General features: G+C 36.1%; 44 protein-coding genes, 1 long non-coding RNA gene, 2 other non-coding genes and 2 pseudogenes across 79 annotated transcripts; 27 read left to right on the top strand and 22 right to left on the bottom strand.

Moving 5' to 3' along the window:
- Positions 1-701: 701 nt before the first annotated feature.
- On the top strand, positions 702-2296 carry LOC106425291 (phenylalanine ammonia-lyase 3). The gene is given in 5 exon segments (XM_022697914.2): positions 702-1029; positions 1032-1135; positions 1138-1319; positions 1491-1677; positions 1679-2296. Coding segments are annotated over 5 exon segments (1032 nt in total). The 5' UTR covers positions 702-938; the 3' UTR covers positions 2147-2296.
- Positions 2297-14788: 12492 nt separating this feature from the next.
- Positions 14789-17840, top strand: LOC125582056 (annotated as a pseudogene). The gene has a single exon (XR_007319900.1). The product of XR_007319900.1 is annotated as a glycine-rich RNA-binding protein RZ1C-like (transcript).
- A 1601-nt stretch (positions 17841-19441) lies between these two features.
- LOC106425295 (zinc finger protein ZAT5-like) lies at positions 19442-23256 on the top strand. Its single transcript, XM_013866027.3, has one exon. The coding sequence runs from the start codon at positions 19837-19839 to the stop codon at positions 21262-21264; it is 1428 nt and encodes a 475-aa protein (XP_013721481.3). The 5' UTR covers positions 19442-19836; the 3' UTR covers positions 21265-23256.
- Positions 23257-23410: 154 nt separating this feature from the next.
- On the top strand, positions 23411-25699 carry LOC106425315 (NAC domain-containing protein 78-like). Of its 4 annotated transcripts, none has more exons than XM_013866044.3 (6): positions 23411-23693; positions 23734-24035; positions 24112-24273; positions 24440-24970; positions 25034-25130; positions 25217-25699. In XM_013866044.3, exons 1-6 carry the CDS (start codon positions 23528-23530, stop codon positions 25573-25575), a joined length of 1617 nt encoding a protein of 538 aa, XP_013721498.2. In that variant the 5' UTR covers positions 23411-23527; the 3' UTR covers positions 25576-25699. The 4 variants fall into 4 exon arrangements, with proteins under 4 accessions (XP_013721498.2, XP_013721497.2, XP_013721499.2 ...); XM_013866043.3 differs by having other exon boundaries at positions 23413-23693; positions 25031-25130; XM_013866045.3 differs by having other exon boundaries at positions 23417-23693; positions 23758-24035; positions 25031-25130.
- Positions 25700-25727: 28 nt separating this feature from the next.
- On the bottom strand, positions 25728-28476 carry LOC106425316 (protein BTR1). 5 transcript variants are annotated; one of them, XM_013866048.3, is made up of 8 exons: positions 28299-28476; positions 28145-28204; positions 27797-28035; positions 27579-27685; positions 27048-27241; positions 26510-26634; positions 26176-26333; positions 25728-26092 (listed from the first exon to the last, which is right to left on the bottom strand). In XM_013866048.3, exons 2-8 carry the CDS (start codon positions 28200-28202, stop codon positions 25996-25998), a joined length of 978 nt encoding a protein of 325 aa, XP_013721502.1. In that variant the 5' UTR covers positions 28203-28204; positions 28299-28476; the 3' UTR covers positions 25728-25995. The 5 variants fall into 5 exon arrangements, with proteins under 5 accessions (XP_013721502.1, XP_013721503.1, XP_022553655.1 ...); XM_013866049.3 differs by having other exon boundaries at positions 26510-26577; positions 28299-28475; XM_022697934.2 differs by having other exon boundaries at positions 26510-26571; positions 28299-28475.
- A 1271-nt stretch (positions 28477-29747) lies between these two features.
- On the top strand, positions 29748-29820 carry TRNAM-CAU. The gene has a single exon. It is a non-coding gene; the product is annotated as a tRNA-Met (tRNA).
- A 7924-nt stretch (positions 29821-37744) lies between these two features.
- On the bottom strand, positions 37745-38580 carry LOC106425281 (cyclin-dependent protein kinase inhibitor SIM-like). The gene has a single exon (XM_013866012.3). The coding sequence runs from the start codon at positions 38359-38361 to the stop codon at positions 37972-37974; it is 390 nt and encodes a 129-aa protein (XP_013721466.2). The 5' UTR covers positions 38362-38580; the 3' UTR covers positions 37745-37971.
- Positions 38581-44793: 6213 nt separating this feature from the next.
- On the top strand, positions 44794-49365 carry LOC106425269 (glucosamine inositolphosphorylceramide transferase 1-like). Its single transcript, XM_013865988.3, has 4 exons — positions 44794-45469; positions 45594-45716; positions 46021-46188; positions 46273-49365. Exons 1-4 carry the CDS (start codon positions 45263-45265, stop codon positions 47926-47928), a joined length of 2154 nt encoding a protein of 717 aa, XP_013721442.2. The 5' UTR covers positions 44794-45262; the 3' UTR covers positions 47929-49365.
- Positions 49366-49497: 132 nt separating this feature from the next.
- On the bottom strand, positions 49498-51109 carry LOC106422802 (3-ketoacyl-CoA synthase 19). The gene has a single exon (XM_013863599.3). The coding sequence runs from the start codon at positions 51026-51028 to the stop codon at positions 49640-49642; it is 1389 nt and encodes a 462-aa protein (XP_013719053.1). The 5' UTR covers positions 51029-51109; the 3' UTR covers positions 49498-49639.
- Positions 51110-52830: 1721 nt separating this feature from the next.
- On the bottom strand, positions 52831-58286 carry LOC106425276 (phosphatidylinositol-3-phosphatase myotubularin-2-like). 2 transcript variants are annotated; one of them, XM_013865996.3, is made up of 19 exons: positions 58000-58286; positions 57821-57889; positions 57644-57718; positions 57483-57554; positions 57321-57384; positions 57041-57090; positions 56670-56959; positions 56454-56527; positions 56299-56362; positions 56120-56185; positions 55700-55799; positions 55512-55625; positions 55080-55249; positions 54859-54943; positions 54389-54607; positions 54252-54311; positions 54108-54172; positions 53661-53940; positions 52831-53585 (listed from the first exon to the last, which is right to left on the bottom strand). In XM_013865996.3, exons 1-19 carry the CDS (start codon positions 58105-58107, stop codon positions 53130-53132), a joined length of 2481 nt encoding a protein of 826 aa, XP_013721450.1. In that variant the 5' UTR covers positions 58108-58286; the 3' UTR covers positions 52831-53129. The 2 variants fall into 2 exon arrangements, with proteins under 2 accessions (XP_013721450.1, XP_013721449.1); XM_013865995.3 differs by having other exon boundaries at positions 57321-57390; positions 58000-58285.
- Positions 58287-58772: 486 nt separating this feature from the next.
- On the bottom strand, positions 58773-62192 carry LOC106425277 (protein PSK SIMULATOR 1). 13 transcript variants are annotated; one of them, XM_013866004.3, is made up of 4 exons: positions 61994-62192; positions 61320-61441; positions 61067-61195; positions 58773-60967 (listed from the first exon to the last, which is right to left on the bottom strand). In XM_013866004.3, exon 4 carries the CDS (start codon positions 60919-60921, stop codon positions 59140-59142), a length of 1782 nt encoding a protein of 593 aa, XP_013721458.1. In that variant the 5' UTR covers positions 60922-60967; positions 61067-61195; positions 61320-61441; positions 61994-62192; the 3' UTR covers positions 58773-59139. The 13 variants fall into 13 exon arrangements, with proteins under 13 accessions (XP_013721458.1, XP_022553691.1, XP_013721453.1 ...); XM_022697970.2 differs by having other exon boundaries at positions 58773-60987; positions 61071-61195; XM_013865999.3 differs by having other exon boundaries at positions 61071-61195.
- Positions 62193-63291: 1099 nt separating this feature from the next.
- On the top strand, positions 63292-65171 carry LOC106425275 (uncharacterized RNA-binding protein C1827.05c-like). The gene is made up of 8 exons (XM_013865994.3): positions 63292-63571; positions 63639-63753; positions 63845-63900; positions 63982-64029; positions 64108-64205; positions 64619-64688; positions 64770-64880; positions 64987-65171. The coding sequence occupies exons 1-8, from the start codon at positions 63461-63463 to the stop codon at positions 65035-65037; spliced, it is 660 nt and encodes a 219-aa protein (XP_013721448.1). The 5' UTR covers positions 63292-63460; the 3' UTR covers positions 65038-65171.
- Positions 65172-68135: 2964 nt separating this feature from the next.
- Positions 68136-71278, bottom strand: LOC106425232. Its single transcript, XM_013865951.3, has 5 exons — positions 70641-71278; positions 69999-70556; positions 69104-69922; positions 68929-69028; positions 68136-68727 (listed from the first exon to the last, which is right to left on the bottom strand). Exons 2-5 carry the CDS (start codon positions 70488-70490, stop codon positions 68486-68488), a joined length of 1653 nt encoding a protein of 550 aa, XP_013721405.1. The 5' UTR covers positions 70491-70556; positions 70641-71278; the 3' UTR covers positions 68136-68485.
- Positions 71279-71515: 237 nt separating this feature from the next.
- LOC106422608 (copper transport protein ATX1-like) lies at positions 71516-72751 on the bottom strand. Of its 2 annotated transcripts, none has more exons than XM_013863391.3 (3): positions 72526-72751; positions 71929-72004; positions 71516-71799 (listed from the first exon to the last, which is right to left on the bottom strand). In XM_013863391.3, the coding sequence occupies exons 1-3, from the start codon at positions 72532-72534 to the stop codon at positions 71651-71653; spliced, it is 234 nt and encodes a 77-aa protein (XP_013718845.1). In that variant the 5' UTR covers positions 72535-72751; the 3' UTR covers positions 71516-71650. The 2 variants fall into 2 exon arrangements, with proteins under 2 accessions (XP_013718845.1, XP_048604443.1); XM_048748486.1 differs by lacking the exon at positions 72526-72751 and adding an exon at positions 72294-72493.
- A 138-nt stretch (positions 72752-72889) lies between these two features.
- LOC111203876 (ACT domain-containing protein ACR12-like) lies at positions 72890-75195 on the bottom strand. Its single transcript, XM_022697987.2, has 10 exons — positions 74888-75195; positions 74688-74748; positions 74480-74611; positions 74212-74306; positions 73940-74024; positions 73776-73835; positions 73630-73685; positions 73367-73472; positions 73195-73263; positions 72890-73105 (listed from the first exon to the last, which is right to left on the bottom strand). Exons 1-10 carry the CDS (start codon positions 75052-75054, stop codon positions 73043-73045), a joined length of 894 nt encoding a protein of 297 aa, XP_022553708.1. The 5' UTR covers positions 75055-75195; the 3' UTR covers positions 72890-73042.
- Positions 75196-75976: 781 nt separating this feature from the next.
- On the bottom strand, positions 75977-77083 carry LOC111203881 (transcription factor DIVARICATA-like). Its single transcript, XM_022697993.2, has 2 exons — positions 76575-77083; positions 75977-76440 (listed from the first exon to the last, which is right to left on the bottom strand). Exons 1-2 carry the CDS (start codon positions 76889-76891, stop codon positions 76116-76118), a joined length of 642 nt encoding a protein of 213 aa, XP_022553714.1. The 5' UTR covers positions 76892-77083; the 3' UTR covers positions 75977-76115.
- Positions 77084-82109: 5026 nt separating this feature from the next.
- Positions 82110-83021, top strand: LOC111203884 (40S ribosomal protein S17-4). The gene is made up of 2 exons (XM_022697998.2): positions 82110-82258; positions 82409-83021. The coding sequence occupies exon 2, from the start codon at positions 82448-82450 to the stop codon at positions 82856-82858; it is 411 nt and encodes a 136-aa protein (XP_022553719.2). The 5' UTR covers positions 82110-82258; positions 82409-82447; the 3' UTR covers positions 82859-83021.
- A 3699-nt stretch (positions 83022-86720) lies between these two features.
- Positions 86721-87613, top strand: LOC111208461 (transcription repressor OFP13-like). Of its 2 annotated transcripts, XM_048748485.1 has the most exons (2): positions 86722-86867; positions 86909-87613. In XM_048748485.1, exons 1-2 carry the CDS (start codon positions 86857-86859, stop codon positions 87453-87455), a joined length of 558 nt encoding a protein of 185 aa, XP_048604442.1. In that variant the 5' UTR covers positions 86722-86856; the 3' UTR covers positions 87456-87613. The 2 variants fall into 2 exon arrangements, with proteins under 2 accessions (XP_022563163.1, XP_048604442.1); XM_022707442.2 differs by having other exon boundaries at positions 86721-87613.
- Positions 87614-87808: 195 nt separating this feature from the next.
- LOC106453361 lies at positions 87809-89436 on the bottom strand. The gene is made up of 2 exons (XM_013895617.3): positions 88484-89436; positions 87809-88077 (listed from the first exon to the last, which is right to left on the bottom strand). The coding sequence occupies exons 1-2, from the start codon at positions 88596-88598 to the stop codon at positions 87809-87811; spliced, it is 384 nt and encodes a 127-aa protein (XP_013751071.2). The 5' UTR covers positions 88599-89436.
- Positions 89437-89625: 189 nt separating this feature from the next.
- On the top strand, positions 89626-91199 carry LOC111203886 (protein RESTRICTED TEV MOVEMENT 2-like). 2 transcript variants are annotated; one of them, XM_048748484.1, is made up of 3 exons: positions 89626-89858; positions 90101-90455; positions 90501-91199. In XM_048748484.1, the coding sequence occupies exons 1-3, from the start codon at positions 89765-89767 to the stop codon at positions 91105-91107; spliced, it is 1056 nt and encodes a 351-aa protein (XP_048604441.1). In that variant the 5' UTR covers positions 89626-89764; the 3' UTR covers positions 91108-91199. The 2 variants fall into 2 exon arrangements, with proteins under 2 accessions (XP_048604441.1, XP_022553724.2); XM_022698003.2 differs by having other exon boundaries at positions 90101-91199.
- A 648-nt stretch (positions 91200-91847) lies between these two features.
- LOC106422742 (histone-lysine N-methyltransferase, H3 lysine-9 specific SUVH1-like) lies at positions 91848-95007 on the bottom strand. The gene is made up of 3 exons (XM_013863524.3): positions 94280-95007; positions 92237-94154; positions 91848-92153 (listed from the first exon to the last, which is right to left on the bottom strand). The coding sequence occupies exon 2, from the start codon at positions 94142-94144 to the stop codon at positions 92243-92245; it is 1902 nt and encodes a 633-aa protein (XP_013718978.2). The 5' UTR covers positions 94145-94154; positions 94280-95007; the 3' UTR covers positions 91848-92153; positions 92237-92242.
- A 205-nt stretch (positions 95008-95212) lies between these two features.
- LOC106422746 (type I inositol polyphosphate 5-phosphatase 10) lies at positions 95213-97790 on the bottom strand. Of its 2 annotated transcripts, XM_013863528.3 has the most exons (8): positions 97587-97790; positions 97405-97492; positions 97220-97324; positions 96551-97142; positions 96095-96288; positions 95902-96010; positions 95651-95802; positions 95213-95572 (listed from the first exon to the last, which is right to left on the bottom strand). In XM_013863528.3, exons 1-8 carry the CDS (start codon positions 97615-97617, stop codon positions 95422-95424), a joined length of 1422 nt encoding a protein of 473 aa, XP_013718982.2. In that variant the 5' UTR covers positions 97618-97790; the 3' UTR covers positions 95213-95421. The 2 variants fall into 2 exon arrangements, with proteins under 2 accessions (XP_013718982.2, XP_013718981.3); XM_013863527.3 differs by lacking the exon at positions 97587-97790 and having other exon boundaries at positions 97405-97580.
- A 1273-nt stretch (positions 97791-99063) lies between these two features.
- LOC106422743 (coatomer subunit delta-like) lies at positions 99064-102478 on the top strand. The gene is made up of 12 exons (XM_013863525.3): positions 99064-99175; positions 99485-99543; positions 99649-99688; positions 100061-100284; positions 100360-100602; positions 100682-100844; positions 101013-101311; positions 101382-101574; positions 101652-101805; positions 101896-101958; positions 102043-102139; positions 102228-102478. Exons 2-12 carry the CDS (start codon positions 99541-99543, stop codon positions 102321-102323), a joined length of 1575 nt encoding a protein of 524 aa, XP_013718979.1. The 5' UTR covers positions 99064-99175; positions 99485-99540; the 3' UTR covers positions 102324-102478.
- Positions 102479-103035: 557 nt separating this feature from the next.
- Positions 103036-103946, top strand: BNAANNG01180D. The gene is made up of 3 exons (XM_013863500.3): positions 103036-103265; positions 103342-103494; positions 103577-103946. Exons 1-3 carry the CDS (start codon positions 103107-103109, stop codon positions 103760-103762), a joined length of 498 nt encoding a protein of 165 aa, XP_013718954.1. The 5' UTR covers positions 103036-103106; the 3' UTR covers positions 103763-103946.
- Positions 103947-104643: 697 nt separating this feature from the next.
- BNAANNG01190D lies at positions 104644-106832 on the bottom strand. The gene is made up of 3 exons (XM_013863445.3): positions 106567-106832; positions 106319-106471; positions 104644-106237 (listed from the first exon to the last, which is right to left on the bottom strand). The coding sequence occupies exons 1-3, from the start codon at positions 106732-106734 to the stop codon at positions 106049-106051; spliced, it is 510 nt and encodes a 169-aa protein (XP_013718899.1). The 5' UTR covers positions 106735-106832; the 3' UTR covers positions 104644-106048.
- Positions 106833-107268: 436 nt separating this feature from the next.
- Positions 107269-108579, top strand: BNAANNG01200D. Its single transcript, XM_013863444.3, has 3 exons — positions 107269-107869; positions 107950-108102; positions 108179-108579. The coding sequence occupies exons 1-3, from the start codon at positions 107702-107704 to the stop codon at positions 108359-108361; spliced, it is 504 nt and encodes a 167-aa protein (XP_013718898.1). The 5' UTR covers positions 107269-107701; the 3' UTR covers positions 108362-108579.
- Positions 108580-109469: 890 nt separating this feature from the next.
- On the top strand, positions 109470-113399 carry LOC106422606 (probable mediator of RNA polymerase II transcription subunit 26b). Of its 2 annotated transcripts, none has more exons than XM_013863388.3 (8): positions 109470-111514; positions 111697-111765; positions 111845-111927; positions 112017-112069; positions 112143-112310; positions 112397-112596; positions 112676-112757; positions 112892-113399. In XM_013863388.3, the coding sequence occupies exons 1-8, from the start codon at positions 111125-111127 to the stop codon at positions 113011-113013; spliced, it is 1167 nt and encodes a 388-aa protein (XP_013718842.2). In that variant the 5' UTR covers positions 109470-111124; the 3' UTR covers positions 113014-113399. The 2 variants fall into 2 exon arrangements, with proteins under 2 accessions (XP_013718842.2, XP_013718841.2); XM_013863387.3 differs by having other exon boundaries at positions 110856-111514; positions 112140-112310.
- Positions 113400-114472: 1073 nt separating this feature from the next.
- Positions 114473-119133, top strand: LOC106422730 (annotated as a pseudogene).
- A 458-nt stretch (positions 119134-119591) lies between these two features.
- Positions 119592-124685, bottom strand: LOC106422729 (cellulose synthase A catalytic subunit 3 [UDP-forming]). 2 transcript variants are annotated; one of them, XM_013863506.3, is made up of 15 exons: positions 124470-124685; positions 124308-124377; positions 123967-124162; positions 123673-123878; positions 123502-123604; positions 123228-123408; positions 122850-123116; positions 122404-122749; positions 122185-122322; positions 121977-122102; positions 121678-121890; positions 121289-121550; positions 120925-121127; positions 120478-120828; positions 119592-120406 (listed from the first exon to the last, which is right to left on the bottom strand). In XM_013863506.3, the coding sequence occupies exons 2-15, from the start codon at positions 124329-124331 to the stop codon at positions 119822-119824; spliced, it is 3201 nt and encodes a 1066-aa protein (XP_013718960.1). In that variant the 5' UTR covers positions 124332-124377; positions 124470-124685; the 3' UTR covers positions 119592-119821.
- A 245-nt stretch (positions 124686-124930) lies between these two features.
- Positions 124931-126659, top strand: LOC106380847 (ribosomal RNA-processing protein 14-like). The gene is made up of 2 exons (XM_013820694.3): positions 124931-125055; positions 125438-126659. The coding sequence occupies exon 2, from the start codon at positions 125438-125440 to the stop codon at positions 126455-126457; it is 1020 nt and encodes a 339-aa protein (XP_013676148.2). The 5' UTR covers positions 124931-125055; the 3' UTR covers positions 126458-126659.
- Positions 126660-127321: 662 nt separating this feature from the next.
- LOC106422633 lies at positions 127322-130090 on the bottom strand. The gene is made up of 6 exons (XM_013863419.3): positions 129809-130090; positions 128930-129695; positions 128773-128835; positions 127923-128134; positions 127733-127848; positions 127322-127655 (listed from the first exon to the last, which is right to left on the bottom strand). Exons 1-6 carry the CDS (start codon positions 129854-129856, stop codon positions 127544-127546), a joined length of 1317 nt encoding a protein of 438 aa, XP_013718873.1. The 5' UTR covers positions 129857-130090; the 3' UTR covers positions 127322-127543.
- Positions 130091-131378: 1288 nt separating this feature from the next.
- Positions 131379-141262, bottom strand: LOC106422714 (phenylalanine N-monooxygenase-like). 2 transcript variants are annotated; one of them, XM_022698021.2, is made up of 3 exons: positions 140204-141262; positions 132834-133119; positions 131379-132270 (listed from the first exon to the last, which is right to left on the bottom strand). In XM_022698021.2, exons 1-3 carry the CDS (start codon positions 140986-140988, stop codon positions 131644-131646), a joined length of 1698 nt encoding a protein of 565 aa, XP_022553742.2. In that variant the 5' UTR covers positions 140989-141262; the 3' UTR covers positions 131379-131643. The 2 variants fall into 2 exon arrangements, with proteins under 2 accessions (XP_022553742.2, XP_022553747.2); XM_022698026.2 differs by having other exon boundaries at positions 132834-133124; positions 140209-141260.
- Positions 135274-135380, bottom strand: LOC125582569. The gene has a single exon (XR_007320026.1). It is a non-coding gene; the product is annotated as a small nucleolar RNA R71 (small nucleolar RNA).
- A 3133-nt stretch (positions 141263-144395) lies between the features above and the next one.
- On the top strand, positions 144396-146392 carry LOC106385881 (expansin-A2-like). Its single transcript, XM_013825782.3, has 3 exons — positions 144396-144929; positions 145130-145442; positions 145793-146392. The coding sequence occupies exons 1-3, from the start codon at positions 144782-144784 to the stop codon at positions 146097-146099; spliced, it is 768 nt and encodes a 255-aa protein (XP_013681236.1). The 5' UTR covers positions 144396-144781; the 3' UTR covers positions 146100-146392.
- Positions 146363-147797, bottom strand: LOC106386341. The gene is made up of 7 exons (XM_013826193.3): positions 147637-147797; positions 147400-147555; positions 147239-147323; positions 147070-147156; positions 146912-146956; positions 146752-146819; positions 146363-146656 (listed from the first exon to the last, which is right to left on the bottom strand). The coding sequence occupies exons 1-7, from the start codon at positions 147702-147704 to the stop codon at positions 146629-146631; spliced, it is 537 nt and encodes a 178-aa protein (XP_013681647.1). The 5' UTR covers positions 147705-147797; the 3' UTR covers positions 146363-146628.
- Positions 147798-147980: 183 nt separating this feature from the next.
- LOC106422697 (peroxidase P7) lies at positions 147981-150082 on the bottom strand. Its single transcript, XM_013863475.3, has 4 exons — positions 149798-150082; positions 149496-149687; positions 148986-149151; positions 147981-148573 (listed from the first exon to the last, which is right to left on the bottom strand). Exons 1-4 carry the CDS (start codon positions 150020-150022, stop codon positions 148182-148184), a joined length of 975 nt encoding a protein of 324 aa, XP_013718929.1. The 5' UTR covers positions 150023-150082; the 3' UTR covers positions 147981-148181.
- A 10464-nt stretch (positions 150083-160546) lies between these two features.
- Positions 160547-163122, top strand: LOC106422776 (laccase-12). The gene is made up of 6 exons (XM_013863572.3): positions 160547-160756; positions 160868-161019; positions 161148-161392; positions 161518-161646; positions 161729-162673; positions 162769-163122. Exons 1-6 carry the CDS (start codon positions 160661-160663, stop codon positions 162897-162899), a joined length of 1698 nt encoding a protein of 565 aa, XP_013719026.1. The 5' UTR covers positions 160547-160660; the 3' UTR covers positions 162900-163122.
- Positions 163123-163986: 864 nt separating this feature from the next.
- On the top strand, positions 163987-165857 carry LOC106422775 (dehydration-responsive element-binding protein 2A). 2 transcript variants are annotated; one of them, XM_013863571.3, is made up of 2 exons: positions 163987-164217; positions 164669-165857. In XM_013863571.3, exon 2 carries the CDS (start codon positions 164692-164694, stop codon positions 165664-165666), a length of 975 nt encoding a protein of 324 aa, XP_013719025.2. In that variant the 5' UTR covers positions 163987-164217; positions 164669-164691; the 3' UTR covers positions 165667-165857. The 2 variants fall into 2 exon arrangements, with proteins under 2 accessions (XP_013719025.2, XP_048604518.1); XM_048748561.1 differs by lacking the exon at positions 163987-164217 and adding an exon at positions 164224-164372.
- Positions 165858-166272: 415 nt separating this feature from the next.
- On the top strand, positions 166273-168604 carry LOC106422774 (abscisic acid receptor PYL5-like). The gene has a single exon (XM_048748563.1). It carries the CDS (start codon positions 166985-166987, stop codon positions 167576-167578), a length of 594 nt encoding a protein of 197 aa, XP_048604520.1. The 5' UTR covers positions 166273-166984; the 3' UTR covers positions 167579-168604.
- Positions 168605-168736: 132 nt separating this feature from the next.
- LOC106422773 (DEAD-box ATP-dependent RNA helicase 18) lies at positions 168737-172199 on the top strand. The gene is made up of 11 exons (XM_013863568.3): positions 168737-169067; positions 169791-170027; positions 170100-170351; positions 170434-170513; positions 170588-170693; positions 170767-170880; positions 170956-171054; positions 171132-171221; positions 171292-171398; positions 171491-171634; positions 171776-172199. Exons 1-11 carry the CDS (start codon positions 168795-168797, stop codon positions 172056-172058), a joined length of 1785 nt encoding a protein of 594 aa, XP_013719022.1. The 5' UTR covers positions 168737-168794; the 3' UTR covers positions 172059-172199.
- A 620-nt stretch (positions 172200-172819) lies between these two features.
- Positions 172820-173639, top strand: LOC106422728 (non-classical arabinogalactan protein 30). Its single transcript, XM_013863505.3, has one exon. The coding sequence runs from the start codon at positions 172881-172883 to the stop codon at positions 173442-173444; it is 564 nt and encodes a 187-aa protein (XP_013718959.1). The 5' UTR covers positions 172820-172880; the 3' UTR covers positions 173445-173639.
- A 125-nt stretch (positions 173640-173764) lies between these two features.
- On the bottom strand, positions 173765-175120 carry LOC106422666 (KRR1 small subunit processome component). The gene is made up of 5 exons (XM_013863443.3): positions 174731-175120; positions 174582-174650; positions 174446-174502; positions 174141-174179; positions 173765-174035 (listed from the first exon to the last, which is right to left on the bottom strand). The coding sequence occupies exons 1-5, from the start codon at positions 175025-175027 to the stop codon at positions 173910-173912; spliced, it is 588 nt and encodes a 195-aa protein (XP_013718897.1). The 5' UTR covers positions 175028-175120; the 3' UTR covers positions 173765-173909.
- A 263-nt stretch (positions 175121-175383) lies between these two features.
- LOC106380844 (anaphase-promoting complex subunit 1-like) lies at positions 175384-188277 on the top strand. Its single transcript, XM_048748558.1, has 37 exons — positions 175384-175848; positions 176105-176168; positions 176392-176476; positions 176680-176888; positions 177071-177176; positions 177264-177382; positions 177983-178167; positions 178275-178344; positions 178434-178598; positions 178766-179235; positions 179303-179762; positions 179864-180202; positions 180670-180753; positions 181173-181265; positions 181356-181415; positions 181705-181803; positions 181984-182124; positions 182558-182638; positions 182874-182945; positions 183323-183394; positions 183683-183776; positions 183844-183917; positions 184737-184787; positions 184904-184981; positions 185077-185198; positions 185271-185431; positions 185507-185583; positions 185712-185825; positions 185909-186010; positions 186200-186340; positions 186502-186675; positions 186756-186819; positions 186905-187044; positions 187150-187307; positions 187401-187479; positions 187565-187663; positions 187732-188277. The coding sequence occupies exons 1-37, from the start codon at positions 175637-175639 to the stop codon at positions 188110-188112; spliced, it is 5295 nt and encodes a 1764-aa protein (XP_048604515.1). The 5' UTR covers positions 175384-175636; the 3' UTR covers positions 188113-188277.
- Positions 188278-188971: 694 nt separating this feature from the next.
- Positions 188972-190632, top strand: LOC106379248. Its single transcript, XR_007319925.1, has 2 exons — positions 188972-189749; positions 190318-190632. It is a non-coding gene; the product is annotated as an uncharacterized LOC106379248 (long non-coding RNA).
- Positions 190633-190796: 164 nt separating this feature from the next.
- On the top strand, positions 190797-197471 carry BNAANNG01390D. Of its 3 annotated transcripts, none has more exons than XM_013863543.3 (24): positions 190801-191025; positions 191128-191243; positions 191422-191506; positions 191725-191778; positions 191917-192008; positions 192102-192205; positions 192478-192553; positions 193000-193429; positions 193580-193912; positions 193989-194189; positions 194311-194409; positions 194495-194567; positions 194643-194770; positions 194868-195138; positions 195226-195458; positions 195546-195670; positions 195773-195890; positions 196107-196162; positions 196262-196355; positions 196433-196610; positions 196680-196748; positions 196821-196924; positions 197008-197070; positions 197177-197471. In XM_013863543.3, exons 1-24 carry the CDS (start codon positions 190945-190947, stop codon positions 197282-197284), a joined length of 3291 nt encoding a protein of 1096 aa, XP_013718997.1. In that variant the 5' UTR covers positions 190801-190944; the 3' UTR covers positions 197285-197471. The 3 variants fall into 3 exon arrangements, with proteins under 3 accessions (XP_013718996.1, XP_013718997.1, XP_048604516.1); XM_048748559.1 differs by having other exon boundaries at positions 193989-194193; positions 194315-194409; XM_013863542.3 differs by having other exon boundaries at positions 190797-191025; positions 194495-194770.
- Positions 197472-198338: 867 nt separating this feature from the next.
- LOC106380841 (temperature-sensitive omega-3 fatty acid desaturase, chloroplastic-like) lies at positions 198339-200644 on the top strand. The gene is made up of 8 exons (XM_048748560.1): positions 198339-198987; positions 199123-199212; positions 199299-199365; positions 199440-199532; positions 199630-199815; positions 199906-199986; positions 200060-200197; positions 200285-200644. The coding sequence occupies exons 1-8, from the start codon at positions 198524-198526 to the stop codon at positions 200462-200464; spliced, it is 1299 nt and encodes a 432-aa protein (XP_048604517.1). The 5' UTR covers positions 198339-198523; the 3' UTR covers positions 200465-200644.
- On the bottom strand, positions 200602-202430 carry LOC106380843 (N-(5'-phosphoribosyl)anthranilate isomerase 1, chloroplastic). Of its 2 annotated transcripts, XM_013820689.3 has the most exons (5): positions 202254-202430; positions 201938-202000; positions 201464-201831; positions 201214-201374; positions 200602-201062 (listed from the first exon to the last, which is right to left on the bottom strand). In XM_013820689.3, exons 1-5 carry the CDS (start codon positions 202264-202266, stop codon positions 200837-200839), a joined length of 831 nt encoding a protein of 276 aa, XP_013676143.2. In that variant the 5' UTR covers positions 202267-202430; the 3' UTR covers positions 200602-200836. The 2 variants fall into 2 exon arrangements, with proteins under 2 accessions (XP_013676143.2, XP_048604519.1); XM_048748562.1 differs by lacking the exon at positions 202254-202430 and having other exon boundaries at positions 201938-202046.
- An 8227-nt stretch (positions 202431-210657) lies between these two features.
- On the top strand, positions 210658-213689 carry LOC106380839 (jasmonate-induced oxygenase 2). Its single transcript, XM_013820686.3, has 3 exons — positions 210658-211380; positions 211839-212169; positions 213275-213689. The coding sequence occupies exons 1-3, from the start codon at positions 210806-210808 to the stop codon at positions 213521-213523; spliced, it is 1155 nt and encodes a 384-aa protein (XP_013676140.2). The 5' UTR covers positions 210658-210805; the 3' UTR covers positions 213524-213689.
- A 1755-nt stretch (positions 213690-215444) lies between these two features.
- On the bottom strand, positions 215445-216363 carry LOC125581805 (cytochrome P450 90A1-like). The gene is made up of 4 exons (XM_048747833.1): positions 216324-216363; positions 216128-216234; positions 215898-216028; positions 215445-215799 (listed from the first exon to the last, which is right to left on the bottom strand). Exons 1-4 carry the CDS (start codon positions 216343-216345, stop codon positions 215685-215687), a joined length of 375 nt encoding a protein of 124 aa, XP_048603790.1. The 5' UTR covers positions 216346-216363; the 3' UTR covers positions 215445-215684.
- Between the last annotated feature and the right edge of the window lie 6 nt (positions 216364-216369).

The following is a 216369-nucleotide window of genomic DNA, read 5'->3' as shown; positions in this document are numbered from 1 at the left end:
TGTTATGGGAAGATAAATTCTATTCATTTTTACTCATAAGACTCAACTTTCAAAATATCATATGCAATCTTGTGATTTTCAAAATTCATGTGATAAAAAACTAGAAAACAAAATAATTATTCTTACCAAATATCTATTGCACCTTAAATCCAAATTAATCTGTCCAACATTACATTTATATGCTTTTACATTTTAGAATATATATAATTATTTTCATAAATAATTATCATTTTGAATATAGATATTAATAATTACATTTATAAATATTAATAATTTTAAAATAATTTTTTTGAAATAGTTTCCAAAAAAATTTTGAATTTCAAAAAAAACAAAGGGTAAAATCGTCTTTTGCTTTTTCATGAATTTTTTTTGGTCATTTTTCTCTTTGAATGCTCTTTTTGTGACAAAACTTTAAAATGGCTATTTAAGAAAAAATATCCAATTTTGTATGTATCACTGTTATTTTATTTTTTATTTGAAAAAAAATAAATAATAATGCTATATGATTTAGAAAATAAATAAATTATATATTTACTTTACAAAAAAATGATAGAAAATAAGTAATACAAATTCATGAAAATCTATACTAATCCAAAAAAGTTATGATCAAATTTCATAAGTCAATGTATATAAAATTTTACAATCCACATAACTTTTAAAATTTATCAACTCTTACAATTTACAAACTCTACCAAAATTCATTTCCAATAACCCCTCTATAATATTTATCCCACCAACCCACTTCACGCACTCGCATTTTAAAACACAATTTTATATTATATTATACAAAGATCTCGTGTTAGCTAGCCTGCTCGATCTATAAGACTGCAACTACAAGTAAATGCATACACACACTTGTCTAGTAGCTTTCCTGGCATCGTGAAATCAACATTTACAAGGCCAAGGTCGAGTATAATTTCTTGGCTACCCAAAACATCATGGAGTTTTGTCAACCAAACAAACACACCGCAACCACAACAACAATCACAACAGCTTCAAGCGACCCGCTTAACTGGAACGCAGCAGCGGAGTTTTGAAAGGGAGTCACCTGGAGGAGGTGAAGAAGATGGTGAATGACTTTAGAAAAGGAAGGGTACTGCTCGGTGGAGAGACGCTGACTATCGGTCAGGTTATGGGCCGGGGGTGGCGACTGGAGGAACAACGGTGGAGCTTTCAGAGGAGGCTAGGGCCGGTGTGAATTGGGTGATGGAGAGCATGAACCGTGGTACGGACTCTTATGGGATCACCACTGGATTTGGTTTCTCTTCTGCTAGGAGGACTACTAATCAAGGTGCTGCTCGTCAAAAAGAGCTTATTCGGTACGTATAATCATAGTATATAAATTTTACGAATATAATAATTTTCCAGTTATCTATTATTTTAGTTGACATTTTTTAATTAATCGGTTGTGGCCGTAAAAACTATATTATCGGTGGTAAATGTGTAAAAAAAAGTACACATGGAACAACCTAAACTACACATGAAAATAGGTACTTGAACGCCGGAATATTCGCTACCGACGCCGGAGATGCCGACACGTCAAACACACTTCCCCTCCCGGCTACAAGAGCGGCGATGCTCATCCGTGTCAACACTCTCCTCCAAGGCTACTCCGGGATACGCTTCGAAATCCTCGAAGCCATCACAAAATTCCTCAACCACGACATCACACCTCGATCGCCTTCCTCTCCGCGGCACCATCACCGCCTCAGGTGACCTCGAATATGTCTTCTCTTATGTTGATGACCCAAGTAGCCTCGCTAAACCTTTAATGCAAAAGCTTAGAAACTTCCTTGTTGAATACGGTTTAGCTGAACCGGGACATGAGGTTAACTCTGTTTTTGAGAAAATAGGAAAGTTCGAGGCTGAGATGAAATCTCTCCTCCCTGAAGTAGTGGAACGAGTCCGGATAGAGTACGAGAAGGGTACGTCAGATGTGGCTAATAGAATCAAGGAGTGTCGGTTCTATCCGTTGTACAGGTTTGTGCGAGACGAGCTCAAGACAGGATTGCCAACCGGAGAGAATGTCCGGTCACCAGGAGAAGATTTCTACAAAGTTTTCACGGCGATCTCTCAAGGCAAACTTATAGGTCCTTTGTTTGAATGTCTCAAAGAATGGAACGGAGCTCCGCTTCCAATCAGCTAAACCGTTCCGTCAAGTCTTTAATACATCAAGAATAATGTAATGCTTCTTGGCATCTTCTACTTCTTTCTGTATTATTATTACTGTCATCTTGAATATTTTTATTTTTGTATTTATATTGTTTTATAAAAAAAAAAATTTATCCTCCCGTAACTGTCCGCAACCGATAGTTGAAACCACCTTTTGAATTTATGAGGTTTAGAACGGTTTAAAGCGGTTTACAATGGTTTGAATGATTGTTGCAAAACGCCAACAACCGCTACCAACCACAAAAACTGTGTGTTTGTGGATAGTTGTGGGAAAACAAGTCATACCCTAAAACTATGGCAACCATACCATTTTTTGGATCAAATCCATACCAATTATATTTGAAAGGGAAACATTATTTCTCCCACTTAACAACAAATCTGTCTTCTTTACAGATTTATGTATTTTTTAATTTGGAATCATAACTTGTAAAGTTTCTATTTGGGGTAACGCTGTCGTCAGAAATTTGTAAATAGTCACAATCAATTAATACGTCACAAATTTTCAAAATAGTTATAGCCATTGTATATATGACATATAGTACAATAACTTGATGAAGATTGTACTATGATTGGATAGCTACCATAAGTTTATTGTCCACCATGTGATCGTGTCCTTACATTTATTGGTACAATATGCTTCTACGTGTTTTATTCTGTTTCACTTTCATCATTTTGGCATAGTTAAACTTTACAATTAACCAACTATATATATATATTTTTTTTGAACATAACCAACTATATATTTATAATAAAACAATCATCCAAAACAAGTTTATACTATATAAGTGAATGTGTATGTGTTGTGAAATCGCAAAGTGAAACTAGATGAAATCTTTAAGGCCTAAGAAAAAGAAGGCGATTGTAGCAAAATACTATTTTGTTGTGAGTTTCTGATCATTGTGTGAATAATAAATCTTAATAAATCGTAAGATTGATTTATATAGGTAATAAAGATTAGAGACTATATAATTCATTGACCAAAAAAAAAAAGACTATAATTCCTGGTGTGCAGAGATGTTATGCTCTTACTAACTCTCGTGTTGATGACTACCAATTTGATGTACTTAACACTCGAATCCTTTTGGTCCTGACCTTCTTTCACAGAAAACTAAATGAAAATGTATTCACATCACATGTTTTTTTTTTTTTGAGAAAGAGCTTATTCACATCACATGTTCTCTTCTTAGGAAAAATAAATAAAAAAATCAAAAGCAAAGAGACAAATCTTTCCCAAGTTGAACCACTTGAAAACGAAGTTCTGGTACAATGTATAACACACCATAATGTTTGATTTGATTTGGCATAAAAACCATATTTATAACATTACAAAAATAGAACAATAATAGAAAATTAATAACAAGTGATAGACCAGAAAAAGAAGTTGCTACAAGATAATCGTGGAACTGAGATTATGACTACATATTTATAAGAAGGTACTGTGAAACAATCCGATTAACGCGCTTGATGTACGCGCCCTCTTTGGCGATTTCTAGGCGATAGGGTTTTCTCCTCCTGTTGCCGCCGGCGACGGTGCCACTTGCCGTCTCTGAGAACTCTCATCCCCTCTTCTGTCCTCATGGCTGGCTCCTCTGCTACTCTAGCGACGTCTTCTGACCCGCCTTGGCCGCCTGACCTCTGCGTTGTAAACAGATTCTCAGATCTGCAATCTGGGACTCATGTTTTTGGTTCCATTCTTCATCCTGAGGTTCCCTCAGATTCTGTTGCAGCTCCGGTAACGGTGGCGGCCGCATCTTCTCTCTCCTTGCGAATCGACTCTCGCATCTCTGCAGACCTTACTATTTCGCCTTCTCCGGCTCTTTGGGTCTCAAAACTAAAGTCGACTTCTCACAATCTCAAGAAGATGGCCTCTCCCACCTTCACTGCTGATGGCACTCCAACTGTTCAGGCTCCTGAGTCAGTTATTTTTAAATCCTCGGTTAACTGGAAGGGCTATCTAGTAGCTCAATTTCACGGTAATGCTCCTTCTCCGACGAAGATCTTCTCAGACCTAAATCCAATTTGGGGTAAGCAAGGTCGAATCAGAGTACGACACCACTCAAAAAATGTTTGTCTTATCTTCATTCCCTGCGAGCTAACCCGGAGATGGGTATTGGACGTTGCGTTTTGGCACTCTGGAAAGTGCGCTTTCTCAGTTTCTGAATGGTCGCCTACTCTGAACTTGGCTCCGATGAAGCTCGAGTATGCTCCTGTATGGGTGTTATTCCGCAATGTGCCAGTCGAACTATGGTCTATTGAGGGGTTCAGTACGATCGCTACGGGAGTAGGGTTTCCGGTTCAATCCGAGTACCCTAAACTGAAGCCTTACTCAAATGGAATAGTTAAATTGAAGGTCATTGTGAAATTGGAAGGGAAAAAAGCATGCTCTGTTAAAGTGGTCGACAAGCTCAAAACCACAGTGACTGTGTCAGCAGAGTACCTTAATCTTCCTCATAAATGTCAAATCTGCTCAAATTTTGGTCACTCCGAGCAAAGGTGTCCGGATAAGAATAGCACAGAAAATCTTACAACACCAGGCCTGGGAGGTCCCATTTTTTCAGCGCCATCCTCTCCATATGAATCAGCAGCTCCAAAGAAGGATTTTCCCTCCTCCTCTACAGCTTTGCCTGCCTCTCTTCGCAAAAATCATCAAAACGAGGTCCTTTCTCCTGGTGTGGCTGCAGAATCCTCTTCTAGAATATCAAATAAGGGTCGGCCTTCCTCTAAAGACAAGTGTGGCTCTCCTTGCAATAATCAGCATAAAGAAACCCTCTCCCCCGGTGTTGCTGCAGAATCCTCTTCTAATACTTCAAATCAGGGTCGGCCCCCTCTTCGGAAATCTAACAGCTTACCGACATTAAACCTTCCAAGCTTGCCGTCTAAATCTGCTGGACATCTCGCATGGATTCCTGTAGGCAGAAAAACATCTCCTAGGAGATCACCACCACGCTCCTCTTCATCAGATTCTGTAAAGATTCTTTCCTCTTCTCAGTTTGACTCTGAAGAAGAGCTTATAAGCGCAGCTCAACAAATCATAAGGAAACGCATGGAGGCAGAAGATGCTGATTTTCCTCCTTTTTCTACTGCAAAGGAGCGGAAAAAATTATCAAGGATGAAACAGAGGCAGGCTATGGTGCAGCTTTGCGAGTCTCCTGTAGCGATTGCTGGCTCGACTGCTTCTATCTTACAAGAAAACTCAAATACTCAAATGGTGATCTCGGTGGAGCCCTCGGTGAAGGGGCTAGCACCAATTTTTCCGGAAGCTTAGTGCTTCGTCACCCCCTTTTTTTGTCCTTCTTATGAAGTGTTTTTGTTGGAATATAAGAGGCCTAAATGGCCAAGTAAGGAAATCTGATGTTAAAAGGTGGATTCACCATAATAGCCCGATGTTGGGCAGCTTTTTGGAAACTCATGTGCAACATGAAAATTTAGATGCTTTGATTACTTCAACCTTCCCTGGATGGAGATATGATTCGAATCATAGCCCAGATGCTGAAAATGGTCGTATAGTCGTTATGTGGAATCCTCTCCTCTATGTTGTTGTTTATCACAAATCCCCTCAGATGATTGTTTGTGGTGTCTTCGAGCCGTCATCCCAAGAATCATTCACGGTCTGCTTTATCTACGCTTACAATGAGCGCTCTCAGCGTCTCCCTCTATGGAATTCTATCAGACACATTGCCCAAGCTTCGGTGATGCATAACCAACCTTGGCTGTTATTGGGAGACTACAACCAAGTACTGGCAGCTTCTGAAGCTTACTCACTCTATCCTTCAGACATCTCACCAGGAGGAATGGCGGACTTCCAAGAATGCTTATCTGATTGTGAAATATTTGACTTGGCTTATAGGGGAGGCTTTTTCACCTGGTCCAACAAATCTCCAACTTCTCCAAGATCCAGAAAGTTGGATAGAGCTCTCATCAATGAGAGTTGGATGGGAAAATTCCCAAACTCTTTTGCTTTCTTTGATGCTCCGGGAACGTCAGATCACTCACCTTGTCTGGTCTCTATAAGTGCAGAGGAACCTAGAAGGAAATCAAGATTCATGTACTTCTCCTTTTTTGCTTCTCATCCAGATTTCGAGCATCTATTGGCTTCTGCTTGGTCGATTCCGGTCTTCTCCTACTCCCCTATGGCTTCTCTATATCAGAAATTGCGATCAGCCAAGCTTTGCTGCAAGTCCATAAACAACTCTCGCTTTAGTGGCATTGAGCGGAGGACAAGAGAAGCTTTTGAGAGTCTGGAGAGAATCCAAATGAGAAATTCGAGAACCCCTTCTCAAGCACTATTTCAAGAGGAATCCTTAGCTCGTGAGGAGTGGCTTCTCCTTGCAGCTGCTGAAAAGAACTTTTTTCAGTTAAAATCGAGAGTGAGATGGGCTTCAAAAGGAGATCTGAATACTACTTTCTTCCACAAATCTGTCAAGGCAAATCTATCGCGCAACGTTATCCACTTTCTCACTGATTCGGATAACAGAAGGGTATTTGATGTTCAGAGAATGAAAGACATGGTCGTGAGATTCTACTCATACCTACAAGGAAGATCAAACCCTGCTGTCTCGCCATACGGAATTGATTTTCTTCAGTCAATTCATCCTTATCGGTTTGAAAGCTCTGGGATGGAGGCGTTGGTTGCGATTCCCACTGCTGAGGAAATCAAAAATATTTTGTTTCATCTGCCAAAGTGCAAATCTCCGGGGCCGGACGGTTTCTCTGCGGAATTCTTCATAACTTCTTGGGACCTGGTCGGCCAGGATTTAATAAATGCAGTTCGGAATTTCTTTCTTACTTCGGAAATGCCAAGGCAAGTTAATGCAACAGTAATATCTCTTATTCCTAAGACCAATGGAGCTTCTTCTCTTTCAGACTTCAGACCAGTATCCCTCTGCAACACCGTTTACAAAATTATTTCAAAGATATTGGCCTCCCGACTGAAGTCAATCACTCGGGATTCAGTGCAAAGCAATCAAGCAGGATTTGTGAAAGGGAGAGCTCTAGGCGATAATGTGCTGCTTGCTTCAGAGTTAGTTGCAGATTTTCATAAAACAGGGAGGACTAGACGGGGTTGTCTCCAAGTAGATATTTCAAAAGCTTTTGACAGTGTGGAATGGAACTTTCTCCTTAATATTCTTTCTGCGCTGCAAGTACCACCTCCCTTCATTGAATGGATAGAGGTCTGTATTTCTTCCCCCTACTACTCCGTAGCATTTAATGGTGAGCTTGTAGGGTTCTTCCCTGGGAAGAAAGGTCTCAGACAAGGAGACCCAATCTCCTCTTCATTATTCGTGATGGCCATGGACATTTTATCAAAGAAGTTGGATTTTGCTGTTAGAGATGGAATCTTTGGCTTACATCCAGACTGTGTTGACCCTCTTGTAACACATTTAAGTTTTGCTGATGACCTGCTGATATTCTTTGATGGATCAGCAGAATCATTACACGGTATTCTCTCAGTTCTAAGAGACTTCCAGCGAAGCTCTGGCTTGGCATTAAATCTCCGGAAAACTTGCCTGTTCCTTGATGGAAACAACAGGATCAACTCCGCAGAGATAGCTTCCTCAGTTGGTATATCCCAAGGTTCTCTCCCTGTTAGGTACTTGGGGCTTCCATTGCTTCCAAGAAAGCTTCGCAGAGGAGAATATCAGCCTTTGGTGGACAAAGTTCGAGCAAGAGTGACTTCTTGGACATCACGACAGCTTTCTTTCGCTGGCAGGCTACAGTTGATTCAGTCGGTTATATATAGCATTATCACCTTCTGGGCCTCCATCTATCCTCTTCCAAAAGGCTGCTTTGACATCTTGGAAAAGATTATAAATGCTTTTCTCTGGACAGGTTCGGATGCCTCTGCTCGTGGTGCAAAGGTAGCTTGGGAATCAGTCTGCTCTCCTAAGGACTGTGGTGGGTTGGGACTTCGTCGGTTGCAGGGAATTAATACTATCTATGGTATTAAAATGCTATGGAAGATCTTCTCAGGTTCAGACTCCTTATGGGTTGCTTGGGTAAAGAAACATTATCTAAGCGACAACTTGTTCTGGATTGCTGATTTCTCAAATGTTGGGAGTTGGATTTGGCGTAGTTTGATGAATCTTCGACAGATAGCAAGGCCTTTCATCACTTGTCATGTCATATCAGGGCGAACAACTTCATTTTGGCACGACGACTGGACAAATTCTGGTCCTCTTCTGATACTCACAGGACCTTTGGGACCTCAGGTTTCTGGAATTCCTCTTGATGCGACAGTCTCGTCAGTGGTAAGGGAAGATGGTTGGTCTGTTTCTCGCAGGAGTAGACACCCTATTCTTGTTACCCTTCGTGATGTGCTTCCTGTACAACCTCCTGATGTTCAGAACATAGAAGAAGATTACTACTTGTGGAGAAACGAAGTAAATGAGCCTCCTTCACCATTCTTATTATCAAGACTATGGACATCTCTTTATCAAGAACCTCCTCGAGTTTCATGGTACAAGGCTGTTTGGTTCGGTAAGCAAATTCCTAAACATGGATTCATCCTTTGGCTAGTCATGAAAGAGCGTATGGTAACAAGGGATCGGATGAGAAGTTGGGGCCTCGATGTACCGGCTGAGTGTTTGCTTTGTGGGCAAATTGAGGAATCGACTGAGCACTTATTTTTTCAGTGTGACTATTCGTTGACGGTGTTGAGAACTATGTTCGCAAGGAGTGGTATTGATATCCCAACACAGATTGCAATGGTGGTTCCTTGGATCATATCTATTAGGCTGGATAGAAAGCTGAAATCTATCTGCAAACTGCTCATTCAAGCTGCTGTCTACTTCATTTGGAAAGAACGGAATTCACGTCTCCACAACCAGACTTCAAAGCCCGCTCACTCTGTTGTGAAGGATATATACCTTCTCCTTAGAGCAAAACTATTCTCTCTTGATATGGAGCTGAGAGCTCACCCCTCTGCTACTCAAAGAAACCGGCCATATTCAACGACGACTACTTATCTCTCTCTTTGGTTTGAAAAGATTCAGGGTTAGATCAAAGCATCTTTTTTCATCTTGTTGAATTTCTTTTTGCAAAAGTAATGTTGTCTTTTCTTTTTTAAAATTCTCCTTGTAAACATTATTTCAGAAATGGTATCTCCCATTGGGAGTTTGAAGGAAAAAAAAAAAAAAAAAAAAAATGGTAAAAACATTTAAAATCACGAAAGGTTCAGTTTGTGTTCAATATCTTGTAGTTCTTGATCGATCACTTATAAGGACCCGATTTAAATGGGAACTAAAGAATACCAGATGATCATGGAAAGTACAGTTCAACTATTGCATAAGTTTATAAATCCATTCATCAATACACAAGTTTAGATCAAAGACAAAATAGTTACAAATTCACTATAATTAAGGCCCTAATCCGTCAAAGAAAATATGTATAACACACAAAAAGAATGTGATATGTATAGGTAACACACACATACACACACAGATAACATTAATAAAGCTGTAAACATGTTCATACACAGAAAAAAGATTCTTAAAAACCAAGAGAGAATTTAGTTTCTTGAGTTTCTTACCGAAGATCGAGACTTCATTCTAAAGCTTTAGGTATTGTGTATAGCCGTCGGTTGTTGATGCAGCATCATCAAGATTCTCATATACATATCAAAACCCTAATTAAAAATTAGGAGATTTTTCAATTTCCATGTGAATCTTGATGGTGCTGCGCCTACAAAAAACGACTGATGAGCTTTCTTCAACGGATCCGCCGATAACTTATATCAGGTTTATACACACACACACAAAAACACACTCAAAGAGATCGGTCGAGTATATATTATTGTTTAAATTAATGAATCAAAAAGGAATTTGATTGAATAGTCAAAACTAATAATCGCAAACTAATAAGTTGGAGAAGATCTAACTTATCTTTTCGAAATCTATCCGATTTGAGAAGAAAAATGAAGAAAAAACATGATGCCATTTTCAAAAAAAAAAGGAGAAAAGCAGTCGAGCTGAGGAAAGTAGATATAGTGATATTTAGATATATAGAGAGAATACATCCAAGGGCTGACGTGTCTACCTGTAATTGGTTATTTTCTTCATCAGAAAAATATGTACTATTCTGTTTTTAAGACCGTAATTTTTTAGAAAATCATTTTTTGATGCCAAAGGAGAAAAAAAATTAGGTGAACAAAAGAGCTAAGAGTAATTGCGTGAAAAAATAAGCGATGATCCTTAAAGAACGTAATAGCATATACTGGTCGAAGATATACTAACTAATAAGCAATACTGAATGGCTAGTTAAATTTCTGATCTGCCTATCGAAACTCTCAGGAACAACAAACCAATCTTGTAACTCAATACCGTAAATGCTTATCTAATTTGAAAACTATTTACTTAGGAGAGAAGAGTACTTATATACAATGTTCACAGGTGTGTACATAAGCATAAGAAGACGAGAAAGAGAGGGAGTGAGGTGAAGTAAAAGCTTGGAGTTATATATTTATAGAGACGGAATAGCACAGATGAATTAACCCGAACGAAATCGAACCATATTTTATGGTTACTTGTAGGTGTGATTTATTGTCTCTAAACCAAGTCCTACAGATCATTAATACTACCAATATCAAATTATAAAATATACATATATACATTAGTATTTTGGTTAAGATAAAAGTATTGGTCTTGTTGAATGATGAAATGATCAGATCAAATACGTTCATTGAAAGGAATAATCACGGTGATATATCTATTTGTACTAATATGGATGTACAAATAAATTTCGGACAACTACTTATGATGATTTTTGCATCTCCAATAAAAAGACCTTACATTTTTTGGGATAAAAGTACAAGTTCCATATGATGGTAAGTTTAACTTATCGTCGACTCTCAGTTAATCTAGAGCATTAGTGTATAAAAAATAACTACATCGACCAATTCGATAACATAAACATTAGAAAAAGAAAAAAATGTTTAGATATATTAGTTAATATATCCATTGACTTCGAACTGAGTGTGTAAACACGTAAAGTGCTCAGGGCAAGTTGATCATAAACATAGTACACTACAGATCAACAAAGAGAGATTTCTTGTCTCCCACAATTTCACCTGAAGATCATCGAAAAGCCACAAGCCTAGAAACCAAAACCACTATGCATATGTATACCATTTTCCTTCTTTATATTAATAAACATTACTAAATGTTACTTAGAAAAAAAAACTAAATGTAAATGAATCCTGCTTTTTCGCTGCCCTCTTTTTGCCACGAAAGTGATGTCTTTTCTCCAAAAGCTTATATATAATAATAACATTTTATGGCTTTGGTGATGTGTTTCAATATTGATCATAAATGCTAAATCAGCATCCATGAATTATGATCCGTTTTCAAACTCTAACATTTACGTAGATATTCAAAATTGTTTGAAATACTCATTTTTCTTTCTATAAAATCATTAAATAGTTTTCAATACAAAATAACTTCCAAGACAGCTATTTGGTTTGAGAAGATGAGTTAGCTACCCATGTCATGGCAGACAACCTGGTACATTTGCATCGGTCCGCGCTTTCATAGTTTATAGGTCAGAATAGCAATAAAAACATATGAATATATATATATATATATATATAGTTTTTTGTATTATTAACGGAGGTACAGTTCGTCACCATTGGAAGCTTATATTTGGTTTTATATTGCATGACTCCGAATTTTACTATTATATTTTTATTCTTTAGTTATAACGTTTTGACATATGAATTTATGATATTAGGTCAAGTATTTTGACTCACTGATCAAGTGAAATCACAGTGTGAACGTCGTATTACATATACTATCTTATTCAGTTTGTTGGAATCTCTCGGAATGTACAAAATATTTTTGGGTAAGGTTAAACAAATGTTTAAGCACCACCAATGGAATAATATTCAATACAATAATCCAAGTGGTGCCGAGATATTAATTTACAATTGTGTTTACTCTTTCATATTTATGTTCTGTAAAGCTTTTCTCGAATCTTGACAGCCCATTGTAGTAGTTCTAAACTGTAGATGTGCGAATGATCATCTCTATATAAACCACACCATATTCGTTGGATAATCATTACTTTTATAAATAAAGATGATTTCAGTTATAATTTTTTTTGAAGTTTTAAGTTATGAAATGATCTCTTATACATAATCTCAAATTCCTTTTCGTCTTAATGTAGATGATTATATCCCAATATTTATGTTTTTATTGGAACATGCTATTTTTGTGTACCATGCCTTGTTTCTATTCACATTTTACTTAACTAATGATCGTAAGTCAACTACATGTGTCTTTTTTTTTTTCAAACAACTACATGTGTCTATATGGTAACGTGTATGTTTATAGCTAATCCACATGATTACTATTTTACTTCGTAATTTTTCTGAAAGGGCATCATTTTATATATTTACTACTACGCATGCAAGACCTTAAAAATTGAAATACGTTTTTCCTTTTAAAGTCATGTTTATTTTATCATAGTGTTTACCCGTACGTCATGGACTCATGGTATTTCTAAGTTTCTCCATAAAATCTGGAGTTCCGATTTACTGAATATATCAAATCTATGTAAAAGATGAATAGTACTACAAAAACACTTTGCCTTCCCATCATACCATTGAACGCTTTACACAGACCTACACTGCTCTACACATCTGAGAAGTTTTTTTTTTTTGACAAATCTAAGCTTTTAATTCAATAATTTTTTTTATACCTGATATATTTTTACAAGCACCAACGAAAGCTTTGTATTTTGGGTATTTTAAAGAAAATCCTAGAATACAAAACTTTCTTTCATGCTTATAGGGATATAGTGAAGCCTTCGAAAATATTTCTGACATAATTTCTTTAAAAATCTACCAAAAGCCTTTTTACGACTGATTTAGGAAAACTGTAACTTTTTTGTTAATTTAAGAATTTTAGCAGAATTTTTTTTTTGAGAAAAAAATTTAGCAGAATTTTCTTCTTCTAAACTGTTAACTAGATAAACATTTCTGTTAAAATAACATGGATATGTACTAGCATATTAGGATAGTAGGAAGAAACGAATACTATTTTTAATAAATGTGGGAAGAAATGAATACAGTTCCTCTAACTTGTTTTGCTCCAAAACTATGGGCTGGTAAGAGCTATTTTATTAATCAATGCGTAATTAGGTCATCTAAACGTTCTGACTTGGATCGCACTTGGAATCAAGCTTCCAGTCTTTTATTTTAATTTTTTCTCAACTAAAAATATTCGCACGTAGTTTTATGCATGGTCTAATCATAATAAAGTAAAGACCCGCGACTAAACGGTAAATTGATTATCGATATATGTAATTGTTATTTTAAAACTCTGGAATTTTATCTGTTTTGTGAAAATAACATTTCTAGTTAATCATCCCTATTATCCACTACAACGTCAAAACCCTAAACGGCAATTAAATGCAAAGATGTACATATGTAAAAATTACAAACGAAAGGTTCGTGTAATTGAAAAAAACATGAAAATGACAAAGTCAGAATGTAAAACCCCTAAATGACCACAAAAAATTATAAGTAGGTAATAGTAAATCCACCTTGGCTAGGATATTTTCTAAAGAAACATGACTTCTTTGTACATCGGCTAAGTTTTTCTTCCAACAAATTAAGGCTATATATATACCAAACTACAAAGGTCCGGATCTTTAGAGCCAATTCGAAAGAAACGAATCAACATAAATCATAATAGAAGATTGAGTCCGATCACCTCGTGATAGTTTGTCAACCATTATGTTTTTTCCCTTCAAATATGTTGAATGCTTACGACAATGAAATTCTTTCAGATGCATAATGAAAACCGGTGAGTATTTTGTTTTAGTGAAGATGAGAACATTCACTTGCAAAAACCATTGGCTGAGATATTTCTATAATGATTAAGATTCAAAATTTTAATTAATTACGCACATATGTTGTTGATATGAGAAGTTTTTCTAAAAACTGTTTTTTTCAGTGGCGTAATTAATTTGTCCTCTAGATCTTCCCTCGTCATCATAGTCTGCATGAAATATTTTATTTCTGGTCCATGAGCTTAACCGAATAAGCTAATGTTTCAGGCCCATTAAAAGAAATTAGACATGAGCCTAGACGGCTAGACCTCATCTGATGATGATGACTCACCTCAACTACTACCTTCGAGGGTTTCATCTTGTCATCAATAAACGATTCAGATACAAGCCTAGACCTTGCATAGTTAAATCCTTCGCTCAGATATGACCCAAGTCAAAGAGTTTTGGAATTTTTTTTTCTCCGTTTCTCTAGAAAATAGAGATTTTGTAGTTGTTAGTCCACCAATTTAGAGAATATTATGAAGTTTTACTAAATTATTTGAAAAAATTTAAAACTATACCCATGTATCATGAAATAGAGTATAATATACATTAATACCAGAAAGTGTTTAAAATTTTTAAAACAACACTAAAGATCATAGACTTCAGTATATATAGAGACTTTACAGAAAATTCAATATTTTTGTAGGGATTAACAAATAGATTTTGAAAAAAGTTCAAATATTCAAAAATATGAAAATATTGTTTTAATGCATAGTTGCATCATTCACTAACATATGATGAATGTCAAAGAGGTTTGAAACCTTTGTTGTCTTCGTTTTTCTAAAAAAATAACCATTTTATAGTGGTTAGTCCACCAATTTAAGGAGTATTATGAAGTTTTACTAAATTAATTGACAAAAAAATTAAAACGATGTCCATGTACCAAAAAATATAGTTTAATATACATTTGTAGAATGTGATCTCTCCAAGATAGAAGAAGATGATATCACTAAGATCGAAGATTTTCTCGGTAAGGCCATCCCAAATTGTTTTGTTTGTTTGTTTGAAATTTTATCTGTCACAGTAAAATAATAATAATAGATGCATCACTGAAACTCTTTTGCATTGCTTAGAGCCTATCACACCCGACAATGGGACTAGGACAGTCATCTTCTGGGACGCCGTGGATTGCCCATTCCCTCTTTCTTTCTCTCCTGATCAGATCTATCAATCTATCCAATCAGCTCTTGTTAAAATGGGTTCTAGTGATAAGATTACAATTCGGGCTTATGTCAATGATACCAAGAAAACGTCTAAAAAGACGTGGGATTCAAGAATCTACTTTCTTCCCGGAGGTGATTTCCAAACTTTTTCTTTATATCTACTGTGTAGTCTTTTATACTCTCACTTCCATTTGATAATATATTTCTTTCTTTTTTCCAGGGGATAAAGCATCAAGACGTGTTAGAATGTTGAATAACATTTTTCTATTGCTAAAGGACTCTCCTTATTTGAACAGGCCTTATGAAGCAAGTTTGGTCCTAGTCTCAGATCAATTCAAACATGACGCTTACTACATCGAGATGCTTCGAAATTTGAAGCTCATACATTACTATGTTATCTTAGTAACTCCGACTGAGGACATCAACAAGCCAGAAAGCCCTGAATGGCCAGGATTGCTAATAGATATAGGAGGATGGTGCCCTTTTAATGATGAAACAAGCGAACCTTGTTCCAAAAAGTATAAAGGCGGCTGAAGAAACGCCTTAGGGTCGTCGGATTATTACTATCTTTTATCTTTTTTTGTCTTATGTGCTTCCTTTAGTTTGGCTTAGTGTTTTGAATTTCGTTATGCTTGTGCTTCAATGTGTGTGGTGTTATAACCCCCTGTGATGCACCACTTACGTATGTTCGCTATATGTGCGAGGAACAAAAAAAAATATTTGGTTTGTTACCTTTTTAATTTTATAGATATACATAATGCAACATCTTCTATAGAGATAGGGGCTGATCATGCTATGCCTTTATTGTATCATCCACATATGATTCACGTATATATTGCTTTTGTTAAAATCATACATCTACATTTCTTTTTGGTAAATATGAACGTGAATCACATGATACATGAAGAAATACATGATTTTATTAAAGAGATACCATTATACCAATCGTTCACGTGGGTTTGGGTTTATCACTTTCGCTGATCGCCTGGCTATGGATGAGTCCATCAGAGAGATGCATGGAAAAGACTTTGGTGATCGGGTCATCTCAGTGAACAGAGCTGAACTAAAAATGGGGCGAGATGATGGGAAAGTCACGGCTCTAGAGTTGGTGGCAGAGACAGTGTGGCTATTCATTTGCTGGCAAGGGAAGCTTTGGTGGCCATGTTGACTTGACTGTTATACCGACCGTGACCGATATGTGGACCGTGAACGTTACATAGATGACGTTATGATGGTGGTAGAGACAGGTTTGACAGCAGAGAAGCCTACTTCCCCCGCTGATCGGTTTGCAGGCGGTGATAGATACAGCCGTGGACCAGATTGTTACACTCCAGCGAGTTATGACAAGCCCCGGTCCTTTGAGAGAGACATAGTCTCAAGTGCAGGCAGTGACAGGTACGGCGGTGGTAGAGCTGGTGTACACATACGTGGAGGAGACGAGGGAAGAGGGTTTAGAAGCAGAGCCGGTGGTCCTTATGAGAGGCCGAGCAGAAGCGTTGGTGGTGGTGGTCATATGTCGTCAGCTACTTTTGACCGTTACTAAGGCATACATGAAAAGTTATTTACTCTCACTTGTGTGTATGTGTTATTTAATATTTTCTGCTGCAGTAACAAAATTATTTCTAAATAAAACCATTCGCTACTGACCATATAGACAACGACCGTCTCAGAAGGTTATCGAGCTTTTCTAATTTTAATCTTCTTTAAATTTGGCTTTCTACATTTAGCATAAATCGATATAAAGAAGAGAAAACAGATTTTAACGCATAACCTCCAAGAAATTATATACGAAAACTTGTATAAATACATCAAATGTGAGTTTAACATTTTCAAAAAACTGAACACAAAAATAAAATAAAAATGAAACTTTTCATAATTGCTCTTATTGTTTTAGGGGTTTGTGTTGAAGATACGTTTGGGAAAAATTCATTTGGGATCGTAAACAAGTTTCGAAGGCATACAAAGCTCAGTGTCCGTTGCTGGTCCGGAAACGACAAGTTTGGGACTATATTCTTAATGAATGGGCAAGAAAAACATTGGAGATTCGACGATGCGTTTTTTCATGAGACAGTCTTTCATTGTGAGTTAAAGCATGGATATCACTTCATGCATTTCCAAACCTTCGTAGCTTATACGTCAAAATGGAATGACTCACTCAAGAATAGATCTAACGCGACATGGTTAGCCGCAGAGAAAGGTCTCTACAAAATATGGGAACATAGGTCTCCTGAATTTATGTATCATTGGTTATAAACCAGTTGTCTAATATTTAGCCTGTTGCAATTTAATATTCGAGAATATTTTATGTATATATAATATTTGAGACACGAAAGATGTCCTCGCATATATGATCGTACAAATGTTTCATAATCTAATTAAGTTGTATATTTGAAAGCCATATATGTTGTTTTTTAATATATACAAATGTATAGTTGATATTAGTTGGTCAGTTATACTCTGTAATATTATTTAAATCTATTAACTCAAAATAATATTCTGGATTTATTTATTGTTATGATTATTTATGGGCTTAATAATGATTTTGTTTAATCTGAAACCATATATGCAATATATTTATTTTTGATGACATTGCAATTAATGCCATATCAATTTAATGTAATTTAATGATTCTTTACGTATACGTATACATATAACATTTTCAAAGAAGTTATTCAGTTTTATTTATTTACTAGGTTAAGACCCGCGCCTTGCGCGGGATAAACATTATATATATATAAATTATTTTATATATTATATGTTTATAACATATTATGAAATAATAAATATTTATTGAATAATTAAGAAGTCATTATCTACTACTTATATAATTAAATTGGTACGAACATATAAATAAATTTTATAAATCAAAAAAATATTTTTCTATTTGAAATGATATATAATTAAATTTAAATGATAGTAACATATATGGGGTATATTTTAATATTAATATTTATTAGATGATGCTTTTTGCTCATATTTTTTTATCATTTGTATATGTTATAGCAAAAAGTCTAAATTAGTGATAACAAAATTTTCACTGTGGAATTAATGGTGTAAGTAATTTATAGTATTTTAAAAAATTAAGTTGTCAATATTTTCAATTTTTTTATCAAAAAATGTTCAAAGTAAATTTCAAAATTAAGATATTTATGTATTTTTATATGGCATATAGTTTAATTTAAAATGATACATATATTTATATATCTTTTATTTTTGATACTTATTAAATGAGACTTTCAACTTATATTATTTTTTAATTATTTGTATCATGTCATAATAAAAGTTTTAAATCATAGATCACAAAATTTGAATGTGAAACTTTTAACAGTTTTAGTAATTTATACTCGTTTTTAAAAATTAAAAATATAATATATAAATAAGTTTTTTTAATTTTTATTATATGGTTACTATGATTGTTTAATTTATTTTAATAGCTTTAAATTAAACAAATATAATTATAATACACACTTATGTTATCAAATCTTTATTATTCAAAATCATTAATTGTCATATATACTTTAGCAACATTAGGCAATTTCGTTATTTTATTTAAGGAAATAATGAAGCACATTAATAATATATTTATTGTGGTTTAATAAAAAGTTTATTATATATTTAGATGAACCAACATATTTCTCTACGGATTCTAAGAATCATTCTAGTGATGACACGTGGCTACAAAAAAATGTTGCAATGCTTCTCAAATAATATATAGGGGATTACAATATTACGTAAATAAGAAAACAATTCATGGACAAATTATGATATTGCACAAAATGTTAAGTACGGAGAGGATAATTATAGATTTTGATTAAGGGGTATATTATAAACAAATATAATAACTTTTTATAACTTTACAAATATAATAACTTTTTGAGAAAGTTTATAATATAAATATAACTACTGAAGATATGAACTGCACTTGTTGATTGCTTGTTACTTGGTAATATTCTTGACGTGGAGTGGGTGCTCTTCACATCATGCATCCATGCATTAACGGAATCCGTATATACCTTTTCTGCACATACACACGCCAACATGTGTTTATTTGTGATATGCATTTCTATTTATCTCTTTTATTTTGGTATTTTAATATTCTATATTTGTATGAGAAACTAATATTATATATATGTAAGTGAAATTTCTATAGTTTTATGGTGGAAATATTCGATCATTTTAACAGATTCTGGAGATTTTTTACCGGTTCGATTGATATCACTAGAGAAATAAATATTTATTTACTATTTTCCAGTACTTATTGTCTCAAATCTCTCTTGAAGACAACCAATTAAAACTTAACACGACTTTAATAACAGTATATCGACATTTACAAGGAGAGATACAAACTACAAATGATCTCAGATTATATTTTTTTTTAAATAGAAAAAGTCATTTAAAGTTATAAATATTTTATATAATTAAAACTACAAGCGTAATGTATGTTTTGTGATAACCTATCTTGCAATGTCTATTTTGAAGTGATGCCTAGGAGTTGTTAAAATGCTCTCATCAAAGTGAAAACTAATTTAAACAAAAAAAACTAACCAAGCTATTTGATATGTGATCACACCAAAAATAAACCGTTATACGGAGTAAGAAAACGGAAAATGAAGTGGAACAAACATATATTATACTATACAGACTGTCTAAAAATACACATTTATTGTTTCAGATGGTTACACACACTCTTTCTCTCTCTTTCTATCTATCTAATTGTATTGTGATCAGTTTGCCAAGTTGGGCAAATGGTAAAAGAGAGACAATAACAGAAGTACTAAAATTTAAGAGGCTACAAAAAGACAAGTCGAAACATATTCACACACTTAAAAAAGTTTTTTTTCACATATATTTTTGTTATATACGTGTGGTGACTCTCTTTGACTCCTCTCTTCCTATATCACTCACTATTTATGTATCCATCTCTCCACACATCTCTCTCCATCTCACACACATCTTCCTCTTAACACATTACTATTTATTCATCTCTTCATTATCAACACTAACAAAAATCCTCGTCTCCTGTGTTAATCTTTATATCTTGATCTTGATGGAAGCGTTTGAAGAGGCGATAGCAGCCTCAAAGGAGCAATCACTGATCCTTAAAGGAAAGAGGACAAAGCGACAACGTCCACAATCCCCTGTTCCTTTCTCTAGCTCTCCTCCTATAGTTTCGTGCCACGCACACGACATTGAAGAGGAATACACTGATCTTGATTCCAAGGAAAATGCCTTAGGCAATAATGTGGAGAACCACAAGAAGGATGGTGTTATCACGTCTTCATCTTCGTCAGCCTCTTGGTCCTCTAACAACAACCCAACATTAAAGGCCGAAGAAGACGAGGAAGATCTAGACATAGCCAGTTGTTTGATCCTCCTTTCCCGAGGCCACGCTCTTCCACAGCTCAAGATACCTAACCACGAAACAACATACAACAATAAGACGTATAAATTTAGCAGCAGGAGGTTCCTAGAGACTTCTTCATCTAACGGTGGCGGTAAAGCTGGTTACTATGTTTATCAGTGCAAATCATGTGACCGGACCTTCTCTTCTTTTCAGGCTTTAGGTGGCCATAGAGCTAGCCACAAAAAAACTAAGGCCACCTCCTTTTATTCCAACCTTGACCACCTCAAGAAGAACATATACGAAAATGATTCACTCGCCACAACCACAACTATTTACAATAACAACAAGAATAGATCGCTTGTCGTGTACGGTAAGGCAGGTAACAACAAGGTTCATGAATGTGGAATCTGTGGAGCCGAGTTTACGTCAGGACAAGCCTTAGGTGGCCACATGAGACGGCATAGAGGCGCGGTTGTTGTTGCTCCCACTGTGACGGTGGCCTTAGCTGCAGCCAACACGGAGTTATCATTGTCTTCGATGTCGTTCGATCAAATATCGACAAAGAGAGCTAAGAAGATGGTGGTGTCATTGGATTTGGATCTGAATCTACCCGCACCGGAAGACGAGAATAGGGTCAACGGATTCAGCTTAGGTTTTAAGCAAAAACATGAACAAGAACATCAACAGACAAAGCAAAGAGATGAACCAAAGTGTCTTGTCTTGTCTCCTCCTACTTTGGTGGATTGCCATTACTGATTTATTATTAATATATTATAAACCATAATCTTAAGAAAAAAAATATTTTTGTATATCAAACGTTTATTGTTTGTATAACCGATTCTTTGCTTGTTAAAGACTTGTGAGATTCTTTTTTTCTGTTTTGTCTTTTTTTTTAAAGAGGAATACTAAAATTTAATCACTTTGCTAGTTTCGATTGTATAAAATTGATATCATGTTCATTTATACTTTGGATCAAAAAAATCTTTAAAAAAAAAAACTAAATTAAGTTCATGAAAAGGGCATGACATGGCTCGAGTCTTGTTGTTTTATTTCTTCCTCTCTTTTTTGGCAGTTGTACCAAAAGTTCTCTTTTCTATTTTTTTTTTTTTGAAAATTTCTCTTTTCTATTTATAATAGTTAATTTGATATTCGTGAATTTTCAACACTTTCTGAGTTTTCACTGAACCATAGAAAGCTTTTTTTTTTCTTTTTGCTAAATAAAACTTACAAATGTTGATTTGAAACAATGAGAATTTATATGGCAGACTTCTTAGCTCGTGGTTTTTATATTCGTGAATTACGACACCAAACCCACATTTAATCATTCGCCTCCTTCAGATATAGTACTTGTTATGTTCTAGTTTTGAAAATAAAGTAACGGATCCTTTTGTTTTCTACAGAAACAGAAACAGATAAGTTATAGTGCATGCATTAAAGAAAACATCTACGATATTTTTGGAGAGTATTAAAATTAGCTGTAAAAGCTTTTGTTGACCCAAAAAATGATTTTTTTTAAATGACCCAAAAAAAAGATATACAAATAGTGCATGCATTCATATATTTGTGTTTAAGTTATTGTTTGTATATTCAATTTTAGTATATATTTGGTATACTATACATTGAACTTAGACCAGTTTATAGTAAAAAGTAACCGCCATAAGATAATCAAGACTATAATAGATCAAAAGATAATCAGTGTCCAACATTACAGGTAGATTAACAATATATTTAACATTTCCAACGTTTATAACAGAAGAGAAAGACAGATCTTGTAACGCATAACCTCCAAAGAGATATATACTAAAACTTGTATAAATACATCAAAATCTCAAATTTTGAAAAGACCGAAAAAAAAAACACATTCAAAAATCTTAAACACAAAATTAAGTAGAAAATGAAACGTTTCATAATTGCTCTAATTGTTTTAGGGGTTTGTGTTGAATACACGTTTGGGAAAAACTTGTTTGAGATCATAAACAAGTTCCAAAAGAGGACCAAGCTCAGAGTCCATTGCTATTCAGGAAACGACGATCTAGGGGTTCAATACTTAATGAATGGGCAAGAACAACATTGGAGATTCAACGATGCTGTTTTTCATGCGACAGTCTTTAGATGTGAGTTAATGCATGGATATGAATTCCAGAATTACCAGAAATTCGAAGCTTATAATTCAAAACGGGATAACGATGGGATTAAGAAAAACGTGACATGGTTAGCCGTGGAAAGAGGTCTCTACAAGATTTGGAATCATAGGACTCCTGAGTTTATGTATCCTTGGTTATAAATCAGTTGTCTAATGTTTAAGCTGTTGCAAGTGATGATAAAATCGATGCTTGAAGTTCTTGTAACGCTTATTAATGTTTTTTCTTTCACACAAAAATATTCAAGTAATTTCCTTATTTTGAAATATAAACAAATATGTCTCGTCTCTTGAATAGCATTTTATTTGTACCAAAATGTACAATGTTTTAAGTCAATGTATAATAATTACTAGAAAAATATTTTTGTTGAAAACATATCATTAAGATATAAATTAACAGTTATTCAACTAATTACGAAATAAATTAAAAAATAACATTAGTTACACATATTTTAATACAATTAAATCTCATAAAAATATTAAATCATTTACATATCGAAACATTAAAAATTCTCTTAAACATCATTTGTATAGAAATGAAAAAAAGAAATTTAATTCACTAAACATTTGCTAGTTGTCCAAAAACAAAAAAAAAATCACTAAACATTTGCTATGTGCTATCATTTGATATAAATTTTCAGTGGTAATTTATAATGTTTTTTCTAATATTAATCTTTAACTGTATAAAAAAACAGCTAATAATAGAAACCAATAACTAAAAGTGAATATATAAAATAATGTCGTAATATATACTAATATATACCAGTGATCGTCTCTCTCTCTCTCTCTCTCTCATTTCTCATTTCTTTCTTCTGAAAACCCTAATTTTCTCAAATCTGAATTATCCATAAAGCTTCGAGCTTTCTTGCTCACCGATCAATGGGTCGCGGCTCAGCAACCTCACTCGCTCCCGGGTTCCGTTTCCACCCAACAGACGAAGAACTCGTCCGCTACTACCTCAAGCGCAAGGTCTGCAACAAGCCCTTCAACTTCGACGCCATCTCCGTCGCCGATGTCTACAAATCCGAGCCTTGGGACCTACCAGGTTAGGACTCGAATTGGGTTTAGCTCAATCTTCAAATTAGCTTTTGATTCGATTGTGTTTGTAGATAAGTCGAAGCTTAAAGGCAGAGACTTGGAGTGGTACTTCTTCAGCATGCTCGATAAGAAGTACAGCAACGGCTCCAAGACGAATCGTGCCACTGAGAGAGGCTATTGGAAGACTACAGGGAAGGATAGGGAGATTCGTAACGGGACGAGAGCTGTAGGGATGAAGAAGACGCTTGTTTATCATAAAGGTCGAGCTCCACGTGGCGAGAGGAGTAATTGGGTTATGCATGAGTATAGGCTTACTGATGATGAGTTGAAGATTGCTGGTGCCCCACAAGTAAATAAGATTCATTTGAGTGTTGTTTCTACTTTTATGAGAATGGGTTAAAAGTTGTTGAGTATGTTTTGTGTAGGATGCGTTTGTGCTGTGTAGGGTGTTCCAGAAGAGTGGTACAGGGGATAAGTACGGTGCTCCTTGTCTTGAGGAGGAGTGGGAAGAGGATACAATGACGTTTGCACCTGAACAAGAGGCTCTCAGTGAAGGATTGGGCGTTGATGATGATGTTTATCTCGAGGTTTGTGTATGAAGTTTTTGATGTGGTTACAGATATGGAATATGATAGTTGATTAGGGATGTGTGTTAATTAGCTTAGGTTTTGGCTTGTTGATGATGATGATAACATACATTTCTACATTATCTTGTGGGTAAGATTCATTCATGGCATTTCTTTTGTGTTGCAGAAGCCTGAGAGTCTGGTGGTTTATGATGCCATTCCTGTTCAGAGTAATTACTGTCCTGGAGAATCAAGCAATAATGTTGAGTCGGGAAACTGTGAAGACTCTGGAAATAACATTCCACCAGGGAACTATGTTGTTGACTCTGATGGTTACTTTGAACAAACTTTTGAGGAGGATCAGAAGCCTATTATCCGGGACGGTAGCATTCAGCCTTGTTCTCTGTTTCCGGATGGTGTGCAAGATGAGAATGCGGTGAATCTGGAAGCTTCCAACGATAATGTGTTTCTGGCTGATACTTGCTACAGCGGCATTCCTGTTGATGATGTTAACTATATGCCTGAGGAGCCATTCATCGATCATAGCAACAATCTTCCACTCAGTGATGGTCTCAGCGGTGGTTTACAAGATGATTTTAACTTTGAGGACTATCTTAACTTCTTTGACGATGAGGATGCTCAGAATTTGTCTCTTGATGTTTCTCAATTGTTGGGATCTGAAGACCCTCTTCCTAACCAAGAAGGGCTCGACCATAAGGTAAGCAACCTACTTAGGTTTTGTATATGTCAACTCCATTCTAACTTACTTGTACATCAGCAGTCTTCCCCTGAAGAACTGGAGGAGGTGGTGGATAAAAAGGAAAGTGGCGAAGGATCTTCCTCAAAACAAGATGCAGATGTGACGGACTTCGATTCAGGTAAACACTCAGATGTTCATATACATTCCTCTTCAAACAAGCGCTTTGCTGATTGATTCTAACTCTTCTGAAACTAAACCATGCAGCTTCAAAGCACCCTTTCCTCAAAAAGGCCAGCCACATGTTTGCTCCACCTTCATTTACTTCTTCCCAGTTCCAAACAAAGGACGCTGCAATCAGGCTACACGCAGCGCAATCTTCAGGTTCGGTTCACGTTACTGCAGGTATGATCAGAATATCAAACATGACAACTCTAGCAGCGGATAGCAGTATGGGCTGGTCATATGACAAGAACGGTAACCTCAACATAGTCCTGTCTCTCGGCTTGGTCCAAAGCAAGACCGGAGGAATTACAACAACAAGAGCTATGTTGATCTTCATGTGTTTTTGGATTCTCTTACTTTATGTTAGCTTCAAAATAGGAACCATAGTCTCTGCTCGGTAATAACATCAAAAGTTGAATCGTATGGGGAAAAACTGTTCTAAGTGTTTGTACCTCTCTAATTATGTAGACTTCCGTCTGGCAGTGCTTTGCTGCCCAATAGCTTGAGTTCTCTTTACAGTTTCTAGCTTTGAGCGTCAAAACTTAAATACAAATAAGAACACAAAAAATATATGAAAACAGCAAATGCAATGTTATGGCTTGTTACAACAAAACTTCAACAAAATGAAATAAAGTTATTATGAAAATAACACGTCTAACTCCAAACATTGTATAATGTCAAGACCCAAAAAAAAAAAAACGAAAGAAGAAACAAAGATCCTAGAGAACATTCTCTGCCTCACTCAAAAGACTTCATCTTAAAGCTTAAGCCTCAAACCAATAAATAAAACAGACAAGAGATAGGAACCAATGATGGATACTCTATTCGGTTGCTCTCTCTGAGGCTGAATCAACTTTTTGTTTTATCATCGTCTCAGCTTGTTGGATTGCTCTCTGTGACCCTGTGATACTCACTTTCCTGTCAATTTTTTTTTGCCATTTAACAAGGTTTAGATATGAGAGATTCGATTACAACTCCCCTCCAATGAACTTAGCTTTTACCTGTCAGTGGTTCCAGACATGAAATCGCCTCGGTCAGATATTTTTATTCGGGCACCTGTCATCTGAGTGATTTCCATGATGTTTCTTCCTCCACGGCCAAGGACCAATCCTATATGCTCATCCGACACACCCATTGTCACCGTTGTACTAGCTTCTTCCTGGAATATATACCAAAACACACAGCGTAAGCTTAATAAATGGTAAAAATAGAAAGACCACAACATTCATTCATATATCTGCAAATTGATACACCACACTATCCATAGCAGTAACAATGAGACTCGTTCATATATATGTGCATGAATACGGTGGAAGATGGTGCAAAGAGACTAACCTTGTGGTTTTGATACTTGCCTCCAGAACCGTTGGGTGCGTAGTTAACTGAATTGTATCCCGCTGTTGCTACAGAAGGAAGTACATACGCATATGGAAGACCATGAAAACCAGAGTTGAAAAGACCTAAAATGCCGAGTTAAAAGGAACTTACAAGACAAAAAGGCTCAACAACAGACACGCATCATACAATGTCCACAACATAGAATGATTTTCCATGTAGATGAAATATATTAAATCCATTAGTAGTTTAATACCTTAGTTGACATATCAGAATCTAAAATTCAGTAGAATATCCTACTCTACTCAAACGCACTTAGATTGTCCACATGACCCTGTGTGGTAACTAAACAGTCTTTTTTTTTCATATAAAAAATAATTTAGAAAAACTTAATGAATAGTCCGAAAATGATCTAACCATTTATTTTATAGCTTTCCCACATGCATAAATGAAATGCTATCAAAGACATACAAACACGATAACAACAGAAACTTCAAGGAGGAAAAAAACTAAATAATCTATTAGTGAATTGATATACCTGCATATGAATATGGAGAATGCACATTCTGGGAGTAATGATCATCCTCGGTAAGCTTAGCCAAAATCAAATCAATAGCACGCATCTGCTCCTCGAAGGTTCCAGACAATGTGACTAGCCTATCACTCAACCCATAGTAGGTATTATCCAGAGGAGATATCTTAATACCAGCTTTAGATTCCTCAATGAATGACCTGTGTCAACAGAAAAAAAACGTCTTAACGGTTAATGAAACCAGTACTACTACTAAATTCAATATTCCTAACGCCAAAAACAAAACAAAAAATGTATTGCCATATTCTAAAACTTAAAACTCTAATACTTCAAACTAAGGACATATGCATCGGTGAGTTTCTCACCAGAATCTCTCACCAATTATATTAATATTTAATCGAAAAATCTCTCAGCTTTTTTGAGAAATTCCCCAATTAAATATTAATATAATTGGTGATAAACTCTTTGCACCTGTCATAAAGTATGTACTCTCAAAGCATGGAAACAATTCAATAACATGAGCAGTTACAAACTTACTTGATGGTGGCCCCTCCTTTACCAATAATGCCTCCACAAGAACTATTAGGAACCACAAGTCTCAGTCTTCTCCTAGGCTCAACATCACTACCATCTTCAGCATGAAGCTAAACAATCAAATAGAAAAAAAAAAAGTCAAAAACAACTCTCACAATATATAAAACATGAAATACAAATGCATGGCCTGTCCTGAGTCAAAAACGAGTCTATCTACCTACCTCACTGTGTAATTTATCAAGGATAAGTTCGAGTCCAGTAACAACTTCTTTAACCGATCCGGATATCATGATAATCCTATCAGTAGTCCCAGGGAAAAACTCTTGGTTACGCGAGAGCTGGATCCTGGCCCCGGACTTGGCCTGAAACTCAGTGATGGTGGAGCCTCCTTTCCCAATGACGGAGCCAGCTGCGGCATTGGACACAAGGAAACGAACGTGCGTTGGCTTCTCCACAGAGTCTAAAAAAAGTCAATAGCAATCAATCATCATCATCAGCTAAAAATACGGATCCGATTCACGATGTTAGGCAAACAATTTTAAGCTGAGAGTGGATCGGATCGGAGATACCAGATTCCGAAGGCTCTGGGGATCTGTTGTTGGTGAGCTCTTCAGGGGTGGACTCCATTGCTAGAGATTGGAGATAAGGATCGAATCAACATTAAGGAATACAATGAACGAAACGGAGAAGATAGAGATTGAAAGCTGATGATTCGGAAGTTACCAGAATTTGAAATCACCTCTCCTAGTCCTTCCTTCCTTCCGTCGCCGCCGTTCGGTTTGAGATTCTCGTTTGGATTATTTGTGAAGTGGGCTCTCTGCTCTATCTATCCACTAGGCTTGCTCTCCTTATTCTATTACTTTATTTTATCTATTTTATGAACGTTTAATAAGTTTTTTCTTACATTAATTAAGTTATATGTGAGTATCTAAACATATTCAAATAAATTCCTCTTTAAAATTATGAATTTATATGTGAATTTATTAAAATCTGAACGTTTAATAAGTTTTTTCTTACATTAATTAAGTTATATGTGAGTATCTAAGCATATTCAAATAAATTCCTCTTTAAAATTGTGAATTTATATGTGAATTTCAAATAAATTCCTCTTTAAGTTATGTGTGAATTTATTTTACACAGTTAAATTTTATTAATTTATTAAAAATCTGAATGTTAATAAGTTTTTTTCTTACATTAATTAAGTTATATGTGAGTATCTAAGCATATTCAAATAAATTCCTCTTTAAAATTGGTTCTCATAATTTATTTTCATATCTACTCTTTTTAGTATGTTAATTTGTTTTGCTCAATTTGGTACTTAAGTTAGATAGCCTAACGTTATCTCATTTATATTGTTAAGTAGTTGTAATTCCTTCTTCAAAATATGCATCATGTAGATGTAGTTACTCCTTCAAATCCAAAAGTTGATAGTGTATAGTTTCTGAATTAATCAAAATTTAAATTAAATAAGAAAGAAAGAAAGTTGGGCCTGCATTGATTCATCCCTCCTACAGTTTGATGTCTAAATCATACTTGCATGGGCTGAATTTTACTTTAGCCCAAACTATACGGGTCTGCCGTGGGCTGAATCAAGAATTGAAAAACTCAGCTAAACTATCTGGTTTTCCGGCTTAACCGGTTTGACGTTTGAGTTTTTTTTCTTCCAACAAATTTAGTAAAAACAAATAGCGTGATGATGTTGGAAACAAATTTTGTTTGTATACTAAACAACAAAATAATATTGTTTCATTCAGATGTATAGACATGGCTCCTCTTTGGTCACAGTGACCAAAGGTAACCATTATATACTACCTTTCTATTTCAATGCCATTAAAATGTTTGATCTAATTCCATTTATTTCACCTCTACCCCTGTAACCTAATTTTGTAAGCTATTAATTACATATTTATTGTATATACTAGGGTCGGCCCGCCCTACGGGCGGGATGTAAACTTTAAAATAATTTTAACAATTAAAGTAAATATTTAATATAAATTTTTGTCATATAAGAATATACATATTAGTTAAATTTTGTAGATGTTATTGAATTTGAATATCTTTTAGATCCCATTCTGAAATTTGTGATATAAGTTTAAAACATTTTCATTGTTTGAACGTCATGTCTGAAATGTATTTGTTACTTTTTAAGCTTGTACCTGTTAACATCACCAAGCCCGTCTAGCTCAGTTGGTAGAGCGCAAGGCTCATAACCCTGTGGTTGTGGGTTCGAGGCACACGGTGGGCATATTGTTTTTTCAAGTCTGTCATTTTTTTTCCCTTTTCTGTTGATTCTCTATTTGGAAAATAACAAAGCGTTTGTTCAAGCAAACAAAAAAACCTTTTCCGTATTGTTGTATCTCAATCTAGCTAGCAATCAAGTCGAAACGAAACTCGAACATTATTAAAAGAATTTAAAACCTTTTCCCTATTTTTGTAAGCGTTTGATTCATTTAAATGCATGTATATCTTTCAAATATTTGATTAGTTAAACTTATATTTAACAGAATAAGTTTCTCTCAAGCGAAACAATAACACAACCGGCTCGAGGTGTTAACACCTGCTCTAATGTTTTGAACTGCTCTCACAGAAAGATATCTGAAAAATATAGAAGCAGATAATATCAGAAGACATACACGCATTTAAAACACAGAACCAAGAATTAAGCAAACAAAATGTCATCTTTTCAACTATGAGATTTATTTTACCTAGAAGATCCATTTTCATGATGATAAGTGTAACGTTGAATCCCCACCATTGATGAACCGCTAACAGTTTTTAAATCATCTCCATTGATGACATAAATACTGCGTTCAGCCTCTTTCTTAACTATCTAGCTCCATCGTAAAATTCTTTTGAGCTATTAGATTAAATAAACAAAAGCTCAGAAGAGAACTAAAAGCTTTTAAGAAAATGAATCAGCTAGAGAGGGAGGAGGAATCAATAGGAATCTTTGTGAAAAGTTAAATATAAATTCTTTGTCACAACATATCATAATCAGACTTGCATAAAACTTCAAAGAAAACAATTCCGAAAAAAAAGTTTCCAGTTCAGCTACGACTATGAAGGGATGGTGGCATAAGAGATAATAAGGTGGAAATAAGAAATTAAGTCGAAAAGACTAACCTTGCCATCAAGGCATCAACCAAAAAGAATATCAAAGCCCATGAGCTCACCATCTTTCTTAACATTTCGGGATTCCCAGAAACGCAAAAGCCTTGCCTCAACACGCTACAGAGAAAAAATTTCTGAAAAAAAAAGAGTTTGGACCTCGAGTACGATTCGGCTGGATTGATACCAAGGTTCTCGAGGACGATTCGGCTGGCTTGATTTGATCTCCATTGTTGCTCGAGCTAGTTCATATGACAGCTGAAAACTTAAATACCAAAACAGACAAACACTAATGGTTAGAAAGTATTTTGCAAACTGAACAATCAAAAAGGGGTTATTTCTAAAATCAAAACTGTAACTAAATATATAACAAAACATCAAGAGGTTCGCAATTGCAAAAACTTTCTGGAGGAAATTCAACTAAACACGAACAATATGTGTTCAAGTGAAGGAATCAAACCTCTATTTATACAGATCATGGCACCGCCTCTAAGATAGTAAGAAAGCTTTGAATACAATTCGAGATGGAGCTAATAAATGAAAATTATGAGGAAGCCTTAACGTCATCAGTTCACCGCTGCAGGAAGGGGAAAGAGGATCTTTGTTTCGTATTAGGATTGGTGAGAACACCTTTCATCTTTTTTCGAGGAACTACACAATCCCATCGGGCCCGACAGAACAACTAACCTCACGGCCCAACAATAAAATCAGGAGAGAAAGCCCACATTTGTCAACGCTTAATGAAATGCAGCGTTTGAGACACATGTCAAGCCGCGGACGATCGACTTTCCAGCCTGGATCCGACGTGGCATCACAGGAGAGAGGCAGACAATTTTATATATATATAGATATCCACAAAACTTTTTAAATACAACCTAGTCCACTCCTCGTCTATATATATATTTCAAAAAGTATTTTTGGGTAAACCGATATAATTCAGTATATTACTTATTTTACGCCTGTAATTCAGTATATTCTGGAAGTTTGCAGAATTAACGACGTTATACTATGCCAAACAAACCGGCTAACTTTTTTTTAACGTCAAACCGGCTAATTATTGTACACCAACATGTTGTATGTATACTAATATTGAATAATACTGATTTCATGTGCTGGATTAATCATTGTGTTGATTTTTACGGCGTGTATAAAAATATTACTATATACTGAAGGTGTTTTACGCACGATCTAATAAAATAAACCGGATCAAGACCAATCAACCAGGATCATATAAATTAGTATGTCATCATCGTGCCTATCCACCTTTATCTACATCGCATTTACAAGATATCCGTGAAAAGTAAATCTACATTGTAAACTGTATTATATTATTTAATTATCTTTTGTTTAATTTGATACTTCGTAATATTTGTACTAATATGTTAATAATATGTCACTAAAAAGTACAGTAAATATTGACAACATAATTCTATAACTAAGTCGGTACGAAACTCAATGTTCATAACTTCTAAGAACTCGACACTCAAATATTATATCTGAATGTATACATAATGTAAGTTTGTGATATTTAAGTATAAAGTATCGAATTATATCTATACGTATATTTCAAAGCATATATGTGTCCTTTTCTTTTGTAACACAAATATATATATATATATATATATAATGTTATTTTTATTTTTTTTTGTGAAAAGATATATAATGTTATTTAGTACTAGTATTTTTGATCGTTTTGTTCAGACTGACGCTGAATTATCAAATAAAATGTTCACTAAATCCAGATTTGCACTGTAATTACTCTAACTAGATCCGGTGTCCGCGCTACGCGCGGATAACATGTTCAAATTAAGTAAATTTATACTTTTGATTGGTAGTTTTTTTAGTTTAAGAAGTTGTTTGTTAATTTTGTGTGTTGTAGATTTAACCATAGAATTTTGGTTTGAATGTGATGCGGTGATTTCTCTTTTTTAAATAACAGTAAGTTTGAATAATATATTGTGTTGAGCAATCAATTTTCGTAAGAGAAAATAGTAATTTTGAGTATTTAATGGTATCGTTAGTTATCAGGCTTAAGATAACAGTTTATTCCTCTTTTGGAAGCGTTGTATGATATCAATGTCGGTGTCGAAGTAAAAGCCCGATCCAGGTGTGGTTGTAAATGATAATTTCCCTGAAAAAGTAAATTATTTGTAAGCATTTATTTTGACATAAACTTTATGTTTAGTTTATTACCTTCATGTAACCGTGGAATGATACTTGTGATGATTACAATTTAGTTTTTTCTGGTAGATATGCGATTTAGCTCCCTGAAATTTTCTGCCTTGTTGTTCCAGATAGTTAGACGTACCATTTTGGATTTACAAATAATGATTGTATTATATATTTATTGCTTAAAATAAATATTATTTAATAAAGTGTTAGTACCTATGTAAACATAATGCAATGGTTTTTTTTACCTGGGAGAAAATTGGTTGCACTTGCTAAGCTAATCAACTAGGGTAGCTTTGGGGCCGGAATATGCATGAAGGTATTGGTGGAATGTTTTCTTTCTGTGTAATAATTGTTGTCTCATTGATATTGATTATGTATGGTTGAACTGTAAGCATGTACCGTTGGTTATTGGAAAGGAGATTAAAATATCTAATGTGATAAATTTTCCCTTCTTCGAACCGTTGGTACATTTTTTGTTCCTGTTGAGTGGTTTAAAGTTATCATTTCAAATGTAGTTGGAATAATAAAAACATAGTATTTTTTAGACAAACCTGGATGTCAAGATAAATGAAAGGTGTTCCTAAGAAAGCATTTTTGTTTTTGTGATTTGTGATGGGCCACATCCTAATGATCCTAATGATTATTGGTTGCGGTCCGAGGTTGTCGCTCCGGTTATTGTGATATTCGGCTGCATGATCTGCACACATAACAATGGGATTAATTTTTTTATATTTTTTATATTTTTTTGAAGTGAGCGTAGTTATAAACTTATAGTTTGTTTGTTTTAAAAAAAAAATTGGATTTCTTTCCTTTAATTTAATTTAATTAAAGAATATGTATTTGAAGTGAACAGAATTTAATTTAATTATAAAAAATTGGATTTTTGAAGTGAAGATAGTTTGTTTGTTTATTTTTTATTTTTTATTGCCCAACTTCCTTTTTTTTTAAAAAAAAAAGGACGAAGCATGAGTATTTGGAAGTGTTTATTTTTTATTATTTTGGTGGGTTTGCTAGTAGGTTTCAATTTTCATCGAATTTTATAGTGTATGTGTGTGGAATTAGTATTTTATGATAGACAGTATAAAATGGTCCATAATTTGTATTTTTAAATAAAAAACATCACTACTATATAAAAGGAAAACCTACATTTGCAAACAATTATAATGATGTGCTTTTATATTCGTTTTATGGGAAATTACCACAAATAACACATTCATAGTACAACTTTTCATGTTTACACACTTTTACTCTCACTTTTAATGAAGGATAAAAGACAATTATACCTTTAAAGTTAACTAATCTAGACTTAGGGTTTAGAGTTGAGGGGTGGGATATGGTTTTTGGAATTTGAAATTTAGGATTATAGTAAATATATAAATAAATACTTAAAAAATATATTTTTAAAAATAGTTTCAAACATAATTTTCTTTTTTCAAAAACAAATTTCAAAAACAAATTTCAAAAAAATTTCGAAATTTTTTTTTTAAAAAAAAAAATTATATAAAAGTTCGAATTTGAAAAAGTATAATTCGAAAACATAAATTTTTTTTTACTTTTTTCTATTGTTTTTAAATTTTTAATTTTTTTTAAATTTTTTTAATTTTTTAATTTTAAATTTTTAATTTTAAATTTTTTAATTTTTTTTTTATTTAAATAATGATTTATTATATATATAAATAACAATGGCATAAGAGTATTTTGCCACTTAATGAAGAATGTATTTTTGAAAATGTCTATTTAGTGGTGATAAAAATGAAAAGTGGTACCATGAAAATGATAAACATGTAATTTCTTTTTTTTATTAGAGTTTTGGATTAGAGCATTAAATTAATATATCAATACTAATAATTTTTTGCAATTAGTTATTAAAAACGTCAATAGAAACGTCTCCATTATAATCTCCAGAGTGGTTGGCCCGTCCTATGGTGAAAAAATTGTATCAAAATTTTTTTAATGGTTTTATATAAATTTATGAAGCAATTTAAAATTATTATAGAAAATGGTATTACATACAAAAAAATAATGAATATAATTTCGAGATTATATTGTTATTTTAAATAAATATGTTTGGTTTGAATTAAAATTCAAAGATTTTAATAGGTAAAAGTGAAGATACGTCATTTGTGAGAGAGTTATTGATTGGAGAATTTGTCTTTGATTCTGGACTTTTGTGATTCACATGTGTGTTTTCCAACTGATTTGTATACAGAGCACTTATGATGTTTGTCAACATTATGTAAAATGAGTTATTTATTCATCTATATTTTTCTAAGTAATAATTTAGATTTTTTAATATTATTTAAGCATAAGAACTTATTTCTAAATCAGTCTAGACTGTTTTCAAAAAAAAAAATCAGTCTAGTCTAATAATGTATTGTATTCAATATACACAGTAGTAGTATTCTTTAAGGTGGAGGCTGAGTGTATTCTTGAGACATAGCAAAGGGTTACGGGATGTGGGCTGAGTGAGTTTCTAGATCTTTAGTGACACTTAGGAGTTGGACCAGCCCGTGACAAAACTGTGGGCTGAGTGAATTTATAGGTTTTTAGTGATACTCAGAAGTTGGACCAGCCCGTGACAAAACTCTGTTCCCATTTATTTGGTGAGGCCCAGTCCGATAGTGACATGGCTGAATGATTGGTGGGGATTTTTTTTGCCTACGTGGCAGTGTTTAGGGAGCTTTAATTTAGCCCCTTTTATATAGTAGGATCATGGGATACTGACGTATAACATCCCTTATATATTAATTGAGAAACATTACAATCTTTAAGTGTAGCCACGTGTCATCACCAAAATGAAATTCAGAATCCTTAGAAAATATGTTGGTCCAATTAAGTATATATTATACTTTTCATTAAACTAATCATACAATTAATTAAAGTGTACAATGACTATTTTATTTTCTTTCCTTAAATAAAACCTACGGAATTACCAAATATGACTAATATATATATGACAATTAATGATTCTAATAATAAAGATTTGATAGCAATTTATATCCCATCCATTGCTTTTGTTTAATTTTATATTATTAAAATAAATTAAACAATCAAATTAGCTATGAAATTAAAATATAGATTTTTCGTATATGTTATATTTTGAATTTTTAAAAATGACAAAATTACTAAAACTGTTAAAATTATTATGTTAAAAATTAATGATCAATGGTTTAACATCCCCTATATATTAATAGAGAAACATTTAAAAAGTTTAGAACCTGTAGTTTGTACTAATTAAAAAAGTGTCATGATGAGTTATCACGTAACTTGAATGCAAATAACTAAAATGACATAAAAATGAGAAAAATATTGAAGATATATAGTATTGACAAGTGAACGTAAATTTCTCATAACCATAATTAACTTTTAAATTGCTAAATCATGATATAAAATGGAGCTGACATAGTTTCATTGTAACCAAATAGTAGGCATGAGATTCTTCGGCTTAAACGTTAGGTTTTTATGTGATAAATAATTTTTTGTCTTAAAATATTTTTAAAAATAGGACCAGTTCATTAGTAAACAAATTATGTAGTTAACAAAAAAAGTTTTAAAAAATTGTTTAAGGGCCAAATATTAATTCGATCAATAATATAAATTTATTTTCCATACGATATTTCTTAAATAATTTTCATATAAATTTATCCTGCGCAAGGCGCAGGTCTTATCCTAGTTTAGTATGAAATTTTGACATCCGAAAATTCCGAGTAATTGGGGGAACCACCCGTAATGATTCTTAGATATCCATGAGCGTCATCCACAACCACATTAAAGTACATTTAATTACATTAATTTACAGATCCCAAAGCCGTATTTATCGGTCTATCTGTCAGCTCAAACTGTCAGAGATCAACATGAATTTCCGATCAACTTTTCTCGATTACAATATTACTTAATTACCTTGAGAAATAATTATCAGTCTATTCTTTATTTATATAAAAATATTGATTCAAATATAGTTGGATCAAGGCATCATTATCGACGTCTTTCACAGGCATATAAGACACGCAGCCGTTATACTCTCTCCATTTCCAAAAGTAAAATTTTATAATTTTTTTTTGTTTTATAAAGATAAAATTTTTAAATTTTATGATATTTTTGTATACTTTTAAAAAAACATTAATTATAAATATTTGAATTGATTAGATTTAATTGGTGAAATGTAATTAAAAATAATAAAAAAATAATAAAAACTATATATATTTATTATATTCTTAATAAACGTGAAATCTCTAGAAAACCTTACTTTCCGAAATGAATTTTCCGGATGGAGTATAATTCTAAACGCCATTACTTTTCTATCATTCGCATTAACCTGAACTTCTTCCTTTTTTTTCATTTAAACCTCATATGTTTTCGCAATTCTCAATATTACCTTCCGAACTTCACTTAATCTTGACGATGATGTCATGTAAATTATATTTTTTTATCTTACTACACCATAAATATGTTGTGTTTATTAGATCTGATCGAGGCATATAATCATGCACACCATTGTAACACGTTATATAAATCCTATCGTGGCCGACAAAAACAATTGCTTGCTAATAAGGCAACTCATTTTCATATATTAGTTACCATCATAATAGATGTTACATTTATTCAATAATTTTTATTGATTGATTTATAAATTTCATATATCCATTTCATGAAAGTGCATCGAACAGCTGTTGTGAGAAAGTAATGTTTGGCCACTAAACAAATAGTACTTGTCATGGGATTTCACTGTTCATTTTCTCAGTCGAGATTATTCGTTTTTTTGTAATCAGTCGAAATATTCGTTTTTTTTTTCTTCTGAATTGTTTTTTTTTTTTTTGAATTTTTTTTTTTAATCGATATAGGTTTTTACTTAAGAATCACCTACTCAGTTCTAGCATATGCGAGTGATCTTTCGTTTACAAACAGCTAGGAAAAATATATTATTGAAAACGTTCATAATTCAAATGAAATTAGTAAGAAAGTTAAAAAGATTCCATCGATGGATGGCACATGTATATTTATAGAGTGGGTCGACGCGTAAATTAAAGCTGAGAATCATTAGATAAAATACATAAAATAGAAAAAGCTACCAAGATAAGGAACCTTTAACATGATTGTGGTTAATTCCAATTATTGATCATCTCCGGGAACAAGAACGGAAACTTCTACGTCGCCTAGCCACCGGGAGGGTCGACGTGGTGGCAGTGGTGGGGGATGACGTCATCGTCTGGTTGTAAACAGAGGAGAAGAAGCGATCTATCTCATCTTTGTTAGCAATAATCTCAAACTTTGATGACGTCAAAAGCTTCCTCTTGCAAGATCTGTAGACGAGGGACGGCGGAAGTGCACGTCGTTTCTGCGGCGGAGGAGGAGGAGTAGTGGCGGAGGAGGGAGGAATCTTGTGGTCAGAGGAAGTGGGCGTGGTGCAACCGCCGCCGCCGCCGTCAGCATCTCTGTTGTTGGATCGGATCTTGATGGGTGATGGGAAATTCAACATGGGAAGATCTTGTAATAAATCGAGATCCATTTTCTAAATATAAATAACAAAATGATATGTTCTTGGAGGTTTTGTTTTTGTGTTTTAGCGTGTGCCTGAACAAATCTTCTTAGAGAAGTGGACTTGTGGGTTTAGTTGTATATATGTGGTTTTGTCTTTACATACATGTTTTTCTTCTGTATTATACATGCTCTTATATCTTAATATTAGAAAGATAAGAGATAAAAAAAAAAAGAGAGACCACATTACTTCTATTTACAGCTTTTGACAGGTAACCACATTAATTCCAAGTTAAGTATTACCAATCAATTACGAAATTCTGATACTTAATTAAGCAATAAATTTTGTACTTTATACCTAAGGCTGATCGTTAAGATAAGTATTCTTTTTGATTAAAATAGTCTAAATAACAATGTGGTAAAATTTCTTCTATAAATTTCGTAAAAAAAACAGATCTACAAGAATTTGAGATTTTTGTTTTTAATATATATAACTTGGTCAATTTTACTTGAACTTAGGCAGTTAAAATTATACACAATCTTTCAACTTTAAACTTCTGATAACTATTTTTCATATCAGTACATAACTAAATATCAATTGTTTGTACGGAAGAGAAAGCAGCTACTTACATAGTATATACATGCATCTCTCTACTGAACGAGATAACAAAACTCCTAATTGCAAAATTAAGGAAGATAGTAATTATAACGTAAAAAGCGGGCATAGATTCGTACTGTTAATTGGAGTGAGAGTTACATCCACTAAAAGAAGAATCAAATCAATAAAATGGAGGGTAGCTATTTGTATATAAGGAATCTTACTTTAATTAACAAAGAAAGAATAGTTTTTCGAATAAATCAAATTTCTATAAATGCAATGTAGAAATATGGAGAACTTGCTTAAAATACACTAAGTTAGATATCACTTTTCAAAAATATTATAGCATTCAGGTTTAAAGTTTAGATATTATTATTTATGGTTTAGTATTAAAGGAGTACAGTTAGGTTTATAACCTTTATAAATAAGTTTTAAACATTTATAAATGATTTAGGAGGATTAATTTTATCTTTTTCATAATAAACTTAAAATATTTATAAGATGGTTATCATCTAAAGTAATTTGAAAAGTAATATCAAGTTTGTGGTAAAAATGGAATTTTCTTTTAAATATGCATATACTTTTATTTTTGGAAATTTAAAAATGTAAAAAGAAATCAAATTCTACTAATGCGGATATAGAGTATATAACATGCACATTTGTTAAAATACTAACATCCATGTGTTTGGAAAATAATAAGGCAGTTTTTTTTGTTTTTTTATTATTATTTTTTATAGTGAAGCAGTAACATTACTGCATGCATACTGGTACAAGTTTTGATTAGTTTACAATAATTAATTTTATTGATAAGAAAATCAATATTACATAGAGATTAGGTTTTATATAACAATGATTAAAATTTCAGATCGAAGTTTTTAATCTAGATCTAAACGTAGAGTTTGGTTAGAATTTTATGTCGTGTACCGCTAAAGAAACTAGAGACATGTCATGTATATAGGACTTTACTTTTTGTACATGCATCATGTATCACATTACATGCATATTTTATATAAAATATATTTTCGTCAGATTTAACAAATTGTTTACTAAGTGAAATCTATTAATATTACGATCTGGGATATAATTACGATCTGTTAAATTTTATTTGTTCAGATCAATTAAGATCCATTTAGAAAGGACGTAGCCAAATCCTTTTATTGAATTAAGGTTCCATGGATATCTTTTTACGATTCTTAAAGATACTTACTAAGTTTGATCCTTAGCTCTTTTTAACCACGGTTTTAATATATATACATGAAAAAAAAATACTTACAAGAAAGTAGTGTATAAAGCTGTAACAAATTAAATTACTATATAGTTATATGAAACTAATAGTCAGCATATACATAATACATGATGTATACAGGCTTGGTTACAAAAAGTAGTTACGTATTATTGTGCAGAGAATCTATCAAAGAGATGCCGTGTGTTTACTATTAGAGGATGCATGTGGTGTGATGTAGGGTAGATCTGTGTAAGTGACTGGCAATATCACGGTGAAGGCCCAGACAAAGGTACATAAGAAGAAACGATCTCTCTGATCTTTCCTAAGTATCTGAATCTCGTTATTGTTTTTTATTTTATTTTCTTTAACTTTTAACAGAAAAGTAGATTTTTTTTTTAATCTTTTACGTCGTGGACATGCATGGACATTGGACGCTTTTCTTTTTCCTTTTTTTTTCTGAGTTAAATTTGATTTTTTTTCCTGAACCACTGTGTTTCTTTTCGATCAATCTTTCTGAACTACTTTAGTTGTTGACAACAAAAACAACTTGTATTGATAATTTGATACTCGAACGTTCGTGCTTTTTAAGCTCCTTTTTTGTTGTTGAGGATTTTGGTATCACTAACCTAGCTCGTATCTAAGATAGTAAGATTAATGATCTTAAATATAATGATGTGAAAGGAATTTAACTAACAGAAACAGATTAATGTAACTGGTAAATCGAAAATTGAGTGTCGGTTTGAGGTGAATTTGAATATCACACGCTGTATTTAACAAAGAAAAAAGGAATAATTCAAGAATTTCAGTTTTATGTGAGTAGCTATGTGAACAGAAACCTAGCTAGGTAGAACTGCTAGATGTAAAAAAAATCGCCAACATGATATTATATTATTTTTACTTGGTTGACAATTTGCATATATGAATACAATTCATACGTGGCTATGTTAATAGGTATTCATTGTATAAAACATTTTATTCGTTGTAAAGTACGATGGAGACAAGCGAAGCAAGTAAAACGTAACGTGCATGCATCCATATTAATTTATTTATCCTTATATAATACTTATCAAACTAGTTTCCATATTAATTTATTTATCCTTATATAATACTTATCAAACTAGTTTCCAGAATTTTATTTCAACATTTAGTGGGTAATGATCATGATGGTCCTCTCTTGGATGTTTATGTTTCATTTCAGATTCTTTTTAACAAATATCATCTACAAGATCCTATATATATTATATCTATTGACTATACATGACAAAAATAAAATAATACAGTACTAGTACTGAAAAAGAGAAATTATTATTTGTATAAAAATGAAAAATCAATGTAACTAAAAGGCTAACATATATAATTATGATGGAAATTTGCACCAGAAACTGATATAAAAATATTTCATTACACAAAAAATATAAATATACATAATGGGCCTCGATCAAAAAAAAATACATAATGGGCGAACAGATAAATCTCCAGTCATAACTGGAGAAAAATGAAAATTTCCTAAAAAACTGAGTCTACAACCAAACTTAAAATTACAACTGTTTTAAGTCCCAAACAGATAACGATATAAAATCGAATTATTTGGAATTTGCAACAAAACCGACAAAAGACTTTACAGTCAATTATTTAAGAACTGGTTTTGTTTACAAAGATATTAGAGAAATTCCGTATGATAGACTTAAATTTTTTTTTGTCATAAATATACATCTTAAAAATAAAAAATAACCAAAATAGATTTAAATATTTTATCAAAAAAATTAATATATACTTATATCCATAGGATTAATTAATCTAAACATTAGGGTTTATAGTTAAGGAATGAGATTTATGGTTTAAGGATTAGGGTTTAAGATTTAGGGTTTATAGTTTAGAGTTGAACAGTGAGGTTTTAGGATAGGATTTCTAATTTTTTTATAAAAAAAAATTAAAATTAAAAAATTAAAAAATATTATTTTGATCATTTCAGTTTTTGAAGTATGTTTTTGTGACAAAAACTTAAAAAAGATTTATTTCAGAGAATTGCCGATAATATCTTCAACGAGATATAACCACATGCCATATGCTAAAATGGTAAAACAATAGGCTGGGGGAAAGTTAGAAAGTATTGGGACCATTTATATAATATAGAATACATACCAAACCCCATCAACTTTTCTTGATTCTTTCCGATTGTCCTCATACCATTTAATTTTGTGAAGTCGTTACTTCACTGTTGTGATTGATATCTAGTTCACAATTAAATAAATGCCACAACTCATTTGGTCAGTTTTTGATGTAGACATGAAGAAAAGGAAGCTTTGCACGGTTTAGCTTTCCAAAAGTTTGTGTAGGATTTAATTATTTATGGTCCCTCTTTGTTTAGTAGATGGCTGAAAAGGGGTTTGTTAAAGGGTTGATGGATTCCAAACTCGCATGTGAATCGGGCTGTCTTCAAATGCTTTTGACTAAAGGGATTGATATATCATATATAGATCAATTGGGTACTAGAGATAGCTAAGCTTTAGTAATGATTTATCTTCTTCTTCTTCTTTCCTTTTTCTTATGTCGAGGTTCCACTATGAAAATCAAACACGAGGTCGTTGGCATTGTTGGTATTGAGTCATGTCATTTTCAACATCTGTACCGGGGGACTTCACTTTTCAAAAAGTCCTTATTATCACTAAAATCAATTTTTTTTTGATCGAAAATTATCACTAAAATCAATTATGATGAAAACTTCACTTGTTTTTGAAACGTGGAGTGTGATCTCTAGGTTCTTTGGTCCAATAGAGTGACCAAGGCTGGTATCAAGGAAGTCCTGTTAGCGGCATCACACAAGTCTACACCTAACGTCTGGATTCGCTCCGACTCTCTCGAGCTCATTAGAGCTATCAACTCGAACACATTTTCTATGGAGCTCTATGGAGTTCTCAAGGACATCGAGTCTCTATCCTCTATTTTTACCTTTGTTTACTTTTCGCATGTGCCAAGGTTAAGTAACGCTTATGCTGATTCGCTTGTGAAGAATGCATTGCTACTTAACCATGCTATCTTCTAGTAAAACTCCTTTATTAATATAATTGATGTTGTTCAAAAAAAAAAAGTGACCAAGGCTGGTCCAATTGTAATCACAATAGCGATGAATGAAATTGTAATGTCTCCCCCCTGCATTGCTACTTAACCATGCTATCTTGTAGTAAAACTCCTTTATTAATATAATGCATGTTGTTCAAAAAAAAGAGAGTGACCAAGGCTGGTCCAAATGTAATCACAATAGCGATGAATGAAATTGTAATATCTCCCCTCCTCCCCCCCCCCCCCCCCCGACCACTTTGGTCTGTGGGTTTCATTCCGCATTACATTAATTTTTCAAAGATTCGAAAGATTTGTTTACCAACCATGCAATCAAAGAATGATTTTTTTCATGTGTTTGACCTCATACAATCGCGAATCATTTTTGATAAATCACATATCTCTTAATTTTAAAGTTATTTCTAGATTTATGACCGACAAGTTAAATATACTTTAAAATTAATACCCATGATCGACCCAATAAATCTTATACGGATAAAAATCCAACCCATTATTAGTGGATTTGGGTAAACCCATGGGTAACTACCCATGTTAACATCCCTATAGATAGTGATCTCGTATCTTTTCATCGAACAATAAATCGAATTTATGAACACACATGCTCATCGTTCTCGTTATTAATTGTACCTTTTGTCAATCGTTCTTTTATGGATTAGCGTCCATGATAGAGCTCTCCATGATTAATACTGTTTATACTGTCACTTAGCATGTTTCGATATTTTGGGGGGCATTAAACTCAAAGTTTATGTACTATTCAGTTAGTCCGCACCCACTCTCCAATATAATGGTCTAATCTTTTTCAAATTTACAGCCAGGCATAGTACGTAGCCAGTCAGTTTTATATATGATGTTTTAAGACAATGATCCTTATACTTAGTGTACTCGTCTCAAGTATTAAAATGCAATAACTTCCACGTCTAGTCAAAGAGATTATATGACAAAAACTATGAAAGTTTATATATATATTATAAGGACAAAACAAATTCTCAGTTAAAATATTAATTAGTGTTTTTGAACTACGTATCCATTCAGAAGCAGAGTCTAGATTACGTTGACCTTCTAAATATATTATAACTTTCTTAAGTAATCAATCAAAGCCAAATCAAGCTTAACTATATAAAATGTCTCGAATATCTAGAATTTCAGACAGATTAGCTCGTGGCTCGGGTCAAATAATTTTATTCAAACATAGGTTTGCAAGAAACTTCTTTGTCGAAAAACATCTTTATCAGATTACTTTACCTATTACTCGAGTCTTGGGTACCTTCACAATCACATGAACTGAAAAAAAAAAACACAAATGGACCACTAGTAAATTGAACATTGGACATTAGTATGTAAGCAATGGAGTTTTAGAAACTATTCGGGTAAAATGATTTCTATGAACTATAGAAGAAGATTCAGGCTATACATATATATATATATATATATGAATATAAATGTAATGTATACTGAATTAAGAAAATGGTACCTCTCTATATAGCTAGCAACAACCATGACTCTATGACTATGAGTTGTTGGCAATTGATATATTGTTGACAATTTACGATATTTTGGGGGTGCATTCCCAATTAATGGACAATATATTTCAAAACAAATTCTGCGTAAATAGTAACAATGCATATATTAAGAACTCCTCGGATATATTTTCAAAAGTGCATGAAATACAAAATGCACAGCTGGTGGATCGTTGTCTTAGATCAATGAATCTATAAGAAATCAAGAAAAAAAAATCTTGTGACTAGTTTATTATTATCGTATAATAATTGATTATAACTAATTTGTAATGAAATCCATAATTAAAAAAAAAAAAGTTTCTTCCAGGCCTGATGATTGTCCAATAGGCAGGGGTATTTTATCTGGATTACAATGCCCAGGCTTGGGCCTAGTCCCAACTCTTTAAAATTCGTGGCATGACGTCATCCGAAAGCCGGTTCTGTTAAAAATAAGGAACAGACATGCCAAGTAACGTATCCGCTTATCCATTACACTCGTAACCTTTATAATCCCCTCGCCTACGCAAGCGCCTCCATGCGGCGTTTTTTGTTCTTCGTTTCCTGCTTTGGGTTGTTCGCTTTGATTGCCATAACGTACGCGTGGCTCGCGTTTCCGCCGCATATCGGACGCACGGATCATGTGTCCTCTTCTTCCCTAGGTTGCAGAGAGGATAACGAGGGTTCCTGGTCCATTGGCGTTTTCTATGGCGATTCTCCCTTCACTCTCAAACCCATCGAAACCGTGAGTCTCCTAATCTACTCAGTTTCGTGCAATTTTATTAGAATGCAAATCGTTTGATAGCTAGGGTTCATGAGTTTTGAATCAACAATATTAACCACGTTTTATCTGGTGAGTTTGGAAACAGATTAATGTATGGAGGAACGAGAGTGCAGCATGGCCTGTAGCTAATCCAGTTTTAACATGTGTCTCCTTGACCAATTATGGCTTTCCAAGCAACTTTGTAGCTGGTCCATTTCTCTATGTACAGGTATACACATTATAGTCATCTTCATCGACACAAAACAGGTCCTCAAAATTTTGGAGGCTATAGACAATTTAATAAGAATTTCTATTAACACCTTTTGCGTACAATTTTATGGGTTATATATATGTAATTTTTTCTTAAAATTTTGGAGGTTGTAGGCCAATACTCCACTAGTCTATGCTTAGGACCGACCATGCATCATCGACATTGCAGTATCTTTGACTTATCATGAACACATTCTCTAGCGAAAGTGTTATAAGTCTCTTTTGCTCATGTCTCATTTCTCATTCTTATCTTACCAAAACAGGGTGATACTCTTTACATGTTCTTTGAAAATAAAAACCCCATTACAATGCAAGGGGACATAGGAGTTGCACAAAGTACCGACAAAGGAGCAACTTGGAAACCTCTCGGTATAGCTCTGGATGAGCCTTGGCACTTATCTTTTCCTTTCGTCTTCAATTACAACGAACAAGTGAGAGATCGGTTTCTTACTAGCAAAGTTCCATGATACACACTCATGATATTAACATACTTTTTTTTTGTTTCTTTCTAAAAGATATACATGATGCCGGAGAGCAACCAGATAGGAGAGCTTCGTCTCTACCGTGCTGTTAACTTCCCTTTAACTTGGAAGCTAGAGAAAGTCATCTTACAAAAGCCGCTTGTTGATTCCACCATACTCCACCACCAAGGAAACTATTGGCTATTTGGATCAGATCATAGTAGTTTCGGACATCTAGAAATTTGGTACAGCGCCACTCCTCTTGGCCCATGGAAGCCACACAAGAAGAATCCTATCCACAACGGGGCACGAAACGGAGGGAGAGCGTTTTTACATAAAGGTAATCTCTACCGTGTTGGTCAAGCTTCCAGTGAGAGTTATGAGAAAAAAATACGCATTTATAAAATAGAGGTTCTTTCTAAGGAAGAGTATAGAGAAGTCCAAGTCCCCTTTGATTTAGAAACGTCACATAAAGGTCAAAACTCTTGGAACGGAGTTAGGCAGCATCGCTTCGATGTGTTACAGCTAAGCTCTGGCGAATACATTGGTCTTGTTGATGGTGACCGTGTAACATCAGGTGATCTGGTTTTTAGGGTTTTTCTAGGGTCTGCTTCTCTCGCAGGTGCTATTACACTTGTTGTGTTGCTAGGGTTTTTTCTTGGGATCTTGAACTGCATTGTTCCATCAACCTGGTGTGTGAAATACTACAAAGGAAAAAGAACCGATGCGGTCTTGAACTTGGAGACAACAAGTTTTGTGTCTGAACAGTTAAGAAGGATGTGTTCTAGGTTAAACCGAGTACCGCCTTTTCTCAGAGGACTTGTGAAACCTAACTCCACGTTTGGAAGATTGACACTAGGTTTGTTATTAGTTCTAGGAGCTTTGCTCACATGTGTAGGGATTAGTTATATAAACGGTGGAAGCGGAGCGGTGTTGCCTTACACATTAAAAGGTCATGTATCTCAGTTCACGTTAGCAACTATGACGTACGACGCACGTCTCTGGAACCTAAAAATGTACCTGAAGCATTACTCTCGATGTCCATCAGTAAAAGAGATCCTCGTCATATGGAACAAAGGACCACCTCCTGAACTCACCGAGCTAGACTCGGCCGTGCCAGTTAGAATCCGAGTCGAGAAGCTGAACTCTCTAAACAACAGGTTCAATATCGACCCGTTGATTAAAACAAGAGCTGTTCTTGAGCTTGACGATGATATAATGATGCCTTGTGATACCATCGAGAAAGGGTTTAGAGTGTGGAGAGAGTATCCGGAGAGACTTGTTGGATACTACCCGCGTTTTGTTGATGAGACAATGAGTTATAGTGCTGAGAAGTTTGCGAGAAGTCATAATGGATACAATATGATTCTCACTGGAGCAGCGTTTATGGACGTTGGTTTCGCGTTTGGTTTGTATCAGTCGGAGAAGGCGAGGCTTGGTCGAGAGTTTGTGGACGAGCAGTTTAATTGTGAAGACGTTTTGTTGAATTTTTTGTATGCTAATGTGAGTGGTTTGGTTAAGGCTGTGGAGTATGTGAGACCGTCTTTGGCTATTGACACTTCGAAATTTTCTGGTGTAGCGATCAGTGGAAACACGAATGACCATTACAGGAAGAGAAGCAAGTGTCTTAGGAGATTCTCTGATTTGTATGGGAGTTTGTCTGATAGGAGATGGGAGTTTGGTGGGAGAAAAGATGGGTGGGATTTGTAGAAAAATGAGTTGTTACTTGTATGGCAAGTAAATCCTTACCTCAACTAGAACACGAAGCAGTCTTCTTACAAGAATGAAGTTAACTTCGCCGTTGCTAGAAGCATCGGCTTTAACGTCTCCTTTTGCAGCACTAAACGTCCATGTTTTGGCAAAAAACACTACCTTTTCAACTTAGCTCTCTTGGTTCAAGTCTTGTCTACTTTTTTTTTCGGTTTTTCTAAAAACAAAATGTAAATATATTCTTATGAATGTGTTTTGTTTTATATTTTTAAAATATTCATTTTGCATTTATTAAATTTAGATTTAAACAAAATGCAAATATATTCTTAGGAGATTTAACGATTGAATTATTAACGTATCTTTTGCAAATTCCTCTAAATTTTTGATTAAATTTAAGTTACATATATCTACATGAATAAAAAAAAATATTAGATTTGATTTGGGTCAAATAAAAATTTAATTGAAATGGAAAGAGAATAGAGATTGCGTTCCTCAGTTCGGATCGACACGAATATTTGCAATTTACTCATCTCCTAGCCTGTATTTTGTGTACTTTTTGCCATTAAAAGCCTAGTTTTTTCATCTATTCGTGACAAAATTTGCTTATCAAATACTAAGTAAATAAGAAATTGTGGTACATACCAAGCAATTTATATCGTTGCTCAAAGAGGGAGGGACTGAATCGAGAATGGCACTAAAAGATGTACCCGTAACTTCACAGCTACATAAGCTGCAACGTTAACTGGGTCTTTCTTCTAAATGATACTTCAAAACTATTAAACTAGTAATTAGAGAACATTTCATACCAAAGTCGTGATTTAACCAAAATTTTAAGCTACTATAGTAACATTTTACAAATGGACCCATAACCTTACAGCTCTCTATGATCAAAATTTTAATCAACTTATATTCAACATAGATGATAAACAGAATCGTGTGGGAGTTTTAGTAAAACATTTTAAGAAACCACGAATCTATTGTTTGTAAAGCGATTTATAAATAGCAGGAGCTATTATATTTGTTAAAATACTGTAACATTCTCTTCTAAAATTCTTTTTTAGTATAAGAGCAACCATACTATTGTCTCCCATGTTTCCACTAATATTGTAGACTCATTGGACCACAATTTTCTATTTTCATGTAAGGCTCCAGTCTTTGAAGTTTGAACAACAACAAAAATGTAAATAAGACTCCCCTATCTAAAACAATGATACTGTATATGCATTCAAAGGTAATGTCAGAGAGTTTGACATTTCACCCATCTATATACAAGACATGCCTATAAACTGAACACATGAAATTTATTGCTCGCTCTTACTCATAAATGGGTAAACCACACCAATGCAAATCTGTCAAAAAGTAAATGCAAACAACTATAAATATACAAATCTGTTCGACACTGTTCAAAAAATCTACCTATACACCAATTATTGGTCACTAGCTAGTCAAATCTTCAATAAATTTATTTATAAATTTAATAAAAAATTAAAATTCATGGAAAGAAATAGTAATAACTGCGAGTATACTTGTCGATTATTACTTTTATATTAAATTCAAAACGGGAAAAATAGTAGAAAAGTAGTCGAATATAGCACCTTGTCGGTCTAAACATTACAAATAATACAAACTTCAAACACACAATATTTCATAAAAATATATTGGAAAAAGATATTTTTCGATCTTATTTTCCTCATTGCTTACTTGTTATGGATCAAACACGAATAAAGCTCATGGTATCATCATTGATCCAGTCATACTTCTCAACGAACGGGTTAGGGATCTTGGACAGTTCAGGATATCGATCCATGGAATCTTCCCAAACATTTTTACCATCAAGATTCTTAAGAACCTCCCAAACACAGTTGTTAGACTCGAACCCAGCTCCCATACTCATCATTAGTATCTTGTCACCTTTCTTTAACCTCTTCTTAGCTTCCATATAACCAAGAACATACCACAAACCACCAGAGGATGTATTACCGAACCTATGAAGCGCCATTCTCGACGGCTCAATATCAAACTCCGTGAGCCCTAAGCTTGTTCCGACCCCTTCGATAATAGCTCTTCCTCCAGGGTGAATACAAAAATGCTGCAGCCCTGTCTTCAAGTCTAGACCTATCCCCGAGCTCGTAGACTCTCTTTTTGTGGTGGTTCTTCGTTTAATCGCACGTACTATCGCGTAGCGGATCAGTTCCTTGACTGGCAAGACTCTTGGCAGGAGGACTTGGAGGTTCTTGGTTAGGGCACGAGAAGCTGCTTTTTTAAGGTACTTCGTTAGGAGGAACCCTGGGTGGCCATCTTTGTCCTCCATCTGCATGCAGCACGAGTAAGCCTCGTCTTCAGCCCCTACGTGGGCACGTGCCACAGTCACTAGCTTCATCAGAGCCCTGTTCTTGAACCTAGCCGCGTTGGTTAACAGCACAGAGCTTCCTCCAGCACGGAATAAACAGTTTGACAACATCATCGACCTATCTTTACCGCAATACCAGTGAGGACCCATCGTCTCGGTGCTCACCACGAGCGCAAACGCGTTTTCCCGCGTTTCGAAAATGCGTTGCACTATATCTATCGATATAACGCTCGCGCTACACCCTAGCCCCGAGAGGTTAAAGGATTTGATGTCTTCTCTCATCTTGTATCTGTTGATGACGCGCGAGGTCAGAGAAGGAGACGGAGCGAAGAGAGAGACGTTGACGACGAGAATGTCTATGTCGGAAGGAGAGACAAAGCCTTTTGTCTTGTGGAAAAGCTTGTCTAGGGTTTCGAACATGATCTCGTCCATCTCGGAGTAAGCGTCGAGGAGAGTAGGAGAGGCTTCCCTGCCTTGGAGGACGTTTATCGGGCCATAGGTTTCTTCTCCGATCCCTGAGCTAGCCATCGTGCGTAGAAGGAACCTGTACTCTTCGAGACCTAAGTGCTTGTTTCGTTCAACGACCTTGGCGCACGTCTCGGTGTCGAGTTTTCTCTCGTCTTTGCCCTTGAAGCACTCGTAGTGAAGCATGTAACAGTTTCTTTGGCTTCTTTTGTTGAGAAACTTGGAGATGTAGAAGACGAAGAGTGTGGAGAGAAGGAACAGAGAAGGGAGTGAAAAGAGCTCCATGGGAGAGAGTGAGAGAGAGAGAGAGTGTATTGTGTTTTTTACGTTTCCAAGTTGTGTCAAAGTTGTAGGAAGTGTACGGATTTTATAGAGTTAAGTGACATAGTGAGCTTTTGTCTTAAATTACCTTTGTCATGGAATTATAACTCCTCCACCAACTACTTTTTTTTAAAATTTAAATATAGTTAAAAGAAAATTTAGTATGATTTAAATTAATTTTAAAAAATTAGGTATATATATTTCTATTTCTTGTGACCAACTTGTTTTGGTAAGATTGATAGATAAGTTTCAGTGGTTTATTTTTATAATGGTTGGTTTTTGTTTACAAAATTAGAAATATAATATTTTAAATATTAAAAAAAAAATATTTTTTAATGAAACGTTAATATTTTTTTTGGTCAAAAAATATAGGTTACTAATTTCTAAGAAAATTTTACATCACTCTAAAAACAAAAAAAAACTGCAATTTGCCAATTTATATACCAAAATGGGTTGTTATAATAAGTTCAAGCCATTGTGTGTGTGCAATGGTTCAATGTATCTATTTCACACATGGTTCAAAACGAGGGCTAGTTTTTAAATTTATAGATTGTCGAATACTTTTACCATCCAAGACATTAAAATAATCACCATTGATGAACCACAATAAAAGAATTCGAACCAGTCTCCGCATGCAATCCCAGTCCCAATCTCATGTTGGTTGATGTTGTGTGTCAACTAAAGCATAAACAATCATTGTGAAAATGATAACATGCGTATCAATGTATCATCAAATACATTTGAATGTGATGTTTAAGTCGTCTTATAACTACTACCATAAGTTAGTTACGCGACGATGATATATACATAAATACCTATCGCCTGGTCACTTATTTAAACTCAAAAGATAAGAGAACCCATATATAATCCTTACAACAACCCAACCAACATAATAACTATGTTTGGTGACATAAAATTAAAACTCACATATGTACTTCGTTGGGTTCGAGATTGAAATTCGACAAAGAATTAAATAATTACTGGAGGTTTTTAGAGGTTGTAAGTTTGTAACATCAAATCACCATGCTTGAATGTCTAGTGGTTAATGGGTAAAAGAAAGTAGCATTCATCTGTCAGTGAACCCCATGCGACATGTATGTCCACGATCTCTGATGCTTTAATTTTTGAATGGTCATTAATTATATGTTCCATATATCAACCTTTACGTAGTTAAGTTGTTCTCTCAAACTTGGATACTATACAATATACATACCCAATCTTGCTTATCCTATCAATCAGATGAGGTATATCCACATATTTATTTCAATTAGTTGTGATGATATACACTTTAAAACTAAAAAGTAATGTCTCATTACCCTTATATAGATTAGTCTTCAACTCTAGGCTGTGACGAGTTTTGTCATCCTTATATCATAATACTGTGATGTAAATGTTTGACAAAAAAATTGCAAAATAGGGTCCAAGCCAACTACGTATGTAACTAAAGAGTATACAAACGTGCCGAAATAAAATAAATTAAAAGAGTATACAACATGTTCTATGCGATGTTGCCGCAAATTAACGCGTCTCATATAAATGCGATATTTAATGCATCGATCACTCCTTACGTCTAACCTTCTAACCATCTTTTAAATTTTTACTTTCTTGAAATCGATTGATAACCACAAGCGTTTGGATAAGATGTGATTTTTGGGTTAATGTTCACACCATGTTGGATGACCCCATTTTCTGGCACACGACAACACGATCACGTGACCCATGGCCTTGTCGCGTGGTCCGTAGCCACAGCCCCCACACATTCAAAGTAAATAATCTGTTCATCAATAGAAAACATACAAATTCGAAAAAAAATCCACAAAATAAAATAAAAAGGTCACTAATCAAACCATATACTTAATGGTCATTATCAACCAACCAAAACAAGAATCAGATAATCTAACTTTCTCAATGAAGCTACACATGATCGCATTGCTATACACGAAGTTAGTTCCCGAGATTACTATGCTCCTCTTTGCTGTTGCTATGCTTTTACTCTGTCAAAAAAAAACTACACACAAGTCGTTGAACTAGGGTCAATCTAGTGAGACGTGTAGTAGACTGACTCTCATTCAGCTGTGAAGTAGCTATCGTAGATGGAGAGTTTCTCAAACGCCTCGAAGTTTGCTTTCAACCCAACAAACTGGCTCCCGTTCTGAGCACAACAACCCGCATCAGGCCATCGACAAGTTCCTTCTCTGGCACGCAACGGACACAACAACGCTTCGCAAACTTTGTCTTCACTCACTGATGATGAGATAGATTCCGAGACATCATGGGGAATCGAGTGAGAACATTTCTGCGGCCCGTCTTCTACTTCAACTGTGCAATCTCCGCTCCTTGTGAAGTTCACCTTGCATCCTAGTGACTGCACGGCTCTCGATATGACACCGCGCTCTTTGATAGCTCTCTTTGCTGATTCTTTAGCTGCACGACTTATATTCCTTTCTTTCCGCAGCTCTTCGTTAAGTGACTCCACTGTAGAGGATAAAGCATCTACCTTCCTCTCTGCTTCTTCTTTCCCCTGTTCCAATTTTTTCCAACACAAGAAGCAATCAGCCCCTGATCATAGTAGCATGTTAAAGACCAGATACATTACCTTTTTCATCTCTAAATGCTTAACGGACATGGCTCTACACTGAAACTCAGTTTCCGAAGCATCCGGTTCCACAGGGCAGGCCCAGCGAAGGTGGAACTGGGGCCAGAGAGTCGGGGCTAGAGCTGCAGCAGGAGGTAACAATGCGCCGTTATATCTTGAGGGATCGTAAAGCGGGTTGCAATGTGCATGAGAAGTTCCACCAAAGGAACGCAAATCAGTTAAGTAAGCCCATAGGCATCCGCTGGATTCAGTAATCCTACATTCTTGCCTCTCCTTTTCACTGTAATCATCATGAAAGAGTAAATATATATACTAAGGTGGTCTCACGGTCACTTACTGTTTAACTACAGAACTTTCAAATATACAGCATTTCTCCAACAATAATCTTACATATGATGAACTTCTAACTTTACAACTAAACTACTGTAATAAGTTTTAAGAGGTTACCTGTTGCACAAGAAGTTTCCAAAACGGCATGAAAGCAAGCAGTCCGTGAAATCTACCAGGAAAGTCTGAAAGGGCAGAGAATAGCTTTAGCAGAAAATTTCATCTTGACACTATCATACATCTGCAAACAGTCTTTATACTTACCGGAGAAAACTCGAAAGCACAAGGATACATCCGCATTAGCTGTGAAACGCAATCAACCCACTGCAAACATATTCAACTGTTGTTAGTAGATCTGCCATACCAAAAAGAATATATAAATGCAAGTAAGAGCTGCATACCTGCAAAAATATAGGAGAATAGTTGTTCAGGCCATGCGAAGAGCCAGGCGATTGAGTAGCTGCTGATCCTGAAGTTTGCCGCACTGGAGATGAAGGGAAACTACTAGCGGAAGAAGATTGAATTGGTAGCTCAAAACTACCAGATCCAGCAACGTTGGGCATTCCTATACGATCTGAAAATGGGTGACCGAATGCTAACCAATCCTTTTCGACGAGAGCCTGATGCGAAGTCAGAACAGGAGAAAAGATTAAGTAAGACAATGGTGGATCAAACAAAAATCTAAGAAAGGCAGTTTATGCAGGTGAATTAGCTGGTAAGAACGTCTGAAATGTTAGCATTCGCTATATAGTATTCAATGAGAAACACCGACAATATCAAGTTAAAATCCTAAACTAGAAATCTATAAAAAAAAATTCAACCACAACGAGAAAACTAATCCAGAAACCCCAAATTAGAGCATGATGTATACCTGAAACCCAGCAAATGTTCTGTAGTATGGATCAAGCAATAAGCATGCAAGAGAAACCAGCTGAGTTGTTCTGTCCCATCCATCACTGCACAAAAATATTGCAACAACTCGGGATATAAGGATAATTCTGCTTGAGACAGATGCATATTTGTCTTACTCTTAACACATATAAGCATTGGTACAGCCTAGTAAAACAGATCAGTGGCCTTAAGTTAGCTAACCTGCAGTGCACAAGAACTGATGCTGACTCCATAGCAACACGTGCAGCAATCCAAGCCACACCAGCTAAGATGCTCTGGATGTGGCTCAACCAACCACTTTCTCCAAGCAAGGATACTGAAGCAGACATACTACTAAGATTACCTCCACCCCAAGTCCAGCCACCATGTCTCTATAAATTTTAAACAAATAGATATCTCCACCTTTAGCAACGGAAGACGAATTATGGTTCCAAACATTCATTTGAAAGGTAATGTATGCTTTAACCTTAATACAATGGAAGCATATTCAATTAGTTAAACCACATAAATGTTGAGTGCCAGACAGATGGGAGAGTGCGTTGATTTGTTACGGAAAAACAACAACTCTATCTGTTTTTTTTTTTTTTTTGCCAACTACAGATACAGAATAATACCCTGGAATTTACTACTTACCAAGAATGATGACGTCCCATCGGATGATGTTGTACCGTGCATATCTAAATAATCCCTAAGGCGGGAAAAGCTCTCTCTCATTGCATGTATGTTGTCTATCCCAAAAAACACAATCTGAAGAGAAACAGTGTCAGTAAGAACAAGCAGTTCAAGACGACAAAAATATTGAGCTTCAAACCAGGTCATACTTCAGACTGCAAATAATTTGAAGATGATTCTGAGCCTCCTCCCATTGCTCCATTTGCTAACGCATTTTTCCTAGGTCTTGCATCTGCGATGTAAAGCTTCCTATGACATAAAAAAACGAGAGTAAGTGCATCTTTTATAACAAAATAGCAACATTCAACCATATTGAAGATATGAACCAACAGAATGTTATTTTATTCTACCCAAATAGACCTTTCTATATATTTCAGAAATAATCCCACGCCCAACTGGGCCAACAATGAGTGGTTTATCTCCAAGTTATATTCATATGCAAACGCAAAACCGTACACAAGAAATGCACGCACAAGGAAGTGTCATGGGCTTAAAGATGATATAAAGGAGATCAATAGTAAATCCACATGTTAACTTTAACCAAATGAGAACGAACATAGGAAGCTCACCGTGGTGCTCCCTTGTGACCAGCTAACTGAGTGCAGAATGAAGCAACAAGTTTTTCATCAAAGTTACTGTTGAAAAAGAGCAAAATATTAGAAAACTTCAGAATCTATTACTTTGAGATTCAAAATAAGAAACTCAATTATCATCACAATTCTGGCATGAAACTGAAACTTCTATGTACCTCCTCATGTTCATCATCAGACCAACTAAAGGTTGTGAAGAGCGAGCAATCACAGCTCCAGTTCCTGCAATTAAAGATCAAAAAGAAACATGTGTAAATGCGGAAGCTATACGAACAAAATTCAAATGGAAGCAACAAAACAGCTGCATTTCTACCTGGATGGCACCACGAGATCACGGGCAGGCGACTTTTTGCCCGGAAAGTAGACGCTTGGGTCAGCTCTTCATCACTGACATAAAACATACGGTAATTTTAGTTCAAGACTATACTTTCGAGGAAGATAGTTTAAACAAAAATAAACAGAAGCTCTAAAGGCTGGTAGAGACCAAATTAAACTGTTTTCATTCATGTTCAAAGAATCAATGTCCTACCTAATGGATTTTGGAACCATCAAAGCAAACGGATAAGTCGGACACAAGTTATAATTCGAGTTCAAGTCAGTTATCCGCCAAAAGTCATTGGAAACTGAGAATGAACCGTCTTTAATCATATTCATTGACGCTCGCAATGAACCTTTTCCGAGAAGTCGAAAATACTCGTTAAGCAATCTTTCCTTTGGGTTTTTGTTACCGAATTTGGAAGGCCCACATGTAAAAGCATAAAGATCCCATACTCTCTCTAGATTGCTACACCTCAATAGTGCATCAACTAGAGAACGTCTCTGCAAAATTATACCAATAGAATCAAATAGGACCATATAGGCTTCAAAAGGAAATGCAGAAAACGAGAGTCAAAGCTTCACCTGCTTGGTTCCAGGGGGAAAACCATAGACAATTATCCTCATATCTTTGCCTGCAAAATGCACATGATTCACAAGAATAGTTTCAAAACTAACATAAAGAAGGTATCAGATAACAAAATCTCTCAACCAGTATTAGTATAGTGGTATATTGGTTAAGAAACAACAGAGGAGAAAGAAAGAGAGCAAAATATCAGAGTGAATTTTAATATAAGGCGTATAAACCTGATAAAACAAGACTACTGGAATCAGTTTTAGCAAATGATAACACACGGAAACATACCAGTGACCTGTAAAAGACGTTTTGGTGGATTCTTGGTGGACTGATGTCTGTTTGATTGAACTTTCTGCACCTACATACAACACCCAACGACACAAAACAAACAAATTAAAGCCCAATTTCACTAAGATTAAACTCAAAACATACTAATAACTAAAAACAGACCGTTTTGTTAAACTTCTCGATAGCCACCAGTGGAATTGTACCAAGTGGAACAGGATCTCTGGTTCCTTCCCTCTTCACAAAGAGAAAAAAAGGATTGATGTGATGCACCATTTTAAAACATTACAAGACACAAAGAAGAAAGACAGAAAGACAAGCCATACCAAAAACAGAATACGGAAATTTGTGAGTAAGAGGGTCCCTGCTTCATTGGTGTTGATGAGTATAACTCCACAACACTGTAATCAACAGCCATAACAAGAATATAAATAATTTTTTCAACAAACACACACACAAAGACTCTCTGCAATACAATAATCTTATATAAACCGCCTAACTACCTCGAAGGTGATCCTCTCAGAATCCAGCAAGCAATCCAAGTTTGAGTACGAGCTTGACCAAGAAGCTTGCTGAAAAGAGAAAATAATAATTAAACATTAGGCGTCAATCGATTAGCCCTAATCAATATCCAAATAAACAAGATGAGCAACATGATTGAAAAAGTTAAAGAGAGGAATACATCGAGTTTGGTCCATTCAAGCACGTCCCAGCTTCCGGTACCTTCCATCTTCTCCGACGAATATCGCAGCGATCGTAATCGCCTAGAGGAGTTTCTCGGCGCCGTCATCTAAACGGTGACGAGGCTCGCCTTTCTCTTTCTCTGCCTCTTAACGGTGGGAAACGACGGATTTCGCACGCTGCCTTTTCGCTACGGAGACAATGAGACTCTCGAATACGGCGTAGTTTCTTCCGTACGGCCAACGCTTTGCGTTTTAGACTTGTTTTTGTTTGTTTGATTAATAATGGGCTTTCTTACCTATTTTAAACATATTTTGTTGATAAAAAGTAATGGAAAATTTGAGTGTAGTTTTGGATAATTAAAATTTCAGCAAGAAAAAAATTGGATAATGAACTGAAGAATTCTTATTTGAACTCAATTTATGTACTCTCTGTACAAAAAAATAATAATAACAATGTTTTAATTATAAATTAGATATATATATATATATATATATATATAATTTTAAAAATCGTATTATAATATCTCAAAATGAATTTCAAAACTGAATTTGTATTTGTATGTGTGTGATGAACCATTTGTATATTTATGATCGTATAAAGCAAACACCATACGCATTCGTATTGTATGCAATATACAAGAATATTAATGGTGTAACCGTATACGTAACTGAATTTTGAGATTTGCGACTTATGAATTGGTTTCCATGAAGAACCCACACCAGTGACATCACCATACGAATAAACTCTGACCGAGAGAACAACAAGCACGAGTTATAATAATACAGACATAACTTGAACAACTCGGAACTTAAAATCCCCAAATCAAGGATTCTTCTGTATCATCACCACTGGATTTTACAATAATCAAAAACAACCTTGGCACATACGTATATGCAGCAGTAGTATGTATCATCTCAACCACAATAAAATCTCGTAGAAACAATATACAATGCATCATCACATCCTACTACAAGTCAGAATAGTAAAGGAGATAAAGAGAAAAGAGACGCTCACATCATAATACCTCTCGTGGTAATCTAGCAACGTAACAGCTTTTCGTCCTCGGGTTTGGTCCAAGCTGCACGGTTTGGTTGAGTTCCAATGCCAGTTTAGGTAAAAAATATAGTCTAGGAGAGCTTCAGTAGTTATCCGTGTCTAAACATTTCTCAAGTGTTTGACTACTAGTACACTCTTGAAGAGCCTTGGCGTTAAGCTCTCTGCCATATCTCCAGACATAGTTGAGCCCGACAAGAAGCTCCGTGATGATGGTTTCTGTTTTCTGCTGGTTCGCAAAGAAGAGAGTCTGCGCGAGAACTATGTGCGTCCTCGAAACCAAGCTCTGGTTCTCGTAACTCCTCTCGGACTGCCATTTTATCATGTTGTGAGCTAACGGACCCAACCATTCCAAGATACCCGCCATTGCGTCTGTCCACTCCTTCGCTAGCCCCGGATCATAAACCGCGGAAGAGCTCAAGTTTTTCGAGTACGGCTTTAGCCTCTCTCTCAACGATTTTCTCACGCTCGCTGGTAACATGTTGTAAAGGTCGTCTCTCGCATCGTCGCCTATCAAGTGGGGAGATGCAACGAATCTCTCTATCACGATGATGACATTAGCGTAGTGTAACGCTAAGCAAGCGGCGCCGAGGGTGTTAGGAGCAGCATCTGACAACTTGGGTCTTTCAACGTGGACAGTGTTGGAACTTCCTTCGAGAATCTGATGATGCTCTGCGCTACTATGCCTAGCTCCGTTCTGGGTCCTAGTGCTGAGAGGAGTGATACCGTCTTGAGACACCATGCAGCCTTTAAAGGGACCAACCTGTGTTAAACGGTTGGGTTTCGACTGCTTTTTCGCTGAGGAGACCGAAGGCCTTTCCGGTGTCTGCACCACCGTCTTCTTGTTGTGTTTGCCCATTCCCATAAGCGGTCCTGACTTGGATGTGAACTTCCCGAGAGGACCCGAGTAAAACTTGAAACGTTTGTTCTTTTCTGGGGCAAGAGGACCTGACTTAGGGGACTGGGTAGTGAGTGAGCCCGAGAGGAAATCACCCATCTTCGTGGACTTTGTAGCAGCTGAGCCTGACGCTGGACCTGTGAATCTCCCAAGAGGACCAGAAGCAAATCTAGGAGGACGGGTGGTCTCGGACTGATGCGTCAAAACAGTGGAAACAGAGTGGCCGCGAGCGATGAAATCAGAATCCGCAGAGCTAACATCGCTAGCCTCTGCTCTGTAACTAATGCCGAAAACATGTTTAGTCCTAGTCAAGATTGTGAAGATCGATCTCACCAAGAGAAGGACGGTGTAGTCATAAGTACGGTTCCAAAGAGACACCTCCCTTAGATTCTTCACTTCATGTTTCTTCCACGTGACTTTTTTCCTGTACTCCACTATATTATCGGTTGCAGATTCATTGCTCTGCCTTCTCTTGAGACTCTGCTCAAGCTCCGTCAGAATCTCAGTCTCCTGGTAAAGACTAGCATTAGACGAGATAAAACGCTCCATCCTCTTAACCTTTCTATCCATTTTCTTCCACCCAAACTGCCACCCATAAGGATCAGCTCCCGTCTTCATCATCTCACCGAAACAACTCTCGAAGCTCTTCAACTTGGGATCGTTGCATTTTACAGCGAGCCTAGCCACAGCTTTCGCTACGTTCTCAACGTTCTCCATCATCTCGTCGCGTATCAGCCTCACGATGAAGTCATCGTCATCTGAAACTAGCTTCTTTATACCCGCGGAACGCGTGATCTCTTCTCTGAGCCTCGTGACGTTCTTATCGCTCAGGGATTGCCATAGATGAACGAGTTTCGAGAGTAGACTAGCGACCTCGAAGGCTAACACTCCAAGCACATCCTTCTCTTTATGACCTTCGTTTTTCTTTGGGAATTTCCAGAGGTTACGAAACCAAGTCTCTGAAACCATCCTCTCTCTCTCTCAAGCTGATGCGTGACAATCAACAGTGTCTCTCCTACACAATGAATGAACAATCTGTTAACCAATACAAGTGAGGAAACGCAGAATCAATCATTCACATCAAAAGTGGAATCATCAAGAAAACAGCTCTTACGCACGTAATATGAATCGATTCTGCTGAAAGTGGGAGAAATCTAGCTACAGAGCTAACGTTACGTAGAATCGCCAATCCTACCAACTCTCTCTCTCTCTCAAACTGCTGCGTTATAATCAACAGTGTCTCCTACACAATGAATGAACAAGATCAGGAACAATCTGTTAGCCATTGAAACGCATAATCAATCATTCACACAAGTAATTCACATCAAAAACTCGAAATCTCTAAGCTGAAATCATCAAGAAAACACCTCTTACGCAAGCAATAGGAATCGGATTTGGCTGAAATTGGATTGAAATCTATGCTACAGAGCTCAAGTTACGCAGAATCACCAATCCTACCATCCTCTCTCAATACAATCAACAGTGTCTCCTACACAACGAATGAACAATCTGTTAACCAATGAAACGCATAATCAATCATTCACACAAGCGATTCACATCCAAAAACTGAAATCTCGAGCTGAAATCAGCTCTTACGCACGTAAATATGAATCGATTTAGCTGAAATTAGGCGAAAACCTAAGCTACAGAGCTCGAGTTACGCAGAATCGCCAAATCAAAATCACGAACAACCCGTTAACCAATACGACTGAGGAAACGCAGAATCAATCATTCACACAAACGATTCACATCAAAAAACTCGAAATCTCGAGGTGGAATCATCAAGAAAACAGCTCTTACGCAAGCAATATGAATCGATTTAGCTGAGATTGGATGAAATCAAGCTACTACGCAGAATCGCCAAATCCTACCAAATCGAGTTTCTAAATAAATTCTCCAGCTGGAGTATGTAAACACGGCCTCGCGAAATCACTATTCGAATTGGAATTGTCGGCGAATCGAGAAACAGATATGGAAACAGAAGAGGCGTCTGCAAACGAGGAAGCGCGTAAGAGCGCGAGAGGAGAAGAAGAAAGCTTACCGATTGATTATTCGAGGAAATGATGGGAGTCAGAGAGGAAAAAATTGGCGGAAGAGAGGAGAGAAAGTGGCGAGGAAGGTGCAGTGAAAGACTATAGCCACATCCCACATGGAAGAGAGAGAGAGAGAGAGAGAAGTTAAAGCAGGAAATTATGGAGAGAAAGAGAGACTGTGAGGAGCGAGTCAAGTTCGTGTGAAAGAATCCTATATTTGCCTTTTTTAATCCTTTTTAGTTTCAGTGCTTTTGGTTAAGATTATTACGTTTTTTGCGTTGAACTTTTATGATTGTCACTTTCTAGACCCCAAATGTTTTTTTACAAAGTATTTTTCAACTATCCATTCTACTAAATCAAATCTTGGTTGATAAATTGGTTGCGACTTGTATAGATAATAAATTTTTTGTATTCAAGGGGCATCATCGAATATTTAGCACAAGAAAAACATGAATTAAGCTACTTTAAAAAAAAAATATTTTCGAAGTAACATATGCATTTAGTTTATTTTTCGTTTAAATATTAAAAAAAAACAGAATAATTAAGAAAAACTGTGGGATCATGACATGAAAGAAAAAGAATATTAGATTAGTCACATGTTGTTATTTGAAATAAATTTTGATCTCCATTTTATTCTTACTTATAAACATTAAATTGTTTAAACTTAACAGACACGTTAGGGAACAAAATTGACCCAACTAGTTCGGTTGACGTTGAACTTGTCAAACATGAAAGCAATATTTCCAATCGGTTATTTATTTCTATATATTGCAAGTTATTTGAAAGGTGTTGAGTGGATGTTACTTGTTGGACCATGCACCTTACGTGTTGTATGCTAGAGTGAAAACAAAAACACAAAACAATTGAATGCCACGTTTGCATCTAATTGTGCAAATGAAGATTAAACCAAAGTTGACCATTTCATCCCCATGGGGCATAGAAATTCTGAAACATTAGCAAAAGAATCTCATAATAATGAATCTTGACTCGTTCAGACAAAAACAATGATTCATAACTTGTCACATGTCTTGCTTTTGGGGACTGCGGATAGAAACTAAATATGTGGGAGTCAAAATGAAATCTCTAATAACATAAAGGAGCAACAGACAAGAAACTACTGGATCAGGTATCCTTTCCTTGTTTAAAATAAGATTATCATAAATATGAGGGACCATAAAGTGAAACTCTTTGGGGTTAGGATTAGGAAGAAGAGATCCGTCACAATCATTAATGGCTAACACGCGTAAACTTGTCGTTTCTTTTATGTAATCCCTTATCGGGGCGGGTTTTGAGTTTGAAACGGGTCAAATTGTACTTTATTTACTAGGCTTCAGGCCCATATCTGTGGTCTTTAGGCCCATATCTATTTGCACTTTCTTCCTCGCATCTCGGTTTCTTCACGAGTTACACAGCTTTTATAAATTCTCTGATAAACCCTAATCTTATCCTCTCTCTTACGGCGACGACGATAAACAATGGGGGCCAAGGCAAAGAAAGCTCTGAAGAAGAACATGAAGAAGATCTCAGCTTCCTCTTCTTCTCAGCTGGCTGTTCCTCAGAACCCGAAACCATCGGCTGATTTTTTGGTAATTTTCTTTTCTAATTCGTTTCAGATTCTATTTGGGTTTTAATTTGAATCTCGTCTGTTGATAGCCACTAGGAGGCGGTCCAGCTCGAAAAGCACCAGTGACCAAACCTCTTGAGAGCAAAGCCACGGTGCTATACATTGGTCGTCTCCCTCATGGGTTCTATGAGACTGAGATTGAAGGTTTCTTCCTTTTTAACTTAATTATCCAGCTAAATTGATTATTGTGTTTACTCAATTTGTTGTGAACATTTTGATCTTTTTTGGTTGATAGGTTTCTTCACGCAGTTTGGAACAGTCAAGAGAGTTAGAGTCGCCAGAAACAAAAAGGTTCTTTATTTGTTTGCTCTTGTCTGGTCTCTTATATGTTCTGTCTTTTTTCTCATTATTATTTATTTTATTTTTTAATAGACTGGGAAGTCTAAGCATTTTGGGTTCATACAGTTTGAGGACCCTGAGGTATATACTTGTCAACCTTAATAAAATGCTGAAACGCTTAAATGTTTCAGATTTTTTTAACATTTTGGTTACGTGTAGGTGGCGGAAATTGCAGCGGGTGCAATGAATGACTATCTGTTGCTCGAGCACATGCTTCAAGTCCGTGTTATTCCACCTGAGCATGTTAAACCCAATCTGTGAGTCACTTCTTTACATCCACTTCATTTTTTCTAGCGTTTTTTTTACTTGGCTTATTAAGTTTTGTACGGTTAGCTATATTGCTTAGTTGCCTATGTTGTTTAATGAAATAGCTATGTTTCTAATGCGATCTCTTGTGGGTTGATGCAAAGCTTAGAAGGACTGTGTCTATGGTTTGTAGAGTTAAGACGTTATGACATGTAGGTCTAAGGATAGGATGTGAAAATTAAATGTGAAATTAGGGTAAATAAAATGGGAGTTATAGTTGTTATGTGGTTTCAACAACTCGATACTCTTTTTTTTTTTTTCACTTTGCTAAAATCCATCCTCGGTTCTAACGTTTGTATTGATTTCTGAAGAATTGTTAAACGTTAGATTTCTCTAACGTTTGTATTGATTATAATACCATTAGGTGGAAAGGGTTCAAGTGTCAGTACAAACCAGTGGATTGGGTTCAGATCGAGCGCAAACAACATAACAAGGTAATAATCTTATTCTCAGTTTGCCATTTTCTCTTGAGGAATTGACTTTAGGTTTTGATTTTTGTTCTCTAATGTACACAGGAAAGGACATTGGAAGAGCATAGGAAAATGTTGAACAAGGTTGTGAAACGGGATCAGAAAAGGAGAAAGAGAATCGAAGCTGCTGGAATAGAATATCAATGCCCTGAGCTTGTAAGTATCCCGACTATTCACAGTTCTTCTGCTTTCTCTCTACATCTTATATAAACCGAACATAGACCAAGTAAGTAACCGTGTGTTCTTTGGTTTGCTACTTCAGGTTGGAAACACACAGCCATTACCTAAGAAGATCAAGTTTAGTGAAGACTAAAGCTGTGGAGAAAGACATTTTCGATAAGCAATTTTGGAATAGGATCTTGTTTGTTGTACTTCTGACATGGGATCCAAATCTAAATTTTTTTTAAAAATATCTGTTATTGCAATGAAAATTTATGTTTGAACGAATCTCAAATCGTCTATACCATCGGTGATGGCAACAGTTGCAATGAAAACAAAGTTCTGAACTATACACAACCAGATGAGTCATCATCAGTGTGGTTCTGCAAAGTAAAACGATTTAAAATCCAGTTTAAGGTTTAAAACCCCACTTGAAAACAAACACTTCATCCACTAAACAATTCTAACTAATGAACTAACAAAAAACAAAGACACAAAGGTGTAAAGTTTTTTTTTTTTTTTTTTTTTTGCTAAACTGTGAATATTCAAAAAATTGAAAAGTCAGGATTACAAAAGCCTAAACGTGAAACCTTGGCAAAAAAGAATAAAAAACAAGGCAGTCACATGGAAGTAGATTAAGATAGAGAGCTATCTAATCCAAAGTTGCATAAGAAGAGAGAACTTCCTCCTATGTCTTCTCGCACTGATGGTGTTGCGGATATCCCTATCAAAGGTGTAAAGTTGATTATTGTTTGTTTAAAAAAAACTTACAAAAGCTTGTTTCATTTAATGTCAATACCAAAACCATGATTCTCTTCCCTAAAATCTTATACATCATATGAAAATTGCACAACATTTGTTCACTAATTTTTTTTTCTCAAATTATTCATGTATATTCATCATCGAGGTAATTAGTTTTGTTATTCTTTAGTTGCCACATCTGATTAATGTATGCCGTTATAAAGTTTTGCGTCAAAGTTGAATTGTTTTTTTATATTTTAAATTGCTCTGAGTTTATGAAGCCAATAACAATGTCTCGAGTGTATCCCTGGTATAATAATCATGAATTTTTTTTGTGTTGAAGGTGTGGATGCCTGGGATAAACCTACTGACACCGGTGGTCATGAAAACTTGATGAATCAAGCTCCAACAATGAGTATGATTTGTGCATGTAGGCCGTTTAAACGCTCTCACAAAAGCAACATAGAACTTAGTCAATGTCTAAGTTGATATGCAAACAACCAAATTTAGAAATATTGCTAATGCAAAGAACTCATGTGGTGTTAATGCTGTTTATTTAGTCAATTATTTTTATCATTTTATTTTTATTGTCATTTCCTTATACCAAGTTATCAACACAGACTTTTTATTTAGATACAAAACGACAAGAGAGAGTAACATGCATTCCCAGTTCATTTGAAAGCAACTTTTAAATACTTGAAAAATTTAAAAATTCTATTGTTATTGGTTTAGTGATTCTTAAAATTTTAATCAAATCTTTTGTTATTGGTGTGATGATTTTATAATTCTCATTAAATCCTTAGTTATTGGTATAATGATTTTGTAATTCATTGTAGAATCTTTTGTTATTCAAAAAGTTGAGTATTTTTAGATTTTGCAATTCTATTAAACTCTTGTGTTATTGAAACAATGATTCTTTACATTTTAACTCATCAATCACTACTTTCAAAATACTAGAGTTATAGATGGTATTTTCAAAGTTTGGATAATAAAAAATTAAAAAAAACTGTCAAATAAAAAATATAGATCTATTATACCAATATAAAAATATAAATATATAATAAGAGAAGAGATTGAACGGTGCCATTATAGCACCTCTAACATGTCTTTCAAAAAGTTAATACCAGAGAAATTGATATAAAATAACAAAATCCATATTTTTCATATATATGTAATATTTCTTTCTAAAAGTTAATACCATAAAAAAATTTAAATAACAAAACCCAGATTTTTCATATACATATAAAATGTCTTTCAAAGATTTAATACCATAGAAATTGGTATATTATATATATTTATATACTTCATTGTTAACGTTCAATATATTTTCAACACATCGTTCACATACTATATGAAATTTTTTCTAGAAGAATATTCTTATATAATTATTTTACATAAACAATAACAAAAAATAATATAATTATGAATCCATGACAATCTATGAAAATTGTATGGATTCTATAAATATGGATGCACTTGTTTGTTAAAATCCATGAAAACTTTCCAATTCTTCAAAAATTTATAAGCTTTTCAAATCTATAAACTCTTCATTAATCAGCCTCCCAATAACACCCCTAATCTTACACGTTCTAACTAAACTAAATAAATATAGCTTGAGTGAACCGGCCTTGGTCTGATGTTCTTAGTTTATCAATGTCAAAAAAAAAGGAAAGAAACAAGAGATCATTGAAGCCTTATTATACAAGTAACTACTCTTTCACAACATGCGTAACAAAAGTTTCCTCTTCTGTCATTCGCTCTGTCTGGAAAATCAACAACAGAACAATGGGAGGCTTGAAGAGAAAGATATCCACGGACAAGAGGATAGAGAAGAAAGAATCGAAATCAGTTGCTTTCTCCAAGCGCCGTAATGGTCTTTACAGCAAAACCGCCCAGCTTTGTCGTCTCTCCTCCGGTGCACAAGTTGCTATCTTAGCAACTCCAACTTGTTCCAAGTCCAGCGTATCTTTTTACTCTTTTGGTCACTCCTCTGTCGATAGCGTCGTCTCTGCTTTCCTCAAGAATCAGCGTCCTCAAGAGGATCATATATGGTCAGAGTTTTGGATGCTTTTAATCAAGAGCTTGATATTGATTCGTTCATTGATTTTGAGATGAATCCTGAAGGTTTTATAACGAGGAGTATGGAGATGGATGATGTCTCAGTGAATAGATATTCATGCTCTGAACTGAATAAGGATCATATTGTAGTGACTTCTGACAACAAGTCAACAACAAGGATGCTTTACCAGGAGTCTTGTTTGTGTGCAATGAAGAAGTGGATATGGATCAAATCTTCGATCATGTGACGAAGTCTGAAGGTATATCCACAAGTCTTGAAATGGTTGGTCTCAATTATGAATGATGAATAAGAATCAAACTCCAAACTAGTGCTCTAACTCTGGTGCTGTTGAGGGATTCATGTCTTGTCTTAATTAGAAGGTGACTGGTAGTATTATATTACTAACCACAAAATTGATATAAATATATTAACGACAGAAAACACCACATGGCTACAGAAAAAAACATAGGATGATCATTGCCAAACATCTATACATTTTCTTTTTCTCATTTCTTCAAAACTATAATAGTCTGAAGAAAAAAGAAAAAACAAAGTAAGGATGGATCATGTTAGGGTAGTGAGGTACCAACACACAAAAACAAAAAAAAGAAAAATCTAATCCCTATTTGGCTATTTACAATATAACCGTAGGAAAACTATACACGTTAACAGAGACTATACTCTCATATCATCATCCCTCTTTGCAAAAAATGCCCCACAAAAAAACCCAAATTTCTATTCAGTTCCAGTAGTTTGCGTCCCAAGCTTTGTTCTTTTCTTTCTATCTTTTTGCTAATATCTATCAGTTCAAGAATAGGTTTCTGGCCAACTCGATCGGTTCAGCTGCTTTCTTGGCTTCTGCAATCTTAAGAGCCATCGTGGCTTTGTAAACAGCCAGATCTGCATTCTCTCCAAGTACTTGCGCTCTTCTTCTACTAGCAATGGCTATCTCCATGGTTGCATCAGCGTAGGCCTTGGCTTCTTCCACTCTACGAAAAGCCTCTTGTTCCTCCCAAGCTTCTTGTTCAGCCATCTTTAGAGCCACTGTCCACGTTATTGAGCTTAAATCATCAATATCTAAAACCCTTTCTCGACAAAAATGCAACAACTTTCTCTACCATCAAACCTAACAACAACAAAGAGGAACTCTATGGTAATCTATACTCTACTTAAGTGTTCTTCCCCAAGACTATTCCATCTAACTCTTAACAAATACATCACAACACTAATGTACAAAGAACATACCGAGATGCAGCTGCTTGCCTTTCCCCTGCCTTTTGAAGGACCTTCTCTCACGAAACACAGGTTTGGAAGGTCGTGGAGTTTTCTTCGCTTGACGACGACCCTGTTTATATTAACAAAACATCAGTTTTTGTAACAAACAACATTGGTCCAACTAGTACACATGACTGTTAATTACCTGGAAAACTCTAAGGAGTGGTGCTTTTCGCTTCTTCCTTTTCCTCAACCAGTAATCATGCACTGCTTCAACCACCTCTTGCCTAGCAACAACGGTTGCCTTCTCATCCACTAGATCATCCCCAAGGCTATGGAAACACCGCTTTTCAAACCCATCAATCATCAACTCAAAAGCATCTCGCTCAAGAACTTCTTCATCTTTTTCTTTACCAAACACCTCCACGTTCTGCTTCCTCAGCCACGCTTCATCATCAGAATCCATCTCGTAAATCGCACTGCTTCGAGCCATGGCCCTTGAAACCTCATCTTCTATCACAGAGATATACTGAACCGGCATAGTAAACGAGGGAGAATCATCATCCATATACCCACTGACTTCTCTTACACCAGGTATAGGAATGACTTTTACAATCTGTTGCGTCACAACATTGTACTTGTGTACATTATGCGTAATGTTTCTTCCACCTCGTCTCTTTCTTAAAGAGCTTCTTCTCCCCCTCTGGATATTATCAAAACCTAAACTGCTTCTACACTGAGCATTCCCTACAGTTAACGGATGTAGTAACCCATTGTTCCTCGGACTACAAGGAGGAGATAGAACTAACTCAGACTCTGATTCACACTCTTCAACCGGATTGTTCATCAAATACAGATATCTCCCCACGAAAGCAAAGGACCGTGGCGCCACTCTGAAAGCTAGAGTCAAATGCAAATCCATGAAACATCCAGGAACAGCAGAAAAATCAACTGACAAGAGAGGAAGACGATTCACGCCCCCAAAGAACCTGCAGACACCTCTTGATGAGCTAAGAGGAGGCTCCTGAAAAAAATCACACTTCATATCATCCCTAACTTACACAAAGACAATGTTAGTAAGAGATGCAGCAGCCCCTTACCGCAAGAAACCGCACGCCATGATCAGCAAACACGTCGTTAACAGGTTGAGATAGGAAGAAAGAAGCTAAAGCACTAAGCTGTTGTTCTCTCCTCAAGTACCTCATTACCAAACCGAAAACAGTAGACAGCCAGCAATCCTTACAAGACCAATCAACTCTAAGAGTAATCACAGGAACACAGAGTATTCTTCTCCTTCGCCTGGTATAAAACTTGAGGCTTTGAAGTGGCTTCACTGGTCTACTACTACTACTACCACTAGATTGGTTAGAGAGAGTCTTCCTTTTCCTACTATATACAATCCCAAACCTCTTATCAACAGCTTCATTACTCACTTTCCTCCGTTTGTTAGCAGTAAAGTCTTCACCTTTGTTGTTCCCTTTGCCTTTGGCTCGCTTCGCCTTAGGTTCGTCGACGTTGTGAGAGATTCTGCGACCCGAGCGGAGGACGCGGGCTGCTCCGTCTAAGACTCTGGTGGTTCGTCTCATTCCCATCTCGTACGACACCGTTTCACTCACTTAGTCAAAAGCTCCTTCCTTTGATCTATGCCCACCACTGATCTGTGAAGTTTAATCCGAAAAGATGTCTCCTTTTTCAGTAAAAGTTTGAGGAAATCGAAACGGGTGTTTGAAGGGATTCTTTACCAATTCGATTCTTTGGATCAAACTTGAAAATGGGAGAGAAATTGAGAAATTTTGATTGAGAGGATTCGAGAGATCTGTTCACATGGTGAAGGAAGCGGATGAAGATCGTAGTTTCGCGAGTTTCTCGATTTGACGAGAAGAGAGGGAACTGAACTTTAGGGTTTATGATCGGAAACAACAATCAAGAAAAAGGGGAAAAAATGAGATCTCTTTAGTGTTGATTAGTTGTGGCCGTTGGATGATATAATCGACGGTTGAGATTTATTCTGGTTCGATGGGTCCAATGCTTCTTTCCTCTGGGTTACGCGAATATTAAAGAGAAAGAAGGAATTTAAAATGGGTCGAGAATTTCAAAAGGCATTAACGAAAAAATGACGAAACTACCCTTAAGCTTAAAAAGAAGACGAAGAAGAAGAACTATAGCTAAGCTTCGTTTAGAGTTCAGACAAATGTAAGACGAAGAAGAGACACCTAAGCTTTTATGTGGTGCTAAACGTGTTGGATTTTTTCATTACTGCGAGCAAAAACACTCACGAAGATTAAGACAACAAGATAGCTTAGACATGACATGATGATTACTTAAGCCCTGTTCGTTTGGTTGCCGCAGGTTTCGGCGGCAGCGGCAGCGGCAGCGTCAGCGGCGGCGGCAGCGTCAATGAGGACAGTTGTTGTTCGTTTCGCAGACGCTGACGCTGCCGCTGCCGCTGCCGCATATCATATCGCGACCGCAGGTTTTATCGGCGTCAGCCGCAGGACGCAGCGTTCGGACGCTGCCGCTGCCGTCGGTTCCTGCGTCAACGAAACGAACAAGAGTTGACGCAGAATGTTGACGCTGCCGCTGCCGCCGGTACCTGCGGCAACCAAACGAACAGCCCTTTAGACCAAACATTTCTTCTTTGAAAAACATAAGGGTCCTTCAGAGCTTATAAATTTTATTGAGTTTCCATTACATATGATATTATATTATTTCGGGGTATGATAACAGAGATTCTTTATTGGCTTCTTCCAGTTTAGGCCTTGGCGGTTTCAGCCTCGTCGGCACCCCAGAAACTGGTTTTCTTTCCAGTCTTTGAGACTGTCTGGAGAACAGCTTCTGGCTCCACGTTGCCTTTCACTGTCACCTTCTGCTCCTTCAGATCCACATCAAATGACTCCACACCTAACAACAATGTTCGTTTTTTTGTGTTTTGTTAAAACATCAAAACATGGAACCTCACACACACACACAAATCTTATTGACAAGTAATAAATCAGAGAAGAAAAAAAACTAGTAGAGCAGAGAACAAACCTTGCATTTTGCCTAGGACTCTTTTCACAGCTCCCACACATCCCTCACATGGCATAGCCACCTTTAGAACCACAGTCTATTCAGGAAAACAAACAAAAATGATCAAGTTAAACTTTGTGAAAAGCTTAATCAAAATTGACTTGACAAGGAGTTAACTAATCTTGAAACACTGTCCCATTAATTGCTTAAAACACCCCATATGTCCTAATCAAGTTGAAACACTGTCCCATTAAACAAAAGAGAACAAACCCCATTTTTCAGTTTTATATTAAATGGACAGGACAAGAAGTATAACAGAACTATGAAAACACACTGCCTAATCAAACTGTTCAAGACTAAAAACAGATCTAGCATTTTTCAACTACCATGTACATCGATTGACAACGATCTGCATCTTATATGATCCGCTTTCCTTGCCATCACCAACTAAGCAAGTGAAACTAATGTTGACAATAGATCTAACTACTAGAGATCTATGTTACAAGGAAGGATGCCGTAATGATTCAGACATGATCAAAAACCAGATACAGAGAGCATCAGAATATCCAAAACAAGAACTCAAAAATCAAAAGGGAGCCAAAAGTCTGATTCAAGTACCTGAGACATTATCTCTTCTCCTTCCTGACGTAAAAAGTTTCAATCACAGCAGAGAATGAATGAGTTTTGAAAAGGAAAGAGAGATGCTTTTTCTTTTAGAAAAAAAGGACGCAACTTTTGACCAATTCAACGAATATATTCTTAGTTAGATCAACTCATATAAGAATATAATACTATCAATTTTTTATTTAATTATAGAGTTTACTACGAACAGTACTATGTTTCAGTGTCATAGACATTACATATTTCTGTCGAAGATTGGCTCCAACGAGTAGCTTATTGATACAATCAAAAAGCTTATTAATAGATTTCACATAACAGGATATTGAACCTGTGATCTATGCAACGAACAGCTATAGCTCAGTGACTTAAAAACCAAACCATATTTTATTCTTTAGCCCCCAATGGTTTAGTTAGTTATCCAGACAGAAATATTTTCACATAATATTGAAAACAGAAGACTTGATAGATCGTAACAGATACGATTTGGGAAAGGAGAGAGTAACAGTTTTTTTGTTTAATAGCTGTCGATGTCAGTTTCAGGCCTTCTCAGGAAGTAACGCAGACAGTTCACCAATACCTGCATGATAAGTTTTAGTTCTTTAGCTCTCTTTCTCTATGTTTTTAAGGTTCTAAGGTAGAAAGTAACAGAAACCATAATAAACTCACCTGTGACAAGGAACTGTTAAGCGCTTGCCCTTGGTAGCTCACGTGAAACTTGTCTTTCGCAACCAGTCCCTAAAGAAAATTAACAAGACAATGATCACATGCTATTAGTATAAGGCATGTAATAGAATCACACTGTATGTGCATGTGGAAGTATTAAAGAGTTTTCAAGTACTTCAGTGTCTATCTCTGCGGATTCAACGTCTATGTTGACATCTGCCATCACTTTAATCATCTCCACAACAAGACCTGGCCTATCTGCTGTCTCTATGCAAAGCAAGCTAGAGACAAAACAGGAAACAAGTTCAGAGTTATGTAAACTATTCGATCAGGCTACTTTTGATTACATCCAATCCCAAACAGCGACCTTGTGGTGTTGTTTTTTTTTTGCTAAATTATATAACCTTGTGGTGTTGTTATTCTACTGAATATTTATACCTCTTCTTTGGTCCATCTTCTTTCACATGTATGTGAGTCCCGATGTCGACATCAATCTGTTGTCACCACATGAATCCCAAATACAGAGTTAAAAACATAGGACACACAAGTATCAATCCAACAAGCTTTAGTAAACATATTATTACCTTCTTCTCTGGAGCCTTTATTCCAAAAGTCTCACCCATTGCAAGTTGCTCGCTGCATTCCTTCAAAAAAAAATAAGGCAACGTTCAAAAAAACTGGATACAAAACATCTTTGAATGTGACTGTGATTAAGGTAAAAAGATCCAAAAAAAAACTGAAGACACACCGGATGATATTTCAAGAGATTGTTGATGATTGTCAACCGAATCTGCTCCAACAAGTCAGGATCTTCCACTTTCCGACCAGTGTCTCTGTTGTCATATAAAATATTAATTATAATTCAGGCATATGTGACAACTGACAGGTAGCTCAAAATGATACACTTTGCACACACGACCAATATGTTTTAATAAGGAACAGAAAGTATTTGAGTAGACTCGCCTGTGTCCTATGCTAAAACTATCTATATCTGGAAAGAATTATACAGAAGCGTCTTACAGTTTTGTAATAGAAAATCTAGTCTGCTTAATGGATCCTTCCGTTGTGACAGTTCCTTTTATAACATCCAATCCCAAATCTTTCAGCGCCTTCATCTGTCAAACACACATCATAATGATTATATAAGCCCAAAAACAAGGCAAGTTTCCATGATATTAAAATACAGATAGTCAAAAATGCTATAAAATAGCTTTGTACTCATTTAACATTGTTGATGTAACATGTAGAAAGTATAACGAAAAGAGACTTGAGGGTGAGAATCACTTACTGTGTCGATGAGAGCTCCGAGACGATCTCCAAAACTGAGTTGAACAATTGTAGCTTCAGGGTCAGCATCCTGGTCTATCAAAACCATTGGCTTTGGAACCAAGTCCTCCTCCTCCTCATCATCTTCCAATTTCTGCTATCAAATTATCCATTAAATGAAGTTAAATCAGCAGATTCAAGAAACTACAAATAGAGACAATTTTACTGACCGGATAAGATGGAGTAGTGGCATCAGTGCTGTTAATTGAAGCATATACGCGGTTTCTTGTACTGCATATCAAATCAAACAAATGATAGATTAGCAGATGCCAGATAAATCATACAAGGTAATGATATCACAGAATACACAAGAATCTGAAGCTTGTTCATCTCAAAGAAACAAACAAAATACGCAGAAAGCTAGTCTAACCTCCTAGTGGATAGAGGCATTACAGCTTGGACGAACTTGTGGCGATCACTGAAGCAAGCAGGGGATAGATCTGGAGTTGAAATCTGAGCGGGAAAACGAGAATGACATCTGATGACGGAGGAAGAAGCAAAATGAGTAACAGAGAAGATAGCATTCAAGAGTGCCATTGAAGTTGAAACAGAGATTCTTGCTTTCTTTTTCTTTTATCTTTCTCCTCCCAAGTGTCACATTATAAATCCTATGGGCTATGGAGTGCTGAATCTGCTCATGTATGACGTGATGGTCCACCACCTGTACTTCTTGTATGTTTCTACGAGTAATTAATTTAAAAACTTTCCAAATTGCTATAAAACAAATAGTATTAGAATGAGACGATTATATTTGGTTGCTGACGTTTCTTATGTATACGTTTGCTCTACCCAATTATCTTCTCTCTTTTCTCAATCATTCCAGGTTTCCGGATCTTCATAAAGCATCTGTCATAGCATTTTCATTTCATTTGCAATATTATTCTCTAGCAATTATTGACGTGACGTGAGATTGCTATTAATAGACTGGATACAAAACTAAGCCTTAGCCCAGTGGGTCTTACCAATTGTTAAAATCATTTGCTAACAATGTTCTAGGCTTTCTACCTGTTTCCTCTATGTATGTCCAAGTCATTTGGGAAATGGCCCTAGATCAGTTTTTAAAGCTTTATTAGATAGACTTGGATCCTATGTTTTGGACATATGATTTTACAGTCTTCATCTCATAATCAAAATTGATTAGTAGGTCCGTGAGTCTTACAAGCTTGTGTAAGTTCATAGGCCGAGAAAAAAAAATATAAATGAATTAATGTTGTATGTATGATTCGTCATATCCTTTGTTGAAGAGAAGGAACATACTATGTCATGTATTCTTGTTATGTAATCTCTATAGCCTGTTGCGTTCGTTTTTTCGTTTGGTTAAAGAAATGGAACATACTTAATTATGTATGGGTTCTTGTTTATCTAATACCAATAAGTGACTGACTCAACTGAATGAAAACCCCACCATATGCATTTGACTCAAAATACCAAAACATACTTGTTTTTACAAAAAAAAACATTACTATAAAATATTTTATTATTTCGTCATCATCATCATCAGTATCAGAAAATACCTAATCCTATTGCTTACTATATTCACATTAAAATGAGTAAAAACCCTAACTAAAGCCATTACCAATCTCTTTCCCCCTATTTGATCACATCCCAAAACCGAAATCCTCAAAATGACCACCAGGAGTCAATTGCTGACCGAACTCCGACACGATCTGTTGCTGAGTTTGAACAGGGCTCTCATGCTGGCCAGACCACTCCATGTTGGAATCAGGCATGGCTAAACTAGTATCGACCGTAGTTATGTCGTGTATGCTCGACCTTTTCCTCTCCTTCTTCACCGAGTTCTGTCTAAGGAAATATTTCTGAGCATGACTCGCGACTTGCGTAGGTGTCCTCGTGACCACCACGTTCCTCGATATGCTCCTCCAATCTCCTTTACCATATCTATCTAATCCGATCAGAAACAATCTGCATGAATTCATATTCAATTATATGTTAATTAATCACCTAAATATAGCAAATAAACGAAAATATTTTTTATATTTTTGATAATTAGTAATTACCATAATCAACCAAAACCCTAAATTACGATTGATACATACTTGTGTTCGTTTTCCGACCAAGGAGTTCCTCTTTTCCGCTCACCCTCGCTGTGTTTAGTCCCAAACGAGATCTGACCGGCCGAGTCCCAACCCGCCGCCGCCGCTGAGTCATCTATGTAATCAGGGACATCAACTTGGCCGGAATCGATCTGGAAGACATCATGCACCAAAGCCTCGTAATGCTCTCTAACTTCACCAACCGGTTTGTGGAGCTGATCGGCGATTCTCTCCCACCGATTGGGAGATCCTTCAGGGAAAAACACCAAAGCTTCCTCGAACATCTTATCCTCCGACCTCGTCCACTGACTTGACGCCATTTCTAAAGATTTATTTGTTTAGTGGGTTTAGAAAGAAAGACTCAAAAGTGGATAAATCCCAAAGAAATTCTGAAATTGGTTGGAGGTTGGAGAAACTGTTGGACTCCTTCCGATTATTTATAAGGATTCTCTTGTTTTTTCTTAGGAAAGTTTTTTTTTTATTATTAATGAAAATGAGGTATATAAAAGGGAACAATATGCTGGAAAATTAAAAAAAGGAGGAAGCAGCTCAGAGACCAACTTCAACACGGTTTCTATTTCTCTTTTCACTTCTCTAATTTTCAATTTCTTTTATTTAATTTTAAGGTTACATTGCTCCGGTTTGTTAACAGTTTTCTCTCCTTTTCTGATTTTTATTCTTTTTATTATTGAGTTATTCTTGGATTCACCCCCTAGGATGAACCTCTATGTTCACCAACCAATAGGATTTTATTATTTCAAATTTAATATTTTTTGAAAAAGGAAACAAAATATTATCAAGATATATTATGTTTTTAAATTAAAAAGTTAAAAAAAAAAAGAAAAAATCTTAGTTAGAGAAAAACGAATTCAAAAAAAAAATATTTTTATCATCGTCAGCAAAACACTAAACCCTAAATCCTAATCCCTAAACCCTAAATCATAAACCCTAAACCCTTGAGCAAACTCTAAACCCTTGGATAAATCATAAACTCTAAATCAAAAACACTAAACACTAAATCCTAAAACCATAAACCCTAAATCCTAAACCCTAAACCCTTGAGTGTTTAGTGTTTTTGATTTGGAGTTTAGGATTTATCTAAGGGTTTAGGGTTTACCCAAGGGTTTAAGATTTAGGATTTAGGGTTTAGGGATTAGAATTTTGGGTTTAGTATTTTGCTGAGGACATTAAAAATATATTTTTTAAACTACTACTTTTTTTTAATTTATTTCTTTTACCTTTATATTTTAAAAATATAATATAACTTATAGCTTGAGAAAATATCTTGTTTCCTTTTTTAAAAGATTTCGAATATGAAATAACAGAATCCTATTGGTTGGTGAACCTAGGGGAACCCAATAATAAGTTTTATTATAAGCATATGCCATTTTACGTGCCACTAATGGCACAACACGTAGCTATTAAAAAACAAAGTAATAAAAACAATCTGGAAAGACTTATTTTCATGTTCACATTCCAGAAGGAATCATATCTAGTGTGTACTTCTCTTTGATGTACCCTTGTTTGTCAGTCTGTCGCTATTTCTTTTCGCTTTTATTTGGGGTCCAAACTCCAACGTGTACTGCTTTCACTTCACTTTCTTAACTGTATGGTTTTTGTGATATTTCGATTTTAATTATATATTTAAACTTTACTTTATTTCCTATTTAGGCCATTCATAATTAGTTTTTTGTGTGTTCTATATTTCCAAAATAATTTTTTTCTTATCTTGGTTTATTTATTTTTGAATAATTATTAATTTAAAAAAAATCATTTACATTTAATTAAATTTATATTAAATAAGAATATATTAAAATATTTTTTAAAAAAAATTAGTCAGCGCGTGAAGAATATTAAAATGACATTTAAAAACAGAGGAAATACAATTTTGTTGTTTATTTTCAGTGCATATGTAGTAGTAATCCTATCGTTTTAAAAGTTCAAAGCGCATGAATCGCTTTTGTCTTAAATAACTAACTATACTATTCATACATAGCTCCATGCCTCAGTTAGAACGAGTTTTAGTTTGGTTTTCGTTGGACGTTTCCATATGGAAAAAAAAAATGAGTGCTTAACTTATTAAATAATCCATGTAACAAAAAGCAAAGACAACACTTATTTTTGTCTTTTCTTATTTGGATATGTGTTTATTTTAGTTATATTATCGAGTCTCGACGAACTTCAACAGATTAAACAAAAGGAAACAAAGGAACTTCAACTAATATTCAAGTATTTTAGCTGTACTTGCTTTTTTAATATGTAGCAGTTCACTTGTTTTAATAAGGTTTACACTACACACTTTTACTAGTTTAATTGGATCTACGGGTTAAGTGGATACGTTACGTACTCCACGAAGGTGCATGGACCGACTCTTCACCACTATTAAGCGATGTGTCTTCTGCCAATTGTTTTTCAATGATACTTTTTGGCATCTGATTGATGCACCAAGGTGACGTGGCCTCTCAATGAGTTGTCACGTGCCCTTTTCAGAAAAATCTAATGCTTTCTTGTTCTTTTACAAGCTTTTTGTCTATTACCTACCATATGTTTGAGTTTTGATATTATCTTCAAAAATACACACAAAATTCACAAATAATTACGAATGGTGGTAGCCAAAATATGGGGTGATGGATAGAATAATTATAAATCGCAAAATAGAAGAGAGTATACATTGTTAAGATAAAAAAGAAGTGTATAAATAAACTGTAATATTCCTTCCAAAAGTTAGCAAAAATCCATGAGATGTTAAGAAAAAGGTGGCAAAATAGAGTTTAGAGATGTTCCAAATCAATTATTACATATGAAGTTTAGCTCGCAGTTAAATGAATAATTAATTATGTCCATAGCCCCACGATCATATAGCTAGACCATTTGGGGCCAAAAAAAACTAGAGACTAATGATTTTCTTTTTTTTTGGTCAAATATTTTCTTGCTTTCACTATATGGTTCAGGTTTTAGCTTTCAGAGCTATGGATGGCTCGTTCTAAAATTCATTCATCACATTTTCGTTTTACAGGATGTTACTCTCGAACCAACAACAAGCTTTTATACGGGAGAAACTTTTAAAGGTTACAGCAACGACAAGACTTGTGTTGCAGAACCTCAGGTTTCATGTTAGCCTGCTGGTGAGCTTCCAGGCAAAGGATATGATAAGAGAGTTTTGGGTTAAGGAGCCAGAGAACATGCTCGGGTCAGATAAATTCTACAGAGATTAAACGATATCCAATCTTTGAAGGATTGAATTGGGCTCTAATCCGGTGCGTAATACCGCCTGAGATGCAAGTTCACGCGGAGGAAACGATAATAGGTATCTTGAATGTAAAGCCATAGGCGATCATCTTGAGTTCGAATCGTTCCAAGATAAAGGTCTTGCAAGACGAGAAAAATTTCTTGATAAAAGTATTAAAGAGTAAACATTGTTGTAAGTTATCATATCTTAAGTCTAATATGTAAATTTTAGCCACTTTCTGTGACATCATAATCCCATATATTCATCAACTTTTTCCCTAAAAGTAGCTCATATATAAGACACTTAAAAGTACATAAATATTGGGAGAGGCATAAGAGAGTTTTTGTAATAACAAGAAAGAAATGTAGAAATGAATAGAAAGAACACATGAGCTTCTCCTGCTATAGCTTCTGCTTATGTCACACTTGGAACCCGATTATTTTTGGTAAATTTCAGGACACTCTAAACAGTGCCGTGCGAAGAGTTTTAGGGGTCTAAGGCAAATTTTAAAAATAAATTTATTTACAACCATAATAAAAATAATTTTCTAATATGATATATTATTTTCACCAAATACACAAGTCTAATATTGTAAAAGAATAAGTTTATAACGTAAATATGTTATATTATGTCATATAGAAAAAAATACATGAATTCAAAAAATAAATTAATTAATTTTCGTAGAAATGTTTTTTTAAAAATAAGTCTAAACCACTATACTAGAAACTATTTTAAATTTTGGGGCCCTAAAAACAGTCATATTAATCGGAGGTCTGAGGCGAAAGCCTTTTTTAATACACTGTAGGCACGCCTCTGACTCTAAATGGTAAAGTACATGAAATTTCCAGTTTAACTTGTAGATGACATGTGTAACATCCTACAAGAAAACTTTTAGTTGATCTCCAAAGTATAAATATATATAGCTGTTCATTTTACAAAGTATAAATATATATTTTTCTTTTATCACTTTTTTTCTTCCTCAGCTTTATAATCTTCGATAACCCAAATATATGTAAGACAAATCTTCACCAAATCTTTACTAAATTTTTTTCAATCTATAATACTCCATAATCCAAGCTACATTCGTACAAGTCTAAGAGCATCCACAACCGTGGACTCCCATTAAAATCCTTAAAAAAAAAATTTTCTTTTTTTTTGTAATTATTTTCTTTTTTTCGGAACTTTTTTAAAAAAAATATATAATCAATCGCAGGCCGCCATATGTCAGTGAAGCCTGCGAATAGCTAAGAGACTCCACAAAATTGATCATTAGCTAAGGAATTTAGGAGCACCAACTTGCACAGAAACTTAAAAATCATGGATCCCATATAATTTTATAATAATTTGTTTTTTTAAGGATTCTAATTAAGGATCATGGTTGTGGATGCTCTAAGGGGGCAAATAAAACTGAGGGTTAGAAACTTCATTTGAACTCTTATTTGTATACTGTACACTTTAATTTTCTTCTGTTTTGGTAGTTTGTTAATTTCCCGATTGTTTTTGGTTTTCTACCTAATTCACTCTTTTTTATCAATGTTTTTTTAATTAAATTTTTAAAAATGTATATTAATTGTCTTTTTTTCATTTTTTTTAGTGAGACCCGATAGAAACACCGATAGTGATTATCATGAAAGCTTTTGCGAATTTTATCCAGCATAGGTTAAAGAACGTCTTGATAATCGCCGGAGGCAAAGATTTTGGTAATCTGACATCTATGAAAAAGAAGAATGTAAACCTCATGTTAGCATACTCAGAAAAGAGGAGTGCGCTTCTCAAAGATGAGGCACGCACAACTTTCAAATGGACTGTTGAAAGATCTTTTGATGCTCCTGAGCTGATGATAAATGGAAGACGTGGGTAATAATGTGGGTTGGTAGAGTTTCTTTGTGTGTGTTTTTAAGAGTATTTTTTTGTGTGTGTGATCTGTATTTTATTTAAGAGTGTTTTTATTTCATGTTTTCTCAATGTTATTGTTTGTGGCAATGTTATTGAAAAAAATGTTTAAGACCTTATGACCATGAACCATCTCGACTTGGTAAACGTTTTTTTAGCACACATTTTGGTCAGTTTTGTTAGAATAGATCCCTGTTATAGTTAGCACATTCACTCTAAGTGATATCCTATTTATTAAATATTAAAAACTATACACCTAAACGAACAAGCTTTTTTAACCTTGTAACTTTCTTGAACTATCGCATAAAACGTAAACTGTAACATCTTAAAAAAAATGCGTTACATGATCAAACTATCGAAAAAGCCGCTCTCAAAATAAGCATTATTGATTCTAGACGCAGGCCTAATAAAAACTGGGCCTCATGCTCGAGCCCGTATCTAGGGAGAAAAAAAATAAACCCTAACGAGAACGTATCTATATTTATAACAAAACGCAAATCCTCTCCTCCAGTCTTTGCTTCTTCATCATTTTTGCCGCCGCCTCCTCCTTCATCTTCACTCGCAGGTACGTATCTCTTCAAGGAACACAAAGGAAGCTACTAGAGAATCATGTGCTCTAATTATTAGATCTTTATTCATTCCTCCTTGCGTTTTCTTAGCTTAGTTGATGTTATCAATGGCTTAGATTTCGATGATAAGTTATTGCTCTTATCAGGTATAAGTCAAAACAGTTTTTAAAACATAAAACTGAAAGATGGGGCGTGTCCGAACCAAGACCGTGAAGAAATCATCACGTCAAGTGATCGAGAAGTACTACTCTCGCATGACGCTCGACTTCCACACTAACAAGAAGATCCTCGAGGAAGTCGCCATCATCCCTTCGAAGCGTCTCCGCAACAAGATCGCTGGATTCTCCACTCATCTCATGAAGAGGATCCAGAAGGGACCGGTGCGTGGTATCTCGCTCAAGCTTCAGGAGGAAGAGCGTGAGCGCCGCATGGACTTTGTGCCCGATGAGTCTGCTATCAAGACCGATGAGATTAAGGTTGATAAAGAGACTCTTGAGATGCTTGCTTCCCTTGGGATGTCTGACGTTCCTGGTGTATCTGTGGTTGAGCCTCAGGCTGTGGCTCCTGCTTTTGGCAGGCCACCGAGAAGGTACTGAGGAGTTCAATCAAGAGAAGAAACTTGCTGTTCTTTAGAGTGTTTATTGTTTCTTTTGTTTGGATATTTATGTCTGAATCTGAAAGTGATACACTCTTTTTTTTTATTACATTGAGTTTGGAGTTTTTGATGATCATTAATATTTGAGTTAAAAGTTGCAACTATTGTAGTTCATGCGTTCTTTGTTCTAAATATTTCACAACTCGAGATGAGAGCACATTGATAATTCAACGTTTAAATTGATTAACGGTTTGATAATTGAACATTGTCTTATGACTTCGATGGGCCTAAAACCAGATAAACCTGTGTATCATTGTCTTGTGGCTTCGCTTCTGTGGCGTGCTTCAGTGGCAGAAGCTTACATTTACTAGGGAGTAATGTTAATCACAAGTAAATGGTAGAAGCAGGTTGGTCTAAGTGTGTGTGAGATCGAAGGTTCTAGTGGTGTGCTCACAGAGACGTTCGCACCTGATTGGAGCTCACATAATCATCACCGTAGTAGCTACTTGGATCAGGTTTTTGATGTGGATCCCGAGGAGGATGTCGATGAATGATGATGCTGATAATGTTAACCCTGTTTCTGGTTTCTTATCTTACAAGTAATGAATAATAGTCATATAAATTGTAACAATTTTAGTCTTTAGTATAGAGCAATATCGCATTTCTTGCCAATAAAAAAATTCTGAACTAAGATATCACTCTGATCTAATATATCGATCATGTGCAGATCCAAAAACTAACTGAAAATGTATCCGTAAATTCATATATATAATATAGTCCTTTAAATATTAAGAAAATGTAATTTATATTCATATACAAAACTGTATATCTCACTGAGTCTTAACACCTAACTGAACAAACTGCCTTCTCTTAGCAATACATGTTTCGACAGTTGTTTGCGTCTACTATAATTTATAGTTTGTTTTATATACATATTTAAATGTAAAACTTTTAACGAAAAATATTCTATAAGTTTGTTTTATATACTTCTATAGTTTTAAAGATATGCAAATCTGACAATGAAAAAAGCAAAATAATAAGTGTGGATTCTTAATAAAACAGCAGTTAGAACTCTCAAAGCTCATGCATGCCTTAAAACATATTTAATTTTCTAAATACTGAATATAAATATTTGGCCAATACGTTGCATGATACGTTAAATCAATTTACGTTTCACAAGTCACATGTAAAAAAAAAAATGTATAGCAAATAAACATTGATGCACCAAATAAATCATATTGTCGGAAGACGTATAATTGTCATCCATCATTGTTAGGTTAGGATAAGAACAAAATAAAAAATGCATTAATGATTAACCAATTATGTCATTTATATTATCTTAAATATGTTTATGAGTAGGAAGGCGTAGACAGAAGGAAGAAAGAAACGATGGATCTTCCCACTTTCGTACCTTCTTCTCTTCTTCAACTTTGCACTCATGCATTTAACTTGTGGAATGAGTATGAGTACGTATAACTAACAGTGTATATATATATATAATATTTAATAAATATAGGACCAAACAAACCAATGAGGTATTAGTTATGTGACATTATAATTGTATATTAGTTCTAAGTAGTTTAGAAACACATATAGTAGGGTGGTATTATGGTAGAACTAGCTGCTAATGTCTACACAATTAAATAAATAACCATGAGGGTCAATGGGGTACATTTTGTTTCATGCATTGCTGGCTTTGCCTGTTGCTCGATAATGCTCTTTTCATGCAATCTTTACAATCATATTTTAAGTCAAGTCGCACTTAATTGTACTCTCTTATTCTTTTTTAAGTAATCCTATATTTTTAAATTCTAAGCTAGATGAATTATTCACCAAAAGTTAGTTTTTAATTAGTGAATCTCGTAGAAACATATGAGTTGTTGATAAAAAAAAAAAGCAAGAAGTCTCTAGTTCGACTTTAGTATATGAATGGTAAGATACAAATTCTTGACAACATTTAACCAACCAAACTGGTCGAAATCTGTTATGTACCACAAACCACACCTAATGATTATTAACTGGTTTAGTTCAGTATCCTTCCTCTGTGCCGATGAACTAATAGGTTACTTGAGCTATACAAAGTAAACCAATTTTCATAATAACATAATTATTAATCGTTTGTTTGTTGTTTAGTATCCACCTCTTTGTAACTTTTATCAGTCTCTGTAATCTTGAAACAACCACTATATATTTTTCATAAAGTATTGTTAGTATAATTATTTCGACTGTGGTTGTACTACAACAAAGAATTTATCAATTTATGCGCCTTAGACCTAAAGATGATGATGTGGGTCAATAATGATTTTTTTAAAAATGTTATAAAAGACTTAAGAAAAATATTGACATTTATCAAATTAACCTACCTATATGTAATAATTAGTGAATAGTCAATGTTAACACCAACAATACTGAAGGTAAACTTCTTAAAATACTTTATGGTGTTGGATGAAAAAGAAAAAAGTACATATAGTTTCAATCACCGTTGTAGTTGTTGAGAAGTTACTACAACTAAGATTTCTTACAACTGCACATAGCATTTATTATTACTTTTACACTGTTTAAGAAATCTCGAGAATAACTATACATAAAAATATCGAAAATGTAAATTTGTATACTCAAATGTATTTGAAGTAAGTGGGAGAAAATATTTTGTAAAATGTATACCCATTAATATTTGCGTGATTCAACGGTACTCTCTTCAATGCCTCACATGAGTTTTGCACCCTCTCTTTCTAACACACATTTTGTTTTCTTCTATTTTCCTATATTTATCCCAAAAATTATCCAATGTATCACGCAAATTAAGGAGAACAGAAAATAACTTCCAAAAGACAAAATGATGAAGGTGTTGGTAAATAAAGTTAAAATGCACGTAAATGAAATGATGTCTTTATTTCACAACAATGGGTTGAACATCAGATTTGGCTATCTTCTAATCTTTCTACTTTCAGTTTACATCTCTGGAACTCTAGAATATTAAACCTTCAAGGACACTTCCAGAAACACGCTCTTACATTCTTCTATACTATTGATCGACCATAAGTTTTCTAGTAACAGTGAAATTATGTCTAGGAACTCCATGAAAACTCATTGTATATTAACATAATTATTTATGCGAAATGAGTTTAAGAGTGATCATGTGCTGAGACTATATATTTATTTGATTCAGTCGACATAGACAGCATTTTCTTAAAATTTATTGTTTGTTGCTAGATACACATGAACTGATGCTCCTCTAGTATATATAGTTGTGCAAGTTGTTATTAATAAGAAGTTAAACATCTATTGTTTTTATTTTATTTTTGAAAAAACATCGTCATCTTCTATTTTACGCACACAGATAGATTGATTATCGTAATTTACAAATAACATGTTGACCGACAGAATATTAATTACTAGAACGATTATAAACTGACTGCAATTTTTTTACAAAATGTCGGACGAATTGGTTTTATAAACGTGAAATATTTAAATTTGCATACATGCTATAATTTTATGTATAAAATGATTGAAAATACAGTTTTTAAATAAACAATAATAATTTGAACACAACTAATCAAATATATCGTTAAAATAATTCAGATTGAATTAAGTCACATATTTAATTTTCACAAACTAGTAACTCGTTTTGTATAAATGTATAAAAGTACGTATGCTTTAGTTATTTCATTTTACGTTTATCAGAAAATGATGTATATGTAATAATTTTACTAACTTTTGATAAATTATTTGGACTAAAGAAGTAAAACATACTTTAGCTGTTGCAAATGTAAAACATAACTACGAAAAGGAAAATAAATAAAAATACACACATGACCTGACCCCACCAACCAGCCCTCTATATATAATTCCCTCCAACTCTTCGCCCTTTCCAGTAATAGCTAACTCAAAAAAAGCTTTACAAAAAAAAAAAAAATCTGAGCTCAATGGGGAAGACGAAGCTCTCATCTCTGTTCAGAGGAGGAGCGGGAAGATTACTAACCGCTCCTCTCTGCTCCAATGCCAAAACACTCTCGTTCCGAGTCGAAGACGACATGATCAAGACCGTTAACTCGGTCCTCTTCGATGATATATTAGAGGCCGCAACGCCCGAGTCATGGTTCACGAACTCGTCCGAGACGGCGAGTCACTCAACCGAGTCGGACCAAGACCTCGACGCGGAATCGCTTGAGACGGTCGTTAGAGGAGTGGTTAGATCGGAGCGGCTGTTCTTCGACCCGGGAGCCACTAGCTCGATCGTGGAAGAGACCAACGAGAAATCGATCGAGGAGATCAGCGTCTCGGTGGCGATGGAGTCGGAGGATCCGTACGGTGATTTCCGGCGATCGATGGAGGAGATGGTGAGGAGCCACGGCGAGCTGGCTAAGGACTGGCGGAGCTTGGAGTCGATGCTGGAGTGGTACTTGAGGATGAACGAGAGGAGGAGCCGCGACGTGATCATCAGCGCTTTCGTTGATCTCGTCTCCGGACTCTCTGATTCGGTGTCGGACTCGGGTCGTTACTCCACCGCCGTATCGTCTTTGCCGTCGTCGCCGTTATGTTCGTTATCGTCTAAAGGTGAGACGGAAATTGAAGAAGAAGAGAGACGGAGCCGTTAACTTTTTGTTTGTTTGTTTGTGATTTTAATATCATTTTTATCGGATTGACTTTTTTGGATTTTATGTAAAAAGTAATTTTAGTGGTTAGTGGAAAATCATATAACTATTCGTAGCAAAATGTGGAGATATTAGAAATGAATAATATATTTTTTTTAAGATTTTAGTATTATATGAAACAAAAAGATCAAATGTTTTATTTATTCTATTTTCCATTGAGTAAATTTGTAACTTAAATAAATGTTTATTTCAAGTTACCATTTTGACAGTTTGTGAGTTTTGTTTAGAAAAAGTGTACCTTACATAAAAGCATTTAATTATCAAATTTGACGTGTTAACAACATTTGATCTGACACTTAAAAAGGTATAGGAATGGCAATTGGGACAACCCGCCCCGCCGTGGCCCGCCCCGCTGCGGTCTCTATCTCTGGCGGATCTTTGCGGGTCAGCCCGCCATAACCCGCGGTTCCCAAACCTCTACCCAAACCCGCCCCGCTTGCTATATAGGACTTTGCGGTCCGGCCCGCGGGTAGTGAAAATGCTGTCCTCATTTCTTTGTTGTTGCTTGACTCGTGTGGTGGTGGTTCATGTGTGTCTAATTTTGTAGTAAAGCTTCTCAGCACATCTAGTGACATTAAAAAAAAAAAGATAAGAAGGTTGGTTGTCAAGCTTTTTAATGAGACCAAACAAGTGGTATACAATGGGTGCATACCTCTCACAAGTTACGAGTTTTTTATAACCATCATCATCAAGCAACTTATAAGACAAATGACAATTAACAGTAAAACTTTTAAACAATTAACCGTAAAACTTTAAAACTGATAACTTCTTGTCACTAAAGTCTACAACCATCATGTTTCAAGTCAAGTAGTCAAGTCAAACAAACCAAACGAACTCTTGAACTCAATACTGTAACTTAGTAGCAGATTGTAAATTTGTAATCTAATTACAGTATAGAATGGCGAGTGATATAAATAACATGCAAAGATTTAACTTTAACTCGTGTCTACTGAGAGGAAGAAATCATATACCTGTATAGATGGTAGATGGTGGTAGATCGAGGAAGAGGTGATGAAGATAAGGCTCAGTGGTGACCTTAGTCGACGAGTGGAAGAGAAGGTTCAGAATTGCCTCCACAGTCGCCATTTCTCACCTTTTTCGTCGGTTAGCAGAACACCAAACGTCTCTGGTGAAGAAGACACGCGGGTCTCGAATGCCCCGCAAACCCGCGTCGACCCGCCCCGCATTGGCCCATACCCGAAATTGACCAACCCGCAAGACCCGCAATATCTCGGGCCTAAGATATCTAAGCCCAAACCCGCCCCGCAGTGGGACTTTACGGGCTTAGCCCACGGGCTAAGGTCCCAATTGCCATCCCTAAAAAGGTATCATCACTTATGCATCTAATAATCACGTGCAAGTCAATATCTTGAAAGTAAGTTGCTCTTGATCTAGTAAAAAACAGTGAGAAGTCATGTTCTCTTGTGTTCCAATGCGATTTAGGAGGAGGTTAGTTTAAAATGATTTGATTCATGGCTCAAACAGACGTATGTAATAAAACTATTCAAAATTTGTGTATATTTTGAATAAATATACTTCTTACCAAAGAATTCAATTTTATGATAATTTGAATTCTATTAAATACAGAATCATTCTGTATTTTTTAGGATGCATTAAAAGAGAATGGTGGTCTATACTGAGTTTGAAATGAAACAAAGGAGAGTTGTGATTTTGTATTTTGTATTGTGAAATGAAGGAAGAGTAGCATGAGATGAGCAATGGTGGTATGGGCACACTGCACAAACATACACACCTTGTGAATCCCAAATATCATAGACCTACTTTTCTCTTATTATCTCTTTCCATTTATTGCTCTACATTTAATTCTAGGACCAACCTAGACGACGACGTAACGTTCCTCCATTTTTCTGCTATTATTCAAATCTTTACAGGGTTCAAGATTCTCCTGCCTGACTTATCGTGTAAATACCATTGAGAGTTGATACATCTCCTCAGCTGATAAAACCGACGTGTTTGGGGGAACACAAGGCATTAAACTTGTGCATGAAGCAACTCTTTATTCTTTCTTTGTAAGAGAAGAAACATATGATGACCTGAGACCAAAGAAGAGATTTTGCATGAACAGAAGAAGACATAGCCGCAAAACTAAGTATATCCATTGCATAACACAAGAGAAAATGGCTAAGCATTGCAGAAACTCAATTCTTATTTATATGCAGACCAATAAACCCTAATGGATATTATTCAACCAATTCAGAAAGAGATCATCAGAGAGAAAAGAAATTCAATTGATGGCACCAAGTGGGGAAGCCCAAATAAATTTTGTCCCCAAATCTGAATGGAAAGATCAACCTGACGCCACTATTCTCACTATTGATCTTCCAGGTTGGTCCTAAACTTTTTTTCATTTACTACTTTTGCGTTTCTTTTAATTGACATAAGACCTAAGTCGTCTAGTAAAATGAGAATGATACTTCAGCACCTTGCCTAAAGGTATACAAAATGAATGATAGTTCCAGATCCTAACTAGACTAGTACTTGGCCGGGGGATTGGGATACAAAGTGAATATATTAGTTTGAGTCCTTGTGGTGGTTCTAGTTCTGATGTGAATTGGGTTTTTTAACAGGTTTTACAAGGGAGCAAGTAAAAGTAACCTTTGTGCATGCCTCAAAGATGTTAAGAGTCACCGGAGAACGTCCCTTAGGTTATCGGAAATGGAGCTGTTTCAACGAAATGTTCACTGTTCCACGGAATTGTCTAGTGGATAAAATCCATGGGAGCTTCAGCTTCAACACCCTAACAATCACCATGCCGAAGGAGACAATTACAAAGATGCCCAACCTTCCAGAAACTCCTAAAACTGTGGCTGAGAGGGTGGAGAAGCTAGAGGAGAAGAGACTGTTGGAAGTAGCTAGAAAGAAGGAAGAAGAGGCTGAGAAGATCAAGAAGCTTCTTGAAGAGAAAGAGGGGATAATTAGGAAGCTGCAAGAAGAAGCTAAAGCAAAAGAGATGGCTGAGGCGAAGAGGCTGCAAGAAGAAGCTAAAGCAAAAGAGATGGCTGAGGCGAAGAGGCTGCAAGAAGAAGCTAAAGCAAAAGAGATGGCTGAGGCGAAAAAGTTGCAAGAAGAAGCTAGAGCAAAAGAGATGGCTGAGGCGAAAAAGTTGCAAGAAGAAGCTAAAGCAAAAGAGATGGCAGAAGCAAAGAAGCTTCAAGAAGAGGCTAAAGCAAAAGAGATGGCTGAGGCAAAGAAACTTGAAGAAGAAGCTAAAGCAAAAGGGAAGCTTGTGGAAGAAGCTACACCAGAGAAGAGCACCCAGGAGAAGAAGCCTGTGGACTCTACCAAATCTGTGTCTGAAAGAGTAAGCAAGGTTGTGAAATCAGCAGAAGAGAAACTAGGTTATTTGGGGGAGAAGGAAAAGAAAATAAGGAAAGGGATAATGGAGAAAGTAAAGGGAAAAGATTTAACAAGCGAAGAGAAGAAGTCAATGGTGAATGTAGGAGTGGCTACCTTGGTTCTGTTTGCTCTTGGAGCTTACGTTTCCTACACCATTTGCTCATCTTCCTCCTCTTCATCTTCTACATCTTCATCTTCTTCGTCTCCTTCTTCATCAACTTCTACAAAACCAGAATGATATGTTCTAAAGAAGTTGTGAGAAGGAGAACATTTATACTTTGTAAATGTGGTATATTCTGAAATATAATAAAAGTTCTATTGATTGTGAGAGTTTGCTTTTTTATTTTGGTATTGTTCAACAAACATACAATTGTTATGGTTTAATTTAACTATATACTTTAACACTCCACAGAGATATATTGTTCTTTTGTATGTTTTATAACAAATACCATAGGCATGTTTCTACGAGGTGGTTTGTGTTACCTTTGGTTTCAGCAGTTAGTAGATGTTCCTTGGCCAAGGCTGGAGCGATTTTCAGTGTCAAAGCTGCATCACTAGCAGTGATGCCTGTTCTTAGAGTTTCGGTTTTAGTCACAAGCATTCTGATTCTACTCATACCTATATGGCCACGAAAGGATCTCATCAGGTGAATGAGAATAGGATCCAACGCAGTATACAATACGATAAGTACCTCCTCGTCACTATGGGACTTGTTTTGGATGACCATCGCACCGCTATCAAACTTCCGTAGCATTACTGACTACCCCAATCATAACACATGAGCCAGAGTCAATATTTCTACATGTAAATTGCTCAAATGTAAGCATTAGAATATTCAAAAAAAAAAATACATACACATCAAATTTCTGCGAGAGGGTGCAAGCTTGCCACAAATCGTCTGGAGACAATATTACTATTTCACCTCAGTTTTAGATTTTAGTCCCATTCTTTTCACACTTCAGTGCCTAATAAAGATGATTTTAGCAAAATATTACTGCAAGAAAATAAGAACTGACTTGTAGCTTTCATGATCTTTTAGATAATCTTACATCAAAGATACAAGTTTCCAGAAGTTTATACCAAAAACGATCTGACACTTACTAATTATAAGATTACATATCCAACAGGAGAAAACATCTTCCACATTCCGAGAAATAGCCAAAGGTTTTGTTGTGAGAAGCAGAAAAAAAATCCTTCACAGCTTACATCTTATGCTGTTGCCGAGTTATATCACATAGAGACTATCACTTTAGTTCCTACCAAAAGCAGTCATTCAAAAGATTCCTGCCAGATGAACAAGTCCAGAGGTTCCATATTCTGATCATATTCACATATCTGTATAGATTCAGTAGATAAATAACACTAACCATTTATCAACCAAATGAACCACGGCAATACTCTGATCCACAAAAGCAATTCTTCATGCCATGCAAAGTATTGTCATTGTGAGCTTCGCTTGGTCGAGTAACTCCATAGTCATAAGTCAACTCAGTCATGGGAGGAATATGAGAAACGGCAAAGAAAGCAACATGCAAGAAGAGCTGACCATTATCTTCATAACTAACCGGCTGCCAGAAAACATTAGGTGAGCAACTATGGTTCATGAACCGTGCAACGTTCCCAACATCCTTACCACTGATTACCAAAGGCAACGGCATTTCAGGTTCTTCAGACACCTCTTCAGAATCAACCTCATCCGCTAAACCACGCTCATAGTTCCATTTAAAAGCGGTATACACACGAGTCGTATCAAAAGCGTAATCATCATTCTCCATAGTTTGCTCCTTCTCTTTGGCCTCACCTGCGTATATACATATAAAGGAACCAGCACGGATAGGATCCCACGACCTCAACCCCCATCCTCTATCCACCGTCTTGAACACTTCAAGTTTCACTTTGACTCCCATTTGAGTCACCTTGAGTTTGCAAACCAAGCACGGACAAGACGAGCTGCATTCATACACCATACCCTTGCGGCTAACCAAAACTCCATTCCCACAGTAAGGATAATCACCTCCGTTTCTCCTCACGCAGCGACAGTTCAAGCTCCCCGGCTTGCACGAGCTGCTACAGTCACAACATCCAGTAGAAGGCTGCGTCAGCTTAAAAGACTCCGAGTAAGTCACCTTTGCGGAGTAAGTGAAATAAGCAGGACCGTTCTCGTCATCAACTTCGTTCACAAGCGACACACCAATGCTTTCAACACCTGCAGAGAGATCAGCGAGTATAAGCCCTTCCCTCGAAGTCAACCCACCTTTCCACTTTTGTATCCCTATCCACGTGGCGAAAGCGGGAGGCTGACCAGGAGCTCTCACTAGCTTATACTTAAAAGTGCTGTGTCCCCACTTCCCTTTCTCAGACCAAGACTCTTTCACCTCGTAGAGCCCATCGTAAAGATAGATTTTAACACTAGGAGACGCCTCTTTCAACCCTCTTATGACCCGAACCGGACTGTTCCTAACCAGGCTCTTCTCCAACGCTAAATTACCTCTTTCAAGCTTTTGATCAGAGGTCTGCTTCTCTTTATCAGCGTTACCACCGCCCTGACCGGTGTAAACCAAAACATCCGGATCACCTTCTTCGTTATCGTAGTAACCAGACGAGACGATGCTAGTTGCGATAGTGATGGTATCTTCTTCTTCTGTATCTCCCTTGAGGAGAAGATAGTCGATGCCAGCCATCGATGGAGAATGTAGCCCGACCAAACACATCTCGAACCTGAAGAAGAATATGTCACCGATCTCAACGCCGGGGACTATACCAGGTCGTTTCTTGGTGTTTGTGCGTACGCCACGGCTCATGCAAGTGGACCCCGCTTTTAAATCGGCGCGTTTGTTGGTTCCGGTTACAGCTTCTCTCGCGTCCTCCAGCTGTGAGAACCTTCTTCTCAAGGCCTCGTAGCGCGTGAGAACGCTCGTGACTAGGTTCCTGTTCCCGTTCTCTCTTTCGGGAGAGGTGATCCCGCTCTCGAAGTTTACATTATCAGGACGAACAAGCTTTTTCGGAGTCTTTCTCTTCGGAGTTGGCTCCGCGTCAGACCTGAATGATCTTAGAGGAGTGACAGAGGAAGGGTTTGAGTTGTTATGAGTGTGTGGTTGAGAGGAGGTGAAGGGATAGAAAGGGGAGAAGCCAGGAGGGAACGGACCGAAAGGAGGTGAGCAGACAAAAGGTGGTGGAGCTTGGTTCCCGCTGGGGAAAACGGGTTTAAGTGTGCGTAATGGTTTGATATCGTACACACTCGTCTTATCAGTGTAGCTTCTGAAACTCTCTTCCATTGCTATAAATCTACGGAACACAAGATTGAGAAAGGGAAAGACTTTAATTATTAGGTTCTGGTTTTGAAGATCAAAGATGAATTACATGCATGCATAGATTCAGAGATGTGCAATTAACAATAAGTAAGCACAAACCTGGAAAGGAACGGACTTGGAGATCGCTTTGTGAGATTAGGGTTTCTGAAATGAGAGAGACAGAGGAGAAGAATGAGAGGGAAACAAATCGAGATAAAGTTTCCAGCTTTGGGTAGTGTCTGGGATTTTCACTGACACATGTAATAGTTAGAGGATATGGTGGGATATAAACCGTTGGATTATTAATCATTTGATCTTTGACCGTAGAAAGATCTAATACGACTTGAGAGACCTACGTGGGAGGTTGTCCGTTTCGTTTCAGTTTCGTCATGTGTACTTGCATTTATGGTGATGTAATAACTTTTTGGAACTTTTGTCAGTTCCCGGTTGCCGGTTGTCGCACGTGTGTAAGAGGTTGTCGTTTCACTTAACTAAATCTTTTTTTTTTTTGTAAAAACTTGGATTTTATGATATATATAGGTCCAGATGATCTTCTAAATTTTAGAATTTAGATCATTAGGGAACTATTCATCATTGTTAACCTGATTTGTACCTTTTATGATCATATACATCTAATCTGTTAATCAATCACAGATATGAATTATGATCAGTTTTGGACAGATACTAATAAAACATTTGCCTTAATTCGTAAATTTTAATGAGCTTATATATATAAGTTGTATAATTATCAAATTTTAGAACTTATTTTTTTTAAATAACTTTAAAATGCTTATGATTACATAAATATCAGGACCGGTTTGTTACGAGTTACGACTTCTCATTTTTTTCCTAAATAAGTATAATTTAAAACTAGTTGAATTTTTGTTAGACATATGCTCAAACATCCATGAAACCAATCTAATGAGCTATATAATGGAAAAACTTTGGCGTTACAAAATTCACATAAACTAGGTTATATATGTGATTTTCTTTATCAAAGTTACACATTATGCTAGTTGATTCATATGCCTTTTGTGACAATATTAGCCTATATATATCATCTGTTCAAGACCGATCTTCAACCTGTTTTTGTAGGATTCTTAATCGACAATGCAGACCAACATTAGCTGGAATGACGTTTCTCACAACACATTGTAATACTCTACCAACTCCGAAGGTTCTCGCTAGTTACAACATCGTAATAACATTAAAACAGTGTGGCTTACATTTATATCTACCAAGATGTCAACGGTTGACGTAAACTATTGTCTCCTAGCTCCGGTTCTACCCTCGCAAACCTCAACGTTGACGACAAACACGGAGCATACCGGCCGGTGATCGGAGAATCGCGACTCGCCGCGGACGTACGAGAGCTGCCTGATTCCATCACCGTGCCAAAGAATCCTGTCACACCTAAAGAAATATAGAAAACTCGGTTCAGCATTAACCGAACCAAAATAAAAATAGAATAAAGCCGGTTAAATATTATACCAGGCGGGAGTTCTTCTCTTGTTCTTTTTCTCTTTAGTAGTGTCTCCTGCGTAAGCATCTGAGTTATAAGAGTACTTATAAGTTGGTGCAAAGAAGATTTTGCCTTCGTGCCATCCTTTAAACACTCTTCCTGCGTCTCTTTCAATCTTGAGCTGTAATTTCATTTCAGAAAACCAATAATCCGGTTTAGCTTTAAGTAGTAATCACCCTAAAGTTTAGTTACTTGGGTGGAAAGGAACCATTAGTGAAACCTGATCTTTGTTAAGAAGAGTGTCCCAAGCGTTTTTATCCAAGAGTGTCTTTGTTTCTGTGTAACTTAAAGCTATTCTATAGTTCAAATCTCCTAGCCAGATGACCCGACTGCGAGATGATGTGTAAACCATATAAGAATCAATTGATTTTAAGTTGGAAACCGATAGGAGAACATGTAATCATAAATCTTACTCATGCTTAGTGATTCTATTGGGGACACGGGTGAAAGACGTTCTGCAGATTCTAGGGAAAGTTGTGTTCTTGAGAATCTCAATCACATCTGAGTTTCTGCGGCGTTCATCTCCTTCTCTCTCACCGGAAGCTAGATGACTACAAATGAAGCAGAAGCTCGTCTTGTAGAGCTGCAAACTCACAGCTATGCATCCCTATGATGATGAAAAAGAGAATATCAGAAACAGAGTTTTTTATTTTGTTTAGGTTTTATGTGTGAGAGTTTATTGACGTTGGTTAGACATTAATAGTCTTATGGGCCATAATCTTTAATGAGTGTGTAAGAGTATAAGCTTCCACATCAGGGGTTTTGATGATACATAACTAATATATAAAAACTTGAGCCGATTCACTTACCGTCAATTGATTTTAATTTGAAAGCCCGTGAAATTTAACAAAGTTGTTAAAGTACTGTACCTTGTTTCCTAAGCAACCCATGATTCCACGGGTGACACAAGAGATTCTGAGATGAGTAACATGTTGAATAAGCTCCTTTCTCATCCACACAGTGAGGAATATTCCCACCATTTGCTTTGATGCCACTAGACCATACTTCATCATCATCTGGTTGCTTACAACAGAAGCAACCTTCCCTCCTCCTTCCTCATCTTCATCATCATCCTCATCATCCTCATCATCATCCTCTTCCTCGTCGTCATCACAAAGTAAATCAGTTTGGTTAACAAGAGATTCTGGACACCTGAAACAAGATTCTCTCCCGTACTTTTTCACAATCTCTTCAGAGAAGGAGCTGCAGTTACATATCTTCAGCTTCCTCCTGCAGTCTGTTCTGAAACTCTCACTGATCTTCTTCAAAGAAGGTTTTGCAAAGAACATCGATCCAGCGCCAAAAGATGGGGTTTTTGGACCAAGTCTTCCACCAGAGGCTGATGATGATGCTGATGATTTGTTCAAGGACTGGTTGATCATAGCTAACCATTTAGCAGCAGGCTCGTTGTCTCCAAGGACAAGAACATTTCCAGCATTCAATGGAACAATCTCCTGAAAACTATATATAAAAAAAAAGAAACAACTCAATACATAGATCTATGCAATACTCAGAGAAATCAAGAAAAAGAAAGTTACCCTAAAACGTATATATCGAACTCGCTGTGGACGTGAAGCAAATCATCAAGATCAAGACCAGAGTGTGGAGACTTCCCTCCCACGTTCCATGTTGCCACAAAGACTCTTCAAATGATCACAAAACATTTAGAAATGAAAACAGAACAGCTCTGTTTCTAGAGATATGATAAAACATCAACACATACCTTAAGGATTGGAGTTGTTGAGTGGGCATTGAAGATCTGAGATTACTTGAAGATAACAGAGATTCAACTACTATTTCGGATTGAGACTCTGCAAAAATTAAAACAAAGTCTAAAAATATTCTGAAGCTACACATAGACAAAGTACAAACACACATATATATAGAGGATACATGGTGACATACTCTTATTAAATATGTAAAGTGGCTCCGACATGTTTATTCTGAAAGGATTTAAAGGGTATTTTTCTTTGGAGCTTTTTTCTTCAGGTTTGGTCTCTGATCAAACACAAAAGAATTTAAAAGAAACTATAGCTGAAGAAGAGTTCAACTGTAAAGGAGGCTTTACTTATCATTATTTTAATTTATTTTTCCTAATATTTTTTTTATTAAAAGAAGAGGTCTTTATCAGTTTAAGAAGCAAAGATAAGAAAGAATTTAAAAATAGTATTTGAAAGAATATATTCTAAAAAGTCCGAAATCAAGAACAATGTTCCCTTTCTTTGATACTTATATGCCCCTCCCTGTTTCTTTGCCTTTTTCTTCTCTTGGATGGTGTATAGACTTAGATTGCATTTTATATGAGTCCTTGTGATGCGTCCTTTGACCGAACTTTTTGTGTATAACCAAACCTCTTTGACCGAACTTTGATTATTTCAATTAGAAAGTAACGTTTTTAGTGCAGTATGAATGTATAAATTGTATATATCGAGAGCTTTGAGCTCTCCAATCAATTGGCTTCGTTTTTTTTATCGAGACAAGTAAAGAAACTAGTTGGCAGATTAGATATGATTAAATTGGAGTAATGACGTTTAGGCATTAGCTGTTTATTCTGCACGATCAAACCTCAAGTTGGTGTGATATTCTTTGAAGATGACGTTAATTATCATATCTATTATTTACACCATAAGACAGGTAAGATGCGTTTAATGGATTAAACAAAATCAATTGGGATCTTTTAAAATAAAAATTAAAAAAAAATTGGGATCTTTTAAATGATTTCATTGACATTCAATCAGTGTTTTAAAACCGCACCGACCCGATAGCTAGACCAAATTCGACCATGAACCGATCATCCAACCGGGTTAAATCTAATAGCTGGTTCGACAATTAGTAGGATTGTATTTTAAAGTTATTGAACTTTATAAAAACTATTAAAAATATATAAACTAACCATTTGAATGGAAAAATAGTTTATATGTATAATGTTTTACATTTGATATCTATTTATATTATAATTATGTATCATATTTACAAATTTTACTTTTAAATTTTAATATTTTTAAAAAATATTAAACCAAGTTATTGAACAAAATTTGATCCGGTCGAACCATATTGAACCGTGACCCATAATTATCTGGTTCAGCTTATGCTCCGGTTTTAAAGACATAGCATTCTAACTTTTTTTGGTTGCAGAAATCACACTTTACGGACCAAACCAAACCAAACCAAAAAAATTCAGACAAAACCAATCTTGAACTGGTACATAATATAGACGAGTAATCCAAACAATTCTCCTCTGTTAATGGATCATCAAAATCATCATTTTAAAATGTCAAACGGGGATTAACCGAATATCCGTCTTAACCAGAATTTAAGGATAGGATGGGCCTCAAAGGCCCAATAAGGAACTGAAACGGCCCAAAATACTCGTTGTCCACGTCTTGTGGATCGATCTTCTTCACACACTTAACCGTAACTCCTTTGATATACGTTTTAATCAGCGAGCGCCTGAAGGAGTGGTGGATTCATCCCGTTTGATCGATCAGTCCCTGGTAACGTCTTCTTCTCTAGCTCTTCGCTTTCATCTCTGCTCAAGTTTTTTTAGATCTACTCTGTATGAATGTTCTCCTCTAGCTGCATTTCTACGATAATCTCTTCTAGATTTCGCCCGGAAGCCTCTGCGATCTTACTTATTTATGTGCCTATGATGCATTTTGATCCGATCCGTTTGATCCACTGGATCTGCTTCGATTTCGTTCGCTACCAAATGCTAGATCTCTTCATTTTTGATTTATGAATCCGAGACCTCAAGGTTAATCACTATCTGGATTTACTTAACCGTTTGTTCTTTTGTATTTCAGATTCACGTCGCCGTTCTTATAGCTGCTGATTATTGGAACCTGAAAAGCAAATCAAAATGGTATTGAGTTTTATTAAATGATTAGTGAATATATTCAATTAGGTTGTTACGTTTAGTGTTGTATGAGTTATCTAACGATGTCACTTGGGGGGGATTATTATACAGGTCGTGCTAGCTGCTTCCATTGTAGGCAAGTCTGGAAAAGGTGAGCGCTTCGTGTATTACCTATGTCCTTTCATATAATATACTCCATCTGTTTCATAATAATTGTCATTTTAACCTTTTTTTTCTTGTTACAAAAAAAAAATGTCAATTTACAATTTCAATACAAATTATACTTAATTTCAGATGAAAATTGTATTGATTTCATAAATTAAATTCATAAATAATTTTATTTATCTCTGGTCAAAAACATATAATTAATAACAATTTATATATTATTGCGCCACTTTCTTAATCTATGTGAAAAATATTAAAGTGACACTTATTTAGAAACAGAAAACTATTTATATGTGTGTGCTCTTGATAATCAAATATCAATTTTCATTATTTATTTTCGTTTTCTTTTTTTTTATAGTGCTTGTATCCAGACAATATGTGGACATGTCTCGAATCAGAATCGAAGGTCTCCTCGCAGCTTTCCCTAAGCTTGTTGGCATGGGGAAGCAGCATACCTATATCGAGACAGAGAATGTGCGATATGTATACCAACCTATTGAAGTTCTCTTCCTGCTTCTTGTCACTACTAAGCAGAGCAACATTCTAGAAGATCTCGACACTCTCAGGATGCTCTCCAAACTTGTATGCTTTTTTTTTTTATGTTTCCAAATGAGGAAAGGACGTTTGAATTTACAATTTGAGTGTTTTGTTTTCTAGGTGCCTGAGTATTCCATGTCTTTAGATGAAGAAGGGATCAACAGGGCTGCCTTTGAGCTGATATTTGCTTTTGATGAAGTCATATCTCTTGGGCACAAGGAGAGTGTGACGGTTGCACAGGTGAAGCAGTACTGTGAGATGGAGAGTCACGAGGAGAAGTTGCATAAGCTGGTGATGCAGAGCAAGATCAATGACACTAAAGACGTGATGAAGCGTAAGGCTAATGAGATTGACAAAAGCAAGGTACATGGCGAGGATCGCACTTTTGCTTCTTGGGTTCTCTTTTGTAACTCTTTTTGATATTTCATATGCAATTATCCAGATTGAAAAGACTAGAGGTGATAAGGGAGGATTATCGTCTATGAGTTCATTGAGTTCTGGATTCAATGACATGAGCATGTCTCATGGTCCTGGTAGTAGTTTTGGAAGTGGTTCCATGCTTGGCATGTTGTCAGATGTTGAACCTATCAGCACTAAAGCCAAAGGTTAGTGTGCTGTATCTACTGCTTACAGTTGTCTTTTTAATATTGAGTTAAATATAAAAATGCCTAGCTTCATCTGTGGTTTAGTCAACGCCTCTTTCCTGATAAACTTTAATAAAAAAAGTCTCTCTGCTTTGTAATCATCTTTTTCACCATGCTTAATCCCCACAGATCGATCAAGGTCTTCAGTTACTGCTCCTCCTAAGAGCTCTGGGATGAAACTTGGCAAGTCTGGAAAGAACCAGTTAATGGAGTCCCTTAAAGCCGAAGGCGAAGACATCATTGAAGATGTCAAGCCCACTAGCCAGACCAGAGCAGCTGTCGCACCTCCAACTGATCCTTTCACATTAACTGTTGAAGAGAAACTCAATGTGGCATTGAGACGTGATGGTGGAATCAGTAGCTTTGATATGCAGGGCACCCTGTCGCTTCAGATCCTTAACCAAGATGATGGGTTTGTCCAAGTTCAGGTACTCCTACTTTCTTATTTAACAATTTTATATATATTTGAGGTTGATTTTTCTTTTCCTTTCACTTCAGATTGAAACTGGTGGAAACCCTGAGATTCTTTTCAAGACCCATCCCAACATCAACAGAGAACTCTTTAACAGCGAGAATATACTAGGTCTGAAGAGACCGGATCAGCCATTTCCCACTGGCCAAGGTGGAGACGGTGTTGGTCTTCTGAGGTGGAGAATGCAAAGAGCAGACGAGTCCATGGTGCCACTAACAAGTAAGGCTTTAAGGCTAAGCTTTGTCTGTATTTGATATGTTGAATGTTTCATGCAAAACGTTTGTTCTGGTGTGCAGTCAACTGCTGGCCTTCGGTCTCTGGAAACGAGACGTATGTCAGCATCGAGTATGAAGCCTCGTCCATGTTTGATCTAACTAATGTTATCATCTCCGTACCTCTTCCTGCTCTGAGAGATGCGCCAGTGGTTAAACAATGTGATGGGGACTGGAGGTTTGAGAATTATTTGACTTGAATACTTTTCTTCTCTCTGGTCATTCTTGTTTTGAGATGAAACTCATAATCGTTTTTGGATACAATCAGGTACGACTCAAGGAGTTCTGTTCTGGAATGGTCAATACTTCTTATCGACAACTCGAACCGCAGGTAAATAAAAATGATGACAACATCTGTTATATCATTACAGCTTAAGAGTTTTATTTTGTCTGATACATGAAAAATCATGTGCAGTGGGTCAATGGAGTTTGTGGTGCCACCAGTTGATTCATCGGTGTTCTTCCCCATCTCTGTTCAGTTTGCAGCCACCACCACATACAGTGGCTTGAAGGTATGATAAATTTGTTTGTTCTTGAAATTTCTAAATATTCCATCTGAGAATTAAGACATACAAATGAGAGGCGTGTTCGGTGGTGCAGGTGACGGGAATGATTCCTCTGAGAGGCAGTGGTGGTGCGACTCCAAAGTTTGTGCAGAGGACGCAGCTGATTGCTCAGGATTACCAAGTCGTGTGAGAAAGCTCTTTTTGAATTGGAGCCTTTTGTCTTTTCTTTTTGTTTATTGCTTTCTATACTATTTTGTTTGGGCATTAAATCTTCATTTTCTGGGATTTTACTGAGTTTGTGGGATCGAGTTACTTCTAAAACATAGTATACATATATTCTTATCATTGTTTCTTTCTCTTCAACACAATTTGCTGAAACCTATGTAACTAATGAGTTTCAAACTGAGGTTCAAAAACTAAGTTTAGCTAACAATAATAATTCATCACCGTATGCTCAAGTCAAGATAGTAATGCTGGAAATAACTAAGTTTCAAACTTAGACACGGTTCAAGATCACGCCTTGTAAACAGGGTCCAAGATAGAACTCCATCGACACTTTCCTTTTGCTTCATCTCACCTGCTCAAAAATTTTATCCAACTTTCATTATCATCAGTATACAAAGTCCCAACTCAAAAATTGCATCTCGAGTTGTGAGGAATCCTACGGCCACGGTGCTCTTTTCCAATATTTTTGTTTGGTTGGCTCATGTTTTATCTTTTTACTAATGTTGGGCCTAATGTATGTAATGGGCTCTTTCGATCATTTTTGTAAGGCTTTGAAAACCAAATTCATGTGTCAAAAAGTTAATTTAGACACGTGTGTATGGAACCGAACCTAAGGACTTGTACCCGCCTTTTTTCCTTTTTAACTCGTGGTTTGGTTTGTATCAAAAAGATATAAGAAGAAAATTAGGGTTTTTTTCTCTCGCATAGTTTTTTTTTTTGTCTCGATTGTTCCCGATCCGACCGAGCGATGGAAAGATCCGATCCTCCTTCACCGAAGCGTCAGAAGACGGAGGAGGAAGCCACCCGCTATAATGGCTGTCCCGATGATGATTTCGATTTCGATTCCGACGATTGCTCCGACGGGGAGATTGAGTTGTTCGACCAAGAGTTGGACAGGAGCGGCGGGGTTGGTGATTTCGTTGTTTTTCTTTTGGATTTTAAGTTTCTTCTTAATTTTTTTGTTTTTTTTTTTTAATTGTCAGGGTTATGAAATCGACTTCAAGAAATTTCGCTACTGTTTTGGTTGGAGACCATTTCATCTGGATGATGTCTCATTCTTTAGCGATCCTGAAACCAACAGACATTTCATCGCTAAGTTGGTTAACCTTGCTCTCGACCAGCACAACAAAGAAAACGTAAAGTCTTTTTGTTTGCCTCTATTTAAAACGACATGGGTTTTTTTTTGATTGCTTTGGTTTTGTCTTTTTTTTTTGGTAGAAAACAAGCTTGGAACTGGGAAAGATTTTGATTGCCAACTTTCATCCATCTTGTGGATTGACTTTCTACCTCTCATTCGAAGTCAATGATCCTTCAGATGGTAATCAGACGAAACCCTACCGAGCTGTGGTTCGCTACTTCCCTGGAGATATTGAAGTTGTCTCTTGCAATCCCAAAGAAAGTTGATGTTTTGAATCAATCCACCAGTCTCTCCTTTTCCATTGGATTTGAATAGTGAAGAGTGGTTTGTTCCTAGTATCGTAACTCATCTAATCCTACCTTATCTGTCTATGTTTGATGTTTTAAGTGTATTTGAAGACTAATATAATATTTGCTACTTTAGAAGTTATATCTAATCTAATTTGAACGATATTTTGAGTCACAACTTAAATAGTCAAAACGTTCTTTCTGGGTGTCTCTGTCGTTAGTCTGGCCAACATTTAGAATCGTCGTTGACTCTGAGATAGCTCCTGTCTTGAATATAGGATTTATAGACTGCACACAAAGTCCGGTAGATTTAAACCAAAGAGACACATCACCAGCAAAACATCGGAGGTATAGTGATTTGATGGGTTAGACCACCCGCAACGCGGGGTTTAAGTAGATCCTTAGCATTAATTCTTATGCGGGATTGATTAAAATATTAATATAAAAAAATCATAAGTTAAGAAAGAGTCCTTAACTAAGGAGATTAAGGATTTGGTCCTTGATGAGTTGGCAAAGTCCGATTGGTGAGGGTCAGGGTCGTGTTTTGTAAGGAGAAAAAAAAAAGAAGTCGCGACAATTACATAAAAAAAATTCCTCCGACGAAACAAAAGGTGATTCGGCGATCTTCGGTGTTGAAGATAAATCAGAGCGTTTTAGTTCATTATCTTTGCATTTGGAGTTGATGCATGTTGATTTCATCAATTTTTACGGTTCGATTGTGGGATTTTACTAGAATGAGGGTTTCAAATCGAATTGGGGATTTTAATCGAATTAGGATTTTCGTCTGGGTTTGCTATTTTCTTATTTCCGATTCGATTCTTTGTTGTTTCGTCGTCTGGGAATTGAACACATAATGAAAGGAATCAGAAGCAAAGATGATCTTACGGCTGCGTAAAGTTTCATTCTTTTTTCACTCAACTTTTTGATCCCTGTTTATATTTCCTTGTCTGAGAATCTTCAAGATTTGTTCTTTGGGTGATATTGATTTGATGAAAACCTGTTACAGACGTTGTTTCTGATTGGGTTTTGACAAACTTTGCAGCATGGTCTCAGCCTCAGGTGGTGGGTTGGCGTACGCTTTTGTGAGCAAAGGCTTGAAAGTAAGGCCTGCACACGCACTCTCCTGGGCTGTTTGCTACGCTGTTGCGTCAGGAACAATGTATAAGGTGATTGATTGATTGTTCATGAACCAATACAAAAAGAGTATACATATCTTTTTACTTACCACGGGTTTTTGTTCTTCTTTCAGGTGAAGGAAACAATCAGAGCAAGAAGTAAACATTCCACCAGCACCAGGGGCAAGGCTTTTGATACTTGATCATATCAAGAGGTTTGTTTACAAGCTTCTCTACTAGTACTCTCTCACATGGATCAAATATATGATAAACCGCAAGTAAGGAAAGCAGTAATTTGACACCAACCCTCCCTTTTATCTTATATGGTGGTTGTAATAACTTGGAGATATAGTTTCGAGAGACGTAACCTTGCTAGTTCATTCGCTGAAACTTTATGTTTGCTTTTAAGTAAAACCAACAATGTAACAGAAACTATTTTTTACAATTTTTTTACTTTTAAAATTTTTTAAATGTTTTACAAATTTACTTATTTTTAATGTTTTACAAATTTATTAAATGTTTTACAAATTTAATTATATTTTATTCCTAAGAATTCTATAATGGATAACACCATTGGACTAACAAATATGATTAGAGTCCTTAACTATTCAAACAAAAAAAATTAAAAAAAAAATATATTATTTTATTGTTAAGGATTCCAATGATGAGTAACACCATTGGAGTTGCTCTTATATGCTGATTGTATGATCTGTTATTGTAATGCAATCATCAAACATTTTTTATATAGTGTACAAATTGTTATGCATCTTGAAACCAGCGTTATTATGTATTTTACGGTTTGAAGAGCTTTTACATTTACGGTTTATGTATTTTTGTGGATCCTAAACTGTTATTACGTACTACTTTATAAAAATGTGATTCTGATCAACTTAGTTTGGTTATCATTCACGAACATTTCTACCACTAATATACAGGGCCGGTCCAAACAATAAAAAATTTCTTTTGGGCCCTAAGCCAATATAGCAAATATACAAATAATAACAATTTGTAATGTAAAATTGTGAAATATGGCCCAAGGGCCCTAAGCAGTTGCTTATGTTGCCTACCCTCTGGACCGGGCCTGCTAATATATGTAGGACATAAACACGACAACCTCAACAATGTGAAGGGTGAAACAATGTAGCAGAGTTTATGTCCCTTTGGGATTACAAGAGACAACTTCAATATCTCCTGGGAAGTAGCGAACCACTGCTCGATAGGGCTTATTAGTCTGATTACCATCAGAAGGATCATTGACTTGGAATGAGATGTAGAAAGAGAATCCACAAGATAGATGAAAATTGGCAATCAAAATCTTGCCCAGTTCCAAGCTTGTTCCCTACCACACCAAAAGACAAAGCAATCAAATTAATACCATATGTTGTTAATCAGGGAGCAAACAAAGCACACAACACCTAACTTTGTCTGCGTTGTACTTGGTGAGAGCGAGGTTCGCCAACGTAGCGATAAAATCTCTGTTGGTTTCAGGCTCATCAACCATGGTACTATCATCCAGATCCAGTGATTTCCAACCAAAACAATAGCGAAATTTCTTGAAGTCGATTTCATAACCCTACAAATCACACCAACGAATCAATTTCGACAAATCAATCAAGAACAAACCAAAGTAGTTCCCTCAAAAGAAATAAAGAAATCGAAATCACAAACCCCGCCTATCTTATCCAACTCTTGGTCGAACAGTTGCATCTCCTCGTCGGTGCACTCGTCAGAATCAAAATCCTCAGGACGGCCATCATAGCAAGTTGTTTCCTCGTCCGTCTTCTGACGCTTCGGTGAAGGAGGATCGGATCTTTCCATTGCTGGATCGGGAACCATCGAGACAGAGACTAAGCGAGAAAACCCTATTTTTTCTTAATAAAGCATGCAGATCGTGAGCTAGCACTATCCGGTCCAAAACTACGTAAGTCCGGTCCGGCTCAACCAAAATATATTTTACACACTTATATTTTAAAGTTTAATCTGATCTTAGGCTATTGTGTTTTTCGGATTTTTGAGCTTTCATTATAATTTGTGTGTTTGACACATCTAAAGCAACTACGTTTTATAGAAAAAATCAGTCCTAGTCTCGTATTTCAGATATAATGTTAATCTAAATTTTTATCCTTTGAGAAAAGTATCTTCATACATTTTGAAATTGTATTATATACAACCAAATGTAATAATATTTAAATTAAAAATTATTATGTGAAAAAAACTTAGGCTAAATACATTCAAACTTTATATACTTTTTGTTTGGTAAAAGAATTATTTTAAGTTAAAAATACATATTTTCAAATTTGGAATATGTCTCTTACAATAACAGAAATAAATCTATTTTTTTTTTAGTTTTTTGGTGATTAAATCAAGAATATTGAAATAATATGTAATATCAAGAATGATTTCAATAAAAAAATAATGTGAAGTCTGACTTTTTTGGATCGGTATTGAACCAAACGATTTTATGCCCAAAATATATGTAGTCCAAAAGGTTTTGATCTAGAAATTCTATTTTTTGGGTTTATATATAACTAAGTCAAATCTTATAGAACCAGACTTCAAAACTTCGATCATAATTTACATATCTAAGTAAATTTTCATATTAGTACACCAAGTTAATTTTCATATTAGTACACCATGTTAATTTTCATATAAACGTTTTTACATTAAAAAAAATACATCAATTACTTCTTTTTTTCATAATAATTTTTTTTTCCAATCTAAGTTTGTTTTCATAATAATTGTTAGGGTATATCTTCACGTGGCCCAACTCGCATAGGGTTTTCTCGCATAACTCCCTGTCTCGATGGTTCCCGATCTTGCGACGGAAAGATCCGATCCTCCTTCACCGAAGCGTCAGAAGACGGACGAGGAAACAACCTGCTATGATGGCCGTCCCGAGGATTTCGATTCCGACGAGTGCACCGACGAGGACATGCAACTGTTCGACCAAGAGTTGGATATGATCGGCGGGGTTGGTGATGTCGATTTTCTTTTTGTGTGAATTCCATTTTAGTTTCTTTGTCGAAATTGATTTGTTGGTGTGATTTGTAGGGTTTTGAAATCGACTTCAAAAAATTTCGCTACTGTTTTGGTTGGAGACCACTGGATCTGGATGATAGTACAATGGTTGATGAGCCTGAAACCAACAGAGATTTTATCGCTACGTTGGTGAACCTCGCTCTCACCAAGTACAACGCAGACAAAGTTAGGATTTGTTCTTTTTGTGTGTTTTGTCTGCTCTCACCAACATGGTATTTGATTCGTCTTTTTGGTGTGGTAGGGAACAAGCTTGGAACTGGGAAAGATTTTGATTGCCAACTTTCATCCATCTTGTGCCGTCACTTTCTACATCTCATTCCAAGTCAATGATCCTTCAGATGGTAATCAGACAAAACCCTATCGAGCAGTGGTTCGCTACTTCCCAGGAGACATTGAAGTTGTCTCTTGCAATCCCAAATATTGAATTATGTGATAGAGGTTTTATAGCAATCAACCAGTCTCCTCCTTCTGTCTCATGGGTTTAAAGATTGAAGAATTGTTTGTTTATGCTTAGCTCAAAGGGAAAGAAAAGTGTTTGCATGATGTTTCTCCAACTTTTTTCTTTTCTTTTTTTATGTTATGTTCAACTTTTATCATCACACTGTTCCAGACAAAGATATATAATACTGCGAGATTCTTCACCGCAATTACTTGGGTGAGAAGGAAGCATCAAGCTTACAAGCTCAGAAGCATCTTCTCTAGTCGTCTTAGTCATGTTTTAGTCATTAGTAATATCATCTTTTAATAGCTTGTACAAGCTTGTGCATCCACATTCGAATTTGAGTTTGATCCTCCATTTTTCTCATCTCAATTAATTGTAATGGAGAATCTCTAATTAAATGTTAGTGCATCCACATTTGAATTTGAGTTTGATCCTCCATCTTTCTTATCTCAATTAATTGTAATGGAGAATCTCTAATTAAATGTTGTCTAACATTCTCACTGAAAAAAAAGACGAGCAAACTGGTCAGCGCAAGATACTAAGCGTTGTCTGAGAAGGGTTCATTGTCTATGCATAAGTAATTGCCGCACTAGGCCACTCCGTATAAGCAGGTGCGTAACTAGAAAGTAGTGATTGGGTACAGAAAGCAGTCATAGCTGGGGTTAGGGCAGACGGACTTGAGTTCTTGGCATCTCCTGAGATTACTTTGATGGTTGATAATATAATACAAGTAACTCAGATCTTTAGCACAAGTCCGTTATAGAGCGAGCATGGCAATGATTCAATAAGTAGTAGTAATATGTGTGACATCTCTTTCTTTATTTCATTTCTTTTAATCGTCTAAAAGTGCCATTTATGATTGTATTTTATTAGGTCTTTGTACTTTATATTTGGTAATTGAGATAAAGAGACCGTTCGTTTCCTGGTATCCTTTCTCTTCCACACAAAGAAAAACACGCACCAGTTCCAGTTGGGGCCACCGAAATCCCGTAAAGCGACCACTTATATCTTCTGACGTGTCTGCTAATCAACGTCTCTCATTTAAAGGTGGCTGTGACAGGCCCTTGTGGTCGACACTCGAATGTAACAACGCAGGGTGTTCACACGTTTGAAGATGAAGGACACGATGGTCTCTCTCTCTACCTCCAAATTCTTATTGGCTATGATATCACCGCCCCAGATCCGGTACAACTTTGTTTTGTCACGTATAAAAATTTGGGTTGATTTTTTTTTGGTTGATTTGGTTGACCGCCATAAATAAATGCTTGAAACCACTTTATTTTTAGGCTTTTATTTTGTTTTATTAGCGCCAACAATATGAGATGTTTAATCATGGTTTTTAGTTCTGATGATTGATTGATAATTATAAATGACTACTTAAAATGTAGTCCAAATATCTTCTATACAAAACTTTTTTAAAGATAGGGTACTCTGAGACGTAATTTTTTGGTTGAGTTTACATTGCGTAATGTGTAATATTACTTTCATACTAGACATATAAGGTTATAGCTTCTATATATCTGTTGTAAATAAACCATATATACATCATATACTATATGGCTTTACAACTATGGTTTAGGAAAAGTGGATGAGTTGAATGAAAACAATTGTGAGGATAATGAGCCTTATCTTCTCCTTTCTTTTTAGCTTTTCCAACAAAGGGAAAGATAATGAGCTTTATAGTGGGAACCATTCACAGTTTCCAAAACATGATTGGATACAGGAAATTTGTAGAATAAAAAACTTAAGAATCTTACAAACCCGTAAGTGGATTAGGTATAAATCTGAATTTATCATAAAGATTAATGATTTAGAACTATATTATTGAATATTTTATTCGTCTGCTTAACTATTAGATTGATAATGTACTTTATCTGATTGTATCACAAGAAAATCATTCTGTTTTTGATTGGATTCACCAACATTCTATTCACTTTTTTTCTAAACTAGAGATAAACGAATATGTATCAGTAGCTTTGTGAGAATACAAAAAAAAAAAATCTTCAAATGTGATCCTCAAAGAGTTTTAACCTTTTCCAATGTGACATACATTTTTTTTTTTGTCACTCCGATGTGACATATATACTAGCATACTTGTTATATGAACGAAATGTGGAAAAAAAAAAAGAGTTTGACCTTGATCACTAACTTATTATGTTCGTCGTTCAAGTACAACGCATGTGTATAAGAGAAAAGATGAATGAATATTCTAATTATCTTTTATTAAAATAATGAAAAGCCAAAAAAGACCGATCATCGTCAGGTCAAAAGAAAGCCGTAAAGAAAAAACCAACTTGAAAAATAAAAATAAAATTTTTTTCAAAAAAAAGAAAAATAAAAATAAAAATCATATCTTTTACCAAACAGATACAGAGACTTCGGGGAAGACGGAGTATAATACCAAACGGAATTTAATTAAACCGAACCCGGTTTAACATAAGAGCAGCAAACAACCCTTGGTTTATTACATTAGACAGACAACGTAACCAAACTCTTTCATGTTCTGTCTGTTTTGTTCTCTTCTGTTCTGTTCTCATCTTTTCTAATTTTCTCAGGAAAATCTCTTGTGGGACATTCCAGGAAAGTTTTATTTCAGATTCAGATTATTTTAAAAAATCTAGAGAATCACCAAATACATTCTTTCGTTCACAATCCTTTATTTTCTGGGAAAGTTTAAATTTTCCGGGAAAGTTCATTACTTTATCTCTAGATTCACCAGAATCCAATTCCTCCGGATCGATTAAGATGAAGCCACCAGCTTCGTTAGATCACTGGAGAGACTATTTCCGCCGAGCAGACTCCGATATTTTCCAGATCATCGATCACGCCATCATGGTCGCCGCCGCAGATTCCCCGATCAAATTCAAATCGAGAAGAGACAAAATCGCCGAGCTTCTCTTCTCCTGCAGAGTCGCTCGCTGCAACGGATGCGACCACCTCGAGCTCTCAATTCCCGGCGAAGATACGGCGGCTGGTGGTGGTGGGAGTAAAGAGAGCAATAATCAGATTGTTGGGAATAATTATAGTTATGAAGACGATGAAGCTGAGGCCTTGAGCGATGCGATCGAAGAGTTTTCTATTGTTTCTAAGGAGGTTGTTAGGATCAAAGAGGTCTTGATCAACAAAGACCACGAGGTTTTGTTTTTAATCTTTTAACTTTCTTTGAATAAATTTAACAGTATAGTAAAAAAAATGTTAAAAAACAAAAAGTAAAAAAAAAAAAAATTCTTTAAAATTATAATTTTTTTTTGCTAATTTTGAATTGCAATCTTTGATCATGGAAGTTTGTTTCTGATTGTGTTTTTTTTTTTTGGCAGACACACGAAGTGATAATTGAATCTCTGAGGAAGTTAAAGTTGATGTCTTTGGATGTGGATATACTCAAGGTTGGTTTCTTGTGTAACAAGTTTGTATGCGAGTGTGAGTGTTTTGGTTTGGTTTGATCTAAAGGTTGTTCTGACGCAGAGTACTGAGATAGGAAAGGCTGTTAATGGGCTTAGGAAACATGGTTCTGATCAGATTCGCCAGCTGGCAAAGACTCTCATTGCGTATGAGTTTTTGATTCTTTCTTGAAGATTTTGACATTTTTTAGAAATAAAGTATTGAGTTTTTTTTTTTTTTTATAATTTTGATGCAGAGAGTGGAAGGAGCTGGTTGATCAATGGGTGAACACTACAAAAGATATAGCTGGTAAGTTCCTATCTTTATGGGAGTTTACATTTTATTACAGTTTTGGTTGTAATGTCTTTTTGTTTACAAGAAGGTGCTGGAGGTACACCAGAGTCTGCGAATCCGTCTGTAGTTGATGAGGAAGAAGAAGAAGAAGGAGCGTTTCCGTCGCTTCCTTATGATGTTGATATCTTTACACCCGAAGCTAACGGTTTTGAGATGTTAAATGGGGACTTCTTTGATTCACTAGATTTTGATGGAAGTGAGTTTTTTAAAATAAAACTTTGTTTGTTTGTTTGTTTAGTTTGGTTGATTGATTTTTTTTCCCGGGGGAATGTTTGTTTTCAGATCCTTGTGATTCTGAGGAATATAACACAAGCCGAGAACACGAAAGAAGAAAAACACAGAAGAGAAGACCTGAGGGAGGAATACAAATGAGGATACAAGACGCTTCTTTTAGATCTATCAAGCCATCGTCATTAGCTGATAGGACTAGGAGACCTCTTAAGCAAGAACAGAAGAGGAAAGCTCCAGGACCTCAACAAGAAGTGAGTGTAGCAAGAAACCTCTTCTTTCTTTAAAAAAATCTTGGACATGTATGTAATTGACCGTTCTTGTTCCTGGCAGAAACTTAAAGGTCTTGGCGCAGACGCAAAGTTTGAGTTTGCTAAGAGGAAGCTTCAAGAGAGCTACCAACATCATGAGAACGGTTTGTTTCTTTTCCTTTTTGTTTTGTTTCTTTGTTTTAAACGCGCATTTCTTTTGTCTTGTTTCTGGTTTTTAAATGCATTCTTGAAAACAAACTCTGATAAATAAAGAAAATGTTTGTGATGTTGCCAACAGCCAAGAAGCAGAGAACAATACAAGTACTCGAGACGATCCCAAAGCAAGGTGGTGCTGCTCAGAAACCGCAACTCAAGAGACCTGGAATGAACAACAGGAATTGGTCAAACGGGCGTAAATAGCTTCTTCTCTGTTTAAAATGGTGGAATAACTCTCCGCGAAAGACATTATTTACATAACATACCAAACAAGTATCAGCAATCTCTGATGAAATAAAGTGAAGAAGGTTCTATCTGGTTCCACAAGCAGTGGAGAGCTAAACAGATTCATCATCTAAAACATTTCTTTTAACAAAAATGTTAACTCCTCTGTTTTTGTTCTTTATTAATTCCACCAGTTTGCAGCCATATAGGATCCCAACTGTTGTTACTTTCTTTGGTCTACTACATTCTTGAGACTCTTCCGGTTTAATTAATTCCGGTTTGGTCGGGTCATGTGACTCATGTTCGGTTCCTTACATTACTTTAAAATTGTAAAAGAGGGTGGATGGTAGAAAAGCTTTTTCGAATTGACTGGCTCTTGACCTAACTTTTTGTATAGTGACGTGAAATGCATGGTTTGGGTTGGGTCACAAACTCACAATAGAGATGATCACAGTTTTTCTTCTTCGAATAAATAAAAATCTATTAAATGACATGATCTATTAGTGTTCTAAATGTGATAACCAAATGTTGTTGTTTCTTGACGTGTTGTTATTTGTTACATTTATATAAAACAAATAAAGTAATATAGGATGTTTTATGCAATGAAAGGCTTAAAAGAAAGGTAGGTGGATAAGGAAAGAAGAGGAGGTAGTGGTTGTGAGAGTTAACGTGGATGGATAGGAATGCTGCATTGTGGCCTTCGTGCGTATTATACATTTATTATAAATAAATGTTGTTGGGTTTATAATAGAGTATAGTCTTTTTACATATAAACTGTTTTGGCATTTCGCGAATGCATTTCACCACATGTACCACGTGACCTCCATCACTTCTACTCTTTCCATTCCTATTAAAAAATTAGGGTCAGATAGAGAATGGTCTAGTTCATCATCACAGTTTGTATCTGCAGGGAACGTACTTGTTAAAATTTGATTGAGAAAGTGACCCAAATACTACTAGTTTGGAGAAAAGAAGAACGTAATGATTCACGTCATCACGTGATGGTAAAATCGTATGGATGTACATAGTTAAAACAGGCTAAGATTCAATAATAAATTTTGCTCGTGTAAAGTCACCATTTATAACATGTATCTTCATCGTCTAATTTTATAAAAAAATTGATATACATAATATTTCAAAAAGTAATTTAATATATCAATACATTTATAATATAATATCATATAAACATAAATATGAACTTAAAGATATAACGTTCGTGGATGCCAAAAAAAGAAGCCAAAATAGTTTCCAATTCCGTCCGATCTCGGGCGGTGCAAGTCTTTACTTATAAGAAAAATTAGGTTAACATGTAGCCCTACAAAATAAAAGCGGCAAGAGACAAGAGACAAGAGGTACCGTCACGTTAAATTCAACACACGTATCCGTACATAAACGTGGTTAACTAATCGACCACTAAAAGCGCTTATTGACTATTTTTTATCTTGCTGACTTTTATCTTTTAAATTATGTTCACATCGTTGACAAAAAAAAAAAATTATGTTCACATCAATAAGATTTTTTGTATAGATGTTCCGGTTTTTATCTTTGAAAGAATTATGATGGTGACACAAAAATACACATGTATTGATCTGGCAGATAGAATATATCAACAACCAATGACTTTTTCTTAACGAACAGTTTAACGAAAACAGATTTATATTGACTTTTCCTTATTTATACTGGTGAAATCAAAAGCATCTTATTCGAATCTTAAAAGGTCGATAAAAAAGAATTCATATCACAATTAGCAGATTAAACCCTAATTTTGACGAGAACAGTTTTAATAATTTTAATAAATGTTAAATTATCTTTGTTAATTTTAAAAGATATACAATTATACAAATGCACATGTCCCACAAATAAATATCATGTCTAGATATTTTTCAAAAAGATATGCTCCTGATTGCTGTGGGGGCTATTTAGATCGCAAGGGATTTCACATCTTTACAAGTTACAACCATTAAAGGAATCTAAGGAAACAAACAATTTTGTTGTAATCGATTTAATATGACATTGACAGAATATTACTGCCCAAAAGAGACAACCAAAAAAAATTTGATTAGCGCGGGGTATTTCGATTTATGGAAAAGCACATACCAATTTTCAAAAAGATGTGTAGTTTATGAATAGACTTTTTAAAAATATTTAAATAAGAACTAAAATATAATCTTGTATATGTTCAATGTCATAAGCTTATTTCGAATTCGAAAAATTATGTTTTTCTAAATTCATCTATCACTAGACCACTTATGTGTGGTTGACAACCGAAGTTGGTGTCAACTTGAAAAAAAATCATTGAAGATGCAATACGCATACATAAAATCAAAGGTTTGCTAAGTCCAGAGTAGGTACATTCCGTTTGCGATCACCAATCATCCACCAATATCTTTCATGATTTAACTAGTACATGATGAAAGATAACTATATCAGTCTGAATATTAACCTAACAACAAAAGAAAGCATATTATATGAAATTTATTTGCTCCAAATATTTGTTTCTTAATATACTTCTAAGATTTTGTTTTAATTAGTTTTTTTTTTATAAAAGGTTTTCTTATTAAATACTTTTGGGTTTTTTTAAACATAGGTGCAAAAAATAAAATAAAAACATAAAGACACAAAGAAAAAAAATTCAAAGTATTTTCCAAGTTTAGGTAGTGATTTACTCCAAATTATATTTTATCACATTATTTTAAATTTATTAGTTAATAAATAACGTTTGTTATGAACTGTAATCTAGCTATTAGTTTATGCTAGTTAAACCATCTGGTGTAATCAACGTTCTAAATAGTAAAATACTAACAATATAATGAAAATTATAATTAAAATATCGTTAGTATTTTATGTACGTATAACATAATTTTGAATGATAAAATATAACATATTATATTTCAGATTTAATATACATTAATATTCTTAATAAATATTTTTAAAATATTAGATTATGCTACCTATAAGTACATATTTTATTTTATAAATCAATATATATATATATATAATAGTATAGATATATATATATAATAGTATAGATATATATAATAGTATACCTTTGGTTGGCCAAAAACTTATCTGTCATGTTGCATTGGGCTACTCATTACTCTGGGCGACGTTATTTGTCACGTATGGAGTCTAATTATTTCGTGAATCGATCTACCATACAGTGGTCGAGATAGTACAAGAACTAACGCATCATTTCTGCGGTTACGCCGACACTAAGTATTTTGGTTTACCATTTTATATACGTTATCTATGTATGAATTCCCCGCATTTAGCCATAAAAGACACATTCACATAACATCTTCAATGTGAAAACCAGTAAACAACCTAAGAAAAATTAACAAAAGAAAAACACAACTTTCACATTTTTTATTTAGCCTAGCTAATAACTTGTCACTTTCTTCTATCCACGTAATTCGCAGTACGTGTTTCATTGAAGATTCATCATCTATATAAGACCAACGAATGCATTGTTCAAGGCACAACAGCATGAGCTTGTTTTGGATTGTAGGATTGTGGGTTATAGCCTTAGTGGTAGCGAGGATTAGCCATTGGTGGTACCAATGGTCAAACCCCAAGTCTAATGGCAAGTTACCTCCGGGATCAATGGGCTTCCCTATCATCGGAGAGACGTTTGGTTACTTTAAGCCTCATGGATTCTACGAGATATCCCCATTTCTCAAGAAGAAGATGTTAAGGTCAGATTTCAATAGTGTCTCATTTATTTTTCTTCTATCTCTCTCTCTCTCATCTTACAGATATGAAATCTTGTATGTTTGTGTAAGTGTTTCAGGTACGGTCCTTTGTTTCGGACAAACATTCTTGGGGTAAAAACCGTGGTCTCGACGGATATGGATGTGAACATGGATATTTTACGGCATGAGAACAAGTTTTTTAGTTTAAGTTATCCGGACGGTTTAGTGAAGCCACTGGGAAAAGATAGCCTGTTCTTCAAGACAGGAAACATTCACAAGCACATTAAACATATCAGTATGCGTCTTTTGGGCTCGGAGAATTTGAAGCAGAAGATAATAAAAGATATGGACCGCGTGACACAAGAACATCTTAGTTTAAAAGCTAATCAAGAAAGATTCGACGTTAAAGACGCAGTTTCAAGTGTAACAGCCTCTTTTTCTTTGACCCATTTAGTTATAATGTTGCATGCTAGTTTGACACTTTTTTTATTGTAGTTGATAATATCCCACTTAACACCAAAGGTGATAAGTAATCTCAAACCAGAGACTCTGTCAAAGCTTATGAAAACCTTCAACGCCTTCAGTTTTGATTGGTTTCGGGCATCCTATACTCTCTCTGCCTTGAGGGGTCTCTATAATACCCTTTGGGTGAGATTTTGTTTTTTTTTTTCCTTCTTATTTTTGCTAAATAAACTAAACACAAAATCATGATTACTATAATATTAATTGCGCGCAGGCATGCAGAGAGGGGATGCAGTTGATGAAAGATATTTATGCGAGGAGGAAAACGTCAAGAGAGAAGTATGATGACTTCCTCGAGACGACGTTAGACGAGTTAGAGAAAGAAGGAAGCTTATAAGCCTCATCTTCACTCTTTGCTGTATCACTCAAGATACGACCTCTAAGGCCACTTGCATGGCTTTGAAATTCGTATCGGAAAACCCTAAAGTTCTCGCTGAATTAAAGGTATGTAATAATATACTGAATTAAAAGTACGTAATTATAATTAAAGCTAGTAAAATTTGCATAACCAAGTGATAGTAGTCATGGTCCTATCGAATTGGCACGGAGATTGTTTCACTCATTGGCCAATGTAATTTGGCAGAGAGAGCATGAGGCGATCCTTGCGAGCAGAGAAGATAAAGAAGGTGGAGTTACTTGGGAAGAATACAGACACAAGATGACTTTCACCAACATGGTAACTTCACTTTTGCTTTCGTCTAAAGCTATGGGTGCTGGTTGAGGTTTTAGAAGCCTTTACCTTTTTTTCAAAGTCTTAAAAGTTTATTTTTTCCAATTATACTTTAAAATTTTAAAAATCTTCAAAGTCCTCCTAAATTTTCTCAAAGCCCACTTTTTGTTATTTTGACTTGTTAAGTTATAGCCAACAGTTTTTGGCTTTATAATATTTTTGTAATCCTTTTCAACATTATATATAAAGCTTGAAAACTTCTTCTTTTTTTGGATAATAGCTTTAAAACTTCTAAAATCATTATTTTTGTTAAAGCCACAACCACATCAGTCCAAAACAATCACATCCACTTGGCTCCTAGGATATTGTCAGATTCACATGGTGTACCTTTTTATTTACACCCTCCAGGTTATAAATGAGTCGCTTCGATTGACAAACTTGGCTCCTATGATGTTTAGAAAAGTGGTGAAAGATGTGGAAATCAAAGGCAAGTATTAGTAGTAATTGTGTGGCACTGTAGAATCCAAGAAGTTGACATTTTTGTGTGAAAAATATTTGTTACAACAGGATACACGATTCCAGCCGGCTGGATAGTGATGGTTATACCTTCGGTGGTTCATCTTGATCCTGAAATCAATGAAAATCCTTTTGAGTTTAATCCATGGAGATGGGAGGTATTATACACTTACTCTAGTCTGTATCTTGGAAAATATCATATTTATGTTTTGTTTCCTAAATTAATAACAAAATTCTAAAATTTTAATTGTTGGTATTATATCATGATATGTACATTATTTTTTTAGTTAGATTTGTTAATTGCAATATATATATACTATGATGACATTGAGTTTTGTTGGGCAGGGGAAAGAGTTACGGTCTGGGTCGAAAACGTTCATGGTGTTTGGAGCTGGAATAAGACAATGTGCTGGTTCAGAGTTTGCGAGGCTTCAGATTTCAATATTCCTTCATCATCTTGTCACCACTTATGATTTCTCCTTGTCCAAAGACTGCGAGGTGGTTCGGGTACCAGGTGCTCTTTTCCCCAATGGCATCTATATGAACATCTCCAAGTGTTCCAAAGTGACTTGATCCAGAGTACACCATCGTCTATCTTTCTTTACTTTCTTCCTTGTTTTTCTTTACTTCTGAAAATATTGTAGTAGTGTTCCAAAAAAATATATATATTTTAGTAATGTTTATATTGTTTAAATGATCCTGTTAAGATCTATATGTGTAAGCAAGTGATTGTGTTTAGGACATCTGTAAGAGTATGTGGCTGATTTTAAGAAATGTTTGGATAATAAGTGCTACTTAAATTGTACTTGTTAAATGTTAAATATAAATACCAAGTTTATATTGCTTCAAACTGGTATCAGAGCTAAGATGTTTGGAGTGCTATAGAAGAAGATTATGAAGTGCTGCCTCTGCTTGAGAGTAATAAATTTGGGATCAGAAAAAACCATATGGGAATATCTCAAAAGGGAATCAGAGAAATTAAAGAACCAGTATGGTCATCGAAGAAGGAATGGTTCAGATGCTTCAGCTTGTGTCGCAAGAAACCTAGAGTGAAGGCCAAAGATGGAAGAGGTTGCGAGAATGATAGAAGAAGTCAGGAGATGTGATGTCTGAGCAGTTACAGCAGAACAGAACATCCTCAGAGGATACTTCCAAAGTCTCTAAATGATTTCTCATTCCAAACAATAGATTTATGTTTTCTATCTCTTGAAAAATACAACATGAAACTATATCCACTGCTTGCTTCTTCATCACATAAACAAAAATACTCTTTAATCTTACACGACACAAACAGACAATAGACAAGACAAATAAAACAATAATAAATATAAACTTTATAATTATGTGTTTCTTAAACCACCCAAAAGCATATCATTGCTCTCACATCTCAACAGTTGATTCCACATTCCAGAATGTCCGGGCCAGTGACTCTTTTAGTGAAAGGATCGATCCTAACCCACAACAAGGAGAAGATGGACGCCAAGAGAACAGACCAGACCACAACAATAGTAGGAGTCCTGTTCTGTCTCCCCATCAAACCCTTGAGGAATGGGTACAAGTGAACAATCACCCAAAAGGCGAAGAACAGCTTACCAAAGAGCGGTCCCCACGACTGGTATCCACTGTTGATAGCATACGAGAATCCCGCGACAACTCCCACGAGGTTTACGATGAGCAGCGTGGTGGGAGGAATCAGAAGCGTTGTCCATTTGAACAAGTAGAGCTCCGCGAAGTCTCCGTCTTCGTCTGAAGCCTTTGACGTGACAGTGAAGTTCGTGTCGATACCAGCTAGGACTTTGAGGAGACCTTGAAACACCGCGAACAAGTGAGCTGATACTCCACCGATGACCCAGAACTGCTCGTTTCTCCACCATTCGTCTATCCCTACGCCGCTCCACCTCATTTCGAGTATACCCGTGGCGAAAATAGACAGAAAGAGAGACAGAAACCATATACTTGCAATGTTACTGATCTGCAAGCAATAGAACCAACAGCTGTTAAGTTTATGAACGTAATTAGAGATTGTTTCAAGGTGTCACAAACCTGAGGAATGATGAACTGGTTGGTGAAGAGACAAACGGCGGGCAATGTACAATAAAAGAGAAGAGGGACGGAGGTGAGTGGGTAGATGGTTGTGTTCACATACGCAAACCTCTCAAGAAACTTAAGCCTCCCACTGTAACCATACCATATAGGACAATGCCGACTGAAGAGAATCTCAACCGAACCTAGAGCCCACCTCAGGACTTGGTTAAGACGGTCTGAAAGATTGATAGGAGCAGACCCCTTGAAAGCGGGAAGTTTTGGCATACAGTAAATGGATCTCCATCCACGGGCATGCATTTTGAACCCAGTTAGAATATCTTCTGTCACAGAACCATAGATCCATCCAATCTGGAGGACAGCACAGAAGATAAACAAAGTGAGTGCCAGAGTGGGTATCTCAGGACATTACAGTTTCATGTTACGAGCTAAAATGAAAAAAAGTACCTCCATTCCCCAATCAGACTTATCCTCGTAACCACAACTAATGACATGGATAGCCTCTTTGAGAAGGTTTTCTGGAGTTTCTGTAGGAGGAACACCTCCATTTTCCATTAGGGTTGAAGCAACAAAAACAGCAGACTGTCCAAATCGCTTCTCCAGGCTCATTTGCGACATCAAGAGCGCCTTTTCATCGTCAAAACCAGCACCTGAGTTTCACAAATGTCAAATAGTTAGGACATGAAATTATCTAGACAATGTAAGCATTTTGCACTAGCTGCACCAAAATTTAGCAATTCTAATTAGAAGACAAAGAACCCCTCCCCTAATTTGAATGCCAAAGAAGAAATAAAAGCAGTTGCAGTTGTACCTTCAACTCCCTCTTCTATGTCATCGAGGTTGAATACAGGAACAGTTGAGTCAGTATGCCTGCCTGATTTCTTTTTGTCCGAATCTTTCTTAGATTTGGAATTCTTCTTTCTTGATCCACCACAGAGCTTAGATAAGAGACTTGGCTTCTTGTGCTTTACTTTTATTGGAGGTTCATAACCATATAAGGCTGTTCTGTTGAAAACACACCCAGTTCCCACATATACAGGTCCTTGAATCCCATCCAAACCTCTCAAGTTAATCTGGAAAGCATATCACGGAATAACTATAAGAAAACTCAAGAAATGAATGTTCTAAATGTATATTCATGTCTAAATCCAATATGAAAGAAGAAGAAAAAAAAAATGAAAGTATAGGTAGGTGACTTACATCAAAGAACACGGTATTACGATTAGCATATCTATCGTTCTTATCAATACCATCGAATCTTTGTGGGAACTGAACATAACAAACTTGCTTCCCTAGGTTTGGGTCCATCAGGAAGCACATTGCTTCTCTCAAGGCCTTGCTGTTATTTATGTAATGATCACAATCAAGATTCAAGATGAAAGGTCCATTGGTAAGTACTGCTGAAACTCTAACCTGTTCATTTGAAAAAGTACCCAAATTAGACTAACAGACGATGTTCAGAGAAAGAAGAAGTCAAAACTCCGAGATCAGAAACCTACAAGTGCATTCATAGCACCAGCCTTTTTGTGGTGCTGGAATCCTGGTCTCTTTTCTCGAGAAACATACACCAAACGTGGAAGCTCATTGCCCTCCGCATCAAGTCCACCATTTTGCCCTAAGAAAACCTGCATTCAACAAATGCTACTTCAACAATGAACTTCTCTAGAAAGCATACTCAGATTTCATACTTATAACCAATTTCCTTACCTGGATCATTCCTGGATGGTCCCTTGTATTATTTCCAGGCCATGGTGTACCATCTTGCATAACCCACCCTTCTTCAGGACATTTTAGGGCCTTGGAAACAAGTGCATTGATTCGGATCTTAAATTCCTCATACTCCCTCTGCAAGAAAAAAAAAAGGTCAATATAGCATATGCTAAATTAAGAGTGGGGGCGAGTACATGACAAAAACTACAAACTTACCTTCATGGCTCTACGATCTTTGACAAATGATGTCTGAACTTTATCCTTCAAGTAATCTATTTTCGCAGCAAAATACCATTCTGGTGCGCGAGGCTCAATGCTATATTTCTTGCAGAATGGTACCCATTTACGAGCAAACTCTGATGTTTCTGCAAGTGCTTCAAATGATAACATGGCAGCACCATCATCGGAAACATAGCAAGACACCTTGTCAACTGGGTAGTCAACCGCCAAAATAGAGAGCACTGTGTTGGCTGTCACAAGAGGTGGCTCCTTCAAAGGGTCAACAGTACTCACGAAGATGTCCACAGCAGCTAACTGTGACGGCTCACCTTCACGATCATATCTGTCCCAAAATAGAGCATGGTCAGATTATAGTGAGAAATATCATACGCAGTCAATCCTTTTGAGTAGTTGCTTCGGAAGAATGGAGAAATAGAACATACCTTAAAGCAAGCCTGTCGAGGTAGGTTTCACGGTTCACAGGAAACCACTTGGGAAACTGATCCAAAATCCAGGAAAAGGCAAACCAGATCTCACATATCACTGAGATCAGCCACAGAGTGAAGGCATTTGGCACTGGATTTGTTATACGGTAGTGCAAGAAGAGACACAGGATAACAAGCCGCAACATAATAACCATCCTGTAGGGATTGATCCGTGATGAAGGAATAGAAACTTTCCTTGACAGAGGCTGCCTCGCTTCGTCATTCCTGTACAATAAATACAATTGGAAAATGAGTATCAAGACATCCCTTAATAGAAAAGGTGCTCAGGTTACGCAATTTCATAACGCTGAGGCATAACAGGAAACAAGGACTCACAGCAAAGCCTCATCTGCGAGGATATCAGTGCTAGCATCAATATCTCCTCCACCTCTTTCAGAAGCAGCCTGGGTGCTCACAGGACCACCAGTATTCTTCTCCTGCTTCATTTTCCAGCCATCAACTCTCTCCTTCCAAGCTACATTCCCTAGTCCAACAGGATCCGAAATCCTTCTATTTGCTGCAGCGCGAACGACAACATAGCTCAGCGTTTAGAATTTTCACACAAACGAAAAACCAAGCTAAATAGTAAGTTAAAAAAGAAGATATTTACGTGATTGATTGATATCAGATGAATAGGGAAGACGCTTTCCACCAGCTATAGTAGAAGACACAGAGAGACGTTCAGGCGAGGCAGCAGAAAACTCACCTGAAGTCTGTAAAAAAAAACAAAATCAGATCCCAAAACTCCAATGTTATATACGCTTAAAGAAGAACGACTTACATCTTGTCTACTGGTGAGACGAGGGAGATGGTTGTGAGAAACCTCCTTGTCATACTCAGGCTGCCCCATCTCCTCACTTTTCCCACGCGTAAGATGCCATCCAAGCATCCGCTCCGAAATCTTCTCCTTCTGCGGGTAGTTGAGCTCAACGGTGGCCTCATCAGCGAAGACATCCTCATCCTTATCACCGGGAATAGCAGGACTACCTATAAATTATCAAATCATAATAAGTACCAATCTTGATCCATAGCTTCGAAAACATAATAATTGAGGAAAGAGTATGCATTGCATTACCCTTGTGCCTCTTGTAAGTGGTTTTGCACTGAGGACAAGATTGATTCCCGTGCTTCCTCTCGTATTCATAGCAAGGCCTGCAAACAGGGAATCCACAGATATCACAGGCCACGAAACGGTCACCGTCAACAGTCTTGCCGACATTGTCGCTGCAGATCTGGCATATCTGCCCACCGACGCTCGTCATCGGCTTCCCCTGCAACAAACAAGTTTCCAAAATTATAAACCAAGTCGAATCAATAGTTTCCAAAATTAGAAACCAAATCAGATCTCTCTAATACACAAAAGTAAACGAATCCACTCGAATCACTATCTAAACTTCGATGATTAAGCAAACATACCGCGGTTTCTCCATCGGATTCCATCGTCGCTTACTTTCTCCGATCACCGAATCGTCGGGGTAGCTCAAATCTGCTCGGAATCATCAAAAACGATTAGATCCGAGTAAGAGAAGTCAAATCTGAGAAGAAGAAGAAGATGAAATTGGATGAGAGAAAGCTTACCATGAGATCTGAAGATGGAGTCGTTGTGATGTGACTCTTCAGATCTCTATGAATCTGCGATTCTTTCTCTAGAAGAGAGAGAGATATTTGTAAGCTGCTATTTGTCTCTGCTCTTTGCCTCTTGTCACTCTTCTAATTCATAAAACAATAATATTAAATATTGTAACAAATCATATCCGTCGGTAGGAAAAATAAATGAATCATTTTCATAGCCAACCAAGCAACCACCACCACCGACAACTCCACATTCGTTTTTTTTACAGTGTTGTAACAGTGAAAAAAAACTTTTTTACTTAAAATTAGGCATTAAAAATATATTAATTTAATACTGACAGAGTGACAGTGACTATAGAAATGCTCCAACATTTACATCAGGTTGAAGACGACAGTATCTGGGTCAGAAGTTAAAAGGCCCAACTATAAGACTATCAGGCCCACCAAGATTTGATTTCCGGTTTACGTTATTTCGATTCCGTTAAACCGAACCGTTGATAGACGGCGGTTACATAACCATTCGAACCCTAAACTTTTCGAAGCAACCTCTTCTTCTTCTCTCTGTCGCCGTTGCTTCACCATCGTCGTACCGGTAAGTCTCGCCTTCTTTAACTTTCTCCAGTAAAGTCTTCATCTTTCCATTTGGGTTTTTCCCTTCTTGTTAAGAAAATTTAATTCTTTTGAGTAAGAATCGTTCAGAACTTTAGATAACACGTTAAGTTTTGATAGGATTAAGCTTGTGTTTATACACTTTGTGAGCTTCTAGTAATCTGATATATAGTAAATGAGTAGAATTGTAACAAGTTTTACAAGATTCAGGCCTAAAGTATCTGCACTAGCTTAGTTAAAGAGCTATATTACAAGCTCTTGTGTCCCATTGTTAACTCTTTTTGCATAGTTTTGATGTGTTATTAGCTTCTGAAAGTGATTACTAGTTTTGTTAGCTTCTGATTTGGTTTTGGCAATTGTTGTAGATGGCAAAGAAAAAGGAGAAAGTTGTTGATTCTGGATTGGATACTATTAAGTCTATGGTTCATCAGCACTCCGAGTTTTTCGATACATTGGTAGAGCTCATCCCCGCGAGATTCTACTTACCTGATGAGACGGAGAGGAAGTGGTTTCCAGGTCTAAGCAAGGCTCAGAAAGCTAGAGCCAAGAGGAAAACAACGGAGAATCTTAAGAAAGCGAGGAGGGATAGGTTGGATCCTGAGAAGTCTTCTTTGACGACTCTTGATTTGCTGAAGCAGAAGATAGAGAAGGAGAAGAAGAAGTTGAGTAATGAGGCTGCTGAGGATGATGATGATGATGAGAGTGAGGAGGAAGCTGATGGCAGAAAGGCTAAGAGTGATTCTGTGACTTACGAGGAGTTGAGGCAGCGTCTCCACCGCAAGATTGATGAGCTTAAGGGCGGTCGTGGAGGTTCAGAGAGACCAAGAAGCCATGAGAAGAGGAAGAAGATTGTGCCTAATAAGAGAAAGAGGGAGAAGACTGTGGAGGAGGAGGAGGATAAGGCTAAGTTGGATGTAGAAGAGGCTGCTAAGGATCTTACATATGGCTATGTCAAGATCGACGACGACGAGGAACACGGAAAGGGTTCTAAGAAACGGAGGCTCTCCAAGTCAAGAGAGCTCGAGAGAGCTTTGAAGTTGGAAGCTGCGAAGAAGGATCCGGAGAAAGGGGAAGTGATTGCGAAGAAGCACTCGTGGCAGGCTGCTACAAGCAGAGCGGCTGGTATCAAGGTTCACGACGATCCGAAGCTGCTGAAGCAGAGTATTCACAAGGAGAAGAAGAGGCAGGAGAAGAACGCGGAGAAGTGGAAGGAGAGAGTCGAAGGGCAGCAGAAGGTTAGAGTTGAGAAGCAGCAGAAGAGGTCAGGGAACATTGCGGAGAGGATTGAGCAGAACAAGCAGAGGAAGATCGCTAAGAGGGAGAAGAAGCTCATGCGCCCTGGGTTTGAAGGTCGTAAAGAAGGGGTTATCAATGATGGAAAGTAGAAAACTCAAATTCTTCCATATGCTCCAAGATGTGATCATCTCAAAGAACATCTTTTGCTGTTTTGGGAATTTTCATGTAGTCAAGTCCCTAGCAATATCAGTTATCTTCTTTAGTTCGTTTTGTTTTGAAGTTTGCAGACTTATCAAATATTTGTTACAGAGTATGTTACTTAAAAGTTAATGGTTTTATCAAGTTTTGAAATAGAGCTGAACTAAACCGAGTTGTATCCCGTTGATTTCGGTTTTGCCTGGTTCTTATTTTATTCTAGAACATACCTAATGCTATGTCTCAAATGATTACAAACCCATCTCCGAGAGCTCATTAGACCATGGTTACTATTAACGCAATCACACAGAACAAACTGAGCCTTAACGCTGCGGAGGGGAAGTGCTTTGCTGCTGCTAGGTGTGTGGCTTCAGGCTCAGGCTATGCAACGGTAGTGGAGCCACTTACAGCCGGAGGAAGAGAAGAGGGATATGCGGTGGAGAAGCAAACGGAGGAATATGGGAACTCTTGGAATGCCTTGAGAAGGAAGCTATCATGGGTGATGATGATGGGAGAGACCCTAAAGATTACAACAGAAGAGCAAAGAACAGAGAGAACACTCTCCCGATTCTTTTGTTGTTTATTTCATTTATTTGTATGAATGTCATATTAATGTTTGATTCCTTGTAACCGTAATGTCCTGTAAGTTTGTAAGGATCCTCTCATTGTAACACAACCTTAATAATGGAGATTTTCTTCTGAATGTTCAATCAATGAAGACACTCTGTTCTAAGAGCAGAACAAGTTCAAAATTGTGATTCAAAGCCAAGATAAATATATATACTATAAGCCTGAAACATATCCGGATCATGATACAATAACTATTAATACTATTTTACTAATCAGACGAGATGTTTATAACTTTCAGGTGTTAAATTCAGAGAAAATAAATCTATAAAAGTAGAAAAAGACAAGGCTGATGAGCAATGCTACTAGTGTTACAGATGGACATAGAAAGAAAAAACTCTGCCATGAAAGCTTAAACTAAAGTTGTCAACTAAAAAGCTTAAATCAGAAACTGGTCAGAAGCTCAAAGGAATTCAGGTAAAGGCTATATTCTCCTTTGATGCTAGAAAGTTACAGGTCGAGTATATGGAAGCTGCGGCTGCTCTAACGACAAAATCCTTATCTGAGAGAAGTGCATCCCCAGCTCTGCAACACAAATTAAGATTGAGGAACAAGTATTTTAACCGTGTAATGAGATGAACAAGTAGTGAAAATGGCCATACCTCGAGTGAATTGGCATTCCTAACTGTAAGAAGTTCTGACCAGAACTCAAGCTCAGGTTTTGCAGACCTCTGTCACAATGTGATTGCAGCTCTCTCACTTGGTTTAACCAGTTCTCCTGAACGTAAACTCAAAATCAGACGCTAATAAAAAGAGGAAAGGTGTGTGTTAAAGGTATCTCCGATTCTTTACCAGTTGTTTCTCTTCTTCTGATAGTGTTTGTTCGAGTTGGTTAAACAGCGCCATCCATCTGTTCTTGTGGTTAACGACCGTGGAAGACCTCGAAGCTCCACTGGTGAGTAAATTTGGGTCATTCTCTTGATCAGCTGGGAACTCTTTCATTATTAAGAAAGGTAGCTCTGTAGTCACAACTGCTCGAACCCTCTTCTTGCTTCGGCGAAGAGCTGGAAATAACAAAATAATGATTTTCAGGAACAGCCAACCATTGTAGTTTTTAGGCCGGCGGGTTCGGGTAGTTCGGTTTAGTCTACTTTTCGGGTAGTTCGGTTCGGTTTTTGGTTTTGATTATATTTTGGTTAAATACGGATAATTATGTTCAAAAATTTTGGTTAATTCGGTTTGTTCGGCTCAAAATTAGGTTAACAAAAAAAATTGAAAAACCAAGCTAACCAAACCGAACCAAAAAACCGAAGTTTTTATAAACCTGCCAAATTGAACCGAATTAACCAAAAATTTTGGTTCGGTTTGGCTAATTCGGTTTGGTATTCGGATAGTTCAGTTTTTAAGATTTTTACTGAAACTCCGAAGTTTTTGGTTTTGATTATATTTTGGTTAAATACGGATAATTCGGTTCAAAGATTTTGGTTAATTTGGTTTGTTCGGCTCAAAATTTGGTTAACAAAAAAATTGAAAAACCGAGCTAACCAAACCAAACCAAAAGCCAAAGTTTTTATAAACCTGCCAAATTGAACCGAATTAACCAAAAATTTTGGTTCGGTTTGGCTAATTCTGTTCTAAACCGAAGGCCTAGTAGTTTTCAATTTCATTTCACCAATGATCTTTAAAATGAGTTATTGGTCACCTGAAACACGGCATTTGATGTCCTGATGAAGCAACTCCAACCACTGAGACGCAACTGTAGCCGCTGCAAGTCAAAGATGAAGATCTATCCATAAGCCACCCATGATAGTATTAAACCATGGATGCACATTGAGTAGTAATGAACTCAAGAAACATACCTTTGACAGTAAGAACACTAGCATGATTCAAACCTTCTGACTCCTCGCTCGACAAGGAACTGGCATTTTCCGATAACTTATCTGCTGTAGTATTGTTATCTTCACTGAACTCACCATCTGGCATGTCATATCTAGAGGCATCAGTGTAGACACCTTCCAAGTTCTTCCTATGCCTCATTGGGTGGTGGTGATAGACGTTTCCGGAATCTTTATCAGACTCGACAATGCTTTGGATGATGGAGAGCACTTGCCTTTTGTTCCTCACATGGTTTATAATCCCAGGGTTGAGCTCATTGAGCAGCCCACTAGGAGCAGCTAACCTAGCAAACCTCTCAGCTTCTTCTTTCCTCGCAATCTCAACCTTCCTCTTCTTAACCATATCAGTAGCATCATTACTCTTGCTTCTCCGACCGCGTTTCCTCGGAGGAGCAGGTATCCCTCCGTGAGAAGAGGACACTGAAACCCCGCCGTGAGGGTTGGAGAGAAACCCGTTTTGTTTCATCGCTTCCCACAGCTTCATTGGATCGTTACTGGAACTCCCACACTCCGAAGAACCAGGTTTATCGCAAACAGAGGATAAATCATCGTTCAGACAGGTAGAAACCGAGTCGTTACTCTTAACCAAAGCTCCGTTATTATTACAATCAGCATCTGTCTTGAGAGCAAGCTTGCTGGAAGAAGAACACAACAGTTCAGTCTTGTTATTATCACTCGTCCCAAGACTCTGCCTTTCAATGTCCTTTTCATCTAATTCACTGCTTCCAATCTAAAACCCCCAAAAATTAAAACAATTAATTATTTAAATCGAGAAAATTAACAAAGTAATCATCAAGCAAAAACCTAAGAACAAAGATAAAAAAAAAAGAGTAAAGGTGTTACCTTTAAGTCGGATCTGGTAATTAACGAAAACCCTCGAGAGACATCCATTGATGAGTCAAATTAATCCCTCGAAACGAGCGATTAGAGATTCCTTTGATTCTCGAGGGAGAAGACCCAATTCGAGGGGATTGGGCTAGGGTTTAAGATCTGATGGTGGATTAGTGGAGATTCGAATTTGGATTGTGAGAGAGAGAGAGAGAGAGAGGAGGAGAAGAAGAGCGCGCGATGAGGGCGTAGTTTAATAACCTCTGACACGAACAAAAAGTGTGTTTGTTTTTTTTTTTTTTGGGATCTAAAAAGGTATTCAAATTCAAAACAGGCTCATTGATGATTTGGAGGGAATAGTGGTTTGGGCTTTTCGAAATGAATCTTGGGAGCTTATTACTGTATTCTCGGGCCCTTTTGACTTTTTTTTTTTTTTTAAGTGTGGATTTACACATTTTGATTTTATTTTTTTTTTTTTGTCGTCTATCCATTTAAGCTAGATCAAGTGGAGAGCAGACGAGTTGATTCTCCGAGGAGCATCTCCATCTGTCCGGGTCTGATCTATATGGGAGAAGATAAAACCTCTGGTCCTTGCATCTTTTGCTAATCCATCTGCCCGGCCATTTCGGCTTCGAGGAATATGAGACAGTCTCACATCCTCGAAGTCTTCCTGTAGCCTCTGGAACACCTCGATCTCTGTCGCGAAAGCTGGCCAGTCCATCGGGATTGTAGTCATATCCACTAAGTCCATGCAGTCCGTCTCAAACCGTACTGCAGTGATCCCTTTGTCTCTCATACATGAGGCTGCCCAAAGTAGCCCTTCCATCTCAGCATGCAAAGCTGAGAGATTCCTGTTACACGCCCGTAATCCGAAGTATTCTAATCCCATCTGATCCTTAAGACTCCACCCTAAGCCACTGACACTGCCATTATTGATCCATGATGCATCAATTTGACAAGTAGGGATTCGGGGTATCCAAGGGGGCGTTGTCTCAATCTCTGTAGTGGACGGATCGTCCTGATCCTCATTTGCTTCCTCATTTTCATTTTGATTTTATTATAAGGAGTTGTTTGCCAAATAACAAAAAAAAATAGAAATTAGATTGGTAAAGAAAAAGAAGAGATATAGGAAAAGAAAGTAGGAGAGAGAGAAATTTTGGTTAGTTAGTGAATTTTTATGTTTAGAATTTTCTTACTATTATCAGGTTTTTCTTCCAATTTAGAATTTTCAGTTCAACGCCTACCAATAGTTAAAAAGCTATCATTCTTTGTAAAAATATACTAATTATATTAATATTTAAATAAAAAGTTTTTTAATATAATTTTTTGTTATATTATATTGATCAAGGTGTTCAAAAAAAAAGTTTTCAATTCCTAGAGAATTTAATTTCTTACAAATTTTATGATGTGAGCTTATAAGAGGTTTGCAAAGTTTAAATGCAAAATTTTCTCAGATCTCTTAAAATTCGAGGTATAAATGTTTTGAGAAATTTTTCATTTAAATAATATAAATAGGGAAAGATTTGTGATCATGTTGAGATATTCCTAATTCATATGCCTTAAGTATAAAAACGTAATTTGTTCGGTAACATGTGTAGAAAAAACAAGCATCAATTGCAAATATGTATATATATGAAATGTGGTAACTATAATCCAATTATTATGATATAATCCATCTAATTATGAGCAACATATTTGTGATGAATTAACTTGTACGTGTTTGCATATGATACACTATAAAATACGCAAGTAACGAAACTAGCAACATAGTTGTCTCCTAGTTTAGCTATTGATGGTTTCCGAATTGGACAATTCTTACGATATGTGTGTACTAATGCTTGTTTTCTCGATTAGGTTGAGTATATTTGTGGAGCCAAACGAGGTGTTGCAATCGCATGCAAAGGTTTGGCCATGAAAAGGTCATTCTTGCTTTCAGAAATATCGATTTTATCCTCACCATGCACTGATGACCACGTGAACCCTTGAATCAACCGGGCCAGCAGCATGTACGTCATGGCCGACCCAATGTTCGAACCCATGCACCCTCTTCGTCCCGCGCTAAACGAAATTATATTGAGATCTGGATCGTTCAGCTCCACATTTTTGTTATTGCCCATATGTCTCTCGGGGTCGAACTTAAGCGGTTTGTCCCATACGTTAGGGTTTCTCCCGATCCCTAAACGACTGATCAGAACGTGACTTCCCTTTGGAATGAAGTAACCGTCCACTACTGCATCGGCGGTGGACATGTGAGTGAGATTGAACGGCGCCACAGGGTGTAACCGGAAGGCTTCTTTCACACAAGCTTTGACGTAGTTGAGATTTGAGATGTCGGATTCAAGGACAAAACGGTCTTTTCCGACTACCCTATCGATCTCCTCCACAGCTTTTTGCATTATGTTCGGCTGGTTTATCATCTCCGCCATAGCCCACTCCGCCGCATTTGACGGATTATCCACCGTCGCCAACATTAGTTCCTTCACAATCCAACAAAGTAATTATTAACCACCAAAAGTTAAAAATTCATCGACTCGATAGATTTTGGAAAAATAAATAAAAACTTTTTCTAATGCTAAATGGAAAATTTTATAATCTTTTTCTATTAATTATGGAATGACTTCAATTTTAGTGTATCATTAAAAAAAACACATTTCAAATATATTAAAAATTAAAAAAAAAATTTGAATACCAAATTTTGAGATTAAATAAATTCTAAAAAATTATCCATTCATATAATCACTATGCGACTCCTAAAATAGATATTTTTCTCAATCGTGTTTATCTCTCAAAATATTTTATTTTTGGTTAATTCATGTTTGTTCGCAACATGCCTATATAAGCTCAACTATTATTTACCGAGGTTACAATCCCATTGGACTCAATGACGAATACTACATGCTACACGCTTGTATAAACACGTCAAAAGTATATATTATCATGTGGGATGAAAAGAGATTAAGGCTAATAGTCGAAACTTTAATAGTTACAAATTTGAAAACTCTACTGTTTATCATATAACTATGTCTATAAATATACATACCGTGACTTGTGCTTTGATCTCTTCGTCCGACAAGGCAGGATTCCCGTTGGTGTCTTTAGCCAATATAAACATGTCAAGAAAATCTTGAGGCTCTTTCATCTTCCCATCACGCCACTGCTTGAGTCTTTGATCGACAAAAGAATCGTTATACTTACTTATATTCCTCATTGCGCCACTCATAACCTTCTCATGGCCTTCCAAGTCCAAGAACCTTAGCCACGGGACATAATCCGACAATGCAAATGCGTAAATATGGGTTACGACCGTAAACAAAGAATCAACATGTTCAATTGATATCTTGCATATTTGCATTGTTTTATCCATTCATCCATTAGCATTTTCATCATATAGATTAGGATTTAGCCATGTCTAGGTTGTATTTTGCATTCATTGTCCTCATTAGGTGTTGGAGTGCCACATGGAGTTCTTGGGGACATTTGGATGCATTTGGAGCTTAAAGGACGTGAAACAGGTGATCATTGGACGAGCAGAGCATGGGAGCGAGGTTCCGCAGCGACGTCATGAGGTCGCTCCAAAGCACCTCTCAGAGCGACCTAGCTAGAGCGACCCCGTGAAGTCGCTCGCCATATTCATCCCGTAGGAAGCTAGAGCGACTTGCCCAAAGCGACACCCCGAGGTCGCTCGCGTCTCTATGGCGAGACGACACGAAGCGAAGCCTGGAGCGACCTCTCAGAGCGACCTACCAAGGTCGCTCCCGATCCAGAGCGACCCGTTGGAGCGACACACCAAAGTCGCTCGCGACCTCTCGCCCGGACACACCAAAAATCGGCCCTGGAGCGACTTCCCGGAGCGACACCTGCAAGTCGCTCCGCGTTATTTTGCTGCCGAAAATCATGATTTCTTAAGGACCTTTTTGCAATTTATTTTGGACATTTTGCACTTGGAAAAACCTATGTTTTAAACATCTTTTGTAGCCACCAGTGGCAGATTATCTTTGATCTTTTTGATCTATTGAGAAGTACACAAGAACTCTCTGGAGAAGTTCATCTCTTGGGTTTTGATTTGTTATGTTCTTGTGTTCTTGTTGATTTCTTATCTATTTCTCTACATGATTAATCTGAAATCCAATATGGGTTTAAGAGGAATCATGGAGATTAGTGAGTAATCACCTTTGGAATTCATGGGTTAGGGAGATTAAGGGTGATTAGGTTAGAGCTAGGATGTTTTAGTGTAGATCATTCATATTTCCTTGCTAGTAGAGTAATCATAATGCATCTTCTGAGTTGGCCACTCAGTTGTTGATCCTTAGGCATTTCTCACCCGAAAGGTGTTCGATGAAATGCCCGAGACAACTCTCCTAGGCTTTTAGTATACTTTGCCAAAGACATTTGTTGTTAAAGATGCTAAGATAGCTAATAGACTTGTTAGTAATGATTGCTTTCATATTATTCAACCAAAGACATTTGATGTTTGAGATATGTTAGCAAATGAGCATTCATCTAGACATAGAGCTTGCTTAGAATTGTGTCTAGGCTTAAGGTTGATAGTTTGATTGATCATTTGCCATCCTTAGTTCGATACTTGATCACCCAAGGTCTAATCCCTATGCCCATGAATTCTCTTTTCCCTTAGTCAAGAAAGTATCATTCTGTTATTGCTTTTTAGTTTTAGTCATAGCTTAAAACCCATCTAAATCATTGGTTGCACTTAGATTAAGTGAGTACTTGCATTCTCAGTGCTTTGATATCCCTCAGAACTGGTTCGACAATCTTCTATACTACAACATTTGTCTTAGGAGCCTTGAAAACTTCTAACATCAAATTGGCGCCGTTGCCAAATTCTGAGTAGATTTGAACATTGAGATTTAGTCACTTGCTTGAGACTAAGTCATTTTTATTTTCTTTTGTTACTGATTCTCTTTCTTCACCTCCCTTTAATCTACAGGTGTATGAACTTGAGGAGCAGGGGTCCATCAAACCTAGTTCCAATAGCTGCAGACATCAGAGCTTTAGAGAGAGAGTGTGCTAGAAATAGAAGAGAAGAAGAGCAACAGGCTCACTTGCAGAGATTGAGTACTGATATGGGAGACATACCTCAAAACCAACAGCGAGCAGCTCGACCCATTGGCACTTACGACCGCCCCAACATTCATGGTCATAGATTGGGAATCCGAGCACCCGCTGTGGCAGCCAACAACTTTGAGATCAAATCAGGACTCCTCAACGTGATCGAGAACAACAAGTATCATGGCTTGGCTCTAGAGGATCCATTTGATCACTTGGACAGGTTTGACAGCTACTGTGGGTTGTCAAAAACCAATGGTGTGTCCGAAGATGCCTTAAAGCTCAAGCTATTCCCTTTCTCTTTGGGGGATAAGGCACGTCAGTGGGAGAAGTCTCTACCCAGTGACTCCATCACTACTTGGGATGACTGCAAGAAAGCATTCTTGGAGAAGTTCTTCTCTACTTCAAGAACTGCTAAGCTGAGAAACGAGATTTCCAGCTTTCAACAGAAGAACTTGGAAGGCTTCAGTGAAGCCTGGGAGAGATTCAAGGGCTACCAAGCTCAATGCCCACACCATGGCTTTTCTAAGGAGAGCTTGCTGAGCACATTCTACCGTGGTGCTCTTCCTAAGTACAGAGCCAGACTGGATACAGCTAGCAATGGGTTCTTCTTGGGGAGAACTGAGGAGGATGCAGAAGAGCTGGTTGACAACATGGTAAAGAGTGATGCAGTCTACAGTGGAGACCACGACAGAGGCAGTAGAACAGATGATAAGCAGACGAGGAAAGAGATCAAAGCTTTGGAAGACAAGATCGACCTACTCATTGCTGAAAAAGCAACCCAAGAGCAGCTGAAGTTTGTTGGTAACTCCAAGCAGGAAGATCCACTTGCTGTCAATGAGGTTGAAGGTTTGGAAGGTCAAGAGGAGTTGTGTTTCATCAACAACAATGGTAGCTGGTACAAAAAGGAGCCCAACTTTCAGTACAACAACTACCAACAGAAATCCTATCCAAACAACCAACAGAGTGGCTATCCGCCAAGAAACAACCAGCAAGGCAGCTATCAGCCCCAGCAAAACCCCTCGTCTGGTTCCTCTGCTCCTCAAGAGAGCAGCACTGATACCTTACTGAAGCAAATCTTGGAGTCTCAGACTAGAAGTGAGAAGCAAGTTGGTTATGAGTTGAAGAACCTTCATTCCAAGATTGATGGGAGCTACAATGAGCTCAACAACAAATTCTCACACCTTGCTTCTACAGTCAGGAATTTAGAGAATCAATTTGCTTCCATGAACACTCACCAGAATCGCCAGCAAGGATCTCTACCTGGAAAGTCTGACCAAAATCCCAAGGAGGCCAAAGCTATCACCCTTAGGAGTGGTAAGCAGTTACCTCCTAGAACCCTCACCAAGGATGCTGAGAAATTAGGTGAGGGGGTTGCCATCAACATAGATGATGAAGTGGTGATTGTTGATGAGAAGATCAATGACGAGATCTTGGAGAAGATAGTGGAAGCCAAAGGTAAAGGAAAGGTTGGAGAGGAGAAGAAGACAGTAAAGGATGGTGAAGTTGTTACTCCAGCAAGTGAAAGTTCTTTTGTTCCTCCTCCCTATGAACCCAAACTTCCATTCCCTGGTAGATTCAAGAAGCAGCTGCTAGAGAAATACAAAGCTCTGTTTGAGAAGCAAATGAGTGAAGCTCAGGTTGCAATGCCCATCATCGATGCTTTCATGTTGATTCCTCAATACAACAATTTCCTGAAAGATGTTGTAGCTGCAAAGAAGAAGGAGATGGAAAGCATGATGAATCTTACCCATGAGTGCAATGCCATCATCCAGAGGCTTGATGTTCCAGAGAAATTAGAGGATCCAGGAAGCTTCACACTACCTTGTGCTCTTGGACCTATGGTATTTGAGAAAAGTCTCTGCGATTTGGGAGCTAGTGTCAGCTTGATGCCTTTGTCTGTTGCAAAGAAGCTTGGATTCACTCAGTACAAGAAGTGTAGACTCTCTCTGGTGTTAGCTGATCGTTCAGTGAAGTATCCTGTGGGCATCTTAGAGGACCTCCCTGTGAAGATTGGAAGGTATGAGATACCTACAGATTTTGTGGTGCTTGAGATGGGTGAGGAGGCTCAAGATCCATTGATTCTAGGAAGGCCATTCTTAGCTACAGCAGGAGCTATTGTTAATGTGAAGGAGGGCACGATTGATCTCCATTTGGGTAAAGAGAACATCCTCCACTTTGACATCAAGAGGAATATGAGGAAACCAACTGTGTTCGGGCAAGCCTTCTACATTGAAGAGATGGACACCCCTGCTGATGAGCACCTTGAAGAGTTACCACCTGAGGACGACGAGGAGGGAGCATCTCCCTCTACTCATTCCCTATAGAAGGTAACCCACCACACTCCCTTGTATATACCATTTCATTTTTGCATATTAGTCTTCTTTTCGGTATCTCTCTCTACTTGACAACACAGAGACTGTGTAACTCAAGTTTGGGGGAGGTACCAAGTATTTGATCATGTTTGCTTTGATGTTGTTTCATTGAGTCATGCATTGCATACCTATTTGCATATTAAAAAAAAAAAAAAAAAAACAATCATTTAGTTTGCATCATTTGCATTTCTAGGAGAGTCTAGAGCATATAGATTGCATTCACTTGCATTGGGAGCAATGATTTTAAATGCCTTGTAAAGAACACTACGTTGCACCTGAGTAGCTTTTGCACCTCTCAAAAAGACTTGTATGTTTCGAGCCTTGAAAACTCTTCCTGAAACTTGTTGATTGCTGAAACTCAGTCTTTGAAGCCAACTACAACCTTATTTGAACTGAACGAACTTAATGCTTCTTGCTCATGGTCCCTTGTGTACTGAGTCATGGCTATACACACTTGAGTTGTCACATCTTTTATGTCAATCTTTTTTGACAAACTCTAGTGGTAGACCACTCCCAAAACCTTTTCCTCCTTTTAAGCTTTCATTGTTTGATGAGTGAGGCCTTTTTCGGAAAGTCTTACATGTGCATAATGTTGAGAGTATCGGGAACGACAATGCTTGATCTTCATTCTTGCTAGATTGGGCACTCTATTGTCTAGCTATAGGTGGGGGGTGAGTGTTGTGATTATGATTTGGGAGAAATGAAAAAGGAAAAGAATAAACTTTTTGTGCTTAAGTGAATTGTTTTATTGGGATAAGTAGAGAAGCCTCTAGCTCAAGTTTTGAAAGTCTTGGCCCCCAGCCTAAAAAAAATTATTAAAAAAAAAAAGGAAAAAGAAAAGAAAAACGAAAAAAAAAAAGAGAAAAGAAAAAAAAAAAAGAAAAGGGGGCTAGCAAAGTTGTTAGGAGCTAAGAAATGTTTTGAGGTTGTGAAAAAATCCCTTGTAGATTTCAAAGAGAAGGAGTTAAAGTTCTTAGGATCTTTTGGTGAGAGATGTGAGTTGGGTTTGACATTGGGAAATGATTGTGTGATTTGTATGTTTGGGAAAAGGGTAGAACAATGGAGATTGAGCATTGTATGCATGAGTTGGTCCCTTTCTTAGATATATTATGTGCAATGTCAAGGCTACTTGTTTTTTGAGAGTAAACCACCTTAAAGATCATATGTTTTGAACCTCTTGAATCACTTGAATAAAAGCCTTCCCTTACCCAACCGAATGACTTGGACCAACTGACCATTTGCAAGAATTCACCTGATTTTTTGTGCTTAATGAATGTGAGAGTTGGTTGATTTGAATGTGTGGATGCTTGATGATGAGTGTAAGAACAAAAAGAGTTAAGATAGGCCTAGAGAAGCTAGAGTGTAATAAGAGAGTGTGCTAGTTGTGTTTCTTTTGGCTATGTGCTCCCACCTTCAACCTCTCTCCCTATGAGTTCTAGAAAGTTCACTTGTGGACAAGTAAAAGAACAAGTTTGGGGGAGTTGATATCTTGCATATTTGCATTGTTTTATCCATTCATCCATTAGCATTTTCATCATATAGATTAGGATTTAGCCATGTCTAGGTTGCATTTTGCATTCATTGTCCTCATTAGGTGTTGGAGTGCCACATGGAGTTCTTGGGGACATTTGGATGCATTTGGAGCTTAAAGGACGTGAAACAGGTGATCATTGGACGAGCAGAGCATGGGAGCGAGGTTCCGCAGCGACGTCATGAGGTCGCTCCAAAGCACCTCTCAGAGCGACCTAGCTAGAGCGACCCCGTGAAGTCGCTCGCCATATTCATCCCGTAGGAAGCTAGAGCGACTTGCCCAAAGCGACACCCCGAGGTCGCTCGCGTCTCTATGGCGAGACGACACGAAGCGAAGCCTGGAGCGACCTCTCAGAGCGACCTACCAAGGTCGCTCCCGATCCAGAGCGACCCGTTGGAGCGACACACCAAAGTCGCTCGCGACCTCTCGCCCGGACACACCAAAAATCGGCCCTGGAGCGACTTCCCGGAGCGACACCTGCAAGTCGCTCCGCGTTATTTTGCTGCCGAAAATCATGATTTCTTAAGGACCTTTTTGCAATTTATTTTGGACGTTTTGCACTTGGAAAAACCTATGTTTTAAACATCTTTTGTAGCCACCAGTGGCAGATTATCTTTGATCTTTTTGATCTATTGAGAAGTACACAAGAACTCTCTGGAGAAGTTCATCTCTTGGGTTTTGATTTGTTATGTTCTTGTGTTCTTGTTGATTTCTTATCTATTTCTCTACATGATTAATCTGAAATCCAATATGGGTTTAAGAGGAATCATGGAGATTAGTGAGTAATCACCTTTGGAATTCATGGGTTAGGGAGATTAAGGGTGATTAGGTTAGAGCTAGGATGTTTTAGTGTAGATCATTCATATTTCCTTGCTAGTAGAGTAATCATAATGCATCTTCTGAGTTGGCCACTCAGTTGTTGATCCTTAGGCATTTCTCACCCGAAAGGTGTTCGATGAAATGCCCGAGACAACTCTCCTAGGCTTTTAGTATACTTTGCCAAAGACATTTGTTGTTAAAGATGCTAAGATAGCTAATAGACTTGTTAGTAATGATTGCTTTCATATTATTCAACCAAAGACATTTGATGTTTGAGATATGTTAGCAAATGAGCATTCATCTAGACATAGAGCTTGCTTAGAATTGTGTCTAGGCTTAAGGTTGATAGTTTGATTGATCATTTGCCATCCTTAGTTCGATACTTGATCACCCAAGGTCTAATCCCTATGCCCATGAATTCTCTTTTCCCTTAGTCAAGAAAGTATCATTCTGTTATTGCTTTTTAGTTTTAGTCATAGCTTAAAACCCATCTAAATCATTGGTTGCACTTAGATTAAGTGAGTACTTGCATTCTCAGTGCTTTGATATCCCTCAGAACTGGTTCGACAATCTTCTATACTACAACATTTGTCTTAGGAGCCTTGAAAACTCCTAACATCATCAATCTCTTCGAACCCTGGTCCAAATCCATCTTCACTTCCTTTACCAAAATGCCTTACACCAAACAGCATCTTCCGAGCTACATTACCACTGTATTGCCGCACCACTAGCCTTAAATCAATAACCTCGAAACCGTTACCTTGGTTTTTGACACAAAGGTTGTTGATGTAACGGACGAGGTTATCAGCCTCTTCGGTTCTCTTCTCAAGCGTCCATTTGAAGCTCTTCTGGCTCGTCACGTGAGATGCCACCACTCTCCTCATCTTCTTCCACTGCTCGCCTTGTGGCTCCACCGCGATGGTTAAGTAGCCGCGGCTGCAGTACTCCGTGCCCATAGTTAACGGTCTAGTGGCGAAAATAGAGTCTTGCTTCTTAAGAATCTCCCGCGCGATCCGCGGGGATGTCACGGGAATCACGTTAGTATTGGCGAGAGGGATACATGCAATATCGGTATTTAGTTCTTCCATGATGGCATGTATCCACCGGAACACCGGTTTCTTCCTCCATAGTATCTCTGGTAGGTTTCCGATTAGAGGCCAAGGTTTTGGACCGGGAGGGAGAAGGAGGTTTCTTGTGTGGGAAGTCATTAACATGTTTTTCTTCGGCTCTTTACGCTTCTTCATCGTTAGCGCAACGATGAGAAACCCTAGAAGAAACGCGAGCAATGATGTGGAGTCGAGCATTGTTGCCAAGAAACGGCAACGTACGATCGTGTTGTAATATGTGGAAGTGAAATGTGCTTTAAGTACTGGAAAAAAAGCAATCGCGGTTTGGCAACAGCTCATGCATTTGTACTAATTGTACTACATGTTAGCTATCGAATAGAGATTCACCAAATTTTCTAATAGATCTAAACCTTGAGATCATTTTAACCAGCCAAATCAAAAAAAATATTAGATCAACTGATGTTGAACCTGTCCCTAGAAGACACTCTTCCAGCAAGTGGGAATCACTAAACCACTACCACCACTTAATAATGTTTGTTTTCTTGGGGAGGCATTTATTATATATTCGCCTAAACATTGGAGAAATTTGATTGCTATATGAAATTTGAAAGGACTCTTCCTCCAATTAGTTGAATTTTCAAATCAAGGAGTACCAGTAGTTAAGATTTTAATATTAAAAAATCATATTTGTGTGTTTAAAAAAAAATCATATTTGATATTTGATTGATATATGAAATTTAGCAATATATATCCGTTGCAGAAACTAACTGATAAAGTTTTGACTAAATTAGGAACTAGATATACCAATGATGTTACCTACCACCAGTCCCTCACTTACTATAAAGATGTTTCATGTTTAAATTGAAAGTAAAGTAATTATTTCTCAAGGATACACACCAACCTGATTATAAATCTCTACATCCTCAACTTAAAAAGAAAAGTAAGCCTAGACTCTTTGCATTGTTTTTAATTATATCTGACCACTTCAGTTAGATTTTCTTGTCCACTTCTAAAGAATCTACCTAGGGATGTCAAACAGGTTTACCCATCCCGTTCCGTCCCATACCGCAGCGGGTTAGTCGTCGAGCGGGTTACAGCGGGCCTGTCCCGCGCGGGCTGCGGTCTTCAAAATACCGGCCCAAACCCGTACCGCAAAATATATAGGCCTTCGCGGGCCGTCCCGCGGGACGCCTCCTTATCAAACTGCCTACTACAGTTTTTTTTTCATGAATGCTCAAGTATAAGAGTTGTGTAAGAGAATTGAAGAGAGCTCATTTAGCTTCACTAAAGACTTATCAAAATCAATGCCACAAAGCTCCGTTTGTGCTTGCGTTCTTGAGTTAAAAGCCTTCTTTTGTTATCAGCATAAGCTTTTGTTGAGTTTGAATATGATTGAGTTATTATCTTTGTAATAAGTTGGCTCAAGTGTTTTATGTCTTCATCAAACCATCACTCTTTTTAATTATTTGGATTGCAAAGAAAATCGTGAATCACTTTACCAAATTATACAAGTGAATGTTTAATACAACTAACTTTTCTCCTAAACAACACCACTGTAACCAAATTTAATTTAAGAAAAACACCACTTCACAATACTGAAAACAAAACCAATCAACTTAAACAAGAAATATCACATTGTAATAAAGCAATTCATAGTTGTGTGAAATAAAAAGAGAAAACCAAATCAAAACAACACCAGAGCTCGAATCGTCATCGCTGGAGCTGGAATCGTCATCGCCGGAGCTCGAACCATCATCACCGGAGCTCGAATCATGCATCATCGCCGGAACTCCTTATGTTTTATGGGAGAAAAGTCACAAGAATCATTTCTCTCTCTCTCTCTCTCTCTCTCTCTCTCTCTCTCTCTCTCTCTCTCTCTCTCTCTCTCTCTCTCTCAATGTTTTAGGCGAAAGCAGAAATGGGGACTTAGGGTTGCGGGTCTTCAAAATCCCGCGGGTTAAGCCCATCCCGTTTTCGACCCGTCCCGCTTTTGACCCGTCCCGCTTTTGACCCGTCCTACTTGAACCCGTCCCGCGAGGCCCGCAATTTTGCGGGCTTACCAAATGGAGGCCCAATCCCGCCCCGCAGCAAGCCTTTACGGGCCAGGCCCGCGGTCCAGGTCCTTAATTGTCATCCCTAAATCTACCCTTCTTTGTTTTTTTTGTTGATCAGAACCCTTCTTTGTTTTTAACAGTGGGAACAGAGATGGTAATTTGTAGGCCTTTTCCAGTCTAAGTATTTCAAGACATTAATTCCATCATCACTTACCATTTCTCAGCCAAAGATGGCATCTGCGAGGTATATATCCACAACGTATACTATTTTGTATTCATCTTCAAAGAACAAGTGAACAGAGAATCTCTGCTTATGGTTTAGCTATTTACTAATGAATTTGTTTGAAATAGTAGGTGTTTAGTTTCATTTATAAAGAAAAATACATTTTCATCGTAATTGTCAGCGTTTATAAAACAGTCGATGCCAAAAAAAATATTTGGTTGGAAGATTATTTAAGTAGACGTGTTTAGTGTCATTTGTAGAAAATACATTTCATCGCAAATGTTAACGTTTATAAAACAATCGATCCCTAAATAATTTGGCTTGTTTATTTATGGAAGATTGGTTTTGAGACGGAAGGTAAAGAAGAGGAGAAACTGAAGGTAGAGAATGCGAATGTTGTGGGGATAATGCAGAAATGGCATTTGTCTGGAAGTCGAGGTGTTGCACTTTCCACCATTGTCTCCCTCGCCGATCCTTTTTTTTTTTGATAAAGTCCCTCGCCGATTCTCTGTCCGCAATTTTAACCTAAAATCTCTTGTATAAGCGTTAATGTGTGTGTGTTTTATGCTTTGAAATGAATGGAATGAATATGAATGGAATAGAAGTAGTTATAGGAATAAAAGGAATGGAGTACACATAAAATTAAAAATTAAGTATTAATTGACTTAAAAATAAAATTAAGCATTCCACTCATTCCATTATTCCTCGACATTTACGTTGTTGCTGAATGATTTTGTTAAGAAATTGTTCTCTTTCCATTTATTTCAAAAAAAAAATTAGGAATGCTTTATGAATGATCATTCACTATGACTGGTGTTATTTTTTCGGAATCAAATGGAATGACTCATTCCCACGTATTTCCAATTCCAAATTTTGTTGATCCAGTTGCAGATCGTGTTTGCATGTATACAAATTATTAGTGGAATTAAAATATCATCTCGTCGTAATTGTTACCATCATGGTTTTATTCATCTAATTGATTGGTAGAAAGTCTGTTACCGGAAACAACGGGAGACGATCTCATGTTTTTGTATCTCTGTGTTCGGTTTCATATGCCGACTACGTCTGCTTTTGATTATCTCATCACATGTCTTTTTCTCCTTGCTATTAATATCCAACAAGAACTTATGAGATATACATCAACAATCGAAAAAATCAATGAGATATACATCAACAAACGAAAAATTAATGAGTATTATACATTAACAAAGAAAAAGAACTTATGAGTATATATATACATATGATTAGCTTACTAATTTGTAGATTAAATTAAAGCAAAACTATAAGATTGATACGATAAGTCATGAATCATATGATTGATTAAAGTGACAAAACACAACTGTGAGTTGAATGTAAAAAAACAACGAAACTCTTGCCGAAACCATGTATGTTATAACAAAATGTCGTGGGCTATAGAAGGAACATCACATATATGTTATAATTAACCAAAACATGATATATTGTTTTTTTGTAACTTAACATCATATATTGTTAAACCAATAATAATACGATTCATAGTCATGTGACGTTTTCACGTGGCATAAAGTAGGAGTCCATGCGCGCGGTATATCCGTTGGGATCGTTAAGCGCCAAACAGAATTGCATGTGAAACTTTTGCATAATGCAAATAACTTGCAAACGGAAATCCTGGAAAATAAGACTGATATAACTACGTCAGCTTCTTCGATTTTACGTTTGTGAAAATATGTATTTTTTTTCTTCTAGTAATCTATAACGGATCATAAGAGAAGTGATAAGCAGTAAGCACTAGTGATCTCCCTATATAAGTGAAGTCTTGAAAGAATTGAAAACTTCACTCAGCTTATTTTTCAACTTTTCAGCCCCCAACAAAATCATGAATCTTATAGAATATGCCCATTTTTTAATTATTTCACTATTCACCTTCAACTTTTGCTTCCAGCGGATAAACTCCGACGACAACGGAGGCTGGGAGAGAGGCCATGCCACTTTCTACGGTGGAGCTGATGCATCCGGAACAATGGGTACTTAAAACATATGTATTTCTTATTTGCACACACATCATCTCCAAATAAATTAAATTACATTTTTTTGAATAAAAAAATCATCCATCTCCAAATAAATTAAATTACATTTTTTGAATAAAAAAATCATCTCCAAATAATCATATAGATACTTTACATTCAACTCTAGCTTAACCGTTAAAAATGTTGACGTTTTGTAGGAGGTGCGTGTGGGTACGGTAACTTGTACAACCAAGGCTACGGACTACAAACCGCGGCGCTGAGCACGGCTTTGTTCCAAAGCGGCCAGACGTGTGGGGCTTGTTTTGAGCTACGTTGTGAGGATGATGATCAGTGGTGCCTCCCTGGTTCCATCATCGTCTCTGCTACAAACTTCTGTCCTCCAAACTTTGCCTTAGCCAACGATAATGGTGGTTGGTGCAATCCTCCCCTCCAGCACTTTGACTTGGCCCAGCCCGCCTTCCTTCAGATCGCTCAGTACCGAGCTGGGATCGTTCCTGTCGCATTCAGAAGGTAAAGAAAAACACTTGTAGCTAATTGTAGGGGTTGATCATCCGGTTTATATGCTTTGGTTTTATATTTTCCCCGGTTTTATAGAAACTAAAAACCCAATAAGAAATTATTTGTTATTTATTATTTTAAACTAAAATTCTATACAATAATATAACAAATAGTCTATATTTTGCAATTAAATATCATTAATATTTATGGAAAAATAGCTTTATTTTGATCAAATATAATTAATAAATATATTCAGCGAGTATAGCTTATCAGCCTTGTTTGGTTTTGTTAGGTTACTACAATCCAGTTTATATGACGTGAAAAACACCTTACTATTTTTGTCATATGTTGATGATATATAGGGTTCAATGTGAGAAACCTGGAGGGATAAGGTTCACGATAAACGGGAATTCATACTTCGACCTCGTGCTGATCACAAACGTGGGTGGTGCTGGAGATGTTAAGGCCGTAGCTTTGAAAGGCTCAAAGACTAATCAATGGCAATCCATGTCAAGAAACTGGGGACAGAACTGGCAAAGCAACACTTACCTCAGAGGTCAAAGTCTCTCTTTTCAAGTCACTGCGAGCGATGGTCGGAGTGTTGTGAGCTATGATGTTGTGCCTGAGGATTGGCAATTCGGTCAAACTTTTGAAGGAGGACAATTCTAGATTATGTATCAAGAGAAACTTAACTATATATATAGACACAAAAAGAGTCAATGATTGTGCTTAAGACAAAGACTCAGCTTCTTATACGTCTGGATCATATAAACTCATAAGATAGACAATGGGACAACCATCCAAACTACGTTTTACATTACTTTTGAGCGTTTCTTTTAAAGACTTTCATTATATCATAGTTTCCCCAAAATTAGAGCAAATTGGAATGTCTTATTTCATTAGATATATAACTATTAGTTGCACAATCATGATCACGGCCAAGATATAATGCAACATCCATATAATACACCAATGTTTGTTTCTCAAATCAGTTAATTTGCCAAACAATCAATGTCCCCTTGGTAGTGACTGAAAAAAAAAGGATTTAAAGAGCACTAACCAAAAAAAAGAAAGAGAAATAACTCTAAAGTTATATATACTAAGGAAAAAGATGAGCCTCTCTTTGCCTATATTTACACAATATTCCCCGAAAAGAAAAAAAACTCCCAACAGGTGAAAACCCTCTCCACCAAGTGTCTCAGTACTTCAGTACACTATCGTCTTCCCTGTTTCACAATGGAAATAAAAGTCAGAAAACAAGACGCAAGAACCAAGAGATTTGGTTAATATTGTATGGTTCAGAGATTTGTGTAACAATTACCAAAACTCATGTTCAAAATGATCAGATGAATCATAGTCCTCCCCTTCATGATCACAGCACTCACAAAACTGTATGAATTACGCAAATGGTTATGCCAAAAGGTGGAGACAAAGACAACCTTTCTTGGTTACGCAAGGAAAAAAAAAAACATTACTCAAACCTTGTCAAATTTTGTAGCAGCTTTTGAATCTGCCTCATCATCTGCCTGCAAAATTACAAAGTGTTTCTAATGACACAAACTCATTAAGACTACTAAACCCCTAAAAGCTTAAGTATGAATTTAATCAAATAAGCAATATCCAGAGATAATAATATTACCTTATGTATACTTTGAGCTTCTTCTTTTAGTTTCAAGTTATGAGCCAAATCAACTTCTTCAGCACGAGCTATAAAGGGTTTCTGATCCTGGAACATAACCAACAAGGACACATACACCAAGCCTATAAAAAATAAGGTTTTTTTTTTTTAGAAAATTTAAAAGTGATACCTCTCTTGACATGTTCTTCCACACAATGAAACATATTCTACTAGCATCCACCATGTTCCCATCGTAGCTTTTCCTAAAATCCTCTCTATATATATAAAAAAAAGTTGAAGTCTTTAAACGCAGTCGTATCCAGAAACAGAGTAGGGTTATGGTTACAGTACAGGAAGAAGACGAAGGGTGATCTAGGCTCATCTTCAAAGCTCCCAACTGGTTTACTATCACTCGATACGCACTTGAACCTCTTCGGTTCTCTTCGTTTCTCCCCACACTCGTGCATATCAAACAGAGCAATCGCGATCATATCTCCACATTCCTCACTGGAACCAAAGCCAAAAACAGAGTATAACGAAACTATTTTAAAAAAAAAACTCAAATTGAGGAATCCAAAAAAGACTTACCATTTATAGAAAGCGCTTCCATCGGCAGCACGACGAAAAGCTTGAACCCTTTTACGGATTCTCGCCATTGATGCCCTCGCTTTATCAAAAGCTCTTCAATTTTCTGTACTTCTGAAGGAGACAAAGGTTGAAACTTTTTTTTAAGGTGCCATTTAGTGAATAATATTGGTTAATGCTAACGTGCGCTTAACAGATTAATGCGCGGGACTATAATTGGCGCGTATATATTTAATTAAAAACAGAGTAAATCTCTCACTCCCGCTTCCGAGAATTTTTATCCTTAAACAACCAATGAGATTACGCCACGTAATCCCGTGAATTACGCTAATAGAAAACTTCGAAAATGGTAATAAATATCGTAAATATTTCTTAAGCGGATTTCATTAGATATTAATGTGGACGTATTACATACTCTTTTTTGGACGTAACACATACTTAAACACTAAATAACACACATTTAAACGTATCTTCAAATTTTTAATGGGAAGATTAAAGTCTTATTCTATCACAAACCAATCATAAAATAACACGTGGAGAGAGAGTGATCAGTTTGTTTTCCCACAAACTTTCCTGATCTCACCGCTACTACCAGTCAAGGGGCTAATATCACCCATCTTGATCATCGCTGCCGCGAAGTCGGAGTTAAAGCTCGACGGACTGTTGCTGTAGCCACGGACTATGGAGTCGGTGGAGCCCCCGTTGAAGAGCACTTGGTCTGAATGGAGTAGACCTCTCTGAGCCATTAGGTTCTTGAAGTAGCTGTTGTCGAAAGAAGTCGCTGAGTTGATGTCGAGTGGAGCTAGGTTTGCGTCTCCGGAACCGGCGGCTCTAGGGCAAGATCTCTGCCGTAGGGTGGCGAAGGCTGCGTTGATGTTTGTCTCGTTGTAGACTCTTGCTCGGAAGTTCACGCAACGGGATTGACCAATCGTGTGTGCACCTGAATAAAAAGATTATAGAATAGTTTGTTTAATAGTTGACTAGATTTTTTGGTTAATTAATTAACACTATCATTAAAATACTTTGTCGGTGTTTTGTAATAATAATTTATATGATTACGTAACTTTGGCAAAGGAACAGGAAAGCCAAAGTGTGTTGAAAAACAAACACAACAAAACAAGCAAGACCCAACAATTTTCAAAAAGACAATCTAATTATTTATTTTGTATCTTAATCATGGAAATGTATTAACGGGTATTTTAGAATTTGTAATCAGGCTTTATCAAACGATTGATTTAAAAGGAATATCCTCCATAGGTTGCTTTATTCTTTTATCTCAATCAACCTATTGAACAAAAAGTTGCATATATTGTAATGAAAAAAAAAGAGGTAAGAAGAGAAGTGACACGGACCGGAGAGAGCAACCATATCCCTGGTGGAGAGTCCAACGGCGCTGAAACTACTAATAAGCTGGCTCAGACTCATACTCGGTGCTGGAATGTTACTATTCGCCGCGGCTTGACTCGCCGTTTTTGCATCTCTTCTTCCTACTTTCACATTCCAATTCGGCCCTCCAAGCTTCAACCAGGACAAAGACGAATTAATGTTATTGCCGGTTTAGTCTATCAAATTTGCAAAACCGAACTAAGATCACTTTTATTTTAAATGGAGTTTAGAATAAAAAAATATATCAATTATACTTTTTTTACTCAATAATGAAAATGGATTTACTCCATTAATAAATGATATAATACACTTATTTTTATTCATTACTCAATTTTTTACTTCAGAATAGAATTGAAGTAAAATTCAAATTTATTATAGAGAGATTACGTTTATAAAAATGAACTAATACATAAGAAATGCTTTAAGAAATAATCTTGTTGGCAAAGAGAGAGTTTATATATATGGAGCTTAATTACTTGTACAACGGAGTCTCTGGCTGCAATGGCTAAGATATCAGCACAAGACACAACCCCGGGACATGCCTTTTCCACCGCGGATTTAATGGTGTCGATCACAGTAAACCCACGAGCAGAGTTGCGGTTAGGGCCCGCGTTTTGTTCTCCCGTAAAGCTTGATGTGTCGTCTAGTAGAATAGAACCGTCGCATCCCTGTATATATATATGCATGTTACGACTATGATTAGAAGGAAAGAACTAAAAAGAAACCATTATGCTGCTTTCTTGGGATGCAAGGAAAAGGTCAACAAAAAAAAACTTACGTTGACGAAGCAATCGTGGAAGAAGAGACGGAGGATAGATGCACCCATTCGAGGCTGGCTGCTAACGGCAGATTTAACGCCTGATTTAACGGTGGAGAGTAGATTAGGGCAAGAGGTTGAGTAGAAGTTTGTGGTGAGTTGTGCTTTGACGACGTTATTGTTATCACGTTGCAGTAAAAGCGTAACGACTAGAACTAAAATGGAAACAAATTGATTTGAAGCCATGTTTGAGTAAATAAAGACTTGGGTAGACTTAGAGTTGATTATTATTGTACTTGGAGAACAAATCATAACGGAGTAGAGGTTTATATAGAGGATGCCCTAATTAAAGTGATAGACAGGTAAGCTAACGCGTTGAAAAATGTATATGGTTTTAAGTTATTTACTTTGTTTTTGGGGTTTAGTATTCATTTTTGCATGGAATTAATTCAATTGGTAACATCAACGTCGGTGAGAGAAGCTAATACAAATTTCTTCCTTTTTTTTTGCTAAAATTTGGTGGTAGCTAATACAAACTTTCTCAGCGGTATTTTTTTTATTACCATAGGTCTAAAATCAGATTTTATAAATTTTGATATAAAAAATAATCCCTCATTCCTTTCTATCAAGGGTGGTTTGAACCTAAATCACAAACGATCCAATCTTCTGAGCAGTAATATTTTGTGTCAAGTAATTAGTATATCCATCAAATTAAGTCGAAGACTTTAGATAGTTGACTTGCAAAATGATTAGATATAAGAGATTAAATTAAGGGGTTTTTGCCAAAACTAACCCACAACTTGATTTTAATCCCAAACCTATACCCAAACTTGAATCAAATGCAAAACTAACCTAAAAGCCTAGTGAAATTACAGCTCAGCCCCTTGTGACCAAACAAAAAAACAGAAGCCATTTTTACGAATATAGCCCCAGTAAATCGTCTGAGTCGTCTGAATTGTTGGAAGTCGTCTAGACGACTGAAGTTTCAGTCTTCTGGTACCAGCTTATTTTAAAAATAATTTATAAATCTTGTAAAAAATATTTTGATGCGTGAAAAATAAAAATCAAGTAATTATAAACAGTTTTAAGTGATATAAATTAAGATATGATAAAATTGATTTGTTTTAAAGATAGATGAGTGGAAGTAGTGTATCATTATATTCTTTGGTTTAGGAGTTTGGCAAACATATGTTGTAGTATTGTATGTATTGTTAGGGTTAGATCTTGGAAAACTAAAATGTTTTTTTCAAAAATTAGTTTTCACCAATATGTGTTTATTTCTGTGTATAGTAAACACTTTTCAAGTTTGATTTGATTTTATGAAGTGTTTAATTAGATAAATAAGTTTAGGGGTTATGTTTAGGGTGTGGACGACTTATATTTCAGTCGTCTGTTGAATAATTTACACGGACGACGTATATTTCAGTCGTCCAGACGACTTACTTGTAAGTCGTCTGGAAAGTCTTTTATTTTAGTTTCCCGCTAAAAATATTTAATTTCCCGCTGAAAATATTAAACTCTTCTGGACGACTTACATGTAAGTCGTCTGTTTTAATTTCTTCACCAGACGACTGAAATGTAAGTCGTCCAGGAAGTCGTCTGAGTCAAAAATATTTAATCTAAATGGATTTTTTGTCTCCCTATATAAAGAAAAATTTACACATTCTCTCTCCTCCTCTCAAATGGCTGCAACAAAAATGTAATGTTCATCATTCTAAAACTCTCCAACCTCTCTCTAATCTCTTTGACTTGAAAACACCAAACTTTATATGAATTTTTCAGTTTTGTCTCATGTATTTCTTACTAATCTATCTCTTTTCCAGGTTTTTAATCAAGTGGTACTCATCTTCCACTAATTTAGAGGTAGATCTATTAATTTTAGATATGTATTTTTGTGTTTTTTATAAATGTAGATTTATCTAATCTTCCACTCATTTTCTCTATTTTTAAGTCATTTGAACGTTTTTGGATATGCAGGTTTTTCAGATCTGGATTTGATGTGCAGGTTTTTCAGATCTGGAAGACTTCTGGGACGACTTACCTGTTAGTCGTCTGGAAATCGTCTGGAAGTCGTCTGGACTTCTTGGAAGTCTTCTGACAAAGTCGTCTGGACTTCCAGGAAGTCGTCTGGACTTTCAGGAAGTCGTCTGGACTTCTAGGAAGTCGTCTGGACTTCTAGGAAGTCGTCTGGATTTTTCTGAGCGTTTTGGTAAGTTCTTATGTCTGATTTTTCTTCATTTGGTAACTTCTTGTTGTATAAAGTTCTTACTTTTTTCACAAACTAAAACTCTCCAAACCCACTCTAATCTCTTTGACTTGAAAACACCAAACTTTATATGAATTTTTCAATTTTGTCTCATGTCTTTGTTACTAATCTATTTTTTTTTGCAGGTTTTTAATTAGATGGTACTCATCTTCCACTAATTTAAAGTTAAATCTATTATTTTTAGATATGTATTTTTGTGTGTTCTGTAAAGGTAGATTTATCTAATCTTTCATTCATTTTTTCTGTTTTTAAGCCATTTGAACGTTTTTGAATATGCAGGTTTTTCTGATATGGATTTAATATGCAGGTTTTTCAGATCTGGAAGACTTCTGGGATGACTTACTTGTTAGTCGTCTGGAAGTCGTCTGGAAGTCGTCTGGAAGTCGTCTGAACTTCCTTAAAGTCGTCTGGACTTCCTGTAAAGTCATCTGGAAGTCGTCTGAACTTCCTAAAAGTCTTCTGGCAAAGTCGTCTGAACTTCTTGGAAGTCGTCTGGACTTCTTAGAAGTCGTCTGGACTTCTTAAAAGTTGTCTGGTCTTGTCTACTCAAGTGGAATCCAAGCTTATCTTTGTAGATGAATGATCTATAATAGTTTTGTTTGTGGTCTGTTTTGTGAATTACATGTATACTCTTTTAGTTGTGAATTTTTTGTAAAATCAGTAATAATGTTTTCCAAGATGTATTAAATGTGCTAACAATGTGTTTACACATTTACAAATCAATGAAATAATAGACTTCAGTAGCCTTTTTCTTATCTTTGGATCTCTCATATGCAATAATAAACTCCAATTGCCTTTTTCTCATCATAATAAACAAGAATGTTGGTAAGAGATGGAAACAAACAATAGTAACTAGTCAAAGCATATCATATTTTTTATAAGTTTGCATTGAAAACCTTAGTCAAATTTAGTAAAACTAAGGGAGAGAACATATTTTGTAAATATGAGTTTTACATATCTTGAAGTTACTTATCACTCTTAAAAATACAAGTTATTCAAAAACTAACGTAGAAGACTTAAAAACTAGTGGAGAAGACGCGGACGACTTCAATCTAAGCTGTCTAGACGACTAAACTATATGTCGTCTGGTCAACGCAGAGGTTATTTTTGCAATTGACTTTGAAATCTGTTATTTCGGACGACTGAAAGTTAAGTCGTCTACTATTGTTTGGTTAAAAAAAAAACTCCAAAAAAGCTAGACGACTTACATTTCAGTCGTCAGAGGTTAGTTTTGCATTTGACTGGATTATTTCAGAAGTTTGACTTTTTGGACGACTTACATTTCAGTCGTCTAGTGAAAATTAAAATAATAATATTTTTTTAAAAGTAGACGACTTAAAGTTAAGTCGTCATAGGTTAGTTTTGCAATTGAAAAAAAAAACTTCAAGATTTAATTATATACAGACGACTTATAATTCAGTCGTCCACGAGACGACTGAAATGTAAGTCGTCCAGGATTTACGAGGTTTGACCAGAATCTCGGAAAAAAGTTCTGGACGACTTACAATTAAGTCGTCTGGTGGACGACTGAATTATAAGTCGTCTGTGTATAATTAAATCTTGAAGTTTTTTTTTCAATTGCAAAACTAACCTATGACGACTTAACTTTAAGTCGTCTACTTTTAAAAAAATATTATTATTTTAATTTTCGCCAGACGACTGAAATGTAAGTCGTCTGGGGAAGTCAAACTTCTGAAATTATCCAGTCAAATGCAAAACTAACCTATGACGACTGAAATGTAAGTCGTCTAGGTTCTTTGGAATTTTTTTTGAAACCAAACAATAGTAGACGACTTAACTTTCAGTCGTCTCAGGTTACAGATTTCAAAGTCAATTGCAAAAATAACCTCTGCGTTGACCAGATGACTTCCAGGTAAGTCGTCTACAGCCGGACGACTGAAAGGTAAGTCGTCTACAGCCAGACGACTTCCCAAGTAAGTCGTTTGACGAACAGATCTGGAAAAAAACTCGATGTCATACCTTAATGTGGTGAGATAAGTTCCTTAGCATGCATAAGGCTTCTCCAAGCACACAGAATCACAAACGAAAGTCACCCACCCATAATCGTTAGCTTCTATGACTCTATGAACCATAAAAATTTTAGAATCAAAATCTTGGGTTTTTTTAGCTCATTGTGGAGAGAAAGTGAGAGATATGTTGTGTTTAGTTCACAAGAATGGAAAAAGAAGAAGGGTAAATCGATTTTGGGAGCATTAAGAGCTTCAAATTGGTTGTTCATGGTGGTTGTGGTATTGATGACAATGGCAATCTTGTAATTACTTGAAGATGATGAGGGTGAGAGAGTAAAAATGTCATTTTCGGAAAAAAAAAAAAAAAAGATATTGATGGCATTTTCGTAAATTATATGAACTTGTGGGATGAATAGGGCAAAACCAATTTTCAAAAAAAAGGGAGGTTAGTTTTGTGTTTGACTTTAAGTTGTAGGTCAATTTTGCAAAAATCCCTTAAATTAATGGGATTAGTGGTGTTAGAAAAATGGGATTGAAAAATAAATTAGATTGTAGAGCTTAATACTTGGTCGTGATTTACATGACACTATTTAAGAAGAAACTGTTAGTTTATGTATCATCCAAATATATCGTTGAGATTGTTTGTAAATAATTAAGGGTGTTACAAAAAAAAATATTAAGGACGCGTCATATACTCTTTTAATTGGTATCACTGTGATTGTTTGAAAGGTCAAACATTTTATTAACCATCTTATTGTTTTCATCATTCGATATACTAATCATATTCATATAATTTATATGAATTTATCATCTTTAGTGAATTTATCTTTACTACAAGACAAAAGAAGTAATTATTTGCAAACACGTCTTCTTTTAAATAGAGGCCGAAAGCATATTTGCCAAAATCTCTAGTTTTTTTTGTTCGTCAAATCGAAATCTGTTAATTCCCACTGTTTTTAGCATGATTATTGGAAATTTGGAATGACTTGACCCCTCTCATTTCAGTCGAGTGACTTCGGTACATATAAATGATGATCGAGACTTCGCAAACAACAACGCAAAAAGTATAATTGGTCTAAAGTTTATTTAATTATTATTTTGACCCTTATTACAGTTGATGGTGCTTATATTAACAGACAATAATAGAAAACGAAGTGCACTCAGCTCTCATTCAAGCTTTGGATATTAGATGTTAGGCCCTTCACTTGCGTTCCGATTCCTAAACGTTGGTGAATCTCGATATTAACTTTATTGCTCCTCAGCTCTACAGCTTCTTGTACAGTTGTACTGTGATACACTTGGGGAGATGATCTACATTTGTGAATCTAGCATGAATACTACCAAAGGATGAGCTCGAACGTACCTTCATGGTAAACGAAAAGGAAAGGTTGAAACTAGTGTAACTTCAAATTATACTGATTCTACAATGCAGCTAAAAACAAAGCACATGGAAAAAACACCGTGTAAGTCGCCTTAGCTATCTTATACAACAGTTTGGTTGATTTTGATGTCATAACTAATTTAGGTTAGAAGTCGTAGTAATAAATCATGTAACAAAGCCGCCTTATACAGTAACATATTATGGATTAGACATGTATCTATATTTTCTTCAGCATACCATGTAAAAATGTAGAGAATAGTTTGTTAGAGAGAGTTGTCAAGAATAGTGGCCTGTCTTTTTAATTAATATTTTGGACCAAACATTTGATTTTATGGAAAAGTGATAATACATCACTATGTTTGTTAAATTTTCTTGCTTGAATTCCCAGCAAGTGTCTTTGTTAATTTGATTAATATTTGCAGAAACATAATATTACATGTTTACATATCAAGCTTTCACTCTTTAGTTTTTTTCCCTGCACGTAAAAGGTATTCTTAATCATCACACAGGCCATTCTGTTATCCATAACCATATGTATGACCTAACTGATTTTCTAAATTTAATGGATTTTAAGCAAATAAATAATGTAAAACACAGTGTGAAGATCTTTCTCGTAAAACGATCAAATGTTTTTAATATTTGGATGTAAGACTAACTATAAAACAAGAATTAAGAGCACGAGAGTCTTATACTTTTACACTACGCGGCTTCTATACTTTACAAGGGAGGAGGCACGCCTGTCACTTTTCAGTTTACTATATGCGTTTAATAAATAATCAAACTAGTTGGAAATAAATTAATAACAAATCAACTCTTAAAGTTGATACCTTCTTGGCTTCTTGGGTCTCATTTTCACACCCATCTAAAATAACTTCGGTTAAGGAAAAGCTAAGCAAACCATCTTTAGTAATCAAGAAAAGCCCTTCCAAATTTTTCTGTTCCTTCTAGTTCTAGCTATATAATTGATTTACCTTGTGTTAGTTATTTATTTGCTGAATCGTAATATCAGTTGTATTTTGTAGTTATTGGATCATTCGAACAAATAAATCACAAGGATTTCAACCACGTTCTTTAAATTTATAGAGATAATATGCAACTTTTAAGTTTATTCTCGAGAATTTTGTTCTCCGGTTAAAGTTTGCTTATTACAAATTCTAATTAGAGATATTGGGTTATCCCTATTGTCAATACCACGATGTAGGAAGTACATAATATAGTATAAGAACCAGGGAATATAGACATAATCATTATATATTTTTGTCAACTAGCATTTTCAAATAAAAAAGTATTTAAGATTATTAGATTGTGCCTCAATTGGTTAAGCTTCGAGATGAAGAAAATTTATGAATCTTCTTGTTTGGCTCAAGAATGGAAATAGTTGTTATTGTGCGTAATTTTTATATTGATTAGTCGCACCATGAATGATGACATGATATATTGATGTAACTAAAACAGAATAGATAATAATACAAAATGCTTTAATTTTACATTTAGGGGTAAAGAGTATAAGACTAACAAAGCACAAACTCTTCAACCGGAATGAACTAAAGAGATCAGTAAACATTTATCCTTTTTGTTCGAACAGTAAACATTTACCAATTAACTTCGCGTTTCAATCGTTTTACGAGAGTTTTGTCACTTGATAATATACTTCATTGAGAAGATGTCGTGTAAGCTACTCAAGAGAAAGGTAGCTATTTCTCCAATTAGCTCTTTTAATGAGTATTCTGACTAAAGTCTGAAGCAGACGTTAATCGTAAAATCTAATTTATAAATTAGTAACTGCTGAAAAAAGAGAGCTAATGTTTGCTAACAAGATGACAAGAATGTATCTAATCGACGTATATCTTGACACAAAATAGACAGTTAGATTGGAAACGATTGTCCAATACAAAGTTGTAGGTTTTAGTCGCATTATGGAAAATTCTAACGGAGGCATTTTTACACATCGTAGAAAAGGATGCATTCTTCTTTTTTTTTTGTAAAGGCTTTCAACATGAAACATATACATGCAATAAATTAGTTATTTAAGAGAAACACAATTATACCAACACATAACTTTACATTCATATATTAGATATAATAATATATTATAATGATTATTTATATATTTAAAAAGAAATACTAACAAACGTCATCTCCTAATTAATTAATATATGATAGTTTCGATTGAGGTTTGCCTTCGATTTTATGTTTAAGAAAAAGGGTTTGTCTTCGATGGCTTCTATGTGTATGGTATCTCAATTCTCAAGATTCCTAAGCCGAAAGTACATGCCTAATCAAGCTTTCCACTCTTTTTTTTTATTTTTACATTTTCCAGACCGGACCAAGTCAACCATATATCTTGTCTTCCATTATTTTAGTCCAAAAGAGTAAAAAAAAAATTATCGCAACTGAGATATGTTTTTATATAACAGTTTTGGATATAAATATTTGACTGTGTAACCAAGAATGTTGCATATTATTTGATACGTTGCATCAGCACTTCAGTGGGATGATGGTAAACGCTTTAGGTGGGTGGGTAGAGGAAAAGTATGCAACTTGCCTCACAAACTATCTCTTTTGGCCTTCTTGATATAGAATGTTGATCGTTACACTAATGAATCTTATCTATTAATAGCAACCACATATGAGTAAAATACATATTTTCTACGACCAAGTGTGAATGGCAGAAAAGAGTTGATGCTTTAATTAACTTCTATAGTATTCTTGGATCTTATCATTGGCTAGTAGAACAGAGCTAATCAACCCATTTTTGGCAAGGAATAATCTAAGAGCTGACAAGTTAATCTTGCAATTAAATACAATATTTCCTATTCATTTTTAAGAACTTAGCATTCATGAAAATAAATCATGCAAGCGAGTGATGATAAGCCTGTGATTTTTCTGATTTAGAATTCTAATTTGTGTGTGATTTTGGTGCTTGGTTTTTAGACTAAATCGTCCTTGAGCATTTAGATTCTGAAATCAAACGTCCAGGCAGAGAGGCATTGTTATAAACACACAAATTTATCAAACAAAAGACGCAAGGAAGCAACTTGTCCGCTTCTATTGCTAAAACAAAGTCTCTTGGAAGCAGTTTGCAAGATGAAAAAGCGAAGAAAGAATTTGATTATTACATATGATCAGAACATCTCTCCATGCCTGCTTAGAACCTGTGTTCCAGCTTCTCTTTTTCTTGCTAGTGTTGGGCATATCTACGTTCATTTTCATACCAAAAAAAAGACACATCGAGAGTATATGCACATTACACAAACAAAGTTAATAGATTCGACAAAGCATAGACCTTTCAATCCGGCTATATTCAGCGTATCAACCTCTCCGTTTTGAAGGTTAAGTGAATTGTTTTCTATTACACTGGGTTTTTAAATGGGCCTTAGATTAAAAGGCCTCCGTCAGAAGTGATTAATCGCCGAAAGGGCCGTATCTTCTAGTAAAGTGAATTGTTTTTTTTAACAACTATTTTATTTTATTTTATTTTATTAAAATGTATTATTTAAATAAAATGTAAAATTGTTTATGAGCCTCAACTTTAGTGTTCAACTATTTATTTGTTTTGCTGGAAGTGAATTGTTTTTTATTTACACAGCCTTTAAAATCGGCCTCATTTTAATGACCTTAAGTTGTTGTGGTCCACGTGAAATACTGGTTTGTCTTTATCAAAATGTTGTTTCCTCTGAGTCTGAGATCTGATTCTCAGTGCCCAACCAAAAATGTCAGTGTCACACCTGCTCTTTCCACAGTTTTCATTTAAAGTCTTTGTTTTGCTGTGGAAAATGACAAATGGGAAAATAACGAGACAAAGGAATAACGTAGCATATAGTTTATCGTGAATGTATGTCAAAACAAAAAAAAACAAGAAAGTTGATCGTGAATGTTTGTTAAAATGCATAATGAAAGAGTTGAATTACTGCAAGAGAAAAGGTGACGTTATTATTGTTTGAATGTTACACTCTATTAAAGTGCATATGCTTATATTAGTTTTATATATGTTTGGTGATATACAAACAAAGGAAATCATGAGATAGTAGACTTAATATGCCTCTTTATCTGTGAACAACTCGACATATGTACATGAATATGGAATTTGAGTTCAACATCAAATTTAAAGACTATTCTTTTTTTAACTGAACTTATGAACAATGAACATAGATTTGTATCAAAATGAATTCAAGAAAGAAAAAATTGCTTTAGTTTATGCTATTAAACAATATTTGCTTACAAATGACAAAAAAAAAATCTTACCAGGCACCAAATTTTGTTAAGAGTTTGAAACATTCATCTAACAATTTAGCGATTGTCTATATGATTATACGTGATGTATAAAATAAAGTACTGTTTATTGGTATCAAGTTACCAAAAACATTTTTCTGGTTATGATTAATAATCGGTTGATTTGCTAAGACAAAGAAACTTATAAATTAAGTAATAAACTTGAGGCACGAACACACTAGACATGATACGAAATGACTCGAGTTCAATTCAACTACAGTTTGTTGAAATTATGCAAGTGTTGGGTGCAACTACTCCCCTCAACTAAGTTTGCTCCCTTTCAATGTCTCAGTTTCTCTTCTCAATTTCAAAGAGGGCGACATAGAATAAGTTACACATTTTACAAGTTAAAACCTATGGCGTGGAATATAAAGTTTCCAGAATATGATTCTGCAATATAAAAAATGTTCATTAAATAGTTGCATTTGATTGTAAAAAAGGTTTTTGAGATGAATAAATTTAACATTCCTTTTCAAAAAGAATATTCATCAAATACACTGTGTCCATGATTTACTAGCTTTTTTGTTGCAAATATCAACTATTTTTTATTAAATAATACAAACTCCAGGAATACTAGCTAGTATCAAATTTGTCTAACATCCAAATATTTATCTGGCACTGGAAATATCTTTGTTAGGTGCTTAATCTAATCTTACGCCAACTAACATATTTTATATACACTGTTAAGCTTGATTAAAAAATTATTTTATGGTTTCGATGAAAAGTGTGAAAGGAAGCAAAAAAAAAACATAGCCAACGAACTGATATAGACACTTAAATATGTTGGTGACCGGGAATTTTAGTTTTCTTTTGAATAATTAGAACCTAAATCTTCCAACACATAAATTAACACAATAACTCACATGTAATCGCCGCAGTATAAAAATCATCTTTCCCTCTCTCAAAATCACTCAAATCCTCCTCTCATCTTATCTCTTAATCACCTTATAAAACTTTATCTTAAAAATAATAGCTAAAAGTTTCAAACACACACGATGACGACCCTTAACACTTTCTCTTTCTGGCTGTTATTTTGTTCCCTTCTCTCCGCCTCATCGATTATCGCTAAAGTTCAACACCATAACTTCGTCGTACGTCCTCAATATTATACAATAAAAACTGCATGTCCATAGTGATTAATATGTACGTAATTGTTATCGTTAGTAACAAATTGTCTTTGTTTACTTGTGTGTGTGATGAAGATACAAGAGACGCCAGTGAAGAGGCTGTGCAAGACCCGTAACGCTATCACCGTCAACGGAATGTTCCCGGGACCAACACTCGAAGTCAATGACGGTGACACTCTTGAAGTCAAAGTCCATAACCGTGCCCGTTACAATATCACCATCCATTGGTACATATATATACACTTTGACTCATTGAATTTTATTTTTTTAAACATAAAACTTTATAAAATTAAATAAATTATGTAATGATATAGAATTAGTAATAATATTTTATTTTTATTTTTTTGAATAACAGGCATGGTGTGAGGCAGATGAGAACTGGATGGGCTGATGGTCCTGAGTTCGTGACCCAGTGCCCAATCCGACCCGGAAAGAGCTACACGTACCGTTTCACTATCCAAGGCCAAGAAGGGACATTGTGGTGGCACGCGCATAGCTCCTGGCTCCGAGCCACCGTCTACGGTGCACTCATCATCCACCCAGCCCCTGGTTCCTCTTTTCCATTTCCTAAACCGGATCGCCAAACCGCCCTCGTGCTCGGTATATACCGTACCATACCAAAATTTTCCATTACACGATCTACAATTTAACAAAATTTCGATATTTCCAACCAAATATAATCTAAATTTTTCTAGAGTTTAATAAATAGCAATTTTGTGTATCAGGGGAGTGGTGGAATGCAAACCCGGTTAATGTAATAAACCAAGCGACTCGAACCGGAGCTGCACCGAATGTATCCGATGCTTATACCATCAATGGCCAACCCGGTGATCTCTATAATTGCTCAACCAAAGGTAAGAACAAAAATAATACAACATATCTTAGTTAATTATTGAAATGTTAATAATAATATACATTGAACTTTTTAAAATGCAGGGACTGTTGTAGTACCGGTAAATTCAGGTGAAACAAGTCTCCTACGAGTGATCAACGCAGCATTAAACCAACCGCTATTTTTCACGGTTGCTAACCACAAACTAACGGTGGTCGGAGCCGACGCTTCCTACCTCAAACCATTCACCACAAAGGTCCTTATGTTAGGTCCGGGCCAAACCACCGACGTACTTCTAACCGCCAACCAACCGCCCAAACGCTACTACATAGCAGCAAGAGCTTACCAAAGCGCCCAAAACGCACCGTTTGACAACACCACAACCACAGCCATTCTCCAATACAAAAAAACGACAAAAACTTCTCCACCGATCATGCCGCCTTTGCCTGCCTTCAACCACACGAAAACCGTGACGTCATTCTCAAGAAAATTCAAATCTCTTCGAAACGTCGTCGTACCTAAAACAATCGACGAAAATTTGTTCTTCACCATCGGTTTAGGTCTCGATAAGTGTCCCAAGAATTTTCCTAAGAGCCGGTGCCAAGGCTTGAACGGGACCCGGTTTACTGCCTCAATGAACAACGTGTCGTTTGTTCTACCGTCGAATTTCTCACTCTTGCAAGCACATTCAAACGGGATTCCCGGCGTTTTCACAACGGATTTTCCAGCTAAACCGCCGGTTAAATTCGATTATACCGGAAATAACATAAGCCGGGGTCTGTTTCAGCCGGTTAAGGGTACTAAGCTGTATAAACTCAAGTATGGAACGAGAGTTCAGATTGTGTTACAGGACACGAACATTGTTACGTCGGAGAATCATCCTATTCATCTTCACGGTTACGATTTCTACATTGTCGGAGAAGGTTTTGGTAACTTCAACCCCAAGAAAGATACTTCTAAATTTAACCTAGTTGATCCTCCACTTAGAAACACTGTGGCTGTTCCTGTCAATGGATGGGCTGTTATCAGATTCGTGGCGGATAATCCAGGTAATTACAAAAACTTATTGACATATGTAATAATAGTTGTTACATTTTGATTTAGGAAAAATAAATGTTTTCTTTTGGTGGGGGTAATGAAACAGGAGTTTGGTTGATGCATTGTCACTTAGATGTTCATATCAAGTGGGGCCTGGGTATGGCGTTTTTGGTCGAGAATGGTGTCGGAGAGTTGGAAACTCTTGAAGCTGCTCCCCATGATCTACCTGCGTGCTAGTGATCATCATTCTTAATCGAGTTTCAAGAGTGAAAGCCATTTGCTATTTTTAGAAGAATATTCAAATTTTTTGTATTGTTTTGGATTAAATGTATAATCCTGTTTCCCTTTGCGTAGTAAATGTAAGTGTTCAATGTCTGTCATAGTTCATATTCTCCGTTGTTGTAGTTTGTCTTTGAAGGAAATTCAAAATTATGAAAAGAACATAGAATTTTGAGGACCATGTTTATATAATTCTTCCATTTGTTCATCTCAACAAAGCCCGCCAAAACATTAATGGGCTTTAAATGGGTCATGTGCAAGAGAGATAGGCCTTGGAGTGCGTAGGCAATGGCGTAGAGTGACATGATCAATGGCGTTGGAGACACGTAGTGGATGAAGTGGCCACGGTATCGAAATGACACACGACTCACATGCAAAGGCTATGGCTGGCTGGTACTCCCTACAACCATACTATTATTATATGATTATGGATCCTCTTGATCTGGTCGAAACTTAGCCACCCAAGTTTGAGCTTCCCCAATTGACACGGCTCTTGTAAATTTTAGTATTTTAATTCTTGCCAAACATTTAATGTTTCGTGACTTTTTGATAGCCAAAAAAATCAGCACTTTTGTATATTAAAATAAAATGCAGTAAAAAATATGTTTAAAATACAAGTGCTTACATCATCCATTAACTAAACTTATAACTAGCTATAAGTTTTACATGCTTTTGATAAAAATGGCAAGGAGGATGTCGAGAAAGGAAAAGTCAATAACCAGGATATAACAGAGATGCGACCATGGGCTGCTGTCACTTGCCACTTACGAATCAGTGTTTTGTTTTATTTTATTTTATAAAATACCTTTTAATATTAAAATAATACAGCTCTTGTTCTTGTGATCTTATCTACAACCCATTTAAATAAGAAGGTTTAAATTGTTTACTTTCCCGTATCAACAGCGCGTTTCGGGTTAGTTCGAGAAGTATTCGCGCCACCCGTCAACAGTTGAAAACGCTTAAGCTCCAACGACCGAATCAAGTAACGCCACGTCACTACTACTCGCGCAGATAAATAAAATATCAGAACTATCCAGAGAAGGCTATATATACTCCCCAGTCCTTCTCGTCCTCAGATATTTTTGATTTCTGGTAAAAGCTTACTGACCAAAAACGAGAGACAAAGAGAGATCACTAGAGAAGAAGACGCGAGAAAGTAATAAACTGAACAAGAAGATTACACGAACAATCAAACACGAAACCGATTCATATCTCCGCAAAGAAACAGATTTGATTTCAATCGGAACCTCAGATTCTGAGTTCTCTACGCCAATAGGTATGTTGATTTCTGGGAACTTACAAAATCTACGATCAGTTTCTCTCACTTCCCGTAATTTGATCTCCTAAAAGACTAGTCTTTGTGGTTAGTTGGTGACTCTGTTTTGTACTCTGTTTTGGGTCCCTCTGTTTTTGAGTTCTCTACACCAATAGGTATGTTGATTTCTGGGTAATTGCCAAACATATGATGAGATTCTTTCGTTTCCCCTAATTTTATCTCGTAAAAGACTCGTCTTCGTGGTTAGTTGGTGATTCTACGGTTCTTCGTCCTCTGTTTCTATGTCCTCTGTTTTTGTACTCTGTTTTTTTGTACTCTGTTTTGATAACCTCAATTTTAAGTTTTGAATTTTTTCCCGTGTTTGACGAAACCGAACAACTCATTGGTTGGTTTCGGGTTCAGACACACAATTGAACCCGTGTTCTGATATAAAAATGTTTTATTTTTGTAGATTGTGTTGTTTCCCTGAAGAAGATGGCGGTTTATGACCATAGCGGAGACATTAACAGTACTCAACTCGATCCATCGCGTAAAAGGAAAGCGAGGAGTAGACGTGACGGTACCACTGTGGCTGAGAGGCTTCAGTTGTGGAAGGACTATAATGAGACGACCGAAGAAGCTTCCCCCAAGAAGAGGAAAGTACCTGCGAAAGGATCAAAGAAAGGCTGTATGAAAGGCAAAGGAGGACCAGAGAATAGTCAGTGTAGCTTCAGGGGAGTTAGGCAGAGGATTTGGGGTAAATGGGTTGCTGAGATTAGAGAGCCGAACAGAGGAAGTAGGCTTTGGCTTGGTACTTTCCCTACTGCTAAAGAAGCTGCTTTGGCTTATGATGAGGCGGCTAGGGTTATGTATGGTCCGTTGGCGAGGGTTAATTTCCCTCAGAGGTCTGTGTCTGACGTTATGAGTACGTCGAGCCAGTCTGAGGTGTGCACGGCTGGGACTAGTGGGCGTGTTCATGTGAAAACAGAGGATGGAGATTGTGACTCTGAAGCTAGTCCGTTAGAAGAGATGAAGAAGGAGGTGAAGGTAGACGCTAATGCAAGTGTTCCAAGCAGTGATTGGCTGAGCGAGTTTGAGCAGAAGTATTGGAACGAGGTTCTGGAGGAGAAAGAGAAACAGAAGAAGCAAGAGATAGAAGAAACCTGTCAGAAGCAGCCGGGTTCACTTTCTGTTTCAGTTTCAGATTATGGTTGGCCGGAGGATCTAAATCAGAGTCAGTGGGACTCTTCAGAGATGTTTGATGTTTCTGAGCTTCTAGGTGACTTGAATGGGGACATCTTTACAGGCTTGGACCAGGTCTCATACCCGCTGGACAATGTCGCAGGTGGGTTGCCTGAAACCGAGAAGCTTCAAGGCCTTGACTCTAGTTATGGATTGCCTCCGTTTCAGCTAGAGGCACAGGATGGTAACGAGTTCTTCGATCTGAGTTTCTTGGATCTGGAGAAGTGAGAGAGTTGGATACATTTTGGATCTTGTTATTTGCCTTAAATGATAAAAATCCCATCATGACTTTTGAGACTCTATTGAGTTTTTTTAGTGATAGAGAATCTCATAAGGACTAGAAAAGGGAAATTGTATATACTGAGATGATGTTTTGTGTAATAACACACTGTAACAGAAAAAAAATAAAACCTGCTACACTGCTTCGAACAACAAGAAGATCAAGAACTAGTTCACACTTTGATGGGCCTTACAGTCTGAAACTTGTCTGAAACAATGAAACTGAGAAACAGGAAACTGGACTCCATCAACTTGACCACTCTCTAGCTCGATGCGCATGATGGTAAATGAGTTCCCTCGATCTGAGTTTCTTGGATCTACAGAAGTGAGAGTTGGATATATTTCGGAATTTGTTATTGCAATAGTACCATCAGCGACTGTTGAGAGCCATTGAGTTTTTAGTTTACAAGACTGAGAGGAGAGACTTTTTAGTTTCTAGTTATCTTGATTTCTTTCTTGTTAAAAAATGAACTAAGATGATTGTATGTGACACATGCTTGATCTTAATCATTCATTCTCTGAGTGGAATGTTGTACATGCTATTCTCACTTCTACGTACTTCAATAGTAATAAACTAAAACATGTAAATAGTTAATTAGTACTTTACTCTCAAATGTATAATGTTTTAAGAATATGTGTTTCAAAAATGTAAAAATGTTTTGATATTTCTTAATTTATTTTAATTTTATCCAAAATTATGTAACTTCTATTATTTTATAACTTTCGAATTAATGTTTTGAGTTATATATTAACCAAAATCCACAGAGAGAATCTATTCTGTTAAACGATAGTCAGATACGTAACCATAAATACTAATGATTCTTTTTTAACACGATGGCTGATATTATGTTTTCTAAAATTAACTTCTTACAAGAATCTAATATATCCATACTCTGTAGATTCTAGAATATAAAATTTCGAGTATATAGAATGAGGAATATTCGGTGGATATTCTTGATTTGGTAAAAATGAAGGAGGCTTCCTATGGTAAGGAATCTTGGAACATAAGATCATAACGTATATGGTCACAGCACAGATAAGCACAACTGAGTATGTGCACACACAAATCCTTCACATCACAACCTATCTCTATCTCTATCCTTCTACAAATATTCATATATAAAACACACACAATATGTCCATAACTTATTATCAAAAAGTTGATCATCCTTCTTAAATTTCTTAAGCAAAACCAACTTGATAACTTTTCTCATCAACTGATAACATCAGAAATAAGAGATTCAGCATTTATAGAGAGAGATAAAACATGACATCACCGGTGCAGCTCCATCACGGCTTCCACACGCTGCAGCCTCCCGATCAAACCGATGGACTGATCAGAAGAGTCTTTCTCACGCGAGGTATGCACGTGCCAGAGCACGTGGCGATGCACCACACACATGACCTTGGTCCAGGCAAGTGCTGCTCCTCGGTGGTGCAGACGATCCACGCCCCGCTCGAGTCCGTGTGGGCCCTCGTGCGTCGTTTTGATAACCCTAAACTTTACAAGAACTTCGTAAAGCAGTGCCGTATCGTCCAAGGAGACGGGCTCCACGTCGGCGATCTTAGGGAGGTCATGGTCGTGTCTGGACTCCCGGCGGTCTCTAGCACCGAAAGGCTCGAGATATTGGACGAGGAGCGTTATGTGATAAGCTTTAGCGTCGTGGGTGGGGACCACAGGCTCGAGAACTACCGATCGGTGACGACTCTCCATGCGTCGGACGATGAAGGAACCGTTGTGGTGGAGTCATATGTCGTCGATGTGCCGCCGGGGAACACGGAGGAGGAGACTCTTAGCTTTGTGGATACTATCGTCCGGTGCAACCTTCAGAGTCTTGCTAGAAGTACCAACCGGCAATAATCTCGTCTGTAAATTTATTGCAATTATGTTATGTATATGTTATTATTTTAAATAAAAACATTTCCTCTGGATGTTTCAATCATCACAAGGAAGTGAAGTTCGAGAGAACCTATTTGTAAATTACTAGATAGATTTTTTTAGTTTTAAAATAATTGTAATTTCGTGGGATTTGTTTGAGTTGGCAGATTTATGTAGTTAATACTGAATCCAGAAAAGTTGGATTTGGAGGTTGGTATACGTAATAACATTCCGAGTTGAGTCTGTTACGTGGGATGATAGTTTCATGAATGTATTATATACGCCGGTGGGAAATTAAACACTTTTTTACAGAATATATTTTCTTAATTTTTATATACGTAAGGTACCATATACGTAGCTACACTGTATTTAAGATTATGATATTTCTAAAAAAAATTCTGAACACTAGATTATGATATTTCAGAGTGCTTATGGAAAATCTGAAAGTCTCTTGCAAGATTCAAAAATAAGAAAACAACATTGAAAATTTGAAATTCTTAGTTAAATGGTTCAACATTGATTGTTACGTTTAATATAAACTCTTAGTTAGAATTGTTTGAGCCAGATACAAAGAGAGAGAGGTGTTCATGTATGCCGGATTGTATGGAGACTACAGCTAGTTCAGTTGACCGGTTGAGCAATCGTCCGACGAGGTTGAATTTTAAATGAGTGATAATTTATTTAAATAAAATAATTTTTAAAAAAGTTTTTTTTTGTTAATTTATCTATTTAATATATTTTCATATTTAATTCATAAATCACTTCTGTTTTATATAATACTGAATATAATTATAGAATTTATAAGATAGGATAGAAGTTTTATTTTCTTGTTTTAATAATATTATATTATTAATGATGAAATTAATTAATATGTTATTTTATAAAAATATTTAAAATTTTAGTAAGATTTTGTTAGATTTTTTCTTAAATTTATAGTTAATTTATTATTAATGCAAATAGGTCATAAACAATTTTTTCTTAAGTGGTCTTTAATAGTAGATAAAAATAGGAATTTAGATCAGAAATGCCGAGAGAAAATCGAAGACAATGGACCAATCCCGAAATATCTTCTATTAATGGGCTCGGCCCAATCCAACACAAAACAAAACCCAAATCGATCAAAACGTTGCGTTTTGTCTTCGCTTATAACTCGATTCAGAGACGAAAGGAGAGGCAGCAGCAGCAAGCGGCGGCCGTCATGGATTCATCATCGTCGAACACAAACAAAGCGTTAACGGAGACGCGTTTCTCCGACCTCGAACTTCCGCTCTCCGAAGACATCATCGAGGCCCTCGAACGGTCCGGTTTCGAGTTCTGCACTCCGGTTCAGGCCGCGACGATCCCTTTGCTCTGCCGCCACAAGGATGTCGCCGTCGACGCCGCCACCGGCTCGGGAAAAACCCTAGCTTTCGTCTTGCCACTAATTGAGATTCTCCGTCGCTCCACCTCTTACCCTCCCAAGCCTCACCAGGTATGAAAAAATGAAAACTTGTTGGCTAGTGATCTTAAAGTTAGGATCTTTAGAGCATTTAGTTTAGTTTTATATGTCTTTAGATCGTTAAGCAATTAAGTTTAGTTTTATATATATCTTTAGAGCATTAAGCAATTTTCTTAAAATCCGATTTATGCAACTCAGAATATGTTTAAACCTTTTGAAATTGGTTGAAATTGATCTAGGTTGATTTATATTAGTGTAAATCAATCTAAATTGGTATAAATCTGTTAAATTAAGCAATAATGTTAAGTAAAATCCACAAATTTGTTTTGTTTTTTTATATGTAATTTTTGTAATTCTTCAAAATAATTTATCTAAATTGGTCTAAATCTGTTAATTAAGCAATAATGTTACAAATCCACAAATTTGTTTAGTTTTTTTTATATGTAATTTTTACAATTCTTCAAAAATAATTATCTAAATTGGTAAAACTATGTTAAATTAAGCAATGATGTTAGTAAAATCCACAAATTTGTCTAGTTTTTTTGTTGTATATGTAATTTTTTATAATTCTTCAAAATAATTTTATACTTAAAATCAAAAACTAAAATATCAAATGTAAATGTAAAATGTATATAAAATAATGAATAATTTGTTAATGTCTAGGGCCCTAGGCGACGTAGTGAAGCATTTAGTTACTAGCTAGCTATTTTTTGAACATTGGCTTTGATGCATATTCTTGAGATGAAATTATTACAGGTTATGGGGGTGATTATATCGCCAACGAGAGAGCTATCAACGCAGATATATAACGTGGCACAGCCATTTGTCTCCACTTTGCCGAATGTGAACTCTGTGCTGCTCGTTGGAGGCCGTGAGGTGAAGTCCGACGTGAGCACTATAGAAGAAGGAGGATGCAATCTCTTGATTGGCACTCCTGGAAGGCTCTCTGACATAATGGAACGAATGGAGATTCTTGATTTCAGAAACCTTGAGGTAAACTCTATATCTAGACTGGTTAAGATGTTTAAACGATTTTGATGATTTGGTTTTTTTTTTTATTTGTAGATTCTTATCTTAGATGAAGCAGATAGGCTTTTGGAGATGGGGTTCCAGAAGCAGGTGAACAGCATCATATCTCGCTTGCCGAAGCAGCGCAGGACTGGTCTCTTCTCAGCTACGCAGACAGAAGGTGTTGAAGAGCTGGCCAAGGCTGGGCTTAGGAACCCTGTGAGAGTTGAAGTTCGAGCTGAGTCAAAGTCTGAATCATCATCTCAGCAATTAACAAACTCCAAAGTACCTTCTGGTCTTCACCTTGAGGTATAACGTTATTCATTATTACTAAAAGAGTTGTGGAAGATTGTTATTAATTATTTATTACTAAATAATAATGCCTCTGCAGTATTTGGTATGCGAAGCAGATAAGAAGTCGTCACAACTAGTGGATCTCCTCGTCGAGAATGAAAAGAAAAAGCTTATAGTGTAAGTTTTAAAACATTTTCAGAGACTGTTTTAAACTGAAGTATCTTTATTGATAAGATTAAGCATCTCTGCAGATACTTTATGACCTGTGCTTCTGTTGATTACTGGGGACTAGTTCTTTCGAAAATCCCTGCCTTGAAGTCCATTTCTTTAATCCCTATCCATGGGGATATGAAGCAGGTAAGCTACCTTTATATATTTTTTAATTTTTATATTGTTAAAGGTTTTGATGGAATATACTTCTACACGATAGAATGCAAGAGACAAGGCGTTAGCTTCGTTTACTGAAGCATCAAGCGGTGTCCTTTTGTGCACTGATGTGGCTGCACGTGGACTAGATATTCCCGGGATTGATTACGTAGTTCAGGTAGATTGAATCATGTTTTGTTTCCATTATTTACCATTTTTTGTTGCAATATTTGAATTTGTAATGTTCTTGCAGTATGATCCTCCACAAGACCCTAATATGTTCAACCATAGGGTTGGCAGAACTGCAAGATTGGGAAAAGAAGGAAGAGCCATCGTTTTTTTACTGCCTGAGGTTTAGCTTTGAGCACCTTTTATGTTTCTCTTGTGCCTTATGTTTCTCCTTAGTTACATTACAGAGTATGTGTGTAGGAAGAAGACTATGTAGAGTTTATGCGGAGAAGAGGGGTCCCTTGTCAAGAGAAAAATTTATCTGAGGAAGCATCTGATGTCATCCCTATAGTAAGAAAACCTCTCTCTCTTGGTCTCTGTTGCTTCACAGTGTTTTGAGTAATTGCTATGTTGTGTTCAGATACGGTCACTAGCCATGAAGGACAGGGCAGTGTTGGAGAAGGGACTAAAGGCGTTTGTTTCCTTTGTCCGTGGTTACAAGGAGCATCACTGCTCTTACATTTTCAGGTTCGTAGATATACTCAATAATTTTTTGCTGTTTGTTAATTTTTTCTCTCTCTCTCTCAAAAGTTTCTCTTTTAAAAAATAATAATTTACAGATGGAAAAGCCTAGAAATAGGAAAGTTAGCAATGGGATATGGACTCTTGTATCTTCCTTCAATGTCTGAAGTCAAACAACACAGACTCTCCAGTGAGGGTTTCACACCTGTTACAGACGTCAAGTTTGAGGACATCAAGTTCAAGTATGTTTTTTTTCTACAAAACTCTCTAAACACTCTTTATGATATGTATACATGATGATGTCTCTTCTCATGTTATTGTCCCACCTTAGTCCTTTAGGTGTAGTGTATTCTCTTAGAGTGGTGAGTCTGGATTGTTTTCAGGGACAAATCTAGGGAAAAGCAAAGGAAGCAGAACATGCAAGCAAGGAAAGAGAAACGGCAACAAGAGAAAAAGGAGAAAGGCAAGAAGAACTCGAAAAAGGCGGTTGTTGCTGCTGCCACAGATTCTAACAAAAGGAAGTTGACAGGAAAGCAGAGACAAACCATCCAAACAGCGGAAGATGAAGAGGAGATGGCTCGAGATTATCGGTTACTTAAGAAACTCAAGAAAGGTTCTATTAAAGAAGATGATTTTGCTAAACTTACAGGAGCTGATGACTTTTAAATCTCATTAGAAGAAGAAAACAAGCCTTTTTGAAATTTTGCAGAAAACCTCTCCTGTCTCAGCTTTGTAACCTCACACATTTTTCCTCCTTTTATAACGACGTCAACGGTCGTGTTTTAATTTACAAAGTTTTATAACTTCCTTTCTAGTTCCATCACTCAAAACTTATAATACACGCATCATTGAAGTATAAATGGGTTTCATACTTCCACTGCCCCACTCGAGGAATGATAAAGGTGGACCAAACTAGCCTTATTGAGACATTCTCATTGCAAGGGGACCCAATATGTAAAGCTTGATAACTTGACATACAAGGTTCTTCAGTTGCTTTGCTTTTCATATTTTAAAATATATCGGTGTTTCATAAAATAAGCTATGTTTGGCCCTTTAGTTATGGTTAGTAGTACTACTTCATACATAATCATCATAATTTTGTAAGTTTTTTTTTTTGTTCTGGTTTATATATTCAGTAACTTTATGGTTTATATATTCAAGAATCATGAGGTCACAGAGGATAGAGAATTAGACAAACAATAATTTATAATATTTTACACCGTTGACAAAGAAAATGGCAGTCACGTAATAAGCAGCATTGCCTCCATTTTCATACAAGACATGTAAACTCCTCAATTAGTTGCACTCACGTCCTAATACAAATTATACAATTTGTCAATGCCCCCACAAATGTCGGTTTAAAGAATTATTCACACAAATTATAATAGAAAACACAGTCTCCATATGTTTTGTATATATACGTATATTTCTCTACCTTGAATCACAAGAAACATAGGACTAAAAACATTTTCCAAGAAACAAGAAAACATGGACCCACGAGTCTTGCCCTTCTCCGTTCTCGCCATCCTCATCGCAGCCACGACTTTAGCCAACGGCTACTCCCCTCCTCCTCCTCCTACTCCTCCAACCACCGCATACCCCGCCGCGAAAACGGTAGAAGCTGCAGTGGAAGGAATGGTGTACTGCCAATCCTGCGACAAGTACGGATCATGGTCCTTGGCCGGAGCAGAAGCCATAGCCGGAGCCAAGATCAGCGTCATCTGCAAGAACCACAGGCAGCAAGTGAGCTTCTACAAAGTCTTCCAAACCGACTCCTACGGTCACTTCTACGGCGAGCTCAAAGGCCTTAAAATGAGTCAGCATTTCTTGGACCATCCTCTCCACGCTTGCCGTGCCAAGCTCGTCTCCTCTCCACGCGAGGATTGCAATCTCTTCTCCAACATTAACAATGCTTTGGACGGTGCTTCGCTTAGGTATGAGGAGAAGAGGGTAAAGTGGAAGAACTATGAGGCTGTGGTTTACGCCGCTGGTCCGTTGGCTTTCCGTCCTGACCATTGTCCCGAGAGTACTGCACCAGCACCTACTTACTGATGATTCGTGTTTTGGTGTTGAGAGATTGATGATATATACTAATTTTATATAATGTTTTTGAGTTGGTTCTTCCTTTTTTTTTTATATGGTTTGTCAATTGTTTTGTAAGATGAGTTACGTGTTGAGTATGGGACTCTTGTGACTCGTTATTATCGACCTTCCTCAGTTTAATATAATGTATAATCATTAGCCATATCAAAAACACTATAACCAAGTTTTAAGACAAAGATATGTTTGAAAGGTAAAACAACAACAAAGAGTTTTCAACAACTTTTTTATTTTTTGACATCAAGAGGTTCAGGGCCGAAACTTGTAATCCCTTAGACTCGAAATCACAACATATAATATTAGTTTCGTCAAAGCAGTCACTCAAACCGGAAACTCTGACACAATGACTATGGATCCTTTCCGGTTGAGATAAAAACCTCTGGATGGAGTTCTAAACATTTACACAACAGAGAGGTACTAAAACCTATTATATTCAGCATTTATAATTGTCAAAGGATCCCAACTAGTACTCTCTATGTATCCCACAATCCTTCTGAGTTTTCTGAGAGCTTTAAAAGAACCCATCGCGGCTACTGTATTTCCCTGTTAATTAGATGCAGATAAACCCCAAGCAAAATATCACAATAAAGAAGAAGATAAAATGTATTAAAGAAGTGAGACACTTGCAAAAGAGACGCACACTGTTACCTGAACTAGAATGTAACAGTTGGTTAATGTTTCCAGCGCCTGCATGTAGCCAAAATAATTAAGACTTGAAGCAAGAGTTTGCATAACAAATACAAAGCATCACTAAGGATAACATTTTTATCATTCCTAATTCTTTTTCTTTCTCATTCCTTATTTTTGTAGAGCATTATATAACCAAATTGTTCTTCATTAAATATGAGAAAGAACAATCATTCTGTTTCATTTCTACTATTTTATTTATATCCGTTCTATTATGCTCTAAGCATCTTATACTAATCAATCATAGGGCATAGAACTACACAGACCTTCAATGTAGAATAATCAGGACCCACAAGCCGCTGCCTTCTTCTAACAAATCTTTCCTGAAAAAATTAGTCTTACATTATGCAGGACTCATTCATTGCCATTGTCAGATACATACCAAAGTGACTGAAACTATACCTTTTTACGAACCATTTTTCGGATATTGATGATATCATAACTCATGTCATCTTTCAGAATCTTGATTGCCTGTAAAATCCATAAATAATCATTATAATTTTACAGACAAATAAAAGAGAAACAACAAAAGCTAATAATAAAATAAATACCTGAGGAGCAGGGACACTTCTGGAGAGAAGCCTAAGCAAATCCCTAGCTTTGACAATGATGTAAGGATCTCTTGTCTTCTTGGTCGTTGAACCAGTCATAGTACCTTCAACTACGCTGAGCTTGCAGGAGACTCCGTACTCCTTGAGAGCGGATTTGACACTTTGCCAACACGCCTGAAGATAAGTCTCTATGTAGCGAGGATAGCGTCTGGAGAAGGAGCTGACTTCGAGCATACCGGTTGGATTCCATGCCGGATCAAACTTCTCGATTCTCCAATGGTTGATATACTCCGCCATTGACGATGCTAGTTAATAGTATTCTTGTATGTAGGGTTTATGTAAACAGATGGCTTCTAAGAAAGCATTTATGTTTGGTTTAATTATATTACCTCCTTGGACCAAAATAAATTTAACCGGACCGAATTAAAACTGTGATGTATCGAATTTACCGGACCAACCTAAACCAAATTTAGTTAATATTTACATAAATAAACCTCTGTCTATGCATATTTACGTAAATCAGTCAGAAAGTTGTCTTAGTGGGCCCATCTGTTGACCTGGTCAACGACCAAAAAGGCGGGAAATGTATTAAATTTTGGACCTTCAATTTTATTTAATTTCCTTTTATTTATTTCTCCTTTTCTTTTCGTTCGATTCCAGGTTTGCTTTGCAGCACTCTGCACAGAAGGTGTTCGATTAAATTCCTCAGAGAGAATCTCTCCCTCTTTCACTGAGGCTGAATCTTCTGACTTGCGATGCGTTTCCTAAGTTACCTCCCGTGTCTGCTTTGACCTCTCGCCTACTAGTGTTTTAAGCTCGAAGACCACGGAGAAAGAGCGGGAGAGTGCAATTGAACTTCTTCAATCTCCAATTGACTCTTCGCGAAGCTCTTTTGGAGAGAAACCAATGTCTCCAGGGGTTCGCACGCTCACCGTCCTCGGAAAGTTCAAACCTTTCGGTCTGATTGCTGAAGCTACCGACTCGAATCCTAACGTGGCCGAGTCATACCAGTATTTTCTGTTCGATCCTGATCTCACCGGCCAGCGAGACGATGATGACGGCAATGAAGCTAACTTCTCGCGGCAGAGAGAGCATGAGCTCTTCATCCGAGACAATCGGTAAGAAGGGTATCATTAGATTTAATCGAGGCTGATTACTTTATTACTATCAACCACTAGTGAATTCATCATTTACATTTAGAATGTGTTTTGTTTTTCTTCAATAATGTCTCTTTATTATAGTAATATGTGCTGGGTTATGCTTAGGTAGAAGCTAATGTCATTGTGTGTTTGATGTAGCGGCATAACGTATCTTGCTGACTTTTTGATTGTATCTGTTCCTGACGATGATTTTTTTTTTTTAAATTGATGATAGCATAATCTGGACAAGCGGTTCACGAGTGCTCAAGCGGTTTACCTTGTCTTCTCCCATCATCAAGGTAATTTCCATAACAAGCTGGACTCTTTGTCTCCAATGTTTGAAAATGTAGCTATGTCTCAACTATGCTTTCTTCCTTATTGGTGGGATGTGTTAGATTCGTTTTTTTTCCGGTGAAGCTGTTCTGTGTGTTGCTCACTGAGTTAAATAAAGTACCTAAGCTTTCTTTTTCACTTGTTTGATGGGTGACAATGACCGTTTTAACTCGTGTTTTTATGCCATAGGCATGCTGGAGTCACCTGGGTCGAGGAGCAGAAGCTTTGCTCTGTGTCTTACAAATTGGTTGTTTAACAATATACAACACGTCAGGTTAGTGTGGCTAGATACTTCTGAACTATAATATTTCCCTTCTTATCTTACTTTTTCATAAGACCTAATGAAGTAGACCAAACGATCCCATATCTTTACTTATCGGCTGGATCTATATACATGCTATTCTTCTCGTTTGCGAGGTTTCAGCTGAGGTATTTACTTTTTATTTTTATTTTTATCTTTGGCATTTTGAGCTGCAGGGGAAGTTGTAGCTGTTCCACTTCCACGTACTGTCATATCAATATGGCCTCTACCGTTTGGTGTACTTCTCCAGCAAGGTGCTGAAGTGAATCCATCCTCGAGTATTCCATTTTCTTCTGCTAGCCCCACTCTTGGTTCTCGTGAGATGCTGCGCAAAAGAGACATGCCTTCCCATCTGATTCTCAGAGACCCATTAGAAGAACCTGAGGTAAATGATCTAATATGTTTAGATTCTTCTTCTCAACTTTATTCCTACTTCATGCCAGTCTTGTTTTTAGTTCGAGACTTGAATAATTTCGTTGATGTTATCTCAGCAGCATATAGATTTTTCTGGTTATGAAATGTTTGGTTATATGTTGCATGTGGTGACTCATCTAAATAACTTTCCAGCCAATCTATCTAGAAGAGAGGGGAAAGTTGAACATAATGAGGGACTATGATGAGAGAACAATTTGGTCTAGTGACCGTTTATCTCTGATGACCTCGTATAACAAAGGTTTGTCATCCTCTTCTCCATTCAGGCTGAACTCGCCACATGCTCTTGTCATTTTTACATCGAAGTACTCTGTCTCGGGTTTTTCAGGGAAGATGCAACATTCTGTGTGGGCAGTAGAATGCGTTGTTCCTGATACTGTTTTCCCGAAACGAGTATCTTTTCGCAGAATATGGCAAGCTAAAGGCGCTAAGAAAGCTGCATCTAAGGTGACTATGATATCTTTTTAGAAGAAGATTATTTATGTATTTGGTAGGCTGCTGGACAAGGTTTAGGATCTCTTTTTATAACATGTGGTGAATTTTCATGGCTATGCGCTGCTGATAACTAAATCAAGGCTAAAGATTGTCTCGTAAATGTTTCGGGAACCTCTACCTAAGCGATGCTCTTTGAATGCACTATCTTAGACCTCTTAGTTATCTTGGATAGGATAGCTTGCTCATTATTCTTGTTCTGTAGACATCACCTTCATAAAGCACGTTTGCTTGGGCATCCAGTCTCCAAAATATATTGCCTTCTCAATATTTTGTTCTTTAGAATGATTTGTTATTCAAGTAGATTCGGGTTTTGGGGCCACTAAATATCTTGCTACATGAGATCAGTAAACCCTTCGGCCTTGACTGCTTGTGCTACCAATGCTGATTTTTCTTGTATTTTCGAGTTCCTTTCATTAGATGTGTGCTCTTGCAAATATATATATACTGTACTTTTGTAATTTTGTTTTTGTTTGTTGACTTTGAATGGGAGAAAGATCTGTGGGCTCTGTTGCTGAAGTCTTTACTCTTTTTATTGGTTTCAATATATCGCAGGTCTTTTTGGCAACTGATGATGCAGTCCCAGTAATTTGCTTTCTGATTCTAGAACAACAGAAGCTGTTATCAGTGGGACTCCAAACTGTTGAGATCAATAATGAAATTCTGTTTGACGTTAAGCCTGACATAAGCTGGAGTATATCTGCAATTGCTGCTGCACCTGTTGTTGTGACACGTTCTCAGTAAATTCCTATCCACATTTTTTTTTGCCTCTTTGTCACTGTAAGTGACACTTTTCTGTTGTCATATTGAGTGTTTGTCCAATCTTTTTTTTTCCATTTTCTTGCAGAGTGAAAATAGGACTGCTTCCACATTTGGATATTGTTGTTTTATCTCCGGAAAATGACCTCTTTCTTTATGTAGGTTCTTGCTACGTACCATATTGTTTTCTTTGTTAAATACCACAGTTATGTCCCATGCTAAATTGATTTATCTCTATTATTTGTAGTCAGGAAAACAATGCCTCTGTAGGTATGTGCTGCCTTCTTGGTTGGGGGAAAGTCTTGTTTCTGGTGAGTCTGCAAAAACAGATTCAGGTTCCCGGGATCTGAAGATCACAGGATTGTCTGATGCGGTCTTAGGATGTATCAATCTGTCAGTAAATCATTCACAGGTTTGTCACACAGATGTCAATCCTTTGAAATTCAAAATAATTAGTTTTGTTAACTACCTTAGTGTTGCTCTATCCTTATGAACTCAAATCACGTGATGTTGCAGCTGAGTTACTGTTCCGAACTTCGCTACTTGTTTATTAATTTACCGTTTATATTACTCTTGTAGATCTTTCGGTGTGCGTTAACTGGTAACCCTTCATCTTCACTTGCAAACGATTGCATAGCAGCCATAGCTGAGGGATTACGATCCGATTTGTACAAGTTGTTTCTCTCTCTTCTTTGGGGACATGGTTATTCTTACCAGAAGGGTTCCAGTATTCATTTTGAATGGGAAGCGTTATGCAACATTTTTCTGGGGATCTGTCAAAAACGTACTAGTGTGCATCTGAAGCAACTCAAAACATCATCAGAGTCCTCCTGGGAGTTTCTTCTCAGCAGCAAGTTCCATAAGACCTATTCTAGGTTTCACACTCGTATCACTTCAATCAATCCCTCGGATCTGGAAGAAACTGCCCCATTTTGTACTAAGACTAGTAGTGGAGAAAGACCAGACAACTCATTTGAATTAATGGTCCAGAGTTTAGATTGTCTTCATGCAGTGTATGAGAGTTTGAAGATGGATAATCTACGAAAACAGTAAGCACATTGGCTCCTAATATATATATATGATTTTCCCTTTTAAACTTTTGACATCTATGTGCAGGGATCTGCATCACCTAGCTGTTTTATTGTGCAATATTGCCAAGTTTCTGGGTGAGAAGTGTTACATAGATCACTACTTACGTGATTTTCCTCGTCTTTCCAAAATTACTGGGGCATGCACAACCCTTTCTTCGAGCAGAAAACCTCCAAATATATTCAGATGGCTTGAGAACTGTTTAAGACGTGGATGTTTATCCACAAACCTTGATGACCTCCCAGATTTGATCCGTAAAGATGGGTGTTCCATTGTGAGCTGGGCAAGGAAAATTGTTTCCTTCTACAGTGTGTTATTTGGTGATAAGCCAGTAGGAAAGAAACTTTCGTCAGGGGTCCCCTGTAATATTGCCCCCGGATCATATTCCAGTAACGAGGAACTTACTGTCTTAGCTATGGCTGGAGAGAGATTTGGGCTTCATCAACTGGATTTGCTACCTTCCGGTGTATCTCTCCCTTTAAGACATGTAAGTTGGAATATTTAGATACTTCTGGATGAAAGGAATTTATAGGTGGAAATGATCAGTGTGCTGATCTTTTGCATAACATTTTGTCCTTTTTTTTGAAGGCACTGGATAGCTGTCGAGAATCTCCTCCAGCTGACTGGCCAGCAATTGCTTATGTGCTTCTTGGTCGAGAAGATATGGCCCAATCCGTCTTCAGAAACTTGAGCTCATCTAAGGAATTTGAGATGCAGTCAAATACGAGTTTAATATCCATGTCCATACCCTACATGCTGCATTTGCATCCAGTAATTGTTCCATCCTCCTTATCTGAGTCAATTGGCTTGGAAAACGCTAAGATTGAGGATACAAATTCTGTGGATGGTTCTGTGATAGATGGAATGGAGCATATCTTCAACTCCTATACGCAGTTGCGGTATGGCCGTGATCTACGACTGAATGAGGTAATATCTACACCCCTATTCGGAAACTAATAATCTACTAGCGCAGTGGTTACAGTGTGTAATGTTCGGAACTCTTTCTGTAGTCTGCCATATATACTTTTGCAGATTTTCTAGCTAGGCTTGGGTTGCTTTAAAATGTTTCACAATTACTTATTTATTTGTAGTACACTCTGTACCTTGTCTGGCGTTTGTTGGTTGTACATCTGGGTTAAGTTTATTATATATCATAAGACGTTGACGTGCTCCTGCGTTTGCTACTTTGATTTGATGTGTTTTGCATTGAAATTTCTTGCTACTTTTGTTTTCTGTATTAATGATTTAATGGACGATTACAAAGTTTCATTGTGTGTTACCATTCCTCATCTGTTAGGCATTGCTGGTTGGGTTTTCAGCACTTGATTTAAGGATAGACTAATATTCTTTCTCTTGATGTTCTCTTTATCTTTTGTTTTTCCTTCGCATGTTAGGTTCGGCGTCTTTTGTGTTCTGCACGACCTGTGGTAATTCAAACGTCTGCTAACCCTACTATATCTGATCAAGAGCAGCAACAGGTGCAAATCGATAAATGTCCATTTCTATTGTTACTTTCTAAATCTTCAACTAATTTCAAAGTTAAGATATAAAATAGGAAAAGTTATAATCCAATTAAATTGCTACATGTTTTCTTTATCGCTGATTATGTTTACTTATTATTTTCTTATTTTAACTCTTTGGTGCTACTAAATAATATATTAGAGAGAAAATGTTAATAGTTTATGTTCCATTGATATGCTTTCACATCAGCTTTTCTAATTAAATTTCCAAAATTTAATCAATGCTAATTAGTATTTAGAAACCGAAGTAAGATGCAGCTGCACTTGTGTTTCTTGACATGGAAGAAGCCAGCGTTTAGTTTTCGCTATTTTAGATCTTCATGGTCTGTACAACTCTCTTTAATATTCAGTGTCACTTTATATTTCCATTTGTACAGGACCAGCTTTGGCGTATAGCACAGAGGACTGCTGTGCTCCCCCTCGGACGTGGAGCATTCACATTATCAACAATCCACACGCTTTTAACTGAGGCAAAGTTTTATCTAACGAAAGCTATACCTGTTTTTTTATCACTTTTAAGGTCTCCTTCAAGATTTACATTGTCTCTGCCTTTTTTGCAGGCGTTTACTGTACCAAAGCTTGTTTTGGCTGGTCGCCTGCCTGCCCAACAAAATGCCGTGGTACGTAAATTTGTTATTATTAAGTACGAGGACTATAGAAACATACTATATGCTCTAATTTACATGAAATAATTTTTTTTGGGGTTCAATTTACATGAAATATTATTTTTGCAAATGGCTTATCTTACAACTGCGAAGATGGAAGTTATAATTTGCATGAAACGGCAATTTCAAGAAATAAATAGAATAAATCAATTTTGCCTACACTATGGCTTTCCCCAGAATTCAATTTCTGATTTATAACTACTTTAACCAATCTAATAGTTTAGGTTGCATGGTTCCCTTACAGGTTAATCTAGATCCAAACATCAGGAATATCCAAGAACTTAAGACCTGGCCAGAGTTTCATAATGCTGTTGCTGCTGGGTTACGACTGGCACCGCTTCAGGTTTGTGTTGTGTATTTTAGGCGTTTTGTGTCCTTAATTAATTTATCTGTGAGAAGTTACAGAGCATGCAACAAACTGTGACAAATGATATCAAAATGTATGTGTTGTCATGCAGAAAATTCCGTTTTTTCATCCGGGCGCAATTAATCTAGTTATGTTTCTTCTTACATTTTGGTGCAGGGAAAGGTGTCCAGAACGTGGATTAAATACAATAAACCTGCAGAGCCAAATGCTGTTCATGCTGGACTTCTGTTCGGGCTGGGATTACAGGGATATTTGCATGTGTTAAACCTTAGTGACATATACCAATATTTCACTCAGGTTTGTTTCTGGCTCCGTTTTCCGTTGAGTTATTTATTTCCCTTCCCAGCGGTTAATAATAGCTTAGGACGTGCTAATTGAGCCTAATACTCTGCTGAGTTGAGCATCAAGTTACTCTGGCTTGTGATTGAAGTTATTACAAGTTTTACCCGTTTACATCTTTGGGATTAGCACATGTCATATATAGTTGTGATCACATATGTGGCTTCGAGGAGATATGAAATAATGAATGCAACATTAGACTACTATAATTAAGGGAGAAGTTTTCCATGTCTGTCTCATTTGATAATTGACGTCGTTTGATCTTTATCATAAAAAATAGAAAGATGGAATAACTTCCTATTCGCTTATACTTAAGTGTATTTTTTCCGTTTGATAAGTTCAAACACAAATTTATTCATGACCTTAATTGCTTCCACCCTTGGTCTTTTAGGACCATGAGAGCACCACGGTAGGTTTGATGCTTGGTCTGGCAGCGTCGTACAGGAGAACCATGCAACCTGAGATTGCAAAGGTAGAGGTTCCGCTTTATATTCTTGTCAACCAAAAACCCCTTTTAGGATATCCATAATCTTCCATATGAACATACTTTGGGATCTACTACATAGAATTGTGGATGATCAACGTTTCTAAGAAATGTTAACTCTCATTTATGCACCGAGATGCTAATGTTTCTTACTAGCATCTTAATAAAAAAATTATTCTAGCTCTGTAACTTCCCTAAGAACTTACTTTTCTTTGAATAACAGGCTCTCTTTTTCCATGTTCCTGCTCGATACCAAGCTTCATATGCTGAGTTTGAGATACCAACACTTCTACAGGTATAAGATTGCTGTGATGTTACTTATAGAAATAATTTGAGTTCTCTACAAGCAGTTACTGAAACTGGAAGTTGTTTGACTTGCATTTGCTATGTGATTCACTTACATATGCTAAAAGTAAAGATATATACATATTCACATCACGTTATTTCAATTTTCTTTTGTTTGTTTATTTGATGATTCTGACATCGTTAGTTCTGGCATTTTCTAAAGTTTTCTTGACTTGATATTTTATTTACGCCGTATGTTAACATATGTGCCAATATGCAACGCCTTACTGGCATCTTTGGATTATTCATTTTTACTTTTTGAAAGTAGGAGTATTATTAACTAGTGACATTTTTTTCACTAACGTACTGTCTTCAATTATTCTCCAGTCTGCAGCTTTAGTCTCCGTCGGCATTCTATTTGAAGGATCGGCACACCTGCAGACAATGCAATTACTTCTGGTAATGTCTCCTGCATGTTTTTTTCCTCACTTATGGTTTAAATTTGATATAGCATTCTTCCAGTCATCAAATGTCATTTTCATTGATACATCATTATTACATGTGAGGTTGGTGTTTTAAACACATTTATAGTTAGAATCTATCTTGTAGTTTGGTTGTGGATCCATTCCTACATGTACAATCTTTGAGTGAGTTAGCTGATGCATATCTTTTAATTTACAATTTAGTTCTTTACAATCCGGTGGATCGTTGCTTATCTTTGAGATCCCACTTCGTACATGTTATCAGGGTGAAATTGGCCGCCGAAGTGCAGGAGACAATGTCCTTGAAAGGGAGGGTTATGCTGTATCTGCAGGATTCTCACTTGGTCTTGTTGCTCTTGGTATGCCTTTTTGTTTTTTAGCCACTGAATTATTTTTTAAAGCTAACTCTACTCTTTTTGGCTCAAGGCCGTGGAGATGATGCGCTCGGTTCTTTGGACTCCTTTGTCAATCGCTTACTTCAGTATCTGGGAGCAAAAGAGGTTAATCTTTAGCCTTCACATTAACTTTATCCCACTCTTAGTTCATTTCCTTTTCTGATAGGAAGTGAATCATATCACACTGGATTTGTAAACGACTTATTCTTAGGTCCACCCCCTAGGGTGAACCTCTAGGTTTACCAACCAATAGGATTCTTTTATTTTATATTCGATATCTTTTAAAAAAGAAAACAAAATATTGTCAAATTATATTATGTTTTTAAAATTAAAAAGTAAAAAAAAAAAATAGTAATAATTACAAAAAAAAATATTTTACGTCGTCAGCATAACATTAAACCCTAAACCCTTGGATAAACCCTAAACTCTAGGATAAATCCAAAACTCTAAATCAAAATCACTATACACTAAAACATTCAAGCGTTTAGGGTTTTAGTGTTTTTTATTTAGAGTTTAGGATTTATCCAAGGGTTTAGGGTTTACCCAAGGGTTTAGGGTTTACCCAAGGGTTTAGGATTTACCCAAGGGTTTAGGATTTACCCAAGGGTTTAGGGTTTATCCAAGGGTTTAGGGTTTAGGATTTAGGGTTTAGGGATTAGGATTTAGGGTTTAGTATTTTATTGAGAACATTAAAAAAAAAATTTTTTTAATTCTTTTTTCTGTAACTATTATCTTTTTTTATTTTAAAAACATAATATAATTTGAGAATATTTTGTTTCCTTTTTTAAAAGATATCGAATTTGAAATAATGAAATCCTATTGGTTGGTGAACCTAGAGGTTCACCCTAGGGAGTGAACCCAAGAATGACTCTTTGTAAACAATATATATATGTTGTACTGGAAAACTTCTTTAACTCCCTACAGGAAAGATCTCTCCTTGCACCATCAAATGAAGATCTCCGAAGTGCTGCACAGGTTTCCTTGCTTTTCTGTTCTTCATATATTCTTTTGTGAAGCTTTTGTTGTGTATAAACACGTGCCTGAACACTTACTGAATTATAATTATGCGATCATCATTTTTTCTGTCTCAGGTAACAGACGGAAGCACTCCAAATGTTAATATAACTGCACCTGGAGCCATAATCGCACTCGCATTAATGTATCTTAAGGTCGGTCTTGAGGATGGTTCGAAGTTTACCCTTTACTTTTTTTTGTGCGGTTTTCCTGTAGACTTTCAGAAAGCTTTATATATTGTTTGTTGCAGACAGACTCAGAGGTCATCTTCTCGAAGCTCTCAATTCCACAAACACATTACGAACTGGAGTGCGTAAGGCCTGATTTCATAATGCTCCGTGTCATTGCTCGGAACTTGATAATGTGGAGCAGGTATGTTCTCATCTTGCCTAATTTGGAGTGCTGATTCTTCTGAGATCAAGTCTAATAGAATTCGTATTATAGGATCCGTCCTACAAGTGATTGGATCCAGTCTCAAGTTCCCGAATTTGTCAAAAATGGTGTCAGCCGCCTCCAAGATGACATGGATGATATGTATGAAGTGGACGTTGAAGCCCTAGTGCAGGCATATGTCAATATAGTGGCGGGGGCATGCATTTCACTTGGTAAATCTACTTCTTCTGAGACATAAGTCTGTAATATCGCATGATAGATATGACATGTATTGTTGTTTCTGATAGGGCTGAGATTTGCTGGTACTAGGGATGGAAATGCTCGTGACTTACTTAACAACTATGCTCTCTATCTTTTGAATGAGGTACATCATCCTTTGAAACGTTATATTCGTTATATTCGTTACTCCCTTTTCCTCCTTCAAATGTTAAGAATCCTCTGGGTTTCCTTCTGGTCATCTCAATGCGAGCATATATGTTTCGATGTATGTAGATCAAGCCTGTGTCTGCGCCACCTGCAAGTGGATTTCTCAAGGGAATAGCTAAACATGTTGATCGGGGAACGCTTGAAATGTGTCTTTATCTTATCGTTCTTTCCCTTTCAGTGGTAATGCTTCTTTTGAAATCTCCTGTCCAGCAATTTTCAGTTTTAAAGTCGGTAAAATTATGTGGAAGGACTAACTTGTGTAGGTCATGGCGGGATCTGGAGACTTGCAAATATTTCGGTTGTTGAGATTTCTCCGCAGCCGAAACTCTGCTGATGGACATGCTAACTATGGCACTCAAATGGCGGTGAGCACTTTTGTTGTAAATTAATATTCCTTCCCTTCATGTAATTTAATTGCTTTGTATTTTGTTTCTGAAGTTGGGATGTTATAATCATGTATTTTCTGGAGCAGTTATCTATATATCCTCTTGTTGATTAAATGCCTTTATTTTTATTTTTAAATATGAGACAGCATAGTGTTTTTTTTTCTTTAGGTGAGCTTAGCCACGGGTTTCTTATTTCTTGGAGGTGGTATGCGAACATTTTCAACAAATAACGGCTCACTTGCTATGTTGCTTATCACTCTCTATCCGCGGTTGCCTTCTGGACCAAATGACAATCGTTGTCACCTCCAGGCAAGTTTAAATAATCTTATTTAGTCTCCGCATCGCTCCTTTTGTGCCTGGATTGGTTATTATCGCTGACTGATGTCATTTCTATGGAAGCAGGAGTTGTGGTTTGTGACTTGGTTTCCAAGTTTTGTCGTGATAATGCAATTTTTTGTTTTCATTTTTAGGCATTCAGGCATTTATATGTCCTTGCAACAGAAGCTCGTTGGCTGCAGACTATTGATGTTGATTCCGGTTTGCCTGTATATGCCCCTGTAGAAGTCACAGTAAAGGAAACAGAGCTATATTCTGAAACAAGATATTGCGAGGTTACACCGTGCATTCTTCCAGAGCGTGCTATTGTAAGGAAGTTTCAACAACTTTCCCTCTCTTTCACCGATTCCATATGATTTACCTGAAAAAATGTATATGTATCCTGCAGCTAAAGAGAATTTGTGTATGTGGTCCCCGATACTGGCCCCAACAAGTTGAGCTTGTCCCAGAAGGTAATTGATTCGTTTGCATATATATGTATATTCTTTTGGCCATTTTGTCTAGCTGGTCTTATAATGTTGACCCGATGAAACACAGAGAAACATTGGTGGAGCTTTGGGGACAAGAGTGATCCCTTCAACTCTGGTGTTATATATGTCAAAAGGAAAGTAGGAGCTTGTTCGTATGTTGATGATCCAGTTGGGTGTCAGTCACTGCTTTCACGAGCAATGCACAAGGTTGTAACCCCACCCCATCATATACTCACAGCTCAGATATACTCATTTTCAATCTAGAGAAACGGACTCTGATACAGGTTTATTACATGCTTTCCGTGATAACAGGTTTTTGGTTTAAGAACTCTGGACGAATCTAACATGCTTGCTAATAGTCATAGAGAACTGGATTCTGATAGCGTTGATCACTTGGTCAGCACTTTCTCATCTGATCCAAGCCTAATAGCCTTTGCACAGTTGTGCTGTGACAAATCTTGGAATGACAGGTAACTACCATTTCATCCTTTTTCTCTTTCTCCTCACTGTCCATGTCATAACATAGTTCAGTAGTTTTGTCTTAACAACCCCATTTTCTGCAGATCTGATTCTGATTTCAAGGAGTTCTGTCTGCAAGTTTTGTTTGACTGTATAAGCAAGGATAGACCAGCTCTTTTGCAGGTAAGTCACTTTATTTTTCAATGGTTATTTACTGTTTGGAACATTCTTATTGCTTCATTTGGCATATGTAACATGATTCTTGTAGGTTTATTTATCTTTGTATACAACCATTGGTTCAATGGCTGATCTGCTCGTCAAAAGCCATAGTAATGTGTGTGATTCACTTTCCATCTCAAGCCTGAAGGTAATTGATTTTACATTTTGTATAATCTGATTTGGTTTTCTATCATTTGATCTAACTGATGATCACAGGTTGCTCTTGCCTACAACGAGGCGGTATCAAGTGGAAGATTGGCCTCCTCTTCAGGTGGCTTTGTTCAATCAATCTTCTTAGCATCACTAGGGAAACGGTGTGAAGAGATTTTGAATAGCTCAACCGAGCTGAAGACTAATTTGAGAGATTATTTAACCTCAGAGGCATGGCCTGATGATCAGAAAGACTTAATCCTTCTCTCATGGTACTTGAAATGGTTCAGCGTACCGTCTCCATCGATCATCAAAGCAGCAGTGGAGAAGATCAAGTCCAAGTCCAAGATCTCAGCTTCGGCTATACCTTTGTTACGATTAGTGTTACCTAGTACGCATGTTAGTGCGATTAGAGAAATTGATAGGGTCTTTTTTTCCATTGATTGAAACAAGTGCATTGTGAAAACATGATTATGGTTCTCTTTTTTCTTCTAATTTTTAGTTATTGGCTGCTAATTAGCTGATAATCTTTGAGTGAAACAATGGTGACAGCCTCCAAGTATCTATTTAACTCTGCTGCTGCTGCATCAATTAATTATTCTTTTGTTTTTCTTTAGCATGATCAACACGAATGACGTCGTACGAACAATATAAATATTAATGGGCCTCGTTTATAGTTTATTGGGCTGATCAGAGTGACGTAGCTCTTATGCCTCGTAACGACGTCGTAAGGAACAATCAATACGAACGATGTCGTAGGAACAATACTTTTGTCATTTAAAAGTTGGAATGGGCTTTATAATTCAACCTCTTATGTCGCAGCCCAACGGGCATTTTCGAGAGAAGAACGCTGACTAGTAAGTAAACTAAACTCACCCGTGACAGCGCATCCAATTCGTAGACAGTTAATCTACCGTTAGATAATCATCCAACGGCTACTAATGGAACACAGAAAATACGAACGTTGTAAAAAGAACCGTTACGTCGCGCAGTCCAACAGGCTTTTTCGAGAAACGAGCGCTGACATAGACAATTTATCTACCGTTAGATTCATTTAACGGCTACTAATGAAAGTCAGAAAATACGAACGTTGTAAAAAGTTACGTCGCGCAGTCCAACGGGCTTTTTTGAGAGACGAGCGCTAACGTAGACAAAATATCTACCGTTAGATCTCTAACCTAATCATCCAACGGCTACTAATGGAAGTCAGAAAATACGAACGTTGTAAGAAGAGCCGTTAGGATCCTCTCCTTATAAATAGAGGCGCTCTCTTGCCTTCTTCTCTTCATCCACAATCTCTCACACAGAAAGAAAAAATCAAATACGCAAGAAAAGTTAGAATCTGTAGGAGAGAGAGCAAACATGCCTGAGCAAGTAAGAGGTATGATGATCTTCACTTCACCTCCTCCTTTGTTCCCCATAGCCTAAAGAGGAAAGCCTCAGCCTCCTATTAACCGGCCCATCACATAAAGATTCCGAGCCCAGCTTGATTTCTTATTAACCGGCCCATCATCCGAAGCTTCCGAGCCCAAGCCCAGCTTGATTTCCTTAGGTATAAAATTTCTTTAATTAGTCTTTTTTTTTCCCTCCTGATTTTTTTTTTTCAAATGTTTTTGTTTTAGTCAAATCCAAAAATTATCACTCTCTTTTAAATGTTTTTGTTTTGGGGAGATTGTATATTTACTTGATGGACAATGGAAGAAGCTTATGTGTATATTCATAGTGTGAAAACAGTTAGAAACTAGCGTCCTGTCCTTTGATCGTTAGAGAGGTTAAGGTTCCATTTGACTTTACACTTATGAGATCACTTTGTTATTCCTAATCAAATCTTGGCACAATATACAGTTTCCCCTCGTGTTTTTTTTGGTTAAAAACAGTATCATCTTTTGTATTTGCATGTTTAAAAAAAAAAAAAAATCTTCAACGTAAATGCTTGCTTGTTTGCAATCATGGTGTGCATGTTTGATTGTTTGTTTCTTTGCTGGCGAGATTGGAGATGGTCAGGAGGATTTTGAGAAGTGAAAGGTGATTGAAGTAGGATGTCAATGAAGATGGTTCGTAACTCCATTGATGTCACTTAAAAGGTATACACTAAGCTCATCAATACATTAACACTAAATTACTCCATTGAAGAAGAACTAAATTACACTAGGAGGTTGGTGTGGAATCTAGGTCGTATTGAACTTATCTTGTAAATGTGTATAGTGTCACTCTCGTATAGTGAAGTGGTTCGCAGTTAAGTAAACATTGAATTAGGGATTAAACCAAACCAAGCATTGATTACATTACATGATTAGCTACTCTAACTGTAAAGTAGTGAAACTTGTAGTTCTCATTAGTAGATACCTTGGGTGTTCAACTTGTTGCCGTATGGAATCTTATGGATGCTTTGAACTAATGTTTTATTACATAACTAGTATTAGTATACTCGTCTAAGAATTTTTCAATTAGTTTCCCTAGCACTTTTGCGTAGAAGTTGGATCCATAACCATAACTAGATGATGCTCATATTGGAAATTAAATTAGCCATAGCTAGATATTTCATATCCTCGACAGTATAACTTCGATAGTATAATTTGGTAGTTCTAGTTTCCTCAAATGTTGTGCATTCAGTTTGATCTCTTGCATTTAATATTGTTGGTTTTGTTTCAGGAAGTGAAAGAACATACATTAGAGGCAAGGAGTCAGCAAATGGAGGCCAGAACTTGAAGAAGAGTATGAAGATCGTGAAGAAGTCTTACTCTCTAATAATCTCCAACGTCAAGTTCTTATCTGATTCATTACATTTAGGATTGTACTCCTTGATGACAACTTCTGTATCAATTTAACTCTAAATCAAGTTGACCTTTCTACTTTGTAAAATCAAATTATTTGTCGTCTTTTTTTTTTTGTAAGTATATATCTCTAAATGTTGTGTGTATTTTTAAATCAAGTACTTTGTAATTTTACAGTTTAAATTAGTTGAAATTTTACAATTTTATTACTCAAAATAAACAGATACACAAAATCTCAATTGTTCAGAAAAGAATAAAAAGAAACCACCTGAAAAACCTGAACCGAACCGAATTTTATGGTTGAACCGGAAACCGGTTTAACTAAAAACATCTTCTTCTCCGATTCATTTTCAAATCGAAGCTGAATTTTTTTTTGATTTCTCCGATTAAAACTCCCGACGAACAATTCGATCAAAGCTTCGATTGAGCATTCATTCTACCTTCGTTTAAACGACAAATTGATCGCCGGAAGAGAGAGAGAGCAATCTCAGCTCAATTTCCCTTGATGTTCGTCAGAAAATTTCTGCAGAAAGCCTCCGGCGATGGTGGTCAGAAGCCTCCTCCATCTCCAGCTCCCCCGCCACGTGTACTCCCTCCCTTCTATCTTATCTTATAGATCATTTTTCTATATAAAGTTATTTAATTTGCAAATTAATATGTTAAAGGAGATAACTTTTACTTTTTGCAGGGATGTTTGATAAAAGAAGTGTTGGATCCTCGTATCGTCTCCCACTATGGGATACCTTCGACGGCGTCTATTCTTGCCTTTGACTCTATTCAATCCCTCTTGGCTGTGGGAACACTGTAAGTGTTCTTCTTCAACCTTGAATCGGTTTATGTGAAATGGGGAGACTTTATAAAAAGTTTGGATAGTTGAATCTTTACTCTAGCTCTTCACGTTACTTACTATACTAGTTATGATGATGATAGAAGAAAGGTTCAGCTTTAAAAAAAGTAATGCTTTTTGCTAATTGTTTGCTAGAGATGGAAGGATAAAAGTGATTGGTGGTGATAACATTGAGGCGGTTCTTGCATCTCCTAAGCAGTTACCTTTCAAAAACTTAGAGGTTTGTTGTAATTGGTTCAACTCTTGGTTTGTTGGTTCTCCTTCTCTATCTCCTGATGTGCTTCTAGCTTAATTTCCTTCTTAATAGTATTTCTTTAGTGTATTCCTTTCTGATGAGATCAACTTATGTTGTGAACTTGAGTAAATATTACAGTCCTCCCGCTTTGTGCTCCCAATTATCTCTAACTCCACCTGATGTTATATATATTTTTTTAACAGTTCATTGAGAACCAAGGCTTTCTGGTCAGCATCTCAAACGAAAACGATATTCAGGTATCAGTTCAGTATGATGTTTGAAATTTAATTTCTGTATTATCCAGAGATGTCTTCACTTCTTTTTGACCTTCTTCACTCAATTTTGTTCAACAATCTATCTGATTGACTACGTTAATAAATTTGAATTATTATTAGGTTTGGGACTTGGATCTTAGGCAGACTATGTCAAGCTTACACTGGGAGTCAAACATTACTGCGTTTTCAATCCTTCCCGGCACCGGTTACATGTACTGAGCTTGTTAAGATGACAATTCGAACCGATGTTATTTCATTGACACTTACTATGGCGTCGTTAATTAATTTTATCATCTCGTTCACAGGTATGTTGGTGATGAGTATGGTACGGTGTCTGTTGTAAAATACAATGCTGACGAAGGAAAATTAGTGCATCTTCCTTATTATGTTCCAACTGATGCTTTAGCGGGTATGTGGTTTCTCTTTCAACCCGATGATCACATGTGTCTAGAATCTTTATTAAGTTTAGAAAGTATCAGGATTGAGTAGTTTGATTATTAGTTAATGTCTATCTGCCTCCAAACTATTTGCACGATAAATTTATGTCTGGGTACTTTTTTCTTATAAACCTTACATGAGTACCATGTCCTCTTGGTAGAATTTGATGCAATACACAAAAAGACCTTCCCTGTTCTTACTTGTTCTTTTTACATATTTTCTACCATTTCCCTCTTTTTGCAGAAGCAGCGGGGCTTTCATCACCTATTGAGTATCCTGTTGTCGGACTTCTTTCTCAGCCTTGTTCGAGGGGAACTAGGTGAGAACATCTTTATTTTGATTTGTGTACTTATTCTTGTGACCTGTAGATGGAAAGCATTTGTGCCTCTCAAACTTACTATCTGAACTTGTCATAGCATTTGTGAAATCACATCTTTACCAAAATAAGCTGATCTTTTCCTACTGTCTCTATCAGTTCTTTACTTTTGTGATCCTATCTCCCTTACTGTTATTTTTAAAATTAGTAAGGTATCTGAGTCTTGTTAAGCCGAAAGGAATAAAAGCAACAGCATGTCTAACTTGTGAGACATTGTTTTATTTTTGGTATAGTTGTGATTCTAGTACTGCCATATAAATTCTTCTTTTTGATATGCTATTTTTTTTTTTTTTGAATTGATTTGATATGCTATTTCAGTGTGCAATAATAAGCTACAATACATCTTCGTATGGTTATTTTTTAATGAATTGTAAAGAATTATCCTGCAGGTTGTTGATCGCATTTTCAAATGGATTACTTTTTATTTGGGATGCATCAGAAGATCGCGTCGAGTTAGTTCGAGGAAACAAAGACCTACCTATGGAGGGTAAGACAGTCGATGTTTCTCTGGAAGCCTCACACGATGAGCTTTCTGATCTTAAGCTAGATGGAAAAGAGATAAGTTCTTTGTGTTGGGCATCAGCTGATGGTTCAGTTCTTGCTGTTGGTTATGTCGATGGAGATATATTATTTTGGGATTTCTCTGATGGGAAGAATGTGAAGGTATCTAATAATGCTGTTAAGTTACAGTTGTCTTCGGCGGAGAAAAGACTTCCTGTCATTGTTATGCATTGGGGTTTGGATGTATCTCGCAAGAATTGTGGTGGAAAACTCTTTATCTATGGTGGTGATATCGTTGGTTCTGACGAAGTACTGACGGTAAGAACTCAACACCTAGTTTAAAAGTTTCATAGTCCCATATTGTTGAACTCGGGAGAAATATAAAATGGATCGTCGTTTTAAATTCTTACCTTGTCTGTGCAAATGCATATCCTAACATGATGTCTTTTTACTGATCTTCTTATGCAGATGTTGGCTCTGGATTGGTCTTCTGGTATGGGAGGTCTGAAATGTGTTGGCCGTGTTGACCTGACCCTTAGTGGTTCATTTGCTGATATGGTCTTGTCTCCAATTGCTAGTTCAAGGCAAAGTGGGGTGTTTTTATTTCTGCTGACGAATCCAGGACAATTGCAAGCGTACGATGATACCTCTCTGGCTTCTCTGATGTCTCAGAAAGAGAATAATATTTCTGTTTCTCCCCTGCCATATCCAATGGTTGTACCAACGATGGATCCACGTATCACCGTAGCAATGTTTGCTGCATTAAATGTTAACGATAAGCCGTCACTGGCTCTTTCCGAGGTAGTCCCTCCACATTTTTTTTTTATGTTGTTGCTTTCCAGTGTGAAGCGATTAATTTATATTTTATTCTTGATAGGTAGTCTTAGCTGCAAAATCTCGAACGCCACGTACTCCATCTGGAGAAAGGGCGCAATGGCCTCTAACAGGTGGTGTTCCAGGCCACATTGATGACTACAAGCTTGAGAGACTGTACATTGCAGGATATCAAGATGGGTCTGTGCGAATATGGGATGCAACCTATCCATGTCTGTCTCTTATTTATGACTTGAAGCCAAAGGTATGAATGCTGTAACTTTCCTTCTTTTTGAAGTTTATCTTAAAAACTTGTGTGTAAGCTGGTTGATATTTGATGAGAATTTTTCCTGCAATTAATTACTTCTTCCTTTATCAATGATCAGGCAAATGGTATTGAGATAACTGGAGTAGATGCATCAGTAACAGCAGTTACCTTCTGTTCTAAGACTTCTTGTTTGGCTGTTGGTAACGAATGTGGTATGGTAAGAAGACCTGTTTCTATTGATACTTTCTTGATTCCAGCTTTCAGTGCGCATCTGATTCTCTCTCATTTTTCTGTCTCTGTAGGTTCGTCTTCTCAAGTTGGTCGGCCATAAAAGTGGAGGAACTTTGGAAGTTGTTACCAACACTGACAAACAAGGTTTGGAACTTTTTACAACGTTGACTGTACAGATTTGCTCTGTTGTATCTCATGCGTTAGGTTTATTTCTTGTAGCTCACCGTTTGGATCAAGAAGATGGACCTCAATGGTTGGCAGCGTATTCTTTCCTGACTTCCCCAGTTTGCACCCTGCGATTTGTACAGTCTACAAGAAGGCTTGTTGTGGGATTTAAATGTGGCAAGGTATGGATTTAACATCCGTTTCTAAATCTCCGCATACAGCCGCTCTCTTTAGTTGAAAGTGTTTCAAACTATTTCTACTTTTCATTTCATATTTCAGGTTGCAATGCTTGACATTAGTGCGCCATCAGTAATGTTCGTTACAGATAGCTTATCTGACACCGGTTTCCCAATCAAGTCACTCTGTGTGAAATCCCCTTCAGCTCCAACTGATCAGGATTCCATAAATTCCGAAGCTCTTGATGATTTTATCTTGTGTGCGATGACTAAAGATGGACAGACCACTCTTATTGATGGAAATACTGGGAAAATACTCGCCTCATGCTTGAGACCTCTGAAGAACCCAACTGCGATTTGTATGCACATTATAGGTAGTTTGTCTGTTACTAACATAAACTGTGTTTATATGCATCTATTAAATAGATAAAACTGAAATGCCCAGTGACTGTAATTTGCAGAGGACTGCTATGATAAAACTGAAATGCCCAGTGAAAAACCAGCTGAAAATCCATCTGAGAAGGAGAAACATGAGAACAAATCTCATATGACCAGTGAAAGTGAGAGTCATTCACCAGGTGGTGAACAGACTGCTGTTACAGAAACAAAACTTGCTGACCAGAGATTTGCGAATTCATTATTTCTCATGTGTTCTGAGGATGCACTACGCTTGTATTCCCTAAAATTGTCTCAGGTATATTGGAGAATCTATCTTGATTTATGGTTCCTGGAATGTCTTGTTGACTTTGTCTGATAACAAGGACTTACTTTCAATACGTAGGGAAGTTTTGAGAGCATTATGGAGGTAAGCGTTTCAAGGCCGTGTTGCTGGATGGGAATCCTAAAGAAGGATGAAAGGGAATGTGCTGTACTCCTACTTTACCGAACAGGGCATATTGAAATAAGGTGATGTTCTAACTGGCTTCCACAAATACAATATACATGCCAGATAAAATGTAGTTACCAAATCGAATCAGCTTTAAAAGAATGGTTTGCTTATGTGAACAGATCTTTCCCGGATCTTGAAGTTGTGGGAGAAAGCTCTTTGCCGTCACTTCTTAGGTGGAACTTTAAGCCTAACATGGAGAAGACAGTATGTTCAGATGATTTAGGCCATCTCGTCCTGGTGAGACTTCCTAATATACTTTCTAGAAGAGAGCTTTTACCTGTTACTGCCCTCAATAATTTGTGAATCAGATAAATCGATGAGACCATTGGATGCTTCCCAGTTTTATGGGGCTTTGTTGGTTTGGTTGTCTTAGTTAGATATTGGCATGTATAATACTATGAGAGAATATTTAATTTCTCAGATGTTTAGGACTTATAAAAGCTAAATCTACAGGTAAATGGTTGTGAAGTTGCAATCCTCTCGTTTCTGGCCCATGCAAACGGATTCAGGTACTGGCTTACTAGTTCTCCGTAAATAACTAGAATTTGCATACTTAGCGAGCAAAGTAGCAGTTAAGGTACTAATACCTAGCTCTGTGTTCAACTCAGAATCCCGGAGTCTTTACCTTTGCTTCATGACAAAGTCCTTGCAGCCGCTGCCGACGCTACCTTTAGCCATTTCCCTGTCCATAAGAAAGACCAGGTACATGTTCTGTTTTCACATGTGAACCCTTTTTTCTTTATCTCCATGATTTTGCTATAAAGTGTATGTGATCACAGGATGGCACTCCCAAATTCCTAAGTGGCATTATTAAAGGCTTCAGGTCAAGCAGTGAACAGAAGGTGGACCACCAAATACAAGATTTCTCCCACCTGGGAAACATCTTTTCTAATCCGCCATACTTAAAGCCTTCTGATACCGATCACGACGATGAAAAGATTGTCGAGCTAAACATAGGTTTGTAATATCTTTGCTAAGTTACTCATCCTCTGTTTTCACCTGTGACTAAAAGTGCTTCTTCTGTAGATGACATCGAGATAGATGAACCTCTGAGCATCTTGCCCTTAACCGAGAAAGACAAAAAGGAAAATAAAGGTAAATATTCATATTATCATGTTTTATTATCATAGTGAATGCATCAGACGAATTTGTAAGGCCTCTTTGCAGATAAGAGAACAGATAAGGAAAGACTGTTTGACGGTGCATCCAGTGATGCACAACCCAAAACGAGAACAGTTGATGAGATAAAGGCCAAATACAGAAAAGCAGGGGTGAGTCAAAACCAATTCTATCTTTCACCCCAAAAAGCTCTTTTGCTTTCTGTGTCTTAACATGTTTGTGGTTGTTTTTACAGGAAACCTCAGCAATAGCTTCACAAGCAAAGGACAAACTTCTTGAGCGTGGAGAAAAACTCGAGGTTATACATCTTCATTTAAACTGACATGTTCCCAAGCTGTGTATAACACACTGATTCTAACTACGAAACATAACTTTATTTGTTTGGTCTGTTTTAATAATACCAGAGGATCAGCCAACGCACAGCTGAGCTTCAAGACGGTGCTGAGAACTTTGCATCGATGGCACATGAACTTGCTAAGCAAATGGAGAAGCGAAAATGGTGGAACATATGAGAAAGCTCTGTTTCTTCCATGTGCATGTTTGCGTAATCATTTTGACAATTGCAGGTTCTTGCGTATATAAACTAATCATCTAATATTTTCCACAGGGTGCAGTTTCTCTTTCATTTTTTAATCAATCAAATTTGTAATGTAGTGACAAAACAGAGCAACCAGATTATATTAATCACTTGATTTGATATGAGTGGGTGTTTTCCCTTGAGGCCCAATCTATTATTATGATAGGTCATGTAACATGGGCCACAATGAACCAACTCCCATAAAGGCACAAACGCCAAGTGAGCTTTGGTTGACCACACATTCTCTGTTATTTAACTCATTGGCTCATGACTAAAACCCTAAAGCTAAAGCCCACAGGTTCCTGTACTTTATTTCTGGTTAGTTGTTACACAACAACGCTATCTCCGAAGCCACACATTCATACATATCTCTTGTCTGCTGATAAGACCATCTGCAATAGGAGTCCGTTAAAGATCCTTAGCTCCACATCCAATGTTTATCAGATTAAAAAACTATTATTTGAGTAACATAATACAAGGATTGATCCTTACATAAGGAATTTAAGGATCAAATCCTTGTCTACGTGGTGGCTATGACTTGTAAACATTTGACTTGTAAACATTTTTAAACTTGTATCAAACATAGACATTTTTAAACTCTATCACACTTATATTAAATGAAACCTATAGTTTTAAGAAGATAAACTTATACATAAGATAAGAAAAACTAATAGAAAACTTTTAGCTTATAATTTATATTTTTTTTTTTAAATTGAAATTGAAAAACTTATAGTTTTTAAACTTATACATTTTTAAACTTATATTTTCTGGTATATTTATTTTTAATCATGCAATTAATAAAATTTCAATTTCAATTTAAAAAAAATTATTATTTTTTATTTCTAAGAACTCCTAATTGGAGATCACCATTGGACAGATTATTTTGACTAGAGTCCTTAACTATTCAAACAAAAAAAAATTAATATAATAATGATAAGGACTCCAAGAAGGAGTCCACCATTGCGGATGCTCTAATAACACATACTAAAGAAAGCTGCTGACCTCATAAAGGATTTAACCTTTTTGTGTCAGCGTGCAGTAGAAAGACTGATACAGAGATACACACGACGACAAGCATCAACCAACACACATTCATCTATATCGTTCTCTACTTATCTCTTCGCTTTCTCATTCATTTCTATGTTCTAAGGAGAAAGCCAGTGATAGTGCTAGAATGGTGAGTTGTGTTTTATCAAAATGTGGTATCAGACCTCTCCCTAGGTTCTACCCTAAACCCACAAACTCTTTTGCCTCTAACCCATCACCCACTCTCAAACTCAACCCACCATCTTCTCTCAACTCCCGAAGTGTGTTCTTGGCTAGAACAAGAAACTGGGCGTTGAATGTGGCCATACCATTAACAACTCTCGAGACTCCACCGGAGGAAGAAAAAGACGCGAGTAGGTTCGACCCTGGTGCGCCTCCTCCTTTCAACTTGGCAGACATTAGAGCAGCCATTCCCAAGCATTGTTGGGTCAAGAATCCATGGAAGTCGATGAGTTACGTTGTGAGAGATGTAGCAATCGTTTTTGGATTGGCTGCTGTAGCTGCTTACTTCAACAGCTGGCTTCTCTGGCCTCTCTACTGGTTTGCTCAAGGAACCATGTTTTGGGCTCTCTTTGTTCTTGGCCATGACTGGTAACAACTAATAATCCTCATGCTTCCTTCCTAGATAAGACACATAACACATGCAGAGACAAAGACTAACTCACATATGTGTTTGGTCTCCTTATATAATGTTAAAAAATAATTCATGTTGTTTACCTCTTGCAGTGGACATGGTAGCTTCTCCAATGATCCGAGGTTGAACAGTGTAGCTGGTCATCTTCTTCATTCCTCAATTCTAGTCCCTTACCATGGCTGGTGGGTGTTGCTTCCAACCCTTTTCTATCTGAAATGAATCGTTTGAGGAATCTCACATTCTTCTGGAAACATTATGACTCTTGTAGGAGAATTAGCCATAGAACTCACCACCAGAACCATGGGCATGTTGAGAATGATGAATCATGGCATCCTGTAAGTAACTAAACACATGTGTTGTTATAACCAGCTTACATTTGTGTACTTGCTTGATGTTTCTGTAACTGCAGTTGCCTGAAAGCCTCTTCAAGAAATTGGAAAAGACTACTCTAAATTTTAGGTTCACACTGCCATTTCCAATGCTCGCATACCCTTTCTACTTGGTAATCCTTCAGCATCCTACTATAACACTTCACCTGGTTAGTATCAAAATAGAGAAAGCTCATGTTCCACATCTGATTATCTGTGTTCTTGATGCAGTGGGGAAGAAGTCCAGGGAAAAATGGTTCTCATTTTGATCCAGACAGTGACTTGTTTCTTCCCAAGGAGAAGAAAGATGTTGTGACATCAACTGCATGTTGGATTGCAATGGCTGCTTTGCTTGTCTGTCTCAACTTCGTCATGGGTCCAATCCAAATGCTCAAACTATATGGCATTCCTTACTGGGTATGTATCTGATGCTGTAACTGAAACTCTATTCCTCTGTTTTCTCTTGTGTAAAGGTGTTTATTGGAACCTTTTGACAACTAATTGCAGATATTTGTAATGTGGTTGGACTTTGTGACTTACTTGCATCACCATGGCCATGAAGACAAGCTCCCTTGGTACCGTGGAAAGGTATGCAGAATCTACTTCACCACTGTGTTTGTGAGAATCTCAATGCTTCTCTGTCCTTTTTCCTCAAACACAGGAATGGAGTTACCTGAGAGGAGGGCTCACAACACTGGATCGTGATTATGGATGGATCAATAACATCCACCATGACATTGGAACTCATGTTATACATCATCTTTTCCCTCAGATTCCACATTATCATCTAGTGGAAGCAGTAAGTGTTTTCTTGATTTTCTTCGATATGAATGTTTCAGTGCTTAAAATTCAATATCTATTTTTTTTCTCTTTATCATTTTTCTAGACAGAAGCAGCTAAACCAGTACTAGGAAAGTACTACAGAGAACCGAAAAATTCCGGACCTTTGCCACTTCACTTATTGGGAAGCCTCATAAAAAGTATGAAACAAGACCATTTCGTAAGCGATACAGGAGACGTCGTGTACTATGAGGCAGATCCAAAACTTAGTGGACAAAGAACTTGACAACAGACTGTAACAAACAAGGCAGACAAGTTCAAAAACTCATCTTGGTCCATTCTTTATGTTTCTTTTGTTTTGGTGCAAAGCCTTTTCGAGATTAAAAGCATTAATTTGTAGAACTCTGCAGTAAAAACTCTCAATTCTTGAACAATATATCAGATGGATATATCATATTTTTCATAAGAGGATCTTGTTCTTGAGAGCCCAACCAAACATGAATATCATAGCCAACCCAACACTTATTATAACTCAAATCTATTACTGATGAAAAAGAAGGGCGCTATTTTTATTAGCCAGTTATAGTTACAACACACAATGACAAGGAAACAACAGGTTGAAGCTAGAACCTATACGCACTAGCTTTGTCACTAGACATTAATACTGCACAGAGCGAACAGCAGTAATGAAGGAACTTATCTTAGACTGATCCTTCTGGAGGCCGTCTGGACCGCAGATACCACTGCTAACATCGATCCCATTAGGGTGAAGGATAGAGAGAGCTTCTGAAACGTTTGTGGGATTGATTCCTCCAGCTAAGAGCCACCCATTTTTGCTTCTGATGGAAGGTAACTTGAACTGAGCCCAGTTAAATCCTTTCCCACTGCAGCAAAATTGTTATAATTTATATCCAAGATTAGTAAAGGAGGTAAGGTAATCTAACCATGCGCTGAACCTATCACATTCTTGATAATTAAATTAGCATAATGACATGCAAGAAGAGGAACAAATTGAAAAGAACACGTTCTAAGTACCTCCCACCCGTTGCACTATCCACAAGAATCCAATCAGCGAGATGACAATCCTCAGGAACTTCATTCAAGAGCTTTCCTTCCTCACTTGCATTAAGAACATATATGACTCTCCTTTGCCGCACTAATCCCTCAAAAGCAGCGCGAGAACCATTACCATGAAGCTGGAAAAAGAAAACCACAATCATCAACACTTTAACAAACTTGATAAAACCACTTTCAGTGAGATCAAAACAATAAGAATATAAACAACCTGAACAAGCTCAAGGTCTGCCTCATCAGCTGCCCTCAGTATCGTCCCCTCATCATCCTCAACAAAAACACCAACGGGTTTGGCCCCACCTTCTCTCGCCACTCTGGAAATATCCTTGGCAACAGAAAGAGAGATGGAACGTTTCGAATGCGGCCAAATGATCATCCCGATGAAATCAGCACCAGCTTCAACCGCCATAGCAGCATCCCTAGCCGATGTGATACCGCACATCTTAACCAAAGCCATATCCTTTCCTCTTCCATCATCCTTAGAAGCTGCTACATTCTCTGCGTTGGATAAACTACAGCTAAACCTCCTCTTCTGAGCATACCCAACCCTTAAAAAAGACACCTTTCGATTGCTTAAACCTGTACACATCAAGAGATTGATGCCATAAAGCAATGAAAATGGAAAGTTCAGTAATTTAATGTGTCTAGTGTGATCCGGAGAAAACTAAAAGTCAAAGAAAGTAACCAGATTTGTAGATTATGGAGGAAGCCAAAGCTCTAGGATGGAGGCAAAGATCTGTAGATATTCCTGAGGAAAAAAAGAATAAGACTTTCTTCATCAAACTGATCTTAGGATAAAACTTAACACTAGCAATATCAACACAAGAAAATATATAACGTAATCAACTAAAGAATCAATGGTTCATCACTACAGCAGAGAATAAACATTAACGAATACAACTAGCAAAAACTCTCTGAGTAAATACGTCGAACAACTGAGCTGCATTAAGTTCCCACACAGACTTCATCAACAGAAAGCGATAATACATATATATATATACCTGTCGAGATCATAACTCAGTAAGTGAGAATCTCAGGTGATATTGGACTGTCTCCGCTCAATCAAAATAATGAGGAAGATACAGTGGAGAGACCAGACCGTACGGTCGAAGACGATCAGAGACTGTCTGAAAAGGAAATTAAAGTACAGCATTGAACTACCAACTTTTTTTTGGATTAGGTGTAACCGAACCAAACCGAGCCAAGTTATTGAATTTCTGGTTTTGTATAGAACCGGAGGATACCGTTTCGCAGTGCAATTGTAGTTTGGTTATTTGAACCAACCGGAAAATACTGTTGAGTTTCTATTTTTTATTTTTGCTAAAAAAAAAATTGGCTATTTTAGTAATCCTATAGTTATGATAACTCAAGATAAAAAATTGTAATATCTAAATCAAAAAGAGGGAATGGTAAGTTTTAACTGTTTTTCCTTGACAAATCATATTAAACAATAAAATATGCTAATATATATTTGTAACCGACTAAAATTTCATTCAATCAAATAAAGTTTACAAATAGTTAACAAAATCATAAAAATAAATTCTTAAATAAGCTGTTATTATATGTTTTTTACTGAGGATAATATACATTCTACTACTATCCGATGGGTATGCTTTTTTATGTTAAGATCATTTGATATGTTACTTAAAATAATTGCTTTCCTGATTAAGTTATGTTAAGATGCGACTGTTTCTACTGTGGTAGGTTTTGCCTTTCGGTTAGTACTACTATTCAATTTTTAATCAACCAATTGCAAGTTGAGAAAAACAATCAATACTTGTTACGAGTTATAGTTGTATACTTGTATAGTTGTATCCTACTATATAAAAGGAGCTAAATCATTGCTTCCTAAGCCTATCCACATGTGCACAAATATTCAGGACCAACCAATATGCAAAGCCATTACGAAGTGGGCTTGCAATTAAAAAAAAAATTCAACAATTCGCAGCCCATTAGACCCATCTCCTAGCCCACTCCCGAGCCACTCTCTCATAAGCATAATCCCGTGTTCTAAACATCCCGTGTTAAATTTCTTAAAACACTCATATCTTAGAAATAGTTTAGAAAATATATTTATATAAATATCTTTTTCTTCAATAATATTTAATTATAATTTTTTGTATCTTTTTAACTTTTATAATAAAAATATTGTTTTCAGATAGCAACAAAATATATATAAGAATTATCTTATTTTTATATTTTTTATAATTTTATTATATTATTTTAGAATCAAATATTTAATATTAATATAACATATAATTTTATATGATTAAAATAATATTCGTTTTTAATTATATATAAAATTCATTAAGGGTATTGTTTTAATTAACACATTAGCGAATCAGTTAGAAATTAATAATAAATCAAAAACCTATCTAAAAGTCTAAAACCTAATAAAATATGACAAATAAGAAAAACTAACTAAATTTTAATATAAAATAGAAATTTAATATTATTAAAATAAAATTCATTTTTAATATATATATATAATATTAATTAAGGGTATTTTTTAAATTAATAAATTAGTGACTTAGCTAAAAATAAATAATAAATCAATAATTTAGCTAAAACCTAATAAAACATGACAAATAAGCAAATTTACTAAAATTATGGATAATATAAAATATGATTGATTCTTTAATACAAAATTAAAATAAGAGTTTTGTTAAATAAAATATAAGTTTTCCGTATCGGTGTTACAAAAAAAACAATCATTAATAGTGTCGTATGAATTATGTATTTCCCGTTAGCGAATAAAATTAAAGCAGAGTGTTGGAGGATAGCTCAGCGTATAGACGAGATTATGGAGATTGATATGGGAGTTGAGGTAACGGACACAACTGTTCCTACGTAAAGAAACGCTCCTGCTAGACATCCTGGATAAATGAAAGAGACATATCTGGACTTGGCTTTGTGTTAATGGATGGTGACTTTCCAATGCTGTTTGGAGCAAGGGCCGATATACACGCACCAAATCACCACTGCAAAAGCTGAAGGTTTACTATGGGCAATGCAAGTGATACTGAAGTTTGGACACAGAGAGATGGTCTTTCAATCGACTGTGAACAACTGGTTATACTCATTAAAAAGGAGGAAGATTAGCCTGCGTTGGACTCGGAGCTCGACGAAATACAGGCTGTATCCAACGAATTTTCTGAACTTTCTATTGCCTATATTCCTAGATCTTTAAAATTTCGTACGAATAGCCTAGCAAAAGGTGTCCGATCACGCGCATCTCGATCAGGTTTTGTAAACCCTTTTGCACCAAGTTGGCTAGCCCCACAAGCTAGCATGAGGATGCCAAAAAAGAGAATAAAGTTGAAAGTGAAACTAAATATCCCAATGAACAAATTTATCAGAAGTTCATATTTATGTGGATGTCTATATGGGACAAACAATTTTTTAGACAATTATAGAATATAGTCACGAAAATCAATCCTAAAATATATAATTTAAGAAAACTATTTAAACAAACCATCAAAATTTTCAATATTACACCAAATAAGAATATAAAGACCAACTATATTATCGTCGTGTATAATGTGTTGTGGTAAGATTCAAAAAATTAACTTACTTTACAGTAAGGAAAAATTAGATTTTTAATTCCAAATTTACAGTAAAAACATAACATTTTAGAAAACTAAACAATTGACATAATAGTACAAAAATATGAAAAAAAAATCAAAATACTATCCGCGCGTAGCGCGGACAAGGACCTAGTTCATATAAATTGACAAACCAAAAGATATAGAAAAAAATCAAGTGTGAACGCCTTGTTATTGGAGGGCACATGAAAAGACATGCCAACACAACATTTACCGACATCTATAGCAACCCGGCGGTGCGTTTCTTACATTAAAGTGAACACATCTCCACACAGTTTGTCTCCCTTTTGTTTTGAGCACGTGCTCATTCTTCGTATATGATTTTAAATGCGTATATCAAATGATTTAGTTGAACAGCTGAGAGCATCCCATCCATAAACTTCTCAACTTGGATGTCTAAGCAAATTAATATAGCATTTTTAATATAATTCTAGTACCTGATTGAATTAAAATGTTTTCAAAAAATCAAAACCAATTAAACACACATGTGTATTGTTTTTTTATGGGTATCTAAAAACATCTCTAGTGATACTCTATTTTCCATCTAAATGCTATTTATTGAGTAAAAATGCCTACAATAATTTTTTATATCTTATATCAAATATAGAAATATGAACAGTAATACACCAAAAATAAAGGAACACTGTTTATTTACTTTATTTTAATTTTTTTTCTTTACAAAATTGACCTCTCATTTATATTTTCATTTTCCACTAAAATAAAGTTATGCAGTATACATTTTCACATCCTTAAAATATTAAGTTTAATACATCTTTTATTTTTAATTATGTGTTGTAATAAAATTTCAAAATAAATTTTTAGTTATATAGATAGTATAATTGTTGCAGTTCACTGTTATAAAATAAAATAAAAGGTAAAATTAATATTTTTAAAGTTACTGATTGTATAATAAATTGATAAATAAATAGAAAAATATTTTAAACATTTTTTGTAAGAATAGAAAGTATATGTAATTATTAAAATAAATTATTTTTATATTTTTAGACTAAAGAATATATGTAACCGTTAAAAACATGCTAAAAATCTCATAAGAAAAAAAAAATCTCATAAGAATATTCATATTACTAGCGCGCAGCCACAATGGATAGAAATCCTTGAAAAGTTCTTAAACAAAAAAAACAAATTTAATATAAATTAATTGTTTAGTTAAATTTTAATTAGAAAACATAATTATATCAATCACAAATGTCCCATGAGTTTTTAATTAGGTTCTTGAAAGCTCTTAGTGTAGAATTTCCATCTTTCCTCTCTCTTCAATTTTGATTATTTTCAACTTTTTATTATTAGATAACTCATATTTCAGGTGCTTTAATACTCTTGTGTTCTCTCTTCTATTTCCTCATTTAATCTTTAATTGTAATGTTGAGAACTCCATTTGATATCACCAATGGAAATGCTCTTAAGGAACTGAAATTATTTTTCAATTTTTTATAAATTTAAAAGCAAAGGTAACTTCACTTTCGTTCGTCCCTGTTAGGCCCAACCTCATCTCTTTGGTAGACACACAACTCTCTTAGTGGCTTCTTCTTCGTCCCCTTTTTTAACATGCTTACTCTTTTTCGGTTTCGACCATAATAAATCAATCAATATTTTAACTATATGTAAAACTTTAAAATAATAATTCTGCAATGTAGCACTTTGTGGGGTGTAGAGAGCGACAAGCATTTCCAGAGATTTCTAGTCATTCTACCACTTTCAAAATAAATATTGAAAAACTTGTTCGATGTGACGGATTTGCAAGTGTAAGAGAGTACGGATTGTCCACCATTATCCTTAATGTTTACGAGAGTCCACAATGAATTATGATTGCATTCAGGAATATGATTTTTCATTTTACATAATGATTACGCATTTAGTTTCATATAATTTGTGGATATACACACGCATACATGTTACTGCACTTTGACTTAGCATTTCTGTATAATGTATCATGCATGTATGTTGGGGAATGAGAAAAAAAATACATATCTTCCGACGAATAGCGAATGATAGTTGAGAGCTTGGTATCAACTTTTTGCTTTAGGCTTTTAATGTTGTAAGAACTCAAAGAAAACAAAAGCTAATAGTTAAAAAAAATAACTTCGAGTGTTTTTAGAAATTTTAAAGACTTTAGAACCAATAAAATCTGATCGGGTAATATTTGACCTCTTTTCCCTTTCAAAATGGATACCATTATTTTTACATTCCGGAAATAGCAAGTAAAGGAAAAAATACATAGCGATTTAAGATCTTTCGAATTGTGTTAAAGCCTTCAAAGCTTTAATTTACCAATCACAACCATTATAACGTTAACCAACCAGGCCAATCCCACGATCAATGATTTCTGTACCGGTCAAACATGTCCAAAATTCCAAAGCTCCAACCACTATCATGAAAGCATTATATGTCGCATTACTAAACAGTCTAAACAAGGAAAAACATTTATCGATTTATGGTATCTGAATAATTTAATTTATTTTGATAAACTTTAAGACTAACTGAAATTTGTTATGGTATTAAATAACTTGTCCAATGTCATCTCAGAATTTCGAACTAGTTCTTTTCTACTTTTGGTCATATAAATTTAATTTAGTTATAAAATGGTATGTGAAAAATTGTAAGGCATCATTTTTGCCAAATATGTAGAGGCTCGACTACACTTGGTAACAACTTTTCAATGGAAGCATGTGATCCCCTACTCTTAACGTGGGGTTTCCTACATATCTACACATACATATACGTAAAACTGAAGCATAGCGATCATTTATAGGCAACTCGAAGATTTTATTTCAAAATTTCAAGATTTATCATATGACTTTCGATCGATGCGCTTCGACTAATTTTCAACCTTTATAAAACTAATTAAGATGCGCTTAGAACATTCGGGTTCCCTGTACCGCAGCCAGCTTCATAATTTTTTTTTTGTATATACATCTAACTAGGATCGCTAAACAATATATTTTTTATAAAATGAAGATCGTTCAAGCCGATGACCATGATTGTCAACAAACACTGCCGTTTGCAAATATACTATATGTAAAGTGGTGCCATTGCATAATTATAACAATTATAGTATAGGAATTTTTTATGGAGAACGTTCAAAATTTGGATTGAACAACTATATCATTAAAGTATGATATGGTTTATTCTCGTTATAAAACTTCACAATTAATTATGTTTAATCTGTGACAGGTTTAAGATGGATGACTTGCAAGTTATATATATGTATATATAATATAGAAGCGAATTACATTGCCGACAATTCAGTTTTAAAAAATAAAGAGGAAAAATCACAAAAGTTATATATAGAGTTAATCTTCTTCAGCTGATTGATTAGCTGTCACACAAAAATGAAATCCACAGGCCATATGTTTAAATGTGGAGGCTTACCAACGAGTTATATATTACAATGCAATTGTTGCAAAACTCATGCGGGAGCTCAAAGATATTAGATATGTGAACTTGCACAATATATCTTGACCAAAATCGCCAGACCGGAGATTATTTTTAAGTTACTAGGAAGTTTTGCGTCCGAAGATTTGTACATCTTCTTATGGTGAGGTCTAAATTATGTTAAATTAATTAATTTAGGAGAGTAGAATTTCCGATGAAAACCAACTCTGCGACCCTTTAAACCTCTACTAGGTGATCCAAGAGTTTTAACCATTGGGTTATTTTCTCATTGGTTTAACTAGAGATCATCATTTGCGTTAGAATAATGATTAAACACGTATCATAATATTATCATCACATTACTATAATATATCCTATTATATCACTTTATCACCACATGTGATAATCAAATTAGCATGGCCATCATATCATCATCACCATCCTTATAAACTTTAGTTACCAATACTAGCTCTGGGAAAGTATATCTAATGACAATAAACGTAAACTTTGTGGCACAAGTTCTGTGAACAAAATACATACTGCTCCTGGGCTATATATTACAGTTCTTGTTATAACTAAAAATGATTCACCTTTATTCGAAAATGCTTTTCGAAGTGTAATATATGGATGTTGAGTGTATCTACATGTGTTACAAAAAAAAGGGATGTTGAATGTATCTATATTTAGCATCCAAATGCACGTATATACAGTTGAGTACTTATATAGTTGTTTATATATTTTCATTCAACTAATCAACCATTGCAGCAAAAAGAAACACGTGTTAGGATTAACACATTTTGTGGCAATGACTTTGGTTAAGAAGCAAAAGAATGATCATTTTAAATTGTTATTCACAAGAATGAAATTTAAGAAATAATTTTTGCTTAACTTATAGAAAGCAAATACCAAAAAGAAGATTTCTATAAAAAACTTGATAAAACATTCCATTGACTTTTTAAATCATCTTGAATCATTATCACATTCGGATGAATAATATTATTGACAGGTAACATTGACCTACACACAAAATAGTATTATTGATTGTACATAAGATCTCCGAAATCTGGTTTTGGATAGTTTATAGTCCGGTCAATCGTTAGTTTATAGTCCGGTCAATCGTTTGTATTTTAGTTTCAGTTATACACGGTTTATTTTTAAGGGATTTACATAAACTTTTTTCATTTGTGAAAGCTTTAATCTCAAACGGAGGGTTCGGGTTTGAATTCAGGTCGATTTGGTTTAGCTTTAGTTTTAAATTAGCTAGAATTTCTTTTGTTTAATTTTTAATTTAAACTGCGGAGTTTTAACTAACTTGAAGAACAATCGTCAAGACTGAAAATCCACGTGATTGTGGATTGTTTTTATATATTTTGTATAGTTGTCGACTGGAAAGTTTTATGCGGTGGAGTTTCTTAAAGAGGATTATACATGTCACCAAGAATATGATCAACCAAGAATTCTATAAAACCTTTTATTCAAATTCAATGTTTCTCTTTTGAAAGCTTTACGTCATTAGCGACGTCATCCTACCAATGGATTATTAGCCCACGTGGTATACTACTAAAACTATATTTTAAGTTCTTGTTTATAAATATTTGCCTCTTTTTAATTATATATTTTTGAGCCGAAAAGTATTTACTTTTCTCTGCGTCTAATCTTTTATCCAAACATTGACAAATTCTGTGAGATATTAAAAATGGTAGAAAAAAATGCAGAAGCTCTCTAGTATGTCGACTCTTTCTAGAATTCATGAGTTTATAATAACATTTTAATATCTTGGTTTCTAAAATTCGTGTTCCATGGATACTTTTTTTTATCATTATTAAGCTGCAATTGACATTCAGGAATTTTAAAATGAAGTATCGTTTAATAATTTATATTTGTATTCATTTTTTTTCTTGCAAACTATTTGTATTCATTATGTTCACTGAAATATGGTATATTTTGTCATCAACCAAGCACTATACCTCACGATGACCGTATATAATCTCTAAATCCGCTGGATTTTTAGATCACAAATGATGAATGAAAATATTTAGGTGTATGTTATAAATTATGTAGAAACTTTTGCGTCTACCAAATGCTAATATTTATAGCCGCAAACGGATGTCAATTCCCCATTTCTTTAGCACAAATATAATTTTATTTCTATAAGATAAGATAACCAACATCTTATACACAATAATCCCAATGATGGCACGTGCCGTCTGTTGATCAAACTAATATCATTAGTCTCTTCAGAGATTTTAATATACTGAGTATTTTGTCTTTATCGATATTTAGTCCCCTAAAATAGTTTAAACTATTACACAAAGCTTGCTACAAACTCAAAGTGACCCATAGTTTCTCATGTCGATGCAATATAGCTTTTGTCCTACTGTCCTAAAATGAAAAAAAATATAAAATATTCCACACGTTTCATTAATAATTAAATACGTTGCTTTCATCATCTCGAGCCGGTTTCTGATTCTCCTCCACCACCATTTACCCTCCTTTAAAACTCCAACCATCAATCAATTTTTTGTTATTTCTCACAAATCCTCTAAACGTCTCGTATGAGCAAGAGAAATCGATCAAACCAAAACAAAAAGATGAACAAGAACAAGAAAGATGTGAAGATCAAGACAGAGAAAGGCTCAATGATGGATGAGTGGCCTGAGCCAATCGTCAGAGTCCAGTCCTTAGCCGAGAGAAACCTCTCCACTCTCCCCGACCGCTACATAAAACCAGCGTCTCAACGCCCTACCATGACCGATGACGCTCCCGTAGCGACCAACATACCAATCATAGACCTTGAAGGACTGTTCTCGGAAGATGGGTCGTCGGATGACGTCGTCATGGCTAAGATATCGGAGGCTTGCCGTGAGTGGGGATTCTTCCAGGTGGTGAACCACGGTGTGAGGCCGGAGCTGATGGACGCGGCTAGAGAGAATTGGAGAGAGTTTTTCCACTTGCCGGTCAATGCTAAAGAGACTTATTCGAACTCACCAAGGACCTATGAAGGCTATGGAAGTAGGTTAGGAGTTGAGAAAGGAGCCATTCTTGATTGGAGTGATTATTATTATCTTCATCATCTTCCTCCTCATTTGAAAGATTTCAATAAGTGGCCTTCTTCTCCTCCCACTATTAGGTACTTATTTAATTATTTTCTCCTTTATGATTATCTTAGGACATTTGCAAAGGTTTTCAATTATTATTATTATTTATAAAAGAATACAATATTTAATTAAAAATGTTTCGAAGTTTGAGAAAATTCATGCCAATACTTCTCAAACGAAAGATTTTAGTATGAGTTTTTCAAGTTTTTGAAACAAAAAAATTATATTCAAATATTAGTATGGTTTATGAGAGACTTCAATACAAGTGATCTTATATCCTTCATTTGTGTTTTTTTTTTTAACTTTTTTGGAAAGTTTTAAATTATTTAAGAAGAAGACCCATTTACCGAAAAGTTATTTCTTGTTTTCTTTTATCCTTCTGACGAGGAGAATTTGTCAACTTTTAACGTTGGAATCACAAAAAGCTGCTAAAAAGAAAAAGTACAATCTTGGACTAGATTCGTTAACATTTTTAATGTTATTTTTATAGAGAAGTGATCGATGAATATGGCAAGGAAGTAGTACAATTATGCGAGAGGATTATGAGGGTATTATCGTCAAATTTAGGACTCAAGGAAGATAAGTTTCAAGAAGCGTTTGGAGGTAAAAACATTGGAGCATGTTTAAGGGTTAATTATTACCCAAAATGCCCTCGACCGGAGCTGGCTCTCGGTCTCTCCTCCCACTCTGATCCTGGTGGTATGACCATTCTTTTACCAGACGATCAAGTCTTTGGTCTCCAGGTCCGCAAAGATAATACGTGGATCACTGTCAAGCCTCATCCCCATGCTTTCATTGTCAATATTGGTGATCAAATCCAGGTAATTAATCAATTCTCTTTTTAGAATATGCATGGATTTATTTTACAAAAATGCATATAAATTGACGTTTGTAATAGTTAAAATAATTGGAAAACACTTCAAATATGTATAGATAATTTTTCATATCTGTTTACACATGCATATAAATTGATGTTTGGTGTAAGATTGAAAAGGCAACATTAAGAATTTTCGAGACAACTAATGACGAGAATGAGATAAGCTACAGTTCCACGTTTTAGACATGTTTTGAAATGCAAGTATGATAAATAGTAATTACTTGTGCTAAATTGTGTTTTGAATTTTCTGAATATTGTATATTGTAATTATTATGTCAATATTCCGATAACAGATATTACATTCTTTTAGATCTATATCCTGTCTGCCGGTTTTTATGGACTGTTTCGAATAAAATGACACTTTCAAAAAATAAAGTAAATCAAGAATTATATAAAATTTTAATTATCAGTGGCCGTCCCTATTTTAATATGAAACAAACAGTACAGCACGCAATAATCCTTCAATGCGCACATGTGTTTGGCTGTTTGCCCATGTTGCAGAGAAGGAATATTAATTTGTACAATGTATAACACGATTTTTCAAACACAAACATCACACATGTTCATATGCTCCAGAAATTTTGTCAAAATACCACTATTTTTGAGGAAAGCAAAACTCATGTCAGCTTTTTGTGTCTAGTGGGAAAGAATAATGTCCATGTCATGATTTAATTTCTTTCCAAACTTTGTTATTTTTAATTGGACGAAAACTGAAACCTAGTGTAGTGTACAGGACAAAAGTTTATTTAATCAATAGGAAAATTCCACAGAAATCATCAAAAGACTTTTTTTAAAGAGTTGTAACTTGTAATACCTTTTCAAAACAATTTAATTCATACTAGTAGTTTATGGTAATTAATCTCAATTTTTTTTTTGTATAAACTGCTTGTGTTATTTTTTTATTTCCTAGTTAAATAATTTTTAATGCTCATCAAAATTTACTCGAATGGTTATCCAAATTCAAATCTTTAGTATATCTAGATATATTCTAAACTGGTCTTAAACTTGTATTCAAACTTATGTGTATTGCGATGATGTTAAAAATGCAGATTCTAAGCAACTCAACATACAAGAGTGTGGAGCATAGAGTGATAGTGAACTCGGAGAGAGAGAGAGTTTCACTTGCTTTCTTCTACAATCCTAAAAGCGATATTCCAATCCAACCATTACAAGAACTTGTATCCACTCATAATCCTCCTTTATATCCTCCAATGACCTTTGATCAATATAGACTCTTTATCAGAACTCAAGGTCCACGAGGAAAATCTCATGTTGAATCTCATGTTTCTCCTCGTTAACTGTTTTCTCTTCACACAAAGAAGATTTGATGTTTTAAAAATCTGACTTGTATATGTGTTTTTTTTTTTCATTTTAGTTCTCACAGGATCTGATTTACCTTCAAGAAAATAACCATTGAATGATATAAATAAATTGTTATACAATAATATTATATATTTTCTTATACTGGCTATATTCTAAATGTTAGATATCTAGACTATTTTGCAACCAAACTTCCACATAATATAGTTTAACAAAAACAACAATTCATACAATATATATAACATCTATCAAATATCATTTGCGCATTTTTTATTTCTGTACGTAATGTGTCGCCATGTTTGAAAAACCTGGCTGATAGTGATCAAAGTACAACTAGCATATAAAGAGAATATAAATGTATAATTGTTGAACTCTAACGTCACAAGATTTCATATTATAACCTTTAAATAGTGCTTGATCAATTAGACTAACTAAACTATTAATTGGATTGCAGATAAACATATGCACACACACATTCCACGATTTTATGAACACACAGCCTTTACAAACTTCGCCTAATTAAACGACCACATAAACCGTTTTCACAACACTATTGGTTTGTTTTCGTTTCCAGGACTTATCTATCATAACATATGATAAAATTTTCGCATAAAACTATATAAAATCTATAAACTGTAATCTAATGATATAGCAATCAAATTAATTTTAATAATTGGCATAAAAATTAAAGGATTAAAACAACAAAGCATGGATTGTTACTTATATATTATATAAAAGACTAATTTATTTTTCTTATCATATACAAATGAGGGGGATGAGCCTGCAATCATTTTCAGTATTGTCATCGATGAGTCATACATTATATTTATATCCTACTAATAATCTGACCTAATTGTAAAATCTATATAGATTCGATTTTACATAGAGGATTAGTGGTGAATAAGATTGTGCGGATAATATTCTAATAACAAAGCCACATCTACTCAATTGTACACCTCTCATTCCCATATATATTTCTTTTCCGTGGAATAATCATTAGATTCAATATGTCAAACGTTTGAGCTCTAAACAGTATAATACCTCAATCTAAAAATAAGAATCGTATTTGTATTAAATGAGAATTATATACGCATGTGCATATTCAAGTGGTGGTTGCCGACTTGGTCTAACATACATCTTATTTAGAAAAGTAAATACTAAACACATATAATAGAAAAAGCAAGTTGCATTTCGATTCACACTATCAACCGACGACGGTTGTATAATTTTAATGATGATTTAACATAACGATCACAACATCTCTCGACAATAACCACTTGACTACTAACTACTAAGCACAACCACTTGGTTACAATGAGATTATGAGGATGATAGTAGGGTCACTACTCACTACATGTACGAACTCATAAGTCACTTACCAAAGAAAATTAATCTTATGTTAAGATTCAGTCTAAGGATGTTCATGTGGGTTTTCAAGGCTTTATGTATTCTCGAATAAAGTCTTGGGCCTGAACTGGTATCTTCTTTGGCGTTGACCAGAATGTCTCATAGGTACCTATCAGTCTATCACCATACGAAACCATGAATTTAAGATTGTGTTTCCAAGATGTAAACTTGTCTCTTGTGTGTCCAAGAGAGAGAGAGAGAGTTTGAAAATACTCAGATGCTGCACGACAGTTTGGGAGGAACCCCAAAGCGTCCACTACAAAACACAAATGTATTTCAAAGGAAATACAATGGGCCTAAAAGCCCATCCCATTGAGTATAGACGACATGGCTAGAAAGAAGTTGAGAACGTCCGCGTCGTCGTTTTAGGGTTCAGATTAGATTTTCTATTATTTTTTAAAACGACTCGCAATTTTAATTTTTTACAAAGGAATTAAACGGGGCCGACAATATCAGCCCATTAATTTGTGTTGACATGGCTTCAAAAAAAAGTTGAGAACTATCACGATGTCGTTTCAATAGTTAACACCTTCACTGCTTCTACTGGTTCGCTCCACTCTCCCCTTCCCGCTCTTCCTCAACTCCGGCGAACCAACATAGATTCAGTGAAGCATGAGATACAGAAATGTATATACAGAAGCCAAGGCTTTATTAAGTGATGGGGAAGCAAAAAAAAAAGAGTTAATCCTGAGAAATGCTGTTATTCTATAAATAGAAAGTCTTATGGTCTCTTCATCTTAAAGTAGAAGATAAGCCACAATCACGGCGCTTCACGATGATTGGATACCGTTTCTGTGTTCTAGTTGTTGGAAAGAAGACCAGCTTGTCTTGCTCTGCAGGAACCCAACTGCTCAAAAATTAACAAAACAAAATAAATCAAATTAGTCTTAGCCCTTCTGAAAATGATCGAGAGGGATAGAATCTTGCATATTAAGGTATGTAAACCTGAAGCCAGTCACTAGGCGGTGAAGGAAGACAGAGAGTGCAACCCTAGCTAGCTCGTAACCGGGACATATCCGTGGTCCACCACCGAACGGTGCAAATACATTAGAAGGACTTCTTGTTACCGAGTTGCTCTGTTCATTAAAAATGCATCATTGAATAACTCAAATTCAAGAATGCAACTTATAGGCTTAAACCAAGTTCAAGAACGCTAATGGTTCAAAAAACTAAACCTGCCATCTCCAAGGGTTGAAAGTGCGAGCGTCTTTGAAGTGGTTTGGGTCTAAATGAACTGCTCTAAACGATGAGAAAACCTTCCACCCTTTCGGAATCTTATAACCTGTTTTATACGTACGATTTTAAAATGTAAAAAAAAACTATTCGCATTTTTGATACAGAATTATCATTTTAACACCTATAATCTCTGACCTTTGATCTCCACATCCGTCATTGCACGTCTGAATACACCACCGAT

This window comes from Brassica napus, chromosome C2 (genome assembly GCF_020379485.1).
Source record: "Brassica napus cultivar Da-Ae chromosome C2, Da-Ae, whole genome shotgun sequence".
Taxonomy (NCBI): Eukaryota; Viridiplantae; Streptophyta; class Magnoliopsida; order Brassicales; family Brassicaceae; genus Brassica; species Brassica napus.
This window is presented reverse-complemented; position numbering and strand designations above follow the sequence as displayed.

Excerpts from the sequence above, each read along its gene's own strand:
- LOC106425276 (XM_013865995.3), bottom strand. The coding sequence starts at position 58,107 with ATGACGGCGCCGAGAAACTCCTCTAGGCGATTACGATCGCTGCGATAT. Across the intron at positions 56,960-57,040 it reads TTCCCCCTGGAACCAAGCAG|AGACGTTCTCTAGTTGATGC; the intron begins GTGAAGCTTTGA and ends ATAATTTTGCAG. Across the intron at positions 55,800-56,119 it reads GGTCACAAGGGAGCACCACG|GAAGCTTTACATCGCAGATG; the intron begins GTGAGCTTCCTA and ends TTTATGTCATAG.
- LOC106380844 (XM_048748558.1), top strand. The coding sequence starts at position 175,637 with ATGTCTCCAGGGGTTCGCACGCTCACCGTCCTCGGAAAGTTCAAACCT. Across the intron at positions 181,804-181,983 it reads TACGACTGGCACCGCTTCAG|GGAAAGGTGTCCAGAACGTG; the intron begins GTTTGTGTTGTG and ends ATTTTGGTGCAG. Across the intron at positions 187,045-187,149 it reads TTTCACGAGCAATGCACAAG|GTTTTTGGTTTAAGAACTCT; the intron begins GTTGTAACCCCA and ends CCGTGATAACAG.
- LOC106380843 (XM_048748562.1), bottom strand. The coding sequence starts at position 202,031 with ATGAAGAAAGTCTTATTCTTTTTTTCCTCAGGAATATCTACAGATCTT. Across the intron at positions 201,832-201,937 it reads CTCCATAATCTACAAATCTG|GTTTAAGCAATCGAAAGGTG; the intron begins GTTACTTTCTTT and ends TGATGTGTACAG. Across the intron at positions 201,063-201,213 it reads GATAGTGCAACGGGTGGGAG|TGGGAAAGGATTTAACTGGG; the intron begins GTACTTAGAACG and ends ATTTTGCTGCAG.
- LOC106422775 (XM_013863571.3), top strand. The coding sequence starts at position 164,692 with ATGGCGGTTTATGACCATAGCGGAGACATTAACAGTACTCAACTCGAT.
- LOC106422743 (XM_013863525.3), top strand. Across the intron at positions 100,845-101,012 it reads TATCAGCACTAAAGCCAAAG|ATCGATCAAGGTCTTCAGTT; the intron begins GTTAGTGTGCTG and ends TAATCCCCACAG. Across the intron at positions 101,312-101,381 it reads ATGGGTTTGTCCAAGTTCAG|ATTGAAACTGGTGGAAACCC; the intron begins GTACTCCTACTT and ends CTTTCACTTCAG.
- BNAANNG01180D (XM_013863500.3), top strand. The coding sequence starts at position 103,107 with ATGGAAAGATCCGATCCTCCTTCACCGAAGCGTCAGAAGACGGAGGAG. Across the intron at positions 103,266-103,341 it reads AGTTGGACAGGAGCGGCGGG|GGTTATGAAATCGACTTCAA; the intron begins GTTGGTGATTTC and ends TTTAATTGTCAG. Across the intron at positions 103,495-103,576 it reads ACCAGCACAACAAAGAAAAC|AAAACAAGCTTGGAACTGGG; the intron begins GTAAAGTCTTTT and ends TTTTTTTGGTAG.
- LOC106422697 (XM_013863475.3), bottom strand. The coding sequence starts at position 150,022 with ATGGCTTCAAATCAATTTGTTTCCATTTTAGTTCTAGTCGTTACGCTT. Across the intron at positions 149,688-149,797 it reads TCCACGATTGCTTCGTCAAC|GGATGCGACGGTTCTATTCT; the intron begins GTAAGTTTTTTT and ends ATATATATACAG. Across the intron at positions 149,152-149,495 it reads CCAGAGACTCCGTTGTACAA|CTTGGAGGGCCGAATTGGAA; the intron begins GTAATTAAGCTC and ends TCCTGGTTGAAG.
- LOC111203886 (XM_022698003.2), top strand. The coding sequence starts at position 89,765 with ATGGCACCAAGTGGGGAAGCCCAAATAAATTTTGTCCCCAAATCTGAA. Across the intron at positions 89,859-90,100 it reads TCTCACTATTGATCTTCCAG|GTTTTACAAGGGAGCAAGTA; the intron begins GTTGGTCCTAAA and ends GTTTTTTAACAG.
- BNAANNG01390D (XM_013863542.3), top strand. The coding sequence starts at position 190,945 with ATGTTCGTCAGAAAATTTCTGCAGAAAGCCTCCGGCGATGGTGGTCAG. Across the intron at positions 193,913-193,988 it reads CGTCACTGGCTCTTTCCGAG|GTAGTCTTAGCTGCAAAATC; the intron begins GTAGTCCCTCCA and ends TATTCTTGATAG. Across the intron at positions 194,771-194,867 it reads TGGGATTTAAATGTGGCAAG|GTTGCAATGCTTGACATTAG; the intron begins GTATGGATTTAA and ends TTCATATTTCAG.
- LOC106425269 (XM_013865988.3), top strand. The coding sequence starts at position 45,263 with ATGCGGCGTTTTTTGTTCTTCGTTTCCTGCTTTGGGTTGTTCGCTTTG. Across the intron at positions 45,717-46,020 it reads GTCCATTTCTCTATGTACAG|GGTGATACTCTTTACATGTT; the intron begins GTATACACATTA and ends TTACCAAAACAG. Across the intron at positions 46,189-46,272 it reads TCTTCAATTACAACGAACAA|ATATACATGATGCCGGAGAG; the intron begins GTGAGAGATCGG and ends TCTTTCTAAAAG.
- LOC106425281 (XM_013866012.3), bottom strand. The coding sequence starts at position 38,361 with ATGGATCTCGATTTATTACAAGATCTTCCCATGTTGAATTTCCCATCA.
- BNAANNG01200D (XM_013863444.3), top strand. The coding sequence starts at position 107,702 with ATGGTTCCCGATCTTGCGACGGAAAGATCCGATCCTCCTTCACCGAAG. Across the intron at positions 107,870-107,949 it reads AGTTGGATATGATCGGCGGG|GGTTTTGAAATCGACTTCAA; the intron begins GTTGGTGATGTC and ends TGTGATTTGTAG. Across the intron at positions 108,103-108,178 it reads CCAAGTACAACGCAGACAAA|GGAACAAGCTTGGAACTGGG; the intron begins GTTAGGATTTGT and ends TTGGTGTGGTAG.
- LOC106380841 (XM_048748560.1), top strand. The coding sequence starts at position 198,524 with ATGGTGAGTTGTGTTTTATCAAAATGTGGTATCAGACCTCTCCCTAGG. Across the intron at positions 199,533-199,629 it reads TCGCATACCCTTTCTACTTG|TGGGGAAGAAGTCCAGGGAA; the intron begins GTAATCCTTCAG and ends TTCTTGATGCAG. Across the intron at positions 199,987-200,059 it reads TCCCTTGGTACCGTGGAAAG|GAATGGAGTTACCTGAGAGG; the intron begins GTATGCAGAATC and ends CCTCAAACACAG.
- LOC125581805 (XM_048747833.1), bottom strand. The coding sequence starts at position 216,345 with ATGACGGATGTGGAGATCAAAG. Across the intron at positions 216,029-216,127 it reads TCAACCCTTGGAGATGGCAG|AGCAACTCGGTAACAAGAAG; the intron begins GTTTAGTTTTTT and ends TTTAATGAACAG. Across the intron at positions 215,800-215,897 it reads CGCCTAGTGACTGGCTTCAG|TTGGGTTCCTGCAGAGCAAG; the intron begins GTTTACATACCT and ends ATTTTTGAGCAG.
- LOC106422608 (XM_013863391.3), bottom strand. Across the intron at positions 71,800-71,928 it reads AGTCCTAGGCAAAATGCAAG|GTGTGGAGTCATTTGATGTG; the intron begins GTTTGTTCTCTG and ends CATTGTTGTTAG.
- LOC106425275 (XM_013865994.3), top strand. The coding sequence starts at position 63,461 with ATGGGGGCCAAGGCAAAGAAAGCTCTGAAGAAGAACATGAAGAAGATC. Across the intron at positions 63,754-63,844 it reads CTATGAGACTGAGATTGAAG|GTTTCTTCACGCAGTTTGGA; the intron begins GTTTCTTCCTTT and ends TTTGGTTGATAG. Across the intron at positions 64,881-64,986 it reads AATATCAATGCCCTGAGCTT|GTTGGAAACACACAGCCATT; the intron begins GTAAGTATCCCG and ends TTGCTACTTCAG.
- LOC106422633 (XM_013863419.3), bottom strand. The coding sequence starts at position 129,856 with ATGGATGTCTCTCGAGGGTTTTCGTTAATTACCAGATCCGACTTAAAG. Across the intron at positions 128,836-128,929 it reads TAGTGTTCTTACTGTCAAAG|CGGCTACAGTTGCGTCTCAG; the intron begins GTATGTTTCTTG and ends TTTGACTTGCAG. Across the intron at positions 128,135-128,772 it reads CATCAAATGCCGTGTTTCAG|CTCTTCGCCGAAGCAAGAAG; the intron begins GTGACCAATAAC and ends TGTTATTTCCAG.
- LOC111203876 (XM_022697987.2), bottom strand. The coding sequence starts at position 75,054 with ATGGCACTCTTGAATGCTATCTTCTCTGTTACTCATTTTGCTTCTTCC. Across the intron at positions 74,612-74,687 it reads CCACTACTCCATCTTATCCG|AAATTGGAAGATGATGAGGA; the intron begins GTCAGTAAAATT and ends ATTTGATAGCAG. Across the intron at positions 73,264-73,366 it reads CCGCAGAGATAGACACTGAA|GGACTGGTTGCGAAAGACAA; the intron begins GTACTTGAAAAC and ends AATTTTCTTTAG.
- LOC106386341 (XM_013826193.3), bottom strand. The coding sequence starts at position 147,704 with ATGGCGAGAATCCGTAAAAGGGTTCAAGCTTTTCGTCGTGCTGCCGAT. Across the intron at positions 146,957-147,069 it reads AAGCTCAAAGTATACATAAG|GCAGATGATGAGGCAGATTC; the intron begins GTAATATTATTA and ends GTAATTTTGCAG. Across the intron at positions 146,820-146,911 it reads CTGCTACAAAATTTGACAAG|TTTTGTGAGTGCTGTGATCA; the intron begins GTTTGAGTAATG and ends TAATTCATACAG.
- LOC111203881 (XM_022697993.2), bottom strand. The coding sequence starts at position 76,891 with ATGGCGTCAAGTCAGTGGACGAGGTCGGAGGATAAGATGTTCGAGGAA. Across the intron at positions 76,441-76,574 it reads TGGTCGGAAAACGAACACAA|ATTGTTTCTGATCGGATTAG; the intron begins GTATGTATCAAT and ends GAATTCATGCAG.
- BNAANNG01190D (XM_013863445.3), bottom strand. The coding sequence starts at position 106,734 with ATGGTTCCCGATCCAGCAATGGAAAGATCCGATCCTCCTTCACCGAAG. Across the intron at positions 106,472-106,566 it reads AGTTGGATAAGATAGGCGGG|GGTTATGAAATCGACTTCAA; the intron begins GTTTGTGATTTC and ends TGTGATTTGTAG. Across the intron at positions 106,238-106,318 it reads CCAAGTACAACGCAGACAAA|GGAACAAGCTTGGAACTGGG; the intron begins GTTAGGTGTTGT and ends TTGGTGTGGTAG.
- LOC106422776 (XM_013863572.3), top strand. The coding sequence starts at position 160,661 with ATGACGACCCTTAACACTTTCTCTTTCTGGCTGTTATTTTGTTCCCTT. Across the intron at positions 161,020-161,147 it reads TACAATATCACCATCCATTG|GCATGGTGTGAGGCAGATGA; the intron begins GTACATATATAT and ends TTTGAATAACAG. Across the intron at positions 161,647-161,728 it reads CTATAATTGCTCAACCAAAG|GGACTGTTGTAGTACCGGTA; the intron begins GTAAGAACAAAA and ends TTTAAAATGCAG.
- LOC106422742 (XM_013863524.3), bottom strand. The coding sequence starts at position 94,144 with ATGGAAGAGAGTTTCAGAAGCTACACTGATAAGACGAGTGTGTACGAT.
- LOC106425316 (XM_013866048.3), bottom strand. The coding sequence starts at position 28,202 with ATGGAGTCCACCCCTGAAGAGCTCACCAACAACAGATCCCCAGAGCCT. Across the intron at positions 27,686-27,796 it reads TTGATAAATTACACAGTGAG|CTTCATGCTGAAGATGGTAG; the intron begins GTAGGTAGATAG and ends TTGATTGTTTAG. Across the intron at positions 26,334-26,509 it reads GCAAGTATCAAAACCACAAG|GAAGAAGCTAGTACAACGGT; the intron begins GTTAGTCTCTTT and ends TATATATTCCAG.
- LOC106422774 (XM_048748563.1), top strand. The coding sequence starts at position 166,985 with ATGACATCACCGGTGCAGCTCCATCACGGCTTCCACACGCTGCAGCCT.
- LOC106422729 (XM_013863506.3), bottom strand. The coding sequence starts at position 124,331 with ATGGAATCCGATGGAGAAACCGCG. Across the intron at positions 123,409-123,501 it reads ATCTGATATCAATCAATCAC|CAAATAGAAGGATTTCGGAT; the intron begins GTAAATATCTTC and ends TTCGCGCTGCAG. Across the intron at positions 121,128-121,288 it reads CATAGAAGAGGGAGTTGAAG|GTGCTGGTTTTGACGATGAA; the intron begins GTACAACTGCAA and ends TGTGAAACTCAG.
- LOC106425232 (XM_013865951.3), bottom strand. The coding sequence starts at position 70,490 with ATGGGAATGAGACGAACCACCAGAGTCTTAGACGGAGCAGCCCGCGTC. Across the intron at positions 69,923-69,998 it reads ATGGCGTGCGGTTTCTTGCG|GAGCCTCCTCTTAGCTCATC; the intron begins GTAAGGGGCTGC and ends GATTTTTTTCAG. Across the intron at positions 68,728-68,928 it reads AGGCAAGCAGCTGCATCTCG|TGGCTCTAAAGATGGCTGAA; the intron begins GTATGTTCTTTG and ends TAACGTGGACAG.
- LOC106422714 (XM_022698021.2), bottom strand. The coding sequence starts at position 140,988 with ATGAGCTGTTGCCAAACCGCGATTGCTTTTTTTCCAGTACTTAAAGCA. Across the intron at positions 133,120-140,203 it reads CCAGGGTTCGAAGAGATTGA|ACATGTTGATTCTTTGTTTA; the intron begins TGATGTTAGGAG and ends GATATCAATTGA. Across the intron at positions 132,271-132,833 it reads AGATCAAAGCACAAGTCACG|GAACTAATGTTGGCGACGGT; the intron begins GTATGTATATTT and ends TGGATTGTGAAG.
- LOC106380839 (XM_013820686.3), top strand. The coding sequence starts at position 210,806 with ATGAGCAAGAGAAATCGATCAAACCAAAACAAAAAGATGAACAAGAAC. Across the intron at positions 211,381-211,838 it reads TCTTCTCCTCCCACTATTAG|AGAAGTGATCGATGAATATG; the intron begins GTACTTATTTAA and ends TTATTTTTATAG. Across the intron at positions 212,170-213,274 it reads ATATTGGTGATCAAATCCAG|ATTCTAAGCAACTCAACATA; the intron begins GTAATTAATCAA and ends TTAAAAATGCAG.
- LOC106425315 (XM_013866043.3), top strand. The coding sequence starts at position 23,528 with ATGGGTCGCGGCTCAGCAACCTCACTCGCTCCCGGGTTCCGTTTCCAC. Across the intron at positions 24,036-24,111 it reads AGATTGCTGGTGCCCCACAA|GATGCGTTTGTGCTGTGTAG; the intron begins GTAAATAAGATT and ends TGTTTTGTGTAG. Across the intron at positions 24,971-25,030 it reads AAGAAGGGCTCGACCATAAG|CAGTCTTCCCCTGAAGAACT; the intron begins GTAAGCAACCTA and ends CTTGTACATCAG.
- LOC106422746 (XM_013863527.3), bottom strand. The coding sequence starts at position 97,559 with ATGTGTGTTTGTACTTTGTCTATGTGTAGCTTCAGAATATTTTTAGAC. Across the intron at positions 97,325-97,404 it reads CAACAACTCCAATCCTTAAG|AGTCTTTGTGGCAACATGGA; the intron begins GTATGTGTTGAT and ends GATCATTTGAAG. Across the intron at positions 95,573-95,650 it reads AAGAGAAGAACTCCCGCCTG|GTGTGACAGGATTCTTTGGC; the intron begins GTATAATATTTA and ends ATATTTCTTTAG.
- LOC106425277 (XM_013866004.3), bottom strand. The coding sequence starts at position 60,921 with ATGGTTTCAGAGACTTGGTTTCGTAACCTCTGGAAATTCCCAAAGAAA.
- LOC106422728 (XM_013863505.3), top strand. The coding sequence starts at position 172,881 with ATGGACCCACGAGTCTTGCCCTTCTCCGTTCTCGCCATCCTCATCGCA.
- LOC106422606 (XM_013863387.3), top strand. The coding sequence starts at position 111,125 with ATGAAGCCACCAGCTTCGTTAGATCACTGGAGAGACTATTTCCGCCGA. Across the intron at positions 111,928-112,016 it reads CTGGCAAAGACTCTCATTGC|AGAGTGGAAGGAGCTGGTTG; the intron begins GTATGAGTTTTT and ends ATTTTGATGCAG. Across the intron at positions 112,070-112,139 it reads CACTACAAAAGATATAGCTG|AAGGTGCTGGAGGTACACCA; the intron begins GTAAGTTCCTAT and ends TTTGTTTACAAG.
- LOC111208461 (XM_022707442.2), top strand. The coding sequence starts at position 86,784 with ATGGGGAAGACGAAGCTCTCATCTCTGTTCAGAGGAGGAGCGGGAAGA.
- LOC106422773 (XM_013863568.3), top strand. The coding sequence starts at position 168,795 with ATGGATTCATCATCGTCGAACACAAACAAAGCGTTAACGGAGACGCGT. Across the intron at positions 170,514-170,587 it reads GAAAAGAAAAAGCTTATAGT|ATACTTTATGACCTGTGCTT; the intron begins GTAAGTTTTAAA and ends GCATCTCTGCAG. Across the intron at positions 171,222-171,291 it reads CATCTGATGTCATCCCTATA|ATACGGTCACTAGCCATGAA; the intron begins GTAAGAAAACCT and ends TGTTGTGTTCAG.
- LOC106385881 (XM_013825782.3), top strand. The coding sequence starts at position 144,782 with ATGAATCTTATAGAATATGCCCATTTTTTAATTATTTCACTATTCACC. Across the intron at positions 144,930-145,129 it reads TGATGCATCCGGAACAATGG|GAGGTGCGTGTGGGTACGGT; the intron begins GTACTTAAAACA and ends GACGTTTTGTAG. Across the intron at positions 145,443-145,792 it reads GTTCCTGTCGCATTCAGAAG|GGTTCAATGTGAGAAACCTG; the intron begins GTAAAGAAAAAC and ends GATGATATATAG.
- LOC106422666 (XM_013863443.3), bottom strand. The coding sequence starts at position 175,027 with ATGGCGGAGTATATCAACCATTGGAGAATCGAGAAGTTTGATCCGGCA. Across the intron at positions 174,180-174,445 it reads CTGATTATTCTACATTGAAG|GCGCTGGAAACATTAACCAA; the intron begins GTCTGTGTAGTT and ends GGCTACATGCAG. Across the intron at positions 174,036-174,140 it reads ACTGTTACATTCTAGTTCAG|GGAAATACAGTAGCCGCGAT; the intron begins GTAACAGTGTGC and ends TCTAATTAACAG.
- LOC106380847 (XM_013820694.3), top strand. The coding sequence starts at position 125,438 with ATGGCAAAGAAAAAGGAGAAAGTTGTTGATTCTGGATTGGATACTATT.
- LOC106425295 (XM_013866027.3), top strand. The coding sequence starts at position 19,837 with ATGGTTACACACACTCTTTCTCTCTCTTTCTATCTATCTAATTGTATT.
- LOC106453361 (XM_013895617.3), bottom strand. The coding sequence starts at position 88,598 with ATGGCGACTGTGGAGGCAATTCTGAACCTTCTCTTCCACTCGTCGACT. Across the intron at positions 88,078-88,483 it reads ACCATCTACCATCTATACAG|ATGTGCTGAGAAGCTTTACT; the intron begins GTATATGATTTC and ends TAATGTCACTAG.
- LOC106422802 (XM_013863599.3), bottom strand. The coding sequence starts at position 51,028 with ATGGAGCTCTTTTCACTCCCTTCTCTGTTCCTTCTCTCCACACTCTTC.
- LOC111203884 (XM_022697998.2), top strand. The coding sequence starts at position 82,448 with ATGGGGCGTGTCCGAACCAAGACCGTGAAGAAATCATCACGTCAAGTG.